This window comes from Heterodontus francisci, chromosome 1, assembly GCF_036365525.1.
Source record: "Heterodontus francisci isolate sHetFra1 chromosome 1, sHetFra1.hap1, whole genome shotgun sequence".
Lineage (NCBI taxonomy): Eukaryota > Metazoa > Chordata > Chondrichthyes > Heterodontiformes > Heterodontidae > Heterodontus > Heterodontus francisci.
Window position 1 is genome coordinate 125,495,036 of NC_090371.1, and position 249,804 is coordinate 125,744,839.

General features: G+C 44.8%; 1 protein-coding gene across 1 annotated transcript; it reads right to left on the reverse strand.

Moving 5' to 3' along the window:
* Positions 1-73,543: 73,543 nt before the first annotated feature.
* On the reverse strand, positions 73,544-242,247 carry spata18 (spermatogenesis associated 18). The gene is made up of 13 exons (XM_068035463.1): positions 242,038-242,247; positions 199,544-199,649; positions 190,618-190,733; positions 178,728-178,846; positions 159,278-159,373; positions 155,079-155,213; positions 144,114-144,324; positions 121,943-122,101; positions 107,408-107,583; positions 100,391-100,514; positions 97,503-97,577; positions 90,826-90,874; positions 73,544-77,471 (listed from the first exon to the last, which is right to left on the reverse strand). The coding sequence occupies exons 1-13, from the start codon at positions 242,122-242,124 to the stop codon at positions 77,464-77,466; spliced, it is 1,461 nt and encodes a 486-aa protein (XP_067891564.1). The 5' UTR covers positions 242,125-242,247; the 3' UTR covers positions 73,544-77,463.
* Positions 242,248-249,804: the final 7,557 nt, after the last annotated feature.

Genomic DNA, 249,804 nt, shown 5'->3' on the forward strand with positions numbered 1-249,804 from the left:
CACAGAAGACACAAAAAAATCCCAAGAATAGTTAAAATTCAAGGGGCAAAAGGGAGGAAGGAACTTGAAACAATCACTTTCACTAGAGAAAAAGTACTAGAAAAACTAATGGGCCAAAAGGCTGACAAGTCCCTTGGACCTGATGGCCTGCATCCGAGGGTCTTAAAGGAAGTGACTACAGAGGTAGTGGATGCATTGGTTGTAATCTTCCAAAATTCCCTAGATTGTGGAAAGATCCCAGCGAATTGGAAAACCGCAAATGTAACACCGCTATTCAAGAAAGGAAGGAGGCAGAAAGCAGGAAGCCAGTTAGCCTAACATCTGTTGTTGGGAAAATGCTAAAATCCATTATTAAAGAGGTAGTAGAAGGACATATAGAAAATCACAATACAATCAGGCAGAGTCAACATGGTTTTGTGAAAGGGAAGTCGTGTTTGACAAATTTATTAGAGTTCTTTGAGGATGTAACAAGCAGAATGAGAACCAATAGATGTAGTGTATTTGGATTTCCAAAAGACATTCAATAAAGTATCACATAAAAGGTTACTACACAAGATAAGAGCTCATGGTGTTTGGTGTGATATATCAGCATGGATAGAGGATTGGCTAACTAACAGGAAACAGAAAGTCAGGATAAATGGGTCATTTTGAGGATGGCAAACTGTAACTAGTGGAGTGCCACAGGGATAGTGCTGGGGCCTCAACTATTTATGATCTATATTAGTGACTTGGATGAAGGGACTGACTGCATCACAGACAAGTTTGCTGACGATATGAAGATAGATAGGAAAGCAAGTTGTAAGGAGGATATAAGGAGTCTGCAAAGGGATATAAGTAGGTTAAGTGAGTAGGCATAAATTTGGCAGGTAGGGTATAATGTGGGAAAATATGAGATTGTCCACTTTGGCAGGAAGAATAGAAAAGCAGAATATTATTTACATGAAGAGAGTTTGCAGAATGCTGCATACAGAGGGACCTGGTTATCCTTGTACATGAATGATAAAAAGCTAGCATGCAGGTACAGCAAGTAATTAGGAAAGCAAATGGAATGTTGGCCTTTATTGCAAGGGGGACTGAGTATAAAAGTCGGGAAGTCTTGCTACAACTGTACAGGGCATTGGTGAGACTGCACCTAGAGTACAGCGTACAGTTTTGGTAACCTTATTTCAGGAGGGTGTCATGCACAGTGGAAGTGCAATGATACAAACTCTGAACTACCTCTGAAGAGTTATGAAAAACTTACTTTGTCTTTTAAAAACTGAACCTTTATTTTAAAAAGTAACAATGGTCCAAAATGGCCACTGAAGAAAAAGAAATTGGTCTTTTGTGTAATCAAACTGTCAGGCAAAGACAAAGGACAAATCCTCAAAGCTAAGAGGTGTCAGTTTTACCCCATCTTAAAAACATTACAGAATTGAATGTCTTCTTCTGAAACAAAGAAGGTGTGAAGTAGCCACAGCCTGGGCCATTGTGCAATCACCATGGGGAAGAAATGAGAATGTCTCCTAGCAGGAGTGAGAGGTGACACTGCTTTACCTTAAAAAAATGACAGCCAGAGAGAGAGAGAGAGAGAGAGAAGCAACATTCTAACAGCTTGTCTTCCAGCCAATCCAGAAGGCACGTGCCCTGCTGCAGAATCCTATATCTACATTATATAACAGTGAGAACTAGACCCGTCTTCAAATTAACCTTCACTCAAGAGAGAAAGCTACAATCATCTCAGGCCTGCACCCATCGAGAACTTGATTTCCAAGAGAATTCAACAGGTTTATTGTAACATTTCCCCCCCCCCGCCCCCCCCCCCACTCCACCCCATTAAAGTCATTTTATTTATCCCCTTCTCTATCTGTCCCGTGTGTGTGTGTGTGTGTGTGTGTGTGTGTGCACAAGCAAATGAGTGAGTGAATGCAGTTGCAACAATTTCGGGGTAAGGCATATTGATCAACAAACAACTGATTTTCTGTTTTTTAAAAGCTACAAGAAAACCTATTGCTGTCTATTTATTTGAAAAATAAAATGCCAAGGGGCTAAACCCAAACAAAAATACATTTGCTGCAGTCAGTGGGGAGTTGAACAGTGGGAACCATCCACATCGCCCCAAGAGGCCGTAACAGGGACATTCTTGCATTGGAAGCAGTTCAGAGAATGTTCACTAGGCAGATTCCCAGGATGAGGGGTTTGTCTTATGAGGAAAGGTTGAGCAGGTTAGGTTTATACTCACTGGAGTTTAGAAGAACAAGAGGTGATCTTATTGAAATGTAGGGGCTTGACAGGGTTGATGCTCAGAGGATGTTTCCACTCGTGGGGGAATCTAGAACTAGGGGGCACAGTTTCAAAATAAAGGGTCTCCCTTTTAAGACAGAGATGAGGAGGAATTTCTTCTTTCAGAGGGTCGTTAGTGTATGGAACTCACTTCCCCAGTGAGCAGTGGAGTTAAGTCATTGAATATATTCAAAACTGAACTAAACAGATGTTTGATTGACAAGGGCATCAAGGGTTATGGGTGGCAGACAGGAAAGTAAAGTTAAGGTCACAATCAGATCAACCATGATCTTATTAAATGACAGAGCAGGCTCGAGGGGCCGAATAGCCTACTCCTGTCCCTATTTCTTATGTTCTTATGCAACAAACACCAGAGCTTCCAATAAGTGGTTGAAAGCAATTTAATAACGCCAGTTGGTAGTCACCACCTTCCAAAGCCATGGCCTCTACCACCTAGAAGGACAAGGGCAGCAGATGCATGGGAACACCACAACCTACAAGTTCCTCTCTAAGTCGTTCCTTCACTGTCACTGGGTCAAAATCCTGGAACTCCCTTCCTAACAGCACTATTGGTGTATCTTTACCACATGGACTGCAGTAGTTCAAGATGGAAGCTCACCACCACCTTCTAAAGGGCAATTAGGGATGGGTAATAAATGCTAGCCTAGCCAGCGATGCCCACATCTTTTTATTTATTTATTGATACAGCACTGAAACAGGCCCTTCGGCCCACTGAGTCTCTGCCAACCAACAAGCACCCATTTATACTAACCCTGCAGTAATCCCATAATCCCTACCACCTACCTACACTCAGGACAATTTACTATTTACCTATCAACCTGCAAGTCTTTGGCTGTGGGAGGAAACCGGAGCACCCGGCGAAAACCCATGCAGTCACAGGGAAAACTTGCAAACCCCGCACAGGCAGTACCCAGAATCAAACCCAGGTCCCTGGAGCTATGAGGCTGCGCCACTGTGCCACCCATGAGCAAATAAAAAAATATTTATTAAATCTCTAGGGGGGTTAAATTTGATAAATTCACTAGCCCGCAAAACAGGCACAGGGACTGACTTGTGTGATTAGCCCCCATCCCCCATCCGATGCAAGCAAAGAGCCAACTTGGAGCCTGTGCATTTCAATGATTTCATCTTTCAGCTAGCGCTTACCGCACTGTTGATTGGCTAAACACATCAGCAGGGGGTCAACATCATGAGTGGCTGGCACCACTAAATGCTAGACTGCACCTCTTAAAGGGGTATTGCTGGAACAGGTGCTGGCAGTCATGCAGGAATGAATCAGGCCTGGGAAACTTTGAAGTATAGCAGAATGTAGCAGGCTCCAAAGTTCTTGGACAGTGCACTGGAGAACTTGGCGGAGGAGGTGGAAAGGAGAAGAGATATCCAGTATCTGCAGGGGACCATGCTCAGAAGACAGTGGAAGCAGATAGCCATGGAGGTCCAAGGCAGGAATCAAGCCCCAGACACCTGGATGCTGTACCGCGAGAAGTTCATTGACCTCATAGGAGTGGTCAAGGTCAGTGAATGTATCTTCAAATGCATATAAGACTCATACCTCCCATTCATATGCTTCACCCACCCTCATAGATGGAACACTGTTGCACGTCTCGCACCCCCATCTCACAGTTGGCACACACTGCCAGCTATTCAACACCCAAACAGATTACACCATACTCAGTGACACACATTTGCTCGCTGTTGCAAGACAAGGTGGTGCACAACCGGAGGCAGCTGGAGCTAACTGGAGATGGGGAAGCAGGAGGACGGACATGTCTGAAAGCCCCCCAACTCCCATGGAGGAGATGTTTCTGGACATTAGTGAGATGGCTATGATTGAGGCTGCAGCTAGTAGCAGGGTTTAAAATATTCTCATACCTAACTCTCCTTCTCAAATCCCACCTCCCTGTCATCCCACAATCTCTTCTGATTTACGAGCTGCAGATGGTGGAAGCATGCATCTCTTACTTTCCCAACTCCCCCCCCCCCCCACCCACCCATCCACTCCCCACACCATGACTCTACCCTTGTGCCTTCTCCTTTCAGATAAGCAAGCACTGCAACCTGGCCAGACAGTGAAGAAACAGCAAGAAGACAGTGATGATGAAGATGCACCATCGCTCAATTTCACACTCACAGTCACCAGCTCAGATACTGTCTGCAAATTTCAATACAGCCCAAAAACAGGCACAGGGATCACCACGTGCGATTAATCCACTCCTGGTGCTTCCAATCCAGTCAGCAGACTTTGTGCTGCCTGCTTATTTACATGATTGCAGCATGCAGCCAGTGCTAAGCCCACTGTTGAGTGGCTGCATGCCTGAACAGGGCCGCAAAATTGTGAGAGGCTAGCAAGAGTTAAGCTAGCCGGCACTACTTCAAGCTAGCCTTTACCTCTTAAAGGGGAGGTGAATTTTGACAGTGATAGAGTAGGCGTTGGCGATCATTCTAGAATGGAGTTTGACCTGGAAAAGACACAAAAATGGCACAATTTGGCAGAGAGTGGACTCGAAGGTTCTCTGATGCTGCACTGGAGGCCTTGGTGCAGGAGTTGGACAGGACGGGAGAGGTCCTCTTTCCAAAGGGAGCCAGGAGACACTTCAGAGAGACATTGCAAAAGCGATGGGAGCAGATAGCCATCACGATCAATGCCTGCAATCTAGCTCCGAGGACCTGGATGCAGAACCATAAGAAATTCAATGACCTTCACACAAATAGTCAAGGTCAGAGAATGCATCTTCAAGTGCCATATCCTACCAACAGCACCAGCAGCCTTACACACTGCTCAATACACCACAGCACCATCACTCACCTACCAACCATCTCTATCAATCACGACTCATATCTAACTTTCACCCTCACACACTTAGCACTACTGCAAGCCTTCCAACTACATCTCACAGCATGAACACACTGTCAGCTATTCAACCATGACAGGCATGTCACCCAAACGCATTGTACTGCACTCACTTGCACACTTCCCTATCTCTTGCAGAGCAATGTGGCACACAGCCATGGGAAGTAGGAGCTAACTGGCGGGGGACAGGCACAGCTGTATGTCCTCACATGGATGGGGGGCTCAGTGCTTCCATCATTGGAATGGTCCTGACTGAGGCTGTGGTTGTCAGTGGGGTTGAAAGGATCAATGATGATGATATGTTCCTAACTAATCATCCTTCCCACATCCCACTTTCCCCTCAATGCACAATCTCTTCTGATTTACAATCTGCAGATGAAGTTAGCATGTAGCTGTCACTGCAACCCTTCCCTTGTGCCTTTTTCCTTTCAGATACCCAGGAACTGTCACCTGGCCATGCAGTGGTGCAGGAGCAAGATGTGGAAGAAGAAGAGACTGATTTTGACAAAACACCCTCACTCTTAACTCATAGCCACTGGCTCAGATACTGACACTATGTGTACTTTAGAGGCAGGATTTGCACGTGGAGTCGGTGGCGAGACAATGGAGTTTGGAGTGGGGAACAAAGACAATGGCTTTGGTCTTCCCAATGTTTAGTTGGAGGAAATTTATGCTCATCCAGTACTATGTGGGATAAGCAGTCTGATAACAAAAACAAAAAATGCTGGAAAGACTCAACTGGTCAGACCTGCTATTTCCAGCATTTTCTGTTTTTGTTTCAGAATTCCAGCATCCACAGTACTACGCCTTTGTGTTGAAGCCGTCTGATAATTTAGCAGCAGTAGAGAAGTCGAGAGAGCTGGTGGTGAGATAGAGATGGGTGTCATTAGCATAGATGTGAAAACTAATGCTGTGCTTTCGGATGATGTCGCTGAGGGACAGCATGGAGATGAGAAATAGGAGCCAACCAAGGATAGATCCTTGGAGCACCAGAGGTAACGGTGTGAGAATGGGAAAAATGTCATTGCAAGGGATTCTCTGGCTACAATTAGATAGGTAAGAATGGAACCAGTCAAATGCTGTCCCACCCAGCTGGACGATAGTGGAGTGGCGTTGGAGGAGGATGGCGTGGTCAACTCTGAACTCTGTCAAAGGTTGCAGACAGGTCGAGGGGAGGATGAGGAGGATTAGTTGACCTTTCTATGCAATATTGCATGATTCTATTTATAAATTTGGGTTGGATTGTTTATTTTGTCTTGACATTAGTCTACACCTCTGGATTACTTGTCTAGTAATACTACCAATACATACAATGCTACCAAACCCCATGGGGTTGCAGTTACTGGTATAACACTCAAATAAGTTCTTAAAGGACAGCCCGATCAGAAAGGGGCTGTTTAGGCTTCCTCCACCATGCCTCTCTCTCCTCTTACTCCTCCTCCACTTCCTCATGCTCCTTCTCCTCCTTCTCCTTCTCTTATTCCTTTGCTGCTTTCCATATGGGTTGCACCTTCATGTTAGCAAGCTTGTGCAGCATGCAGCAGACCACCATGACTCTTGAAACCCTCTCTGCTGTGTACTGCAGGGCTCCTTCAGAGTGAACCAGGCAGCAGCGGAAGCATTATTTCAGCATGCCAATAGTCTGCTCTTCCACATTTTGTGTGGCAGCATGCCTTTCATTGTTTGCATGATGTATAAGTGTACAGGGGTTGTACACTGGAGTCATCAGCCATGCCGTCAAAAGATTGCTCCTGTTGCCCTGTATCCACCCTTTGGCTTACTGTGGTGGCTTAAATGCTGCAGAAAGAAGGCATCATGCATACCAGGATACCAGGCATTTTTCAGCATAATTCATTGCAATATTGCCACACACCAGCTGGGCATTGAGGGAACGGAGTCTCTTTCTGTTCTGGTATAGGGTAGAGTTGGCACGCAGTGCCCACAAAGCACTTTATGTGCAGTCAAAGGCACCCTGCAGCATGGGAAAGCCTGTAATCCCTAACAAAGCCATTAGCTCACTTCACCTGCTTCTCTCTGGCAAGACAGAATGAAATCTAGTTAGCTCTCATTGAGTAGAGAGCCTCAGAGACCTGCCTTACACAACAGTCGACAGCCTGGAAGGAAGCAGGCGCAGAAAAATTTATTGCCAGTGTCACCTTCACAGCCACTGGCAATGCCAGCCCTGCCCTGCTCTGAGGTGCATTTATAGTACAGCAGGTGGCAGATTTCAGTGAGAACATCCTTACTGAAACACAGACGTCTCATACACTGTTCCTCACTGAGGGTCAGGAAGGAGAAAAATGTACCCTGATCACCCAGGGTGGATATGACCTCCTGCTGCAAGCCCTGCTTCCCCTCTTCCTCTCTCTTCCAGCTGCTTGTTTGGCTCTGTGTGGCTTCTGTTCATTCTCCCAGTCATGCTGTCTTCCAAGGGGAATGCCTACTAGTGCACCCAATTCTGGGAGCAACTGGTTTGTGCAGAAGCCTTGAAGTCAGTGAAAAGTCATTCAGCAACTACCACACCACTCCCTGTACAGCTTGTACTTGAAACAATAGAAAGTACCTGACACTTGTAGAATCATAGAATCAGAAGAAATTAAGTAGCTGCTAACCTGTAAGTGGTTGATAATCCCTTTAAATAGCACTGTGGTGGGGTTCTTTTCTGCTGCTGAAAATGTGTTCACTGTGTGAAATTAAGAGAGGGCATTAGCTGGAGCATTAAGCTCCACAAGTTTCAAATTAACACCCTCACCAATATGGCATCTGGTGCGAATTGCCCACATGTGCACACATGCCAGAGACGCCATTCTGAAGCTCGAAGTGCACTTGTAGCAACGAAAAAATAGACACAAATGATCCCAATTTCTCGTCCTAAGTCTTTCTACACTCGGCTGGGAATTTGATGAGACCATTAGCTTTTTCAGCACTTTAGACCTAAAAAAGTTAATAAACGAAATTGCTTTCAAGAATCACATTTCTTAAGTAAGGAAGAGACATTTCACTGCAATTAATCAGAGTATTTTCTTTTGCATTAACTTGTGAATTGCAAACCATGTCATATTCTGCAGTCGTGCTGTTTTCCAAGATAATGAGTTTGACTTTTAACAATGAAAAAAGAAAAGACTTCTTCTGTTGCTTGCCAGAGATCCATGTGTTTCCCAGATGCTATACAATCTGCGTGTATAAATACATGAATCAGGAAATGGGAGGATGGGGTGGGGAAGGTTTAGCCATTTCAGGAGGGGTGAAGGGAACTAAAAGTTTCAGTGAATGAAAGCACACAAACAGAAATGGCACTTTATATGGATGAAGGGGAAATAAACAGCATTTTAATAAATAACACTCACTTCCAATGGACTGCAGCTTTGTACAAAATTGCTATGAAATTGGAGATAATAATCTAATATAAAAAGGGCACTTTGAAACATGGACCTTCCTCTCTACCAGGTCTCCTTCCTAGTTAATCGATAGGTTGTGTGCAACACGATTGCATAAATATAGCTCAGTATAAATCAATGATTCTTCCTATCTAATCCCGACATTAGTAACCACATTTTACTCACAGTATGACTCACTGGGGAATCTTCAACTTCCACTCACAACAGCCATGAGTTCAACCGATCAGCCATGTTGCCCACCTGCAGACAGTGTCAGGAGGAACAAACCATTTTCAGGACCAAGGCTTATTTAAATATAGGTGATGAACTGTCGGCTCAAAACAGGCTCGGTGGGTGAGTAGGGTGGATGAGATGGCATGATCTAAGAAGGGGGCAAGCAGGAACCAACTTCAGGCTGCAGTATTTTTGTGCTGTGCACCAAGGCTCTTATCCGTGTCAAGATAAATTTAGACTCCACACAATTAATGGGTGCTGATGTGATGGAGCAATTTCCTCTGTCTCCTTCCTGGTTCCAGCATGCTTGTTTGCTAGCATAGGTTATGGAGCCAATGACTGTGACCATAGGAGCAAGGTAAAAGTTAGAGCCATACTGTCTATATAAGACTGGCACAACAAGTTTGAAGGGCTAATAAGAACAAAATAGAAAATAGATGAAAATATGACTTTTTTTGGTCAATGTGATAAAATATCAAAAATTGAAATTACCAAAAATAAATGTAAAGCTAGGTTAGACCCCACATCGTTGCAGGTTATTGTGGTTACTTTTGGATGGACCAATAAAAAGAATAACAATTGACAGAATTTTCCCAGCTCTGGGGTGGTAAGAATGAAGGTGGGATTGCGGGGGGCTGGGGGAAGAGTGGGGGCAAGAAAAATAGCAGGGAGCCGCACAGGAACGGTCCCCAACCAATTCCCGCTGCTGGGAAGATTTCCCTGGGGCAGGCAGGAATACGGTTCAGCTGCTCACTGCAAAGCAGCGGGCAGCCACCCTGCATATTTTAAGGCCCAACTGGGGCCATTTAGAGCACCCACTGGCATTTGTCTGGCAGGAGAGTGACCCGCTGACCCGTGCAGAGCCCGTCAGCTTAATCCCTCAAAGAGGGGTCCGCAGCAACAATGGCTGCACTCATGGCCTGAACACTGCCGCTGCAGGGGTTTCCCCTCCAATTGGGGGGGGGGGCTGCCAGCTTGGCCCCTCTACAAAATGTAATCATTTTCACCCCACTGAGGGTGCCTCCATTCTGCGGCATCCTCAGGTTCTCCTACCTGCCTCAGCAGTGCCACCTCTCTCGGCGAGGCTGTTGAGGCTCAAAAGCTGCCAGGCCTCTGATTGGACCGGCTGCATTGAGACCCTACTCACCATCCTTAATAGGACAGTGAGCTCAGAGGCAGCTAATTGGGACACCACTGGGAATACTATTCACCCGGTCTGGCTCCCGGCAAGTGCAGGCTCAGGGCCCTCATTTGGTCCCGACGTTGAGATCCCAAAGCATGCGGGAAATTCCTGCCCAATGAGACTAGACCAGTGTTTACATATGTTAATTTGTTGAATGTTTTTTGTTAAAGGTGAGATTATACAATGCTGGACGACGAAGCAGCTCTTCCCTCAGTGTCATAGTTTCAAAAACAAATACCTGGAGGCTTGTTATGTTACAAATGAAGAGTTTCCCCTATAATGCCCAGAATGCCCAGTGGCTGACTTTAGTCTCAAACCTCCTGCGTTCCCACCGAAAAAGGAGCTGACGAAAATTGCAAAAGAAAACTTTCTGTCAACTCCATGCCATCATTGAGTCCGGTGCAATTTTGGAGAGGGCTTTGAAATAGATGACTACAACAGCTAAAAGGAGAAGATAGAAAAAGATTCTTCCCAGTTATAAATTTCTGGTTCTGAAAGTTATAAATCTTACAATCCAATTAGGTGTTACACCTGCCTGCCAAGACCGCTGGGAAATGGTCTTCATCATGCATTGTCCATCCCTTCTTTCTGTTAATATTTATAATTGAATGCTGCTGAACGAAGATACAATTGAAAAGACACAGGTTTAATTATTAACTTTTAAAATCTTATGCCACTGGATTGCTTTCCTTAGATCAGAGAAGCTTAAAGGAATATTTAATAGTCATTACAATTGTGAAGAGTTTGAATAGAGTAAATAAGGAGAAACTGTTTCCAGTAGAAGAGGATTGGTAAACAGAGGACACAAATTTAAGGTAATCAGTAAAATAACCAGAGATAAGATGAGATGAGGATGGCACAGTGGCGCAGTGGTTAGCACTGCAGCCTCACAGCTCCAGGGACCTGAGTTCAGTTCTGGGTACTGCCTGTGTGGAGTTTGCAAGTTCTCCCTATGACTGTGTGGGTTTTTGCCGGGTGCTCCGGTTTCCTCCCACAGCCAAAGACTTGCAGGTGATAGGTAAATTGGCTGTTGTAAATTGCCCCTAGTGTAGAAAGGTGGTTGGGAATATGGGATTACTGTAGGGTTAGTATAAATGGGTGGTTGTTGGTTGGCACAGACTTGGTGGGCCGAAGGGCCTGTTTCAGTGCTGTATCTCTAAATAAATAAACATTTTATACACAGCAAGTTATTATGCTCAGGAAAGCACTCCCTGAAAAGGTGGTGGAAGCAGATTCAATAGGAATTTTCAAAAGGGAAGTGGATAAATACTTGAAGGGGAAAAATTGCAGGTCTTTGGGGAAAGAGCTAGAGAGTGGGACTAATTGGATAACTTGTTCAAAATGTTGACCCAGAATGGCCTCCTTCTGTGTTGTACATTTCTATGATTCTATGGTGTAACTCTGTCACTGGCTTTAACTGGGATTATAATCATGGCATGTCAAAATGCATTTTTTGTATCTTATTTTGACAAACCTCCATAGCTCTAATTCTCAGACTGAAGACTTTCATCTGGAATGTGTACACAGTTGCCTTCTGGGTAAAAATAGGATCATGGGAAATATGTGGGTTTTTTTGCATTGCGTTTGTATATATTTAGCAGAGGATCCTGTGCAAAGCCTCCTAAATCACAAAGACATTCACAGGAAGTATAGTATAGTTCAAAGTCAAATACAACGAAAAAATCCTTAGGGCAAACAAGCTCAGTGGATATTTTCTCCACCAAATGTCTGTTATAGTGATTTCTTGTCCTGGGTCACTTAGGCCATGCTAATGGTCAGCCTGGAACTATGGTCTGCTCACAGAAAGGTTACACAATAAAGAAGCATTTGATGTATAAATTCATCAGATTGCATTGCCAGGCACATATTGCCAAGTAATTATAAACAAATTGCTTGACTTCCTTATGGATTAAAAGGACCAAACTTTAATGATTAAAAATGTTTTAAATAAATCCTAAAAGAATAAATGGGTGTCCATATTTGGAATGATCAGCCTCAAAGACAATGCTAATTATTAAGGGCTTGGTAGTGAGGTTGCTGCTGGATTTCTACCTGGTTGCGCCAGTTCTGGTCACCACACTATAGGAAGGATGGGAGGGTCTTGAGAGGGTGCAGAGGAGATTTACCAGAAAGGTTCCAGGGATGAGGGATATTAGCTATAAGGTTAGGTTGGAGAAGCTGGGGTTGTTCTCCATGGAGCAAAGGAGATTGAGGGGAGATTTGATAGAGGTGTACAAGATTATGACAGGTTTAGATAAGGTAGACAAAGAAAAGTTGTTCCCATTAGCTGATGGTACAAGGACTAGGGGACACAGATTAAAGTTTTGGGCAAGAGATGTAGGGGGATGTGCGGAAGAACTTTTTTACGCAGCAAGTGGTAATAACCTGGAACTCGCTGCCTACAAGTGTAGTTGAAGAAGAGACGATGAATGATTTCAAAAGGAAATTGGATGGGTATGTGAGGGAAATAAACTTGCAGGGCTACAGGGGTAGCGTGGGGAAATGGGACTGACTGAATTCCTCTACAGAGAGCAGGCATGGTCTCGATGGGCCGAATGACCTCCTTCTGTTCCGTAATGACTCTCTGATTCTATGATTTTTATGTGGCTGTTCCAGCTGTCACAGGTGTAATATGTTACGACCAGGTGAGAAAAGGGTTCCCTCTCAGCCATCACCTGGTCTTACCGTAACAGGGTTTAATTTTTAAAATACCCTATTTTTAGCTCCACCTTGGTGAATCCTTGTTCACTAACTTCCAATTATAAGGCAAAGAAACTAGAACAAACAGGTTTTCTTAGGTTTAAAGAAGAAAGGTCAAACTTTATTAAACTTAAACTCTAATTCGGTTAACGCCTACGGATACACGACGCACCCACGTTAGCATGCATATGCGATACACACATGCAGGTAGAGACAGAACAGAGCAGAAGAAATAAAGTGGAAAAGTTTGAGGCAATCTCTGAAGATGGTTTTTGTTAAGGATCTTTGAGCTCACTGTAGAGTCCTTGATTGTAAGTAGATCTTGCTTTTCGTTGGGGCCCAGTATTCTTCTTAAACCTTGTTCACTGTAGGAGACTTTTCTCTCTTGGGGTTCATGTGTCTTCAGTGGATTTGGAGTTCCATGAGAAAGAGATGGGAGCTGACAGGAGAGGCTGTGGTGAGCAGCCAGGAGAGGTCTTTTCAGTCCAGGAACAAACAGACACTTTCAGTTCAAACTGTTTGTACAATGCAGAAAAACCAGGTTGCCAAGCAGGCTAGTCACGTGACCAGCTGGTCTGACCTCATCTGTTTTTGGATTCTCTGGTCTTAACCAACCCTGGAATGCCTCTTCTTACACACAATACCTGGTGCTCAAAGTTCATTGTGGGTTAAATTGGATAAGGGAAGTAACCTCTCTTGTCCCTATTGGTATGCAAATGTCCTCCATCCAAGTCTTCAGCCCTTGTAACAGGCCTTCTCTTCTTCCCAGCAACAATTTGAAATTTAATGTCCATATGTCAAAATTAATATGCCTCATCTTGGCAGGTGGGGGCCCAGCATGACAAATAATTTCCCCTTGGTCTTACCACATATCATTCTGAGATCCCTGAAGAAACAGAATTATTAACATGCGCCTCAATTTTTCAATCTGTAGCTGTTAGCTGGTGCTCTTCTTTCAAAAAGAGAAGATTACGGGTGACCTGATAGAGGTCTTCAAGGTTATGAAAGGGTTTGATAGAGTAAACATGGAGAACGGATGCAAAATTCAGCTCTGTAACACCGCTGGAGCCAGTGTTACAGAAACTGGAGCAACTGAAAGTGGAGGATGCACTGTTTCTGGCTGTGCCTTATGTGTACCGGAAGTGTACAGAGAGGGAAGATTATGACATCAAACACCCTTAAAGGTTGATTTGACACATGTTCTGCCAAGTTGGATTCTGTAGGTCCAGTTAATGTCCCCTCCTAATCATTCACAGCAGAACCTGCGTTCAACTGCACAAAGGACCACACCCCCACTGCCAACTGACTAGTGTTATTTAAAGAGCTAAACATCCTGCCACCCCCACTGACTAGTGTTAGTTAAAGTGCCATCCATCCCCACTGACTGGTGTTAATTAAAGGGATAGCCATTCAACTTGCTTTGACTTACTTTTGCTCTTGCAAATTTTGTTTCAAGTACTGTGGTGTGTTCTTGGAGGAGATTTGGAGACTTGTTGGGCTTTGAAGGAATTGTTGCTGCATCTTGACAGGGAGTACGATTCGCAACTCCTCAGACACTGAAGCAGTCTGTGCCCAGATGCAGCAAGACCTGGACAACATCCAGGCTTGGGCTGTTAAGTGGCAAGTAACATTCACACCACAAAAGTGCCAGGGAATGATCATTTCTAACAAAAATCTAACCATCTCCCCTTGACATTCAATGGCATTACCATCGCTGAACCCCCCACTATCAACATCCTGGGGATCACCATTGACCAGAAACTGAACTGGACCAGCCACACAAATACTGTGGCTACAAGAGCAGGTCAGAAGCTGGGAACTCGGCAATGACTAACTCAGCTCCTGACTCCCCAAAGCCTGTCCACCATCTACTAGGTACAAGTCAGGAGTGTGATAGAATATTCTCCACTTGCCTGGATGGGTGCAGCACCAACAACACTCAAGCAGCTCGACATCTTCCAGGACAAAGCAGCCCACTTGATTGGCCCTCCATCCACCACCTTCAACATTCACTCCCTTCACCACAAACACACAGTGGCAGCAGTGTGTGCCATCTACAAGATGCACTGCAGAAATGCACTAAGGCTCCTTCAACAGCACCTTCCAAACCCTTGACCTCTACCACCTAGAAGGGCAAGGGCAGCAGATGCATGGGAACACCACCACCTGCAAGTTCCCCTCGAAGTCACACACCATCCTGACTTGGAACTATATCACTGTTCCTTCACTGTCGCTGGGTCCAGATCCTGGAAGTCCCTCCCTAACAGCACTGTGGGTGTACCTACACCCCATGGACTGCAGCGGTTCAAGAAAGTATCTCACCACCACCTTCTCAAGGGCAATTAGGGATGGGAAATAAATGCTGGCCTAGCCAGTGATGCCCACATCCCATGAAAGAATTTTAAAAAGTCAAAGGAGTTTTCTGTCCCGTCACCGTTGCCCTCAACATCTACCCAAGTTAACCATTCCAGGTGGGAGCGAATGACACAACTGACATTTCCCAGTTCACCATCAGTTGCTGTATCAGGGAGGTGATGAAGACTCTGTGCATCAGTAGAGGGGATTTTGTTGTCTTCTCTCTTACCAGAGAGAAGCAGGAACAGCGGGCAATTACTTGGCCCTGGTTTCGGGATTCCCAATGGTGCACATCAACTGCATGCACATGGCTCTGTGAGTCTCACATGTACACAGGGAAAGGTACAGGAACTGCAAAGGCCCCACTCCATTAATGTGCAGTTGGTGTGCGACCATGCACAGAACATCTTGTGAGTAAATACCTGCTATCCCCAGTAGCAGCCATGATGCCTTCATCCTGAGGCAGGCAGCTGTTCCTGTCATCTTTGGGCCACCATGATGAACAAGAGGCTGGCTGCTTACTGACAAGGGATGCCTGCTGTATACGTGGCTCATGACTCCCCTCTGTCACCTGACCATGCCAGGACTGCATGCCTAAAACGAGAGCCATGCAGCCACAAGGAACATCATGGAGCAAAAAACTATAGACGTCCTGAAGCAACAGTTCTGCTCAGGAGGAGCCCTCCAGTACTCAGCAGAGTGGGTGTCCAAGTTCATGATGGTCTACTGCGTCATCCACAACCTCGCTATCGTGAGGGTGCAGCCCTTGCCACCAGGTATTAGGAGGTCAGTTCAGAAGGGAGAGGAGGAGGAGGCAGGGAGGAAACCTCCTAGACTGCTTCGCTCCGGATGGGCTATCCATGAGCTTCTGCTTCTCCTAAGACCTCATTCCCTCACCACCATGGCTCCACAAATCCCCACTTTTCAATCATTCACAGTGTCCTCTTGATGAAAATCCTGAGATAAAAGCTTTCCATAATAACTTTATCTCGCAACATATCCAATAATACAAACTAAACTGAATTGAACACCCTTGTGCATTCCCTTAGTGCCTGTCTTTCAGGTGCCTTTGCCTGTTCTAGTGTTCCTACACAGTGCCCAGTGGCTGCAGCATGGCTGGTGGAAGATTGCTGACTTTCACTGGGGGAGACTGCAGATGTCCTTGAAGGATGCCCTCAATCATCTCTGGGCCTAGAAGGGCCAGCTTTGGACTGTACCACCTCGGCATGGGCAGCTGCAGTTATGATGAACATGTATAAAACACTGGTTCAGCCTCAACTGGAGTATTCTGTCCAATTCTGGGCACCACACTTTATGAAGGATGTGAAGGCATTCGGGAGAGTGCAGAAAAGATTCACAAGAATGATTTCAGGGATGAGGAACTTCAGTTACATAGATAGATTGGAGAAGTTGAGTCGGTTCTCCTTGGAGAAGATTAAGAGGAGATTTGATAGAGGTGTTCAAAATCATGAGACGTCTGGACAGAGTAGAAAGAGAGAAACTGTTTCCATTGGTGGTAAGGTCGAGAACCAGAGGGCACCGATTTAAGGTGATTGGCAAAAGAAGAAATGGTGACGTAAGGAAAAACTTTTTTACATAGTGAGGGTTAGGTTCTGGAATGCACTAGCTGAGAGTGTGGTGGAGGCAGATTCAACCGAGGCATTCAAAAAAATTAGATAATTATCTGAAGAGAAAAAATTCGCAAGGCTACAGGAAAAAGACAGGAGAGTGGGACTAGGTGAGTTGCTTTTGCAGAGAGCTGTCACAGACACAACAAGGTGAATGGCCTCCTTCTGTGCTGTAACCATTCTATGATTCTATGACTGAGAAACAACAGCCAGGGCACTGGCAGCATGGCAATGGTGGGAGCATGAATGCTGTCATCCTGAGAGAGGACAGCAGTTCCAAGCTGCACAAAGCCACTGCCACTTCCCCAGGGCAGAGCCTCAGCAATCCTAATAATCTGCTGGAGGACAGATTGCTGGACTGCTGTGAGACCCTGATGTCAGCAGTCTGAGCCTGCATGGCAGCAAGACCTCAGTCTGAGTTTCCACTGCAGCACTGAGATGTTGGGTGGCTTCCATCTGTGCTGCAATGAAAGCTGAGCTATCGGCAAGCAGACACTACATCATGGCTGGGTCCACAGTGGTCTCATGGAGTTGGCTACCACTTCCACACTGGAAAGGGTGCGCTCCAAACTCTATGAGAAGCTCTCTGCTACACTAGAGCCGGATTCCTCCATGCTCCTTGACAGTGACAGGAGGCTGTCTGGCAGGCCTGCCAATACACCAAGCATCTCAATGTGCATGACTTTCAGCATTCTCCTGTAGGCTGCCCCATCAAAGTCCTCATCTGAGTCCCCTGTAGCAGAGCTAGTCTGCCACCTCACCTTCTGAACTGTCGTTTCCCCCTCATCTGGCTGCAGCCCACTCATGTCCAGTGACTCACCACATGTAGATCCTGACTCTACACTGCTAACGTTTGCACATTACCACTATCTGAGCTGGTGGCTCAGATTGTCAGATCAGGTGACGGTGCTTCTTCATTAGAGGTCAGGCGCAACTCTCACCCTTCCTCATGACCATGCTAGCCAGGCGGCAGTTCTTTGGTTTATAAAAGCATAAATGCAAATGGGGAGGTTTTGGGTGAGAGAAGGGGATCAGGTGGAATGCAAGAAGTCCATGGTCACACCATCTGCAGCTTGCACTTCAAGCCAGGTAAAAGGATGAGGGTGAGGTGGGATTTGAGTGGGTGCATAAGTCAGGAACATACTGTTATCCTTAATGTTCTCAGGGACATTATATTCAACAGCCTCAGTCACAGTGGCTCCATAATGCAGAGCACCCTTTCCTTCAGAGGGTTCAGATGATGCAGACTTGCCTATCCTCGCCTGGTTCTGTTCTGCTTCCTACGGTTATGGGCCACCTTGTCCTGCAAGAGAGAGGAAAGAATGTCAGTGATTGTGTTGCGATGTGTTTGGGTGATGTGCCTGCCACAGCTGAATAGTATGTGGAAGCAGTGAGAGGTGGGTATGAGACTGGCAGCATTGAAAAGTGTATGAGGGTGAGGTGGAGCATCTGAATGCTAGGCATGAGTCCATGGAAATTGCTGATGGGTGATTGATGAGGTGTGGTGCATTGATCAACATGAGATGTTGGTGGTGCGGTAGGTAGATTTTCACTGACCTTGAACACCCCTGTGAGGACATTGAACTTCTTCCAAAACTGCAGCCAAGTTCTCAGAGCCAAACTCCAGGAATCGACCTCCTGAGCCACTTGCTCCTATTCCCTTCTCAGAGCCTTAAGGGTGTTCTGTCCCCCTGTGGAAACATCGCTTCTCTGCTCTTTTCCATCTCCCATATTAATGCCTCCAGCACTGCATTGGAAAACCTGGGAGCCCTCTCTCTTGCATGCTGCTCCATTTCTCCATTTCCTGTGCTTCTTCTTATAGCCAAGTGTTCCACAGACCCTCAGCTGCAGCTTCTGTATAATGAGTGTAGCTCCCCTTTAAGTGGTGCAGGCTGCCTTTAAGAGGTGCAAGCTAGCTGAAACACATGCTAGCCAAGCATTCTACCGAGTCCCTGTTGAGCACTCAGTCAGCCAGCTGTGCATTCGGTGTTGGGTTGCACACTGAAACCATTGAAATGAGGAGGCTTCACAAAGTTTGCATGATGTCTGCCTGAATGGATCAGGCACAGGGAAATCACGAATCATGACAATAAAACAGGAGCAATCAACTTTCCCCTGTATTACGTTTCCACTTGTGGACGAGATCAGAACCAAGGGCCATAAATATAAGATAGTCACAAATCAATCCAGCAGGGAATTGTGGAGAAAGGTCTTTATCCAGGGAGTCCTCGGGTGAAGGTGCTAAATTGGGGGAAGGCTAATTATAACAATATTAAGCAGGAACTGAAGAATTTAGATTGGGGGCGGCTGTCTGAGGGTAAATCAACATCTGACATGTGGGAGTCTTTCAAATGTCAGTTGATTAGAATCCAGGACCAGCATGTTCCTGTGAGGAAGAAGGATAAGTTTGGCAAGTTTTGGAAACCTTGGATAACGCGGGATATTGTGAGCCTAGTCAAAAAGAAAAAGGAAGCATTCGTAAGGGCTGGAAGGCTAGGAACAGACGAATCCCTTGAGGAATATAAAGACAGTAGAAAGGAACTTAAGCAAGGAGTCAGGAGGGCTAAAAGGGGTCATGAAAAGTCATTGGCAAACAGGATTAAGGATAATCCCAAGGCTTTTTATACATATATAAAGAGCAAGAGGGTAACTAGGGAAAGGGTTGGCCCGCTCAAGGACAGAGAAGGGAATCTATGTGTGCAGCCAGAGGAAATGGGCGAGGTACTAAATGAGTACTTTGCATCAGTATTCACCAAAGAGAAGGACTTGGTGGACGATGAGCCTAGGGAAGGGAGTGTAGATGGTCTCAGTCATCTCATTATCAAAAAGGAGGAGGTGTTGGGTGTCTTGCAAAGCATTAGGGAGATAAGTCCCCAGGGCCTAATGGGATCTACCCCAGAATACTGAGGGAGGCAAGGGAAGAAATTGCTGGGGCCTTGACAGAAATCTTTGTATCCTCACTGGCTACAGGTGAGGTCCCAGAGGACTGGAGAATAGCCAATGCTGTTCCTTTGTTTAAGAAGGGTAGCAAGGATAATCCAGGAAATTATAGGCCGGTGAGCCTTACGTCAGTGGTAGGGAAATTATTAGAGAGGATTCTTCGGGACAGGATTTACTCCCATTTGGAAACAAATGAACTTATTAGCGAGAGGCAGCATGGTTTTGTGAAGGGGAGGTCGTGTCTCACTAATTTGATTGAGTTTTTTGAGGAAGTGACAAAGATGATTGATGAAGGAAGGACAGTAGATGTTATCTATATGGACTTCAGTAAAGCCTTTGACAAGGTCCCTCATGGCAGACTGGTACAAAAGGTGAAGTCACATGGGATCAGAGGTGAGCTGGCAAGATGGATACAGAACTGGCTCAGTCATAGAAGACAGAGGGTAGCAGTGGAAGGGTGCTTTTCTGAATGGAGGGATGTGACTAGTGGTGTTCCGCAGGGATCAGTGCTGGGACCTTTGCTCTTTGTAGTATATATAAACGATTTTGAGGAAAATGTAGCTGGTCTGATTAGTAAGTTTGTGGACGACACAAAGGTTGTTGGTGTTGCGGATAGTGATGAGGATTGTCAGAGGATACAGCAGGATATAGATTGGTTGGAGACTTGGGCGGAGAAATGGCAGATGGAGTTTAATCCGGACAAATGTGAGGTAATGCATTTTGGAAGATCTAATGCAGGTGGGAAGTAGACAGTAAATGGCAGAACCCTTAGAAGTATTGACAGGCAGAGAGATCTGGGCATACAGGTCCACAGGTCACTGAAAGTGGCAACGCAGGTGAATAAGGTAGTCAAGAAGGCATACGGCATGCTTGCCTTCATCGGTCGGGGCATAGAGTATAAAAATTGGCAAGTCATGCTGCAGCTGTACAGAACTTTAGTTAGGCCACACTTAGAATATTGCGTGCAATTCTGGTCACCACACTACCAGAAGGATGTGGAGGCTTTGGAGAGGGTACAGAAGAGGTTTACCAGGATGTTGCCTGGTCTGGAGGGCATTAGCTATGAGGAGAGGTTGGATAAACTTGGATTGTTTTCACTGGAACAACAGAGGTGGAGGGGTGACATGATAGTGGTTGACAAAGTTATAAGCGGCATGGACAGAGTGGATAGTCAGATGCTTTTTCCCAGGGTGGAAGAGTCAGTTACTAGGGGACATAGGTTTAAGGTGAGAGGGGCAAAGTTTAGAGGGGATGTGCGAGGCAAGTTCTTTACACAGAGGGTGGTGAGTGCCTGGAACTTGCTGCCGGGGGAGATGGTGGAAGCAGGTACGATAATGACGTTTCAGAGGCATCTTGACAAATACATGAATAGGATGGGAATAGAGGGAGACAGTCCCCTTAAGTGCAGAAGGTTTTAGTTTAGGCAGGCATCAAGATCAGCGCAGGCTTGAGGGCCGAATGGCCTGTTCCTGTGCTGTACTGTTCTTTGTTCTTTGAGTGGTGAGAATGTGGAACTCGCCAGCACAGGGAATGGATGAGGCAAATAGCATAGATGCAGTCAAGGGGAAGCTAGATCAGCACATGAGGGAGAAAGGAACACAAGATATGTTAATGAGGTTAGATGAAGAGGACTGGAAGGAGTCTCATGTGGAGCATAAACACTGGTATGGACCTGTTGGGCCAAATAGCTTGTTTCTGTGCTACAAATACTTTGTAATACTTTGTTACCAAGACACAAGTAGTTTTCTTAACTCACCAGTTATGAGTCTTATATCCTGTCCACAAGACAAGAACATTAAAGTTCCATTTGCAAGAATGCATGACAGTGCAGTATAAACAGATCTGAATTATATTGTCTGAACTCACACCTACAGGGTCTGACTCCTGTGTGTATGAATTATGAGACCTGTATGATAAATGGCCTTTTTCTGACCCTTAAATTGTCAAGTTCGTTTGAAGACAAGTAAGTAAAGGATAAGCTTTTGGAGCCTAATAGTTTACAATACAGCATCCCAGTGGTCAATTTTAGATGTGCTTCTTGTGTGCTCATTTCAGTTTGGAATAAGGCCAGTCAGGTAACTGAATATCTGTACTACAATTGCAATAACATAACATCAGGAAACCATTTGTGGAATTCAAATTAATTCTTCATTTGATTTTCATGCTTGTCTTCTAAAGAAACCTTACTGTTATTACTGGACCTATATCAGCCCCTGTTTACTGGCCATGCCTCTGTTAGTTTCAGTTGGACCACAGAGTCAATGGGAAAGTGGAGCCAGAATTTTAGGCTCGGTCCTGCATTTGCCGTTGTGATGCATCTACTAAGCTGGGAAGGTGAGTGGCTAAAGGTTTGCAGAATGATGAGGCCAATTATTTGGCTCATGAAACCTAAATTTATAAACTTAGATTGGACACTGAGAGTCACAGTACAAACAAAGTATTAGTTAGTCTCTAAGCTAGGATCCACTAAGCTCTACCCTCAGGATCCCATATTATTGACATTTTAAACTCACTGCTACAAAAATTTCCCAATTGGGAGATGTAACCACAAAAATTTAAATTACAGAACAGATGTGAGAAAACATATTGTAACAGATTGGGCAAACCTTAATGAAAAAGCTAAATATGGTTTACTCTTTGTTCAAATTCCAATTTTGCAATAGCAACCCTGGGTTCACCATCAATGAATCACCCTTTTAATCAATGGAATATCTTCATGAAATAGCTCAAGACGGCTGCATTGTATTGTAAAGGCTGAAGCAAGAATCAAGGCCACAGTGCAGTCCGGAAAATCAGAGTGATTTTATTAACTGTAACCTGCAGAAGCCTGCAAATGTTGCAAATCTCAAATAAAAACAGAAAATGTGGGAAATGCACAACCAGCTGCTTTTTACGGCAGAGAAAGGAGCCATGTGGTCTTTAGATTTGATTCACCATCCCTGTGCTGGCTTTCTTCTCGAGCAATTCAAAACTAATTTCACAAAGGACCATCAGCACATGAAAAGAGAAAAAAGTTACTGTTTCATGTGGATTGTGTGGAGTAAAATTTCATCTTCATCATCTGGGCAATAGTCTGGTGGAACTGTTCACACGACTGATTTTCATTCCATTGGGTGTGTTCTATAACAGGCAGGTGATCTGCTCCGCCAGATTACCAGCCAGGCGGTGAAGATGGAAATTTACCCCTGCAGAGTCATTTTACCCTTAAGGCATCCCAGAATCTCTGCCTTTGCAGTCAATATAACCCCTCACACAGTTCAATTACACTGGGGCAGAGGTACGGCAGGAAACCCCTGCACCCCCCTCCACCAGGACAGAAAACCCCTGCCCCCCTCTCCACTAGGACAGAAAACCCCTGCCCCCCTCTCCACTAGGACAGAAAACCCCTGCCCCCCTCCACTAGGACAGAAAATACAACATCGGCCTAAGTGTTGTGCTAGTTTTTATGGAGAGACTAACAGTGTTCCTTCTTATGCTTGCAGGAGAAATGGGCACACAACAATAAAGAAAGGGCCAAGACTGGTGGAGGCCTCCCAGACTTTTGTACTCTGACCCCTGCAACTGGCTGGCTGAGCAATCGTTGATGGAGAGACAGGAGTATGGGAGAGTGGGAGACAAGAGAGTGGGTGATTGAGTGCAGGGGCACAAAGGTGCATCTGGATGACCAAACAGGCATCACACTTATGTGGCCACAACTCAACATTTGGAGCATGATTGAGATGAGGAGATGTGAAGCCCCTAAACCCTAAATATTTGTGTTCTTTCATGCAGCTCTCAGTAATCCCGAAGGACACACAGCTACAGAGAGCGGGGACCATCCAAACACCTCTGAGGAGGAGGGTACACTGTCACATCATTCCCCCACACCCTCCACCAGCGCAGATACTCTCACCTCGGTGGGTATGCACTCACAATTAGATTCAGCGGGCTGGATTTGTCATCCTGTCACGGGTCCTGGCAGTGGCCCTGGAAACAGGTGTCGTCTTACATGTGACATTTTCCGACCACGATCACATAGCGGTCGGCCACTTAACATATTGGAGGCACAGGGCCGGTCCTATGGCAGGTCGGGGGCGGGTTCCAAGATGCTGATGGCGGTGTAAGATGACTGCAACACAGTCTGGTGCTGGTGCCATTTATAAAGCACTGCCAGCCCTGCTTATACTGCTGCCAATCAGTGAAGCTGGAGTGCTGCTGTTGTGTTTATATTCTGGACCCCCCTGTACCACCATTGCCGTTGTTGCTGTTGCTGGAACTCCTTGCACCCCTGCACCACTGTTGCTGACAGGATGGAGCATGAGCAAATTGGGACTGTGCCGAGGGAAGACAACGGGTGGCCCCACAGTTTAGTGATGCCTCCCTGGAGATTCTGCTCCAGGCTGCAAGGGAAAGGCGTGAGGTTCTCTTCCCCAGGGATGGCAAGACGAGGTCCTCCCTCCTGACCAAGCAAACCTGGACAGAGATCACAGAGGAGGTCAGCAGCCATGGGGTCACCCAACTTAACTGGATCCAGTGTCGCAAGAGGGTCAATGACTTCCTTTGCTCCACCAAGGTGAGTCCTCCATACCTATCTCCGTTTTGGGGCTTGCATGGGCCTATGCCGGAGGAAGTGTGACATGGGGAGGAAAGCACCATGAAGACGGTCGCAAGGGGTGGGGGAGGGGGATGAGGCACCATTACATCCTGGCAGATGTATGGCTGCATCTCAGCGACAGGCTGCCTTCTTTTAGAGATTACGTCCCCTGAGAGCGGAGTGGGGAGGAGCCATCAGGAGACAAGGGGCTGCCAGTAGCAGAACTGTTCTGTTACTCTTCCTGCGAAGTCCAACTGTGTCCCTTTTCCCACTTGCAGGAGAAACAGGCCCATAACACCAGGGAGACTTTGAGGACTGGCGCTGGGATCCCTGATGTGCGTGCTCTGATGCTGGCAGAGGAGGAGGCTCTGGAGCTGGTGGGGGCCTAGGGCAGCCAAGCAATTGCAGATGGTGAGACTGGAATGTCTGCACAAGAGAGTGAGGAGACATTGGGCTGAATTTTACAGATCCCTGGCATCGGAGTTCGTGGCGGAGGGGGTGGGCCAGAAAATGCCTCCCGGAGAGGGCCGCCACGCACCCCGACGCCGGGAGGGCCCGGCCCGATATTGTATTGCTGGTGGTGGCGAAGCCTTGTGGTGGCCCCCCCACCCCCCGCCACTCGCCGATGGGACCCCCATTTACATATGCAAATAAATTAAAATTAATGCATTAAATATACTTACGTTTCCGCCTTCTGTCCCGGTACGATCTTCCTGCTGCTGGCCAGCATTCCCGCGCCTTTGGATCCCCATCCGGAGAAACAAGGTGGAACATTAGTGGGGAGGGGGGAGGAGGTAAGTTTCTTAGTGCGGGGGGGGGAGGTGGGAAATGGGTCAAAGTCATATTGTTGGTGTAACGGATGGTGGGAAGGGTTTTAGGTTAAAGTTTATGCACTTTGTGGGGGGGACGGTCAGGTGGACAAGGTAAGTGTTTTGGAGCAGAGAGAGTAAGTAATTAATTTTATGATTATTGCCGGGGGGGGGGGGGGGGGTGGGAGAGGGGCAAAATTAATGTATTTAATTTTTTTTATTAACTGATCCTTAAAATCTTTAAACCTCATAGGAGGGCTCAAAGGCCTTTAAAAATGGTGTCAGCACCTGCGCACAGGCAGCTGGCACCATTGCCAGGGATGGACAGCCTGCCCCCTCCATGTGATCGGGGGAGTGGCCCATCCCAGCTATGTAAATGAACCGCCGCACTGAGGATCATGGCAGCTTCGCAACCTGCGGCCCGTGCAGGCGGGCTGCCATTGTTTTCGCTGAATGTAAAATTCAGCCCATTGTGTTCATGTATCCTGCACCACACTTCTGGAGAGCCACATCATGAAATCTGAACAACCGAGCCCACAAATGGTTGTTTTCTCTCATGCAGGTCGTCGTACGTCAGAAGCAAGCTGCTGGGACAGGGGGTCTGCCGTCGACCTGTGAGGAAAAAGAGGAGCAGTCAGAGGGTGTACCGACACATCATTCCCCGACACTTTCCACCAGCACAGATAATTTCAAGTCGGTGAGTATATGCTCGGGCTTAGATTCAGGGTCACAACCTGGTAAGAGCACCACATACACACACCCAAGCAGCTGGCTGAGGCTGAGACAGCTGAGACCTCTGATAGTTGGAGGACTGTGGGTAGCCAGATCATTGCTGAGCCCCAGGCTGATGACAAGCCTCTGGTGTCTGCAGCACAGAACATGCTGGAGTCAAAGAGAGAGGCAAGAAAACATCTGGCAGAGATGCAAGATACAATGCATGGCCTTGAGCAGACGATGGAGGAGTCTATCCATGCCATGAGTGCTGCCATGACTCAGGCATGTGAGCACATGGCTTCCTCCATGAAGCGGTTGGTGACCCTCATGGAGAACCAGATCCCACAGATGCCCACAGAACTGCCCACCATCACCTTGGCCATGAGCTCAACGCAGCAATGGCGAGGTGAGAGAGGGATGAGGCGCCTGGAGTCTTCTCCAGGTCCTCGTGCTTCTCTGGTCAGCAGGGAGGTTCAAGTGAGCCTTGAAAGGGAGAAGGAAAGGCTGACCTCCACAGCTGGGGTCTTCTCGTAGGGCACTCTGAGTATGGACAGTGGCTCCTCAGCCCCTCCTCATTGACCCCAGCTACAGTAGGCACAATGACAGAGGAATCTCTTGCATCTGTGCAGGAACCCCACAGCCAGTCAGGGCTTTCCAGGCATCCAGCAAAGTCATCCCAGGCCAAGGCCCAGCTCGTTCAGCAGCCTGCCTCCACCTCAGCTGCCAGCGCAAGGGTCACACTGCATAGGAGCACATGAGAACATAAGAAGAAGATCACCTGAATGTACTTGGAGCTTCACAGGTGTATTAATTGTGGCCTTTGTATTGTTTTCTGCAATTGGTGTCATAAATAGAGTTCACATTCCTTATTGTAAATGGCTCATTCTTTCATGCTTGGATTGTGAGATGCAACCTCCACCCTTTGTCCCTCAATGGGCTGCCAGTGTAAACACAGGCCGCGTTTGGTAAGTGTTTCAGATGGGTTCGAGGGCATGGTGAACTTGGGTGCTATGCACTGGAGTGCAATAGGAAGGCAGTGACAGGCAGAATACAGTGAGGTGAGTCTTTATTGAGTTCCCTGTGAGAGGCCATCATGGTGGCAGGAACCGGGTATGTACAAGCTTGTCTCGTGCTTCCCCTGCGCTTCACTCAATGTGCCTGGCCTCCAGTGCAACAGGTTCAAGATCAAGTGCTGCTTGCTCATTAACCTCCTCCACGTCCTCCTTGTCGGTTGAGGACTGGCGATCAATCATGCCCTTTTCATGCAAAGCCTCCCCGTCTGCAGTGCTAGATTGTGCAGAGCACAGCAGACCACCACAATACACGAGACCCTCGCTGGGGCATACTGCAGGGCTCCACCAGATTGATCCAAGTACCAGAATCGCATCTTCAGCAGCCCAATAGCCTGCTCGATGTTCGCTTGGGTGGACAGGTGTTGTATCTCTCCTCTGCCGCAGTATGAGGGTTCCTCACAGGCATCAGTAGCCATTTCTTCAATGGGCAGCCTTTGTCCCTGAGAATCCATCCTTGAAGTCGAGCAAGGGGCCTGAAAAGCTGTGGAACCTGGGACTGTCGGACTATGTAGGCATCGTGGCTGCTTCCCGGGCAGCGGGCACACATCTGCAGGAAATGCTTTCGGTGGTTGCAGGCCAGTTAAACGTTGATAGAATGAAAGCCCTTCCTGGTGATGAAGGTGGTTGGCTGGTCCATAGGAACTTTGATGGAACTCAATTACACCGTGCACCTGGAGGAAGCCAACAATGACCCCAAATCTGATGGCCCTCTTGGCCTGTCTGTCAGGGTCAGTCCAATAGTCGCCGGCCTTCTTGAACAAGGCATTGCTCACCTCCTTGATGCAATTGTAGGCTGCTCCCTGGGAGACCCCACAAATTCTCCCAGTGGATCCCTGGAAAGAGCCAGACGTGGAGAAATTGAGTGCCACAGTGATCTTCAGGGTCACGGACATTGGGTGTCCACCAAAGCTCATGGGTCACTGCTCGTTCTGCAGCATGGCCCACAAGTTGATGACAGCCTCCCTGGAGGGCTGCAGTCTTCGCTGACACTGCCACTCGGATATTTGCAGGTAGCTGAGTTGAGTCAGTAAAATCTCTGTCGTGGGTATGCCCTTCTTGGCATGGCTAGTTGCTGCTGCTCTCCTCTTGGAGCTGCATAGCCAGGCCCAGCGACATCCTGGCCCTCCCTCCCTCTGAGCCAGTGCAGTGCAGCATGGGGGTACACAAAGTCGGGGAGTATGAGACCCATGCCATCTGATCAGTACCCCTCCAGACTGCTGTCCTTACAGAGACAAACTTGCCTTGGCACCTTCCCACTGCTATTCGTCTCAGAATATGCACTAATGCCCCTCATTGCCCACCCTTGCAGAGAGCCCAGCATCCAACACTGTACCCACCTGACCCTTGCATCCTAAATTAAGCCCACCTGTGCAGAGAACCCAGCACTGCAGGCTGACAATTGCCTCTGCTCCCCCCCCCACCCCCCCCACTTCCTTTATATACTGATCCCCATGGCTGTCTTCCCTCAGCTTCTGTGAGGTCTCGCCTCGGTGCCACCACCGGCTGGGGCTCAGAAGGCACATGAGCCTCGTGTACCTTTGACTAAATTTAAAACCTCCCATAAAATCGTGATCACTTCAATGCAAATATATTATAACTAGCTGTTCAGTAATTCAACTAGTTGTTGCGTGCATGGATATCTTCATCAAAAGTGACATCCCTCGAGAGCACACTACCAAGATATGAGACTTTTTCTACAGCCTTGAGACTGGTGCCATTAACGGTTATGTCTGGTACTTCATTGTGTAAGATTATTAAACATTTAGCCCTGCTAAAAAGCCTTTTTGTAGTATAGTAGAAACATATAATAGATGCAAGGTAGAGGGATTGTGGGATTGTGTCAAGCTGTAACAAGCTCACTCCAGCTGAAGCTAAAGATCCTTGAAAACTGTCAGAGACGGTCTGTGTACTGTCCAGCAGGAATTCAGAGGCCTCTCTCAAGTAAATAGGAGAGCACAGGATGTAGGAACCTTGAGATATGGAGTAAATAAGACAGTGGTGAGTACGAAGGGCATTATGTAATTATATAAGATTGGTAGCAGGCACATGGACAATTACCAAGAAAGGCATGCAAAGGGCATGATAGCCACGGGGATGAACATGATTGGGGACAGGGAGGAGTTCATTGGATAAGAGCCAGGATAAAAGAGACCCTCCCAGTTAGGTCTGTGTAGCAGAGAGAACCAGAAACAAGAAAACAAAGAGAAAAGACGAGAAGTTTGAAGTCCAAAAGCTGGAAGAGAAGATGTGCGCTCCCCACCCAGGTCTAATAAAGGAAGAATATAGGCCACGTTAGATTGTAAATTGCTGCCCAAGTTTATTGCCATCATTTGCATGAAACTTAATAAACTTCTTCTGGCTTTGTCTCAATAAGTAGCTTCATAACTGAAATGTTGTCACGTCCAATTCCGTTATGAGTAAGGGGTTAAATCCTCCCAGATTGACACCTGACTACAATAGCATGTGCCTGGTGCTGGCTGAAACATAACCTCGGTCTTGGAGACACTGCTTTGGCAGCACTCGAGAGTTTGTTTGCCATAGTCTGGATGTCTTTCTTGTTGTGGGCAGCTAGGGCACAGTCATCTGCTCTCTGATTACTGCCTCTGTGACTTTGGTGGAGGCAGGCAGTCTGGAGAGATTGAAGAGCTTCCCTGAATGAAACCTAATGTTGATGCCTTCAGGCATTTCTCTGGTGGCTTCCTTAAGCATTGCAGCAAAGAAGAGATTGAAGAGTTGGGGAGCCACAACACATCCTTGCTTTACATCGTTGGTTACCACAAAGGCATTGGACATCTCTCCACAGGCACAAACATGTCCAACCATGCCATCATGCAGTAGGTGCAGGATTTTGACAAACTTGTTTAGACATCCTAGCTTGGAGAGCAAATGCCATAGATCAGGGCGACTCACACTAACAAAAGCTTTAGTTAGGTCTATGAACAGCATATATAGATCCTGATGTCGATCTCTGCACTTTTCTTGTAGTTGTCTTGCTATATATCGGCTGTCCCATGGTTAGCCCAAAAACTACACTGTGATTCCAAGAGGACATCATCTACGAGACTGTCTAGTGCATAGTTTAATAGAACCCCTTGTGAGGATCTTGCCTGTGATTGAGAGAAGACTTATTCCACATAATTGCCACATAATTTTTTGGATTCTTTCCACTTCCAGATGCTGACTATGTTGGCATCATTGAGATCCTGTGGAATTTTTTCCTGATTGCAGATACTCTTGAAGAAGCCGTTGTTGTTGATCTTTATGTCGTCATTGTCGACAGGAATAGTGCCGGAAGACTGGAGGATAGCAAATGTTGTCCCCTTGTTCAAGAAGGGGAGTAGAGACAGCCCTGGTAATTATAGACCTGTGAGCCTTACTTCGGTTGTGGGTAAAATGTTGGAAAAGGTTATAAGAGATAGGATTTATAATCATCTTGAAAAGAATAAGTTCATTTGCGATAGTCAGCACGGTTTTGTGACCGGTAGGTCGTGCCTCACAAACCTTATTGAGTTTTTTGAGAAGGTGACCAAACAGGTGGATGAGGGTAAAGCCATGGATGTGGTGTATATGGATTTCAGTAAGGCGTTTGATAAGGTTCCCCACGGTAGGCTATTGCAGAAAATACGGAAGTATGGGGTTGAAGGTGATTTAGAGCTTTGGATCAGAAATTGGCTAGCTGAAAGAAGACAGAGGGTGGTGGTTGATGGCAAATGTTCATCCTGGAGTTTAGTTACTAGTGGTGTACCGCAAGGTTCTGTTTTGGGGCCACTGCTGTTTGTCATTTTTATAAATGACCTGGATGAGGGTGTAGAAGGGTGGGTTAGTAAATTTGCGGATGACACGAAGGTCGGTGGAGTTGTGGATAGTGTCGAAGGGCGTTGTAGGGTACAGAGGGACATAGATAGGCTGCAGAGCTGGGCTGAGAGATGGCAAATGGAGTTTAATGCGGAGAAGTGTGAGGTGATTCACTTTGGAAGGAGTAACAGCAATGCAGAGTACTGGGCTAATGGGAAGATTCTTGGTAGTGTAGATGAGCAGAGAGATCTTGGTGTCCAGGTACATAAATCCCTGAAAGTTGCTACCCAGGTTAATAGGGCTGTTAAGAAGGCATATGGTGTGTTAGCTTTTATTAGTAGGGGGATCGAGTTTCGGAGCCACGAGGTCATGATGCAGCTGTACAAAACTCTGGTGAGGCCGCACCTTGAGTATTGCGTGCAGTTCTGGTCACCACATTATAGGAAGGATGTGGAAGCTTTGGAAAGGGTGCAGAGGAGATTTACTAGGATGTTGCCTGGTATGGAGGGAAGGTCTTACGAGGAAAGGCTGAGGGACTTGGGGTTGTTTTCGTTAGAGAGAAGGAGGAGGAGAGGTGACTTAATAGAGACATACAAGATAATCAGAGGGTTAGATAGGGTGGATAGTGAGAGTCTTTTTCCTCGGATGATGATGGCAAACACGAGGGGACATAGCTTTAAGTTGAGGGGTGAAAGATATAGGACAGATGTCAGAGGTAGTTTATTTACACAGAGAGTAGTAGGGGCGTGGAACGCCCTGCCTGCAACAGTAGTAGACTCGCCAACTTTAAGGGCATTTAAGTGGTCATTGGATAGACATATGGATGAAAATGGAATAGTGTAGGTCAGATGGTCGGCGCAACATCGAGGGCCGAAGGGCCTGTACTGCGCTGTAATGTTCTAATTCTAAAAAAAAAAGCTATAAGTTTGTAAACTGGCTCTGTATTATTACACTTCCAAATCTCTCCTGGAATGCTGTCTGGGCCAGGGGCTTTGCTTTGTTTGATTGATTTGTTTGCCTTTATCACCTTCTCAGTGGAAGGAGGACAAGACAGGCTTTCTTTCTCCAGCAACTGCTCAATTTGTTGCAGAGTTTGTGGTGGGTGGGCCATATATAGTCTTCAGCACATTGTAAAAACACAGATCATGCCTTTCGGCTACAGGTTGCAGCTCATCAGCTTTTGCATTCCACGAGTCATTCTGCATTCTCTTAAAGCACACCGGAGATTGTGTTTAACATTTTTATAGGCTTGATGCTTGGTTGTTGACTATAGAGCTGCTAGAAGACTTCCCAGTGCGAGCTGTTTCTGTCTCTTTCTCCTGTCTCTGAGTCAGAAAGTCATGGGTTCATGTCCCACTCCTGACACTTGAGCACAAAATCTAGGCTGAAATTCCGGTGCAATACTGAGGGAGTGCTGCATTGTTGGAGATGCACTAGTAGACAACAATTTATAACTAGACCATCATCCGGTGTCTTGTGTATGTAAACTCCTAAATATGGAACTGATACTGTGCCAGTTTCCTGTGAAAGATTCTATATGACTCAGGAAGAGTAGTCAGCTTAGGGGACTTCCACCCTGCCACTAACCTCTATCAACCCACATTAATGCTTCTCTTTGAGCATGAAGTATCAGTGCCCAACTCTGCACTTCCTCTTCAACATCACTGTGACCTTCACTTATTGTGCATCTGTGACATTGGTGCAAAATTCAAATCAGAGTGGTGAAAATTGGTACTCAGCAGACTGCTGTTGTTTAGTATTGCAATTATATTAAGAAACCTAATAATTTGGTTACTCTATTGTTAAGTGCGCTATCATGTACAGTCAATGTGTGTGAACACATTAATGAACTAAACTGTCAAAAACAACAACTTGCAATAATAAAGCAGTTTAATGTATTAAAATGGCCGAAGGCCCTTTACATGAGCATTGTTAAACAATTTTGACACCAAACCACATAAGGAAATATTAAAATAAGAGCAAAATATTGCGGTTGCTGGAACTCTGAAATGACAACAGAAAGTGCTGGAAATACTTAGCAGCTCTGGCAGCATCTGTATAGAGAGAAACAAAGTTAACGTTTCAGGTCTGTGACCTTTCATCAGAACTGGAAAAAGTTTGAAATTCTGAACCAAGGATTCCCCCCCATTGTGGTTGACAGGGCCCTCAACCATGTCCACCCATTTCCTGCACTTCTGCCCTCACCCCTTCCTCTCCCTCCCAGAACTGTGACAGGCTTCCCCTTGTCCTCACTTTCCACCCCACCACCTCCACATCCAAAGGTTCATCGTCTGCTATTTCCCCCACCTCCAACGTGATGCCACCACCAAATACATCTTCCCCTCCCCTCCCCCGTCAGCATTTTGAAGGGACCATTCTCTCCGTGACACCCTGGTCCACTCCTCCATCACCTTCAACACCTCGTCCCCTTCCCAAGGCACCTTCCCATGCAATGGCAGGCAGTGTAATACCTGCCCTTTTACCTCCTATCTCCTCACTATTCAAGGCCCAAAACACTCCTTCCAGATGAAGCAGTGATTTACTTGTACTTCTTTCAATTTAGTGAAATGTATTCGTTGTTCACAATGTGGTCTCCTCTACACTGGGGAGACCAAACACAGATTGGGTGACCACCTTGCGGAACATCTCCGCTCGCTCCGCAAGCATGATCCCGTGCTTCTGGTTGCTTGCCATTTTAATTCACCACCTTGTTCTTGTGCCCACATTTCTGTCTTTGGCCAGCTGCAGCGTTCCAGTGAAGCTCAACACAAGCTCGAGGAACAGCACCTCATCTTCCGATTAGGCACTTTACAGCCTTCTGGTCTCAACATTTAGATCAACAATTTCAGACCATGAACCCAATTATTTATTTATTTACTTATTAATTTTATTTTATATATTTTCATTTTTTTAGTTTAACCATGTGCTAGTCTTAAATTTGTTTTTCATATTCTAGCTTTTCTACAGAGCTGTTCATTATTCTGCCATTAGCACTCTCTCTGGACTTATGTTTTGTCTTTTATTACAACTATTTAGCACTCCATTTGCATTCTGTTCCATGACATCTGTCATTTAATCTCTCCTGCCCTCTATCCTATCACCTTCCCTTTTGTTCTTCTTTCACCCTCCCCACTCTCACTTGCTCAAAGCCTATTACATTTCTAACTTTTCCCAGTTCCGATGAATGGTCACAGACCTGAAATGCTAACTCTGTTTCTCTCTAAACAGAAGCTGTCAGACCTGCTGAGTACTTCTGGCACTTACTGTTGTCATTTAAGGAAATATTAGTTCAGATGGCCAAAAGCTTGGTCAAAGGAGTATGTTTTAAGAAGTGTCATGATGAAAAGAGAGGTAGAGAGGCGGAGAGGTTTAGGGATGGAATTCCAGAGCACAGGGCCTAGGCAGCTGAAGGTACAGCTGCCAATGGTGGAACAATTAAAATCAGGAACTGCAAGTGGCCAGAATGGAAGAAGAAAACATAAAATATATGATTAAGGTGGAACTGCTGCAGTCCCAGCACTTTCCTGTCTTTCCCTCCAGAATAACTCAACTATTTTTTTGCTCAAATAGAGTGCACTGGGGAGAAACTGGACCTCGTTACATCCCTTTTCCATGTGAAAAATGGGTCAAAAGCAAATAGAATCACAGAATTGTTACAGCATAGAAGGAGGCCATTCAGCCCATCGTGTCTGCACCAGCTCTCCGAATGAACAATTCATCTAATGCCATTTCCCCGCCTTCTCCCCCGTAACCCTGCACATTCTTCCTTTTCAGACAACTGTTTAATTCCCTTTTCAATGCCTCAATTGAACCTGTATCCACCATACTCTCAGGCAGCGCATTCCAGATCCTAACCGCTTGCTGCATGAAAACGTTTTTCCTCATGTTGCTTTTGCCAATCGCTTTAAGTCCATGCCCTCTCGTTCTTGATCCTTTATGAGTGGGAACTGTTTTTCTCTATCTGCTCTGTCCAGGCCACTCATGATTTTGAATACCTCTATCAAGTTTCCTCTCAGCCTTCTCTTCTCCAAGGAAAACAGTCCCAATTTCTCCAATTTATCTTCATAACTGAAGATTCTCATCCCTGGAACCATTCTCATGAATTTTTTCTGTACTCGCTCCAATGCTTTCACCTTTTTCCTAAAGTGTGGCACCCAGAACTGGATGCAATACTCCAAATGAGGTTGAAACAAGTTCAACATAACCTCCTTGCTCTTGTACTCTATGCCTCTATTAATAAAGCCCACAGCACTGTATGCTTTATTAACCACTCTTTCAACCTGTCCTGCCTCCTTCAATGACTTATGCACATATACCCCCAGGTCCCTCTGCTCCTGCACCCCCTTTAGAATTGTACCCTTTATTCTATATGGTCTTTCCATGTTCTTCCTACCAAAATTAATCACTTCACATTTCTCCACATTGAATTTCATCTGCCACTCGACCACCCATTCCACCAACTTGTCTATGTCCTTTTGAAGTTCTACACTATCCTCCTCACAGTTCACAATTGTTCCAAGTTTTGTATTATCCGCAAATTTTGAATTTGTTCCCTGTCCACCAAGATCTAGGTCATTAATATATATCAGGAAGAGCAGGGGTTCTAACACCGACCCCTGGGGAACTCCACTATAAACCTTCCTCCAGCCCGAAGAACATCCATTAACCACTACTCTCTGTTTCCTGTCACTCAGCCAATTTCGTATCCATGCTGCTACTGTCCCTTTTATCCCATGAGCTATAACTTTGCTCACATGTCTGTTGTGCGATATTGTATCATATGCCTTCTGGAAATCCATGTACACCACATCAACAGCATTGCCCTCATCAACCCTCTCTGTTACCTTTTCCATGCTAGCTTTCCTTGATTAACCTGTATTTGTCAATGTGACTATTAATTTTGTCCTGAGCTATTGTTTCTAGAAGTTTCCCCACCACCGAAGTTAAACTGACTGGCCTGTGGTTGCTAGGCTTATCTTTATATCCTTTTTCGAACATGGATGTAACATTTGCAATTCTCCAGTCCTCTGGCACCACCTCTGAATCTAAGGAAGGCTGGAAAACTATGGCCAGTGCCTCCGCAATTTCCACTCTCACTTCCCTCAGTATCTTGGATGCATCTCATCCAGCCTTGGTGCTCTATCAACTTTAAGTATAGACAGCCTATTTAATACTTCCTCCTTATCAATTTAAATCCTTCTAGTGTATTATTTACCTTCTCTTTCCCAGTGCCATATTCTGCATCTCCAAGGACACGTCCAAGGCCCATAAAAGTGTTTAGGGCAGCTACTTACAACAAGCATTAGGCCCCTTGCCTATACTACTGGGGAGCCTAATAACTGTTTTAGGGCTCCTCAGGAAAATGGAGCTGCCCTGAGCACTGGGCCTGCTTTGCTGTAGTTTATCTGGCTTGCATGGGCAGATTTGAAAGGGAGTGGGACAGGAACAGAGGAAAGGAATTAGCATAGGGACCAGGAAGGGAAGTTTGATGGCCATCAGTTTCATGAGAATAGAATCAAGAGAGCAGAAAGATATAAGATGAGCTCAGAAAGGGCATGAGGGAACATAGGAGAGGGGGTAGAGAAAGAAGTGTGTTCAGCGCTAGGATGGGGGGAGTTTGGCTTGACTGGAACTGTATCCCTTCAATTGCCTTTGTGTTCCTTTTGCTCAATTCTGTTTCTTCCCTTCAAGCAGACACGGATAAATCCCCTGGTTGATTCACTTCAGCAGACAGTATAGCATGCGGTACAGTACTGGAAAATTGATGTGCTAGAAAACAAGAACACTGCCTTAAGGAGATTTTTTGTAATGTCTCTTTCAATGTTAGTCTCTTATTGCACTGCTTTGTGCATTATAACTAGTACTTGCTTATTCAGTTTTACTTGCAATTGAAGGGGACTTATTTCACCAGCCTTTCTAGCCTACAGCTATGAATGGAAGGAGTCTCCCTCACTGAGCAAGATTTTTAAACTCACTCTTGATTTATCCAATTTACATCTAGCACAGTTCCTGTTGCAGTACAAAGACTGCCATAGTACTGCAGTTACTTTTTAGCAATAATCTAAAGCCAAAACGATAACATTTTATGTAAGTAAACAAAATTGAACAGGAAACTAAGTCTGAAACATGAAGCAGGCAGTTTGTGAAAATCACTTCACGAGTTCTCAGTGCTAATTAGTGCCAATTATAAGAGCAGTTTTGTGCAGCTGTGGACTCATGCCTGCAGGGATTGTGGTTGAGGATGGCCAAATTCATTTCACTCAGGACCCTTAACAGCCATTTGAGAGAGAAATAGAAAGTTGTTCATCCCATTCATTTGGGCCTGATTCAAACTCAGGTCCCTGAGGTGAAAACAGATTTTTTTTATTTTCCCCCTCTGATATTATCTGTCAACTCCTCCCCCAAATTATCCTCCCACATGTTTCTGTCATGAAGAAAGGATGAAACAGGACACAGGCATGGCAATGAATGTTATCACTGAATAGGAAATGCAATGTGTAGTGGGAAAAGGCAATCTTTCCTCTTTCCAGCTAATAATCCTATTAAACAGATCACACTACCACAAGGCTAAAAGTTCAACATTCAGTTTTGAAAGGATAAACACTAGGGTATGATTTTTGGAAAGTTGATCTGAAAATCCAATTGCATTGGTCATCCTGTCACCCTGTAGGCATCAAGAGTGCATCATTGTTCTATAGCATTGGGAAAAATAGGCACATACTCACCTCAATATCACCTGTGATTGGATCTAACCCATCACTCATAGAGGGTGAGAATAGGGAATTAATAATGGGGAACAAGGAAATGGCAGAGGCTTTGAACAAGTATTTTGTATCTGTCTTCACAGTAGAAGACACTAAAAGCATCCCAAGAATAGTAGAAAATCAGGAGGCAAAAGGGAGGGAGGAACTTAAAACAATCACTACCACTAGAGAAAAAGTAATGGGAATATTAATGAGACTAAAGGCTGACAAGTCCCCTGGCCCTGATGGCCTGCATCCCCCGAGGGTCTTAAAGGAAGTGACTGCAGAGATAGTGGAAGCATTGGTTGTACACTTCCAAAAATCCCTAGATTCTGGAAGTCCCAGCAGATTGGAAAACCACAAATGTAACACCTCTGTTCAAGAAAGGAGGGAGACAGAAAGCAGGAAACTATAGGCCAGTTAAGCTAACATCTGTTGTTGGAAACATGCTAGAATCCATGATTAAAGAGGTAGTAGCAGGACATCTAGAAAATCACAATCCAATCAGACAGAGTCAGCATGGATTTGTGAAAGGGAAATGGTATTTGACAAACTTGTTAGGAAGATATAACAAGCAGTGTGGATAATGGGGAACCAGTAGATGCAGTGTATTTGGATTTCCAAAAGGGATTCAATAAGTTGCACATAAAGGTTACTACACAAGATAAGAGCTCATAGTGTTGGGATTAATATATAAACATGGATAGTGGACTGGCTAACTAAAAGGAAACAGAGAGTCGGGATAAATGGGTCATTTTCAGGTTGGCAAACTATAACTAGTGAAGTGCCACAGGGAAAGTGCTGGGGCATCAATTATTTACGATCTATATTAATGACCTGGAAGAAGCGACTGACTGTACTGTAGCCAAATTTGCTGACAATACAAAGATATGTAGGAAAGCAAATTGTGAGGAGGATACAAAGAGTCTGCAAAGGGATATAGATAGGTTAAGTGAGTGGGCAAAAATTTGGCAGATGGAGTATAATGTGGGAAAATGTGAAGTTGTCCACTTTGGCAGGAAGAATAGAAAAGCAGAATATTATTGACTTGGAGAAAGACTGCAGAATGCTGCAGTACAAAGGGATCTGGGTGTCCTTGTACATGAATCACAAAAAGTTAGCATGCAGTTACAGCAAGCAATTAGGAAGGCAAATGGAATGCCATCCTTTATTAATAGGGAGTTGGAGTATAAAAGTGGGGAAATCTTGCTACAACTGTACAGGACAATGGTGAGACCATACCTAGAGTTTACAGTTTTGGTCATCTTATATAAGGAGGGAAGCAGTTCAGAGAAGATTCACTGGGCTGATTCCTGGGATGAAGGGGTTGTCTTAGGAGGAAAGGTTGAGCAGGTTGGGCCTATACTCACTGGAGTTTCAAAGAATGAGAGGAGATCTTATTGAAACTTATAAGATTCTGAGAGGCTTGACAGAGTAGATGCTGAGAGGATGTTTCCCTTTTTGGGCAATTTAAAACTATGAGGCACAGTTACAAATTAAGGGGTTTCCCAGTTAAGACAGAGATGAGGAATTTCTTCTCTCAGATGGTTGTTAGTGTTTGGAATTCTCTTCCCCAGCGAGCAGTGGAGACTGAGTCATTGAATATATTCAAGGCTGTGTTAGACGGATTTTTGATTGACAAGGGAGTCGAGGGTTGTGGGGCGCAGGCGGGAGAGTGGAGTTAAGATCATAATCAGATCAGCCATGATCTTATTGAATAGTGGATCAGGCTCGAGGGGATAAACGGCCTACTCCTGCTTCTATTTCTTTATGTTCTTATGTTCACCCAAAGCAATCCGCCTGCCAACAATGCCACAGTCAGTAAATACATACTTCAAATCCTGTCCAGAAATTTATCAAATATTTCTTCCCTCAAACCACTATGTAATAAAAAAGCATCCAAACTGCTTACAGAAAACTGAGTTCCAGACAGAACCTGTACATTACCCATTCTGAGTGGCATACTTCCAACAAATGTTTTTCCACGTATTTGTTGGATGGGGATGCTATTTGCCAAAATTTTAACTATTTGAACTAGCAGTGACCATTGTAGGGCCAGACTCATTCTCCAGTGGGTGAGCCAAGCAGGCCCAGGCACGAGTCTGTAAGAACTGAAAGGCCCAGTAAATTATCCATGGTCTCTTGTGCTGCTGCTCTAAATTTTTGAATGCAGGAGCAAGACTACCCCAATGAAATTACCTGTGCACACCTAGACCACCCCAAGAAAGATAAAAATAGGTCAAACTCAGTATGGGAAGACAAGCTAACAGCAAACCCCTCAAAGCTCCACAAAGGGCAATGCCCCAAGGCCATTCTCTGTGTCAGAAGAGCATTTGATATCCATCTGACCCCGTCAAAGACAAGAAATCAAAACCAAGTTATCTTGATCCCCAAACCATTGTGCTTAGTGTATACATAACCATCCCAACAACACCGAAGTGTCAATGTAGTCTGCTGTGAGTACCATGTACCATACTGTATTGTGACCCCAAAATACACAGAAATGTTTTGCAGAACTAATGTAATATTTTTTTACAAATTTAAAACCTCTAAAAATTGGCGATGCTTTGGCTTCAGCCTTAGATGGCAGCCACTTCAGAGGGTGAGTTATGCGTGATATAGGAGATGGTAGACCACACCCTGAGAATATTTCCATCTCTGCAAAGATGCAACGCTATTTCGATTCAGGGGATAACCTTCCTCACAATACCGCAATTGGGCAAAATGTAGGTGATAAGGAATTAATCCAATATTTGACTCACTTTAAGTTTTGAATTCAGCTCCTCTCTCACTTCTTACATCAAGTGCTCAAATTGTAGTTTTAATAATTTGTAAAAGAGATGAAATGACTTCCATATGGTACAACAACCATGAGTGTTCCATCGCGCACAGAGTGGGGGGACATCAGCTGAGCAACAGCTGCATTTTTGTTGTGATGTCACATCCCTAAAGCATATGTTTCCAATGATTGAACAATCTCTTTTCTAAAGATGTTTTTGTATAGAGCCTGTTTCTTATACAAGTCTTTGGAAGTTGGTTCACATGTTTATCACAGATAAACTTCCGTTGTAGTTTCCATGACAGTCATGACAGGATTCACTTGGCAGCTCCAACACATCCTGAATGAATGCAGCTGAATGCTTTTGGCACAAAATAAATGGAAAAAAATAAATTAATCATTGGTCTGTGTTCTGTTTTATCACCCATTTGGCAATGCATTTGAGCTATTGCACAAGGTTCTTAAAGGCCACTGGGCAAAAAAGACTCATTTCATTCTCCAACTGGCCAACACTAATTACAAACTTCCCTTTATTAATGTCACAGTAAAGTACTAAGTAGACTAAACTTCATACAAACAGAAATAGGAACACATGGTCAACTGTGTACAAGATATTGAAGTGATGCAGTAACCTAGGTTTTCCAATTGGGAGTCAGTCTGACCGGAAGTGGGGTGGTATAAGAATTGCATCCACTGACTGTTCAGCCCATGTGTATTTGGCTATACTTGAATAATGTGGACAAGCTCCAGGTATGAGAAACACTTGTGATTGGGAACTCACCCTTTGGCGGGTTGGAAATTGTCTGCTGCTGTTGCAGGATTTAAAGATTTACAACGGTTTGAAGTGGTAGGTATTGTAACTTATCAAATTCGAAACATAATAAGCTTCGAAGAAAAAAAAGTCATGGGTTCTAAAATCCTCAGGCTCACTGCCAAGAAGATGGTGCAAGTCGGAGCAATGGAGGCCCAGCGAGGACAAAAATTGGGGTAGGACTTGGAAATGCCAGGCCTGCAGCCCGGAAGTCTTGTGCTTGTCAATTTGTGCAGGGGCCTGGGCTGAGCAGAATTCCTGTTTGCCCAAATGTGGCCCATAATTTTACAGAAGACGTGGCCAAGGAGAGGGCTTTCCCATGTCAAAAATTTCCTTGGCTCTCACCTCCCTTCTGGCCACCGATCAAGCTGCTGGGAAAAACACAACATGCAGAAGATCTCAAGGTGGGGAGTGGAGTCCACAAGCATCCGTGCCTGGAAGACCATGGAAATGCTGCATACAATTTCTAAGTTTAGCCCTCTTATGTAGAGCGCCAATCAAACGGGTAGCTAAACTTTGGGAGTGGAAAAACCAACAGCACCCCCCCAAGTGACCATCTGGCACTGCATATCCCCCCCACTCCTATTCTAGCAGGTTCCCAAAGTGCACCCATTTTGGCCCAGGCACTCGCTGACAATATTCTAATCGGCTGACCCTATAGCTTAACAGTAGATTTTTTCATAGGGTCATCAGGATCTGTTTCACCGCATCTATTCCAGCAGAATGGAGCTCAGGCTAATTTCTCAAAGGATTGTAGGAAGAAAGATAGATAGCGAATCGGCAGTCCATGTTACATCTCTCTCGATTTCTATTTCCATTGACTTCAGATGGTCTAACAGAAGAAACAAAAAGGCCCAGAAAAAAATTACCTAAAAAGACTTACCTGTCAAATTCAATTGTCCAAGAATTGTGACTGAGCCCTGGGTGGAACTGGAGGCGAATCACCCAAAGGGGTAACTGGAGAAAGGAGTGGAACCTGATGCCGCTGGGACCCTGGCGTATTAGAGCAGCTGAGCAATTTTCCAGTGGGCAGGATGGGAGTGCAAATCTTCTGCATGCACCTAATTTCAGGGGTTGTGTCTGCTGGTGGTCCTGGGAATTCCATCAAACATTCCTTGGCAGGCTTCTGCAGAATTTTCACCTGAGAACTGGCGTAAGTCCTGCCGTGGCCCCAGGGAAACACCTAGAGCTCTTCCAAAGGTGATTCATCTTTGGTGGGATGGGGGGAAGAATGATTGTGTGAACTTTAGCAGACTAACACTGCCTTAGAAGCAATCCAACAGTTTTTTTGCCTCTTTACCTTCAGGTTATCAGGCTCCAGGGCCTCCAACCAACCATCCAGTTTTCCAGGCCACTGTCGGGGAGGGATGGGGTGGTGGTGGTGGCGCCAGGAAAAGTATCTACAAATACAGTCGAACGATCCTAAAGTACAGTTAAGGATAACTCGACAGATGCTCAACAGGACTATTCACTATGAGCACTAAATCATCATCAAATCAGTTTCAAAAATCCCACAAATCATTCTCAAATGTCGCACATGGTACACATGTCTGCAGCTACTTTCAGTAACTGATCTTGCGCCAAGGAATACCAGCTTTGTATTTTGATTTGCGGTTCGAAAATATTGTAAATAGAACAAAAAGCATGAAACAGGATAATCTGGTGTCGAGGTTAATGCTGCTGCAGATTTCCAATTGTTTGTCATTGCCCTTTTTTTTATTCATTCCTGGGATGTGGGCCTCGCTGGCTAGATCAGTATTTACTGCTCATCCCTAGTTGCCCTCGAGAAGGTGGTGGTGAGCCGCAGTCCAAAGGTGGTAATGTTTAGCTGTTTTTATTTTTCCTTAAACCATTGGAATGTCGGCTTTACCGTGAAGCTTCTAAAGTGGAGAAGAGGCTTATCTCAGTTTTTACTGTGGCAGTGTGAATAATTACTGGCCCTGCCTTTGGCACTCTGAGCTCTACCTAAACCTTCGCTGATGGTTAGGTGGAGGTGCTGCAATGTTAGGAAGACATGAAAAGAGCGGTCCTCCCCAATGAACAGCAATTGGTATATCTGACATTTGTGGCACGATACCTGCAGGACCTAAGAAGAAGATAGAGCACCTTAAAGAAACTGTCAGCAGGCTAGCTTTTACCAGGTCATCTGACAAAATAGTTCACCTGGGGTAACTTTCCTGCTTTGGGCTCCAGAGCGAGGTGGGCACATTCATTAATTTGTGGAACAGAAATAACAATTTGTGAATTCCTTGAAGGAAGCTGCCAAGCAATTAAGGCTATAGAGGGAATAAGGAATCAAAGACCTCCCCCAGCCTCAGGGAGAAACAACTGAAGAGCTAGCCTGGTGCCATTTCTCACTCATTCCCACACAGCCATACTCACAACCACACAAACTTCACACAAAGTGGCCGTCAAATTAGACAACAGTGGCTTACTGGTGCAAACTCTGCAGGCAAATCGCCAGTGAAGTTGAAGTATATTTTGGTCATTGCCAATCAGATAGATCCTGAGATTGAGGGGTAGATCTGGTGGGAAGGGGAATGGTTAAGAAGGGGGGGGGGGGGTTGATCAGGAAGGAGGAGGTGTTTGAGAAACAGAGGACAATTGAGAAGGAGATGATTGAGAATGAGGGGAATGATCAGGATGGGGAAGGGTGTTTGAGAAGATGGGGGGCATGATCAAGAAGGAGGGAGATGATTGGGAGGGGGAGGCTATCTCAAGGTGGTCAAGTGGGGGCTGGCAAGGATCTTCAGGACTGTTAAGGGTGGCAGGTGTATTCCATGGGCTTTTTTTAGCTCCTGGATTTTTCTGATGAATATTCCTCCTAGAAGCCTAGATTTTGCGATCAAGGCTGCCTGTTGGACTAATGTAAATAAAGCAACTAAGATCAGAAAATAGGCTGGAATTCCATTCCATTGGAATTTCACTTAGTTTAGTACTCACCCTATTTCCTGGCTCTTATGTTGCATTTGGGACAAGCAGTGGATTAGGTGAAAGAAAGGCACATAAAGCCACCCAGGGAAAGCACACTGTTAAGAAAGAGTAGGTTCTCTTCTGTTCACTTTGGACTTGTACTAAAATAGAATGTGCTTTGTCATGAATATTCATTGGAAGTTACAATCATGCAGGAAAGGGGATGCTAATTTGCTGACGACTTATTCACTCCACTCATAAAGGGGCAAAGGTTGTTAGTAGTGGATTGAAGGAATGAACCTTTATTGGAAAGTGTGAGAGTAGAAAGTAAGGTGGGGGTGTCAAAAGCAGAGATGACCCTGTTACACAGAAGGGAAGGCATGAGTGATGAGATGTGTTCTGATGACCCTTGTAACAATGTCTAAGTCCAATCCTTCTTGAATGGTGATCTTGTGAAGGACACATTAAGCTATAACTATTTGTGAAGCATATTGTAGAGCTCTTCCTGAACCGACCAGGCTGTGAAAACATGCCTTTCAGATCCCAATAGTCCTCTCAAAGATGCTTCTTGAAGAAGTATGTGGCCTCTTGTAGACCTCTGCTCCTGTTTTCTTTTATTCGTTCCTGGGATGTGGGCGTCGATGACTAGACCAGCATTTATTGCCCATTCCTAATTGCCCTTGAGAAAGTGGTGGTGAGCTGCCTTCTTGAACCGCTGCAGTCCATGTGGGGTAGGTATACCCACAGTGCTGTTAGGAAGGGAGTTCCAGGAATTTGATCCGGCGACAGTGAAGGAACGGCGATATAGTTCCAAGTCAGGATGGTGTGTGTCTTGGAGGGGAACTTGCAGGTGATGATGTTCCCATGCATCTGATGCTCTTATCCTTCTAGGTGGTAGAGGTTGTGGGTTTGGAAGGTGCTGTTGAAGGAGCCTTGGTGCATTGCTGCAGTGCATCTTGTAGATGGTACACACTGCTGCCACTGTGCGTTGGTGGTGAAGAGAGGGAATGTTGAAGGTGGTGGATGGGGTGCCAATCAAGTGGGCTGCTTTGTCCTAGATGGTGTCGAGCTTCTTGAGTGTTGTTGGAGCTGCACCCATCCAGGCAAGTGGAGAGCATTCCATCACATTCCTGACTTGTGCCTTGTAGATGGTGGACCGGCATTGGGGAGTCAGGAGGTGACTTACTCGCTGCAGAATTCCCAGCCTCTGACCTGCTCTTGTAGCCACAGTATTTATGTGGCTGGTCCAGTTCAGTTTCTGGTCAATGGGGACCCCCACGATGTTGATAATGGGGGATTTAGTGATGGTAATGCCATTGAACATCAAGGGGAGATGGATAGATGCTCTCTTGTTTGAGATGGTCATTGTCTGGCACTTGTGTTGTGCAAATGTTACTTGCCACTTATCAGCCCGAGCCTGGATGTTGTTTAAGTCTTGTTGCATCTGGACTCAGGCTGTTTCAGTATCTGAGGAGTCATGAATGGTGCTGAACATTGTACAATCATCAGCGAACATCCCCACTTCTGACCTTATGATTGAAGGAAGGTCATTGATGAAGCAGCTGAAGATGGTTGGGCCTAGGACACTACTCTGAGGAACTCCTGCAGTGCTGTCATGGGACTGAGATTATTGACCTCCAATAACCACAACCATCTTCCTTTGTGCTAGGTATGATTCTGACCAGCGGAGAGTTTTCCCTCTGATTCCCATGACTCTAGTTTTTCTAGGGCTCTTTGATGCCATACGCAGTCAAATGCTGCCTTGATGTCAAGGGCAGTCACTCTCACCTCACCTCTGGAGTTCAGCTCTTTTGTCCATGTTTGGACCAAGGCTATAATGAGGTCAGGACCTGAGTGGCCCTGGCGGAACCCAAACTGAGGTTAAACGAGTAGGTTATTGCTAAGCAAGTGCCACTTGATAGCATTGTCGATGACCCTTTCCATCACTTTGCTGATGGTCGAGAGTAGACTGATAGAGCGGTAATTGACCGGATTGAATTTGTCCTGCTTCTTATGGACAGGATGTACTTGGGCAATTTTACACATTGCCGGGTAGATGCCAGTGTTGTAGCTGTACTGGAACAGCTTGGCTAGGGGTGTGGCTAGTTCTGAAGCACAGGTCTTCAGTACTATTGCCGGAATAATGTCAGGGCCCATAGCTTTTGCAGTATCCAGTGCTTTCAGTCGTTTCTTGATATCACATGGAATGAATCGGCTTGGCTGAAGACTGGCATCGGTGATGCTGGGGCTGCAGGAGGAGGCCGAGATGGATCATCCAATCAGCACTTCTGGCTGCAGATGGATGCAAATGCTTCAGCCTTGTCTTTTGCTCTGGCCACTTTTATTGGGGCCATTATCCATTGTCACCCAGAAACCATTGGTTGATATGATTTTCTTCTCAGAAGAGGGCTCTCCTCCTCTCATACTCCTCCTCTTCCATCATAGTAGCAGACAAGGGGTAGGCTATATGTGCTCTTGAGAAGCCCTGTTGTGTGTAACTCTGTAAATAACTATAAAAATGTTTAATGATTGGCTCCAGTTCTATCCTTCAACAACTGGCTTTCTGCAGTAAAACGTTATGTGCCACTAATGTGTTGAAAATGACAGGGAAATTCACCCCCATGATTGGTTTTCCACTTTTTCTATAACAATTGTTCGTAAAAAGAAAGCTGGTTAAATTAATAATAATATTGGTTCCTTCATTTTGACCTTAGGTTGGGAAGCAGAGGTTATGGAGGAGGGCTGTAGCATTCATGTGATGAAGGAGCTGTCCTTGTTTGGACCCTGTAATCTGATCACTGGCTTTGTCCAGCTTTCCACTGTATCTTTAATTGGGAAGCTGTTACTGCCTGCTGGAGAGAGTTAGGCACTAGTGAATTCAATAGGAGACTGGAAGAGCTATCACAGAGACTTTGTAAGAGATAGAGCACAGATTAGAATGCCTGTGGCTGCTGGCTACACAGGATAGTAGGATGTGCTGGAATGGCCCGGCAAGTGAGCATGGAAGGATTGGAAGATGGGTTAGGATGAATGGACTGAGTAACTGCACTGAACAAGGAGCACAGGTTGGGATGACTGAGTGAGTGAATACAGCAGGCAAGATGGCGAGTGACAATAGTTGGGGGAAGAACAGCAAAGGTCAAATTGACCTCTAAAGAAAAAACATGGTGTATAAAATGTGCCCAATTTTTTTATTTCCTTTGACCTTGACTTTCTTAGAAATGTTTTACTCATTGCTACAATAACTACAATAATTGAGATGAAGCAGTGCAGTGAGATTATGGACAAGAGACTTGGCTGCACATGGGACAGACCGTTGCGGAGGATGTGTGGCGATAAAGGAATCAATGATAAGATAATAAATTTGAGGGGTCTGGATAGTAAAATGACTGACCTTTATATATGCAAAATTATAGCTTTTTAAATGCACTCTTTTGAAAATGGAAGAGGTTATATTCCATTTAATTTCTATGGTCATCATTTCTGTAATAATTTATTAAATTCATACAGCAGATAGAAGAATTATGAGTAGATGAAAACTGCATGTTATTACTGTTTAATGTCTTTGATCTTCCCAGCAACAATTTGGATGGAAAACAATGAGCTGCCTAAAGACAGATTGTAACTGAGGGTTATTGTGGGTTTTATTACAAAGTTCCTTTTAGATCTAATCATACTCTTATTCAGTTTTTTGTATCATTTATTCCTGCTTTCAGCTTTTCGGCACCTTGTAAGATATATTTTCATATTTTTTCTCTTTACGCCCTCAAGTCTTGCAATATTCCACAAAAAGAGGTGAACAGGTAATCCAATTTCCCATCCAGTTCTCTTTTATACCAGATGATAAATTAGTGTGAAAGTCATGCTAGTGTGTTCAGCATATCTATGTAGTATTTGTAGCAACAATTTTCCTGGGTCTAAACCAAATCAGACCACCATAGGTTAATCCTCTCTCTGATCCCAAATTTTTAATGGATTTCAATCTGAAATAGTGTCTAATATTTCTCTGGGGGCTTTCCTGATCCTTTACTGACATATGTATATATGTGATTTAATTAGGGAATGAATTATAATTTAAACGCTTAACATGCACTTATTTCTGCAGTAAAACAGAAAGAATTAATCGACAGTCTGAATAAACATGTTTGTTCTCATTGTTCGTCAAGGATTATTTATTTAGAAGATTTGTATTAAGATTGCAGTTGGTGGATGTGGGGGACTATGGCATTTGAAGGACACACTAGCCTAGAAATTCGATGATGCTGTATCCAAAATTGTGGCTGGTGTACACACATGCATTCTGAGCCAGAAGAGCGCCTCCTGCCATATTAGTATAAGTCCCATGCCAAAATCAGGGGTTAGGTACTTTGCATATGCAAATAAGAGGCCAAGCATCTACTTGATGCCTCTTTTCCCAAATTGGTTTGCTCTGAACAGTTGATACTGGGTTGGTTCCCTCTCCCAGTCACCATCCTCTGGCAAGTCCTACCTGCGTTGACAACAATGGCCCAAACTTCAAACTATCTTCACTGGCGAGTTTCCTAGGGATTACCAGCTGGTGTCCGTCAGATGTAAATGAGGCCCACGGCCCACCAGCTGGTGAGCCTTAGGCTGACCTTTCTAGCACAGGGATTGATGTCTTGGCAATGTACAATGCTAATGCTGATGAACGACTAGAAACTGGAGGCTTTTCTGCAGCTTTCAGAAAATCACAGGATCATGACAGATGAAGAAGGCCATTTGGCCTCTCTTAATTTATCCAACCAGAGAGATTCTAATTGTCTCTTAAATAATTTCAGGGTTTTTGCCTCCACTACTCTATCAAGACTTTTACTCCACATGTTGATCACTCTTTGTTTCTTTTTCATTCATTCGCGGGATGTGGACATCATTGGCTCAGCCAGCATTTATTGCCCATCCCTAATTGCCCTTGAGATGGTGGTAGTGAGCTGCCTTCTTGAACCGCTGCAGTCCATGTGGGGGGTAGGGAGACCCACAGTGCTGTTAGGAAGGGAGTTCCAGGATTTTGACCCGTCGACTGTGAAGGAATGACTATATAGTTCCAAGTCAGGATGGTGTGTGGCTTGGAGGGGAACTTGCAGGTGGTGGTGTTCCCATGCATTTCCTGCCCTTGTCTTTCTAGGTGGTAGAGGTCACAGGTTTGGAAGGTGCTGTCGAAGTGTGAGTTGGTGCAGTGCATCTTGTAGATGGTACACACTGCTGCCACTGTGCGTCAGTGGTGGAGGGAGTGAATGTTGAAGGTTGTGGTTGGGGTGCCAATCAAGTGGGCTGCTTTGTCCTGGATTATGTTGAGCTTCTTGAGTATTGTTGGAGCCGCACCCATCCAGGCAAGTAGAGAGTATACCATCACACTCTTGACTTGTGCTTTGTAGATGGCAAACAGGCATTAAGGAGACAGGAGGTGAGTTACTCGCTGCAGAATTCCCAGCCTCTGACCTGCTCTTGTAGCATTTATGTGGCTGGTCCAGTTTAGTTTCTGGTCAATGCTAACCCCCAGGATGTTGATAGTGGGGGATTGATTGATGGTAATTCCATTGAATATCAAGGGAAGATGGTCAGATTCTGTCTTGTTTGAGATGGTCATTGCCTGGCACGAATGTTACTTGCCACTTATTAACCCAAGCCTGGATGTTGTCCAGGTCTTTCTGCATCTGGACATGAGCTGCTTCAGTATCTGAAGAGGCACAAATGATGCTGAACATTGTGCAATCATCAGCGAACATCCCCACTTCTAACCTTATGAAAGAGGGAAGGTCATTGATAAAGCAGCTGAAGATGGTTGGGCCTAGGACACTACCCTGAGGAACTCCTTCATCAATGTCCTGGGACTGAGATGAATGGCCTCCAACAACCGCAACCATCTTCCTTTGTGCTCAGTACGACTCCAACCAGCGGAGAGTTTCCCCCCTGATTCCCATTGACTTCAGTTTTGCTGGGGCTCCTTGATGCCATACTTGGTCAAATGCTACCTTGATGTCAAGGGCAGTCAAATCTCACCTCACCTCTTGAGTTCAGCTCTTTTGTTCATGTTTGGACGAAGGCTGTAATAAAGTCAGGAGCTGTAGAAGAATTTCCTGATATCAGCCCAAAAATGGCCTTTTACTGCCTTGAACATTTGAAGGTGTCTCAATGTATGGGTACAACATTTTGGATTATTTTGTTTTGCTAAACCCCAATTTCAAACTCTCAAATACATATGGCATTTGCAAATTGGTTTGCAAATCTTTGAAACAATCCAGGACCATTATTGGATAGAATTTCGCTTTTAATGTGCACAGTTATGAATATGAAGCATAATTCATCTTTTTTATATTAATAGGTTTGCAGTGTGCCGTTATTTCCCAGTTGCAAAACATAGTGTTTAAGGATTTAGCTCTGTATATTTACTCTGTAGTTTAAAAATTGTTTATAATTTGAAACAATATAGCATTCTAATAGAGGGGAGAACATGGCAGAAAGGAAGGCAATCAGCAATTGGACTCATTAACCCCATTTGAAGTATTCTACACTTTTTATCTTCCTTTGCCGATTAAGTACACAACAATCTCACGTCATTAGAAAGCAGCTTTCCAATTTGTAGAATAAGTTTCTTTGACAAAAATACAGATGTGGTAAAAAAAACTTTATAATTTTTCTTTCTTTCCTTTCTGCAATTTAAGATGGCAATGTATTACTTTTTGTGGTTGGAAAATATAATTATAATCAAAACTTTTTTTTTGTAAATGCATTCTGTATCAACTCTCTGTTGCAAAGAATGTTTTAACTACTTTTTTTGCACATGCAGGAATGATTAACTCTGAGATGTGACTGGTCATGTTACTGTTTTGGAAATTCAGTAAAGATTATAGTGGCTGAAGATGGTTGGGGGATGTGTATGATGTGGGCAGGGGGGTGGTGGTGGGGGTGGGGGGATGCAGTGGTCGGTGGGGGGGGGGAGTTGGGGAGTAGGGAATGAAATATGAATCAGTTGTGAATCAACACTGCCATCTTGTGGCAATGATGCTGCAATACAAAATTATACTCAAAATGATATTTATAAGCATAGAAGTTGATATTAGCATACAAACTTTTAATCTGTATAATATTCCTTAGTTTACCTTAAGTGCTAACACATTTGTTTTAAACATGTCGGATATTTGTATGATAATATTGCAAAATGTCATTTTGAATCTACATTTGGATAGCAGCATACAGTGCAATCCTGAAAGACACTATACCAGAGATAATAGCAGTGCAATTAATTCATCAAGGGTGTCATCACATCACCAACTGCATCTTCTGCACACCTCCCTCCCCCCACACCTCCCTCTCAGTGATATGCCTATGATAGGAAACTTGATGTGCAGAAATTACAGCGATAAACTGGCAACCCACACTGTGCCACCTAGAATTAAGAAGCATTTCTTAATTTTAAATCATTTCTGCATAAACTAAAACATACCTAATTTTGAGTATTGCTGAAAACAGAGACATTGGTCAAAGCTTTTCGTCTTGCGCTCATCAGGATAATTCGCAAGAATACCAATGTTAGGGAAGCAACAAATTTATACCATATGAGAGTGCTGATTGGTTGGCAAGTGGACTCTGATTCATAGAGGGGTTGCCATGGAGAATGCACCAGTTTATGGTGACTGACAATTAACTGCCAAGCTTTGTTTGAAATTTAAACCAGGCAGCTTGACTCTGATTGATCAAGGCATTGCCCTGAGGAATAAAGCAGCGAATGGTTGTCACTTATTTTGTTTAGCTGAAACAGGCACAATGTGTGTACATGTTCTTTCTGTCTGCAAAGAACAGGCCCCTGTGTATTAATATATGTAGCTTCCATTACACGCAAATACACCACACTGTGAGCCCAATTGACAATCTTAAATTGGTTGTCAGCGTAACTCTTAGCACACTGAGGATTATTTAGCAAATTTTGACCAATCATGGAATCACATCTAGTGGTGGATACTGTGTTTTGAGTTAGGAATGGCAGGCAGAGTTTTGGTTGAGCTTAAGCTTATAGAGGGTGGATTATGGGAGGAAAGCCAGGAGAACAGTGGAATAGCCAGGTCTGGAGATAGCAAAGGCATGGTTTAGAGTTTGAGCATCAGTTGGGTTGAGGCAGCGTTGGATAATGTTATATAAAAGCAAAATACTGCAGATGCTGGAAATCTGAAATAAAAATAAAAAGTGCTGGAAAATACCCAGCAGGTCTGGCAGCATCTGTGGCGAGAGATGCAAAGTTATCGTTTCAGGACAGTGACCTTTCATCAGAACTGGCAAAGGTTAGAAATGTAATAGGTTTTAAGCAAATAAAGTGGGGGTGGGGCAAAAGAGAACAAAAGGGAAGATGTTGATAGGACATAGGGTCACAGAGAATAACTGACAAGGAGGTCATGGGCAAAGGCAAAAACAAAGAGTGTGTTAATAATGTGGTGAAAGACAAAGCGTTAATGACAGAATAATGAAAGCCCTAGTCAAAAGCACAAACATGAAAAAAGTGGGCAGGCACATGGTAAAAAAAAATGAATGATGAAACAAATTTAAATAAAATGAAATAAAAATGAAAAATAAAAAGTAAAACTAAAAATAAAAAGGCATCTGCTGACAATTCAACCACTAGGTGGCGCTGTACTAGCACTTGCACAAATGCAGCCTCTTCCACTGAAACGTCACTGTCTGTGTCGTTCAGGCAACTGCCAGGATTAAAGATGGTGCTGCTCAATTTATCACAGAAAAAGAACTTCAACCCAAAAATCCCCTCAAAAGTTGGCATCGCCGCCTCCATCCCACCCCCAACAGTCCCCCTTTCCCTCCTGCGCAGACCTAGTCATCTTAATTCACCTAAAGTGAATTACTTTAGCAGCAGTGACTGTTGTTTCATAAGCACATATGGCAGCACATAATGGACATGTTTTGGTTGATACTCGGAGAACATTGCGCTATGTAAAGTCTCATCAGAAGGACAGCACCTCTGACAGTGCTGCACATCCTCCGTAATTCTGTGAAGTTTCGGTGCCATCCTGCTCTCCGGCTGCTCACTCCCTGCTTCCCCCCGTCCCATCCCGCTGTCCAGCTGCTCACTGCCCACTTCCTCACTGCCAACTTCCCCCCCCTCCCCACCCCCATCCCACACCCCTTCCCTCCTCTCGGCCACTCGCTGTCATGTTTGATCGTTCTCCGCCGCGCCACCCAAAGACGCAAGGCGGGTCGCGAGGGGTGACAGGGCGACGTAGGTGGGAATTGATGTGGCCCACGACCTAGAGCTAGCGTCTGGAGGGATGGGGGGAGGAAGCAGGGAACAAGCGGCCGGACAGCGGGGTGGCAGCGGGTGGGGGAAGCGAGAAGTGGGGAGCGGGCGGCCGAGAGTGAGTGGCTGAGGGTCGAAAGTGTTTTCCTGTGCTTGCATCAGTTAGTCCTGGCACGACATAGGCTGCGCATGCGCAGCATTTCACTGAGCGCAGGAGACAGTTTGCGCTTGTACGCAGCTTGGAGCGCTCTGATGACGTGAACGGGCTGCTGCGTTGTCAGGAGTCACTTTGAAATAAAAAAGGTGGGGGGGGTCAGTCATGCTCTGAAATTATTGAACTCAATGTTCAGTCCGGTAGGCTGTAATGTGCCTAATTGGTAAATGAGGTGCTGTTCCTCGAGCTTGCGTTGATGTTCACTGGAACACTGCAGCAATCCCAATCTGAGTTTGGTCTCCCCAATGTAGTGGAGACCACATTGTGAGCAGCAAATACAGCATACTAGATTGAAAGAAGTGCAAGTAAATCGCTGCTTCACCTGAAAGGAGTGTTTGGGGCCTTGGATAGTGAGGGGAGAGGAGGTAAAAGTGCAAGTAATGTTACTTAGCTGGATAATGTTACTTAGCTGGAAGTAGATTGTCTTTGTGATGGAGAGGATATGGCGTCAGAATCGAACACCAAGATTGCAAACAGTCTAGTTCAGCCTGAGACAGTGGCTAGGGAAGGGAATCAAAGGGGGGATACTCAATGGAAAGACACTGAAGGGTATGGATGAGCAGACATAAATAGGGGCATAGAGTTAAAATGTAAAGAACTTATGATAATTTTGTACACTGCAAGACACCATTATAGAAAACACAAAGGGACATAAATTCAGCAAAGCCTGCCCATTCGACAAATGTTAAGACGTGCGAAGCAATGACAAATTTAGCTGATTGTCAGCTGACACCTGATTTATGTGTGCCTTTGATCCGCTGCTAAATTCTTCAGAGTTTGGTTGGGTTCATGGACAAGGGAGGGCAAAGATTTTAGTGAAACCCTTTCAACCACAGCAACTTCTTCTAAAGTTGTACCTTCATTCAGAATGAAAAAACTACATTTTTTCATTATTATAATTAAAGACTACGATAATGACTGGGATTATATTTGTACTGCAAAATATTTCTGTTTCACAATTCATAATATGGAATCCAAACTGGTGGGTTTTTTTCCTGGGTTATTCTAACCACTGAAGTTTCACAATGGCATGCTCATTAGTTTTGCCAGTCTGTATCCTGCTCTCAGTCACCATAGTAACACATACAAAATGGCCATTATGTATCTGAGTTGCAGCACAGCAATTACATGGCACATCTCATGCAGAAGTCTTCCAGTTTTTTCCCTCTGCATTTCAATGTTACATCAGGCCTCTGCCCATCTGATGGAATCAAACTGAAACCATTTTCATAGTCTGACCTCATTTCAATATGCACAGCGATCTGTCAGTGCTCAACAAGAACTGACAGGCAACTTGCTGATAGCGGTAGAGGGTGAGAGATCCAGTGGTTCCTCTGCAGAGCAAAGTCTGAGTAACTCATTAAAGCTGGATACATCAGTGGGCAAGAAGGTTTGTGCTCCTCCTGGCCCCAAAAATCATGTAAAAAGCGGTTTATCGATTTTCCTTTTGGAATGGCCTGCAGTAAAGTCAGGCTCGGGTCTGCAAATGAAACCTGACCCGAGCCCGACAGAACCACATCCGACCCGAGCCCGACCCGGCCCGAGTCCTTACATTTTTTCCCATGCCCGACCCGACCCGACCCGACCATCAGTTAACCTAGCTTCCGTTTTTCGCTTTGTTGCTTATCTGCACAAGCTTAAAAAACTGTAACTAAACAACCTTTCAAGTCCAAAAAGTACATTAACATTGGAGCCACGTACCGGAGATGGTGATAGGGTATGTCCGACCCGACCCAAGCCCGAATGCCGGACCCGGAAGAGCGACCTGACCCGACCCGAACCCGACACATGTCCGGGTCCTGTTGGGTTCGGGTTGGGTAGCCATGCATTGCCTGCAGCAGTTCCTTGAGCTCAATGTGAAGGAAAATTGGCCAAGGAGTGTAACAAGTAGCCAATCCATTACTGCCAGCTCAGAGAAGCTGAAAGTTACCCCCCACATCTGCAACAATACAGCAATCCCTTAATACTCCAATGAAGTGTCAGGCCAGATTATGGAATATAAATTGTGCAAGGGTTCTCCTAATCTCCTATCCTAAATTCAACAGCAGATCAGCATCGCTCCTTTACAATTAACAGGCCTATGTGTTCAAGGCCTGAAATGGAACTATAAGCCATGACCTCCTGAATCTAAAGCAAAAGTGCAACCACTGATCCAAACTTAATTGCTGCTGTCACAGAAGATATATAAGACTGTATTTTTCTGCCTTCCTGGAATTGATCTGTATTTATTTACTCCTAATTGCACTCATATATTACTCATGTATTATTTAACACATTTTATTTCTCTAATGCATAGTTCTTCTAAATATATGGCTCATTTGCCTAGGCCAATATTTATTCCTCAACCAATATCACTAAAACAGATTATCTGGTCATTATCATATTACTGTTTGTGGGAGCTTGCTCTGCACCAATTGGCTGCCACATTTCCTACATTACAACATGACTACTTCAAAAATAATTCAATGGCTGTAAAGCAGTTGGGATATCCTGATATCATGAAAGGTGTATACAAATACTGTTTTGTTTTTACTCCATCAGAAATGAAAAAAAGAACTGATTCCCCCCTCCCCTGATACTCACTGTCTAGACTCAGAAGCAGCTTTTAAACTGGTTACCAACATGTTTCAAAGAAAAATAAATCATCACCTAAACGAGGTTTATTTAACTCCCTCGCCACAAGTTCAGTTTATTCTCCAGCAACCCACAGAGTCTGATCATTCGAGTGGAACACAGGAATGTTCAGAAGTGGAGAAAGTCACTCCAACCATTAAGGCTGAACAATTTGTATTTTCATGGATTCTATTCGACTTACTCAAATTCCTCAGGGAGGCAACCAATCAAAGGCAACCTTCATGAAAACCAAACACTGTCAAACTTTCCCCTCAGAGGTAATCAAGCAAAACTCCAGAACTTCAAAAATACAGCAGTAATTTCATGAAAATGCACACCTGGCACAGAGCCTCGCCTTAATGGAAGGACAATCACGATGAGCAGACACCGTTTACCAGACATGCACCTTGAGGATGAGGTTCTGCTCCAAAAAGAATGCCTTATCCTCAGCATTTATCCTGGTACTCCGTAGTGCCAACTTGAACCAGATTTACTCACCACTTTTTTTTAAAGGAGTTAATTAGCACAGCACATTTGCCAGCTGATAGTCTATTCCCCATATCTAATGAGCCAGAGAAAGATTAAAATCCTTTTCCTCTCCAGTGTTCTTGGAAGCTTAGTATTTGTTCCTCAAATCATCTTATTTGGAGACCACAATGTTAAATAATGCTGTGGAGAGAGAAACAGAGTTAACATTTCACCAGAACTGGAAAAAGTTGGAAATGTAAAAGCCTTTAAGCAAGTACAGAGGTAAGGAAAGGTGTTGGGGTGGGGGGGTGGGGGGTGAACAAAAGGAAGATCTGTAATAGGGAGAGGGCAGGAGAGATTAAATGACAAAATGGATGCTGGTCCAAGGCAAAAGGGGATGATAATGGGATGAGTAAAGAAACAAAAGATGGGTCTAGAGGAGGTGTAAATGGAAATAACAGAATCAACACCAACAACTACTGCCTGAAAAAATGGGAGCAATGGTTCTGATCCTGAAATTGTTGAACACTGTGTTGAGTCTGGAAGCCTGTAAAGTGTGTAATCGTAAGATGAGGTGTTGTTCTTTGAGCTTCCTTGAGCTTCATTAGAACAGTATAAGTCACAATGGGATTTGAGCAGACAATTAAAATGACAGCCAACCAGAAGCTCAGGATCACGATTTCGGACTGAACGGTGGTGTTCCGCAAAGTGATCATCTATTCTGTGTTTAGTCTCCCCAATGTAGAGGAGAGTACATCGTGAGCAGTGAACACAGTATATTAAATTGACAGAAGTACAGGTAAATCCTACCTATCTCTAACAACCTTTGAGAAGGTGGTGGTGAGCTACCATATTGAACCGCTGCAGTCCATGTGCTGTAGGTACTGTTAGGGAGGGAGTTCCAGGATCTTCATCCAGTGACAGTGAAGGAGCAGTGATACAGACCCATGTCAGGATGTTGTGCGACTTGGAGGGGAACTTGCAGGTGTTGGTGTTCCCATGCGTCTACTGCCTTTGTTCTTCTAGGTGGTAAAGACTGAGGGTTTGGAAGATGCTATCAAAGGAGCCTTGACAAGTTGCTGCAAAGCACCTTGTATATGGTACTCACCGCTGCCACTGTGCACTAGTGGTGGAGGGAGTGAATGTTTAAGGTGGTGGATAGAGTGCCAATCAAGTAGGCTGCTTTGTCCTGGATGTTGTTGAACCTCCTGAGTGTTGTTGGAGCCGCACTCACCCAGGCAAGTGGAGAGTGTTCTGACTTGTGCCTTGTAGATGGTGAACAGGCTTTGTAGAAGCAGGAGGTGAGTTACTCACCGCAGAATTCCCAGCCTCTGACCTGCTCTTGTAGCCACAGTATTTATATGGCTGGTCCAATTAAATTTTTGGCCAATGATAACCCCCAGAATATTGGTAGTAGGGGATTCAGTCAATGCCATTGACTGTCAAAGGGAGATGGTTAGATTCTCTCTTGTTTGAGATGGTCATTGCCTGGCACTTGTGTGGCACAACTATTACTTGCCACTTATCAGCTCAGGTTTAAATGTTCTGCTGCATGCAGGCACGGACTGCTTCATTATCTGAAGAGTCGCAAATGGTATTGAACACTGCGCAATCATCAGCAAACATCCCCACTTCTGACATTGTGTTGGAAGGAAGATCATTGATAAAGCAGCTAAAGATGATTGGGCCTGGAACACTACCCTGAGGAACTTCTGCAGTGATGTCCTGTGGCTGAGATGATTAGCCACCAAGAACTGCAACCATCTTCCCTCTGATCTCCTCTCAGCCTTCTCTGTTCCAAAGAGAACATCCGCAGCCTATCCAATCTTTCCTCATATCTGCATTTTTCCAGTCCTGGCAACATCCTCGTAAATCTCGAGTGCAATTACATCCTTTCTGTAATGATGTGACCAGAACTGCACACAGTACTCAAGTTGTGGCCTAACCAATGAGTTCTACAGTTCCAGCATAACCTTCCCGCTCTTATATTCTATACCTCGGCTAATAAAGGAAGGGAATCCATATGCCTTCTTAACCACCTTATCGACCTGTCCTGCTAACTTCAGGGATCTGTGGACATTCACTCCAAAGTCCTTCACTTCCTCTACACCTCTCAGTATTTTCCCATTTATCGTGAATTCCTTTGCCTTGTTTGACCTCCCCAAATACATCACCTCATATTTCTCCAGGTTGAATTCCATTTGCCACTTTTCTGCCCATCTGACCAGACGATCAATATCTTCCTGCAGCCTACAGCTATCCTCCTCACTATCTACTACATGGCCAATCTTTGTGTCATCTGCAAACCTCTTGATCATGCCCCCTACATTTACGTCCAAATCGTTACTATATACCACAAAAAGGAGGGGAGCCAGTACTGACCCCTGCGGAATGCAACTGGAAACAGCCCTCCATTCGCTAAAACACCTATTAACAATTACCCTTTGTTTCCTGCCACTTAGCCAATTTTGTATCCACCTTGCTGCATTTCCCTGGATCCATGGGATTTAATTTTTTTAACCAGTCTGCCATTTGAGACCGTGTCAAAAGCCTTGCTAAAATCCATGTAGACCACATTAACTGCACTACCCTTACTATCTTCCTTGTTACTTCTTCAGAAAATTTGATCAAGTTGGTCAAACAAGATCTTTCCTTAACAAATCCATGCTGACTATCCTTGATTAACCTGTGCTTTTCTAAGTGACAGTTTATCCTATCTCTCAGAATAGATTCCAATAATTTGCCCACACCTGAGGTTAGACTGACTGGCCTGTAATTATTCGATCTATCCTTCGCTTCCTTTTTAAACAGAGGTACAAGGTTCGTAGTTCTCCAATCCTCCAGCACCACAACTGCATCCAGTGCGGACTGGAAAATGATGGTCAGACCTTCTGCTATTTCCTCTCTTATTTCTTTTAACAGCCTGGGGTACATTTCATCTGGCCCTGGTAATTTATCAACTTTCAAGGATGCTAATCCCATTAATATTTTCTCTCTCCCTAGGGTTATCACATCCAATACTTCATACTCCTCCACCTCAACTACAATATCTGCATCGTCCCCCTCTCTTGTGAAGACAGACGTAAAGTATTCATTAAGAACCATACCAACATCCTCCGCCTCTACACATAGGTTACCTTTTTGGTCTTTTAGTTGCCATGCTCTCTCCTTCCTTATCCTCTTACATCTTTGGGTTCACCTTGATTTTGCTTGCCAATATTCTTTCATGCCCTCTCATTGCTTTCCTAATTTCCTTTTTGATTTCACCCCTCCACTGTCTATACTCCTCTTGGCTTTCTGTAGTATTGAGTTCTCGGTGTCAGACATAAGCTTTTCTTTTCTGCCTTATCTTACCCTGTAGGCCCCTTGACATCAATGGGGCTCTAGATTTGGCCGTCTCATCCTTTTTCTTTGTGGAAACATGTTTACTCTGAACCCCTTGAATCTCCCCTTTGAATGCCTCCCACTGTTCAGACACTGATTTACTTTCAAGTAGCTGTTTCCAGTCCACTTTCGCTAAATCACTCCTCAGTTTAGTAAAATTGGCCTTGCCCCAATTGAGAACTCTAACTCCTGTTCTATCTCTGTCCTTTTCCATAATTATGTTAAAACTGACTGAATTATGATCACTACCACCAAAATGCTCTCCCACTGCCACTCCTTCCACCTCCCCATCTTCATTTCCTAAAACTAAATCTAAAACTACACCCTCTCTTGTTGGACTTGCTACATACTGGGCAAAACAGTTCTCCTGAATGCACCTTAAGAATTCTGCTCCCTCAATTCCTTTCACACTAAAACTATCCCAGTTAATATTGGGGTAGTTAAAATCCCCTACTATTACTGCCTTATTGTTCTTGCACTTCTCAGAGATTTGCCTGCATATCTGCTCTTCTATCTCCCTCTGACTGTTTTGGGGTCTATATTACACTCCCAGAAGTGTGATTGTCCCGTTTTTGTTCCTTATCTCAATCCATTTGGCCTCATTTGATGAACCTTCGAACATATCAACCCTCCTCACAGCTGTAATAGTTTCCGTGACCAAAATTGCCACTCTCCCTCCTTTCTTATCCCCCTCCTTTCTTATCCCTCTCCCTATTGCGTCTCAAAACCCTGTAACCAGGAACATTGAGCTGCCATTCCTGTCCCTCCTTAAGCCATGTTTCTGTAATAGCTATGATACCTATATATTCTCTGTATTAAATTCCATCTGCCACTTGTCTGCCCATTCTGCTAGCTTATCTATGTCCTGTTGACTTCAATTTTGCTAGGGCTCTTGATGCCACATTCAGTCAAATACTGCCTTGCTGTCAAGGGCAGTCACTCTCACCTCACCTCTGGAATTCAGCACCTTTGTCCAGGTTTGAAGGCAAGGTTGTAATAAGGTCTGGAGCCAAGTGATCTTGGCTGGACCCAAACTGAGCATTGGTGAGCAGGTTATTGCTGAGTAAATGCCATTTGATAGCACTGTCAACAATACCTTCCATATCTTTGCTGATGATCGAGAGTAGACTGATGGGGCGGTAATTGGCCAGGTTGGATTTATTCTGCTTTTTGTGGACAGGACATACTGGGAAATTTTCTGCATTGCTGGGTAGATGCCAGTGTTGTAACTGTACTGGAACAGTTTTGCTAGAGACATAGCTAGTTCTGGAGCACAAGTCTTCAGCACTACAGCTGGTTGTTCTCAGTGCCCATAGCCTTTGCTGTATCCAGTGCACTCAGTCATTTCTTGCTATCACATGGAATGAATTAAATTGGTTGAAGACTGACACCTATGAAGCTGGGGATCTCAGAAGGAGGTTAAGATGGATCATCCACTCGGCACTTCTGGCTGTAGATGGTTACAAACATTTCAGCCTTGTCTTTTGCACTGATTTACTGGGCTCCTCCATCCTTGAGGATGGGGATATTCATGGAGCCTCCTTCTCCTGTCAGTTGATTAATTGTCCACCACCATTCCTGACTGGATGTGGCAGAACTGCAGAGTTTAGATCTGATCCATTGATACTGGGATGGCTTAGCTCTGTCTATTGCATGCTGCTTCCACTGTTTAGCATGCTTGTAGTCCTATTGTAACCTCACCAGGTTGGCACCTCATTTTTAGGTATGCTGCTCCTGGCATGCTCTCCTGCACTCCTCATGGAACCAGGGTTGGTCCCTTGGCTTGATGGTAATGGTAGAGTGTGTGATATGCCTGGCCATGAGGTTATAGATTGAGGTGGAAAACAATTCTGTTGCTCTTGATGGCCCACACCGTCTCATAGATGCCCAGTTTTGAGCTGCTTGATCTGATCTGAACCTATCCCATTTAGCACGGTGGTAGTACCATACAACATGATGGAGGGTGTCCTCAGTGTGAAGATGGGACATCATCTCGACAAGACTATGTGGTGGTCACTCCTACCAATACTGTCATGGCAGATGCACCTGGTAGATTGGTGAGTGTGAGGTCAAATAGGGTTTTGCCTCTTGTTGGTTCTCTCACCACCTGCTGCAAGCCCAGTCTGGCAGATTTGTTTTTCAGGGCTCGGCCAGCTTGGTCAGTATTGGTGCTACCGAGCCACTCTTGGTGATGGATATTGAAATCCCACACCCAGAGTACATTCTATGCCCTAGCTACCCTCAGTGCTTCTTTCAAGTAGTGTTTATAATCGAGGAGTACTCATTCATCAGCTGAGGGAGGCCAGTAGGTGGTAATCAACAGGAGGTTTCTTTGCCCATGTTTGACCTGATGCCATGAGACTTGACATGGTCTGCAGTCAATGCTGAGGACTTCCAGGTCGACGTTCTCCCAACTGCACATCACTGAATCGCAGAATTGTTACAGCACAGAAGGAGGCCATTCGAGCCATTGTGTCTGCACCGGCTCTCTGAATGAGCAATTCACCTTGTGCCATTCCCCCCACTTTCTCCCCCTAACCCTGCACATTCTTCCTTTTCAGATAACTGTCTAATTCCCTTTTGAATGCCTCGATCGAACCTGCCTGTACCACACTTTCAGGCAGCACATTCCAGACCTTAACCACTTGCCGCGTGAAAAAGTCTTTTCTCATGTCGCTTTTGCTTCTTTTGCCAATTACTGGCCCTCTTGTTCTCGATCCTTTCACAAGTGGAAACAGTTTCTCCCCATATATAATAAAAGCAAAATACAGCGGATGCTGGAAATCTGAAATAAAAACAGAAAGTGCTGAAAATACTCAGCAGGTCTGGTAGCATCTGCAGAGAGAGAAACAGTTAATGTTTCAGGTCACTGATCTTTCATCAGAACTGGCAAAAGTTAGAAATGTAATAGGCTTTCGAACAAGTGAAAGGTGGGAGGGGGGGGAAGAAGAACAAAAGGAAAGGTCTGTGATAGGGCAGAGGACAGCAGAGATTAAATGACAAAGGTATCACAGAGCAAAAGGCAAAGAAAGTGCTAATAGTTGCAGTAAAAGACAAAGTATGAGTCCAGAGAGAGTGTTAATGGCAGAATACTGAACAGCTCTATCCGAAAGCACAAAAATGAAAAAGGTTAAGACAGGCACATGGTTTAAAAAAAACTTTAAAAAATTAAATTATAAAAAAGGAGTCATGCTCTGAAATTGTTGAACTCAATGTTGAGTCCAAAAGGCTGTAGAGTGCCTAATTGGAAGATGAGATGCTGTTCCTCGAGCTTGCGTTGATGTTCACAGGAACACTGCAGCAATCCCAGGACAGAAATGTGGGTGGGAGAGCAGGGTGGTGAATTAAAATGGCCAGCAATCGGAAGCTCAGAGTCATGCCTGTGGACTGAGTGGAGGTGTTCCGCAAAGTGATCACCCAATCTACGTTTGGACTCCCCAGGTTAGAGACAATCACATTGTGAGCAGCGAATACAGTATACTAAATTGAAGGAAGTACAAGTAAATTGCTGCTTCACCTGGAAGGAGTGTTTGGGGCCTTGGATGGTGAGTAGATAGGAGTTAAAAGGGCAGGTACTGCACCTCCTGCGATCGCATGGGAAGATGCCATGGGAAGGGAACATGGTGTCGGGGGTGATGGAGGAGTGGACCAGGCTGTTCCGGAGTGAACGATCCCTTCAGAATTCTGACAGGGGAGGGTAAAGGAAGATGGATTTGGTGGTGGCATCACGCTGGAGGTGGCGGAAATGGCAGAGGATGATTCTTTGGATGTGGAGGCTGGTGGGGTGGAAAATGAGGACAAGGGGAACCCTGTCACAGTTCTGGGAGGGGGGGAAGGGGTGAGGGCATAAGTGCAAGAAATGGGTCAGACATAGTCGAGGGCTCTGTCAACCACAGTGTGGGGGAATCCTCAGTTGAGGAAAAAGGAAGACATATCAGAAGCACTGTTGTGTAAGGTTGCATTATCAGAGCAGATGCGTCAGAGACGGAGAAACTAGAAGAATGGAATGGAGTCCTTACAGGAAGTGGGGTGTGAAGAAGTGTAGTCACGTTAGCTGTGGGAGTCAGGGGGCTGATAATGAATATTAGTAGACAGCCTATCCCCAGAGATGGAGACAGAGAAGTTGGGAAAGGGAAGGGAAGTGTCGGAGATGGACCATGTGAAGGTGACAGAAGGATGGAAATTGGAAGCAAAGTTGATAAAGTTTTCCAGTTCGGGGAGAGAGCAGGAAGCGGCATCGATACAGTCATCAATGTACCAGAAAAAGAGTTGGGGGAGGAAGCCTGAGTCAGACTCGAATAAGGAATGCTCGACATTCCCTACTAAAAGACAAGCATAGCTAGCACCCATGAAGGTACCCATACCTTTGATTTGAAGGAAGTGAGTGGAGTTGAAGGAGAAGTTGTTCAATGTACGAACAAGTTCAGCCAGGCAGAGGAGGTTGGTGGTGGATGGGGACTGGTTGGGCCTCTGTTCAAGGAAGAAGCAGAGAGCCCTCAGACCATCCTGGTGGGGGATGGAGGTGTAGAGAGATTGGATGTCGATAGTGCAGTGGAGGCAGTTAGGGCCAGGAAACAGGAAATTGTCGAAAAGACATAGGGCATCAAAAGATTCACGGATGTAGATAGGGAGTTTCCTTATCTATACTGTGCAGACCCCTCACGATTTTGAAAATCTCTATCAAATCACCTCTCAGCCTTCTCTTCTCCAAGGAAAACAGTGCCAACATCTCCAATCTATCTTCATAACTGAAGATCCTCATCCTTGGAACCATTCTCATGAATCTTTTCTGCACTCTCTCCAAAGCTTTCACATCTTTCCTAAAGCGCGGTTCCCACAACAGGATGCAATACTCCAGCTGAGGCCAAACTAGTATCTTATACAAGCTCAACATAACCTCCTTGCTCTTGTACTCTATGTCCCTATTAATAAAGCCTAGGATACTGTATGCTTTATTAACTGCTTTCTCAACCTGTCCCGCCACCTTCAATAACTTATGCACACCCAGGTCCCTCTGCTCCTGCACCCCCTTCAGAGTTGTACCCTTTATTTTATATTGTCTCTCCATGTTCTTCCGACCAAAATGAATCACTTCACATTTCTCTGCATTGAACTTCATCTGCCACCTGTCCACCCATTCCACCAACTTGTCTATGTCCTTTTGAAGTTCTACACTATCCTCCTCACAGTTCACAATTGTCCCAAATTTCGGATCATCCGCAAGTTTTGAAATTGTGCTCAGTACACCAAGGACTAGGTCATTAATATATATCAGGAACAGCAGGGGTCCCAACACTGACCATTGGAGAACTCCACTACAAACCTTCCTCCAGTCCGAAAAACATCCATTAACCATGACTCTCTGATTCCTGCCACTCAGCCAATTTCATATCCATGTTGCTACTGTCCCTCTTATTCCATGAGCTATAACTTTGCTCACAAGTCTGTTGTGTGGTACTGTATCAAATGCCTTCTGGAAGTTCATGTACACCACATCAACAGCATTGCCTTCATCAACCCTCTCTGTTACCCATTCAAAAAACTCCAGCAAGTTAGTTAAACACGATTTTCACTTAACAAATCCATGCTGGCTTTCCTTAATTAAGCCGCATTGTCCATGTGCCTATTAATTTTGTCCCAAATTATTGTTTCTAGAAGTTTCCCCACCACTAAAGTTAAACTGTCTGGCCTGTAGTCGCTGGGCTTATCTTAACATCCTTTTTTGAACAAGGATGTAACATTTGCAATTCTCCAGTCCTCTGGCACAACCTCTGAGTCTAAGGAAGACTGGAAAATTATGCCCAGTACTTTCACAAATTCCACTCTCACTTCTCTCAGTATCCTTGGATGCATCTCATCTGGTCTTGATGTTTTATCAACTTTAATGAGAGACCGCCTATCTAATACCTCCTCCTTATCAATTTTAAATCCTTATAGTGCATTAATTACCTCCTCTTTCACTGTAACCTGGGTTGCATCTTCTTCCTTGGTAAAGACAGGTACAAAGTACTCATTTAACACCTCCCTCTGCCTCCATGTATAAATCCCCTTTTTGGTCCCTAATCAGCCCTACTCATCCTTTTACCACTTTTTACGATTTATATGCCTATAGAAGACTTTGGGATTCCTTTTTATGTTCTCTGCCAATCTCTTTTCATAGTCCCTTTTTGTTTATCTTCATTGTGCCAGCACCTCTGGTGGGTCTGTCCTGCCGCTGAGACAGGACATACCCAGGGAAGGTGATGGAGGTGTCTGGGACATTGGCTGTAAGGTACGATTCTGTGAGTATGGCTATGTCAGGCTGTTGCTTGACTAGTCTGTTGGACAGCTGTCCCAATTTTGGCACAAGTCCTCAGAGGTTAGTGAGGAGGACTTTGCAGTGTTGACAGGGCAAGGTGTGCCTTTGTTGTATCCGATGCCTAGGTCCATGCCAGGTGATCTGCTCTATTTTAGTCTTATTTGACTTTCTGAGTGACTTTCTAGACCATTTCAGAGGGCAGTTAAGAGCAACACCTTTTATTTGGAGGAAGTGAGTGGAATCAAAGGCGAAGTTGTTCAATGTAAGAACAAGTTCAGCCAGCTGGAGGAGGGTGGTGATGAATGGGGATGTTTGGGCCTCCATTCAAGTAAGATGCGGAGAGCTCTCAGACCGTCCTGGTGGGGGATGGAGGTGTAGAGGGATTGGGTGATTGGCTGTCCCTGGTGAATAGGAGACAGTGAGGGCCGGAAAACTGGAAACTGTTGAAGTGGCAGAGAACATCAGAAGAGTCATGGATGTAGGTGGAGAGAGAACTGACAATGGGAGAAAAAAATAGAATTGAGATTGGAAGAAATCAGTTCAGTGGGACAGGAACAGGCTGAAACGATAGGTCTACCAGGCAGTCCTGTTTGTAGATCTTGGGAAGAAGGTATGAGGTAGACGAACTATTAGGGTGGAGGCCATGGAGGGAAGATCTCCCTCCAAAGGAGATGAGATCAGTGACAGTCTTGGAACCAATGGCTTGATGTTCCATCGTGAGTTCACGGTGTGGGGGATGTAGGAGGCGTTCAGCCTCCAGCGTGATGCCACTACCAGTCGCATCTTCCCCTCCCTTCCCCTGTCAGCATTCCGAAGGGATCGTTCCCTCCGTGACACCCTGGTCCACTCCTCCATTACCCCCACCACCTCGTCCCCGTCCCAGGGCACCTTCCCTTGCAATCGCAGGAGGTGTAATACCTGCCCATTTACCTCCTCTCTCCTCACTATCCCAGGCCCCAAACACTCCTTTCAGGTGAAGCAGCGATTTACTTGTACTTCTTTCAATGTAGTATACTGTATCCGCTGCTCACAGTGTGGTCTCCTCTACATTGGGGAGACCAAGCGCAGACTGGGTGACCGCTTTGCGGAACATCTCCGCTCAGTCCGCAAGCAGTACCCTGAGCTTCCGGTTGCTTGCCATTTCAACACTTCCCCCTGCTCTCATGCTCACATCTCTGTCCTGGGATTGCTGCAGTGTTCCAGTGAACATCAACGCAAGCTCGAGGAACAGCATCTCATCTACCGATTAGGCACACTACAGCCTGCCGGACTGAACATTGAGTTCAATAATTTCAGAGCATGACAGCCCCCCACTTTACTTTCATTTTTAGTCATTTTTAGTTATTTTTTCTTCCTTTTTTTTTTGCATTCCTTTTTACATTTTTTACAATCTTTTTTTGCATTTATTTAATTTCATCTTAGTTTGTTCAGTTTGCTTACCCACTGTTTTTTTCAGGTTGTTTTTCTTCAGATTTGCACTTGCTGATGTTCTATATTCAGTATATTCACACCTAATCTGTACTAATGCTTTGTCTTTCAAAACACCATTAACATATTGTTTGCCTTTGCTCTGTGACCTTTTGGTCAGCTATGTGGCCTGGTCCAATCTGCACCTTCTCCTTTGTTATCTCTTGCCCAACCCCCACCTCACTTGTTTATAATCTGTGACTTTTCTAATATTTGTCAGTTCCGAAGAAGGGTCACTGACCCAAAACGTTAACTCTGCTTCTCTTTCCACAGATGCTGCCAGACCTGCTGAGTGAATCCAGCATTTCTTGTTTTTGTTTCAGCCTCTGTTAGGTAGACATTGGTTCACCAACAACAGTGTCACCCTTGTCAACTGGTTTGATGACAGGTTAAGTTTGGACCTGAGAGAACGGAGTGCTGCAAGTTCAGAGGAGACAGTTTAGAATGAGTCAGGGGAACAGAGAAATTGAGGCAGCCGATGTCACACCTGCAGCTCTCAACAAAAAGATCTGGATAGGGTGAGGCCAGAGGGAGGGGTCCAGGTGAAGGGAGAATACTGAGCATAGGTGAAAGGGTCTGCTGAGCCAGGGGAGGAGTCCTGGTCAAAGAAATAGGTGCGTAGGCAAAGGCAATGGAAGAAGTGGTCAGCATCAAAGGGGATAGTGAAAACAGCAAGGGATGAGATTGGAGGAAGGGGATGGGATCAGAGGCACGTGATTGGGTGTCCACTTTGTGGAACACCTGCATTCAGTCCACAAGCGTGATCCTAACCTTCCAGTCAGCTGTCATTTTAACTCTCCACCCAACTCCCACACTGACCTCTCTGTTCTCCACCTGTTACACTGCTCCAATGGAGGCTCGATGAATGAAGAATCATCTTTTGATCAGGCACTTTACAGCCTTCCGGACTCTACTTTGAGTTCAACAATTTCAGATCATAAACACAGCACCCATTTTGTTTTTGACAGCAGCTATCCCCATCTAAGTATGCTCTAGACCCATCTTTTGTTTCTTTATTTGTCCCATTAATATCTTCTTTTGCCTTGCACAATCATCCCTTTTGTCATTTAAGATTTAAGAAACAAAATGCTGCAACATGCTGGAAATCTGAAACACAAAGATTTTTTAAGATTTGATAGGAGTGTTCAAAATCACGAGGGGTCTGGGCAGAGTAGATAGGGAGAAACGGTTCCCATTGGTGGAAGGATGGAGAACAAGAGGCCACCAATTTAAGGTGGGTGGCAAAAGCACCAACAGCGACTTTTTAACGCAGCGAGTGATATGGATCTGGAATGCATTGCCCGTGAGTGTGGTGGAGGCAGATTCAATTGTGGCTTTCAAAAGGGAATTGGATAAGCACCTGAAGAGATAAAAAAATTGCAGGACTGCAGGGAAAGGGTGGAAGAATGGGATTAGTTTGTAGAGGGCTGAATGGCCTCCTTCTGCACTGTAACCATTCTATGACTCTATGAATCTCTCCTGCCTTCCACACTATCACCTTCTCTTGTGTTCTTTCTCCACTACCACCTTTCCCTACCTCAAATTTGTAACTTTTTCCTCACTAACATTTTCCTGCTCTGGTGAAAGGTCTTCAACTTGAAACATTGGGCTGAATTTTCCCAGCCCAGTGGCGGCAGGCGGACTTGGAGATGGGGGGGCCAGGGTTACGGGGAACCTTTCCCAGGGCAAGGTGCCTGTTCCACGGAGGTGGGCAGCCAATTTGCATTGTTAAGTCCCCAATTAGAGGCGATTTTGCAGCCTCTCCGTCATTTTGTCAGTGGTGCAGCGGCCCCCCACTACATGTGGAGGCCTCCAGCCCAGTGTAGGTGGTCTCCCTGTGGCAGGGTGAGACCAATCCATCAGAGGGGTTTCCCCTCCACAGCGATTCACCTACCGGTCCATATCTCAGCTATTAAATTATTGATATGCAGGCCAGCGGGGGCACCTCCATATTCTGTGTTGCATGTGAATTGTGTGTGTGCACGTTTACATTATAGCCTGTACTATGGCCCAAATGGAAACCCCTACTGTCTGGTCAGCCAACCCCGAAGTGTTTGAAAAATTAGAACCCACATCCTCCTGTGTAAATGCAGACACTAGAAGCACTCCACCAGAGTTGCTAACAGCATTTACAGAAACCTGCAGGGACAAAGGAAGACCTCAAGAGGGCAGAGAAACCATGAGGGTGATGCCTCACCTAGTTGAAGTGCTGCAGGGGAGTACAGTAGAATCTGGACAAATACCTGCAAGCAGGAATGTCCCAGAGGACAAAGGGAAGATTAGTAAAGAACCCGCCCCCACAGTCAGGAGAAAAGGGAAGCAACCATACCCTAAAGTGAAAAGCAGTTGCATGACTCATCAGAGCACTGAAAGAGAGATCAGAGTGGATTCACCCTCTGCCGACTCCCATGATCAGAACTCCAAACCAGGGCTAATTTAATCTAACCCTCCCCCTGCAGACCTCAACAGGAGGAAAGGCGCCCTAGACAGTCATGGAAATGTGAAAACAGCAAACATCCCCAAAAATCACATTTATTGGGATTCCCATTCCCAATCTATTGCAGGCTGATAGTGAAGAAACTTCAAACCCCATTGGGCAACACATAACTGTCTCAGACCCACCAAGGGAAAAGGGGACAGTTTAAAGCAGCATGGCTGCAAAGGAAAGACAGACTGTAACAATTTTAAGATTTCTGAATGAATGAGAATGAATGAATGAGAGAAATGCATGTGTGTTTTCCTGTACTTTCTCTTCTTTCTATTTTATAATGAAATGCTCCCCCTAATGTCGCATTTCATTCAGCCAGATGTGGAGGTGTGACGGAAACCACATCTGCCAAAATGAAACATATTAATTTTGTCACATGAAACATTATTTTTAAACTGTTACTGGTCATTGAACATAACTTGTTTTAAAAAGACCACAGAACAGTGGCTGAAAACATGGCTGCACATTTGCATTCAAAAGACACTGGCATGCAGAGACAATGGAAGTACTCCCAGATTCAATTAGTCAGATGGGTTTTGTCAATAGTGATGAACAAGAGTTATTGAATGTGCAAGAGCCAGCAGTCCACCCCAGCTCCCCCACCCCCACCCCCACCCCCCACTCTGTGTGTCTGGTAAGCTTGGAGGAATCCACAAACCTTGCAGGTGCGGCTGTTCCAAACAAGGAGCTAGTCACATGACTAACCTACTGGCCAACCTGGGGATTTTTAAATTGTGCCCGACACGGAAAGGAAGAGACTGCAATCGACCTTCAAGAAGGAAGGCCTCCCTCTCTCACGCACACACACAGAGTTCCAGGGAACCACAGAAATAACTTAAGCCTCAAGACAGAAGACCAGCGAAACAAATTTAAAAGTGTGCACTGGGCCCCAACGAGAACTGCAAGGCTTAACTTCAATCAAAGACTTTACATTCAACTCAAAACCAGTAACTGAACTCCATCTATTACTTCAAACCTTTATCCTTTAATTCTTTCTCTTCCTCTGTCTCTATTTGCATGTTTATTGCTTATGCATGCTAGTGTGGTCATGTCATGTAATTTTAGTCGTTTTAACTGGAGTTAGAGTTTTAAGATTAATAAACTTACACCTTTCTTGTTTAAATCTGAGAAAACCTGGCTGGTTGATTTCTTTGCAATTACAATTAGAGAGCGGTGAGCTCACTGAGGGGAAGCTAAAAACACTGTTTTTAAAAGTTAAACCCTGTTATGGCCAAACCAGGAAAAGGCTGAGAGGGGAGCCCCAGACCCCTTTCTCACCTGGTTGTAACATTCTGCTGTTTCTAACAGCTAGCTGAGAGAATAGAGCTTATTCACTATGTTAAGATGAAGAACTGAAGGATATTTTACCCTTACATCATAAAATGTTTCACCTAAATCAGAAACTATCTACAATGAGAGAAAAAGAGATACCATTGCATATGTATGAATGCTGTATTCATTGAGACTGAAGGGATGAGGCTCAGTGTGTATATTTATTATGTATATTTTAAGCCACTGGCATCTAGTAAGAACAACATGTATCGTACACATCCTTGGTATGTTCCTGACTTCCTTTTTAGAATAAGCTGAGATGACCATATCATTAATTTTCAGTCATTATGAATATATACATGAAACTTTGCAACATATACAGATGTTTGAATGAACTGCAATCTTTTCCACGCTGATAGTGACCCAAGTCTATCTGTACCTCTCTTCCCGCACTTTGTGATGTTAGATGTCTGATAATCGTCCTTTGTCCCTGCCAATAAAAACAGGAAACAGAAAAGACTAGCGAATTTGTTTCGACTGGTACTTGCTGCTTTTTAAGTATGATTCTTAGCCAATGCTGCATCTGATCCATTGTGCGATAAGCAGATTTAACACAAACAGAATTCTCTTTGCATCTTGTTAATTGCATGTTCTGAATTTTGCATTCAAGTGGTAATTCCCCTTTTTAAATAAAATAGGTGAAATATGGTTAGTAACTTAATGGATTCTCCAGAACCTGAAACTATCATCATTGCTGGTTATGAACAATTTCAATGGGCTAATTTTCAAAACTAATGTTTGATTTTCTGCCTATAAATTTCTTGTTGGAGATGTGCAAATTGCACTCACTAATGGCTTGGCTTTCCAACAGATGCCACATCTGTGCTGGTTTTTGGGTGAGCAGTGGGTGGAATATCCAGGTCCCATTGCTTCCATCAAAATAAAACACAAAGACAGGTTCCTTAAGATACAGGCACGTATAGCAAATTGAGTGTAGCTTTAACATGTTCCAAGTAACTTCCTTTCTCCAAAATCTACAATAAAGCAACAGGGCAATGAAAACATTTCTAAGAAACAGCAACAGACAAAATCTGATAGAAGAGTAACCCCTTACCAGCAAAGATGAACAACGTAGAAGTTGAATTAGATGAGTTTTCAGGCTCCAATTGATAGTGGTGAGCGATTCCTGCGCCCAAAGATGGAGGCCTGAGAATCACTAGAAATAAATCCTCAGGCCTTAACTAAATTGCAGCAAGCTGCCGGTGCCCATTGTGCCTCGACAGACAGCTTGCCAAATCAGAAGCAAATCTCAGCGACCTTCAGATACATGCAGGGGAGGACAGTGGAGAGAGGAAGAGAAAAGGACAGTGGAGGGAGGGGGTTGGGACAGTGGAGGGAGGTGTGGAAGACAGTGGGGGAGGGGGAAAAGACAGTGGAGTTTGGGGACACTCCTGCTCGTCCTCACTCCGCATGAAATTTAAAGGCAGAGGTAGATAGATTCTTGTTAAGCAAGGGAATCAAAGGTTATCGGGGGTAGATGGGAGTGTGGAATTCAAGATACAAACAGATCAGCCATGATCTTATTGAATGGCGGAGCAGGCTCGAGGGGCTGAATGGTCTACTTCTGCTCCTAATTCATATGTTTGTTAAGAAAAATAGAAACTTACCTTTTTGGTGGCAGTCACTTGCTAGAGTGCATCCATGCTTGGTAAACCTGAGTGGAGCAAGCCCAATGTCAGCTGCACTCAGGTCGGCCCAATTTACCTGAGGGGTCTGAAAACAGACTGACATTTATTGGATGCTTTAGGCAGCCGCCCGGGCTGTTTGAAAAATGGCTCTACTTAATTTCAGGTCGGACCTTTTTCGAGTGTCTTTGGGACACAATATGGTTCCCCTTTTACATCTGTAAAACAGTTACAAGGTCCAATTTCCACCCCCCACATAAGCAGGCAGCCTCCTATACAGCATTCATTTTATATGGGTGATGAGTATCTATAAGCTTTGTTGAGGCACATTGTAGGGAATAACCCTCATTAAGATACTTTTCATGCGTAGTGCATCATGAGTGCACAGCCTCTGTGCACCGCAGTTGTCTCTAAGATGTGTATTATTGTGCACTAGGCATGGGGAAGTTGAGCAGGCCTCAGATTCAGCACCTCCGCAATTACAGTGGTAACCACTTAAATCCAAAACCCTCATTATTTCCAAGTACCATATGAAGATTTACAGTTGGAGGAATTTATTTATATTCTTCCAAACACATTACATGACTTAATACACAATATTCAACTGAAGTATAACTTTACTTCATAGGTCACAATACATACAATTCCAATAAAACCAAAACATATGATCATATTGATTCATTATAAAAAGATATTTGATACATGAAATTTTCTAAAACATAAAATATTTAGGAAAAAAAGCACACACCGTGAAAAACAGTTTAGCATCATTTTCAAGCATTAGCCAACAGCACGATGCTATAAAGTAGACATTTATCTTGTACTTTTAAATACAAGACAAGGTTCTTGAATGGTAATATTAATGCCATATGATTAAAATCTGGTTCTGCATCTGATTAAGCACCCTGCTAGGTATAAAATCTGTAAGGGAACTTGTTACCTGGATCACTGTGACTAATATCTGCAGAATAATTTTGGGGATTCAAGTGCCAATAAGGCACTCAAGGTTAATAAAATAAGCTCCTTCCCTTCCTCAGGGAGATAAAGAGCAATGTTTCCCTTTGAAAACAGCAAGCAGAAATGAAAATTAAGAACATATCCATTGTTCATTTTATAGTCATTGCTGCTAATCTGCAACTTCTGGGGTGGGGGGGGGGGTACAATGTATCTAAGCCAGGGATTATCTGTGAAAACTAGCAGAATGTCCTCCAGGCCTGTGTGTACCTTCTCACAACCAATCCATGGGGCCACACAATTACTACCAACTGTTGGGACATTGCTGTTCTTTCAAAGTCTTTGGCTGCTGGATGTCAAAGGGGTGACGGTCAGAGAATAAACAAGTGCAGGATGTATGTTTACCAGGAGGTATTCTTTCCTCAGCTGTGTAGTTGTGTTGGGATTAACAGCCAAACTGCAATACATGTTATTCCCTATGAAATGTTAAATTTTAGTTTTCATAATGCCTTTTTTCCTTTCAAATGTTTTGGTAAACCATGTGCTCATCAAGTTGAAGGAGATTAGTGTAGGGAAATGAAACACTTTCTCATTTCAGGCACTCAGTGTCAGCACTAAACACAGTTCAAGGTATAAGCATACCCAGCTGCAGAGTAAAGTTCTTTCTATTCTACGTCAGCAATGTGCCTCAGCTCTAACCTTAGCAGAGCACCCCTGCTGCAACAGTGATATTGTCTCTATTTTCTTCATCAGTTTTCCTGTAGCTTTTCTGTCTGAAGTTGCCAATTAGGTGACATGGGTCGACTCCCAAAGTAACTGTCAAAGTGTCCAAACTCATTTGATGAGGGACCATATAGCCAACAGACACTGGAGATTGTTGTCCTATCTGCTGGAGCTGTATTTGAACCCAGATTCCATAGGTGAAAGGGCACTGCATCAACCAATTCCACTCTACATTAATGCTTTAAATTACATATGCTAAAAAATAAAGGAGTGAATAATTAAAGAAAAACAGCGGCTGTGCTTCCTACTTTTGACTACATTGATCAATCACCAGCTTATAGTAGGAATTCTGTTTGGCTATTGTTAGACTACTTTGATTGCCTACAATCACGACAGAAAGTGCTTGTGTGCAGGATAAAAGTTATAAAACTTTAAAAATGTGGATATACCAACGCCACACATGTGCATACATACACACACACTTGTATCATATGTTTATCACAGCTTGAGGGTCAAAGAATTGTAGGCAACTCTGTATTTTTAATCCCTGGCTGTTATCTCAATACTGCTTAATTGACGTACCACAACATTAACATCATTGCATAAGTCTTTGTGGTAAAGACAGTCACTAAAGTTATACAATACTAGACTAACACCTATTTAACAGACCAATAGAAATCAGGGGAAAATGGGAATAGCTGGTAAATAAAGAATGGCAACTCTATTTTGAAATGGGATTATGACATTAAAATAGATTTCTGAAATAAGTGGAAAATAGCAGAATAATAAGAAGCTTAAAGTAAAATGAAGGAACATGAAGTAGAGAAATGCAAGATGGGTGTTATATAGAAATTATTAGAAAATAATTAATGTTTTACTGGTGTTCTAGCCATAGTCCGAGAGAGAGAGAGAGAGAAATAATGTATAGCTTAAGGGGCACCACTCCTCAAGCATGGGAGGCAGGAACCACCACAGCCAGTATAGGGTTGGTATCTTTCTGCATCACGCGCTAGCTGTCTAGCCAACTGAGCTAACCAACCCCCAGTATTTTTACCTGTAGATTAGGTCTAACTGTGCTTTTCATTCCATTCAATTGGCCAAAGTTAATAACAGAACCATCTAGTAAACTCTACTGAATTATAATCCTGCCACCATGACCAAATATCTAGGTAATTTAGCTGTGTAAAACATTTTCCTATTGCAACAGGACATAACAGGGAATGCTATTCATCCTAGCACAAAAGGAAAGTGTTCCTACTTCCCCTTTTTGATTCTATTGGGTTAGTTGTGTTAGTTAATGCTTTTCTAATTGCAGGTTTACATATAAGATAGCTGTATTATGAAAAAAAACAAACAGCATTTGCTCTCATTTAAGAGCAATTATACAACCAAAATCAGCAAAAACTTTGATTTACAACATTTCAGATTACAGTCAAACATGAAACGATTTTACCTGTGCGTAACATTCAGCACCATATTTGGACATCGATGGCCCTGGTTTCAGTAGTACAAAAGCCAGCTTAATATTGTCAGAAATACTCAGCAGGTCAAGAAGCATCTGTGGAGAGAGGAAGGTCAGCTAATGCTTCAGGTCAATGACCTTTCATTAGGGTCATCAAACTGAAATATCAACGGTACCTTCCTCTCTACACAGATGGTGTCTGACCTGCTAAGTATTTCCAGTATTTTCTGTTTTTATTTCCGATTTCCAGCATCTGCAGTATTTCACTTTCAGTTTAATGTTGCGCTCAATTTACAGCGTTTTAAGACTGGAAAAAAATAAAGACCTCAGGACTTTGAAAGAAGATTTTTCTAGAATTAGAGGGGAGAGGGGCTTGTTTATGTTTTATCCTTTCACCTAAATTTCTTCTATGCCTATTGGTGTATTTTGTGATCACAGCAACCACAAAATCAGGAATGCATTGCCTGATTTGCTCACACTTTGCACTGAATCACAGCACAGAAGTAGGCCATTTGGCCCATTCTGTCTGTGCCAGCTCTTTAAAAAAGCTGTTCAATTTCTAACCACATCCCTGCTTTTTCCGCTTTACCCTGCAAATTAGTTCTCTTCAAATATGCGACCAATTACCTTTTGAAAGTTCCTAAAGAATCTGATTCCACCACCCTTTCAGGTGTGTGTTCCAGATCTTAACAATCTTGTGTGTGAAAAATATTCTCATTTCCTCTCTGGCTCTTTTGCCAATTATTTTAAGTCTATGACCTCTGTATTGACCCATTTACAAGAGGAACCAGTTTCTCTCTATTTGCTCCATTATAATTTTGAATACATCTATTAGTCTCCCCTTAATCATCTATGCTCAAAGGAGAACAATCCAAGCATCTCCAATCTCTCCAGATAACTGAAGTCCCTCATCCCTGGTATTATCCTGATAAACCTCCTCTGCACCCTCTCCAAGGCCTCGACATCTTTCCTAAAGTGTGGTGCCCAGAATTGTACACAATACCCCAACTGAGGACTAACCAGAGATTTGTAAAGGTTCGGCATAACTCCCTTGTTTCTGAATTCAATGCCCCTACTTGCAAAACCAAATGTCCAATACATTTTCTTAACTGCCTTATCAATTTGCCCTCTCATCTTCAAGGATTTGTGAACATGCACCCATAGGTCTTGTCAAATAAATATGGCCCATAAGATAAGGCTTAAGATGATACTGTACAAGCGATGTATTTAATAACTCATAACAATTAAGCAACACACCCAAAAAACAAACAGAAGAGGATTGTATTCATTTCTCAGTAGATGAGACCATGCACATTATTCACATTAATTTGGTTCTGTCGATTAAACTGTTCCTGGTATCAGTTGGCATGCTTTCATAAATCCATCAACCTGTTTATCTTTGAACTTTGATTCCTTCAGTGTCCTGGTGAAGCAGAAAAAACAATGAAGTGTTAATTTATCTAGGTTAGGCTCTCTGGTTTGCAAGTAAATCTTACAGGTTACTTAAGTGGGTCAGTTTAGCTGCCATAAACCTTTTGTAAATTAAAGTTAAACCAGCTGCTGAAAAAAAAAGAGAATTACATAGTACTGGCTGGAACTCATTACAGCATTACAGTTTTTAATTTGAATCAGGCGCAAATTGAATAACAATGTATTGTAATAATCATTGCAAATTTTTGTGGCCATTAAAGTGTACTTTCAAAAACATTCTGAACAGAAATTGTTTTATTATATATGTAACACCTAGCTTTATTCATCTTAAAATTCATAAAACCCTGCTGTAGAATTTTAAAAGAACAAGAAAATGCTCAGTGTAAACCATCTGCCAGAGATGTGGTTAAAGCTGGAGTGCTCTTTTCACATGCAGTTACAATGTATAGGTTGGAATTAAGTAAGAAGCTATTGTGATACATAGACGTTGATTTCAGGACTATGTGGTTTACTTGCTGGTATAATACACCTTCACCCCTCAGTTCCTCTGAATCATAGGCCCTGATATTTGCAGCGAGGTGGAGAGAGTGCTGGGAGGTACAAATAACGGAAGAACCCGGAAAGGCTGGGGCCACGAAGGCCCTGAACTTGACAGCAGGACATCACTAATGTTTTATATTTTGTTTCCCGTCCAATAGCTGGCCAAATTGCAGCCTGACCAGTGGATGGGAGGGAGGGAATCCCAGCAACACAAGGTCGCAGCCGGGGGCTCTTGGAGACAATCACTGGCAATCGGGGAAGGGGGTGAATAAAGATCAGCCATCAAAAGAGATCGGGGCTGGAGAGAGAGAGAGAGAGAGGCCATCGTGGAACTGGCCTACAAGCAGTGCTGAGAAAGTCACTTACCTTCTTGAGCTGACAGTTGCAGCCTCCCTTTCACTGCCTAAGTTCCTGACTCCTGGGAAACCAGTGCAGCAGCAGTGAATTGAAATTGTGCAGCCTTACACAATGGAGTAAGCTTATCCCGGTATACCTGGATTAGAGCAGAAGGCAACCCTGCCAGCATGCAACCTTTGGAAGTCCTTCCTTGCAACATATAAAGCTGTGTTACCCTTAAATGAGGTATAATTATTTTTCTTCTGTTACGTTGCTTTTGACGCATTTCTTTGGTCTTTTTCAGTTTTCCCCATTACAAGTCACGAGTGTCCTTTGCAGGTACAATGGGCATTTCTTTGAAATTAATTTTGCCCTTTGGGAGCTGGAGGACAAAGAAGGTTTGCGGAGGTTTCATCAGGGATTTCTGCCGGTACCTGAGGTGGGCAGCTCAGCCCAGTATTACCAGATAGGGTGGTCCACAGTTTGCACCTTCTCGGGCATGTAACAGGAGAGGGATGTATATGGAGAGGGATGATGCAGTATTGTTGTTAAAGAGGAGGAGTGTGAAATATTAGATATGATTAGGATAATGACAGAGGAAGTACTAGAGGGTCTGACATCCTTGAAACTGGATAAATCACTAGGGTCGAATGGATTGTATCCCAGGCTGTTAAAGACAGCCAGGGAGGAAATAGCAGATGCTCTGAGGATCATTTTCAAATTCTCACTAGATACAGGTGAGGTACCAGAGGATTGACGGTCTGTGAACGTTGTACCATTGTTTAAAAAAGGTGCGAGGGATAGGCTGGTCAGTCTGACCTCGGTGGTGGGTAAATTGTTAGAATCAATTCTGAGAGATAGGATAAACTGCCACTTCGAAGGGCACAGACTAATCAGGGATAGTCAGCATGGATGTGTTAAAGGAAGGTCATGTCTTATGAACTTAATTGAATTTTTTGAGGAGTAACAAGCAGGATTAATGAGGGTAGAGGATGTTGTCAGCATGGATTTTAGTAAGGCATTTGACAAGGTCCCACATGGCAGACTGGTCAGAAAAGTAAAAGTCCATAGGATACAGGGGAAAGTGGCAAGCTGGATCCAAAATTGGCTCAGTGACAGGAAACAAAGGGTGATGGTCGACGGATGTTTTTGCGAATGGAAGGCGGTTTCCAGTGGCGTTCCACAGGGCTCAGTGTTGGGTCCCTTGCTGTTTGTGGTATATATTAATGATTTGGACTTAAATGTGGGAGGCATGATTGGAAAATTTGCAGATGACACAAAAATTGGCCGTGTAGTTGATACTGAAGAGGATAGCTGTAGACTCCAAAAAGATATCAATGGTTTGGTTGAGAGGGCAGAAAAGTGGCAAATGGAATTCAATCTGGAGAAGTGTGAGGTAATGCATTTGGGGAGGAAAAACAAAGCAAGGGAATACACAATAAACGGGAGGATATTGAGAGGGGTAGAAGAAGAAGTGAGAAACCTTGGAGTGCATGTCCACAGGTCCCTGTAGGTGGCAGGACTGGTAGGTAGAGTGGTGAAGAAGGCATATGGAATGCTTTCCTTTATTGACAGAAGTATAGAATACAAAAGTAGGGATGTAATGCTGGAACTGTATAAAAGGCTGGTTAGGCCACAGCTGGAGTATTGTGTACAGTTCTGGTCACTACATTACAGGAAGGACATAATTGCTCTGGAGAGAGTACAGAGGAGATTTACAAGAATGTTGCCAGGGCTTGAAAATTGCAGCTACGAGGAAAGATTGGATCGGCTAGGGTTGTTTACCTTAGAGCAGAGGAGGTTGAGGAGTGACTTGAGGTGTACAAAATTAGGAGGGGCTTAGACAGAATAGACAGGAAGGACCTGTTTCCCCTAGTGGAGAGGTCAGTTACCAGGGCGCACAGATTTAAGGTGATTGGTAGAAGGATTAGAGGGGACATGAGAAAAAACTTTTTCACCCAGAGGGTGGTAGGTGTCTGGAATCCGCTGCCTGGATCAGTGGTGGAGGCAAAAACCCTCAACTCATTTACAAGATACCTGGACCTGCACCTGAAGTACTGTAACTTGCAAGACTACAGACCAGGTGCTGGAAGGTAGGATTAGAATGGGCAGCTGTTTTCTTTCAGTCGGTGCAGACATAACAGGCTGAATGGCCTCTTTCTGTGCCATAACTTTTCTATGGTTCTAACAGGCGAATTGACAAGCAAGGCACACTCCAGGTATCGTCTCACTGTCGGAGCACAGAAGTCACCTCAAGAGGTTGAAAGCTGAGGAAGTGGCCATGGACCATTGGTGATCATTTCCAACTCCACAGACTACAACTCTGAAGGCAATGGGGACAGAATGGAGCAGAACATGAATCGTTGCTTCCATACTGTAGCGACTGCCGTACCTCAGAGCTTTCAGCATCCAACAGCTGCATTAGACCGTACATCCTACTGATCAGTAGGGCCAAAGATTACATGGTCCAGTGATATGTTGACAACTGGAGTCCACTAGCTTGATACTGCTGTCGCTGAGGCCTCTGGTCTTCCCCGTCAGATCACCATGCCAGTGGAACAAGGGAGGTGAGACCAGACTGACCAGGAACAAGCTCCAGAGATAATGCCAGCAGGGTTTCTCCATGAGACAGGGGCATTCTCAGTTCCATGAACCTTTTATTGAGAATGAGAAGACAACCACCTCTTGCAATTCAGGCCCTAAGGTGGCACAAGAAGAGAAAAGGTTAAAATTATTGCTATCACAGAGACATTTTTGAGGGAAGGGCAGGACTGGCAGCTCAATATTCCAGGGTATAGAATCTTCAGGCGTGACAGGGGAGGGGGTAAAAGAGGAGGTGGCATTGCACTGGTGAGTCAATTACTGTAGTAAGGAGGGATGATATCTTAAAAGGTTCCTCAAATGGGTAGAACTTAAAAACAAAAAGGGGGCAATCACTTGGCTGGGAGTGTACAACAAGCCTCCAAACAGTCAGGGAGAGATAGAGGAGCAGACATGTAGGCAAATCTCAGAGGTGTAAAAATAATAGGGCAATAATAGTAGGGGATTTCAACTTCCCCAATATCAACTGGGATAGTCTTAGTGCAAAAGGCTTAAAGGGGAAGGAATTCTTAAAATGCATACAGGAGAGCTTTTTGAGCCAGTATGTAGAAAGACCTACAAGAGAAGGGGCAGTACTGGACCTAATCCTAGGGAATGAAGCCGGACAAGTGGTAGCAGTGTCAGTGGGGGAGCATTTCGGGGATAGTGACCATAACTCTAAGATTTAAAGTAGTTACGGAAAAGGACAAAGATGGACCGGAAATAAAGGTAATGAATTAGGGGAAGGTCTATTTCAATATGATAAAACAGGATCTGGCCAAAGTGGACTGGGAGCAGCTACTTGTAGGAAAACCTACATCAGACCAGTCGGAGTCATTCAAAAAGGAAACAATGAGAGTTCAGAGCCAACATGTATCCGTTAAGGTGATGGGTAGGACCAACAAGTCCAGGGAACCCTGGCTGTTAAGGGATATAGAGAACTGGATAAGGAAAAAAAAGGAGGCTTATGGCAGATTCAGAGCGCTGAAAACAGTGGAGGCACTAGAGGTGTATAGAAAGTGCAGGGGGGGGGGTACTTAAAAAAGTAATTAGGAGAGCGAAGAGGAGGCATGAAAAAACACTGGCGGGCAAGATAAAAGGAAAATCCTAAAGCATTTTATAAGTATATTAAGGGCAAGAGGATAACCATGGAAAAAAGTAGGGCCTATTAGGGACCAACGTGGCAATCTGTGTGTGGAGCCAGAGGACATAGGTGAGGTTTTAAATGATTACTTTTCATCAGTGTTCACTATGGAGAAGGACGATGAAGGTGTAGAGATCAGGGATGGGGATTGTGATATACTTGAACATATGAGCATTGAAAGGGAGGAAGTATTAGCTGTTTTAGTGGGCTTAAAAGTAGATAAATCCCCAGGCCCAGATGAGATGCATCCCAGGCTGTTATGTGAGGCAAGGGAGGAGATAGCAGGGGCTCTGACACAAATTTTCAAATCCTCTCTGGCACAGGAGAGATGCCAGAGGACTGGAGGACAGTGAATGTGGTACCATTATTCAAGAAGGGTAGCAGGGATAAACCAGGTAATTACAGGCTGGTGAGTCTAACATCAGTGATTGGGAAATTATTCTGAGGGACAGGATTGATCACCACTTGGAAAGGCAGGGATTAATCAGGAATAGTCAGCATGGCTTTGTCAGGGTGAGATCATGTCTAACTAACTCGATTGAATTTTTTGAGGGGGTGACTAGGTGTGTAGATGAGGGAAAGCAGTTGATGTAGTCTACATGGACTTCAGTAAGGCTTTTGATAAGGTCCCACATGGGATATTGGTTAAGAAGGTAAGAGCCCATGGGATCCAGGGCAATTTGGCAAATTGGATCCAAAACTGGCTTAGTGGCAGGAGGCAGAGGGTGATGGTTGAGGGTTGTTTTTGCGATTGGAAGCCTATGACCAGTGGCGTACCGCAGGGATCGGTGCTGGGACCCTTGCTGTTTGTAGTGTACATTAATAATTTAGACGTGAATATAGGAGGTATGATCAGTAAGTTTGCAGATGACACGAAAATTGGTGGTGTCGTAAATAGTGAGGAGGAAAGCCTTAGATTACAGGACGATATAGATGGGCTGGTAAGATGGGTGGAGCAGTGTGAGGTGATGCATTTTAGGAGGACTAACAAGGCAAGGGAATATACAATGGATGGTAGGACCCTAGGAAGTACAGAGGATCAGAGGGACCTTGGTGTCATTTTCATACCCAGCAATTTAAAGAAATCAGGATTCAGTAAGGCTTTTGATAAGGTCCCGCATGGGAGATTGGTTAAGAAGGTAAGAGCCCATGGGATCCAGGACAATTTGGCAAATTGGATCCAAAATTGGCTTAGTGGCAGGAGGCAGAGGGTGATGGTCGAAGGTTGTTTTTGTGATTGGAAACCTGTGACCAGTGGTGTACCGCAGGGATCGGTGCTGGGACCCTTGCTGTTTGTAGTGTACGTTAATAATTTAGACGTGAATATAGGAGGTATGATCAGTAAGTTTGCAGATGACACCAAGATTGGTGGTGTCGTAAATAGTGAGGAGGAAAGCCTTAGATTACAGGACGATACAGATGGGCTGGTAAGATGGGCAGAGCAGTGGCAAATTAAATTTAATCCTGAGAAGTGTGAGGTGATGCATTTTGGGAGGACTAACAAGGCAAGGGAATACACAAAGGATGGTAGGACCTTAGGAAGTACAGAGGGTCAGAGGGACCTTGGTGTACTTGTCCATAGATCACTGAAGGCAGCAACACAGGTAAATAAGGTGGTTAGGAAGGCATATGGGATACTTGCCTTTATTAGCCGAGGCATAGAATACAAGTGCAGGGAGGTTATGATGGAGCTGTATAAAATGCTAGTTAGACCACAGCTGGAATACTGTGTACAGTTCTGGGCACCACACTATAGGAAGGATATGATTGCACTGGAGAGGGTGCAGAGGAGATTCACCAGGATGTTGCCTGGGCTGGAGCATTTCAGCTATGAAGAGAGACTGGATAGGCTAGGGTTGTTTTCCTTAGAGCAGAGAAGGCTGAGGGGGGACCTGATTGAGGTATATAACATTATGAGGGCCATTGATAGGTTAGGTAGGAAGAAACCTTTTCCCCTTAGTGGAGGGGTCAATAACCAGGGGGAATAGATTTAAGGTAAGGGGCAGGACGTTTAGAGGGAATTTGAGGAATTTTTTTTTCACCCAGTGGGTGGTTGGAATCTGGAACACACTGCCTGAAGAGGTGGTAGAGGCAGGAACACTCACAACATTTAAGCAGTATTTAGATGAGCACTTGAAACGCCATAGCATACAAGGCTATGGGCCAAGTGCTGGAAAATGGGATTAGAATAGTTAGGTGCTTGATGGCCGGCACAGACACGGTGGGCCAAAGGGCCTGTTTCTGTGCTGTATAATTCTGACTATGACACTAAAAAGGCACATGTAGGTACTGAGGGGTAGTTATGATGTTAAGAAAAAAAGAGTAGACTGATTCTGTGCACTTTGGAACTCATTGCAATAAGCTAGAATGTGTAACTGATAAAAGTTAGAATTATAGGAAAAGGGCACCTGGGATGCTAAGATCTTGAACAGAATTTCCAAAGAGCTGCAGAGGTGGGAATGGAGGCAGATGGGCCTGTAATTTCCCACAGGCAGCTAGTGTGCCATTCTCTCACCACAGCCCCACCTCCAGATCATTTTTGTTCTGGGAACATTGAGGGCGGGGCGAGGGGGGTGGTCGCGTGATGCCCGCAAGAGGTCAGCTGTCCATTAGGGCAATTAAAAGGGCCTATTAAGGCCACTTAACAGAAGCCAAATGGAATTTTCCAGTCAGCAAGCAGGCCTCCCATGAAGACGGAAACATGGCCGGGGATGGTGGCAGACTGGGGTGGGGTGGTGGTTGCACAGTGCTCCATCCAGCTAGAGAACCCAAACCCCTGCCACACCGCTCCCCCCCACACCACGCTGCACCTACCATAGGCATCGGGCCACAGCAACAGCCACTGGCAACGGCCTGGCAGCTGGGCCTTTTTAATGTTCAAAACTTTTAAAATCTCTTCAGAGAGTGCCTCCATCTTGAGGCACCCTGTCTCTCTCCTACCCACATCAGCAGCGCCCACTTCTGACAATGGGACTGCCAATCCTTCAGTGCTGGATTTTTTTTTGAAGGGCCTCCTATTGGCCTTCCAGCCTCAGGAGTCCACCTTAATTGGACAACAAGCCCGCACTCTCGCCACTAATTAGCTAGCTCGTCAAAAATCACATCAGACATCAGGCACAGGGTCGGGACCCAGAAAGTCACCCGATGTCGGGGTCCTGACCCCAGAAAATATCAGCCCCTTCACTCAGGTGGCGATGTTTGGCATGGTCATGTAGGAGCAAAGAGGGCTGTCTAGGATTGGTAGACGTTTGAGGGAATGTTCCTATATTTGAAAGTGGGGGAAGAAGGAGTTAAAGCTGTGACTGAAAAACATGGAAGAGAAGACTTCAGTGTTAACATGTGCTGCCATGCTGCTTGCAGTAAATTCTGCCTGAATCATCTTTGCTCTATCCTGTGCTCCTCCTCCTTCTCGAGAATGGCATGCAAGAGTATTCCCATTGGGAATCTCATCGCTCCACCTGTGCATGGGTAGAGGGTGGTGGAGGTGTGGTCTGAAAGTCTGCTGATGGTCTAACCCCATAAGAAGCAAGTCCAGGTGTCTGGAGGCAAAACAAATGCTTTAAAAAGCATTTCAAAGCAGCGGAAATATCTATTCAAAATCCTGCCTCTCTTCTGTGGCAGAAACCCCTCACTTCCACCTCTATCAGGTGATCCTGGCAGCTGCTTCACCTCATAAATCCCAGAATACATAAGCAGTGCAAACCCAGGAAACTCTCAGTGACTATTCCACTGGCTCTCATTCTAACATGCAATCATGTTTTTGTTAGGTGAGAGTATTAGGGGATATGACCGTTTCAAATGCTTCGGTCTCCCGTCCCACTGTGTGGGGCTCATGTCTGCTCACACAATGTCTTAAAGCTGCAACATCTTAAAACAAAATCCTGTCCGGAATTACATTTAGAGTAAAAAAAAACATGGAAAGTGCTGAACAATAAAGGAAAAATTAACAGTTATTTTGCTTTCACTGAGCTGTCAAACAGCACTTTTCACCAGCTGCATCCTCCTTTCAAAAAACATTTTACAAAGAATCATTAGCCCAAAATTCCAACACCTGAGAGGGCAAGACAATGACATATGTCAGGTGAAGGGGGGGGCAGGTGCAGAATTTGGTATGGGACCCAGTGTCACCAGGGCTCCAGCATTTCTCTTCTGTAAATAAACAAAGATCAGAAAGAGGGAGTAGGCATTTCTTGAATCCACCTCTTCCTTTCTGATATCACTGAAAGAGACAGGACTGATGGAATAACATTCCCTGAAAGAAATCCTGCTCGGCACACGTTTCTTGTGGTCAGTTGAAAATACACCTGCTCACACTTATGAGACTAATACATTATTGAAGTCCCAGTGCTGGTTTCCTGACAATAAATCAACTGCAGCATGGGCGAAATGGCGGCATTTTCCTTTTAAAAAATCTACTCTATGACCAGAACACACCTCCCCCGGCTCCAAAATTCCTGCTCTCCCACAGGAGAGGAAGCAGCATAAGTGGCGTGGATGTCCATTCCCTTTATGATAATGACTCCATCCCTGGGATTTGGGACAAAATCAAGGCTGGGCCAGGATGGCAGCCAGAAATCCCACAATTCTGGCAGTGGTGCGGTGCTTGATGAATGTTGGCACCATTATCATCATCCTTTTTCTCTCTTTTTAACCCAAATGCCTTACAAATGCACTGCCAATATTAGTGTAGAATTTCATTGTAGGGGTGGGGGGATTGGGTGCAAGGGGATGATTTCCAGTCAGGTGCTCCCAAGACGGAACAGCATTGGCAGAAAGCACTGGACACAAAATGATAAGCACACATTCAATTCACATTGATATAAAATCCCCAATTTCTTGGCTAACGCTCCCTGCAAGCACCTCTGACACAAATACGAAATTGCTTTGTTTGCTGTTTCAATGGGTGTTAAATCTGTTGAATATACGTGCTCATTTGCTGAAAATATGCAATTTCAAGGCCAAACTATCTAGTTCAAAAAGGCTTGCATCTTGCACACGCAGATGAACCCAAAAGGATATAAGGACATCTGCTGCAGCTTGATTAGCTGCTTTATAATGAGTTATGAAACACAGATAATAAACAGCCCCCTCAAAAAAAATCAATTCACAAAATAGGAACCAATCTCAATCCTCAAAAAACAAATGTGAGAAAACCTTTGAAAGTTATAACAAGTTTTCATTTTGTTCACATAATTCTCCAGCTCCTCCATCACCACCACCACTCCACCCCATTTTAGGGACTCTGGTCAAGGAGACATTGATTCCTCAACCTCCCGGTCATATTTCCTCAGGGGGCCATGATTTGTGCTCCTTGATATTATACCAGCCTTGAGCATTTGCTCCCTTCCCTAAACACAGATTGGTGCAGTGACTGCACACCAGCTAAACAAGTGGCTGAACAGCTGGTGTAGAAGGGAGGGTTTCAGATATCTGGACCATTGGGATCTCTTCAGGGACAGATGGGACCTGTATAAGAGGGACGGGTTGCATCTAAACTGGAGGGGCACAAATATCCTGGCTGCGAGGTTTGCTAGCGTCACTCGGGAGAGTTTAAACTAGTGTGGCAGGGGGGAGGGAACCAGAGCAGTAGGACAGCAAATGAAATAAATTAGGGGGAACTAGTAAATAAGGCCAGTAAGACTACGAGGAAGAACAGGCAGGGAGATGTTGCAGAGCACAGCGGGACTGGTGGTCTGAAGTGCATTTGTTTCAATGCGAGAAGTATAACAGGTAAGGCAGATGAACTTACAGCTTGGATTAGTACTTGGAACGATGATGTTGTTGCTATTACAGAGACTTGGATAAGGGAAGGACAGGATTGGCAGCTAAATGTTCCAGGATTTAGAAGCTTCAGGCGGGATAGAGGAGGATGTAAAAGGGGTGGGGGAGTTGCATTACTTGTTAAGGAGAATATCACAGCTGTACTGCGGGAGGACACCTCGGAGGGGTCATGCAGCGAGGCAATATGGGTGGAGCTCAGGAATGGGAAGGGTGCAGTCACGATGTTGGGGGTTTTCTACAGGCCTCCCAACAGCCAGCGGGAGGTAGAGCAGCAGATATGAAGACAGATTTTGAAAAAATGTAAAGGTAACAGGGTTGTAGTGGTGGGTGATTTTAACTTCACCTATATTGACTGGGACTCACTTAGTGCTAGGGGCTTAGATGGGGCAGAATTTGTAAGGAGCATCCAGGAGGGCTTCTTGAAACAATATGTAGATAGTCCAACTAGGGATGGGGCCATACTGGACCTGGTATTGGGGAATGAGCCCGGCCAGGTGGTCGAAGTTTCAGTAGGGGAGCATTTCGGGAACAGTGACCATAATTCCATAGGTTTTAAGGTACTTGTGGATAAGGATAAGAGTAGTACTCGGGTGAAGGTGCTAAATTGGGGGAAGGCTAATTATAACAATATTAGGCAGGAACTGAAGAATTTAGATTGGGGGCGGCTGTTTGAGGGTAAATCAACATCTGACATGTGGAAGTCTTTCAAATGTCAATTGATTAGAATCCAGGACCAGCATGTTCCTGTGAGGAAGAAGGATAAGTTTGGCAAGTTTCGGGAACCTTGGATAACGCGGGATATTGTGAGCCTAGTCAAAAAGAAAAAGGAAGCATTCGTAAGGGCTGGAAGGCTAGGAACAGACGAATCCCTTGAGGAATATAAAGACAGTAGAAAGGAACTTAACCAAGGAGTTAGGAATGCTAAAAGGGGTCATGAAAAGTCATTGGCAAACAGGATTAAGGATAATCCCAAGGCTTTTTATACATATATAGAGAGCAAGAGGGTAACTAGGGAAAGGGTTGGCCCGCTCAAGGACAGAGAAGGGAATCTATGTGTGGAGCCAGAGGAAATGGGCAAGGTACTAAATGAGTACTTTGCATCAGTATTCACCAAAGAGAAGGACTTGGTGGATGATGAGCCTAGGGAAGGGAGTGTAGATAGTCTCCGTCATCTCATTATCAAAAAGGAGGAGGTGTTGGGTGTCTTGCAAAGCATTAAGGTAGATAAGTCCCCAGGGCCTGATGGGATCTACCCCAGAATACTGAGGGAGGCAAGGGAAGAAATTGCTGGGGCCTTGACAGAAATCTTTGCATCCTCATTGGCTACTGGGGAGGTCCCAGAGGACTGGAGAATAGCCAATGTTGTTCCTTTGTTTAAGAAGGGTAGCAAGGATAATCCAGGAAATTATAGGCCAGTGAGCCTTACGTCAGTGGTAGGGAAATTATTAGAGAGGATTCTTTGGGACAGGATTTACTCCCATTTGGAAACAAACAAATTTATTAGCGAGAGGCAGCATGGTTTTGTGAAGGGGAAGTCATGTCTCACTAATTTGATTGAGTTTTTTGAGGAAGTGACAAAGATGATTGATGAAGGAAGGGCAGTAGATGTTATCTATATGGACTTCAGTAAAGCCTTTGACAAGGTCCCTCATAGCAGACTGGTACAAAAGGTGAAGTCACATGGGATCAGAGGTGAGCTGGCAAGATGGATACAGAACTGGCTCAGTCATAGAAGACAGAGGGTAGCAGTGGAAGGGTGCTTTTCTGAATGGAGGGATGTGACTAGTGGTGTTCCGCAGGGATCAGTGCTGGGACCTTTGCTGTTTGTAGTATATATAAATGATTTGGAGGAAAATGTAGCTGGTTTGATAAGTAAGTTTGCGGACGACACAAAGGTCGGTGGAGTTGCGGATAGTGTTGATGATTGTCAAAGGATACAGCAGGATATAGATCGGTTGGAGACTTGGGCGGAGAAATGGCAGATGGAGTTTAATCTGGACAAATGTGAGGTAATGCATTTTGGAAGGTCTAATGCAGGCGGGAAGTATACAGTCAATGGCAGAACTCTTAGGAATATTGACAGGCAGATAGATCTGGGCGTACAGGTCCACAGGTCACTGAAAGTGGCAACGCAGGTGGATAAGGTAGTCAAGAAGGCATACGGCATGCTTGCCTTCGTCGGTTGGGGCATAGAGTATAAAAATTGGCAAGTCATGCTGCAGCTGTACAGAACTTTAGTTCGGCCATACTTAGAATATTGCGTGCAATTCTGGTCACCACACTACCAGAAGGACGTGGAAACTTTGGAGAGGGTATAGAAGAGGTTTCCCGGGATGTTGCCTGGTCTGGAGGGCATTAGGTATGAGGAGAGGTTGGATAAACTTGGATTGTTTTCACTAGAACGACGGAGGTGGAGAGGCGACATGATAGAGGTTTACAAAGTTATGAGCGGCATGGACAGAGTGGATAGTCAGAAGCTTTTTCCCAGGGTGGAAGAGTCAGTTACTAGGGCACATAGGTTTAAGGTGATAGGGGCAAAGTTTAGAGGGGATGTGCGAGGCAAGATCTTTACACAGAGGGTGGTGAGTGCCTGGAACTTGCTGCCGGGGGAGGTGGTGGAAGCAGGTACCATAGAGACATTTAAGAGGCATCTTGACAAATACATGAATAGGATGGGAATAGAGGGATACGGTCCCCGGAAGTGCAGAAAGTTTTAGTTTAGGCAGGCATCAAGATCGACGCAGGCTTGGAGGGCCGAATGGCCTGTTCCTGTGCTGTACTGTTCTTTGTTCTTTGTTCTTGCTTAGCACCTGCATTGAAGTGGTACGCCAAGGAATTTTATGCAAAAACATTAACTAGCCTTCTGGCAGAAGAAGTTAATCTGCTTTGATGGTTGCATCATATAGTCAAGAATCAACCTCTAAACTATTCCATATTGTTGCATTAAAAATGTTTTCACACTTACTTGGACTAATGCTTCGTCTGATGGGGGAAGGACTACGGCTTCGGGAAGACTGTAAAACACACGAGATAAAACGTCAGTTCTCAATGTTGCAGCTGCAAAACAACTGTGCACAGTTACTGCACGAAACAAGAAATCGTTAAAGAAAACACAAGGAGCACAGTCATGAACGGTCACAAATGTCAAACCCACATAAAACAGCTCAAAACTGAACCAAATGTGGGTGGTCAACTTATTACAGTACTTGGCAACACTCGATGGAGCTGCCTCGCAGATGTTAGGTGGATACCTGTCTCAAGCTGACCCAATATCAATTAATCCTATTATTTACGTTTGGCATTATGGATGGGGCGGATTGCTGAAACAGGTCTCCATATTTTGTGTAAAAACAAAAAGTGCTGGAAATACTCAGCAGGTCTGGCAGCATCTGTGGAGAGAGAAGGAGTGTTAATGTTTCAGGTCAGTGACCTTTCATCGCAACTGGCAAAGCAAATAAAGCGGGGGTGGGAGAAAGAGAACGAAAGGATAGGTGTTGATAGGACAGAGGGCCGGAGAGATTAACTGACAATGAGGTCATGAGGCAAAGGAAAAGAGTGTGCTAATGGTGTTGTGAAAGACAAAGCATTAGTGCAGAGAGGGTATTAAATGGCAGAATAACGAACAGCCCTAGACAAAGGCACAAACATGAAACAAAAAGTGGGCAGGCACATGGTTTAAAAAAAAACTCAAATAAAATGAAAATAAAAAAGTAAAAAAGCAGCCAGTCATGCTCTGAAATTATTGAACTCAATGTTCCGACCGATAGGCTGTAGCATGCCTAATCGGTAAATGATGTGCTGTTCTTCGAGCTTGTGTTGATGTTCACTGGAACACTGCAACAAGCCCAGAACAGAGAGGCAAGCAGCATGAGAGCAGTGGGCGGGGGGCGGGGCTGGGGTGGGTGTTGAAATGGCAAGCGACAGGAAGCTCGGGGTCATGTTTTCAGACTGAGTGGAGGTGTTCCGCAAAGCAGTCACCCAATCTGTGTTTGGTCTCCCCAGTGTAAAGGAGAATGCATTGTGAGCAGTGCATACAGTATACTGAATTGAAAGCAGTACAAGTAAATCACTGCTTCACCTGAAAGGAATGTTTGGGGCCTTGGATAGTGAGGAGAGAGGAGGTAAAAGGGCAGGTATTACACCTCCTGCGATTGCAGGGGAAGGTGCCATGGGAAGGGGACGAGTTGTCGGGGGTAAAGGAGGAGTGGACCAGGGTGTCGTGGAGGGAATGATCCCTTCGGAATGCTGACAGGGGAGGGGAAGATACATTTGGTGGTTTTATCACGCTGGCGGTGGCGGAAATGGCGGAGGATGATACTCTGGATGTGGAGGTTGGTGTGGTGGAAAGTGAGGACAAGGGGAACCCTGTCGCATTTCTGGGAGGGAAGGGAAGGGGTGAGCTCAGAAGTGCAGGAAATGGGCTGGACACAGTTGAGGGTCCTGTCAACCTCAGTTGAGGAAAAAGAAAGACATACCAGAAGCGCTGTTGTGGAAGGTTGCATCATAAAAGCAGATGCGTCGGAGACGGAGAAACTGGGAGAATGGAATAGAGTCCTTACAGAAGGCAGGGTGTGAAGAAGTGGAGTCGAGGTAGCTGTGGGAGTCGGTGGGCTTATAATGAATATTCGTAGACAGCCTATCCCCAGAGATGGAGACAGAGAAGTTGAGGAAGGAAAGGGAAGTGTCGGAGATGGACCATGTAAGGGTGAGAGAACGGTGGAAATTGGAAGCAAAATTGATAACGTTTTCCAGTTCGGGGCGGGAGCAGGAAACGGCACCGATACAGTCATCAATGTACCGGAGAAACAGTTGGGGGTGGGGGCCTGAGTAGGACTGGAACAAGGAATGTTCGACATATCCCACAAAAAGAAAGGCATAACTAGGACCCATGTGGGTACCCATAGCAACACCTTTTACTTGAAGGAAGTGAGTGGAGTTGAAGGAGAAGTTGTTCAGTGTGAGAACGTTCAGCCAGGCAGAGGAGGGTGGTGGTGGATGGGGACTGGTTGGGCCTCTGTACAAGGAAGAAGCAGAGAGCCCTCAAACTGTCCTGATGGGGATGAAGGTGTAGAGAGATCGGACATCCATAGTGAAGAAGCGGCGGTTAGGGCCAGGAAACTGGAAATTGTCTAAATGACGTAGGGTGGCAGAAGAGTCACGGATGTAGGTGGGAAGAGACTGGACCAGGGAAGAAAAGATAGAGTCAAGATAGGAAGAAATAAGTTCAGTGGGGCAGGAGCAGGCTGAAACGATGGGTCTGCCGGGACAGTCCCGTTTGTGGATTTGAGGAAGAAGGTAGAAGCGGGCTGTCTGGAGTTGCGGGACTGTGAGGTTGGAAGCTGTAGAAGGAAGATCTCCAGAGGAGATGAGGTCAGTGACAGTCCTGTGGACAGCAACTTGATGTTCGATGGTAGGGTCATGGTCCAGGGGGAGGTAGAAAGAAGTGTCTGAGAGTTGGTGCTGAGCCTCTGCAAGGTAGAGGTCGGTATGCCAGACAACAACAGCAACATCCTTGTCAGTAAGTTTGATCACAATGTCAGGGAGTGCATGAAGTTCAGAGGGAGACAGGTTAGAGTGAGTGAGGGGAGCAGAGAAATTGAGACCGCCAATGTCTCACCGACAGTTCTCAATGAAAAGATCAGGAGTGGGTAAGAGGCCAGAGGGAAGGGCCCCGGTGGAGGGAGAATGCTGAAGGTGGGTGAATGGGTCTGCTGGTCAGGGGGAGGACTCCTGGTCAAAGAAGTGAGCACGGTGGTGAAGCGACAGAAGGAGAGCTCAACGTCATGCCGAACACGAAATTCATTGAGTTGGGGCCTGAGGGGATACAACCGAGTTCTTTGCTGAATACAGATAGTTCAGCGTCAGAGAGGGGAAGGTCAGAGGGTATAGTGAGTACACAGCAAAGGGTCAGATCAGAAGGGGTGAGGTCAGAGGGAAATGAAGGGGAAGAAAGATCTGGCTGGGCATTAGTCCCCATCAGTTGCTGGAGCTTGCGTTCCTTAGCACCTGAAAGGAAGTAATAAAGTTTTTTGTTAATGCGTCGGATAAGATGAATGTTTTGAATTCACCCAGGATTACAGGTATCGCCAAGAAATACAAAGTTCCTCAGACTGCTGTTATCGCCACATCCTGAGATCCACACTCAGTGTCATGCACCGCCACATGTTCACACTGGACTCTCTCTCCAGAAGCACCGTCTCACCTTATCTCAAAGCTGTTCTACTCTACAGTTTCATTTCATCCTTCATCTTATCTGCTGCCTCCTGTAAGGACTCCATTCCATTCTCCCAGTTTCTCCGTCTCTGATGGATTTGCTCTGATGCAACCTTCCACAACAATTTTTCTGATATGTCTTCCTTTTTCCTCAACCAAGGATTCCCCCCCCCCCTCCACATTGTGGTTGACAGGGCTCTCAATCGTGCCCGGTCCATTTCCCGCACTTCTGCCCTCACCCCTCCCCCTTGCTCCCAGAACTGCGACAGGGTTCCCCTTAACCTCACTTCCACCCCACCAGCCCCTAAATCCAAAGGATCATCCTCCGCCACTTCCACCAACTCCAGCGTGATGCCACCACCAAACACATCTTCCTGTCAATTCCCTGTCAGCATTTCGAAGGGATCATTCCCTCCACGACACCCTGGTCCACTCCTCCATTACCCCAACACCTCGTCCCCTTCCCAGGTGTAATACCTGCCCTTTTACATCCTCTCTCCTCACTACCCAAGGCCCCAAACACTCCTTTCAGGAAAAGCAGCAATTTACTCATACTTCTTTCAATGTAGTATACTGTATGCACTGCTCACAATGTGGTCTCTACTTTGGGGAGACCAAACGCAGATTGGGTGACCGCTTTGTGGAACACCTCCGCTCAGTCCGAAAGCATGACCCCGAGCTTCCTGTCGCTTGTTATTTCAACACGCCCCCCTTCTCTCATACCCACATCTCTGTCCTGGGTTGCTGCAGTGTTCCAATGAACATCAACGCAAGCTCGAGGAACAGCATCTCATTTACCGATTAGGCACGCTATAGCCTACCACACTGACCATGGAGTTCAATAATTTCAGAGCATGACTGGCCCCTTTTTATTTTTATTTGTTATTTTCATTTTATCTGAGTTTGTTTCATCATTCATTTTTTTATCATGTGCCTGCCCACTTTTTTTTCATGTTTGTGCCTTTGTCTAGGGCTGTTCATTATTCTGTCATTTAACACTCTCTCTGCACTAATGCTTTGTCTTTCACAACATCATGAGCACACTCTTTGCTTTTCCCTTTGCCCCATGACCTCCTTGTCAGTTAATCCTGCTGTCCTATCAACACAAAGAACAAAGAACAAAGAAAATTACAACACAGGAACAGGCCCTTCGGCCCTCCAAGCCTGCGCCGATCCAGATCCTCTATCTAAACATGTCGCCTATTTTCTAAGGGTCTGTCCTTTTTGTTCTCTTCTCCCCCCACCCCCGCTTTATTTGCTTAAAACCTAATACATTTCTCATGAAAGGTCACAGACCTGAAGCATTAACTCTGCTTCTCTCTCCACAGAGGCTGTCTGACCTGCTGAGTATTTCCAGCAGTTTTTGTTTTTATTTCAGATTTCCAGCATCTGCAGTATTTTGCTTCCATATTTGGTGTAATGTTGAAAAGCTGCATTACAGATGACAATTCCCAGCAGAATAACACTGCTTTCAGTGTTCTCTGCAATTGTTTGCCTGAAATGGTTAACTGAAGGATCATATCAGCAATACCAATTAAAGCCAGATAAGCTGTTGAATTGACACGGTACTGGTTATCTGTTATTAATGCTTATCCCCTGTCGATATTCTACGTTTAAGATGGAGTGCTCTGTCACTTCAGAAACAATGGTTCTGATTTTGCAAGGCTCTGCTGGGGAAACAGAGCCAGCAAATGCAGGTCACGAAATTAGACACATGACATTTTGCAGCGAACAAGAATACCAGCGTTTTAGAAGCTCTGCTGGTGGCCAGCACAAGCATCAGTAAGGTTCCCTTAATCATTTTAAAGATCAAAATGAGATCACCCCTCAACTTTCTAAACTCAAGGGAACATAAATCAAATTTATGCAATTTGTCCTCATAATTTAATACTTTAAACTCTTGTATAATTCTGGTGAATCTACACTACACCCCTCCAAAGGCAATGTATCCTCATCATTTTTTGCAGAAAAACTTTCACATATGTGGTCACTCAATGTAATACTGGGCAGCCCATAGGTAACAACAACAACAAAGAACAGTACAGCACAGGAACAGGCTATTCGGCCCTCCAAGCCTGCGCCGATCTTGATGCCTGCCTAATGTATGAGATTGCTCAATCATAATGATAGTGAAACATTAATTTCATTTCATAAGTTTTTATCTAATACATTTTTTTTTAAACTGTGCAGTAGAAGCTGTAACTTATCAACAGAACATTAATATATACTGCAATTCTAGTTCTATTGGTACTTTTGACTCAAAGTAGTATATTTATTGCACACTAAAAGAAAATAATGCTTTCTAATTCTGGATTTTTATATTGCAATAATTTAAAAAGCAAATACAATAGTGATGTGGCACTCCAGCACATTGTGCCAAAAACACAAGTCTAGGACATGCTGATAATGACCCTCTGCATGGTTCGTACCTAATCTCAGCTGTGCTGGCAGGGGAAGTACAGAGCAGAGATTAGGTATTTGCATACTGGGAAGGAGCATGAAAATCAATAGAAGATTCACCCCGGCAGCTCCGAACTACTTCAAAGAACTTTACAAAAGAACCGCTTTAAAAAGGGAGGACTGAGAGCAGGTTATGTGACAGCCAATTCAACTGGAGAATAAAGGAGGCACAAAAAGATAATTTTCATCTCAATTATTTAAATTGAAAACAGTTAATTGACTAACAGCACGGTGGGTGTATCTACACTACATAGACTGCAGTGATTCAAGAAGGCAGCTCAGTGCCACCTTCTCAAGGGCAATTAGGATGGGCAATAAATGCTGTCCTAGCCAGTGACGTTCTCATCCCATGAATGAATAAAAACAAATTTGCATTTGTTGCCACAAATTGCAGCATACTGAACAGGGTGAAGGGCTTCAGAGAGGGCGTACTGAACAAAGAAATATCACATGCAGTTAATCCTCCTGTTTCACTGGATTTGTTTACTTATTCTTGCATAGCACATGCAATGGGAGCAGAGTGCTCTGATCGGCCTGATTATGTCACCATGTTATCTGTGCATATTTCCTGCATGCAGCATAATTTACAGTCCCTAAAGCAATGGTCCAAACTATCTTTCCCTCCCAGTGAAAACCAAGATAAAATTAAAGCACATACAAATCTATATTAACTAAATCTATAATAAAAACAAGAAATGCTGGAACCACTCAGCAGGTCTGGCAGCATCTGTGGAAAGAGAAGCAGAGTTAACATTTCGGGTTCCGAAATGTTAACTCTGCTTCTCTTTCCACAGATGCTGCCAGACCTGCTGAGTGTTTCCAGCATTTCTTGTTTTTATTTCAGATTTCCAGCATCCGCAGTATTTTGCTTTTATTAACTAAATCTATAATGCTTTAGTTAAAGGCTGTTAGTCTACTATCACTTTGTATTGTCAAAGTCACTGCAACAGTCATTTTAAAATAACCTACCAGGGTACGGGTTGGACTGGTGGAACAGGAACGGATGGGACTAGAACTTCTGCTTCGGCTTTTTCTTGGTGACCACTGAACCAATAAAAATGCAAAGGTTACCAATAGAAAGGGAGACCTTTACCATAACAGTTTATCATACATTTGGAATAATTCTATCATTCTTCAGTAATTGAGTACAATTCAGTAAAAACTCCCCCCCAAAAAAATTAGTTAAATGGGGTGGGGGTGGAGGGATGGTGCGGGGTTCCTCCTGATCAGGCACTCTGTGCCAAACAGAGAGACCCCCACCCCCCCCAGCGGCAACGGCTGTCTCTGCTAGAAAACCAACACCCTCACAATCAACCCCCTCCCCCTCCCCGGGGCCTGACTGATTGGCCCCAGCAAGCCCCGACCACTTACCTTCTTCCCCCACCTCCATCACTGGCTGGGTCTGGGGCCTTCTGCTCTCCCAGCTCCTGATGGTGCTCCTGGAACAGGAGTGCTGCTGGTCCTCTGGATTGGTCGGCAACTCTTGGAGGCAGGAGATTCCTGCCTTCGAGGGTGGAAGCCACAACCTCAGGCAATTAATTGCCTGAGCCAAGAAAAATAGCATTGTCGCCTTCAGGGCTGGCAGAGGTGGGCTCGCCCCCTACATTCCAGCTGGTGGGCGTGGCCACCACCCCCTCAATAAATCCCAGCTACTATCTATCAACTATGACAACAGAAAAATAGGGAGTAAGTGAGGAGAAGATAACAGTACACGTGGCCTATATATCATATGGGTCCATATGTGATCTGAACTATGCCAATTTGAGGACATTGGCTGGGATTTTATCCTGGCGATGGAGGTGTCGGCATACGGAAAGAGCGACGCCAAGAACCCCACATCTCCTCTTCTGTGGGTGGTCCACTGAACCTAGTGCCAATTGGGCACTTCAGCTAATAGCGACAGACCTTCCACGGGATCAAGGACCCCAACGACAGGAGTCCTTCCCTCTGAGAGCTGCCGACCAGAGGTCGGCACCACTTCAACTGAGCAGCATCACCACGAAGGAGATAGCTGCTGCTGGTGGAGCACCTGCCCGAGGCCCAGGAGTGGCACTGGACTCAGGCCACAGGTAGGTCAGTGCGGGAGGGGTCTCTCAGTGTGGGGGTCATAGGGGAGGGGGGGTCAGTAGCAAGGGCAGGAGTGTGGCTCTCAGTGGACACTCCCCCCTTCCCAATGCCAGATCACTTGCTTGGGCACTAAGTGCCTTTTAATGAGGGCCACCCAACGTCCCCCCACCATGGAGCCAGGAAGAAGCCCGAATGGTTTTTCATGCTGTGTTTCCCGTGCAGCAACAGGGCTGCTCGCTGCACAGCTAATTGCGGCAGCGGTGGGATGAGGCCCTTAATGGGTGATTAATTGCCCAGTTAAGGGGCTCAATTAGCAGTGGGGCAGGAAGGCCATTCACAGGCCTTCCCATCCCAGGCTTAATTTTGGCTGAGGTGGGAAGGTGGGAAGGTGGCAGGGATCCCCCCCCCCGCCACCGCCCCCGCCACCATCCCACCTGATTATATGCCCATCCCGCCTCCAAACCCATCGTGTGGGAGAGCCTAAAATTCCCCCCATTGAGTAGTTAACCCAGTCACCAATTCAAGTGATTTCAGTCTCAGATTTTTTTTTAAAATTTAGCCCATTCTACTGAAAGTTTTAAGTAAAAGATAAGTCGTCACTTTATAGTCAGATTAGCTTGTTACAACAATGTGCATTTATATAGGCCAGAATTTTATGTTGGGCCAGAGGGCCCGCTCACTGGCAGAAAAAGTCTGGGGGCGAGCCATGCCATGATTTTATGTGGCTCAGGCCTTAATTGGCCTCGGGCGGGATTTCTGCCCCTCCGAGGCAGGAGGTCCCGCTTCCAAGAGCTGCCATGCAATCAGCAAGCCGGCAGCTCTTCAGTCCCAGCAGTGCCACTGGCAGCGATGAACACTGCTGGGACTGCACCCAGCCAGGACCAGCAACATGGACGAGGCCCTGGAACGCAAGTAAGTCTGTTAGGCCTCACTGGGGACAATCTGCTGGGCCCGGCGAGACAAGGGGGGGTGTGGCTCGAGACCGGGGGGGTGAGTGGGGGGCGGGGGGGTGGAGAGGTGCTCCAATGGAGACGGCTTGTGCCGTAGGGGGGGACCCTCTGTTGGGCACAGGGTGCCCAATTAGGAGGGCCACCCCACAGCCTGCAATGAGGCTGCCAGGTTTTACTGGGCAGCCTTCTGAGCTCCTGAACCGCCTGCCCGTCACTGGTAATATACCAGCAGTGGCAGGAGGAAGCCCTTAAGTGGCAATTAATTGGCCTGGGGTGGGTGGGCCGTCTGTCATCTCCGCCGCCGCTTGCAAAATTGTAGCGGGGTGGGAAGGTGACAGGAACGGCACACCTCACTCAATTTTACATCCGTCCCCACCTCCAGCCCGCTCCCGCGAGGAGTATGAAGCTCTGTATCTTTACCGTAGTAAAATATCGCAATGCACTTCACAGGAGTGATTATCAAACAAAATTTGACACTGAACCACAAGGAGATATTCGGGCAAGTGACCAGAAGCTTGGTCAAAGTTGTAGGTTTCAAGAAGCGTTCTAAAGGAAGAAAGAGAGGTAGCAAAGCTGAGAGGTTTTGGGATGAAGTCCAGAGATTCGGGCCTCGGCAGCTGAAGACTCGGCCACAATGGTGGAGCAATTAAAATTGGGGATGTCAAAGGGGCCAGAATCAGATGAGTGCAGAGATCTTGGAGTGTTGTTGGGCTGGAGGATATTACAGAGATAGGCAGGAGTAAGGCTATGGAGGGATTTGAAAACAAGGATGAGAATTACAGCCCACAATTGCTGTTCTTCTCTAACCATCTATATTTAGCTATAGGTTATTCAACTCACCAGAGCACCTCTTTTTGTGAATGCTTCTCCCTTAGCAATGACAATGTCATTTTCCATCAGGGCAGGCCAGATGTGATAAACCACCAGAGGAGCGGTGAAATCAGAGTCATAGCTGCGGCGATACCTGGAGGGATGGAAAAACTGTTGATGCCCTTTAGAATTCTACATCCTGGGAAGAAGTTTTCAGAATTGCAAAAAACTGCAGTCTTACAATAGATCTGCATAATGAGCACTTATAAGGAAACCACATTCTTCTGTAAATACTTTCATTCTTTCTCTTGTCACTCCAAGTGCCTTATGTTAAATGTTTTAATGTCGTTTGGGTGTCAATCTTGATTCAGTGGGAGCACTATCACCCGAGAAAGGCAGTTGTGCATTTAAGCAAGCCCCACTCCAGAGGCTGGAGAACATCATCTACGCTGGCGTTCCAATGAAATACTGAGCGAGTGCTGCACTGTTGGTAGGGCTATTTTCAAATGAGATGTTAAACTACCCTAGCACGATTTGAAGAAAGGAGGGCAGTTACCCCCAAACCCGGTGTCCTGGCCAACATTCACCCCGCAACCATCACTAAAACAGATCATCTGTTTGCAGGACATTGCTGTGTGCAAATTGGGTGTCATATTTCCCTACATTACAACAGTGACTACAGTTCAAAAGTACTTAATTGGTCATGGATGACCGGAGGTCACAAAAGAGGCAATTCTTTCTTTTTACTTCTTCGCTGCTTGGGATTGTAACAGCACTTTTAAGAAATGAAAAATGAACTTTTTCCCTGTCCAGTTTCCTATAATTGTTTTTGAGAAAAGGCCATGAGAGCAGACCAGTTTCATTTTTAGACACAGGCTTTTTTAAGCTGATAGTCTTGCCAACAATATTGTTTTGCACTGTGTCCTATTCTTCTTTGAACAAGTTTCATTTCAATTCCTGACATGTTTTACAATTTGTATCTGATTTTTCCATCACACAAGTACATAAAAGTGGTCATTTACCAACTGTACCTTGCAAAAAACAAAAATGCCAGGACAGCAGAAAGGTACCCATCAAATCCCATATTTTTCTGAGCAAATAAAAATGGACTAATTTAAAATAAAGGTGCTAATTACTTTGTTAAAATAGTGGACAAAGGTTGTAATTCAAAGTTTTGGTACGCTTATTAACAAACAGAAACTTTTATGCGAAAAAGAAAATTACAAATCCTGGGAATCTGAATTGAAACCAAAAAAATGACAGAAATGCATAGCATGTTAATTAACATCTGAAAGAGGAAGGGAAAGATTTTGTATAGGGCCTGAAACTTTAACCATCCTTTATTTTTCAGACGTTGATCAATCTACTATGTATTTCCAATACTTTGTTTTGAGTTTTGATTTTGAAGTTGTCCTTGAAGAGGCAGAGCAGGAACAAGGTGATACTGAATTTTGTCTTGAGCATTTTATTGTGCTGTTGGTTCAATTCAGCTTTGGAATGATGCTCATTAATCAAAAGACTAAGCCAGGAGATTCCTCAGAGCTTTTCCTGCTTCACCAGTGTTACTTTGCTGCAAGAGCAGCAGAAATCCCTTTTCCGTGTATAAAGTAAATGGAGTTCAGGAGATCAGCCATAATCTATTTGAATAATGGAAAAGGTTCAAGTAGCTAAATGGCCTACCCTGTACCTCTGCCTATGGCATAAAGGGAACTGGTGTCGAATTACAGAGTAATAGAACCGTAGATAAATTACGGTACAGAAGGAGGCCATTCAGCCCGTCGTGTCCGTGCAGGCCGAAACAAAAACCAGCTGCCCAATCTAATCCCACCTTCCAGCGCCTGGTCCATAGTCTTGCCGGTTACAGCACTTCAGGTGCATATCCAGGTACCTTTTAAAAGAATTGAGGGTTTCTGCCTCCACCACCATTCCGAGCAGTGAATTCCAGACACCGACCACACTCTGGGTGAAAAGGTTTTTCCTCATGTCCCCTCTAATCCTTCTACGAATCACCTTAAATCTGTGCCCCCTGGTAATCGACCTCTCCGCTAGGAGAAACAGGTCCTTCCTGTCTTCTCTTTGTAGGCCCCTCATAATTTTGTACAGCTCAATTAAGTCACCCCTCAGCCTCCTCTGTTCGAAAGAAAACAACCCTAGCCTATCCAATCTTTCCCCATAGCTGCAACTTTCGAGCCCTGGCAACATATCCTCTGTACTCTCTCCAGAGCAATTACGTCCTTTCTGTAATGTAGTGACCAGAACTGTACGCAATAATCCAACTGTGGCCTAACCAGCGTTTTATACAATTCCAGCATTACATCCCCGTTTTTGTATTCTATACGTCGGCCAATAAAGGAAAGTATTCCATATGTCATCTTCCCCACTCTATCTACCTGTCCTGCCACCTTCTGGGACCTGTGGACATGCACTCCAAGGTCTCACACTTCTTCTACCCCTCTCAATATCCTCTCATTTATTGTGTATTCCCTCACTTTGATTGGCCTCCCCAAATGCATTACCTCACACTTCTCCAGATTGAATTCCATTTGCCACTTTTCTGCCCACTCAACCAAACCATTGATATCTTTCTGGAATCTACGGCTATCCTCTTCACTATCAACTACACGGCCAATTTTTATGTCATCAGCAAATTTCCCAATCCTGCCTCCCACATTTAAGTCCAAATCATTGATATATACCACAAACAGCAAGGGACCCAACACTGAGCCCTGTGGAATGCCACTGGAAACCGTTTTCCATTCACAAACACATCCATTGACCCTTTGTTTCCTGTCACTGAGCCAATTCTGGATCCAACCTGCCACATTCCCATGTATCCCATGGGCTTTCATTTTACTGAACAGTCTGCCATGTGGAACCTTGTCAAATGCCTTACTAAAATCCATGTAGACCACATCCACTGCACTACCCTCATCATTCCTTCTTGTTATTTCCTCAAAAAACTCAATTAAGTTATTAAGACTTGACCTTCCCTTAACAAATCCATGCTGACTATCCCTGATTAATCCATGCCTTTCTAAGTGGCAGTTTATCTTGTCCCTCAGAATAGATTCTAACAATGTACCCACCACTGAGGTCAGACTGACCGGTCTATAATTATTTGGCCTATCCCTCGCACTCTTTTTAAACAATGGTACAATGTTCACAGACCTCCAATTGTCTGGTACCTCTCCTGTATCTAGTGCGGATTTTAAAATGATCCTCAGCACATCCGTTATTTCCTTCCTGGCTTCCTTCAGCGACCTGGGATGCAATCCATCTGGCCCTGGCGATTTATCCACTTTCAAGGATGTCAGACCCTCTGGTACTTCCTCTCTCATTATACTTATCATATTTAATATTTCACCTCTTTGGCCGGAATTTTACGCCACCCCAACGAGCCGGATGGTGGCGGTGGGGTGGTGACATAATATGGAGCGGGGAGGCTTCGGGAGGCTTTGCCGACCCACTCCCTCCTCCGCCCCCCCTTTACATAGGATGGTGGGGGGGTTGCGAAAAGCAGCCCGCCCACCCCAGGCCAATCAAGGCCCTTAAGTGGCCACTTAAGGACCTTCGTCCGCCTCCACGCGGATTTTATGCGTGGCAAGTGGAGCTGGGAAAAGCCACCTGTAAAAACCAGGCGGCTGCAATTGTCCCGGGGCGGGGAGCCTGCTTATCGGGCACCTGTCTTCCTGGCTCCATGTCATCGGCAGGGCTGCAGTCCCAGCAATGGCCACCACTCCCGATGGCACTCCTGGGACTAAGAGCTGCCAGCCCACTGATTGGCCGGCAGCTCAATGAGGTGGGACTTCCTCCCTCAAGCGGGTGGAATTCCCACCTCTGAACAATTAAAGCCTGGGGACCCGTAAAATGCAGTTCGGCTCCCCAGGCGAGGTGGAAGCGGGTTCACCACAGACATTTCAGTCAGTGGCTGGCTCTCATCCACCCAACGTGAAATTCCGGCCTTTAACTACAATGTCTACATCAACCCTCTCCTTTGTGAAGACAGAGACAAAAAACTCATTAAGAACCCTGCCCACATCTCTGCATCCACGCATAAGTTCCCTTGTACATTTCTGATAGGCCCTATGCTTTCCTGAGTTATCCTCATGCTCTTAATGTACTGATAAAACATCTTGATTTTACCTGCCAATAATTTTTCATGTCCTCTCTTTGCTTTTCTAATTTCTTTCTTTACTTCACCCCTGCACTTTCTATACTCCTCTAGGCTTTCTAAAGTATTAAGATTTTTGTGATCGTCATAAGCTTTCTTTTTCTGCTTTAACTTACCCTGTAAGCTTCTAGATAACCAGGGGGCTCTAGGTTTGGCAGTACCATCCTTTATCTTTGTGGGGACATGCCTGCGCTGTGCCTGTAGAATCTCGCTTTTGAATACCTCCCACTGGTTTGCCACTGATTTTCCTTCATGTAGCTGTATCCAGTCCACTTACGCCAGGTCACCTGTCAGTTTCTTAAAATTTGCCTTCCCCCAATTTGGAACTTTTACTCCTGTTTTATTTTTGTCCTTTTCCATGATTATGCTAAAACTTACTGTATTATGGTCACTATCTCCAAAATGGTCACCCACTGCTACTTTATCCACTTGCCCAGCTTCATTACAGAAGAATGAATCTAGAATTGCGCCCCCTCTCATTGGGCTTGTTACGTGCTGGCTAAAAAAGTTCTCTTGAACGTAGTTCAAGAATTTTGTCCCCTCTGTGCCCTTCACACTGTATCCCAGTTGATATTGGGGTAGATGAAATCCCCAACTATTATTGGCCTATAGTTTTTGCACTCAGAAATTTGCCTACATATTTGTTCTTCTACCTCCCTCTCACTATTTGGGGGTCTATAGTACAGTCCTAGTAGTGTGGCTGCCCCTTTTTTATTTCTGAGCTCCACCCATATGGCTTCATTTGATGATTCATTTTGCATATCATCCCTCCTCACAGCTGTTCTTGATTCCTTAACTAATAATGCAACACCCCTCCCTGTATCACACCTAAAAACTCTATATCCAGGGATGCTGAGTAACCATTCTTGCCCCTCCTTAAGCCATGTTTCCGTTATAGCAACGATATCATGTTGCCATGTGTCTAATTGTGCCTTCAGCTCATCGGCTTTATTTACTATACTCCTTGCATTTAAATAAATACCCTTTAACACTGACAAATTCCTGTGCTTCACACTTTTTAACCTTTGCTTCTTCTGTCTTTCAGAATCACTCGATAATTTTCTGCCTCCTGCTCCCTGCCCTGAAATTGTCCTATCTAAGACTGTGCTCAGGTTCCCATCCCCCAAGTAATGTTACACAAATAGCTGTTTAGCCTGGTATGCAATTAAACATACTTTGAAAAACTTGAGGATTTATATCACCACATACGAAAAACTCACTTGGTGCGGCAGTGTAGTGGTATTGTCACTGGACCCATAATCGAGAGGCCTGGATCTAAAATTGAGTAGCCTCATGAGCTGAGCAGCTTACTCCTGTTCCTATGCTCTGGAGCTGGATCCGTGGGAATACCTGCTCAGGGCACTGCGATGTCAATTCTCTACAAGGTGAATCTTGTTGTAGTTAGCGTACAACAGAAGGCCTTCAGGTCAGCAGTTCGCCAAACTCCTTATATGAATTATAACCTGTAAAGTTATAGCCATCAGGAAAGACTGAACAAGCTGGGCTCTTTTCCCCAGGAAAGCGAAGGCTGAGGGGTGACCTGATAAAACGTTGTGGAGAGACTGGGCATAAGGATAAGGCAGTCACTAATAAATCCAATAGGGAATTCAGGAGAAATACAGGACATGTAATTCAATGAATACAATGACAGTAAACTCGCATTTATATAGTGCGTTTAACATAGTGCATTGTCCCAAGAGGATTTGCATTTATTATCTTTGTAATCTACTGTGATTTGTGATGCTAAAATATTGTAAAAAGATGGGAAGGATGATTTAAATTTGAGACAGCAATCAAAATGCAAAACAGTTACGCAACATTGAAAAAAGTGATTATCCAAGTGACACTCCACAGGTCTACAGTAACTCGGAAGCACAATAGCAGCAGGGAAGAAAAAGGGAGTTCTATTCCAATAAAGTTTACTTCTCAACTTGTAACATGGACCATTTAATTAACAATGTATGATGGTTTAGGCTATTAACAGTAGTTTTTAGAATTGCTTCTTTCCAATATCACTTCTCTCCAATATCATTGCAAAGTTATTTTCCCCTTTTTAAAAAATAAGGGCCTAGAAACAGTTGATGAAAATATCAGTGAATAAATACTTAGATGTTAATATGACACACCTTTTCTGCCATTTTTGGAAGGGTGTTAGCACAATTGAAATAAATGGGTTAACACTTATTACAGCAGACAGAAGAATGCCATACAAATCTGTAGAGTTTCTGTCTGCTGTCATCTCTGATAGAGATTTCTAGGTTAAATAGTCAATTAGGATACAAAACAATACTGAGTAACTATGGCTAAGATACCACTGATTTAAGTGTGATTCCCAGGCAATCATTATTTTGATGGATCTTCCACAAAACAAAGTTTTAAGGTAGATTGTTGCCTTTAGCAGTTACTGGAATAAATTCCAACTGCATTAACACACTAAGTACGAGTCATGTAATGCATACTGTGAAAATGTCTAAGTGTCTCAAAACCATCTAGTTGCTTATTTGTGATGCTATTGTGATTAAAATTATACTAATCCCTCCAGGCTCGTTCCCTCCCCAAAATGGGGACAATCCCCCTGCAATAAGGGCATCATTCATGGATTTCCCATAAATGTAACATCTCTGGTGTAATATGCTAGGTTTTCTTAAAGGACTTGCATTTATATAGTACCTTACACAACCTCAGGATGTCTTAACCTGTTTTACAGTCAATGAAGTAGTTTTGCAGTGTAGTGGCTGCTGCGATGCAGGGAAACGCAGCAGTCAATTTGCCCAATGGTGGGTTGCTTAACATGTGTTTTCTCCATATGTGTAGGAGGTAATTTTCCCACCACAAGCACTATGGTTTTGTTCATTGTGATAAAACAGAGGACGCACTTTTTCTCACTAAAGAGTTCACCATCTGTTGTGAAGGCAACGTCAAGTGAGGGCTCCAGTGTCTGCATGGCAAAGGCTACACGACACACGTCACGGATAAAACCGCTGATCAATATGAAGTCGACCTCAGGCGGAAAGGAAATCTTTGGATTGACACTCATGCTGCGGATCACATCCTGTTAAAACACAAGAAGATTTTTCTTTTAAATGGGCTATCCCACAGTTAAATATGTCTCATCCACTATAAATGTCCCACAAGAATACTGGGGAATGGAAATGTGACTTTTAGCTCTAACATCACAACACCATCATCTGACTTTAGGACTGTTACAGCCAGTGGCTGATCTGCAATTTTAGAAGAATTCACAAAAACAAGTTAGAGATTCACAGCATACTTTTGGGAGGGGTGTATTAGTGGCCATTCTCCAAGTGTTGAAGAGTTAAATGGAAAAATATATGGTAAAACTTGGTAGATGTTCTAATATTTTCATTTTATTCAGTGTTTTAAAATCTTTACAATTTATGACAGTAGTCCACTAGCGTGTTTAGTCCTGTTTGAGATTAATGTGAAACATAAAAGATACCTCAGTAAAATACATATAGTGTGGCGATATTACATTGTTACATTATACATTAAACTCAATGACCTCGACATCAAACCCCCCACGACAGGCAGGAGGGGGACAGTGGGGGCTTAATTAAGGGGAGCGTGCCTTTATTACAGTGGTGGATGTCAGGGTGGCCAAGTATCCCATCATGGACAGGTTGGACATCATTAACATATTTAATTTGGGTTCCCACCATGCAATTAGGAGCCCAGTTTAAAATTTACTGCTGCTGCAGGGATTTCCCAGGGGTTGGGAGACCCCGCAGTGAAAAGGTTGCGGGAGCTGCCATTTTCATGTTAAATGACTTTTGCAGCACTGCTTGTGGGTCAGGAGTTGCAGGAATGCTCCCAAGGCCCCTCAACGAAGCCTTCAGGCCCCTAATTGCAGGCTCTCCTCCTCTCACCTCACAATTATGGGCACTCTTCATCTGTTTTCAGCCTCCCCCTTACCTTCCTAGTAAATATCGGGACAAATATCCCCCAAAAATCCAGCAAGGGGCAGGCTTCAATGTAAAAGCCAAGGTATATTCTCTGGAAACCTCCATCGATGCCCTCTGCAGACTTTCCAATGTCAGGGGAAGGTTCCCTAATTTGCCTGTCAATGGCAGGCACTAATGTCTTTAAGAGGCATTTAAAAGGCACCTGCCATAGCCGCCACAGAAAACATGCCAGAAAGTCACTGAGGTAACCAGGTCAGGGACACAGTGGGGGGCTGTTAGGGCCCCTCTCTCAAAAGAAATTTTTCAAGTCTCCTCTGTTTTACATTTCCTGCCTAGACCTCTAGTTGGGCTTCACGTCTGTACCTGTCAGTCCCAATGCCAGATCTATCGTGCCTCCACCAACCATACACTAAGTTACACTGAGGCAGACCGGTCATAAGGATTCTTGAGCTCTGGCCCTAGCCCTCTTATAAACGAGAGTCCAGTTTGAGACAAGTTACACACCCACCATCCTGGATAAGGTCAGGAACCAGCATTCCCAGATATCTGCCCAGATTCTGGCTCTTAGGGTGTACTCCTGCTGAATTTATGGTGGGGAAAGAACCCTAGATTTTCAGGAACCATTAGAATATGTCAAGAGAGGTGACATACTGCGAAGTCATGTCAGAGTGACAGGACTTTACTAACAAATTGTTTTTTTCTGTACATGCTTTGCTGTACTTCCCAAAAAAAAATTATAAAAGGGTTAGGTTTTAAAAGCAGAGCAGGTTCAAGAGGTTAAATGGTTTCTTTTATTCCTATGTAAAATTCAATACAATTATTCTGGGTTTATTATCTGCATGCCTTCACTGTTTCTCTCTCAAAGGAGAAATGGAGACCATACTAAATTAAGCTAAACGGAGACAGCAAACACCATAAGAAATAATTAAATGCTTGTGTGAAGGGAAGATGAACTATTGAAAGTGTGTATTCTTCAGTGCCCAGTAGTCATGTAGGATTTCCATGAACCACAGACACCATGAATTGATATCTCTTATTATGGGTTAAGTTTTAATACTTATGTTCTTATAAGAAATAAGAGCTGGAGTAGGCCATTTGACTCTTCGAGCCTGCTCCGCCATGCAACAAGATCATGGATGATCTTCTACCTCAACTCCACCTTCCCGCACTTACCCCATATCCCTTAATTCCCTTAGTACCCAAAAATCTATCGACCTCTGTCTTGAACACACCCAACGACTGAGCATCCACAGCTCTCTGGGGCAGAGAATTCCAAAGATGCACAACTCTGAATGAAGAAATTTCTCCTCAACTCAGCTCTAAAATGGTCAACCCCTTATTCTGAGGCAGTGACCTCGTGTTCTAGATTTCCTGGTCAGGGGAAACATTTTATCAGCATCTACCCTGTCAAGCCCCTTAAGAATTTTATATGTTTCAATTAGATCACCTCTTATTCCTCTAAACTCCAGGGAATATAAACCTAGTCTACTCAATCTCCTCATCCCAGGAACCAGTCCAGTGAATCTTCATTGCACTCCCTCTAGGAGAAGTATGTTCTTCCTTAGGTAAGGAGACTAAAACTGCAAACAAATGCCCTGTATAATTGTGGTAAGATTTCTTCACTCTTGTACTCCAATTGCTTTGTGGAAAAAGTTAACATATCATTTGCCTTGGTTATTGCTTGCTGTACTTCCACATTAACTTTCTGTGATTCATGTAAAATAAACCATAGCCCAGGTCCCTCTAAATGCAAGCAGTTCCCAGTCTCTCAACATTCAAAAAATATTCTGAATTTTTTAATTTTTCCCACCAAAGTGGATAACTTTACACTTCACCACATAATATTCCATCTGCCATGTTCTTGCTACTCACCCAACCTGTCTTATATCCTTTTGAAGTCTCTTTGCGTCCTCCTCACCACCTACTTTCCCACCTAACTTTGTATCATTAGCAAACTTGGATATGTTACACTCAGTCCCTTCATCTAAGCCATTAATATAGATTGTAAATAGCTGAGGATCAAGTACTCTACCCTGCTAGTTACAGCCTGCCAACCTGAAAATGTCCCATTTTTCCTGTCTGTTTTCTGTCCATTAACCAATCCTCAATCCATGCTGACATATTAATCCCACAAGTCCTAATTTCGATGTAATAACGCCTTATCAAATGCTTTTTGAAAATCCAAATATACTGGGAAACAAGAACTGGGTCTGGTTTTGGGTCAGAAACCCGACTCCTATCAGAAACTGATTCAGATTGCAATTATCAAGTGGGGAAGCCTTAACTGGTATAGAAACAAGTTTCCTGTCCACTTTAGAGGCAGTGGGATTGAAAATGGCAGCGGGTCAGATCAAGTGTGTGACTCATGTAGACTTCCACAGCCATCACTGAGGCTGCTGGTTGTTCTGAGGGAGAGATCTGCCTTCCACAGCACCAGAGGGAAAGGAGATGTCATGGGGAGCTGGAGGCCTGGCACTCGGGGCAGGGCAGACCCTTGCTTATCGATGTCCACTGGATCTGATGCTGGGGTCCTTGAGGGAGGTCCCCTTCCTGGAGGGTGGCAGTAGGAGGCCACCTCATGGTGCAGCAGGGACACCTCTCTGTTCAGTGTTATCCTCTTCCGCCCCCTCTTCCTCCTCCTCTCTTGCCTCCTGCTCCTCCCCTAATGAGCTGTCTCCTTCCAGGGCCTCACTACCCTCAAGGTCCACACCTCTCTGGAGGGCCATGCTATGGAGAGCACAACAGACCACCACACTGACCAAGACCCTTGCAGGAAGGATTGGAGGGAACCACCCAACTGGTCCAAGCACCGGAATCGCATCTTCAGGAACCCGATAGCCTGCTCAATGACTGGCCTGCTGAGCAGGTGATATTGGTTCTTTTGCCTCTATGCCTCTGTCTGGGGCTCCCATAGAAGGGTGAGTAGCTATCTCGTCAAGGGATTTCCCTTGTCCCCTTGGAACCAGCCATGCACTTTGGGAGATGGAGCGAAGTACTGAGGCAGCTTGGACTGGCAGAGTATGAAGGAGTCATGGCAGCCACCAGTAAAGCAAACGCACAGATAGAGGAAGCTCTATGAAAGATCACTGACCTGAAATGTTAACTCAGCTTCTCTCTCCACAGATGCTGCCAGACCTGCTGAGTATTTCCAGCACTTTCGATTTTTATTTCAGATTTCCAGCATCCACAGTATTTTGCTTTTATAATAGAGGAAGCTCTTGTTGCGGTCACAAACCAGTTGGAGTTTGAGGGCGTGGAAGCCCTTTCTGTTGATGGATCTCACTGGCTGGTTGCTGGGTGCCTTGATGGGCACAATCGATGATGCCTTACCCCTGGAGGAATCCAGCGATGGAGGCTGACCCAATGCCCTCTCTGCCAGCACAGGACCATCTATGTCAAAGTGAGTGTAGTCCCCTGCCCTCCTGAAAATGGCATCCATGACATGCCAAATGGCCTGCTAACTGTGGGATGCCACAGAGGTCCACAGCTGATCCCTGGAATGACCCGGTTCCCTAGAAATTCACGGTGATGGAGGCCATGGCGGCTGCAGGTAGAGGGCTGCCATGGAGGTCGTGAGGCCTCAGGTCATTGTGGATCAGAGCACACAGGACCGAGACCATCTGCCTGGATAGGCACAGGCTCCTACGGCACTGGTGCTCTCTCATTTGCAGGTAGCTGACTCTTGGGCGGTACACCTGATGTTTGGATAGCGCCTTCTTTCCCATGCAGCTCCCGCTGTGCTCCTCTGGCCTCCTCCTGTCCAGGAGGTTGTATCTGCCGCAGCTCATCCCGGCTGCTCTGTCCAATGTCAGAATAGCTTGTTCCCATCCAAACTCCCTCAGCTGGGGTTTGTATGTTCATCAAGCCTTCCCCTGCCAACCCCAGGTGCCCCTGTGATGCCAGCAGCCTCACATCCCTCTCTAGTTTCCTGACACTTACCACTGAGAAAAGCAAGTCTTACAGCTACAACAGTGACCACTTTTGAAGCAGCTTTGCTTTATTTTGTCCCTCTGCATTCTTTTAGTCAGGCCTTACCATAGCCCTCATGGCCCTCCACACTGTTTACGTCTTCACAACCCTGTTGTATTCCCCATATGGCATGTTTCCTGTTCTCAGTCATTAAAAATTGTGCACGACAACTGACAAGCCTGTTAATGGGCTCTTTAATGAGCTTAATAGGCACTTAATTGGATGCATGTGCCCAACTCAATCCCACTTTTCCAGCTTCCCTTTAAAAACTGCATCGCATTCCGGAGAAAGCAAGACCCAGTGCTGATCTCCGAGAACACGATACTGAAATCGCGTTCGCAGCCGTTCCCACCCCAAGCTGCCTTTGAAAAATCAGGCCCAGGGTATTTGTTTAATGTCTCTGCAATTTCCTTATTCCCCATTATAATTTCACCTGTCCCTGCCTCTAATAGGCCCATGTTTACTTTCACTTATCTCTTCCTATTTACATACCTATAGAAACTTTATCAAATCTGTTTTTGTCTCTTACTAAGCTACTCTCATATTCTCTTTTCTCTTTCCTCATCAATTTCTTGGCCCTCCTTTGCTAAATTCCAAAATCCTCCAAAAAATCAGGCTTACTACTCTTTATGGCAATGTTATAAACCTCATCTTTTGCTCTAATCCTATCTTTAACTTCTCTTGTTAGCCACAGTTGGATCTCCTTTTCTGTAGGGTTTTTGTGCCTTTAAAGAAATGTATATTTGTTGCAAATTACGTATTAATTCTTTAAATGGTAGCCACTGTTTGTCTACCATATCTTTTAATATAGTTTCCCAATCTATCTTAGCCAATTCACTCCCCTCCTCCCACCTCTGCCACATACCTACATAGTTTGTTTTGTTTTGTATAAGGCTCTAGTTACAGGCTTAACTGTATCATTTTCAAACTCAGTATGACATTCTATCATATTATGGTCACTTTTTTCCTACAAGGTTATTAATTAACCCTTTCTCGTTGCACATTACTAGATCCAAAATAGCCTGTTCCCTAGTTGGTTCCTTGGCACATTGATTTAGAAAACTATCTTGTATGCATTCTATGAACTCATCCTCCAAACTATTGTAACGAACAGGTGATAAGGAGTATGGGTGGTTCCCTTGTTCACCTCCCAGCTGATCGCAATTGTGTTTTGTTTAAAATGATGAGTTAGCCCGAGTGTTTTGAGGGTCAAATAAACAGACAAATGATAGTTAACATACGAGAAAACCTATTTTTTATTTTTACATGATTCCCCAAATGGTTGCAACCTCTTCCATGCACACATTCACTCATCCATGCAGACACAAGAATAGATAGAGAGAAAAGTTAGTGGTTTAAAGTGAAATAGGTGTTCATGGTTTACGGTGAACCGTTGAATTTTCTCAGGAGGACAATCTCTTTTAAAAGGTGCAGGCTTGGCTGTTTGTAGTCTTGAACTTGTTGAGGTGGTCTAGATTTTCTGGCGGTTAAGATTTCAGACTGGAGGTGGTGGTCAAGTTGAAATGTAGAATTATCAGCAGGGTTTCTTCTTCTTGCCTGGCCAGATTCTTCCACAGCCCCTGGCTGGACTGCTTTCTGTGATGTTGTTGTAATCTCCCTCTCTCTCCAGAGGGCTACCTTTTCGGGTCAAAATCCATTATATTAGCATTTCGGAAATAAAAACTAGCATTTCTGTTAGTTGACACATGACCTTCTCCTCTGGTGTGACCACACAATGGACCAGGGTGTGGAATCCAAGGTTATCTATTGATGTCTGGATGGGTACCATTTTGTTATGATGTGGCTACTTCACACCTTCTTTGTCTCAGAAGAACTCATTCAATTCAAGAATGTCTCATGACGGTTTCAGGATCGGTGTATCTAATACCTCTTCGTCTGGAATGAACCCTTTTGTCCTTTTGAGACAATGAGGCAGTCTTTTTGAATACACAGGCTAGGTCATCTTTGCTGCACATTGTTCACTCTTTTTTTTAAAAAAAGGAAAAGTCAATTTCAAGGAGTCCACATTGAATAAAGTTTTCATCTTAAAAGTTAAGAGTATGATATGTCTTTACTGGGCATGACACTATTAACTATAAATTTGTTTTTCCCAGTCTATATGAAGATTAAAGTCCATGATTACTGTATTAAACCTATTACACGCTCTAATTTCCTGATTTATACTATGCCCAACACTACAACTATTGTTGAGGCCAATAAACAACTCCTACCAATGTTTTCTGCCTCTTGCTATTTCTTAGCTCGAGCCAAATTGATTCTACTTCTATATTTGCTGTGCTAAGATCCTTTCACTCTACTGTCTTTATCCCATCCTTTATTGTCAGGGCTACCCCTCCTTCTGCTCATCTCTTCTCAAAGTTAAGTATCCTGGAATATTTAGTTCCTAACCTTGGTCATTTTGCAGCCAAATCTCTGTAATGGCTATTAGATCAAACGTATTAATTTCTATCTATGCTAGTAATTCATCTAATTTGATGTGAATGCTTCATGCATTCCAATATAGTGCCTTTGGCTTTGACTTTTTTCCAACTTTCCCTGATGTCACCGCAGCCATTAATGCCCTATTACCTTTGTTACACTCACGGTCCCTTCCTGACCCACTCTGCTTATTTTTAACCAAAACGCTGCTCTGCTCTACAGCCTTGGCATTTCCTTGCTGCTTTTGAATTTACCCTTTCCTGAATCATTACACACCCCACAGCCCTTTTAATAGTTTAAAGCCCTGTTATTCTGTAAACTGTAAATTTGGCAGCAGTTCAGAAACATCCAGTAACTAGTCCAGGAGTTGGACTGCTGATCAAATTTCTAGAGTGGTATGGGGTGGGGGTGTGGGGAGTGGTCAGAGCCTCTGTACACCCAAACATGACCATTAATGCAAGAAGCAGCATGGCTTGGGAAGGGGACTTTCTCATTGCCAGGCCTTTATTGAGACCATATATGGAACTCACTACCTGAAAGGGCGGTACAGGCAGAAACCCTCTTCACATTTAAAAAGCACTTGGAGATGTACTTGAAATGCTGTAACCTACAGGGCTATAGACCAAGAGCTGGAAGGTGGGATTAGACTGGATAGCTTTTTTTTGGACAGCAGGGACTTGATGGACCAAATGGCCTCCTTCTGTGCCATAAATCTTTCTATGTTTCTATGAAGTGAGATTTGGCTTGTTTCGTCAACAGGGGTAGAAGCGGAGCCCATTTCGGGGTCCAGGCCAGGACCGAGTCCAAGAAATCCAAAGAGAAGACCTTTTTTCCCCCCAATGTGGCCACATTATGCTGTTTCTGAGGTGCATGAGGTGAACTTGTAACTCACACCCCCTCACCTGCTCCCCGCCCCCAACAAATGAGTATCCTCCAGCCAGACTTTTCAGCCTTCCCTATATGGTAGGTACAATAGTTGTAGCTCTCATGGAGTAGGTGCCCATTAGCAGCAGTCTATGATGTCAACGGAAAAGAAAATTGAGGATGGTGTAAAACTGGCTGTCAATGCGCTGTCATCCATTTTGCAATACCGCTCAAGATGAATTTCACCCCAAACCTGTTTATTTATAAAGGAACTCAAACCTGTAGCTGCATTAAAACAAGAATTTCCTTGTTAAGAGGAATCACCACAAAAGAGGGAGAGGTAAGATGTCAGTCCAAATTAAAATCAGAAACAAAAATTATGCAGACAAGTTCATCATAAATAAACAAACAAAAAGGCATAAATGTTTTTCTATTCTCCTTTTCTGCTGTATAGATCAACCTGTAAACAAAAATTCTGCTTCAAGACATTAATTGAAATACATATATGCTAAATACTGTCCCTTTAAACAAATCAGGACAGTATTTGGCTTTGGTTAATATTTCCCATTTGAAAGTTCTTTATTTGAAAAAAAAATCTGCATCATCACTAATGTATATGGATGATAATCTAAAAAGGGCTGAGGGTCTATTAATTGTGTTGTTGGTATTCAGTGCATTGTAATAATTACAGAAATGGGATTGGGTATTCAAGGATATCACTGTACAGAGGCGGTGGCCTAGTGGTTGGGGGAGGCAGTAGCGTAGTGTCAGGTGGAGGGCAGTGCCATAGTGGCAATGACACTGGACTAGTAATTCAGAGGCCTTGGCTCTGGGGACATGGGCTTGAATCCCACCACGGCAGATGGTGAAATTTGAATTCAATTAATAAATCTGGAATTAAAAATCTGGTCTAATGGTGACCATGAAACCATTGTCGCTTGTTGTAAAAACGCATCTGGTTCACTAATGTCCTTTAGGGAAGGAAATCTGCTGTCCTTACCTGGTCTGGCCTACATGTGACTCCAGACCCACAGCAATGTGGTTGACTCATAAAAAATGCCCTAGCAAGCCACTCAGTTGTAACAAACCACTACAAAGTCTGAGAAAAGGAATGAAACTGGACAGACCACCTGGCATCGACCTAGGCACCGGAAATGACAACGGCAAACCCAGCCCTGTTGACCCTGCAAAGTCCTCCTTACCAATATCTGGGGGCTTGTGCCAAAATTGGGAGAGCTGTCCCAAGCAACAGCCTGATATAGTCATACTCATGGAATCATACCTGACAATGTCACAGCCACCACAATCACCATCCCTGGGTATGTCCCACCAGCAGAACAGACCCACCAAAGGTGGCAGCACAGTGGTATATAGTTGGGAGGGAGTTGACCTGGGAGTCCTTAACATTGACTCCAGACCCCTTGACATCTCATGGCATCAGGTCAAACATGGGCAAGGAAACCTCCTGCTGATTACCACCTACCACTCCCCCTCAGCTGATGAATCAGTGCTCCTCCATGTTAAACACTGTTACGAGTACTTCGATTTTTTTGTTAAGAAGATTCCACAGATGCTGGAACTTTGTGTTTTTTAAAAAAGAAGTCATTAGAAGGTCTTCTAGACTTGGTTTGAAAACAAACAATTACTGGAAGAATAAAGCAATACTAAAAACTAGCCCTTGTTGGAAGGCACCTGTCTTCGGATAATTACCCGGCAGGGGTTTTTTGACTAGGGAAAAGATGTTTACAAAGAAGTGACAGGTCAAGATTTATAAGGATCAGGAGGCTTGACTCTTGTGACATTGTTTCTGGTTTCACTTTGGACAGTGCGTTGGGGTGTGGACAGTGTTAAAAAGGCATGTTTGCTCCCTTACCAAGGGAGCAAACCCCAATTCAGCTTGTTCAATCTCTTTTAAAAAGCCTGCCAACTTTTCCATCTCTTTAAAAAGCAAATGTAAGAAACTGCCTGAAACCCATGTTGCTGCATTTTTCCTGGAAAGCCTGCCCAAGCGTCGCCAGACAAGAACTGTTCTAGGAAGATCCCTGTGATAGCCGTCTACGCGTATTTGGGATGCCAAATCAAAACAAAGGGCATCTGACATCTTTCCATATCTTCTCTTTTTTTTTCTTCAAGAATTAGTAAGTATAGGCCAACATATTCTTTTTGTCTGTTTTTTTTTAATACAGCTCTAAAGAGTAAATCTCTGTTTTTCGGTTAACCTGAGTGTGTGTGTCTGCGTGTACGCGGGTGAGGGGCTAACGTAAAAAGGGAACTTTTATGTTTCAATCTGTGTGTTAATGCTTTCATTGTTACTGGTTTAAGACTTGTTTTATAATAAACTGATAATTTTGTTGTTTATTAAAGAAACCTAGTTTCTGTATTTTATTTTGGGATAAAAATATGATTGACTGTATCGGTAACCAGGAAAAAAATTAAATACAAAGTTGTGACCTGTGGAGAAGTGGAACTAGAAAAACAGTGCACTCCTCCTGCCTCAGTCGTAACACCACCAATTGGAAGAAGCACAGAGGGTATCAAGGGCACAGAATGTACTCTGGGTGGGAGACTTCAATGCTCATCACCAAGAGTGGCTCGGTATCACCACTACTGACCAAGCTCGCCGAGTCCTAAAGGACATAGCTGCTAGACTGGGTCTGCAGTAGGTTGTGAGGGAGCCAACAGGAGGAAGAAACCTACTCGTCCTCACTAATCTACCTGTCGCAGATGCATCTGTCCACGACACAGTAGTGGTAGGAGTGACCACCGCACAGTTCTTGAGGATACCCACCATCATGTTGTGTGGCACTACCACTGTCCAAATGGGATAGATTTCAGACAGATCTAGTAACTCAAAACTGGGCATCCATGAGGAGGGCCATCAGCAGCAGCAGAATTGTATTCAACCACAATCTGTAACCTCATGGACTGGCAGATCCGCCCGCCACTCTACCTTCATGATCAAGCCAGGGAACCAACCCTGGTTCAATGAAGAGTGCAGGAGAGCATGCCAGGAGCAGCACCAGGCATATCTAAAAATGAGGTGGCAACCTGGTGAAGCTCCAACACAGGACTACTTGCATGCCAAACAGCAGACGCAGCATGAAATAGACAGAGAGAATTGGTCTCACAACCAATGGATCAGATCCAAGCTCTGCAGTCCTACCATATCCAGTTGTGAATGGTGGTGGACAATTAAACAACTGACAGGAGGAGGTGGCTCCACAAATAGCCCCATCCTCAACAATGGAGGAGCCCAGCACATCAGTGCAAAAGACAAGGCTGAAACATTTGCATCCATCTTCAGCCAGAAGTGCCAAGTGAATGATCCATCTCGGCCTCCTCCTGAGGTCCCCACCATCACAGATGCCAGTCCTCAGCCAATTCGATTCATTCCACATGCTATCAAGAAGCAGCCGAAGACACTGGATACTGCAAAGGCTATGAGCCCTGACAACATTCTGGCAATAGTACTGAAGAACTGTGCTCCAGAACTAGCCACACCCCCAGCCAAGCCAGTATAGCTGCAACAATGGCATCTACCCGGCAATGTGGGAAATTACCCAGTTATGTCCAGCGCACAAAAAGCAGGACAAATCCAACCCGACCAATTACCACCCTATTAGTCTATCAAGCAGCACTTGCTCAGCAATAACCTGCTCACTGATGCTTAGTTTGGGTTCCGCCAGGGCCACTCAACTCCTGACCTCATTACAGCCTTGGTCCAAACATGGGCAGAAGAGCTGAACTCCAGAGATGAGGTGAGAGTGACTGCCATTGACATCAAGATAGCACTTGAATGAGTATGGCATCAAGGAGCCCAAGCAAAACTGGACTCAATGGGAATCAGGCGGGAAACTTTCCACTGGTTGGAGTCATACCTAGCACAAAGAAAGATGGTGTGGTTGTTGGAGGATAATCATCTCAGTCCCAGGACATCACTGCAGGAGTTCCTCAGGGTAGTGTCCTAGGCCCAACCATCTTCAGCTGCTTCATCAACGGCTTTCCCTCCATCAAAAGGTCAGAAGTGGGGATGTTCGCTGATGATTGCACAATGCTCAGCACCATTCGTAACTCCTCAAAAAATGAAGCAGTCCGTGTAGAAATGCAGCAAGACCTGGACAATATCCAGGCTTGGGCTGATAAGTGGCAAGTAACATTTGTGCCACACAAGTGCCGGGCAATGACCATCTCCAACAAGAAAATCTAACCATCTCCCCTCGACATTCAATGGCATTACCATCGCTGAATCCCCCACTATCAACCTCCTGGGGGTTACCATTGACCAGAAACTGAACTGGACCAGCCACATAAATACTGTGTCTTTAAGAGGAGGTCAGAGGCTGGGAATTCTGCCGTGAGTAACTCACCTCCTGTCTCCCAATGCCTGTCCACCATCTACAAGGCACAAGTCAGGAACGTGATGGAATACTCTCCACTTGCCTGAGTGCAGCTCCAACACGCATAAAGCTCAACACCATCCAGGACAAAGCAGCCCGCTTGATTGGCACCCCATCTACCACCTTCAACATTTACTCCCTCCACCACCGACACACAGTGGCAACAGTGTGTACCGTATACAAGATGGACTGCAGCAACTCACCAAGGCTCCTTTGACAGCACCTTCCAAACCCATGACCTCTACCATCTAGAAGGACAAGGGCAGCAGATGCATGGGAACACCATCACCTGTAAGTTCCCCTCCAAGTCACACACCATCCTGACTTGGAACTATATCGCCATTCCTTCACTGTTGCTGGGTGAAAATCCTGGAACTCCCTTCCTAACAGCACCGTGGGTGTACCTACACCCCAAGGATTGCAGTGGTTCAAGAAAGCAGCTCACCACCACCTTCTCAAGGGCAATTAGGGATGGGCAATAAATGCTGGCCGAGCCAGTGATACCCACATCCCACGAACGAATTCTTAAAAGATATTTCCAGCTCATGCAAATATCCTAAAAAGTTACCAACTCTGATCTTGCTATATGAATGCTTGAATCAACCTATTTCAAATTACTCTACTTTTTTAAACTGGAAACTTAAAATTAACACCTCTCTTTAAAAAATAACTGGAGGAAAGCATTGGGTGATGACAATCTGTTTACTGAAGTGTTCTGTTTCTGACAGTGTGCTCCAGTTTATTTCAAAAGAACACATTTCTTCAAGAGCAAACAGTCTCTATTTTATCAGAATTGATATACGAAGAGACTCGGGGAGGGAAAAGAATTGACAATTCTCTGCGTATTGGCTTCTGCACACTTACTCCTGCCTTGCTTATGCTCTGTTGCCTGCCATTTCTGAACACAGAGTCTGGACATTTAATTGACCTTTGGCTGATGGCCAACCTCCTGTAATCTCTCCTTTTACCTCAATGGCACACTATTCTTTTCAAATGCTCCTTACAATAGATCTATTAAGATGAAAACTGAACACATTTGGATGCTGCTGCACCACTCCAGCTTGTCAAAACTGCACATTTCAACCCTCATTGAAGCCACGCAGCGCTGTCCATTGCTCATGTACCTCAACTATTTAGCAAAAAGCGCCAACTACCAGCTAAGCAAAACCAAGTTCTTCAGTTAGCATCCCCAGTGTCACTAGAATCCCGAAGAAAATTTCAAGAGCAATTGGGCCGCTGTCCTTCCAAAGGTCAGCCCTGTTTTCACAGCACTTCAGAGCGGTCCTGCAGATATAAATGTATTGGCATTTAGAGGCACCTAGAGAGAACAGGAACAGAGAAGGTATCAAATGGCAGATTACTTTTCTTGTTTTATTGAGCGAGTGGCCCTTCAGCTTCCAGGTCACTAGAAACCTGACAACTGATCTATGTTCTGATAAACATAGTCTCCATCTGACCAATATGTGACTCCTGTCCAACAGCAATGTGGTTGATTCTTCCTTGCTAAAGTAGGGGACAGACAACAAACAGCAGTCTAGAAAGTGACACCCACATTCATACCCACCGCAGCAAACTTTAACTCATCTCAGTATTGTGTGGCTCCAAAATGAACAGCATCAATACGCCATATGTCTGTGGCCAATTTGCCACATGGCAAGTGGTGAGCATATTGGACAACCCTGGTATAGATTATTCAATTTAACTGGATTATTTTAAACAATAGTGAAAAAGTGCACATACAGTAAATGGAATCAATCATACGACTAAGAGCCGACAGCACATTTGACACATCTTTCAATGTACTTTCATTCATACATACATTGATGCTGGACTGGACATCATAGAGATCCTGGTTGCGAATGATATAATCCATCACAGATTTATCCAGTGACTCTGGCCCAAGGTGAGAAGGAGAAAGCGTTTTCCGTACTCGCAGTTTGAATTGTCGGAAAGCCATCTTGGCTGCTTGGAATGCCTCCTATGTTCAATGGGAACAGAAATACACAGATTAGAAACAAGAATTACTCTGTATCTTTTTGTAAATTGTTCTATTACTGGGATATTTGCCTTAATGGATTTTCATTGCACATGACTAATTTAAGCTCACAGTTCATTGTTGTGTACTATCATCCTCAGAAGAAATAAATGAAACACAAGTTATTTCTCTTGTAAGGAGTAATAACAATCTTAATTACACAGCCCAGAATAACATAATTTTTATGGAATTTTTTTCTGCTTATTCCTTCTATGCTCAGTAGGAAAGTGTTTCACTGTGTACATGGTGTCATACTGAATAATAGAGACCAAGAAAGTCAAGGGTTTAATTCTCTGTTTGTGCTGAGTTAGCTAATTCTGGTTTGGCAGCAGGGGCATGATAATTAGTCTCACAATCCCTGGACCAGGATTCCAGCTCCTCACTGTTAACCAATGTTGGAAATGTGTATGTTGGTACAGGCAGAGAAGAGTATTGAGCTTGGCTGTGATGGCTTACACAGTGTGCACTCCATGGACATTCACTGCCTAGACCTACACAGGAAGAAGGGTTACCAGCGTGAAGCACTGGAAGGCTATCACCACCCACAAAGCCATTAATTGAGAGACACCACTACCAGTTGGGGAAAATGCTTCTGTTCATTATATAGGTATCATATTAATCACTTAACTCATATCCCAATAGCTGTTTTCCATTTTATTGAAAGGCTGTGGAACAATCCTGTGTTAAAAAAGCATTCCCCTAGCAAGCATCGTGCCTATACAAGCAGGCGACCTAAATTAATTAATTCCAGTGATGCTTGGGCTTGATGATACAACAACTATATAAACGGTGATTCTTTCCTCTCCCTCCCACAACTCCCATTGTTTTGAGATAATATCCTGGAACTAATGGTCGGTGCACACCAGTTCCGAAAACATTGGGAAGGGAAAGCCAGTAATTCTGATTTTTTGCCCAGTTTGTGCATTTCCTGGGACATACACAGCATGGAAACTCTGCCTGAAATGGGAAGAAATGTTTGTACAGCATGGAAATGGTGCAGGAAGGATGTAATTATCCCTACCATTAGGGATCCTTCCAGATATGTACCAGTTTGGAGTGGCAGGTTCAGAGCTGCCTCTTCAGATAACAAGATCTGTAAAAGGACAGCCAGTAACCTCCAGCAACTTCCACTTGCCTCAGGCAAGCATGTTGCCCCCATTCTTCAATGCAGCAAGGCTGCACATGCAGTGGTGATTTGGCTTGGCTGCAGCAGACAGCAGGTCAAAACAGCTGCCTGCAGACCAGTAGCAGTGCACAAGACCTTTCTCACAATTTAGAGCAAGCACCAATTCCCAGGCAGTTGTCCAACCCAGAATCCGCCCAACATATTAACCTGGAAATATGGCCTGGGTCATCAAAGGTCAAATCAGAAATCTGCAAACAGTGCACCGCCCCCTTTATGGTGGAGCAAGAAAAATTGAAGTTCACATCTCACTGCCTCCCCCCTCCATTCCTGTTTCATGACCCTTCTAAGGAATTAAAATTCTCTCTATTTCTGTTTATATAGTTAGATTGTAATGCATCTTCTGTCTTATCCCAGTTAACATGTGCTTTACATATAATCAGCTTTCACGTTTACAAAGCTTCAAACACTGGCTTAGGTTCTGCTCTAGTGAAAAACTGTACATTTGGCACAGATCACAATGCAAAACAGACATCCTTCCTATACTGCTGTCAGGTTAGGATAGAATCTTTTCTTGAGGAAAAATAACTTGCCTGTCTGTTGCACGGTTGTGACTACCGATCTCATCTTTTGTTCCTTCACTGACACTGGATAAAAATCCTGGAACACCCTCCCTAACAGCACTGTGGGGGTACCTGCCCCACATGGACTGCAGTGGTTCAAGAAGGCAGCTCACCACCACCTTCTCAAAGGCAATTAAGGATGGGCAACCAATGATGACCTTGCCTGTGACACCCACATCCCAAGAATGAATAAAAAAACTAGCCCTTTCCTTTTTGCACTATCCCCTGATTTTTACTTTAAGCATTGGACAATGAGCTACTCCTGCCAAGTAGCCTCTCACTAATATACTAGCGCTATTCCTCGTCTTCAGCTTTAAATACCATATGCTAATGGTGTAGAGGTGAAAATATAAACATTGTTCACACTGCAAAAACCAGTACCTGATGCAGAAATACTACTATCTGCACTGCCACCCAGTGCTAGTATGTGCCACTGCACCAAATAATCATAAAACCTTAAAGAGGATGCGTCACCCTACACAGTTTTAGAAAAGATTTAATAAACAATTATGCAGCTATTTGCAACACAAAACCATCATTATGTGATGTATAGTGTCATGCACATCAAGGTGACACTGGCCCTTTCCCATCCAGATTACCTGCAAATAAAAATAAGTACATAGAAATTACGACACAGAAACATTCCAAGTAGCTGTTGCTGATTTTTATCCTCCACACAAGTAGTAGTCCTAATCCATTTGCCCAAATCCCTTTATTCCCCTTTCCTTCAACCATCTATTTAACCTATTCTTAAATGTTGTCATGATCTCTGCTTCAATCACTAATTCCAGTAGTGCATTCTATAGTCTAACAACCTTCTGTGTAAAATTGTCTCCTGCCTTCTGCCTTAATATCTCTCTTTTAATCTTATATTTTATTTTCGGAACATGGCCAATGAAATTTAATGTTGAGAAGTGTGAAGTGATACACTTTGGTAGGAAGAATGAAGAAAAGCATTATAAAATAAAGGAAGCAATTCTAAAGAGGTTCAGGAGCAGAGGGGTATATGTGCACAAATCATTGAAGGTGGTAAGACAGCTTGAGAAAGTGGTTAAAAAAGCATACAGGATCCTGGGCTTGATAAATAGAGGCACAGAGTACAAAAGCTAGAAAGTTATGATGAACCTTTATTAAGCATTGACTCAGCCTCAACTGGAGTATTGTGTCTAATTCTGGGCTCACAGTTTGGGAAGAATGTAAAGGCTTTGGAGAGAGTTCTGAAAAGATTTACGAGAATAGTTCCGGGATGAAAGATTTCAGTTATGTAGATAGATTAGAAAAACTGGAGCTGTTCTTGTTAGAGAACAGAAAGTTGAGAAGAGATTTGATAGAGATGTTCAAAATCATGAGGAGTCCGGACAGAGTAGATCCAGAGTAGACAGTAGTAGATCCATTGGTGGATGGATAGAGAACCAGTGGACACAAATTTAAGGGATTGGCAAAAGAACCAGAGGCAACATGAGGAAAAAATCTTTTACACAGTGAGTGGTTAGGATATGGAATGCACTTCCTGAGTGTGGTGAAGGCAGATTCAATCATGGCTTTCAAAATGGAATTGGATAATTATCTGAAGAGAAAAAATTTGAAGGGCTACAGGGAAAAGGCAGGGAAGTGGGATTAGCTGAGTAGCTTAGAGAGCTGGCATGGAAACAGCAGGCTGTAATTATGACAATCCCAACAATCACACTGCAATCAAGTTGAATGTATTAATATACAGTGAAACATTTTGGGGGGGTTTAGTTATGAAGATAGGTTGCATATACTTGGCTAGAATTTCCTTACATATAAAAGATTGGGGACTGATCTTATCGAGGTGTTTAAAATGTTAAAAGGATTTAATAGTGTAGATACAGGAAACTATTACCCCTGATGGGGAATCAAGAACAAGGGTAAATAATCTTAAAGTTAGAGATAGGTTATTCAAGAGAAAAATCAAGAATCACTTTCTAACACAAAGGGTAGTAGAAATCAGGAATTCCTGCCTTCTAAAGCCTGTGGATGCCAGGACAATTGGAGTTTTCATGACTGCAATTGGCAAATTTTTAAGTAAGGGTATCAAAGGTTATGGCGTTAAGGCGAGTAAATGGAGTTGAGGTACAGATCAGCCATGATATAATGGAATGGTGGAGCAGGGTCAAAGTTCTGAATGGCCTACTCCTATGTCTCTATGTCCTTATTCATAGAAAATTTAGAATCATAGAACGTTTAAGGCACAAAAAGAGGCCACTTGGCCCATCGTATCTGTGCCGGCCGAAAAATGATCCACCTATTCTAAACCCACCTTCTGGCATTTGGTCCGCAGCCCTGCAGATTATGGCACCTAATGTGCATATCCAGATTCCTTAAGAATGATTTGAGGGTCTCTGCTTCAACTACCTTTTCAGGCAGTGAGTTCCAGACCATCACCACCCTTTAGATGAAAATGTTTTTCCTCATTTCCCCTCTAATTTTTCTACCAATCATTTTAAATCTATGCCCCCACATCGCTGATCTCTCTGCTAAGGTAAATAGACTCCACTCTATCCAGGCCCCTCAAAATTTTGAACATTTCAATCAGATCTCCCTTCAGCCTTCTCTGTTCCAAGGAGAACAACCCCAGCCTATCCAATCTTTCCTCATAGCTGCATTTTTCCAGTCCTGGCAACATCCTCGTAAATCTCCACAGTACTCTCTCTAGTGCAATTACATCCTTTCTGTAATGATGTGACCAGAACTGCACACAGTACTCAAGTTGCGGCCTAACCAATAAGTTATACAGTTTCAGCATAATCTCCCTTCTCTTGTATTCTATACCTCGGCTAATAAAGGAAAGGATTCCATATGCCTTCGTAACCACCTTATCAACCTGTCCTGCTACCTTCAGGGATCTGTGGACATTCACTCCAAGGTCCTTTACTTCCTCTACACTTCTCAGTATTTTGCCATTAATCGTGTATTCCTTTGCCTTGTTTGACCTCCCCAAATGCATCACCTCATACTTCTCCAGGTTGAATTCTATTTGACACTTTTCTGCCCTAGATGACTAGACGATCAATATCTTCCTGCAGCCTACAGCTATCCTCCTCACTATCTACCACATGGCCAATCTTTGTGTCATCCACAAACTTCCTGGCCATGCCCCCTACATTTACGTCCAAATCGTTAATTTACAGCACAAAAAGCAGGGGACCTAGTACTGAGCCCTGCTTAACGCCACTGGAAACAACCCTCCAGTCGCAAATACACCCGTCAACAATTACCCTTTGTTTCCTGCCACTGAACCAATTTTGTATCCACCTTGCTGCATTTCCCCGGAACCCATGGGATTTTATTTTTTTAACCAGTCTGCCATGTGGGACCTTGTCAAAAGCCTTACTAAAATCTATGTAGACCATATCAACTGCAGTACCCTCATCTATCTTCCTTGTTACTTTTTCAAAAAATTCAATCAAGTTGGTCAAACAAGATCTTCCCTTAACAAATCCATGCTGACTATCCTTGATTAACTTGTGCCTTTCTAAGTGAAAGTTTATCCGGTCTCTCAGAATAGATTCCAATAATTTGCCCACTACTGAGGTTAAACTGACTAGTCTGTAATTATTCGGTCTATCCTTCGCTCCCTTTTTAAACAGAGGTACAACGTTAGCAATTCTCCAATCCTCTGGCACCACACCTGTGAGGATTGGAAAATGATGGTTAGACTCTCCGCAATTTCCTCTCTTGCTTCTTTTATCTGCCATGATACATTTCATCTAGCCCTGGTGATTTATCAACTTTCAAGGATGCTAATCCCATTAATACTTCCTCTCTCCCAATGTTTATCACATCCAATACTTCACACTCTTCCTCCTTAACTGCAATATCTGCATTGTCCCCCTCTTTTGTGAAGACAGATACAAATTATTCATTAAGAACCATACCAACATCTTCAACTCCTACACATAGGTTACCTTTTTAGTCTTTTATGGGCCCTACTCTCTCCTTCGTTATCCTCTTAGTGTATTGATAAAACATCTTTGGGTTCACCATAATTTTGCTTGCCAATACTCTTTCATGCCCTCTTTTTGCTTTCCTAATTTCCTTTTTGATTTCACCCCTCCACTTTATATACTCCTCTCGGCTTTCTGAAGTATTGTGTTCTTGGTGTCGGATATAAGCTTTTCTTTTCTGCCTTATCTTACCCTGTAGGCTCCTTGACATCCATGGGGCTCTAGATTTGGCTGCCTCACCCTTTTTCTTTGTGGGAACATGTTTATTCTGAACGCCTTGAATCTCCCTTTTGAATGCCTCCCATTGTTCTGACACTGATTTACCTTCAAGTAACTGTTTCCATTCCGCATTTGCTAAATCACTCCTCACTTTAGTAAAATTGGCCTTGCCCCAATTGAGAACTCTAATTCCTGTTCTATCTCTGTCCTTTTCCATAATTATGTGAAAACTGACTGAATTATGATCACTACCATCAAAATGCTCTCCCACTGCCACTCCTTCCACCTTCCCATCTTGATTTCCTAAAACTAAGTCTAAAACTGCGCCCTCTCTTGTTGGACTTGCTACATACTGTGCAAAAAGGTTCTGAATGCACCCCAAGAAATCTGCTCCCTCAATTCCTTTCACACTAAAATTACCCCAGTTAATATTGGGGTAACTAAAATCCCCTATTACTGCCCTATTGTTCTTGCACCTCAAAGATTTGCCGACATATCTGCTCTTCTATCTTCCTCTGACTGTTTGGGGGTCTATAGTGCACTCCCCAGCAGTGTGATTGCCCCTTTTTTGTTCCTTATCTCAATCCATATGGCCTCATTTGAGGAACCTTCCAATATATAAGAAAGGGGTGATCACTTTGATGGGATTATACTACTGGCCCCCCAATAGTCAGAGGGAAGTGGAAGAGCATATATGTAGGGAAATCACAGATAGGTGTAGGAATTATAGGGCTGTAATAGTAGATGATTTTAACTTCCCTAATATTGACTGGAACTGCCTTAGTGCTAAGGGATCAGATGGGGAAGAATTTGTTAAGTGTATCCAGGATACTTCTCTGAAGCAGTATGTGGATGGTCCTACTAGAGAAGGGGCTATACTCGACCTCCTCTTGGGAAATGAGGCTGGGCAGGTGGTTGATGTGTCAATGGGGGAGCACTTTGGGACTAGTGACCATAACGCTATTAGCATCAAGATAGTTATGGAAAAGGATAGGACTGGTCCTCAGGTTGAAGTCCTAAATTGGGGGAAGGCTAATTTTGATGGTATCAGACAGGAGCTCTCAAAAGTTGAATGGGAGAGGCTGTTTACAGGTAAAGGGACATCTGGCAAGTGGGAGGCTTTTAAAAGTGAGATAGGAAGAGTTCAGGGTCGGCATGTTCCTGTTAGATGGAAGGGCAAGGCTGGCAAGTTTAGAGAACCTTGGTTGACAAAGGATATTGAGGGTCTGGTCAGGACAAAGAAGGAGACATATGTCAGGAATAGGCAGCTGGGATCAAGCGAGTCCCTCGAAGAGTACAGGGGATGTAGGACTACACTTAAGAAGGAAATTAGGAGGGCGAAAAGGGGCCATGAGATTTCCCTGGCAGATAAGATAAAGGAGAATCCTAAAAGATTCTATAAGTATATTAAGAGTAAAAGGGAAGCTAGGGAGAGAGGATTGACGAGGGCAGGGCGATGGACGTTGTCTACATGGACTTTAGCAAGGCCTTTGACAAGGTCCCGCATGGTAGACTGGTGCAGAAGGTTCGAACACATGGGATCCAGGGTGGGCTAGCAAATTGGATACAAAATTGGCTTGGTGATAGGAGGTAGAGGGTGGTAGTGGAGGGTTGTTTTTCAGATTGGAGGCCGGTGACCAGTGGTGTGCCGCAGGGATCGGTGCTGGGCCCCCTGTTTGTCACATATATTAATGACTTGGATGTGAATGTAAGGGGCATGATTAGTAAGTTTGCAGATGACACCAAAATTGGTGGTATAGTGGACAGTGAAGAAGGTTGTCTAAGGTTACAACAGGATATAGATCAACTGGGAAAGTGGGCAAGGGATTGGCAAATGGAATTTAACGCAGACAAGTGCAAAGTGATGCTTTTTGGGAAGTTAAACCAGGGTAGGACATATACAGTAAATGGCAGGGCCCTGGGGAGTGTTGTTGAGCAGAGAGACCTTGGGGTGCAAGTACATAGTTCCCTGAAAGTGGCAACACAGGTAGACAGGGTGGTGAAGAAGGCGTATGGCATGCTTGCCTTCATCGGCCGAGGCATTGAGTACAAGATTTGGGACGTCATGTTACAGTTGTACATAACATTGGTTAGGCCGCACTTGGAGTACTGTGTGCAGTCCTGGTCGCCACACTACAGGAAAGATGTGATTAAGCTAGAGAGGGTGCAGAAAAGATTCACAAGGATGTTGCCTGGTTTGGAGGGCTTGAGTTATAAAGAGAGATTGGATAGGCTGGGTCTGTTTTCCCCGGAGCGAAGGAGGCTGAGAGGGGACATGATAGAGCTATATAAAATTATGAGAGGCATAGATAGGGTAGATAGCCAGAGTCTGTTTCCCATGGTAGGGGTGACTAAAACTAGAGGGCATAGATTTACGGTGAGAGGGAGGAGGTTTAAAGGGGATCAAAGGGATAAATTTTTCACACAAAGAATAGTGGGTATCTGGAATGAGCTGCCCGAGGAGGTGGTGGAGGCAGGAACAGTAGCAACATTTAAGAGGCATCTGGACAGGTACTTGAATGAGCAAGGCATAGAGGGATATGGAATTAATGCAGGCAGGTGGGATTAGTATAAACAGGGATTATGGTCCGCATGGACGCGGTGGGCCGAAGAGCCTGTTTCTATGCTCTACGACTCTATGATTCTATATTATCCCTTCTCACAGCTGTAATAGTTTCCTTGACCAAAATTGCCACTCCCCCTCCTTTCTTACCCCCTCCCTATCGCGTCTGAAAACCCTGTAACCAGGAATGTTGAGCTACCATTCCTGTCTTTCCTTAAGCCATGTTTCTGTAATAGCTATGATATCATACTGCCACGTGTCTATCTGTGCCCTCAGCTCATCTGCTTTATTTGCTATACTCCATGCATTGAAATAGATACCCTTGAGCACTGCCAACCTCTTTTTAAAAAAATTTCTAACCCTCGTTTCCTATGTCTTCCAGACTCATCCATTAATTTTCTGTCTTCCATTTTAATTTCTGATTTTGTCCAAGCTGAGTCTCTCCCCTCAGGTCCCCATCCCCCTGCCAAACTAGCTTAAACCCTCTCCAACAGCACTCGCAAAACGTCCTGCAAGAAACTCAGTTCCGGCTCTGTTCAGGTGCAACCCGTCCGGCGTGTACAGGTCCCATCTCCCCCAGAGCCAGTCCCAATGTCCCAGGAATCTGAAGCCCTCCCTCCTGCACTATCTTTCAAGCCACGCATTCATCTGTCTTATCCTTTCTATACTCACTTGTGCGTGACACTGGGAGTAATCCAGAGATTACTACTTTTGAGGTCCTTCTTGCTAATTTCTTACCTAGCTCCTTAAATTCTGACTGCGAGACCACACCCCTCTATCCACCTATGTCGTTGGTTCCAATGTGGACCATGACTGCTGGCTGTTCGCCCTCCCAATTCAGGTTGCTCTGCAGCCGCTCAGTGATATCCTTGACCCTGGCACCAGGGAGGCAACACACCATCCTGGATTCATGTCTGCGACCACAGAAACGCCCGTCTGTTCTCCTGACATTTGAGTCACCTATCACTATGGCTCTTCCGGTCTTCCCTGTAACCCACTGTGCAGCTGAGCCACCCATGGTGCCATGGACTAGGTTCTGGCTGCACTCCCCAGATGAAGCATCACTTTCCTCAGTATTCAGAATTGAATACCTGTTGGAGTGTGAGATGCACTCAGAGGTCTCCTGCACTATCTGCCTGATTCTTTTTGACTGTCCGGTGGTCACCTATTCCCTCTCTCCCTGCATACTCTTAAGATGTGGGGTGACCACATCTATAAAACTGCTATCCACATAGCTCTCATCCTCATGAATGCACCGCAGTGTTGCCAGCTGCCGCTCAAATTCCAAAAGCCGGAGCTCAAGCTGCTTCAATTGATGACACTTCCTGCACAAATGGTTCTCCAGGATATGGGAAGCATCCTGAATCTCCCACATAGCACAGTAGGTGCGTTCGAGGTTGAAACAACCCTGCCATTCTTTTATTTAGTGGCTGACCCTTTGCTACTGCTAAAAAAAACATACCAATACAACAGCTTAGAATTATTAATAAAACCTTACTAGTACTGATAAATCCTACTAAAAATCAATACAATTCACTAGTTAAAATAAGCCTTACTCAAAAAAAAAACAGCTACTCACTTGTTCCTTATTATTAAGCTATTTACACACACACCCCAATAGTGGTATACTAACCTAGCTGTTTAGAGTTATTCCCTAACAGCAGTTACTCACCAACCAATCATCTTGCAGCTTTCCTGTGACATCACTGCTCACTTTGTTTTCAAACTCAGGTGTGCCTGGACTCCTCTCTGTTGCTGTCCTGGAAGGCAAGTGCTCTAGGCCGCGATCCTCTTTTTATCCGCTCCTCGCTCCGTGTTCTTCCCGCAGGTCCTCTCCTTTCCCGGAAGGTAAGTGCTCTAGGCTGCGATCCTCGGGCTCTATTTATCAGCTCCCTGCTCAGTGTTCTTCCCAGAGGTCCAGTCCTTTCTGCTGCTCTCCCGAAAGGTAAGTCTATTAGTTAATTAATGTTGAAAGGACAGTAATGAAATAGGTCAAGTTGATGAATTAAATGTGTGTGAGCACCTTGGGAGTTACCTACGTTTAATTCATCTACTTGACCCATTTCATTACTTCCTTTCCTCTCCAAAGCTCTTGAATGTGTTGTCATATCCAAACCTGTGTCCATCTTTCCAGCAATTCCATAAATGAATCTCTCCAATCAGGTTTCTATCCCTGCCAGAGGATTGCAAAGTGGCAAATGTGTCACTCTTATTCAAGAAAGGATGTAAAGGATATTCCTAGTAACTATAGGCCAGTCAGCTTAACATCAGTGATGGGTAAGATTTAAGAAAAAATAACCAGGGGAAAAAAATTCAAACAGGCATTTTCAGAAGTTTGAGTTAATTAAGGAGAGCCAGCGTGGATTTGTAAAGACAGATTGTGTTTGACTAATATTAATTGAATTTTTTGATGAAGGGAAATCAATGGATGTTGTCTATATGGATTTTAGGAAAGCGTTTGACATAGTACCACATAAAAGGACGGTTAACAAAATAGTGGCTCATGGAATAGGAGGGTCAGTGTCAGCTTGGTTAAAAGATTGGCTTAAGGACAGAAAAGAGCAAGTCCTGGTATATGGTTGTTTTTCAGACTGGAGGATGGTAGACAGTGGTGTTCCCCAAGATTCAGTGCTAAGACCACTGCTTTATATATAATATATAAATGACTGAGATATTGGAATAGAGTAAAATTTCAAAATTTGCCAAGAATACCAAACTTGGAAGTGTGGCAGTGAGGATGATACCAACTGACTGCAACATGATATAGGCTAGCAGAAAGGGCAGGCGAGTGGCAGATGGAATTTAATACAGAAAAGTGTGAGGGGTGCATTTTGGCAAAATGGACAGGGAGAGGCAATATAGTCTTAATGGCACAGTTCAAAAGAGTGTGCAGGAAGAGAGAGACCTGGGGGTTCATGTGCACAGATTCTTGAAGGTGCAGGAAATATTGAGAGAGTAGTCAGAAAAGAACAAAGAACAGTACAGCACAGGAACAGGCCATTCGGCCCTCCAAGCCTGCGGTGATCTTGATGCCTGCCTAAACTAAAACCTTCTGCACTTCCGGGGACCGTATCCCTCTATTCCCATCCTATTCATGTATTTGTCAAGATGCCTCTTAAACGTCTCTATGGTACCTGCTTCCACCACATCCCCCGGCAGCAAGTTCCAGGCACTCACCACCCTCTGTGTAAAGAACTTGCCTCGCACATCCCCTCTAAACTTTGCCCCTCTCACCTTAAACCTATGTCCCCTAGTAACTGACTCTTCCACCCTGGGAAAAAGCTTCTGACTATCCACTCTGTCCATGCCGCTCATAACTTTGTAAACCTCTATCATGTCGCACCTCCACCTCCGCCGTTTCAGTGAAAACAATCCGAGTTTATCCAACCTCTCCTCATAGCTAATGCCCTCCAGACCAGGCAACATCCCGGGAAACCTCTTCTTTACCCTCTCCAAAGCCTCCACGTCCTTCTGGTAGTGTGGCGACTAGAATTGCACGCAATATTCTAAGTATGGCCGAACTAAAGTTCTGTACAGCTGCAGCATGACTTGCCAATTTTTGTACTCTATGCCCCGACCGATGAAGGCAAGCATGCTGTATACCTTCTTGACTACCTTATCCACCTGCGTTGCCACTTTCAGTGACCTGTGGACCTGTACGCCCAGATCTCTCTGCCTGTCAATATTCCTAAGGATTCTGCCATTTACTGTATACTTCCCACCTGCATTAGACCTTCCAAAATGCATTACCTCACATTTGTCTGGATTAAACTCCATCTGCCATTTCTCCGCCCAAGTCTCCAACCAATCTATATCCTGCTGTATCCTCTGACAATCCTCATCACTATCCGCAACTCCACCAACCTTTGTGTCGTCCGCAAACTTACTAATCAGACCAGCTACATTTTCCTCCAAATCATTTATATGTACTACAAACAGCAAAGGTCCCAGCACTGATCCCTGCAGAACACCACTAGTCACATCCCTCCATTCAGAAAAGCACCCTTCCACTGCTACCCTCTGTCTTCTATGACAGAGCCAGTTCTGTATCCAGCTTGCCAGCTCACCTCTGATCCCGTGTGACTTCACCTTTTGTACCAGTCTGCCATGAGGGACCTTGTCAAAGGCTTTACTGAAGTCCATATAGATAACATCTACTGCCCTTCCTTCATCAATCATCTTTGTCACTTCCTCAAAAAACTCAATCAAATTAGTGAGACATGACTTCCCCTTCACAAAACCATGCTGCCTCTCGCTAATAAGTTTGTTTGTTTCCAAATGGGAGTAAATCCTGTCCCGAATAATTCTCTCTAATAATTTCCCTACCACTGATGTAAGGCTCACCGGCCTATAATTTCCTGGATTATCCTTGCTACCCTTTTTAAACAAAGGAACAACATTGGCTATTCTCCAGTCCTCTGGGACCTCACCTGCAGCCAATGAGGATGCAAAGATTTCTGTCAAGGCCCCAGCAATTTCTTCCTTTGCCTCCCTCAGGATTCTGGGGTAGATCCCATCAGGCCCTGGGGACTTATCTACCTTAATGCTTTGCAAGACACCCAACACCTCCTCCTTTTTGATAATGAGATGACTGAGACTATCTACACTCCCTTCCCGAGGTTCATCATCCACCAAGTCCTTCTCTTTGGTAAATACTGATGCAAAGTACTCATTTAGTACCTCGCCCATTTCCTCTGGCTCCACACGTAGATTCCCTTTTCTGTCCTTGAGTGGACCAACCCTTTCCCTAGTTACCCTCTTGCTCTGTATATATGTATAAAAAGCCTTGAGATTTTCCTTAATCCTGTTTGCCAATGACTTTTCATGACCCCTTTTAGCCCTCCTGACTCATTGCTTAAGTTCCTTTCTACTGTCTTTATATTCATCAAGGGCTTTGTCTGTTCCTAGCCTTCCAGCCCTTACGAATGCTTCCTTTTTCTTTTTGACTAGGCTCACAATATCCCGCGTTATCCAAGGTTCCCGAAACTTGCCAAACTTATCCTTCTTCCTCACAGGAACAAGCTGGTCCTGGATTCTAATCAACTGACGTTTGAAAGATTCCCACATGTCAGATGTTGATTTACCCTCAAATAGCCACCCCCAATCTAAATTCTTCAGTTCCTGCCTAATATTGTTATAATTTGCCTTCCCCCAATTTAGCACCTTCACCCGCGGACTACTCTTATCCTTATCCACAAGTACCTTAAAATTTACGGAATTATGGTCACTGTTCCCGAAATGCTCCCCTACTGAAACTTCGACCACATGGCCGGGCTCATTCCCCAATACCAGGTCCAGTATGGCCCCATCCCTAGTTGGACTATCTACATATTGTTTCAAGAAGCCCTCCTGGATGCTCCTTACAAATTCTGCCCCATCCAAGCCCCTAGCACGAAGTGAGTCCCAGTCAATATAGGGGAAGTTAAAATCACCCACCACTACAACCCTGTTACCTTTACATCTTTCCAAAATCTGTCTACATATCTGCTCCTCTACCTCCCGCTGGCTGTTGGGAGACCTGTAGTAAACCCCTAACATCGTGACTGCACCCTTCCTATTCCTGAGCTCCACCCATATTGCCTCGCTGCACGACCCCTCCGAGGTGTCCTCCCACAGTACAGCTGTGATATTCTCCTTAACAAGTAATGCAACTCCCCCACCCCTTTTACAACGCCTCTATCCCACCTGAAGCTTCTAAATCCTGGAACATTTAGCTGCCAATCCTGTCCTTCCCTCAACCAAGTCTCTGTAACAGCAACAACATTTTAGTTCCAAGTACTAATCCAAGCTCTAAGTTCATCTACCTTACCGGTTATACTTCTCGCATTGAAACAAATGCACTTCAGACCACCAGTCCCGCTGTGCTCCGCAACATCTCCCTGCCTGCCCTTCCTCTCTGTCTTACTGGCCTTATTTACTAGTTCCCCCTCATTTATTTCACTTGATGTCCTACTGCTCTGGTTCCCACCCCCCCCGCCACACTAGTTTAAACCCTCCCGAGTGATGCTCGCAAACCTCGCAGCCAGGATATTTGTGCCCCTCCAGTTTAGATGCAACCCGTCCTTCTTGTACAGGTCCCATCTATCCCTGAAGAGATCCCAATGGTCCAGATATCTGAAACCCTCCCTTCTACACCAGCTGTTCAGCCACGTGTTAAGCTGCACTATCCTCCTGTTTCTTGCCTCACTGACACGTGGCACAGGGAGTAATCCCGAGATTACAACCGTCGAGGTCCTGTCTTTTAACTTTCTACCTAACTCCCTAAACTCCCCCTGCAGGACCTCGTCACTCTTCCTGCCTATGTCGTTGATACCGATGTGTACCACAACCTCTGGCTGTTCACCCTCCCCCTTCAGAATGCCCCTGTCCGTTCAGAGACATCCTTGACCCTGGCACCAGGGAGGCAACATACCATCCTGGAGTCTCTTTCACGTCCACAGAAGCGCCTATCTGTGCCCCTGACTATAGAGTCCCCTATAACTATTGCTCTTCTGCGCTTTGTCCCTCCCTGCTGAATAACAGTGCCAGCCGTGGTGCCACTGCTCTGGCTGCTGTTGTTTTCCCCTGATAGGCCATCCCCCCCCAACAGTATCCAAAACGGTATACTTGTTAGAGAGGGGGATAGCCACAGGGATTCCTGCACTGACTGCCTGCCCCTTCTAGCGGTCACCCATCTATCTGCCTGCACCTTGGGTGTAACCACTTCTCTAAACCTCCTGTCTATGACACTTTCTGCCACCTGCATGCTCCTAAGTGCATCCAGTTGCCGCTCCAACCGATCCATGCGGTCTGTGAGGCGCTGCAACTGGATACACTTCCTGCAGGTGTAGTCGTCCGGAACGCTGGAAGCGTCACGGATTTCCCACATCTCACAGGTGAAGCACTTCACCCCTCTAACTGTCATTTCTAGCACTAATTAATAAATTAATTTAAAATAAATAAATACTTATTAAATCCTTACTAAATTGTTATAATTAACTATATGGTCCCTAGTGCTAGATTCCTGCTATAAATATTAAATGCTAAGTAAATACAGTAATCTCCTCCCTCTGGTTTAGTTACTCTACTTATTAGTTAGTTAATTAGGGTTTTAATCAATTTTTATCTATGTTTTATTTACAAATTCAGTAAAAGAAATTCCCTACCAGCCAATCAGGTCACAGCTTTCCTGTGATGTCACTTTCAGATTTTTTACCAGAGGTAAGTTTTTTTATACTTACCGGTCCGGAACTCCGCCCTCCAAGTCTTCTCCCAGTCAGCTGTGCTCTGTAGAAGCTCTCGGCTCCCCTCGCTCTGAGGACAGGTAGGAAATAAAGGAGCTCCTCACTCCCTCCTTACCGAACTTCCTCAGTTACCAAACTTCCACTATAGCACTCTAATGCAACCCAAGTCAGCACTCCAGTGCAAGCATATAAGATCTTGGGTTTCATAAGAGGTATTGAGTACAAAAGCAGGGCAGTCATGCTGAGTCATTATAAAGCTCTGATTAGGCCACAATTAGAGTACTGTGCCCAGTTCTGGTCACCACACTTGAGGAAGGATGTGAGGGTCCTTGAGGGTGCAGAGGAGATTTAGCAGAATGGTTCCAGGGATGAGGGAATTTTAGCTACAAGATTAGGTTGGAAAATCTGAGCATGTTTTCCTTGAAGCAAAGGAAATTTAGGGGAGATTTGATAGAGGTGTACATGTTTATTACAGGCTTAGATAAGGTAGACAAATAAAAGCTGTTCCCATTAGTTGATGGTACAAGGACTAGGGGACACAGATTTAAGGTTTTGGGCACAAGATGCGGGGGATGTGAAGAAGAACTTTTTTTTTATAAACGCAGCGAGTGGTAATGATCAGGAGCTCACTGCCTATGAGGTTCTAAGAAGGGTCTCTGACCTGACACGTTAACTCTGCTTCTCTCTCCACAGATACTGCCAGACCTGCTGAGTATTTCCAGCATTTCTTGTTTTTATTTCAGATTTCCAGCATCTGCAGTATTTTTCTTTTATTTACTTGAGGGAAGTAAACGTGCAGGGCTACAGAGATAGAGTGGGGGAGTGGAACTGATTAGATTGCTCTCCAGAGAGCCAGCATGGACTCGATGGGCTGAATGGCTTCCTCCTGTGCCGGTCTGACTCTCTGATCACCCCTCAATCTTCTATAGGTAAGGGAATGCTAGCTAAGCATATGCAACCTGTCTTCATAATTTAATCCCCAAATATGTTTCACAGTGTATCGATATATTCTACTTCACTGCAGTGTTATCGTTGGGATTGTATTGTAACTGGTTTGAACTGAGCTGGAAAAATGTTTTAGAAATATAGTTACTGAGCAAACAACGCCCATAATACAGAATTTCATTGCAGCAGCTTTTTCGGGAGCAGAGAGTGTGAGCGAGTGAGCAGCTGGGAAGGTCAGTTTAAAGTAAACTTAATTTCTTTTTTTTTTCGGCGGAGACCAGGGGGCTGCTGGGTAAGTAAAACCCTATATATTTGGGCCGTTTCTGAACCCGAGACACTACACCTGTAGTGTCTCCCACCTGCCCTCCTCCTCTAACCAAAAAAAAAGGACTCGGTGGTGTGGAGATAAGGTAAGGCTTTTTCTATTTCTCTTTTTTTTTAACGTGTGATTGGTTAAAAACTTTTCGTTCCTTTTTCATTTAACTAAGTTTAAGCTTAAGATTAAAAATGGCAGGAGATCTCAGACCCGTGACATGCTCCTCTTGCTCAATGTGGGAGCTCAGGGACACGGCTGATGTCCCTGACTCCTTCACGTGCAGGAAGTGTGTCCAGCTGCAGCTCTTGTTAGACTGCATGACGGCTCTGGAGCTGCGGATGGACTCCCTTTGGAGCATCCGCGATGCTGAGGCGGTAGTGGATAGCACGTTTAGCGAATTGGTCACACCGCAGATTAGGATTGCTGAGGGAGAAAGGGAATGGGTGACCAAAAGGCAGAGAAAGAGCAGGAAGGCAGCGCAGGTGTCCCCTGCGGTCATCTCCCTCCACAACAGGTATACCGTTTTGGATACTGTTGAGGGAGATGGCTCACCAGGGGAAGGCAGCAGTAGCCAGGTTCATGGCACCGTGGCTGGCTCTGCTGTTCAGAAGGGCGGGAAAAAGAGTGGAAGGGCTATAGTCACAGGGGATTCGATTGTAAGGGGAGTAGATAGGCGGTTCTGTGGTCGAAAGCGAGACTCTCGAATGGTATGTTGCCTCCCAGGTGCACGGGTCAGGGATGTTTCAGATCGGCTGCAGAACATTCTGAAGGGGGAGGGTGAACAGCCAGTTGTTGTGCACATAGGCACCAATGATATAGGTAAAAAATGGGATAAGGTCCTACAAGCAGAATTTAGGGAGTTAGGAGCCAAGTTAAAAAGTAGGACCTCAGAGGTAGTAATCTCAGGATTGCTACCAGTGCCACGTGATAGTCAGAGTAGAAATGAAAGAATAGTCAGGATGAATGCGTGGCTTGAGAGATGGTGCAGGAGGGAGGAGTTCAGATTTTTGGGACATTGGGACCGGTTCTGGGGGAGGTGGGACTATTACAAATTGGACGGTCTACACCTGGGCCGGACTGGAACCAATGTCCTTGGGGGCGCTTTTGCTAACGCTGTTGGGGAGGGTTTAAACTAATTGGCAGGGGGATGGGAACCAAATGAGGTCAGTGGAGAGTAAGGAGGTAGTAACTAAAGCCTGTAAGGAACTAGATAATGAAGTCAGCATGACTAAGGGAAAGAGTAGACAGGGAGCAGATGATGAAAGCAAAGGGACTGGTGGTCTGAGGTGTATTTGTTTTAATGCAAGAAGTGTAGTAGGTAAGGCAGATGAACTTAGGGCTTGGATTAGTACCTGGGAGTATCATGTTATTGCTATTACTGAGACTTGCTTAAGGGAAGGGCATGATTGGCAACTAAATATCCCAGGATACCGATGCTTCAGGCGGGATAGAGAGGGAGGTAAAAGGGGTGGAGGAGTTGCATTACTGGTCAAAGAGGATATCACAGCTGTGCTGAAGGAAGGCACTATGGAGGATTCGAGCTGTGAGGCAATATGGGCAGAACTCAGAAATAGGAAGGGTGCGGTAACAATGTTGGGGCTGTACTACAGGCCTCCCAACAGCGAGCGTGAGATAGAGGTACAAATATGTAAACAGATTATGGAAAGGTAGGAGCAACAGGGTGGTGGTGATAGGAGATTTTAATTTTCCCAACATTGACTGGGATTCACTTAGTGTTAGAGGTCCAGATGGAGCAGAATTTGTAAGGAGCATCCAGGAGGGTTTTCGCGAACAGTATGTAAATAGCTCTACTCGGGAAGGGGCCATACTGGACCTGGTGTTGGGGAATGAGCCGGGCCAGGTGGTTGACGTTTCAGTAGGGGACTACTTTGGGAATAGTGATCACAATTCCGTAAGTTTTGGAATACTCATGAACAAAGACGAGAGTGGTCCTAAAGGAAGAGTGCTAAATTGGGGGAAGGCCAACTATACCAAAATTCGGCAGGAGCTGGGGAATGTAGATTGGGAGCAGCTGTTTGAAGGTAAATCCACATTTGATATGTGGGAGGCTTTTAAAGAGAGGTTGATTAGCATGCAGGAGAGACATGTTCCTGTGAAAATGAGGGATAGAAATGGCAAGATTAGGGAACCATGGATGACAGGTGAAATTGTGAGACTAGCTAAGAGGAAAAAGGAAGCATACATAAGGTCTAGGCGGCTGAAGAAAGACGAAGCTTTGAAAGAATATCGGGATTGTAGGCGCAATCTGAAACGAGGAATTAAGAGGGCTAAAAGGGGTCATGAAATATCTTTAGCAAACAGGGTTAAGGAAAATCCCAAAGCCTTTTATTCATATATAAGGAGCAAGAGGGTAACTAGAGAAAGGATTGGCCCACTCAAGGACAAAGGAGGAAAGTTATGCGTGGAGTCAGAGAAAATGGGTGAGATTCTAAACGAGTACTTTGCATCGGTATTCACTGACGAGAGGGACATGACGGATGTTGAGGTTAGGGACAGATGTTTGATTACTCTAGGTCAAGTCGGCATAAGGAGGGAGGAAGTGTTGGGTATTCTAAAAGGCATTAAGGTGGACAAGACCCCAGGTCCGGATGGGATCTATCCCAGGTTACTGTGGGAAGCGAGAGAGGAAATAGATGGGGCCTTAACAGATATCTTTGCAACATCCTTAAACACCGGTGAGGTCCCGGAGGACTGGAGAATTGCTAATGTTGTCCCCTTGTTTAAGAAGGGTAGCAGGGATAATCCAGGTAATTATAGACCGGTGAGCCTGACGTCAGTGGTAGGGAAGCTGCTGGAGAAGATACTGAGGGATAGGATCTATTCCCATCTGGAAGAAAATGGGCTTATCAGTGATAGGCAACATGGTTTTGTGCAGGGAAGGTCATGTCTTACCAACTTAATAGAATTCTTTGAGGAAGTGACAAAGTTGATTGATGAGGGAAGGGCTGTAGATGTCGTATACATGGACTTCTGTAAGGCGTTTGATAAGGTTCCCCATGGTAGGCTGGTGGAGAAAGTGAAGGCGCATGGGGTCCAAGGTGTACTAGCTTGATGGATAAAGAACTGGCTGGGCAACAGGAGACAGAGAGTAGCAGTGGAAGGGAGTTTCTCAAAATGGAGATGTGTGACCAGTGGTGTTCCACAGGGATCCGTGCTGGGACCACTGTTGTTTGTGACATACATAAATGATTTGGAGGAAAGTATAGGTGGTCTGATTAGCAAGATTGCAGACGACACTAAGATTGGTGGAGTAGCAGATAGTGAAGGGGACTGTCAGAGAATACAGCAGAATATAGATAGACTGGAGAGTTGGGCAGAGAAATGGCAGATGGAGTTCAATCAGGGCAAATGCGAGGTGATGCATTTTGGAAGATCCAATTCAAGAGTGAACTATACAGTAAATGGAAAGGTCCTGGGGAAAATTGATGTACAGAGAGATTTGGGTGTTCAGGTCCATTGTTCCCTGAAGGTGGCAACGCAGGTCAATAGAGTGGTCAAGAAGGCATACGGCATGCTTTCCTTCATCGGACGGGGTATTGAGTACAAGAGTTGGCAGGTCATGTTACAGTTGTATAGGACTTTGGTTCGGCCACATTTGGAATACTGCGTGCAGTTCTGGTCGCCACATTACCAAAAGGATGTGGATGCTTTGGATAGGGTGCAGAGGAGGTTCACCAGGATGTTGCCTGGTATGGAGGGCGCTAGCTATGAAGAGAGGTTGAGTAGATTAGGATTATTTTCATTAGAAAGACGGAGGTTGAGGGGGGACCTGATTGAGGTGTACAAAATCATGAGAGGTATAGACAGGGTGGATAGCAAGAAGCTTTTTCCCAGAGTGGGGGATTCAATTACAAGGGGACACGAGTTCAAAGTGAAAGGGGAAAAGTTTAGGGGGGATATGCGTGGAAAGTTCTTTACGCAGAGGGTGGTGGGTGCCTGGAACGCGTTGCCAGTGGAGGTTGTAGACGCGGGCATGATAGCGTCTTTTAAGATGTATCTAGACAGATACATGAATGGGCAGGAAGCAAAGAGATACAGACCCTTAGAAAATAGGCGACAGGTTTAGATAGAGGATTTGGATCGGCGTAGGCTTGGAGGGCCAAAGGGCCTGTTCCTGTGCTGTAATTTTCTTTGTTCTTTGTTCTTTTAGAACACTACCAAGGTTAAGAAAGAGAAGAAAGAATAAAGGTGAATTTAGGAAATAATGATTTGTTTATTCCCTGCTTGGGATTTTACATGCCTGAATGTGACCCCCAATGGTTCTTGGATAATAGCTGTTTGTATAAAATCTGAAGTATTACCAGCCTTTAGTATACAGTTTGTATTGGTGAGATTCCAGAGAAATAGTGAAGATATAAAAAAAACAGAATAAATCTTGAGGCTCCATCCACAGCACAGAGTTTCACTCAAGACAAATTAAACAAAATAACATCGAATTTTATAGCACAGAAACAGGCCATTCAGCCCAAAAGGTCTCTGCCAGTCTTTCTGTTCAACATGAGCTTCCCCACCACCACCCTATCAGCATATCTTTCTATTCCTTTCTCCCTCACGTACTTTTCTAGCTTCCCCTTAAAGGCATTATGCAATTCACCTCAACTGCGGTTGCATGTTCCACATTCTCACTACTCTGAGTAAAGAAGTTTCTTCTGAATTTCCTATTGGATTTATTCATGACTCTCTTGTATTTATGACCTCTAGCCTCCACAAGTGGAAACTACTTCTGTGTCTACCCTATCAAACCCCTTCATAACTTTAAAGACCTCGATCAGGTCACCTCTCAGTCTGCTCTTTTCCAGTGAACACAGCCCCAGCCTGTTCAGTCATCCCTGGTGGTTACAACCTCTCAGTTCTTGTATCATCCTTGTAAATCTTTTAAGTACGTTTTCCAGTGCTTCTATATCGTTATTGTAATATGGAAGTCAGAACTATGTACAACACTCTCTCTACTTACTGTTGTGGCAATGAATATTATTTTCTGCACCATCTCTAGATCATCAACATAACGTCGGAGAAGATTTTGTGCATTCAGACGTTCATTGGCATACAGATCGTTGAAGCAGGAAACCAATCGAGCGTGGCGAGAGGCGCTAGTCAGTTTACTATTTATTGGTGAATAACTGGTCACAGAAGAAAAAGAGATAGGAGAACGGCGTCCTGAGATTCTGAAGGAAAAATAAATCACTGGCATTACTACATACCACAATAATAAAACATGGTACAGTACTTCAGAATTACAAATATAGCTGGTACATTATAACATCTGTACTACTTATTTTCTGGGCAGCTGCTAACTCTTCGGGTGGGAGGCAGGGAGGTGCAGGAGAAGAAACAAACCTTAGACAATTTACAGTGTTCCTCTGCATCTTTTCCCCAGGGCTGATTTTTCAACATATATACCAATGCAATTCAAAATGCCTTTTATGAATGGGCCCTTGCTGTTCCACTTTCTCTGCTCTGATCAACTCTTCTTCCTCTTGGGAGGAATATTTCCTCTGTGTGCTATGTGTAATCAAATTAAAAACTGTTTATAAAGAACAGATTTATACTTCCATTACACAAAGGGCAGAAAGCAAACCTTTCCCCTTGTCTTTTATTTGACTCAGAGGGCCAAGATTTCCTCTCTTCAGTATCTGTAACAAAACATAAAGACATTCATCATGCTTAGGAACATAGGAGCAGGAGTAGGTCATTCAGCCCATCGAGCCTGCTCCACCTTTCAACTAGATCGTGGCTGATCATCTACCTCAACGCCACTTTCCCGCATTATCCCCATATTCCTTGATGTCATTAGTATCCAGATATCCACCGATTTCTGTCTTGAACATGCTCAATGATGGAGCTTCCACAGCCCTCCGCGGTAGAGAATACCAAAGGGTCACCACCTTCTGAGTGGTGGTCACTCAGGTGGTCACCACCTCCTCATCTCAGGTTTAAATGGCCTACCACTTATTCTGAGACTATGGCGGAATTTTACATTGGGCAGGAGGCCCCACCCACCGGCCAGAAAGACAGTGACGAGCCCACCTCCGCCGGGCCTAGGGAGCCATGCAAGAATTTCTCACTCCCCAGGCCCTTAATTGGTCTTGGCGGGACTTCCACCTCCTTCAGGCAGAAAGTCCCGCCTAATGGAGCTGCTGGCCAATCAGCGGGCCGTCAACTCTTAGTCCCAGTAGCGCCACCAGGAGCAGTAGCCACTGTTGGGACTGCACCCAGTTTCAGCAGGGAGAGGAAGGATGGCTCCTGAAAGATGGTAAATTTTGGGATCCCGGCGAGGCCAGGGGGTTCAGTTTAGGGGGCGGGGTAAGTGTTGTGCATTGTTGGGGCTTCGGGGCACAGGGTGCCCGATCAGGAGGGCACCCCCCCAGCCCACAAGAAGGCCACCAGATTACACCAGGCGGGGTTCTTGGGGCCTTTGCTGTCCAGCCACCGCAGGTAAAATACCAGTGGCGGCGGGAGGAGGCCCTTGAGTGGCAGTTATTTAGTCTGGGGCGCCACTGCCCCTCGTAAAATTGCAGCGGAGGCGGGAACAGCCTCCCCCCACCGCCTCCCACTCAATTTTTCAGCCCCCTCCCACCCCACCACCAGCCCGCTTGTTGAGGGACCAAAACATTCAGGCCTACGTCACCTGGTTCTAGACTCACCGGCCAGGGCAAACATCCTATCTACATCCGCCCCGTCACGCCCTGTAAGAATTTTGTAAGTTTCAATGAGATCACCTCTCATTCTTCAAAACTCTAGAGAATACAGGCCCAGATTCCTCAATCTCTCCTTGTAAGACAATCCCACCATTAGTCTGATGAACTTCCATTGTGCTCCCTCCATGGCGAGTATATCCCTCCTTAGATAAGGAAACCAAAACTGTACATAATACCCCAGGTGTGATCTCACCAAGGCTCTATACAATTGCACCAATTCTTACGTTTACAATTTGGCTATGAATAGTTAGTGGTGAAAATTAACCTTCAATGAGTAGGCTTTTAGTCCCTTTGACTTTTGGTAGCTATTGGCTGCAATAAAACTGTTAATGCTACTTTGATATATACCACAGTCTGTTAGATCCCATCTAGTTAAACACCATAAAATTTATCTGATGCTCATGATGACAGCCCTACAACCAGCATAGGGAGAGGATTGGCCAGGGTTCTTGTTTCTGATTGTTATCCATCCTTGCCACAAGTGTACATGTGGCTATCAGGTGAGTACAAGACCAGGCTTGGCTATGATGCCCATGTCAAATAACCTGCGTGAGCTCATTGTCTGAGCTCACATATGATTAATAGGCACTTAATAACCCAAACTGCTGGAGAGCGTACTGTGCCCTTGAAATAGAACGGAGGAGGGGAGGTGATACTGGTGATAAATAAAAAAGGATTCACTGGGAAAACAGGCAGCTTGTTTAACTATTGGAGTACAATATTATTTTTGATAGTTTTTACTAGACCTGGCATTGAAATGTTAGCCTTGGCCCCTATTTATATGTCTCAGAGTGTCCCAACATTCACCTTCAATATCACAACTGAACCGACTGAGGATAAAACAGCTCAGATTTCAGGTCAACAACTGATTGAATGAGCTGAGATTTGCTTCTAAGTCACAGAAATAGTAACCAGAGGACATAATTCTAAAATAATTGTCAAAAAGGCCAGGGGAGACATTAGGAGAACTTTTTTTATTCAAGTTATAATGACCTGGAATGCAATGCCTCAAAGAGTGACAGAAGCAGATTCAACAGTAGGAATAATTAGAACATAGGAACAGGCCCAGTGAGAAAAATATGTTATAGTGGGCACAGCAGAGTGTCCTACTTATAGAATTAGGTATTTTTAGATTTTAAACATTTACCTGAACAAAAAAATTGGAAGATACACCTTATGTTGCTGCACAACACAGCCAGGTAATATGACAGTTGTGCCCAGTACAGCAGCAGTTGGTCCTCTGTGAACTTCACTGTTCAAGAACATTTTCTCAGGCAAAAAGTCTTTAAAACAGACAAAACCATTCCAAAATTAAATGAGGGAACCATGGGGGCAATTTTTACGTGTACTTGCTGATAGGAGGAACCACCAATGTATATTGTAAAATCACAGGGACAGTGCGAGTGTCTCCAATTTTCTGATATAATCCGGCGGTGGGAAAAGTTGCCCATCAGCACATACCTGAGAAAATATCTACCCCCACTCTCCTCCCTTCCCCATGCTTACTTTGCTAAGGATTAGATTTCATTAGAAAAAATGGAAGCCGATAATTATTTATCCAGCCATCCAGAGGACTCAGAGGTTAATTTCCCCTTCTCTAAGACACGCAGAGCAAGAAGGTCCCAGGTTTAATCCTGATCTAAGCAGCGATAGTTGTTTTCATCTAAGGCACTGGCCATGGCCTCTGAGGTAGAGACAGGAAAAACTAGCTAGATTCCTGCTCCTGTCTGCTCTACAGCAACCTTATTAGAAGCGTGTGCTTGCAGCTGTAATGAAAATTGGAAAGAAGAAAATAATTATTTGAGCATTTTTTTGATTTGAAATATTTCTGTCAGAAACTTTAAGGAGAGTGTTACAATAAGACCAGGTGAAGACATTAAAAGACCCCTAGACACCTGTCTAGGGTTCGCTTTACTATCTTCACCTGGTCTTACTGTAACAGGGTTTAATTTTTAAACACACTGTTTTGAGCTCCCCCTTGGTGAATCCTTGTTCGCCACTTTCCAATTAGAAGGCAAAGAAATGAGCATAAACAGGCTTTCTTAGATTTAAAGAAGAAAAGTCAAATTTATTAAACCTTAAATTTAAACTCTAATTTGGTTAATGCCTACGAATACACGTCGCGCCCCATGCTAGCATGCATATGCAATACCCACATGCAAATAGAGACAGAAAAGAGAAGAAAAATAAAATGGAAAGGTCTGAGGCAATCTCTGAAGAGGGGTTTTTACTGTGCTTCAAATTTGCTGTAGTCCTTCATTGTAGGTCATCTTGCTTTTTGTTTTGGGCCCAGTATTCTTCTTAAACCTTGTTCACTATAGGAGATTTTTCTCTCTTGGGGTTCATATGTTTTCAATGGTTTCCGAAGCTGGTGAGAGCGGGATGAGAGCAGACAGGAGAGAGGTCTTTTCAGTCCAGGAGCAAACAGATTTGAGTTTTTTTTCTCTCAGCAAGTTCAAATTCAAAAACTCCAACAGTCAGTTAGCTATGTGACTAAACTGGTCTGACCACTTCTTCTGTGTATTGGAGAAGCAAAGACTGGGTCCCTTGTTCCAACACTACCTGCTAGCATGCAAATGTCTTTCCAGTCAGGGGCTTGGCAGTTCCTTGTGATAGGCCCTCTTTTCTACTCAGCCACCATTTTAAGTTTTAATGTTCATGTGGCGAAATAATGTGTCCCTCAGTCTTGGCAGGTGGAGGACTGCATTGCACCACCACACCCAGGGAAATGAAATGCGATTTGAAAAAAACGGTGCATTTCATTACATGGTTTGAGAGAAATGTAAGATACAGAAAGAAAAACCATGTATTTCTCTCATTCATTTCCATTCATTCATCAATCTTAAAGCCTATTAAAATTGTCCTTTCTGAGTGCCAGTGCTGCTTTGATTTCCCCTTTTTTTCTCAGGAGAGTTAGTAGTGGGCGGGTCTATCCTGAACTCTCTGAGTCATGCAAGGAATTTTGACCTCAGGGGATGGGTGGTTCACTTTTCCTCTGTGGGGGAGGATTCTTTGTTAATCACCCCTTTGTTCTCTGGGACACTCCTGCCTGTAGGTATTTGTGCAGACTTGGCGGCACTCTCCTGTGGCACTTCGACTAGGTGGGGCATCACCCTCAGTTGCTCTGCCCCCTAGAGGTCTTTCTTTGCTTCTGCAGGTTCCTGTAAATGCTGTTAGCAACACTGGTGGGCTGCTTCTAGAGTCTGCATTTACGTAGGAGGATGTGGAGGTTAGCTTTTCACATTTTTCGGGCTTGACTGAGCGGACAGTAGGGGTTTTCATCTGGGGTTCCTTGAACCTGCCCTCTTGGTCACTTTTTTCCCTTCTCTTTCTAAACTTTTGCCTGCCATGTGCCTGCCTGTCACCTTTCGTTCTTGGTGGGGGTCCCTTACAGTTCACCAGCCCTCTGCTGCAGTGTCCTCCAAACAGCAGTACAGGACTTAGGGGTGCAGGCTTCACTGCAGTTTGGGGTTTCCCCTCAACCTGGCACATGTGGCAACTCCTGCAGTACTACACCACATTTTTGTGGAGTTTTGGCCAGTCAAACTGCTGTCTTTTGCAGGCTTTGGTCTTTTGTATACCATCACGTACAGCCACTGTAGTCTCTTGGGCCCTTCTTAATATTTCTCCTTGGTACCTCTGTGGCACCACTAACTGGTGAACTACCATCCACTCCTTGCCCTCAGGTCTGTGAGGAGAACTCCATTTCCTCATCAGCGCCTCATTCTTTAAATAGTAACAGTCAGAGTCTCCCTCTGCTTCACTTTCAGACTGGGAAACCTGTGCTAACTCTCGCAATACTGAGCCTCACCTAGGGAAAATCCATTTAATTTATTCCCTGGGTCTCCTAACTTTCCAAAGAAAGTCTCGGACAGGTAGACCTCATGGTCATCTGCCTGCAGTGCCAATGCAGTCTCCTCTGGGAGAGCTGGTTTTATTCATGGCCTGACCCACAATACATTTAGGGACTCTGCAGGGGACCATCTCCTGCCACTGCCCTGTCTCTCTGACCTCCTACAGTCTTTCTTTCACTACTGGGGGGGTGCTACCACATTCACTCCTGCCAGATCATTACCTGGGAGCACGTCAACCCCATCCACAGATAAACTAGGGACAATCCCTATGGTCACCGGTCCCAAAACTAGGTCACACTCCAGGTACAGGCATACACTGCCCTCCAATAATATTCACCACCATTTTGGTGTTCACTGCACTCTCTGGGGGAAAGGTCAGGCCTTTACCCAGTAAAAGGGATCTAGTCGCCCCTGTGTCCCTGAGAATTACTATGGGCCTGCTTGCCCCACTCGAGGGGTATGGGGTTACTTTCCCTTCAGACACAAAACCCTAATAATCTTCAGGATTCCTATTAACTTTTCCTGCACTAGTCATAGTAAGCTTCCTGGTTTGCACTCTTACTGCAGTTAAAGCCACAACTTGCTCTGCGTTTTCCATCGGGGTCCCATCTTCACTGAGCGGGTGTGCCCTGATAACCCTACCAGTTTTCCCTTTAGTTTCCAGCAGTCAGCTTTTCAAATGCCCTGCCTTATTACAATGGAAGCACGCAGGTCTCCGGGTCTCACTCTTGCACACAGCACCTTCCTTTTTGGCTAGAGAAGGGCCCCCTGTGTCTCTAGCTTTCCTTTCTCACAGGACTGCCCGGGCTCCTATCACCTTCCCACCCTTTGTCCTTTTCGGATTTGTGGGGGTGATCAGGAAAGGTTCTCCCCTGGGAAACTGACTTATAAATTAAAGCAAACTCATCGGTCAGAATGGTCACTTGCCGGTCTCCCTGAACTCACTGCTCCTCTACATGGGTCTTTATTGAGACTGGGAGAGAGTTTTTAAATTCCTCTAACAGAATTACTTCTGAGTTAGAGGAAAAACTGAGCTGTATTTTAAGAGCCCTCAGCCACTGGTCAAAAGCCAGCTGCTTACTTCTTTCAAACTCCAGATAAGTTTGATTAGCTTGCTTTTTGAGGGTTCTAAATTTTTGGCGATAGGCTTCGGGTACTAATTCATATGCCCCGAGGTTAGCATTTTTGGTCAGTTCATAATTTGATGTACTGTCATATGGCAACAAGGAATAAACCTCATGGGCTTTTCCGGTTAGTTTGCTTTGCAATGAGAAAGACCAGGTCTCAGCTGGCCATTTTAGCTGCCTTGCCAGTTTTTCAGAAAACACAAAAAACACTTCCACATCTTCCTCATTGAATTTTGGAATAAATTGAGTGAGTTTTAACAATTTTGTACCCAGCCCTGAATTCTGCTCCTCCATATTGGCCATGCTTTTCTCTGTCGCCCACTAGCTAACTCAAGCTACTTCAGCTCTCGCTCTTCGGATTCTTTCCAGAATAGTCTTTCTCTCTCTCCTGCCTTTCATTCGCTTAACATTCCTTTTGGAAGGCTCTCTCTTTCTCCCTCTTCTGCCTCTCTCTCCCTTTTTCCTGTCTCTCTCTTTCTTTTTCCTCTAATTCAAGTTTCCTTTGTTCCAATTGTAACTCTGCTGGCAGTATCCTCTCTGGGTCTGTTTCTAATGTTGCATCTGCTTCTTCAGAATCAGGGGAAAAATGGCTGGCCACTAGCCTTAGGAGTTCAGACTTCCTAGCCTTGCCACGAACAGTGATCCCACACTGCTCAGCCATTTTTCTCAACTCCTCCATAGACAGTGCTTTTAACTTATCCCAAGTTACTTCACCCTGGCTTGGAGCATTACTCGCTTCAGTTGCAGACATGGTAGTATTCAATCTCACACACAACCACAAGAAAACCTGTATTAATCATGCTCTTTTTTAATAGGGAACAATTTGGCTTCCCACTTCCAATTTCTCTTGTTTGTCTGTGGGTGTAATTCCAGATGCTAGCACCCAAATTTCTGTTACGATCAGGTGAGAAAGGGGTCTTCTACTGTCTTCACCTGGTCTTATTGTAACAGTGTTTAATTTTTAAACACACTGGGCTGTATTTTACGAGTGCGCACTCTAAAAGCGTCACGCATCCCGTGCGGATGCGCCATCCCTGAGCCCCCGCAATATTACACACAGGGGCTCATTTAAATAGAGGGGGCAGAATGGCTGCCCCAATGATGTAAGGGGCCGGCCGCCGCATCCCCAGCAACGGCTTCCAGCGCCACCGCGCAGGCGCTGGTGCCATTTTTAGAGTCATAGAGTGATACAGCACTGAAACAGGCCCTTCGGCCCACCGAGTCTGTGCCGACCATCAACCACCCATTTATACTACATTAATCCCATATTCCTACCACATCCCCACCTTCCCTCAATTCTCCTACCACCTACCTACACTAGGGGCAATTTATAATGGCCAATTTACCGATCAACCTGCAAGTCTTTGGCTGTGGGAGGAAACCGGAGCACCCAGCAGAAACCCACACAGTCACAGGGACAACTTGCAAACTCCACACACGCAGTACCCAGAACCGAACCCTGATCGCTAGAACTGTGAGGCTGCGGTGCTCACCACTGCACCACTTAAAGGGCTTTAAGCCCTTCAGTAACATTTTAAAATTTAAAGGTTCCGATCTCCAGGATGTAACAATAAAATGGAATTTCAAACATAAATCACTTCTCCCTCACCACCACCACCACCCCCCCCCACCCCCCCATGGGTAGATTATACATTAATTGCACTCTTCCCCCATAATAAACCTTTAATAATATTCTGAACATTCCTGCCCATAATTTGTTCCCTTTGACCCTCAACCCCTTCCCACCATCCCATTAGCCAGCAAAGATTGTTTACCCTGCTTCTCCACCCTCCCACTCGGAAAATTCTATTCTTTCCCCCTTCCCACCAGGTTCTCGCCTCAGAACTCCGTATGGAGTTCCAAAGGTGCACAGAGTACAAACGACAGCCATAAAATTGGCGTGGGACAGCCGCCGCCTGTAGGTAGGTTCATTTACATCTCTTTATTGTCAATTTGAATATTAAGATAAAGGGCCCACTGCCAGGTGGCAGGGGGCCACACCGAGGGCTCGCGACATCCAGGGGCTGGTAAAATTCAGCCCACTGTGTTTGCGCTCCCCCTTGGTGAATCCTTGTTCACCACTTTTCAATTATAAGGCAAATAAATTATCAAAAACAGGCTTTCTTAGATTTAAAGAAGAAAAGTGAAATTTATTAAACCTTAAAATTTAAACTCTAATTTGGTTAATGCCTATGGATACACGCCGCGCCCCACTCTAGCGTGCATATGCGATACCCACATGCAAACAGGGACAGAAAAGAGAGGAAAAATAAAATGATTAGTTTGAGGCAATCTCTAAAGAGGGGTTTTTAACTGTGCTTCGAACTCGCTGTAGTCCTTGATTGTAGGTAGTCTTGATTTTCATTGGGGCCCAGTATTCTTCTTAAACCTTGTTCACTATAGGAGATTTTTCTCTCTTGGGGTTCATATGTCTTCAATGGTTTCCGAAGCTGGTGAGAGCGAGATGAGAGCAGACAGGAGAGAGGTCTTTTCAGTCCAGGAGCAAACAGCTTTGAGTTTTTTTTCTCTCAGCAAATTCAAATTCAAAAAACTCCAACAGTCAGTTAGTTATGTGACTAAACTGGTCTGACCACTTCTTCTGTGTATTGGGGAAGCAAGGACTGGGTCCCTTGTTCCAACATTGTCTGCGGGCATGCAAATATCTTTCCAGTCAGGGGCTTGGCAATTCCTTTTGATAGGCCCTCTTTTCTTCCCAGCCACAATTTTAAGTGTTAATGTTCATGTGGCAAAATAATGTGTGCCTCAGTCTTGGCAGGTGGAGGCCTGCATGACAAGTCATAGAGTTGTACAGCACAGAAATAGGCTCTTTGGCCCATCATGTCTGTGCCGGCCATTAAGCACCTATCTATTCTAATACCATTTTCCAGCACTTGGCCCGTAGCCTTGTATGCTATGGCGTTTCAAGTGCTCATCTAAATACTTCTTAATAGACAAGAGTGACAACAACTCTCTGAAACATGTTGTGGAGCTTACAGTGGTTGAAAGTAGTCTTGTAATAAAAAGTAACAACATACTGGAATTATTACATTTCTCTGGATACCACAACCATTATATAAAATCCACATCAGTCATCTTACAGCTCAATGGTATTTCATCGGGAGACATTGAAAATAAAGAAATGTCTGATCATTTAAAACTGGAACTGTCAGGGCACTGCTGGGAATAAGACCGCTTAGATGTTGGGTTTTAACTGTGGGCTAGTTTTGGTGTCGGCTCAAATTTCTTTCACTGCGGCAAACAAAAGAAGAGGTCCGGGGTTATTTTAGCTCCTGGACCTTATTTATAGCTGCTGGCCAACTTCCCATCTGTTCCGGGTGGGAAAGCAGTAGGACTTCACACGGCTCAAAAGCTGTCCACTGATACCAGTTAAGTGCGGGGATTGGCTGTGGGACCATCCCCCAGAGGGCGAGATCACAGCAGAGGAGGCCCAAGATTTTCTGGGAGACACAAGAGGACCACTCCTGCTACTCCTGGACTCAAGGAAAGTAAAGGAAAATCTTTTAACAATCCACTCACCCAATTTCTATCTAAAATCACGCCCTTTAATTTTATTTATTTTTTAAATTTTATTTATAGATACAGCACTGAAACAGGCCCTTTGGCCCACCGAGTCTGTGCCGACCATCAACCACCCATTTATACGAATCCTACATTAATCCCATATTCCTACCACATCCCCACCTGTCCTTAAGTTCCCCTACCTATACTAGGGACAATTTATAATGGCCAATTTACCTATCAACCTGCAAGTCTTTGGTGGTGGGAGGAAACCGGAGCACCCGGCGAAAACCCACGCAGACACAGGGAGAACTTGCAAACTCCACACAGGCAGTACCCAGAATTGAACCCGAGTCGCTGGAGCTGTGAGGCTGCGGTGCTAACCACTGCGCCACTGTGCTGCCCACAAATTTTAACTTCACTGTCAACTGGCAATTTAAAAAATTCAAACTCATGGAAGAATTGAACCCTCAGCTCATACAATCTCGGAAGAAGTAAGACATTTATAGCATTTACTCTTAAGTGGAGCTCCTCCAAATTACCCGTTATTTGGATGATAAAAAGAAGTTCAATTGCCCAAGAGAAAATTAATGGTATAGTAGATATTGCAGCAAGAACCCTTTTGTTTTGTGGAATCCAAAGCAGCATGGTTGGCAATAAGGAAGAACTTTTAAAGACAGGTGGGATTGGGGGTTTGTAGGGAGGGGTGAAGGGGCTATACCTTTCCTGAAGCAAACATTTCTCCGCAGATAGGAAGGAGACTTCATCCTTTAATTGTCTGATCTGCCGCTCATAGTCATCCAGTACATCCACCTTTTGTTTATAAAATCTCACTTGCTCTCGAAGTGCTCTCAGCCTGGGGAATACAGGGCACAGCTTATTCCAAAATACCAAAGAAAAAAATCATCTGATTTCTTGGGTTATCCATGGCTACATTTAAATACAATAGGGCCAATTTTACGCTGCCTAATGATCATGTGCACTCATTTCTGGGTGGGGGGTGGTTAGAGAATGGCAAAAGGGGTAAAGATCTGCAATAAAAGCAAAATACTGCAGATGATGGAATCTGAAAGAATATATATTAAACAGATTTTATTTGGAGATCTGTAATCCCAGGTCTCCAACTCACTTTCCGAGACATGCACTTCCGAGTACAGGAAGCTATTACATTGAACACAAATAAGCACAGGAGTCATATATCATGATGCCTTCCCTGAAATTCTGCTGAATAGGCTCTTATCGAGAAGACCACCAAAGCAAATTGACCATTAGAGGCTACAGAACTATCCCATCAGATCGCAGGATCTGTAATGGACAGCCAGAAATTGCCTTCCAAGACAGGCAAGGTTTTTCTTTTAAGGAATACTTTTGAATCCAGCAAGTCTGCACTGCACAGGTAGAGGCCATTTGGCTGCCATTTCTAACAACGGTAACACCAACACCACTGTTTCATAAATCATGAGGAAAAGCTCTTAAAAATCAAGAGGTTTGGTATAAAAATTATGAGTTTCTATATTTTCAAACATAAACCAATATAGATTGACAGTTGGTTTATGAACCTCATGAGTGGTTTATTTAAACGCTAACAGGTCAGAGCTCTTCATACTGCATCTGAAAATGCTTTATTAAAAAAAACCTTTAAGTCTACCCAGTATTTTTTACACATGTTAAAGGAGGATCCGCCCTCTCATCTCTCCCACTCTGCCCTCTGTCCTTGGCCTCCTACCCTGTTCTGATGAAGTTCAATGTAAGCTCGAGGAACAGCACCCCATTTACTGATTAGGCACTTTACAGGGTTCCGGATTCAACATTGAGTTTAACAATTCCAAATCATTACCACTGCTCCCATTTTTTGGCAGACAGCAATGGTAATTATACTGCTATTTCCATTTATACTTTCTTTAGACCCATCATTTGTTTCTTTACTTGTCCGAATACTATCCCCGTTTGCCTTGCACCATCATCCCTTTTATCATTTAATCTCTTGTCATGCTCATGGAGGGAACAGCGATAAAATGAACTGGAGGAACTATGAAATTAAAGTCAACCGTTGACCTGAACTACAAAAAAAAGGACACATTTAAGTCACAGACAAGATTGAGTAGAGGTCAGGTGACCCCCCCCCCCCCCCCTCCTGTACTGTCAATAAACATGCTTGCCTGTTGAGGACGAAACTCATTATCCACGTCCGAATTAGTTTGGGGGAAAACACACAGAAATGGAAAACATCCCATTCCATACTAAAGGCCTGCTCAGGTCTGCAAATGAAATCCGACCCGAGCCCAACAGAACCACATCTGACCCGAGCCCAACCCGGCCTGAGTCCTTTCATTTTTTCCCATGCCCGACCACCGGAATATAATCAACTTTATTGAAGAGGTTGTGCTCTACCTTGGAGGGAATTGCTCACTGCAGACTAGTGCGGAGTGTTTCCCGCCTTGAAGTCCTGGCTGTCACTGTGTCCGACCCGGCCCGACCCAACCCAAGCCCGAATGCCGGACCTGGAAGAGCGAGCTGACCCCAACACATGTCGTCAGGTACCATCGGGTTTGGGTGTGGTAGCCATACTCTATTCCATACTAACAACTCCTATCTGCAGGAACGGAGCTAACAAAGTCTTTTACAGACAGACTGGCTCTGCAGACAAGACTAAGATAATAGGAGTGGAATAACACCACTTTGGCAAAATAGACCACATTCAGACGCCATCATGTAACAATGGTTCCCATATCCTGGGGAAGACAGCCCATAGTCACCTGACTGAAACCCCAACCTGACAAGTTTCTACCTTAAAAGTTATCTCTTTGGAGAGAGAGAGAGAGAGCAGAACAGCCAGGGAAAGCCATTTCCAGCCAGAACAGCTGTGAGACCATTCCAGCAAAGCAGCTGCCTGCTGACAACATCTTTTAAATACTGTAGCAGAGAAATTGCAAGGTGACTTTGGAATTCCCCATCTGCAAACGTGAACCAGGATTTCCACCAGTGACTTCAGATTGAGGTTTAATGACAAGGAGCCTACAACACCTCATCCTTTTCAAGACATAGAACATTCAAGGCCTGCACTGCTGCAAGATTTCCCCCTGATGAAAAACCTCTAACAATTGGACTCCAATTGCATGCTACCATCTACTCTATCTTTTCTTGTGTGTATGCGTGTGAATATGTGAATGGGTGAAGTCGTGAACATTTTTCAGTTGTTGTGTGAAAACTAAATATTTATCTTTCTTTTTTAACCTACAAGAAAGCCTGTCATATGTCTATTTATTTGACCCTTAAAACACTCAGGGACTAAAACACTATTATTAAAACTGTGTCTGTGGTCAGTTAAGAAGTGAAAAGTGGAAGTCACCCACACCACTTCCCATCTAACCGTAACATTATCCTGGCTTCCACTCTGTCACAGACCTTCCCTTTTGTTCTTTCCTCCCCTCCCACTACCTCTGCACTTGTGTAAAGCCTGTTAGATTTCTATCTTTTTCCAGTTTTGACGAAATTGTCATTGACCTGAAATGTTAACTTTGTTTCTCTCTCCACAGATGCCACCTGACCCTTTTTCCAGCACTTTGTTTTTATTTCAGATTTCCAGCATCCTCAGTATTTTGCTTTTGTATTTTCTACCTGTTAAAGCATTGTCTTGCTTAAGTTTCTGAAGCAGAGTGGGAAGAATTGTAGCCCCAGTGACATGTCACTTTCATAGGTCCCATTAATAAGCCAGGTTGGCTAATCAATTACCTGCCATGGAGGGTCAATTCCAATCTTCCATCATCAGGTGTGTCATCCTGAAGTGAACTCAAATTCATAGAGAACCTGCTTAGTTCGGCCCCCAAGGAAAATACTCTGGGAGTTGGGTAACTGACAACAAGTATGGCTTTGAGCCCTCGTTAGTTGGACAGCGAGTATCAAAAGCTCCTCATGAGTGACACCGTGAGCAGCACAATTCACAATGTGAGAGTGTGCTGTCAACCATCTTCCTGATTCACTTAAGAGTGCTTCCACCAGTTGGAGATGTGAAAATTTAGCAGCAGCTGCTTTCCTCTCTGCAACCCAATCATGGTAAGCACCAGCCGCTGGATATAGCGGCACATTTTTAACAATGTCTAGATAATGCTTTTCAGTAACCGTCATCCAAAATCTCAAGGTTTGGTCATCTGCGTGGGTTTCCTCCGGGTGCTCCGGTTTCCTCCCACATGCCAAAGACTTGCAGGTTGATAGGTAAATTGGCCATTATAAATTGTCACTAGTATAGGTAGGTGGTAGGGAAATATAGGGACAGGTGGGGATGTGGTAGGAATATGGAATTAGTGTAGGATTCGTATAAATGGGTGGTTGATGGTCGGCACAGACTCAGTGGTCCGAAGGGCCTGTTTCAGTGCTGTATCGCTAAACTAAACTAAACTAAGCTAGAGTACAGACATCTACTTCCACTTTGATGAAAGGCGCTTGCCACTTTGACGTACAAAATGTCGACTCTAGCACCAGGCAGGAAACCTACTGACCACCACAGCTTAATCCAGGTCTCCTCAGGTACTTTTGCCTGCTCAGGATAGACCAGAGCCCTGCCTCCCTGCAAGAGTTTCCCCAATTGCCATAAATTAACCTTTGCACATGAGCTGAAGGAAATCTTTCTGTTCCATGTTAAGAGTTCTGAACCATTAAAGAAAAAGAACTGTTAGTACATGTCTTACATGCCACAAGTTTAATCTGCACTGGGGCTTTGCTATGATTGAAGAAAGGTGAAATAAACAAACAAACATTCCTTCTCAGCTTACTTCCCAAAGGACTGTGCCAAGCTATGGCATCCATCAGGATCTCATGTACTAATATGAATCAACAGTTGGACAGACACCCCTCTATCTTTCAATGTAACATATACTTGCATGAAAGAAATTGACCAAAATTATTTAAAGACTTGAAGCTTACTCAGCTCTCAGTTGAATGATTTCATCCTCTGTTGCTAGGAATGTTGCAGCTGATTTGTTCTGGGTATCATCCAGCTCCATATGAGCTTCTGCTAACCTACAGTAGAGAGAAACCAACAATGACCCAGTGTAACAACCTAAAGGATCAAAATGTCAATAGTGCTGGCTAGCAAGTTCTGAACAGACCTCCAAATGGCCAATTGTTAAACACAAATTCATGTGTCTTCTGTAACTAGATTTTTAAAAAATCTTATTGAGGGAAAAGATTCCTAGTTTGAATTCTACCCACAGCACAAGAAATACAATACGTGGAAGAGCCAGTTATAACATTTATTTATATCTTTAAATCTCAAACAAAAACAAAATAAAAGGAAAAACAAGAAATCGTCCCTTCTCCAAGCAAGCAAAATAATCCTTGCGCCCCTCAGATTTACATTTAAATATATAATACTGTACAAGAAATAATTTTACCAATTCTTTATATAGAGTATAGTGATAAGTTACATCTGGCCCAGAAATTGAGAAAATACTGTGTTGTTTCACTCTTTGTTGCTGAGAAACTTTGCTGAAAGAACACGGTCCGAAAGCAGAATGTCACCAAATTTAAAAAGATAAGTAGGAGAAAAATCATGCACCAGATTTTGCTGTCAAAATAACAATGAGACTACCAGCGGTGGGAGCCCCAAGGGACAGAGAGAGGGAACACCTGCTCTCAGAGAAGACTGGTACAGCGAAAGGCTGCAAACACTTTTTTTTTATTCATTCATGGGATGTAGGCGTCACTGACTAGGCCAGCATTTATTGCCCATCCCTAATTGCCCTTGAGAAGGTGGTGGTGAGCTGCCTTCTTGAACCGCTGCAGTCCATTTGGGGTAGGTATACCCACAGTGCTGTTAGGAAGGGAGTTCCAGGATTTTGACCCAGCGACAGTGAAGGATGTCTGGCTGAAGATTGTTGCAAATACTTCAGCCTTATCTTTCGCACTGATGTGCCTGGCTTCCCCATCATTGAGGATGGGGATATTGGTGGAGCCACCTCCTCCAGTTAGTTATTTAATTGTCCACCACCATTCACGGCTGGATGTGGCAGGACTGCAGAGCTTAGATCTGATCCGTTGGTTATGGGATCGCTTAGCTCTGTCGATCGCATGCTGCTTATGCAGTTTGGCATGCAAGTAGTCCTGGGTTGTCGCTTCACCAGGTTGACACCTCATTTTGAGTTATGCCTGGTGCTGCTCCTGGCATGCCCTCCTGCACTCTTCATTGAACCAGGGTTGGTCTCCTGGCTTGATGGTAATGGTAGAGTGGGGGATATGCCAGGCCATGAGGTTACAGATTGTGGTTGAGTACAATTCTGCTGCTGCTGATGGCCCACAGCGCCTCATGGATGCCCAGTTTTGCATTGCTAGATCTGTTCGAAATCTATCCCAGTTAGCAAGGTGATAGTGCCACACAACACGATGGACGGTATCCTCAATGTGAAGGCGGGAGTTCGTCTCCACAAGGACTGTGTGGTGGTCGCTCCTACCAATACTGTCATGGACAGAAGCATCAGCAGCAGGCAGATTGGTGAGGACGAGTCAAGTATGTTTTTCCCTCGTGTTGGTTCCCCCACCACCTGCCGCATACCCAGTCTAGCAGATATGTCCTTTAGGACTCGGCCTGCTCGCTCAGTAGTGGTGCTACCAAGCCACTCTTGGTGATGGACATTGAAGTCCCCCACCCAAAGTACATTTTGTGCCCTTCCCACCCTCAGTGCTTCCTCCAAGTGGTGTTCAACATGGAGGAGTACTGAGACATCAGCTGAGGGAGGGCAGTAGGTGGTAATCAGTAGGAGGTTACCTTGCCCATGTTTGACCTGATGCCATGAGACTTCATGGGGTCCGGAGTCAATGTTGAGGACTCCCAGGGCAACTCCCTCCCTATTGTATACCACTGTGCCACCAGCTCTGGTGGGTCTGACCTGCCGGTGGGACAGGACATACCCGGGGATGGTGATGGCAGTGTCTGGGACATTGTCTGTAAGGTATGATTCTGTGAGTATTACTATGTCAGGCTGTTGCTTGACTAGTCTGTGGGACAGCTCTCCTAACTTTGGCACAAGCCCCCAGATGTTAGTAAGGAGGACTTTGCAGGGTCGACAGGGCTGGGTTTGCCGTTATCGTTTCCGGTGCCTAGGTCAATGCCGGGTGGTCCGTCCGGTTTCATTCCTTTTTATTGACTTCATAGCGGTTAGGTATAATTGAGTGGCTTGCTAGGCCATGTCAGAGGGCATGTAAGAGTTAACCACATTGCTGTGGGTCTGGAGTCACATGTAGGCCAGACCAGGTAAGGACAGCAGATTTCCTTCCCTAAAGGACATTAGTGAACCAGATGGGTTTTTACAACAATCGACAATGGTTTCATGGCCATCATTAGACTAGCTTTTAATTCCAGATTTATTAATTAAATTCAAATTCCACCTTCTGCTGTGGTGGGATTCGAACCCATGTCCCCAGAGCAATACCCTGGGTCTCTGGGTTACTAGTCCAGTGATAATACCACTACGCCACCGCCTACCCATGAACCTGTTTTGAAAGTTAAGGTTTGCAGAGAAGTCAGGATCACCAGGAATCACCTTATTCATGATATCCAGGTCAAATGCGCTCAAAGTGAGCGAAGAGGACATTAACTTTGAGAGGAGATCCAACCCATTGCAATTGAGAGGAGCTTGGGATTTTTAACCACAAGATTTCACCATCAAGGAAGTCTGTGTAACGTATAAGTGTGATGTGAGGTTTTCCAGTGTTTTAATAAATAAAATACCTTTCTTTGTAATTTGGGGTATCAGCTACTGACAAAGTACTATTTAGTTAATGGGGATTTCTTTTAGTTTCGTTGTTATAAAAGAAGTCTTAAAACGTGAAATCTTGTCGTGTAATTCTTTAAATTGGTCTGGGGTGGGGTTCATATCGTGTATTTTAACATTAACAGTCTCACTGAGGTCGCAACAGTTTAAATCTAACATTTTTTTCTAATTTTTCATTTTTGTCTCTTAATCCAATTTTCCTTTCCCTCTCTTTCTGTGCCCGATTTGACATTGAATTAATGGGGTAAATTCGCTCTCCTCAGTCCTTCCTGTGTTAATTCCCCAATCCTTAAATCTGATTGGTTTAGGAGATACTCCATTGGTTGCCCTGTTCACTCAGGTCCTAGAAGCCTGGTTTCCTTCCCTGCGCCATCAGCAGTGAACACTACCAGCAACTTTGTGGGCAAAAATGTTTTGAGCTGAAGGGTGCACAGCAACTCTAATGGCAGATGCATTTGCTGCCCTGTTACAGTAAACTCTGGCCTATTATAAATCAAGTAGTAATTATTATATGACATCAAGCTTGGTGTTTGAAATATGTAGATCATAGCTGGAAGAGAAAACTGAGTGCCATCATTTTGAGGTCATAAAAAGAATTAGAGTAGGAGAATGTGTAATGAATCTTGATTTGACCAAGGAGTAGATGCAGAGAACAGCAAATACACATAGCACAATGCTTATGGAGCTCATTTAACTATAATGAAAACTGCATATAATCGCTTGAAGTATACAAGTTATTGCTACATCAAGCAGTAATAGATTACAATACCGCATCATCTATTAATAGGTTTTGCCAAAGGTTCCATGAACATTTCTTGGCAAAGTTGGTATTCAAAGTTAAAAATACAGCGACATCCTTTCGCAGATATCCCAGGTAATAGGACATTGTCTGCAAATTGAGGCACTTTTCCAAACAGGATCAGATCCTGCAACAGTTGCTTCAAAAACTCTGTTCAAACACAAGGATCTTCAGCAGATACTACACCAGATTTTGTATATAATTGTTAGTACAAAAAAGGGTAAAAGCCACAAATGGTCACCCAGGAAAGGAACACTATAGTCAGATTTTGGAAAGGGAAATGTCGGTAATAAGCACCCACATCATTTGGCTTGTAGCTTGACGTACTCCTTGACGTGAGCACAGAATCAAAACCAACACTTCCATACAGCACTGAGGGAATGCTGCATTGAAGCAAGTCTTTTTTTTTTAATTCTCAGAGGTGCCACCATTTGGTGAGACATCAAACTAATGTTCCTTTTTACTATAGGTTGGCAGATTTTAAACCTGTGTTCTCAGTACCTTGCTCTACGGCAGCAAGGCCTGGACAACGCATGTCAGCTAAGAGCGACATCTCAACTCATTCCACCTTCGCTGCCTCCGGAGAATCCTTGGCATCAGGTGGCAGGACCATATCTCCAACGCAGAAGTCCTCGAGGTGGCCAACATCCCCAGCATATACACCCTACTGAGCCAGCGGTGCTTGAGACGGCTTGGCCATGTGAGTCGCATGGAAGATGGCAGGATCCCCAAGGACACATTGTACAGCGAGCTTGTCACTGGTATCAGACCCAATGGCCGTCCATGTCTCTGCTTTAAAGGCATCTGCAAACGTGACATGAAGTCCTGTGACATTGACCACAAGTCATGGGAGTCAGTTGCCAGTGATCGCCAGAGCTGGCAGACAGCCATAAAGGCGGGGTTAAAGTGTGGCGAGTCGAAGAGACTTAGCAGTTGGCAGGAAAAAAAGACAGAAGTGCAAGGAGAGAGCCAACTGTGTAACAGCCCTGACAATCAATTTTACCTGCAGCGCCTGTGGAAGAGTCTGTCACTCTAGAATTGGCATTTATAGCCACTCCAGGCGCTGTTCCACAAACCACTGACCACCTCTAGGCGCGTATCCATTGTCTCTCGAGATAAGGAGGCCAAAGAAGAAGGTGGATTTTAAAGATTCCAGAGCAGGGAGTTCATCTCATTTCCTGGCCAACATTCCTTGCTCAACCAACTCCAAAAACAGATGAACTAATCATTTATTTCATTGTGGTTTGCACAAATTTGCTGTGTAAAAAAAAAATGGTACATTTGGCTACATAACACTGACTGCACTTCAAGTAATTCATTTTATGTGAAAAGCTTTGGGATAGTTCTTGAATATGTTAAGGGGCCGTATCAATGCATGTTCTTTGCTTTTTAATTATATGCACTCGAAGGGGGGAAAGTGATGGTGATTTGGGGCAATGTAGCTTATAGCCTTGTCTACAGAATTGGTGATGATTTTGATTTAGCCAGCACTTAATAAATTAGGAGACTTAACAGTCCATCTCAGTCAGTAGTGTTTCAAGCCACACCAAAATATATTTTGCTTTCAATTATAACAGACATAACCTACTATAATTTTTGATATCTATGCTCTGTATTAACAAAAATAGTTTATAATATCTGAATATCAGCCTATTTAATCATGTGATCTGTAATCCAATCTAAATGAAGAGGCTTTATGTTGATTACAGAAGGGTTGCATCTGCAGCAGAATTATAGAAAACCTTTTTGTATTTGGTCAAATTTTAAAATCATTGCAGTACTCCCCCTTCCATTTTCAATAATAGATAAAACAAGAGATGTTTGGATGCACTAAGTTTTCATTCACTTTGATAATAATGTTTGTTATATACTCATTGGGGTAGATTTTGGCAAGGTGCAATAGGGTAAAATGGTTAACAGCCAATCAGTAGTTCCTGTTACATCTCTCCTGATCTTTATTTTGCCGTTTGGCTAAGATCAAGTGTAGTATCTGTTCTTATCAGTACTTACTTGGCGGAGATGAGACCATGATCATTGCCTTTTGATCCTGGGTAGGCTTTGAGTAAAATGGCTATAACCAATCTTCGAGCTTCAGGCCTGGGAGTGCGCAACACCGTTCGGGTGGTCATGAAGGACAAGGAAGGAGATGCACCAGTCGATCGCACCTTCTTCATCAAGAAAATCCTCTTTGATTGCTGTGGATTTCAAGCTACGGATGTCTTCTGCCTGCAGGATTTCCACAGCAGTGGATACTTCGACGTGACGTTCCGGAACGTGGCGGGATGCATCAAGTTCCTGAAGGCGTTCAAGGAGAAAGGGGACCGGGCGCCACTGTCGATCCTCACAGCGGAGCCGCTCTTCACGCTTCCGTCACAACGGGACCGGGTGGTGACGATTCACCTCTACAACCCCCATGTTCCGGTGGTGGATGTACTCACCTTTCTCGCCAGGTACGTCGAGGTGGCCGGCAGCAGCACTGATGTCAAGGACCCCTTTGGGATTTGGACCAGTAAGCGACAGGTCAAGGTGACCTTGAAGGTCGATCCCAGTGGAGCCATCATCCACCCTCCCTCCAGCTTCGCTATCGCGGGAAGTCGAGGGTTCTTGGTCTACGCTGGGCAGCCCAGAGTTTGCCACACCTGTGGCAAATCTGGTCATGTGGCAGCCAACTGAAGCACGGTTGTTTGCAAGAACTGCAAGGAGGAAGGCCATCAGACCAAGGACTGTAAGCAGACTAAGTGTTGCAACTTGTGCGGTGCGGCAGGCCACCTCTACAAAACCTGCCCCAAAGGCTGCCTCAGTTATGCTCAGGTGGCAAGGTCCAAGGAAAGGCCGGGAGAAGGTTCGACGAAGGCGTCTGGTGTTCGAAAGGAGACCAGCAACCTTCTCTGCAGTGAGGAACTTCAACCTGAGAAGGAGAAGGAAGGGGAGGCAGCTGAAACCAGCGACCCAGCACCTACCCTGCACCCGGAAGCCCCTCCTCCACAGACAGAATCAATGGAGCAGGAGGCAGCAGATGGACAAACAGGTCAGTGGCAAGTGGTACAAATGAAAACCTCAAAGAAAAAACCTCCAAAAGCAGAACAGGCCACCACCCAAACCAGTGGCAAGAAGAGGCTACCTTCTGAGACAGACTACAACAGCTCCTCTTCACTGGACGGGAAATGCTGGAATGACAGCCCCTTCAAAAGAGGCGGCAGAACTCCAAGGAGATGGAAGATAAAGCCCCCCAGCCCCCGGGCATGGGAAGCTGTGATGGGCCCGGCGTGCCCCAACCCCAAAGCGCCACACGTAACGACGTGGCCAACGCATCCCAGCTCTGGGACACCGAGAGCAAAGACACGTCTGGCGCACCTCAGCTCCGGGAAGCCAGAAGCAGTGATGTTTTCGAGGAGGAACAGAGGGGAACAGCAGAGGAAAACCCAATCCTTGTTGCCTACAAGACCCCCCGATGTCACCCGAGCGGAACAACCCCTGCATGAAAAACCAGGAGGGGTTTCTGAGCCCAACCAACGTGAAACAGCTTGCGCACACTATGGGTATGCAGGAACATCCCGAAGGACTGGGACTAGCAAGGACAAATGGTATGGGAAGCAACGACTAACTTTTAAAAAAATGGGTGTAAGAATTGCTTCCATTAATGTGCGTAGCATTAAATCCACTACGCGATGTGTTTCAACCTTGGATTACCTCGCCAAGGTCAAAGCCGACCTACTGTTTCTGCAGGAGTGTGGAATACCACACCTCAGCACCTACAGGCAGTGGTCACGATGGTGGTCCCACGGGCCATCAATCTGGTCGGGGGGTAATGATTGCCGTTCCTCCGGCCTGGGTATTCTGCTGCGGGGAGGTAACTTCACCATCTCCGAAATTAAGGAGGTGGTGGGTGGTCGCCTCCTCGTCACAGACGTAATGTACAACAACGCTCCGCTCCGGTTGATCAACGTGTATGCCCCGGTACAACGCAGCGAGCGGCTGACCGTCTTCCAGCAGCTCCAACTGCTGCTGGCGACGTCCAGGCCGATCATCCTAGGCGGTGACTTCAACTACATCATCGATGCGGCTGGGCGATCCGGCAGAGACGACAGCAGACTGGACGCTCCGTCCAGATTCCTAATAGAAACAGTTAAAGATGCCAAACTGCACGACGTCTTCAGCAAACCTGCAGACGGAGCGCAGCGCAGATACACATGGTCAAGATCGGACGGGTCTGCCCGTTCCAGGATTGACTTCCTGTTTGTGTCCCGTGCTGTCACGGTCGGATCCACCGACGTCAAGCCGGTGTTCTTCTCCGACCACTGCCTCTTACTGGCCGACTGTCACTTACAGGACGACCAGCGGGTTGGCAGAGGGACGTGGAAGCTCAATGCTACACTGCTGACCCCAGAGAACGTTGAGGAACTCAAAAGGGATTACAAAGGTTGGAGGACCATGAAACCCCTCTTTGAGTCTCCAGTTCACTGGTGGGAAGCAATAAAGGAGAACATCAAAAGGTTCTTTATCCTGAAAGATGTTCAGAAGGCGAGAGAGAGACAGAGGGAAATGTCCCGACTCCAGAAAAGTATGCAAAATCTGCTCCGGCTGCAGTCAATGGGGGTCGAGGTCAAGGAGGACCTCCAAGAGGTGAAGAGCCAGCAGGCCTCGCTCTTTGCCAAGGAGGCCTCCAAGATCATCTTCCGGTCCAGAGTCCGCTCCATCGAGCAGGATGAGACGAGCTCGCGTTACTTCTTCCAAAAGGTACACAGAGAGAGCTCTGTTATCAGCAGCCTGAAGGAAGAGGATGGCTCGGTACTATCTTCGCAGTCCGACATACTAAGGATCAGCAAATCCTTTTATGCTGGGCTGTATGACGCGAAGCCCACAGACAGCAGAGCCTCCCAGTCCTTCCTGCCATCTATCACAGAGGTCTTAGATGACAGCACGAGAGAGAGACTGGACAAGCCGCTAACTCTGGACGAGCTGACAAAGGCCGTCGAGTCCTTCGAGACGAGTAAAACTCCCGGAAGCGATGGCTTACCGGTTGAGTTTTATTCGGCCCTGTGGGACTGGGTCGGCCCAGACCTGCTGGAAGTATACGAGAGTATGCTCCTGGCCAGCAGCATGTCAGAATCCATGAGGAAAGGCATCATCACCCTCATCTACAAGCGGAAGGGGGAGTGGGCAGAAATCAGAAATTGGCAGCCCATCTCACTGCTTAATGTAGACTGCAAGATTCTGTCCAAAGTCATCGCCAGTCGAGTCAAGTCTGCTCTGGAGTTGGTGATTCACCCTGATCAGGCCTGTACTGTACCCAGCAGGAAGATCTCTGATAGTCTCGCGCTACTCAGGGATACGATCGCCTATGTGCGGGACAGGAGGGTGGACACCTGCCTCATCAGCCTGGACCAGGAGAAAGCTTTTGACAGGATATCGCACACCTACATGATGGACGTGCTTTCCAAAATGGGGTTTGGGGAGGGAATCTGCAATTGGATCCAACTGCTCTACTCAAACATCAGTAGCGCAGTCTCAATCAACGGGTGGGAATCGGAAAGTTTCCCGATCCAATCTGGAGTCAGACAGGGCTGTCCTCTCTCCCCGGTCTTGTTTGTTTGCTGTATTGAACCCTTTGCTGAGTCTATTAGGAAGGATGAGAGCATAAGAGGGGTGACAATCCCAGGCAGCGGAGGCACTCAGGTTAAAACCTCCCTGTACATGGATGACGTCGTCGTCTTCTGCTCGGATCCGCTGTCCGTGCGCAGACTGATGAGCATCTGCGACCAGTTCGAACTGGCCTCGGGAGCCAAAGTTAACCACGGCAAGAGCGAGGCCATGTTCTTTGGGAACTGGGCTGACCGATCCTTTGTCCCCTTCACCGTCAGGTCTGACTACCTGAAGGTGCTGGGGATATGGTTCGGAAGGGCCGGGGCGTGCACCAAAACCTGGAGGGAGCGAGTAGCCAGGGTACAACATAAGCTGAGCATGTGGGAGCAGCGATCTCTCTCCATTATGGGTAAGAACCTGGTCATCAGGTGCGAGGCGTTCATGTTGTTGCTGTACGTGGCGCAGGTCTGGCCCATACCCCACTCCTGCGCTGTGGCGGTCACCCGAGCCATTTTCCGCTTCATCTGGGGATCTAAAATGGACCGGGTCCGGAGGGACACGATGTTCAAACCTCTGGATAAAGGTGGGAAAAATGTACCCAACGTGGCCCTAATCCTGATGACCACCTTCGTGTGCGGCTGCATCAAGCTGTGTGTAGACCTCCAGTACGCAAACTCCAAGTGTCACTACGTGCTGAGGTTCTATCTGTCCCCAGTGTTGTGAAGGATGGGCCTGGTCACATTGCCGCGGAACGCTCCATGCAGTTGGACTGTGCCGTACCACCTATCCTTTGTGGAGCAGTTTCTGCGGGAAAACATCTTTGACCACCGATCCATCAGGCAGTGGTCTGCACGGAATGTCCTCAAGGTCCTACGGGAAAAGGAGACGATGGATCCTGTTGGATGGTTCCCCGAGCAGACCGCCAAAATCATTTGGCGGAATGCCTCATCACCAGAACTTTCAAATAAGCACCAAGATGTAGCTTGGCTGGTGGTGAGAAGAGCCCTCCCCGTCAGATCCTTCCTGCCTGGCCGAAGTCTCGCCCCCTCCGCGCAATGCCCCCACGGTGACTGTGGTGGGGAAGAGACAGTTGCCCACCTCCTCCTGGAATGTTTCTTTGCAAAGCAGGTGTGGAAAGAGATGCAGTGGTTTTTGTCGAGGTTCATCCCAAGCAGCTCTGTAACACAGGAGTCTGTGCTCTACGGGCTGTTCCCAGGGACACACACCGAGACAAACATCAACTGCTGCTGGAGGACTATCAATTCGGTGAAAGACGCCCTTTGGTCTGCCTGAAACTTGCTGGTCTTCCAGCGCAAAGAGTTGTCCACGATCGAATGTGCAGACTGGCACATTCCAAGGTCCAGGACTACGTGCTGAGGGACGCACTAAAGCTTGGGGCAGCTGCAGCAAAGGTTCAATGGGGAAAGACCACAGTTTAAGGTCCCCCCACCAAGCTGAACTGAGGGACTGGATCTATGGGAAACCCCTCGAACTGTATCGGGAAAATTTTAATTTGCTGTAAAATGTAAAAATGTAATTGGCATGACAAATGTGAAATGGAAGGGTTGTGAGGCAACTCATGATTGTAATGAAGCAAACGGACCTCCTTTGCACTGCTTGTATTTTTTGACTTGGTGCTGTTTGAAACTGGTAATGTAATTTTTACAGATTTTTATGAATAAAGTATATTTTGGAAAAAAAAAATCTCTCCTGATCTTTATTTTGGAGAAATCAGGCTGCCGATTGGCTGTCACTCATTTTAGACAAAGACACAAAGTCAAAAATCTATCCCACTGGTTTTTCTTAAATAAAAATTACATTTCAGCAAGTTTTTTTTTAACCCTTCTCACCAAGTTTCACCATTCTCGTAGGCAATCACTTCTGGTTAGGGTGCAGTTCCACAGCCCTCTGGTATTTCATCTGAATTATCCTTATTCATATGTACATCATAGCAGGTAGACAGTGGAGGGGAGGGAGGGGCATCACAGCCAAGCCGAATCCTGTATTTATCAGGTATTTTCAGCAGGGGTGATCGTGATAAAGAGCTGAAATCTTAAACAGTTTTTCGCTCTGTTATTAAAGCACTAAAGACCAATTATGGCACCCGTATTGCTTCATAACAGAGATCAACTAACTCTGCACTGACTCAGAATCAAACAATCCTGGTGTAAATGGTTCAGTTGTTCATCAGATAAACTCACTGAGTGAGTTATAAACACAATTTGTTCATAACATCTTAAACTTGCAATTAATCTTCAATCTCTCTTTTTTCCAACTGAGAATCAACAATTTGTCACCCATCAGGACAGTCATGTAATTTAATTAGCCACTTTTTTCTAAATAAAGCTACAAATTTTATAAAAGCAAAATACTGCGGATGCTGGAAATCTGAAATAAAAACAGAAAATGCTGGAAATACTCAGCAGGTCAGGCAGCCTCTGTAATGAGAGAAGCAGAGTTAACATTTCAGGTCTGTGACCTTTCACCAGAAGTTCTGAAACGTTAACTCTACTTCTCTCTCCACAGATGCTGACTGACCTGCTGAGTATTTCCAGCATTTTCTCTTTTTACTACAAATTTTATCTTGCTTCAAAATAAATCAATGCTCGAGAGCTGTGAGATAAGGTCATTGGGCCAAGGAGTAAAGTTTATCTTAATGAAAAATAGTGTGTTTCTAGCCTACAAATTCTAAATACATAATTTGTTTTTGCCCCTTCCCAAATAAGCTTCCTGTTAGCATATTCTTTCTTCACATTGATTTTACTGCACACAAATCTGATCTTTTCATAGCGGGACTCAATTTACAGGCATTTTTTCCAAAAAAAAAACTTTAAAACTGTGGGAACAGTGCATGGGAGAGCTCAAGATTAGCCGAATCACTTTACAGGCCGAGTCTGCCCAAGCCACCTGCCAGCATCTCATCTTTGCTAACTTTGAATTTGGCCGAGGATCTGACTGCAAGCAAACAGGGGCTTAATTTATATCGAAAAGTCATCATCACGCAATGCAATTTTAACAAAGGCTCAGGGAATGGCCTGTGCAGTGTCAAAGCTGCCAGAATAACCTAGCAGGATGCAGGAGGGTGGCCAGAAAAGAGCAAGGTAAATAAGAATTTTTTTTATTTTTTTTTGGGAGGACGCCGAGGGTTGGGGTGGGGTAGGAGTGTTCCTCCAGGACCTGGAAGAAATCCTGCCCCAACCAGCATCTATTTAGAACTCTCCACCCCAAACACATGTTGAGGTCCGATTCCTTGGGCGGGATTTTTATTTGATTGAGAGGGTGGGATGGGGTGGGATTGGCGGTTACTTAAATCTGCCCCTTGAGTCGGTGTGCCAGTTTCCCAACACAAAACTGGCTGCTCCAAGTTTAAAAGGTTCTGCCAAGAACCAAAAAGGGAGCCAACCCACCAGACATCGCTAAATGGCCAGTTAAGCAACTTAACAAGCTTGTCAGCTCATTAAGGGTAAGTTTTCAACTTTCGTTCCGAGACAAAGGATCCGTGCAGTGTCCAAACCACAACAGGGAGGAGGAGGCAAAACAAAGAGAGAGTCCACTCAGAAAAGGCCCTCAATCACAGGCAACCAGTCCCACAGAATCAGGAGAATTATCGGTCATATTTCCTTACTCTTGACAAGGCCATTTTGAGGTGTGGGGGGTGGGGGCTTTGGAAGGGGGCTGTTTGTATGGGTCCCTCTGATTATGGACTTCATGGGTTCAGGAAAGGGGTCTCAGGAAGACTACACATTCCAACTGAAAAGGGCAGAAGGACAGAACAGGAAATGGAATTAAACTACTCAGATAGGGTCGACCGGATCTACGAGGAGCAGCATCCTGGGCATCAGGGGTGCAGGGGAGAGGAACATGGGGCAGGAAGACAACAAAGGCAAGATCCTGAGCAGAGGGTCTACCACCAAAAGGAGAAGCTACCTGGACTTGTCAGAGGGTCAGTGCAGCAGAAGCCTGTGCCTGTCCAGGCAGATGCTTGCTGACTTGTGTGCCTTCATGGAGGGTCATCCAAGGGTTCGCGGCTGCCATTGCCATGTTGAAATGAAGACGCATAAATCTGCCTTAGTGCAACAACATGGCTAGTGCTTTATTGAAAGACAGTGTGATATTATTTACAATGGACACACCTAGGTGACCCACAAATGACATTACCGATGGAGTAGCCTGCCCTCAGCCACTCTACAAGGTGCTCCCCCTGTGGCTGAGGATGAGGTGAAGGCAGAATGCTCACTCATACCTGTCTGGGCTCAGTCTCATTGTGTAAGTGCTGGGTTGTAGGGGGGGGGGGGGGGGGGTGGGCGTTGCATCTGTAAAGGCTGCTGCACTGGCATCACTGCAGGGGCAACCTCTGTCACAGGGCGTGACTCTATAGATGCCTCATCCATCAGTGCAGTGGAGGGGGGGTGGATGATGATGTCAGAGCCCCATGAGAGGTGGCCCCCTCATCGCCATCTGTCGCCACCTCAGCCCTTTCATGGCACCCTTGATCCCGAGACGGAACCACCAACTGGGGCACAGCTGGCATCCACTCCATGCTTCGTTGTGCTATTTGAACTACTGATTGGTCAATACTACAGGCTGTGCATGCATTCCATACATGTCAGTGTGCTATTCCTGCATCCAGTGATGCCACATATGGCTCTCCATGAGGTTGGCCACTCTCTCAAACCAAGGAGCTCATGCGCTTAAAACACAGACATTGTGGAGCACATGAAGTGAATGGACTCCTCCATTCTCATCCCATGACTCTGCAGCGCTTCAGGAAACTCCGATATGTGGGCACACATCTCATGCTGGTTCTCCAGGTAGAGCCACATTGGTGCCTGTTTCGTGACTCCCAAGGCTCTGGATCTCCGCCCTGCTAAGCCGGGCTGTGCCTGTCCCCCATCTTCTGGGGGGGGGGGGGAACTGGCCACAGTCAACTCTGCCTCCCCCCTAAATCCTTCAGCTCTGATGGCATGTGTGCTTCACCCTGTGCCACCCTCTCCAATAACATGTGCGGACCCATTGAGGTGAGTATCTGCACTGGTGGAGGGTACACAAGAAAGATGTGACACTGCAGGCTCCGAGGTGTCTTCCTCCTCTGACTCCTTGGGATCTTGTTGGCACTGTGTTGGACATGAGAAAATGGTGATGAGAGATGAGGACAGTCAACAGATGCTCCTACTGCTTAAAATAATGAGATGACAGCTCATGCTTTGACAGCTCGTTGCATGGGGAGCATTGCCATGCATCCCCTGAATACGGAGATGTTTTCACCCTGTCTACGACAGATTCTCAATTCTCCATCCCCAGCATCCCTGTGGTTTGATACTTTGGCCACACCTAGGGCCAGCTCATCAAAGTGCATCAGTGACGCGAGCTGTGACACCCTACCATCAAGGTGGGCCCTCTTGTTCTCCCTGGCATTCAACATCCTGCAAGGTGAAGAAAGATGCAGTTAAGGACAATGCACTCACAGCTTTTCATTTACATAGCCTGCTGCAGTCTGCATTCCAGCCTCCTGTCTGACAGCATTAGGGTTGAGCTATGCTTATGGGTCATCAAAGCTGCTGAGCACACATTTCACCCATGGTCAGGAGAACTCTATGCACCCTCAGGATGCCCCTCTCTTTTGCACTTTGGTGACCGGTAACCAGGAGGCATGCCATCTGGGTCTAACTATAAACTCACCTTTCCAGACCAGAGAAGATCATTGAAACATTTCCTGCACTGCACCCAGTTCCTCCTCACCACTCTTCTGCTGCTGACCTCGTGAGCCACCTCCAGCTATGCCCTCTTGGTGAGCTTTGCAGGCTATTACCACTGGCAGGGAACAGGATGTTTCTGCGCTCAGTCACCACCTCCAGTGAGGAGTCAGAAAACAGGGGGCGGGGGGTGGAAGTGGCGCGGGGGCCACCCTTCTCACTTCACTCTGCCTCCTTCACAGAATCATAGAAAGTTTACAGCACAGAAAGAGGCCACTTGGCCTATCGTGTCTGCATCAACCAAAAAACAAGCCACCCAGCCTAACCCCACTTTCCAGCATTTGGTCCGTAGCCCTGCAGGTTGAGGCACCTTTTCAATGAGATAAGGTTTTCTGCCTCTACCACCCTTTCAAGCAGTTGGTTCCAGACCCTCATCACTCTCTGGCTGAAAAATCTTTTCCTCATGTTCCCACTAATCCTTCTACCAATCACTTTAAATCTATGCCCCCAATCATTGACCTCTCTAAGGTAAATAGGCCCTTCCCATCCACTCTATCCAGTCCCTTCAATTTTGCACATCTCAAATCAAATATCTCCTCAGCCTCCTCTGTTCCAAGGAGAATAACTCTATCCGATCCAATCTTTCCTCGCAGCTACATTTTTCCAGTGCTGGCAACATCCTCCTAAATCTACCCTGTACCGTCTCTCGTGCAATTACATCCTTTCTGTTACAAGGTGACCAGAACTGCACACAGTACTCAAGTTATGGCCTGACTAATGTTTTGTATAGTTCCAGCATAACCTCCCTACTCTTATATTCTATGCCTTGGCTAATAAAGGAAAAGGATTCCGTATGCCACCTTATCAACCTGTCCTCCTACCTTCAGGGATCTGTGGACATTTACTCCAAGGTCCCTCACTTCCTCTACACCTCTCAGTATCCTCCCATTTATTGTGTATTCCTTTGCATTGTTTGACCTCCCCAACTGCACCACCTCACACTTCTCAGAGTTGAATTCCATTTGCCACTTTTCTGCCCACCTGACCAGTCCATTGCTATCTTCCTGCAGTCTACAGCTATTGTCCTGGTTATCACCCAGGCAGCCAATTTTTGTGTCGTCTGCAAACTTCTTGATCATTCCCCCTTCGTTTATGGCCAAATCGATTATACCACACAAAGCAGGCGACCTAGTACTGAGCTCTGCGGAACCTCAAAATGGAAAAAGCCTTCAGTCGCAAAAACACCCATCAACAATTACCCTTTGTTTCCTGCCACTGAACCAATTTTGTATCCAGTGTTCTACATTTCCTTGGATCCTATGGGATTTTATTTTTTAACCAGTCTGCCATGTGGGACCTTGTCAAAAGCCTTGCTAAAATCCATGTAGACCACATCACCTGCACTACCCTCATCAATCCTCCTTTCACTTCCTCAAAAAATTTAATCAAGTTGGTCAGACAGGATCTTCCCTTAACAAAATCAATCCTGACTATCCTTGATTAAACTGTGCCTTTCTAAGTGACAGCTTATGCTGTCTCTCAGAATTGATTCCAATAATTTGCCCACTACCAACTGACTGGCCTGCAATTATTTGGTCTATCCCTCGCTCCCTTTTTAAACAAAGGTACAACCTTAGCAGAACTCCAATCCTCTGACACCACACCTATATCCAGTGAGGAATGAAAAATGATGGCCAGACCTTCCGCTATTTCCTCCCTGGCTTCTTTTAACAGCCTGGGGTACTTTTCATCCGGCCCTGGTGATTTATCCACTTTCAAAAGGATGCTAATCCCCTTAATATTTCCTTTCTCCCTATGTTTATTGCATCCAATAATTCATACTCCTCCTCCTTAACTACAATGTCTGTATCATCCCCCTCTTTTGTGAAGACAGACACAAAGTATTCATTAAGAACCATACCCACATCTTCTGCCTCCACACATAGAACCAGATGACCTGCACCCTAGGGTTCTAAAAGAGATAGCTGCAGAGATAGTGGATGTGCTGGCTATGATTTTCCAGAATTCCTTAGATTCAGGAACGGTCCTGTCAGATTGGAAGTTGGCAAATGTTACACTGCTTTTCAAAAAAGGAGGCAGAGTGAAAACAGGGAAATACAGGCCAGTGAGCCTAACAGTCATTGGGAAGATGCTGGAAACTATTATTAAAGAAGTCTAAACAATGCACTTGGAAAAGCATAGTATGATTAGAACAAGTCAGCATGGTTTTACTAAAGGGAAATCCTGTTTGACACATTTATTAGAATGTTTTGAGGATGTAACTAGTAGGGTAGATAAAGAGGAACCAGTAAATTTAGTTTATCTGGATTGCCAAAAGGCATTCGATAAGGTGCCACACAAAAGATGAATAGGCAAGATAAGGGCTCACGGTGTTGGGGGTAATAGAATAGCATGGATAGAGGATTGGTTAACAGACAGGAAGCAGAGCATGGGCATAAATGGGACATTTTCAAGTTGGCAGGCAATGAATAGTGGGGTGCCACAAGGATCAGTGCTGGGGCCTCAGCTATTTACACTCCATATTAATGACTTGGATGAAGAGACAGAGAGTAATGTATCTAAGTTTGCGGATGATACAAAGCTTGGTGGAAAGGCAAGCTGCGGGGAAGACAGAGAGGCTGCAAAGAGATATAGACAGCTTAGATGAGTGGGCAACAAGATGGCAAATGGAGTATAATGTAGGGAAGTGTGAAGTTGTTCACTTTGGTCGTAAAATGGAAAAGCAGAATATTTTTTGAAAGGTGTGAAACTGGTAGGTGTTGATGTTCAGAGAGACTTGGTACTCGTACAAGGAACGTACAAAGTTAACACACAGGTGCAGCAGGCTATTAGGAAGGCAAATGGCATATGGGCCTTTATTGCAAGGGGATTGGAGTACAGAAACAAAGAAATCTTACTAAAATTGTACAGGGTTTTGGTGAGACTGCACCTGGAATACTGTGTGCAGTTTTGGTCTCCGCATTTAAGAAAGGATAAAAGCAAAATACTGCTGATGCTGGAAATCTGAAATAAACATAGAAAGTGCTGGAAATACTCTGATGAAAGGTCACTGACCTGAATTGTTAAGTCTGTTTCTCTCTCCACAGATGCCGCCAGACCTGCTGAGTATTTCCAGCACTCTTTATTTAAGAACGAAGATACTTGCACTGGAGGAATTTACCAAATTGGTCCCTGGGATGAGGGGGTTGTCCAAGATGAGAGAATGAGTAAATTGGGCCTATACTCTCTGGAGTTTAGAAGAATGAGAAGCGATCAATTGAGACATACAAGATTCTGAAAGGGCTTGATAGGGTAGAAGTTGAGAGATTGTTTCCACTGGTCGAGGAATCTAGAATGCGGGGCCACAGTCTCAGGAGAAGGAGCCAATCATTCAGGATTGAGATGAGGAGAAATTACTTCACTCAAAGAGTTGAGGATCTTTGGAATTCTCTCCCCCAGAGAGTTATGGATGCTCCATCATTGAATACATTTAAGGCTGGGATAGATAGATTTTTGGTCTCACAGGGAATCAAGGTATATGGGGAGCGGGCAGGAAATGGAATTGAAGCCCAAGATCAACCATGATCATATTGAATGGCGGAGCAGGCTTAATGGGCCACATGGTCGACTTCTGCTCCTATTTCTGGTGTTCTTGTTACCTTTTAGATCTTTTATTAGCCCTATTCTTTCCTTAGTTATCCTCTTACTCTTAATGTATTGATAAAACATCTTTGGGTTCTCCTCGATTCTTTCATGTCCCCTTTTTGTTTTCCTAATTTCCTTTGATTTCATCCCTCCACTTTCTATACTCCTCTCAGCTTTCTGTAGTATTCTTCTATCCTTTGGACAAACAGCAAACTCAGCAATACCCGCCTTTTAAATCATCCTGCTGCTGTTTATGTCCCACCTCCTCCCTGCATCCACCGCATCTAATTGGGCAGTGAACGCAACTCTAGGCCAATTACCTACTTTCCATATTGAAATTGCAACACGTTCATATTGCTGATGTGGTGTCAGTACCTGGAAGTGACTGCACTGTTGGGGTTCCCACCCTGGAATGGAAATCTCGCCCCTTGAATCCCCAGTGGCCAGTACCTCCTATGCCAATTCCTGCTCCTGTCTGCCAAGTTCAATGTCATTCCTACTGATTTCTGGCAAGAGACTAATTTCAGATATTAAAATGAGGCCCAGCTATCACGAGCTTTCAGGACTTCCAGGTGTGGAGCCCGTTTGGGCCCTTCATGCATTGATCCCATCCAGGGTTAATATCAATCATACTAGTTTTTTAAAGGGATAGGGCACATATTTGTGTTTCATCTTCTACAAGAAACTGTTGTTGAGAGATACGGATGACTGAAAAGTGTTGGACTTCTAAAATGTTCAATCTACTGACTGTTGTGTCATTGCCTTCTGAAGCTCAAGAAGTCTTCTTATAAAAAAAGAATCATCTTGATGCTCTCAATAAAAAAAATATTTAATCAGCAGCTCTATATCAGATAGATTCATAACTCTCTGCTTAGATTTCTTACTCCTGTTTGATCGTCCCCAGTTGGCGACGTGTTGTACTTAATTCAGTCTCCAGTTCTATCATTTCCTTTTCATGGACTGTTGCCAGCTCCCTCAGTTTCTGATCCTTTTCAGCAGATTCCTAGATGACAACATACCACAGTGAACAATGTAAATACTAGCTTGTGCATATGTACTTATGCAGGCAAAGTTTGTGATTTATGAGCAATCTAAAAGAATTGTGAAATAAGGTAAGAAAATGAAGTATTAAAGGTAGGTAGGGCAAATATCCATCCTAATGGATAGTTAAAACTTTTAAATTTTACATTACTGTTAAAATCTATTTGTTTCCACTAACCTTACATTGGTTGCAATAGTAAAAATATCATAACATAGTAGGCTGGTTCAAATTTGGATTATGCTCGCTGACCTACGTTGGTTCCTAATTGTGCAATGTCTATTTAAAAATTCTCATTCTTGTTTTCAAATCCTTCCATTGCCTCATCCCTCTCTATCTCTAATCTCTTCCAGCCCCTACAACCCTCCGATATATCGGTAATCCTCCAATTCTGGCCTCTTGAACATCCCTGAATTTAATTGTTCCACCATTGGTGGCCATGTCTTCAGCTGCCAAGGTCCTAAGCTCTAGAATTCCCTCCCTAAACCTCTCCACTTTTCTTTCCCTCCTTTAAGATGCTCCTTAAAACCCAGGTCTTTACACAAGTTTTTGGTCATCTGGCCCAATATCTCCTTGTGTCTCTCAGTGTCAAATTTTGCTTTGTAATGCTCCTGTGAAGCTCCTTGGGATGCTTTATTACATTGAAGGTGCTATATAAATAAAAGCTGTTGTTGTTGGAAAGTCTCATTCACAAAGTCACCAGTAATACAAGAGCACTGTTCAGCATGTGCCTCACACCTCATTTCAATTTGCATAAATACATAGATGGCATAACTGCTCCAAGTTATACTTCACAGTGCTGTTGTGTTAGATGATGTGGAAACACAAGATATAGAAAGATTGTGAATGCCTTGATCACAGTTAAGGTTGAAAGAGGAGCTTAGAGTCATAGAGTTATACAGCACAGAAACAAGTCCTTTGGCCCATCGTGTCCGTGCCAGCTATCAAGCACCTATCTATTCAAATTCCATTTGCCAGCACTTGGCCTGTAGTCTTGTATGCTATGGCGTTTCAAGTGCTCATCTAAATACTTCTTACATGTTGAGGGTTCCTGCTTCAGGCAGAGCGTTCCAGATTCCAACCACCCTCTGGGTGAAAATTTCTTTTCCTCAAATCCCCTCTAAACCTCCTGCCCCTTACCTTAAATCTATGCCCTCTGGTTATTGACACCTCCGCTAAAGGAAAAAGTTTCTTCCTATCTACTCTATCTACGCCCCTCATAATTTTGCATACCTCAAGCTAATAATTTTAGAAGGTGAACAGTGTAGGTTTGACAATTGTTTCTTTGTCCTGCTACCATTTCAGTCAACCAGGCTACCTGCATCCTGCGGTGCTGCTATTGATCCATTAAGCAGCAAAGAGGTTTCTATCTAAATCATCACACAGGAATATCATAAGAGCAAAACTGATGGCACTAACTCAACACCATAGTGACGGTAGAAAAGATAGACAAGAGCCCCAGGATTGGAGCCGAAAGCCAGGTACAAGCTGCAAAGAAAAGCGGAGACCTACGGAGGTGAAAGTTGCCGAATCAATGGATGAAATAATGGTTATCCGTATTGGTAACTTCTGATTTGTTTTACAGATCTACTGAATTTTATTCATGTTTAGGATGATAAATATTGTGGTCAAAAATCCACAGCAGGGAACATCTTAGCGTAAGTACTGGAATATGCTTATCCAGAACCTCTGTCACTGACCCTGCTTAAAGTTAGCAGGGCTAAGGGTAGGTTCCTTTATTTGAATAGCATCTCGGACATCCACATGCCTAATAGGTCACATGCTGTGATAAAAAAAAAAGTGTGACTGGATGGGTGCATGGTGGGGAGGCCTCCAGCAGTTCCCTTTTTAGGGGAAAAATTTATCACTTTTAAAAACATTGCCCCACAGTCACTAGTTTGGTGCTGCTGTCAATTATACAATGGGTCTCTTGGGAGAACGAGGGACACAGGAGCTCACAGTATTGAGTCCCCATCCCTTAGCCCCACCCTCTCCTATACCACTTGCCTTGTAAGGGGCAACAGAAGTTCTTCCTCTTACAAGGCCTGTTGACTCCCCAATAAAAGGCCGGAATGCAACGTATGGAGATCTCAACATAATTCCTGGCCTTTTCAGTGCATTCCCACTGGAGTTACATTGGGAGGGTTGCAGCTATATGGAGGGCTCAGTGAGGAAGCAAACTGTTCCACAGGCAAGTTTTTTCCACCTTTCTACATTTGAGAAAATAAACCAAATTGTTGTTTGAGCCAATCAGAAAAACAACTTCTTTTGTGCTTGGGACAGACTTAAAGCGTGACACAAACTATAAATAAACTCGTAATTATACAAATAGACACTGCTAGAGTAATTTTTGACTTTGTGTTCCAGCTGGGGAGACTTAGAATTATTAGCCTCCTTCAATGCTCTTTCGGCCCATCATGCCTGTACTAGTTATCTAATTAGAGCCACTCCCCTGCAGTTTCCACATAGCCCTGCAATTTTTCCCAGTCAAGTATTTATCCAAACTCAGCTAACAGTTATTAATAAATCTGCTTCCTCTCATCTCTGGTTCTATTGCCAATTACCTTAAATCTGTGTTCACTGGTTACTAAATCTCCTACCATTGGAAACAGTTTCTCCTTATTTACTCCATCAAACCCTTCATGATCTTGAAAACCTACACACAAGCATACAAATTAGGAGCAGGAGTAGGCCATTTGGCCCCTCAAGCCTGCTCCACCATTTAATAAGATTATGGTTGATCTGATTGTGGCCTCAACTCTACTTTCCTGTCGACCCCCTATACCCTTTGACTCCCTTGTCAATCAGGAATCTATCTAACACAGCCTTAAAAATATTCAATGAGCCTGCCTCCACTGCTCTCTGGGGAAGAGAATATCACAGCCTAATGACCCTCAAAAATATTTCTCCTCACCTCCATCTTTAATGGGAGACTCTTTATTCTGAAAATGTCCCCCCCCCCCAAAAAAAAATCTCATTTCTCTCGTAAGGGGAAACATCCTCTCAGCAGCCATCTGTCAAATCCCCTCAAGGTCTTTTATCTTTCAATAAGATCACCTCTCATTCTCCTAAACAGGCCCCTTCATCCCAGGAAATCAGTTGAGTGAACCTTCTCTGAACTGCTTCTAGTGCAATTATATGCATTAAGTAAGCAGACCAAAACTGTATGCAGTATTCCAGATGTGGTCTCACCAATGCCCTGTACAACTGTCGCAAAACTTCCCTACTTTTATATTCCATTCCCCTTGCAATAAACAACATTTGCTTTATTTGCATAACCTTGTCCTATCAACATCTTCTTTTTGGTTATTTCTTGCCCCACCCCCGCTTTATTTGCTTAAAACCTATTACATTTCTAGCCTCTGCCAGTTCTGAAGGGTCACTGACCTGAAACGTTGACTCTGCTTCTCTCTCCACAGATGCTGCCTGACCTGCTGAGTATTTCCAGCATTTCTTGCTCTTATGCCAACATTCCATTTGCTTTTCTAATCACTTGATGTACCTGCATACCAAGTTTTTGTGATTCATGTACAGGACCCCTCTGTTAAATCTTCAAATAGCCTTCTCTGCACAAAGGAGAACAATCACAGCTTCTCCAGCATCTCCATGTAACTGCCTGGTACCATTCTAGTAAATCTCCATCCTCTCAAAAGCCTTGACATCCTTCCTAAAGTGTGGTGCCCAGAATTGAGGATTACTAATGAGTGGTCATTAGTTCCCTGTAGCATTCAAACCCTCATATATCCTTTGCAGAAGAAGTACTGATGTGGCTGTCATCAGCATAGATTTGAAATTTGGATACATCTTCCGACAATCAAATAGCTGAGAAATCATGCACGGCATAGATCAGAATTTCCCAGAGGCACTGCCAGAGGGCAAGGCTTGCCAGAGAACACAAAGTCAAAAAGTTTATTTTTTTTTTAAGAATAAATTTAACTGTTACTCTTTCAAGATTTACATGTTTGGTTGAAAGTTCAGATTGATGTACCAGTTTAAAAGTTGTGATTGTTTATTGTGCAAAGTGTTACTGCTATCAAAATAATGGCGAGGCTAATGGTGCTCACCATTACTGATGCGTAAATGGTACAGCAACTTTAGGCAAGGAGCAAACATGTGGTTAAACGTGAATGTTTCAAGTGGTGGATGGGAGTGTCAATCAAGCGGGCTGCTTTGTCCTGGATGGTGTAGAGCTTCTTGAGGGTTATTGGAGCTGCACCCGTCCAGGCAAGTGGAGAGTATTCCATCACACTCCTGACTTATGCCTTGTGGACAGGCATTAGGGAGAGAGGAAGTGAGTTACTCGCCACAGAATTCCCAGCCACTGACCTGCTCTTGTAGTCACGGTATTTATATGGCTGGTCGAGTTCAGTTTCTGGTCAATGGTGACCCCCAGGATGTTGACAGTGGGTGAATTCAGCGATGGTAATGCCATTGAACATCAAGGGAAGATGGTTAGAGTCTCTCTTGTTTGAGATGGTCATTGCCTGGCACTTGTGTGGTGTGAATGTTACTTGCTACTTATCAGCCCAAGCCTGGATCTTGTCCAAGTGTTGCTGCATCTGGACATGGGCAGCTTCAGTATCTGAGGAATCACGAATGGTGCTGAACATTTGCAATTGTCAGTGAACATCCCCACTTCTGACCTTATGATGGAGGGAAGGTCATTGATGAAGCAGCTAAAGATGGTTGGGCCTAGGACACTACCCTGAGGAACTACTGCAGTGATGTCCTGGGACTGAGATGATTGACCTCCAAAAACCACAACCATTGCTGAAAATGGAGACATGTTGTCGAAGCTTTTCGTCTTGCACGCATCAGGACAATCACAAGAATAACCAATATAAGGGAAAACAACAACTTATACTGCATGAGAAGAGACCTTGCGAGGCCTTAAGACCAATCCGGACATACACATCAGTAAACCTGACAAAGGGACGGGAATAGTCATCCTTAACGAGCGTGACTATATCAACAAAATGCACGCCATTCTTAATGATGAATCCGAATTCGTATCCATTGGACCTGCCGCTCAACATGACCGGACAGCCTTGCTCGAAAGCAAGTTAAAAGAACGTTTGCTGGACTTATGTAAGAGCAATGAGCTGCCAGGTGATATATATGACAGAGTTTATCCTCAAGGCTCACTGCGTCCGCGTATGTATGGGCTGCCCAAGACACACAAAAGTGATGTCTCTGTATGCCCTATCTTATCTATGACCAGTTCTTCAACAACATGAATTGGCCAAATGGTTTTGCAAATTGTTACAACCAGTTTTGAGCAAGTTCTCCACACACACGGTGAAGGATTCCCTCACATTTGCGAAGACCATATAGGACTTGCATATCTATAGCAATGCCGTGTCCATGTGCTCATTTGACATTGCTAGCCTATTCACCAATGTACCACTTAAGGAAGCCATAGATATTTGTGCTGCAGCACTATATCATGGCTATCTAGACCCACCACCATTGCGTGAATCAGTATTCATTGAACTTATGAACTCGGCAACTCGCACAGTTGAGTTCAGTTTTAACGACATGCCCAAATAGATGGTGTTGCCATGAGATCCCCTCTAGGCCCAGCTCTCGCAAACATCTTTGTTGGGTTCCATGAGAGACATGTCTTTGAGGGAATATGAACATACGAATTATGAGCAGGAGTAAGCCACTCGACCCCTCGAGCTTGCTCCACCATTCAATAAGTTCATGGCTGAACTGATTGCTCCACATTTCCACCTACCCCCTTGCTTATCAAGAATCTATCTACCTCTGCCTTAAAAATATTCAAAGACTCTGCTTCCACCGCCTTTTGAGGAAGAGAATTCCAAAGACTCACGACCCTCAGAGAAAAATATTTCTCCTCATCTCTGCCTTAAATGAGTGACCCCTTATTTTTAAACAGTTTATATTTTTAAATAGTTTCAGATTCTACCACAAGGGGAAACATCCTTTCCACATCCACCCTGTCAAGACCCCTCAGAATCTTATATGTTTCAATCAAGTCACCTCTTACTTTTCTAAATTCCAGCAGATACAAGCTTAGCCTGTCCAATCTTTCCTCGTAAGATAGCCCACCCATTCCAGGTATTAGTCTAGTAAACTTTCTCTGTACTGCTTCCAACACATTTATATCCTTCCTTAAATAAGGAAATCAGTACTGTACACAGTACTCCAGATGTAGTCTCACCAATGCCCAGTATAGCTGAAGCATAACCTCCCTACTTTTGTATTCAATTCCCCTCACAATAAGCGATAACATTCTATTAGCTTTCCTAATTACATGCTGTACCTGCATACTAACCTTTTGCGATTCATGCACTAGGACACCCATATGCCTCTGCATCTCAGAGTTCTGCAATCTCTCACCATTTAGATAATATGCTTCTTTTTTATTCTTCCTGCCAAAGTGGATAATTTCACACTTTCCCACATTATACTCCATTTGCCAGGTTTTTGCCCACTCACTTGACCTATCTATATCCCTTTGTAGCCTCCTTATGTCCTCTTCACAACTTACTTTCCGATCTATCTTGTGTGATCAGCAAATTTAGCAACCATACCTTCGATCCCTTCATTTATATAAATGGTAAAAAGTTGAGGCCCCAGCACAGATCCCTGTGGCACACCACTCGTTACATCTTGCCAACCAGAAAATGACCCATATATGCCTACTCTCTGTTTCCTGTTAGCTAACCAATCTTCTGTCCATGCCACTATGTTATCCCCTGCACCATGAGCTTTTATTTTCTACAATAATCTTTGATGTGGCACCTTATCAAATGCCTTCTGGAAATCCAAGTACAATACATCCACTGGTTCCCCTTCATCCACAGCACATGTAACTCCCTCAAAGAACTCTAATAAATTGGTTAAACATGATTTCCCTTTCACAAAACCATGATGACTCTGCCCGATTACCTTGAATTTTTCTAAATGCTCTGCTAGAACGTCTTCATCATAACATCTGTCTTAGGGAAAATGTTAGAAGCTAAGCTGAATGGCCTGTAGTTTCCTACTTTCTGTCTCCCTCCCTTTTTGAATAAAGGAGTTACATTCGCTACTTTCCAATCTAAAGGAACCTTCCCGAACCTAGGGAATTTTGGAAAATTAAAACTAACGCATCAACTATCTCACTAGCCACTTCTTTTAACATCCTAGGATAAAGCCCATCAGGACCCGGAGACTTGTCAGCCCACAGCTCCAACAATTTATTCAGTACCACTTCCCTGGTGATTGTAATTTTCCTGAGTTCCTCCCTCCCTTCCATTTCCTGACTTACAGCTAATACTGGGATGTTACTTGTATCCTCAATAGTGAAGATCAATGCAAAATATCTGTTCAATTCATCTGCCATCTCCTTATTATCCATTATTAATTCCCCAGACTCACTTTTTTATAGGACCAACACTCACTTTGCTAACTTATCTTTAAATATTTATAGAAACTCAATATCAGTCTTTATATTTCGAGCTGGCTTTCTCTCATACTCTAATTTTACCTTCATTATCACTCTTTTAGTCCTTCTTTGCTGTTTTTTATATTCTGTCCAATTTTCTGATCTGCCTCCCACCTTTGCGCAATGACACCTAATCTAATACCTAATATATTTCCGATAAGTAGATGATACATTTGCTATATTTGAATCTGCAGCTTTTTGCAATAATTTCCTTACACGTCTTAATGAACTCCATCCTGCACTCAAATTCACCTTTGAAATACAGCAGTCAAACGAGCTCCCTTTCCTTGACGTACTAGTTGAGAAATCTGTTAAGTGGTTCTCTACCACAGTCTACCGCAAATCTACCTTCACTGGTCAATACATGCGTTGGGATTCTTACAGTTCCACATGCTATAAGATTGGTCTTATCGGCAACCTCATATATAGGGCGCGAGTCATTTGCTCACCATGCAAGCTTGATGCTGAAATAGGGCGAATCAAAGACATCCTGCGTGACAATGGCTACCCTGATCAGATCATTTCTCACTGTATATCACGCACACTTATGAATGGGCCTCAGACCATCATTTTCGGCCCTGAAAAGTGCCCAGTCTACCTCAAATTATCCTGGAAGGGTAATGTATCGCAAAAATTTGAGCAAGAGATAAAGCTAGCTGTTTCATGCTGCTACTATGCAGTAGCAACACATGTGGTGTCCACCACCAAAAGAATGCTACCATCAAGCCAAAAAGACATCCTGCCTATCACACAAATGAGTGATGTGATATATGAATTTCAATGCCAGTGTGATGCTAGGTATATAGGTCGTATGTCCCAAAGACTGGCGGATCCTATCAAACAACATGTCCCTTCTGCTGTTCGCAACTGGCAAGGTACAGGCCGTACCCAACCAGCCCGTGCTTGCAAAACTCAAAACAGTGTCCAACATTAGATGTGATTCCACGATTGGACAACATTTGCTAAATAATCCACAGTGTGCTAAGAATTACACTGACAACAAATTTAAGATCGTCAGTTGCGCTCGCAGTGTGGCACATTTGTGCATACTGGAGGCTACATATATAAATACAAAAGGCCCTGTTCTTTGCAGACAAAGAATATGTACAAACATTGCGCCTGTTTCAGCTGAACAAAGTAAGTGACAGCTATTCGCTGTTCATTTCTCAGGGCAATGCCTTGATCAGAGTCAAGCTGCCTGGTTTAAATTTTAAACAAAGTTTGGCAGTTAACTGTCAGTCACCATAAACTGGTGCATTCGCCATGGCAATGCCTCTACCAATCAGTACTCTCTTCTCATGCAGTATAATTTGTTGTTTTGCCTTACATTGCTTATTCTTGCGATTTTCTGATGAGTGCAAGATGAAAAGCTTCGACAACACGTCTCTATTTTCAGCAATACTCAAGTTCTGTTCTATTAAATGACTATTTGTAACCACAGCCATCTTCCTTTGTGCTAGGTATGACTCCAACCAGCAAAGAGTTTTCCCCGATTCCCAATGACCTCAGTTTTTGCTAGGGCTCCTTGATGCCATACTCAGTCAAATGCCGCCTTGATGTCAAGGGCAGTCACTCTCACCTCACTTCTACTGTTTAGCTCTTTTGTCCATGTTTGGACCCAGGCTATAATGAGGTCAGGAGCGGAGTGGCCCTGGCGGAACCCAAACTGAGCATCTGTGAGCAGGTTATTGCTGAGCAAGTGCCGCTTGATAGCTCTGTTGACGACACCTTCCATCACTTTGCTGACGATCAGCAGTAGACTGATAGGATGGTAATTGTCCTGCTTTTTGTGCACAGGCCACACCTGGGTAATTTTCCACATTGCCAAGTAGATGCCAGGGTTGCAGCTGTACTGGAACAGCTTGGCTAGGGACACAGCTAGTTCTGGAGCACAAGTCTTAAGTACTATTGCCCGATTGTTGTCAGGGCCCATAGCCCTTGCAGTATCCAGTGCCTTCAACCGTTTCTTGATATCACGTTGAGTAAATCGGATTGGCTGAAGACTGGCATCTGTGATGCTGGAGGCTTCAGGAGGAGGCTGCAATGGATCATCCACACGGCACTTCTGGCTGAAGAGGGATGAAAATGCTTCAACCTTGTTTTTTGTACTGATGTGCCGAACTCTCCCATCATTGAGGATGGGGATATGTGTGGAGCCTCCTCCTCCTGTTAGTTGTTTAATTGTCCACCTACATTCACAACTGGATGTGGCAGGACTGCAGATCTTAGATCTGATCCATTGGTTGTGAGATCGCTTAGCCCTGTCTATTACATGCTGCTTCTACTGTTTGGCATGAAAGTAGTCCTGTGTTGTAGCTTCACCAAGTTGACACCTCCTTGTTAGGTATGTCTGATGCTGCTCCTGGCATGCCCTCTTAGTCTTCTTTGAACCAGGGTTGGTCCCCTGATTAGATGGTAATGGTAGAGGGGGAGATATGCTGCACCATGAAGTTACAGATAGTGGTTGAATACAATTCTGCTGCTGCAGATGGCCTACAGCGCCTCAGGGATGCCCAGTTTTGAGTTGCTAGATCGGTTTGAAATATATTCCATTTAGCTCGGTGGTAATGCTACATAACACAATGGTGGGTACCCTCAATGTGAGGACGGGACTGCGTCTCCACAAGGACTGTGTGGTGGTGACTCCTACCATTACTGTCATGGACAGATACATCCGTGACAGGCAGATTGGTGAGGACAAGGCCAAGTAGGTTTTTCCCTCTTGTTGGTTCCCTCACCACCTGACAAAAACCCAAACTAACAGCTATGTCCTTTCGGACTCGGCCAGCTCAGTCAGTAGTGGTGCTACTGAGCCACTCTTGGTGATGGACATTGAAGTCCCCCACCCAGAGTACATTCTGTGCCCTTGCCACCCTCAGTGCTTCTTCCAATTGGTGTTTAACATGGAGAAGCACTGATTCATTAGCTGAAGGGGGCAGCAGGTGGTAATCAGCAGGAGGTTTCTTTGCCCTGATGCTATGAGACTTCATGAGGTCCAGAGAAAATGTTGAGGACTACCTCCTGACTGTTTCCCACTGTGCCATCACCTCTGCTGGGCCTGTCCTGCTGGTGGAACAGGACATACCCAGGGATGTTGATGGTGGTATCTGGGACATTGTAAAGTATGATTCTGTGATTATGACTATGTCAGGCTGTTGCTTGACTAGCTTGTAGGACAACTCTCCCAATTGTGGCACAAACCTCCAGATGTTAGGAAGGAGGAATTTGCAGGGTTGACAGGGCTGGATTTGCTGTTGTCGTTTCCGGTGCCTAGGTCGATGCAGGGGTGCTCCGTCTGGTTTCATTCCATTTCTTAGACTTTGTAGCAGTTTGATATAACTGAGTGGCTTGTTAAGCCACAGAGGGTAGTTAAGAGTCAATCACATTGCTGTGGGTCTGGTGTCAGATGTAGGCCAGACCAGATAAGGACAGCAGATTTCCTTCCCTGAAAAAGGACATTAGTGAACCAGATGGGTGTTTACAAAAAATCGACAATGGTTTCATGTCACCACTAGATTGCTTTTTAATTCTAGATTTATTAATTGAATTCAAATTCCACCCTCTGCCGTGGTGGGATTTGAACCCATTAGGCTCTGGGTTACTAGTCTAGTGATATTACCACTTCTCCGTCGCCTCCCCATGAATATCATGAAGTTGCTGCATTTGTGCAGTAGATACAAACTAAACCACCATAGGTTATTGGGGCTACTAATTAGTAGTGCAAGCACCCTTTTAAAATGTGATAACTGTTAATTACTGCCAATCACCATCTCTGTCACTGAAATGAACAAGTATTCCTTCAGGTTTTGAATTTTTCATGGAGTTTTTAAAAAAAATAACACATTTTAATTTTTTTTTCTTACTTTGCCTTTTTACCTTTTTCTCTCAATCCAATCTTTCTTTCCCTCTCCTTATTTCTCTTTCTGGACCTGATTTAATATTGAATTGACCCATTCTAATTCACCCTCCTTCTCAGTCCTTCCACTGTTTATCTCTCAATTCTTAAATCTGATTGGTTAAGGAAATATCCTGTTGGTTGCTCTCACTTGGGTCCCAGATGCAGTTTCCCTCACTGTGCTATTATCAGATCGCACTTTCAGCAACTTTGTGGGTGAAATGTTTTAAGCTGAAGGGTGCAGAGATCAAGTCTAATTAGCAACAGGCACCTTGAGATGCCCTGCTAAAGCAAAACCTCTTTTTGCTGACTAGTGGAAGTTAAGTTCTGGGCTCATTTTTAAATGCAATTAACAGGAGTCACTCAGGTTATATATTCACATACCTGTATGAGTGTAAGGCTGGTGTCAGATGTCACCCCTGAGGTAATGACAGTAAAGCTAGACCCAAGCCACGGCAGGAAGCGGGATTTGATAGTATCAACACCAGAATAAACACCACCTTTTAACAAAAAAAAGTAAAAATAAGGTAAAGGCAATTGTTTAAGTACTTATTCAATGCTAGCCTTTGATGTGTTTGATGGAATTGCAATGTGTGCTGACTGATTTGGAACATATTCCTTTGTCAGTTTTATTAACAAAAAAGAAAGAAGAATATTGTGTTTCTTTATTCTCAGACAAGAACTCCCACTCTGGAGCAGCCCCATTTACATCAAAGGTGGATGGACATGGACATGGACATGTTCTTCCTGTCTGACATCACTGGGACAAGCTTCCTTCACTTCCTCATGAATGAGCATTAACATACAAAAAGGGAGAAAAGCCTGTGAAACCGATCAAGACTCAGCTTGATCATTGGAAAGCACAACCTTGTGCACACTCTAAGGCAATAAAATAAAGCAAGTTTCAGGACACAACGATTATCAATGAAACATTACTACACATACTCACCAATCGCTCCCAAGTCTCCAAGAACACCAGAAAAGCCATTTCCACCCACAAGGTCAGTCTCAAAAGGTTACACTTGTCATTGAGAACATCCTCCATTTGCATAGCCTCCCTGGGAAGGCTGTACCACATCGTCAACCCCTGTGCAAGAAGATCTTGGAGCTGAAATTCCACAGGGCTGAAAACCACCATTTCAGCCATTTCCCTGTGAATTTGGCAAGCAACTGGTAGAACTACTATTATGTCTTCTGGTTATTTTCTGCTTCCCAAATGTTAGAAATAATCACACTTTAGCCTGGGAAAGGCTAGAGTCTTTCTTTATTCCATTCAGCTTCCATGCCCCATGGTATCGGACTGCCCCGGGCTGGTGTCCTGTTATACATCACATGACTCTCCAGTGCAGCCATGAATGTACACTTCCCCACCGCCCCCCCACCCAGAACACATACACATAACAGTTAGTTCCTACCTTCCAGGAGAGGAGCAGGCCTGCGGGAAGAACACTGAGCAGGGAGCCGATAAATAGAGCCCAAGGATTGCACTTACCTTCCGGGAGAGCAGCAAAGAGGAGTCCAGGCACAGAGTTTGAAAGCAAAGCGAACAGTGACATCACAGGAAAGCTGCAAGGTGATTGGCTGGTGAGTAACTGCTGTTAGGGAGTGAGTATCAGTAAATAGCTGGGTTAGTAAATGAAGTAAAGAGGAAGGTAAGGGCTACGGTTTTTTTTAATATAGTAAGTAATGTTTTTTTTTTAAGAGAATCAAGGTCCCTAGTGTAAATAATCTCTAATTTGTGAGTAAATTAAGGGTATGTCATGGCAGGGCAGCGTGGAGTGCTCCTCCTGTGCAATGTGGGAAATCAGGGGTTCTCCCAGTGTCCGGGGCGAACACATGTGCAGGAAATGTCTCCAGCTGCAGCTACTCGAAATCCCTGTTTCGGATCTGGAGCAGCAGCAGCTGAGGACACTGTATCCGCGAGACTGAGATCATCACGGATAACACGTACAGGGAGGTGGTCACACCGCAGGTAAAGACTGCTCAGGCAGAAAGGGAATGGGTGACCACCAGGCAGAGTAGAAGAACTAGGCAGGTAATGCAGGAGTCCCCGGGTCCATCTCTCTCTCTAACAGATTTTCCGCTTTGGATACTGTTGGGGGAGATAGCTTCTCAGGGGAATGCAGCAAGAGCCAAGTCCTTAGCACTACGGGTGGCTCAGCTGCACAGGAGGGGGGGAAAAAAGTGGGAGAGCTAGTGATGGGGGATTCTATCGTAAGGGGTACAGATAGGCGTTTCTGTGGCCGTAAACGTGACTCCAGAATGGTATGTTGCCTCCCTGGATCTAGGGTCAAGGATGTCACGGAATGGCTGCAGCACATTCTAAAGGGGGAGGGTGAACAGTCAGAGGTCCTGGTTCACATTGGTACCAATGACATAGGTAGAAAGAGGGATGAGGTCCTGCAACAAGGATTTAGGGAGCTAGGTAGCAGATTAAAAAGCAGGACCTCAAAGATTGTAATCTCTGGATTACTCCCGGTGCCACGTGCTAGTGAGTATAGGAAAAGGAGGATAGAGCAGATGAATGCGTGGCTGAAGAGATGGTGCAGGAGGGAGGGCTTTAGTTTCCTGGATCTGTTTCTGGCAAAGGTGGGACCTGTACAAGTCAGACGGGTTGCAACTGAACCAGAATGGGACAAACATCCTTGCAGGGAGGTTTGCGAGTGCTGTTGGGGCGGGGGGTTTAAACTAATTTGGCAGGGGGATGGGATACAGAGTGGAGGTACAGTAGGGGGTGATGCACAGCCAAATATAGAAGAGAAACCAAGTCAGTCTGGAGGGCAGAGCAAATATAGACCTGTTAAGGCACAAGCGAATAATGCAAGGCTGGATTGCATCTATTTTAATGCAAGGAGCCTTACACGAAAGGCAGATGAATTGAGAGTGTTGATGAACACATGGGAATATGATATTATTGCTATCATAGAGACATGGTTGAGGGAAGGGCAGGACTGGCAGCTCAATATTGCAGGATATAGAATCTTCAGGCATGACGGCAGCAGGGGAGTGGAGGGAGGGTGGTGGAGGGAATGTAAAAGAGGAGGTGACATTGCACTATTGATCAAGGAGTCAATTACTGCAGTTAAGGAGGGATGATATCTTAGAAAGTTCCTCAAATGAGGCCATATGGGTAGAATTTAAAAACAAAAAGGGGGCAATCACTTGGCTGGGAGGGTACTTCGCCGCCCCCCCCACCAAACAATCAGAGAGAGATAGAGGAGCAGACATGTAGGCAAATCTCAGAAAGGTGTAAAAATAATAGGGTAATAACAGTAGGGGATTTCAACTTCCCCAATATCAACCGGGGTAGTCTTAGTGCAAAAGGCTTAAAGGGGGCAGAATTCTTAAAATGCATACAGGAGAGCTTTTCGAGCCAGCATGTAGAAAGTCCTACAAGAGAAGGGGTGGTACTGGACCTAAGCTTAGGGAATGAAACCGGACAAGTGGTGGAAGCATCAGTGGGGGAGCATTTCAGGGATAGTAACCATAATTTTAAGATTTAAGATAGTTATGGGAAAGGACAAAGATGGACCGGAAATAAAGGTACTGAATTGGGGGAAGGCCGATTTCAATATGATAAAACAGGATCTGGCCAAAGTGGACTGGGAGCAGCTACTTGTAGGAAAGTCTCCATCAGACCAGTGGGAGTCATTCAAAAAGGAAATAGAGAGAGAGTGCAGGGCCAACATGTTCCCAATAAAAGGTGAAGGGTAGGACTAACACATCCAGGGAAACCTGGATGTCAAGGGATATAGAGGATTGGATAAGGAAAAAAAAAAAGGAGGCTTACGGCCGATTCAGAGGGCTGAAAACAGTGGAGGCCCTAGAGGAGTATAGAAAGTGTAGGGGGGGGGGGGGTGGGTACTTAAAAAATCATTAGGAGAGCGAAGAAGGGGCATGAAAAAACACTGGCGGGCAAGATAAAGGAAAATCCCAAGGCGTTTTAGATTAAGGGCAAGAGGGGATAACCAGTGAAAGAGTAGGGCCCATTAGAGACCAAAGTGGCAATCTGTGTGGAGCCAGAGGACATAGGTGAGTTTTTAAAATGATTTCTTTTCATCCGTGTTCACGATAAAGAAAGACAATGTAGGTGTAGAGATCAAGGAGGGAGATTGTGATATACTTGAACAAATTAGCATTGAAAGGGAGGAGGTATTAGTGGTTTTAGTGGGCTTAAAAGTGGATAAATCCCCAGGCCCAGATGAGATGTATCCCAGGCTGCTATGTGAGGCAAGGGACGAGATTGCAGGGGCTCGGACACAAATTTTCAAATCCTCTCTGGTCACAGGAGAGGTACCAGAGGATTGGAGGACAGTGAATGTGGTACCATTATTCAAGAAGGGTAGTAGGGATAAACCAGGTAATTACAGGCCTGTAAGTCTAACATCAGTGGTAGGGAAACTATTGGAAAAAATTCTGAGGGACTGGATTAATCCCCACTTGGAGGGGCAGGGATTAATCAAGGATAGTCAGCACGGCTTTGTCGGGGGAGATCATGTCCAACAAATTTGATTGAATTTTGAGGGGGTGACTAGGTGTGTAGATGAGGGAAAGCAGTTGATGTAGTCTACATGGACTTCAGTAAGGCTTTTGATAAGGTCTGTCATGGGAGATTGGTTAAGAAGGTAAGAGCCCATGGGATCCAGGGTAATTTGGCAAATTGGATCCAAAATTGGCTTAGTGGCAGGAGGCAGAGGGTGATGGTCGAGGGTTGTTTTTGCGAGTGGAAGCCAGAGACCAGTGGTGTACCACAGGGATCGGTGCTGGATCCCTGTTTGTAGTGTACATTAATGATTTAGACGTGAATATAGGGGTTATGATCAGTAAGTTTGCAGATGACACGAAAATTGGTGGTGTCGTAAATAGTAAGGAGGAAAGCCTTAGATTACAGGACGATACAAATGGGCTAGTAAGATGGGCGGAGCAGTGGCAAATGGAATTTAATCCTGAGAAGTGTGAGGCTTTGCATCTAGGGAGGACAAACAAGGCACAGTAATATACAATGGATGGTAGGACCCTAGGAAGTACAGAGGGACCTTGGTGTACTTGTCCATAGATCACTGAAGACAGCAGCACAGGTAGATAAGGTGGTTAGGAAGGCATATGGGATATTTGCCTTTATTAGTCGAGGCATAGAATATAAGAGCAGGGAGGTTATGATGGAGCTGTATAAAATGCTAGTTAGGCCACAGCTGGAATAGGGTGTACAGTTCTGGTCGCCACACTACAGGAAGGATGTGATTGCACTGGAGAGGGTACAGAGGAGATTCATCAGGATGTTACCTGGGCTGGAGCATTTCAGCTATGAAGAGAGACTGGATAGGGTATGGTTGTTTTCCTTGGAGCAGAGAAGGCTGAGGGTGGACTTGATTGAGGTCTACAAAATTATGCAGGGCATAGATAGGAAGAAACTTTTTCCCTTAGCGAAGTGTCAATAACCAGGGGGCATAGATTTAAGGTAAGGGGCAGGAGGTTTAGAGGGGATTTGAGGAAAAAAATTTTCACCCAGAGGGTGGTTGGAATCTGGAACACACTGCCTGAAGGGGTGGCAGAGGCAGGAACCCTCACAACATTTAAGAAGTATTTAGATGAGCACTTGAAACGCTGTAGCATACAAGGCTACGGGCCAAGTGTTGGAAAATGGGATTAGAATAGATTAGTGCTTGATGGCCGGCACGGACACGATGGGACGAAGGGCTTGTTTCTGTGCTCTATGACTCTATAATTAGTTCCCAGCACTTTATGGATGATATAACAACTGCTATAAAATTTTAGGTTTCTTGGCCTAAACATTCACTGGCACTGTGGCGATTTTGAGCACTAAACAAACAAACAATCGTCTAAGCCTCCAATAAGGCGAGCTGGAAGCACAGGTTCATTACGATGTAGAAGCGTGCCAGCCACTTATACTGATATATTGGCAATAGACGTTCAGGGCTGCACATCGAACAGGAGTTAGTACTTTTGCATATGCAAATATGGGGCATGACACCTGTTAGTGAGGCTGCTTCTGTAATATTGGTTGCCCTGAGGCAGCCAGCTGCATTCAGGAAAACCATGTCTACATGTTGTAGAACAAGCGGCGCTCAACTAGAAACCTGTTTGTCGCCACCATGGAATCACAGAATGGTTACAGCACAGAAGGAGGCCATACCAGCTCTCTGCAAGAGAAATTCAGCTAGTCCCACTCCCCTGCCCTTTCGATGTAACCCGACAATTTCTTTTTATTTTTAGGTGCTTATTCAATGCCCTTTTGAAAGCCATAATTTAATCTGCCTCCGCCACCCTCTCAGGTCATGCATTCCATATCCTAACCACTTGCTGTTATGCTTAGGGTAGATAAGACACCTGGTCCAGATGGTTTGCATCCCAGTTTGCTAAAGGAAGTGGGGATGGAGATAGCAGAAGGACTTGCCATAATCTTCCAGTCTTCCCTGGATATGGGGGAGGTGCCAGAAGATTGGAGAGTGGCAAATGTGACACCCTTATTCAAGAAAGGTTGCAAGAACAGTCCTAGCAACTACAGGCCAGTTAGTTTAACATCAATGGTGGGCAAGGTTTTAGAAACAATTATCAGGGGGGGAAAAAAAAAAAATCAGACAGTTGGTGTGGTTTGAGTTAATTAAGGAGAGCCAGCACGGATTTGTGAAAGGCAGATCATGCTTGACTAATCTAATTAAAGTTCTGATGAAGTAACAGAGAAGGTTGATGTGGAGAATGCAGTGGATGTTGTCCACACGGATTTTAAGAAAGCCTTTGACAAAGTGCCACATAAAAGGTTGGTTAACAAAATTGAGGCTCATGGAATAGGAGGGTCAGAGTCCAATTGGGTAAAAAAATTGGCTTAAGGAGAGAAACGGCAAGTTGTGGTAAATTTTTTTTTTTTCAGACTGGAGGATGGTAAACAGTGGTGTTCCCCAAGGGTCAGTGCTAGGACCACTACTTTGTTTGCTATATATAAATGACTTGGATCATGGAAATACAGAGTAAAATTTCAAAATTTACCGATGATACCAAACTTGGAGGAATAGCAAACAGTGAGGATAATACAAACTGCCTGCAACAGGATGTAGATTTAATTGGGAAATTGGTTGGGCACTTGAAGGAAATAAACTTGCAGGGTTAGGAGGATTGAGTGGGGGAGTGGGACTGGCTGGACTGCTCCACGGAGAGCTGGCATGGACTCGATGGACCAAATGGCCTCCTTCTGTGCCATAAGTGACTGACAAAAGAAGCAACAGCAACATGAGTCAATCATTTTAAATCAGTGTCCTCTGGTTCTCTGCCCAATGAACAATTCCTCTCAACCTTCTCTTCTTTAAAGAAGAATAATCCCAACTTCTCCAATCTATCCGCATAACTGAACTCCCTCATTCCTGGAAACATTCCTGTGAATCTTTTCTGTACCTTCTCCAAAGTCTTCACATCCTTCTTAAAGTATGGTGCCTAGAATTGTACACAATACTCCAGTTGAGGCCGAACCAGAGTTTTCCAAAAAGGTTCATTGTAACTTCTTTGCTTTTATACTCCATGCCTCTATTTACAAAGCCCAGGATCCCGTATGCCTTTCTCAACCTGCCCTGTCACCTTCAAATGATTTGTGCACAGATACCCCCAGTCTCTCTGTTTCTGCACCCCCTTTAGAACTGAATCCTTTAGTTTATATTCCCACTCCTTGTTCTTCCTACAAAAATGTATCACTTCACATTTCTATGCATTAAGTTTCATCTGCCATGTGTCCAGCCTGTGTCCACCCATTCCACCAGCCTGTTTATGTCCTCTTGAAGTCTTTCACTATCCTCCTCATAATTCATAATACTTCCAAGTTTTGTCATCTGCAAACTTAAGTGTGTAGATGACACAATTTCAAAGTCCTTAATTTTAGAATAAAAATGCAGATACCATCTTGTACAGATTGTAGTGTAGATTATCCTGGTCTTGAGCCCAAGTGCAGTAAATATAGTAAAATCAGGCAGGGAGGATTGCAGTCTTCTATCCAGTTAAATGAATGCTGAAATATCTACCCCTGTGGCTCACTGTTCCTCTACCTGCTATCACCTACCTACAATCATTCATAATGAAGTAATACTGCAGCAAATGCAGAGTTGCACTCCAGCGAGCCAAAAACCAATCAGGGCCAAATTTTTGAACGGCTGCAGCACCGGAAGTGGGCAGGCCGGAATTTCCCACCACCAGCCAGCCTGCCAACTTGCTGGCATGGACTCACCTTGGGCCATTTTTGAAGAGCCTGATTGTGTTGGTGAGGTTGCGGGGGGGCGGGGAATGGCTACACACCCGCAAGTGTGTAACGAACTAAACCCCTGAATGGGCCTATTAAGGGCAGCGTACAGATGCCGTTTGGAATGGAGGTGGCCTCCCGGCGTCCGATGGTTGTGGGGGTGGGCTAGTGCTTTATTTATCATTTTTAAACCCTCCCAACTGTGGCAATGAGTGCAAGATGGCCACAGCAGCGACCACAAGTCTCCCTGTGGAAGGGGTTGCCCCTCCACGATGATGGCCTGGCAGCTGCGGTCTCTTTTTATTTTTAAAGTTTTTGAAAAGTCCTCAGAGGGCACCTCCATTTCGAGGCACCTTCCCTTTCACCCATCTACAAATTGGCAACTCCCACCTCTGACAGTGGGGCTGACAATGTCTCGTGCTGGATGGCCTCCTATTGGCCCTCCAGCCTCAGAAGCCTGCCCTCTGTCCTTAATTGGACAAGGCTCCTGGAGGCGGTCACTTAATTGGCTGCCTCCTCAAAAATCACCCTCTTGCTCCCAACTCCGGCACATGCGAGCTCCTGACCCACATTTTCTCCCAACGGTAGGATCAGGAGTCGCAAACGAAAATTCAGCTCTCAACTTTACAAACGTATTGGCCATTACCCCGAAAGTTTAGGCAGAAAAACAAATGGTAGGACTAGTCCTTTCCCAAATTCTATAACATAGCCTTCTTCACCTGCCTGCCTGACACTGGTCAAAAGTGGAGAAAAATACAAACATTAAAAAAAACTAAATAATAAAAATCCAAACCACTCCTTTTCACAATGCTAAAGAACAAAGGCCTGTCAGAGTAAAAAAAACCTAGAACCTGCTGTGGATAATTTTCCATCAGCTAGTTTCTCTCTATTGAAAAGAACTCCCCCGCCCCCACCCCAAAACTATAAATTCTTCTACTGATGGCCAAAAAAAGGGAACTCGGTGCCTGCAGTCCCAGTAAATAAAGTGAATGTGAAGGGGACTTAATTTTTAAAGGCATAAATGGTGAAAGAGAGATGTAGAAATAAGTTTTGAAATTTTAAATATGATACCTTCACTTGCTGCAAGACTGAGGATGGTGAATAATTCTCCTTGGACTTTTGAGGTCAGTTCAATAAGTTCACAGCATCGATTCAAGTTCTGATCACACGAATTGACCTGTGAAATCAGGCAAAAGGAAAAAATGAAGTACCCTTCACGTTATCCAATCGAATAAAACAAAAAGTTAGATATAACCTCTGAACTTTTCAGATTTACTAACATTGAAGTTCTTCCAACTAAAAATCCCCATGTTTTCCGGAAGCAATCTCTCAACACTTTCCCATAAATGTTAATTCTCGAAATCTGACTAATCCGAATTTATTTTTCACTCTCAGACAGGAAATGGCTGAACATTCATATAGCACTTTTAAATGTAGAAAGCATCACAAGCCACTTCACAGAAGCATAAATAGATACAAAAAAAAAATCACAGAAGCCAAAGAAGGAGACATTTGTACAGTCACCAAATGTGGCTGAAGAAGTGGTAAGGAGGGTCTTAAAATGGACGAAGGAGATGGAGAGGTTAAGGGAGCAAATTCTAGAGCTTGCGATCTAAATAGCTGAAGACACAGCATCCAAAAGGTGGGGTGAAGGGAGTGGGCAATGTCCAAGAAGTCAAAATTAGAGGAACATAGGGTTTGAGGAGGATACAGAGACAGTGAGTGGCATGACCATGAAGAGATCCGAACACAAGGATAAGAATTTTATATCTGAGGCTTTGGGGACCAGGAGCTAATATAGGTCAAAAGCACAGGGATGATGGGTGAGAAGCACTATGAAGGATGGATACAGGCGGCAGAGCTTTGTCTCTGAAAGATATGGAGGGCTGAGTATGGGATAATGGGCAGGAGAGCATTGGAATAGTCGAGTCTGGGAGTAACAAGGGCATGGATGAGGGTTTGGGCAGCAGATGGGCTGATGAGCAGATGCAAGGGGGAATTTTATGCTCTCTGCGGTTTCGAGAGAACACAAAATCAGTGGGATGGTGGCAGCGGGAGTCACACGGCCACCTTCCCGCCTCCACCCACATTAAGCCTGCCCCGCCATTCAATAAGATCATGGCTGATCTGTCCTAGGCCTCAACTCCTCTTTCGGGCCTGCTCTGCCTAACCCTCGACTCAGAGATTTCAAAAATCCTCCTCCTTAAATACAATTTAGTGACCTAGCCTCCACAACTCTGAGGTAGAGAATTCCAGAGATTCACCACCCTCAGAGAAGAAATTCCTTTGCATCTCAGTTTTAAATGTGTGCCCCCTTATTCTGTAACTATGTCCCCTAGTTCGAGATTCCCCCACTAGTGGAAACATCTTCTCAACATCTATCCTGTCAAGCCCCCTTAAAATCTGTTATGTTTCAATAAGATCACCTCTCATTCTTCTGAACTCCAATGAATAAAGGCCTAACCTGTTTAGCCGTTCTTGATAAGACAACCCCTTCATCCCAGGAATCAGCCTAGTGAACCTTTTCTGAACTGCCTCCAATGCTAGTATATCCTTCCTTAAATACGGGGATCAAAACTGTACACAGTACTCCAGGTGTGGCCTCACCAACACACTGTACAGTTGTAACAGAACTTCCCTATTTCTAAACTCTAACCCCATAGCAATAAAGGCCAAAATTCCGTTTGCCTTCCTAATTACTTGCTGCACCTGGTTGCTAACCTTTTGTGTTTCATGCACAAGAACACCCAGATCCCTCTGTACTGCAGTATTTTGTAGTCTTTCTCCATCTAAATAATCTACCTTTTTATTCTTCCTACCAAAGTTGATTACCTCACATTGAACACCATCTGTCAAGTTTTTGCCCACTCACTTAACCTATCTATATCCCTTTGCAGATTCTTTGTATCCTCATCACAACATGCCTTCCCACCTACTTTTACATCTGTCCCTTCCTCGAAGTCATTAATATAGATAGTAAATAGTTGAGGCCCTAGGACCGATCCTTGTGGTACCCCACTAGTTACGGCTTTCCAACCTAAAAAAGACCCATTGATCCTGACTGTCTGCCTTCTGTGTGTTAGCCAATCCTCAATCCATGCCAACACATTACCCCCAATCCCCTGAGCTCTTATTTTGTGCAATAACTTTGTGTGGCACCTTATCAAATGCCTTCTGAAAATCCAAATACACTACATCTACCAGTTCCCCTTTATCCACACTGCTCTTATACCCTCAAAGAACTCTAACAAATTTGTCAAACGTGATTTCCCTTTCATAAAACCATGTTGACTCTGTTTGATTGCATTATGTTTTTCTAAATGTCCTGCTATTTCTTCCTTACTAATAATAATGGACTCTAGCATTTTCCAAATGACTGATGTTAAACTAACTGGTCTATAATTTCCTGCTTTCTGTCTCCCTCCTTTCTTGAATAGGGGTGTCACATTAGCGGTTTTCCAATCTGCTGGTACCCTACTGGAATCTAGTGAGTTTTGGTATATTATGACCAATGCCTTCACTATCTCTGCAGCCACTTCTTTTAAAACCCTTGGATGTAGGCCATCAGGTCCTGGCAACTTGTCTGCCTTTAGTCCCATCAGTTTGTCCAGCACATTTTCCCTTGTGATAGAGGTTGTTAGAAGTTCCTCCCTCCCATTTACACCTTGCTTATCTATTATTGTTGGGATGTTTATAGTGTCCTCCACCGTGAAGACCGATGCTAAATACGGGTTTAAATTATCTGCCATTTCCCTGTTCCCTGTTATTAATTCCCCAGTCTCATCCTCTAAGGGTCCCACACTTACTTTAGCTACTCTCTTCCTTTTAATATACCTGTAGAAGCTCTTCCTGTTTGTTTTTATATTTCTTGCCAATTTACTCTCAATCAATTTATTCCCTCTTTATTAGCTTTTTTAGTCATCCGCTGCTGGTTTCTAAAAAGTTCCCAATCCTCTGGCCTACCACTCGTTTTCACTGCATTGTACGCCTTTGTTTTTGATTTGATACTCTCCTTAACTTCCTTTGTTATCCATGGTTGATTCATCTTTCTCTTCAAGTCTTTCCTTCTGACTGGAATAAATGTTTGCTGAGGTGTTATGAAATATCTGCTTAAAAGTCTGCCACTGCTCATCTACTGACTTCCCCTGTAGTCTGTATCTTCCCAGCTCACATTAGAAAACTCTTTCTTCATACCTCTGTAATTGCCCTTGTTTATGTTGAAGACACTGGTTTGAGACTTGAGTTGCTCACCCTCAAACTGAATTTGAAATTCTATCATATTATGATCGCTTCCCCCTAGAGGATCCTTAACTACGAGATCTCTTATTAATCCTACCTCATTACACATTACCAAATCTAAAATAGCCTGTTCCCTGGTAGGTTCTGCAACATATTGCTCTGAGTAACAATCCCTGATGCACTCTACAAATTTGTCTTCCATGTTACCCTTGCCAATTTGATTTGTCCAGTCTATATGCAGATTAAAATCACCCATGATAATTGCAGTGCCCTTCTTACACACCATTATTTCCTGATTAATATCTTGTCCTACAGAGAGGCTACTCTCCGGGGGCCTATAGACTACTCCCACCCGTGCTTTCTTTCACTTGCTATTCCTTATTTCCACCCAAACCGATTCTACATCACTATCTATTACACCTATATCATTACTCACAACTGCACTGATCCCTTCCTTTAATAACAAAGCTACCCCACCTCCTTTTCCTTTCTGCTTATTCTTCCGGAATGCCGAATATCCTTGAACATTAAGATTCCAGTCCTGGTTATCCTGCAACCACGTCTCAGTGACAGAAATAAATGAATAAGATTTGATAGCAATCTGTGCCGTCAGCTCCTCTATCTTGTTACAAATTCTACGTGCATTCAGATAAAGAGCCTTAAACTTTGACTTTTTAACCATTTTTACCAACTCTGGTTCGAATTTCTGCTGTACTCTTGTGCTTGTATTCTCTGTCCCTTCCAGTCGCTCTCTGATTAATCTATGCCCCTTCACTACCCTGCACCTCCGCTCTCTCGTTACTTTTAGACTTTTTAAACTTACTTTCAATTGAACCCTCCCCCCCAACTATTTAGTTTAAAGCCTTATCTACAACCCTAGTTATACGATTCGCCAGGACACTGGTCCCAGCATGGTTCAAGTGAAGCCCATCCCAACGGAACAGCTCTCTTTCCCCAGTATTGGTGCCAGTGTCCCATGAATCAGAACCCAGAATTTGAGCCACACATTTACCTCTCTAATCTTATTTACCCAATGCCAATTTGCACGTGGTTTAGGTAGTAATCCGGAGATTCTGCTTTTTAATTTGGTCCCGAGCAGCTCATAATCCCTCAACAGAATCTCTTTCCTAGTCCTACCTATGTCATTGGTACCTACGTGGACCACAACAACTGGATCCTTTCCCTCCCACTCCAAGTTCCTCTCCAGCCCAGAAGAGATGTCCTTAACCTTGGCACTAGGTAGGCAACACAGCCTTCGGGACTCTCTATCTTTGCTGCAGAGAACAGTATCTACTCCCCTAACTATGCTATCCCCTACTCACAACCACATTTCTCTTTTCTCCCCCCACTTGAATGGCACTCTGAACCACCGTGCTGTGGTTAGTTTGCTCATCCTCCCTACAGCCTGTGCCCTCGTCCACACCGGGAGCAAGAGCCTCGTACCTATTGGATAAGGGCACAGGCTGAGGTTCCTCCAAAGCTAAATTCTGGATCCCCATACCTGCCTCACTCGCAGTCACACCCTCCTGTCCCTGACCACTGGCCGAATTCAAGGTAGTTAATCTGAGGGGTGTGATTGTCTCCTGAAACGCAGTGTCCAGGTAACTCTCCCCCTCCCTGATGTGTCGCAGTGTCCGCAGCTCAGACTCCAGCTCAGAGTTGATGAACTGAAGTTCCTCGAGCAGTCAACACTTGCTGCAGATTGGTCACCGTGGATCACATCGGCGTCCACCAGATCCCACATACGACAGCTGCAACACATCGCCTGCCCAGCCATCTCCATTCTATTTAATTAATTTGGATCTCAATATTTCAAAAAAGAACTAAATTTAAGTGTACTCTTAACCTGTAATGACGTCGCCTGATTTAAATCACTTGGCCAAAACTACAAAAAAAACACGAGACACGGAAAAAATACCCACCAATCACTTACCAGCTCTCCTGTGACGTCACACTTCGATTTTTGCTGGTCAAGCAGGTCCGCAGAACAGAACGTCTCTCACTGCCGCCGCTCTCACTGCTGCTTCTGGTCTCGGGCCTCAGCTCCTTTTATCTCCCGGCTCCGCTCACCTGTTCCCGCTCTCACCACCGCTGCTCTCACCCAATTAAGGGCCTCATCCCGCCACTGCTGGAATTAGCCCAGTGGCAGGCAGGCCTGTTGTCGCACAGGGAGCACACCAAGCAAAACTGTGTGGGTCTCTTGCCGGCTGTGCGGCTGGGGGAGGGGGGCACAGTGGTTAGCACCGCAGCCTCACAGCTCCAGCGATCCGGGTTCAATTCTGGGAACTGCCTGTGTGCAGTTTGCAAGTTCTCCCTGTGTCTGCGTGGGTTTTCTCCGGGTGCTCCGGTTTCCTCCCACAAGCCAAAAGACTTGCAGGTTGATAGGTAAATTGGCCATTATAAATTGCCCATAGTAGAGGTAGGTGTTAGGGAAATATAGGGACAGGTGGGGATGTGGTAGGAATATGGGATTAGTGTAGGATTAGTATAAATGGGTGGTTGATGGTCGGCACAGTCTCAGTGGGCCGAAGGGCCTGTTTCAGTGCTGTATCTCTAAACTAAACTAAACTAAAAGGCACTTAGTGCCTGAACAAGGGATCCAGCCTCAGAAAGGGGGGGAGGCCCCCACTGAGAGCCACCCACCTGCCCTTGTTGACGAACCCACTCCATACCCCCATCGACCCCCATCCCACAAAACCCCTCTCGCCCTGACTTACCTGTGGCCTGGTTCTAGGGTCTTAGTTGAGTCCAGTACTGGCGTGGCCACGTCTGTGGTAGCACTGCTCAGTTAAAGAGTTACCTGCTCGATTGGCTGGCAGCTCTCAACAGTTGGGACTTCCATCTCCAGGGTCCTTGATCCTGGGGAAGGCCCACCGCTGTCCTAATTAGCACAACTCAGTGGGCCTTCCCCAGAGATGATGACGCAGGGCTGTTGCCGGCAGTCGAGACCCCGGTTGCCCAGATAAAATCCCGGCCATAGACAGTCGATGTTAGAGGCGGATATAGGAGATCTAAGTGATGGAGAGAATACAGGACCAGAAACTCAGCATGGATGAACAGTCAGGTTCAATTTGATGCAGTGGCCAGGGAAGGACTGGGGAGTTATTAGAAGGGAGCACAGAAATGGTGGAGGCACTAAATCAGTATTTTGCCTCAGTGTTCATGGTGGAGGACACTAGTACCATCCCAATAGTAACAGGTAATGCAGAGGTTTCACATTGAGGATACCGTCCATTGTGTTGTGTGACACTACCACTGTGCTAAATGGGATAGATTTCGAACAGATCTAGCAATGCAAAACTGGGCATCCATGAGGCGCTATGGACCATCATCGACAGCAGAACTGTCCTCAACCACAATCTGTAACCTCATGGCCCGGCATCCCCACTCTACCATTGCCATCAAGCCAGGAGACCAACCCTGATTCAATGAAGAATGCAAGAAGGCATGCCAGGAGCAGCACCAGGCATAACTCAAAATGAGGTGTCAACCTGGTGAAGCTACAACCCAGGACTACTTGCGTGTCAAACTGCGTAAACAGCATGCAATAGACAGAGCTAAGCGATCCCATAACCAATGGACCAGATCGAGGCTCTTCAGTCCTGCCACATCCAGTTGTGAATGATGGTGGGCAAACAAACTGGAGGAGGTGGTTCCACAAATATCCCCATCCTCAATGATGAGGAAGCCCATCAGTGCGAAAGATAAGACTGAAGCATTTACAACAATCTTCAGCCAGAAGTGATGATCCATCTCAGCCTCCTCCTGAAGTCCCCAGCATCACAGATGCCAGACTTCAGCCAATTCGATTCACTCCGTGTGATATCAAGAAACGACTGAAGGCACTGGATACTGCAAAGGCTATGGGTCCTGTCAATATTCCGGCAATAGTACGCCAGAACTTGTGGTGCCTCTAGCCAAGCTGTTCCAGTATAGCTACAACACTGGCATCTACCCTGCAATGTGGAAAATTGCCCAGGTATGTCCTGTTCACAAAAAGCAATTACCACCCCAGCAGTCTACTCTCAATCAACAGCAAAGTGATGGAAGGTGTCATCAACAGTGCCATCAAGCAGCACTCGCTTTGCAATAACCTGCTCAGTGATGCTCAGTTTGGGTTCCGCAAGGGCCACTCAGCTCCTGACCTCATCACAGCCTTGGTTCAAACATGGACAAAAGAGCTGAACTCAAGAGGTGAGGTGAGAGTGACTGCCCTTGACATCAAGGTAGCATTTGACAAAGTGTGGCATCAAGGAGCAAAACTGGAGTCAATGGGAATCCGGGGGAAAACTCTCCGCTGGTTGAGCCATACCTAACACAAAGGAAGATGGTTGTGGTTGTTGGAGGTCAATCATCTGAGTTCCAGGACATCATGGTAGGAGTTCCTCAGGGTAGTGTCCTAGGCCCAACCATCTTCAGCTGCTTCATCAATGACCTTCCTTCAATCATAAGGTCAGAAATGGGGATGTTCGCTGATAATTGCACAATGTTCAGCACCATTCGTGACTCCACAGATACTGAAGCAGTCAGTGTAGAAATGCAGCAATACCTGGACAATATCCAAGCTTGGACTGATAAGTGGCAAGTAACATTCGCACCACACAAGTGCCAGGCTCCAACAAGAGAGAATCTAACCATCTCCCCTTGACATTCAATGGCATTACCATCACTGAATCCCCCTCCATCAACATCCTAGCTGCTACCATTGACCAGAAACTGAACTGGAGTAGCCATATAAATACCGTGGCTACAAGAGCAGGTCAGAGGCTAGGAATCCTGCCACGAGTAACTCATCTCCTGACTCCCCAAAGCCTGTCCACCATCAAGTCAGGAGTGTGATGGAATACTCGCCACTTGCCTGGAAGGTGCAGCTCCAACAACACTCAAGAAGCTCCACACCATCCAGGACAAAGCAGCCCGCTTGATTAGCACCCCAACCTCAAACATTCATTCCCTCCACCACCGACATAGTGGCAGCAGTGTGTACCATCTACAAGACGCACTGCAGCAATGCACCACGGCTCCTTAGACAGCACCTTCCGAACTGTGACCTCTATGAACTAGAAAGACAGGGACAGCAAATGCATGGGATCACCACCACCTGCAAGTTCCCCTCCAAGTCACACACCATCCTGACTTGGAACTATATTGCCGTTCCTTCACTGTCACTGGGTCAAAATCCTGGAACTCCCTTCCCAACAGCACTGTGGGTGTATCTATCCCACATGGACTGCAGCGGTTCAAGAAGGCAGCTCACCACCACCTTCTCAAGGGCAATTAGGGATGGGCAATATATGCTGGCCTAGCCATCGATGCCCACATCCATGACTGAATAAAAAAAATGGTTATAGAAAGGGAGGAACTTAGAACAATCACCACCACTAGGGAAAAAGTACTGAGCAAACTATTGGGATTGAAGGCAGACAAGTCCCCAGTGCCTGGTGGCCTACATCCTAGGGACTTAAAGGAAGTGGCAGAGATAGTGGATCCATTGGTTATAATATTCCAAAATTGCCTGGATGCGGGAAAGGTTCCAGTGGATTGGAAAAATGCTAATATACCGCCCTTATTCAAAAAGGAAGGGAGGCAGAAACTAGGAAACTGTAGACTAGTTGGTTTAACATCTGTCGTTGGGCAATTGTTAGAATCCATTACTAAGGAAGTAATAACAGGACATTTAGAAAGTCAAAACGCAATCCATCAGAGTAAGCATGGTTTTATGAAGGGTAAATCGTGTTTGACTAATTTGCTAGAGTTCTTCGAAGATGTGACAAGCAAAATGGATAATGGGGATCCTGTAGATGTAGTAAATCTGGACTTCCAGAAGGCATTTGGTAAGGTGCCTCACAAAAGGTTAATACACAAGGTAAGATCACATGGGGTTAGGGGCAATTTATTGGCTTGGATAGAGGATTGGCTAACCAACAGAAAGCAGAGAGTCGGGATAAATGGGTCTTTTTTTGATTGGCAAAATGTGGGGTGCCACAGGGTTCGGTCCTCGGGCCCCAACTATTAACAATCTATATTAATGACTTGGATGCAGAGATAGAAGGTACTATAGCCAAGTTTGCAGATGACACTAAAATAGATGGGGTAGTAAATTGCAATAAAGAAATAAGAAATTTACAAATGGATATGGATAAGTTAGGTGAATGGGCCAAAATTTGGCAGATGGAGTTTAACGTGGATAAGTGTGAGGTTATCCATTTTGGTCGGAAGAATAGAAAGGCAAATTATTATCTAAATGGAGAGAAACTTCAGAGTGCTTCGGTGCAGAGGGAGCTGGGTGTCCTCGTGCATGAATCGCAGAAAACTAGTATGCAGGTACAGCAGGTAATAAGGAAGGCACATGGAATTTTGTCATTTATTGCTAAAGGATTAGAGTATAAAAGTAGGGAAGTGTTGCTGCAATGGCACAAGGCATTAGTGAGACTGCACCTGGAGTATTGTGTACAGTTTTGGTTCCCTTACTTGAGGAGGGATGTTGTTGCATTGGAGGCAGTTCAGAGGAGGTTCACTAGATTGATTCCAGAGATGAGGGGTTTGTCTTATGAAGAGTGATTGAGCAGTTTAAGCCTTTACTTTCTAGAGATTAGAAGAATGAGAGGAGATCTAAATGGAGGTATACAAGATAATTAAGAGGATTGACAAAGTAGACAGAGAGGATGTTTCCTCTGGTGGGGCAATCTAGAATGAGAGGTCATAGTTTTAGGATAAGGGGTAGCAGATTTAAAACAGAGATGAGGAGAAATTACTTCTCTCAAAGGGTCGTGTGTCTGTGGAATTCACTACCCCAGAGTGCGGTGGATGTCGGAACATTGAGTAAATTTGAGGAGATAGACAGATTTTTAATTAGTAATGGGTTGAAGGGTTACGGAGATCGGGCAGGAAAGTGGAGTTGAGGCCGAGATGAGATCAGCCATGATCGTATTGAATGGCGGGGCAGGCTCGAGGGGCTGAAATGCCTACTCCTGCTCCTAGTTCTTATGTTCTAAGGGCATGGACGCAGTGGCTAGAGTATGGAGTTTGTGGGAGGGATTGAAAATTATGGGCTTGGCCTTCCCAACATTTAACTGAAGAAAACTGCAGCTCATCCAAGACTGGACGTCGGACAAGCAGTCTGACAGCAGAGGAGCACTCGAAGGAAGTGGTAGAGACTTAGATCTGGGTGTTGTCATCAGCGTACATGTGGAACTTGACTCCAAGGGCTGAATTTTAGTTCCAGGGTCCCAATCGAGATGACAGGCTGACTTCCAGGTCGGGGATCCGGAAGTGACCATGGCGGGACCCCGAAGAGATTTGAGAGGAAGCAGCCAATTAAGAGGCTGCCTGCAGGAGCCCTATCCAATTAAGGACAGCAGGTGGGCTTCACAACCAGGAGGGCCAATGGAAGCACCCAAGGCTCTGGGCAGCCTGGAGCCCCACTGAGAGAGGTGGGGAGCCATGCGAGCGCCTCCATCTTGAGGCGCCCTCTAAAGATTTGTACATGGAAGAAGATATACCATGGCCACAGCTGCCAGGGCATCCTGGCAGAGGGGGAACTTGCAATTGTAGCCCTCACAGCCCAGCAGATCCATACTGGGCTGCTTTGCAGGATGTACCTCTGGCCCCCTGGCCTGCCATAAAAGGAGGCCATCACCATTCCATCTAAGGGCTCCGGCCACATCGGAGGGCCTGCCCATCATCTGAAAAACCAAGGCAGCGTGTGAAGAGTGCCCTCATTTGGCACTTTGATTGGCCTAATTGAGTACCCGCTGCTGGTGGGCTGGTGGGCAGGTAGCAGTCACCCCCCACCCACCCACCCACCACCGGCCAGAAGTCGCCTCCCTGGAAATAGACTGGAGGCTGGAATATGCCGGCATACCAGCATGTCGACCGATAGTGAGAAATTGCTCGCAAGCCTGCCTCTGAATAAAAATTCAGTCCCATGTCTTTGGATGATGCTGCCAAGGGGCAGCATGTAGATGAGGAAGAGGAGGGGGCCCAAGGAAAAGAGCGGGTGTGACAGAGGGAGCTGAATGGATGGTCTTAATCTTGGTGTTAAAGAAGTCCATGAGCTCCATGCATGTCTGTTGGAAGTGGGTATAGGGGTAGTGGAGTGGTTTAAAGGAGATGGTTGGTAGTGGAGAAAAGTGCGGTTTTATCTTTGCTTTCCAGGACAGTCCTGGAGTAGGAAGAGGTCCTGGCAGCTAGAAGTAAGGCAAAGCCAGATCTGGCAATGAATGGCTAAACCAGTAGTGCACCAGATCATACTCAGGCATGTGCCTCTTGCGCTTGACGGAGTAAAGATAGGGGCCATGGGGATGTGGGGGGGGGGGGGGGGGGGAAATAGTTAAGTGAGGACGGTGAAATCAGAGGAGACACAGCATGGTAAATTGAGATGGAATTACTGAGAATGAGGAGTTACTCAGTGCAGAGGCTCAAGGATGAAAAGGAGGGAGGATCTCAGTGAAAAATTTGGGGTAGGGCTTGGGGGTTGGAAAGCAAGTATGAGGGTGGAACAAGATGAAGTGCTCAAAAGGAAATTTTTTTTAAAAAAGTGTCAGAGGAGTTGGGGTGAAGGAGAATAAGGGGTTAACTCCTTGTTTGCGATTCTGCTGAAGTTACAATTATTCAGTGGAATCAGACAGTCACATAGCCCGGTCAAAAATCAAGGACGCAGTAAGCACATATATGTCTTGCAACCACAATAGAAGGGATTGGTGCCTGATGTAAATTTACTGTGTAAAATCTAAGGATTGAAGAGGTGTGAAAGACTGGCCTTCCTGAAATCGATCAGCAGGAAATAGGCGATTGCGTCTTTTCTAAAAAAAAAAGGTCTCTTGTGAAAAAGGATCATCAAAAATGAGGACATAAGTTACCAATCAGAACTAAAGGTTTGGAGCATTGCCAAATTTGGAGAAGAGATGGTCAAGCCAGCAAGAAATGTATAAATGTACACAGAGATCGGGGTATGTTACTGTTCCTGCAAGCAGTCAAGGAAGACGGTAGAGCTTGGTCAATTCCACCAAGGGACCTACCAACACCATCGGCAGACCAACCGAGGGGTGATTATAAGAATGGAGTGAGGAATAGGGTGTTTAGCGTCAGGCAGGCCAGGATCCTGGGTAACATAATTGGTTGGTCTGCCGATGGTATTCATAGGTCCCTGCTGATGGGTAGAAGCACAGAAAGCTTTTGAGGAAACTACAAAAAAAAACAAGGCTCCAGGTAGCACTTCTGCTGGTGTCAGTGGATCCCTTGCTATGTTTCAGCTTGAGGTAGCCGCCTTAAATGCGAGCCTCAGTGCAGTTCTCTTGCAGGAGCATGATGGGAAGCAGAGACTGGTGGGATATGCCTCTAGGGTGCTTACTGATGTGGAAAATACCTACTCCATTGGAGAGAGGCGCCTGCTGGCCACTTACTGGGCCACTAAGGTGTTCACCGGAGGGCAACCGATTACACTGCTCACAAGCCATACCCCAACAAGGTGGTTATTGGAAGGAAGAATACAGGATGGTACTGTCAGTAGTGCCAGGATGACTAGGTAAACATTACTTAGTCAGAACTGGATCACCACAGACTGATTGTCGGAACCCAAATTGGCAACGAATTTACTGTACCCTGGAAAACAACACACGTGTACTGTAGACGGAGTTTGGGACTCCAAGGGAGGTTTCTGGGTGGGGGATATACCCCAATGGCAGGGACATTTATAAATCGACGGATCTAGTTATGTGAAAAATTGAGAGAGGAAGTAAGGTTGTGGGATACATGATCCCGAGAAGCAGTTGGAGGTAAAATTGAAGCTACCTGTGGGTATGAGTGCTCAACAAGCAGAATTAGCAGCTGTAGCATATGTGGTAACATATCTTACCGAATTCCCAAACCCCTACAGTCTCTGTTCAGACTCCATGTTTACATGCCACTTCTCCACTGAGTAGTTGGCAATATGGGCCAGGCGGGGCTTGACCTCAGCAGAGGGGAAGCCATTGACTTCACACTCTTACTGAGAGCCATATTAGAGGTTACCAATGGCACTGACCAAGACTATTACATCTACAAGGTCAAGCCACACTTGAAGACAGAACCCCAGTGGGAAGGGAAAAGGGCAGACGAGCTGGCCAAAAGAGGGGCAAGAAAAGTGTGAAAGAATGAGTTTGACTATGTTAGGATCAGATAAAATTCCACCCACCATGTCTGCCTTGCCATTGTTAACCCAACTTGCTGGAGATAGGTAGCCATCAACACAGAATGGGCCATTTACTTTTTAATGCCTTCTCCAAGGCTGGTCCGGACAGAATGATTGACTCAGGATTCTTGTAGATTCCTTGTGTACTGGCAGTACAGGATAATGTCACCTGACCTCTACTCCTTGTTTTTGGAGGAAAAGTGCCCATTTTGGGTTTGTTTTATAAGTTTATTATATAGTTTATAATTTCTCCATGCATGAGCCTGACAAAACACAGAGGGCAGCTGTAGTCTTATTGAACATAGATTCGAGCCTGGGACAGTGGCATGGTGGCGGGGCGGGGGGGCGGGGGTAGTGGTGGCAAAGTACTAGAGAGGGGAGAAATCAAAAGGGAACATAACTGGGTCACAGGAAGGGAGGAGACAGGAGAGAAGGAACCAATAGGAGATCAAGAGAAGAAAAAAATATATAGAAGTAATATGCTGGAGTCGAGAGTCAGTCAAAATAGACAGAGGGAACTTAGGTTACATAGTCATGGCAAAGATGAGGGGAAACATGTCCTGACTATAAACAGAGGATTGGGAAATGATATGACAGAGTCCAAAATTAGAGTGGTGTCAGCTTCAGACAATCATGTAGTGTGAGGAAGTCTAGGGGGTTGTTTGAGGGGAAGAGCATCATTGGGGTCATGGCTGGTGGTTATCCAGTAGAAGATTGAGAGCCAAGTAGGAGTACAAAGTTGATCATGAGCCAGCAGAAGTTGATTCAGGGGTCCAGCAGAGGTGAGTAGTAGTAGTGATCTGCCAAAGGGCAGGTTCTCTGCTCATTTCTCCATGCTTCACAGCCCTGCATTTTCCTGTTCAGTATTTTTTTGAACTTTCATGAGAAATTTGCAAAATGGCTAGGGAAATATACAAGGTGGTTTCCCGTTGCCTTCCTCATCTTTGCTTTAAGGAAACACAAGTCCTCTTCCCAAAGGGCTCTCCACTTGTATGCAGCCAATGTCTCAAAGTTCCAGCTCTTTCGCCAACAAAAATTCATTGGTTCCACTGTTGGCCATGGCTCATAACCCTGAGCATGGGACATCTTGCAAAAGGGCAGGGATGACCACCCCCGAGGTCTCAAATTACTCTGCTATCCTCCTAAGAGGTGACTAACAGCCTATGAATTAGAAATGCACACTAGGCTCCAGATCTCATCAAATTCACTAATGAAAGAGCTGAATATAGCTGCCCTCGACATCAAGGCAACATTCAACCTAGTATGGTAGCAAGGAGCCCTAATAAAACTGTGGTCAATGGGAACCAAAGGGAAATATCCTCCAGTGGCTGGCACAAAAGGAAGTTGGTTGTAGTTGTCAGAGACCAGTCATCACAGTGCCAGGACATCACTGCAGGTTTTCTCAGAAATGTCTGAGTGGCACAGTGGTTAGCACTGCAGCCTCACAGCTCCAGGGACCCGGCTTCGATTCCGGGTACTGTCTGTGTGGAGTTTGCAAGTTCTCCCTGTGTCTGTGTGGGTTTTCTCCGGGTGCTCCGGTTTCCTCCCACAAGCCAAAAGACTTGCAGGTTGATAGGTAAATTGGCCATTATAAATTGTCACTAGTATAGGTAGGTGGTAGGGAAATATAGGGACAGGTGGGGATGTTTGGTAGGAATATGGGATTAGTGTAGGATTAGTATAAATGGGTGGTTGATGTTCGGCACAGACTCGGTGGGCCGAAGGGCCTGTTTCAGTGCTGTATCTCTAATCTAATCTAGAAGTGTCCTCATCCTAACTGTCTTCTGGTACTTCCTTACATCCTAAGATTGGGCTGTTTGCTTCATAATTGAAGGAATTCTGAATGAGTTGAACATCATGAAATCATCAGCAGTCTATACAAACCTACAAGAAGATCTGGATAACAAGTGAAAGCCCAGTAACCTCCCCATGACCTTCAATGGCATCACTATCGTCGACTCCCCCACTAACATCTTGGGGGACACCATTGACTAGAAGCTTAACTGGAACAGCCATATCATCACTGTGGCTACAAGGGCCAAAGCTAGGCATTCTCCAAATAGTGGCTTATTTTCTGACCCCTCAAAGCCTATCCACCATCTATTAGGATTGCCACGGAATACTGAACACTCACCTGGATTGATGGAGCCACAACATTTAAGAAGCTGACACAGTCCAGGCCAGAGCAGTTGTTTGGCCCTGCCACTAGACTCAATATCCAACCTTTCCACCAACAGCAAACTGTCGGAATTCCTAAAGGACCCAACAGAATTTTAGGTGAGAAACACCAAGCTCTGCACAAATGTCAATGGAACAAACTTCCAACCCCTTGGATGCAGAAACTATCATCTCAAGAAGGACTCGAGGAAGAGGCATCACAACTAGAGATAGACGGCCTTCTCCTTGCTCAACAGTGGATAGGGGCATTTCACAGCCACTAGTCCCAATGCACCTCTCAATACAGAGGTCATTTCAAATAGGGATGTCGAACATGCGGCCTGTGGAACAGTTTCATCTGGCCCATAATATTCCTTTATTTTTTTAAGTCATTCTTTGAAATGTTGGTTTTGCTTGCAAGGCCAACATTTATAACCCACCCAAAGATTGTATTAGGCCTTCTTCTTGAACAGCTGCAGTTCATTTGGTGAAGGTATTCATACAATACTGTTAGGCAGCAAGTTCCAACACTTTGACCCAGCAACACTGAATGTTGAGAGTTAGGAAAGCTCAAGGAAAATTTCCTGGAAAGACAAAGCCAATGTTTGAACTGATGCTGAATTGGAGGAAAGAATTAGAGAGACATTCGCAGTCATAGAATCTGGCAGATGCAAAATTCAGAAAGAGCATTTGGAGTTGATCAGCAGTTGCCAGACAGAAGCCAGCTGTCATGCTAGGCCCCCCACCTGCATGAATGAGGCATATTGATTTTGTCATGAGTATTGATTTTAAATTGTTACTGGAGTGAAGAAAGGATTTGTTAAACAGAGTGAAGGTAGGTTTGCGGTAGACCATGGTAGAGAACCCCTTAACAGATTTTGTGAATCAGTATTCATTGAACTTATGAACTTGGCAACTCACGATTTGAGATCAATTTTAACACCATGTATGCCCAAATAGATGGTGTTGCCATGGGATCCCCTCTAGGCCCAGCTCTCACAAACATCTTTGTTGGGTTCCATGAGAAACGTGTCTTTGAGGGAATGACATCTAACCTCCCACCTCTTGTATATGGCCCATACGTAGATGATACGTTTGCTATATTTGAAACCGCAGCTGCATGCAATAATTTTCTTACATGTCTTAATGGGCTCCATCCTGCGCTCAAATTCACCTTTGAAATGGAGCAGTCAAATGAGCTCCCTTTCCTTGACGTACTAGTTGAAAAATCTGTTAAGGGGTTCTCTACCACAGTCTACCACAAACCTGCTTTCATTGGTCAATACACACGATGGGATTCTTACAGTTCCACACGCTATGCCTTATCAGCAACCTCATAAATAGGGCCTGAGCCATTTGTTCACCATGCATGCTTGATGCTGAAATAGGGCGAATCAAAGGCATGCTGCATGACAATGGCTACCCTGATCAGATCATTTTCGCTGTATATCGCGCAAACTTATGAATGGGCCTAAGGCCGTTATTTTCAGCCCTGAAAAGTGCCCAGTCTACCTCAAATTACCGTGGAAGGGTATGTATCTTAAAAATTTGAGCAACAGGTAAAGCTAGCTGTTTCTCACGTGGTGATTGCCACTAACAGGATGCTGCCGTCACAACAAAAAGATGTCCTATCACACAAATGAGTAATGTGATACAAGAATTTTAATGCCAGTGTGATGCTGGGTATATAGGCCGTACATCCCAAAGACTGGTGGATTGTAACAAAATGTCCCTTCTGCTGTTCACAACAGGCAAGGTACAGGCCGCACCCAACCAGCTCGTGCTTGCAAAACTCAAAACAGTGTCTAATATGAGAAGTGATTACAAGATTGGACAACATTTGCTAAATAATCCGCAGTGTGCTAAGAATTAAGCTGACAATGAATTTAAGATAGTCAGTAGGGCTCACAGTGTGGCACATTTGCGCTTACTAGAAGCTACATACATAAATACACATGTTCTTTCTGTCTACAAAGAACATGTACAAACATTGTGCCTGTTTCAGCTGAACAGCCATTCGCTGGTTCATTCCTCAGGGTAATGCCTTGAACAGAGTCAAGCTGCCTGGTTTAAATTTCAAACTAAGCTTGGCAATTAACCGTCCACCACTGTAAAATGGTGTATTCTCCATGGCAACACCTCTACCAATCTATCAGAGTCCACTTGCCAACCAATCAGCACTCTCTTCTCAGGCAGTATAAGCTGTTGTTTTCCCTTACTTGGATTATTCTTATGTATTGTCCTGATGAGTGCAAGAAGAAAAGCTTCAACATGTCTATTTTCAGCAATTCTCAAATTCTGTACTTTTACTACTTTCCATAGTTATTTCAATTTACCACAGTCTACAGGGAGAGGTGTGGCAGGTGCCGAAGGCCATTTTCCTGACTTCATGGCTTCTGCGCAAACCAGTTGCTCCCAGACCTGGGTGCGTTAGTAAGCATTTCCCCTTGGAATACAGCATGATTTGGAGGATGAACAAAGTCCATGCAGAACCAGACAAGCTGGGGAAAGGAAGTGGGGGGTGGGGGGAGAAAGAATAAGGGAAAGAAATGAGGGGGGGGGGTGATGGAGAAGGGAAAGAAAGGAACCAGTGTGCCACCTCAACCTCTGGCATGTTGGCATCAGCACAATCCTTGGCTCCTGCTCTGACTGTAGCCCACTTATGCCCAGTATTTCACCATGTGCAAATTCTGCCTCTATGCTATTCTGAGATATGCGCCACGTCAGTATCTGAGCTGGTGGTGGTGGTGAAGCTGCATCTTAATCATAATTCTGTTCGGTGTTCCTGCACTGACTGGCTAGGTTGCACCTCCTGGGCATCTGTAAAGAGAAAGGCACAAGGGCAAGATTACAGTGAGGGGAGACGATGGAGGATTAGCAATGCTGAAGGTTTCAGACATATTGTTGGCCATGGACTCATCAATGGCTGTTCCAATAATGGTTTCCATGGGAATTAGGTAACACAGGCACACCTGCTCCCCTCCAGTTAACTCCTGCTACTTTCAGTTGTGAGTCACCTGCAGGTTATAGGGAAGTGTGTCAGTGAGTGTTTTGCAATCTGTTTTTTTGGGTGATTTGGCTGTCATGACTGAATAGTTGGCAGTGTGTGCAAGCTGTGCGAAAGTGTGAGGCTTGCAGCAGTGCCAAATGTGTGAAGGTGAGGTTAAGCATATGAATATCAGGTGGGAGTCCTGATTGATAGAGATTGTTGGTAGGTGCGCAATGGCGTGTGGTGTATTGAGCAGTGTGTGAGGCTAGTGGTGCAGTTGGTAGGATATGGCATTTGTAGATGCATTCACTGACCTTGGCCACTCATGTGAAATTACTGAACTTCTTGTGGCACTGCATCCAGGTCCTCAGAGCTTGTCTCCTGGTACTGACCTCCACAATTACCTGCTCCCACAACCTTTTGACTATGCGTCTGGAGAGCCTCCTGTCCCCCTGCAGGCAGAGGACATGTCTCTTTCTCTCCATCTCCTCCACCAAGGCCTCCAGTGCCACATCCTCAAGATGCTGAAGTAGGCCTTGTCGTGTCTAAATGCAGCAAGACCTGCAAAACATCCAGGCTTGGACTGATAAGTGGCAAGTAACATTTGCGCCACATAAGTGGTGGGCAATGACCATCTCAAACAAGAGAGAATCGAACCATCTCCCCTTGACATTCAAATGGCATTACCATTGTTGAACCCCCACTATCAACATCCTGGGGGGTTACTGTTGTATATTGTTGGTTGCCTTTAAGATGCTAAGGTGAGCTTTGTATACAGAACTCGGAGTCTGTGCAGGTCTAATAACTAGTTTATTTTATTTGCACTCTCCTTAAGCTTGTCTTGCTAGCACCTCTCATGTGTCTCAGCAGTTCAGGAAGGTGACTCAGCATCACCTTCTCAAGGACAATTAGGGACAGGCAACAAATGCTGGCCTAGCCAGCGAAACTTACATCCCATGAAAGAATTTTTTTTAAAAACTTGAGCCCACTCACTCTCATATCATGCCATTCTTAACATTTTGCCCAGGTCACATTCACTTCCTGCTCAATTCCCATCACCTTCTCCAACCATAATACACCATCCTTTTAAGAGGTGCAGGCTAGCTTTAAGTGTTGCTAGCAAGTTACAAATTTTGTCTCCCTTCTGATTCATGCAGCGAATGAATGGTACAGCTAGTGCTGGCTGCATGCAGAAATCGTTCTAATGAGCAGCTTGGAGTTGGCACGATACCCGCATTTCAATCAACAAGTATGGCTTAATTGTGCATCACAATCCCCGCGCCCGTATTCAGGAGCAATCCAATTTAACCCCCACAGAATACACAGCACAGAACAGGCCATTCAGCCCAACTAGCTGTGCTAATATTTATACTCTATAAGTCCCCCATTCCATCTACCTCAACTCAGCCTATTTTTCAATTCACTTTATTCGAGTATTTATCCAGATTGCTTTTGAAAGCATCTAAACTATTTGCCTCAACCACTTCCTGTGATGTTGAGTTCTGCATTCTAACCTCTCTGAGGAAAGAAATTTCTCCTTATTTTCCTAATGTATTTATTGCTAACTATCTATTTATTGCCCGCATGGCTGCATGCAGAAATTGTTCTAATGAAGTGGAGGCATTCTCTGCACATTTACCCTGTCCATCACATTCATAATTTTAAAAGACCTCTATCAGGTTTCCTCTACATCTCTTTTCTAAAAAAAGGCCCCAACCAGAGTAATTTTTCCTAACTGTAATCTCTCATTTCTGGTACTTTTCTTGTAAATCTTTTTTGCACTTTCTGCATCTATGTCCTTTTTATAACATGGAGATCAGAGCTGTGTATGTTATTGTAAGTATGCTTGATCAGGGATACACACAAGTGAGCGAAACCAGCAAAAGACAAATGTATCAGTGCTCCAGAAGGCATCAACCAACTGCTGTCATTATTCATCTGCTACCAGCAGTCCTTCTCCTTCTGGGAGCGGATACTGGCGTCTGCTGATCAGTGAACTGTACACTGATGCCTTTAGTAATGAAAATGTTGTGCAGCGATATGTCGCTAATTTGGTAACCCCTGGCATAGACACGAATCAAGCTCAAGGGTAATCCAGCCTTCTGAGCATACCCTAGTCCAAGCATGAATCTCACTGTACCACAGATCTGCCCTGGTACAATGGTATGTATTGAGTCATTGAGCCGCAAAGCAAAGCCCCAATCTGCCATCAAACTCTCTCCCCTAGGAAGAGTAAGTAACTTTGGATTAGTATACCATGTGCAAATCATGACTGCTGCCAGGGAAAAGAGTATGAAATGTTCATAACCCTAAATTGATGTTGATACCATCTATACATCAAGGAAGTAAAAGCCTTCCAGTTGACATACACCACGGCCCAGATTTTCCAAGCACTTTGGGGGCAAACACAGGTGCAGGCGCGGAATGAAGATCATGGCTGGGACTTTATGTGGCCCTGAGGAGGCGGGGGTGGCGGGTTTTGGAGTACCGCAATGGGTGGTAGGGGACCCATCGCCTCCCCGTCGCCAAGCAATCTTTGCAGGGGTGGGATAGGCCAACAGCTTTCCTGACCAGAGATCAATTGGAGGCCCTTAAGTTCCCTATTAATGACCAATTAAGGGTTGCTTCCAGCCACCGTCGGAATCTAACCAGTGGTGGGGGTGGGTGGGGGCCTCCACCATACATGGATGATGTTTTCTAACATGCGGTGCCCTCCCTGTGGGCTTGGGTGGGGGAGGTGGGGAAACCAGTTAACTCCACTCCCCTCCCCCTCTTGGAGGCAGGATCTTAGTCTTTAAAAGGGACGGGGATCCCAGCTCCTGAAAACTTAAGATTTAAAAAGATTGCTCCGGGATGGGGGTGGCTGCACGAAAAGGCAGAGGTGGGCTTTCCCCTGCCTTTTCGGCCTGGCACTGGAAGCCCCACATCCAACACAAAATCCAGCCCCATGTTCCCAGTGGACGTCTCTGCATCCCACTGCCACCAGTGCACGCCCCAGTTTTCAAAGTGAGGGCTGGGAGGGAGTCGGGAACCTACTCGCCCCCAATTAATGGCCTATTAAGCTCCTGGAGGAGCTTGTTAACAGGCCGGGGAAAGCAAAACTGCAATTTTCAACAGGGAAAAACCGGCGAACACAAAACAGTCTGGTGCATGCTATTGCACAGCTGTCGGGTTCAATGCGGGGAGAAGTTAAAGTTTCTTTTAATAAAGTTAAAAATCTCTGGATCTGGGGGAATCTTGCAAGTACCTCTCATTTGGCCATATGGCCACTTTCCTGCATGGTTAGGCTGCAAGACAGTGGCAAGCCCCATCATGGCTACTGTCAGTCTTTGCCGTACAGGCTCTGTAGATAGCTCTTGCCTTCTGGTTACATTTGGCACCTATAAATCGGCACCCCCCAATTAGGGCATTTACATTTGATGGTCAATCTTGGCCTCCTCCTGAGGTCCTCTGCATCACAGATGCCAGTCTTCAGCCAATTTGATTCACGCCGTGTGATATCAAGAAACGACTGAAGGCACTGGATACTGCAAAGGCTATGGGCCCTGACAACATTCCAGCAATAGTACTGAAGACCTGTGCCCCTAGCCAAGCTGTTCCAGTACAGCTACAACAGTGGCATCTACCCGGCAATGTGGAAAATTGCCACATAGTCCTGTACACAAAAAACAGGACAAGTCCAACCCGGCCAATTACTGTCCCATCAGTCTACTCTAAATCAGTAAAGTGATGGAAGGTGTCATCAACAGTGCTATCAAGCGGCACTTGCTTAGCAATAACCTGCTCACTGATGCTCAGTTTGGGTTCCGCCAGGGCCACTCAGCTCCTGACCTCATTACAGCCTTGGTTCGAACATGGACAAAAGCTGAACTCCAGAGGGGAGGTGAGAGTGACTGCCCTTAACATCAAGGCAGCATTTGACAAAATATGGCATCAAGGAGCCTTGGCAAAACTGGAGTCAAGGCGAATCGGGGGAAAATGTGTCTGCTGTTTGGAGTCATACCTAGAGCAAAGGAAGATGTTTGTGGTTGTTGGAGGTCATCTCAGCTCCGGTACATCACTGCAGGTGTTCCTCAGAGTAGTGTCCTAGGCCCAACCGTCTTCAGCTGCTTCATCAATGACCTTCCTTCAATTACAAGGTCAGAAGTGGGGATGTTCGCTGATGATTGCACAATATTCAGCACCATTCGTGACTCCTCAGATACTGAAGCAGTCCGTGTAGAAATGCAGCAAGACCTGGACAATATCCAGGCTTGGGCTGGTAAGTGGCAAGTAACATTCATGCCATACAGGTGCCAGGCAATGACCATCTCCAACAAGAGAGAATCTAAACATCTCCCCTTGACATTCGATGGCATTACGATCGCTGAATCCCCCATTATCATCAACATCCTGGAGGTGACCATTGACCAGAAACTGAATTGGAGTAGCCATATAAATACCAAAGCTACAAGAGCAGGTCAGAGGCTAGGAATTCTGCAGTGAATAACTCACCTTCTCCCCAAAGCCTGTCCACCATCTACAAGACACAAGTCAGGAGTGTGATGGAATACTCTCCACTTGCCTGGAAGGTGCAGCTCCAACAACACTCAAGAAGCTCGACACCATCCAGGACAAAGCAGCCCGCTTGTTTGGCACCCCATCTACAAATATTCATTCCCTCCACCACCGACACACAGTGTCAGCTGTGTGTACCATCCTACAAGATGCACTGCAGCAACGCACCAAGGCTCCTTAGACAGCCCCTTCCAAACCCGCAACTTCTACCACCTAGAAGGACAAGGGCAGCAGATGCATGGGAACACCATCACCTGCAAGTATCCGTCCAAGCCACACATCATCCTAACTTGGAACTATTCCTTCACTATCATGCGTCAAAATCCTGGAACTCCCTTCCCAACAGCATTGTGGGTGTACCTACCCCACATGGACTGAAGCAGTCCAAGAAAGCAGCTCACCACCACCTTCTCAAGGACCATTAGGAACAGGCAATAAACGCTGGCCTAGCCAGTGATGCCCACATCCCACGAATGAATAAAAAAAAAAAGACAGTGTTGCGTGAGTGACATTAGGGTTGGGACCCAAAAATTATCCGGGTGTCAGGTTCCCATACCCGAATTGAAAATCCAGCCTCAACACCGCAAGACTGTGCTGAAGTAGTGATAATAATACAATTAATTATTCAGTCAATGAACCAAAGGGAACTACATGAACTGGTAGAAGAACCGTTGGCATTACAGGTTTTGTTTCATGCCAATAATTTGCTGGTTGTTATATTTAATTGCATGGAGTACAGAGTGACCAGGGAACAGAGTGTTTTAACGGAGTGCTAAAGTCAGGAATTTGGTGCTTTTTATTCTTTCTAGCTAGTGAGGGTTCTTCTTTTTTCTCCAAGCTGTTATTTTACTATATTAGTAACTAGTTAAAGTTGGACAGACATGGCAGGGCAGGTGGTGTGCTGTAACTGCAATATTGGGAATGCAATGCTTTCCACAAACTCCCATGACAACCATATCTGTGGTAAATGTCTGCAGTTTCAGCATCTTCCGGTCAGGAGTTGCCGAGCTAGAGCCAGAGCTGCAGACATCCTGGGGCATCAGGGAGGGGAATAGAGTTACTTGGACATTTTGTTCCAGGAGGCAGTCAGACCCCTTAGGTTAAATAAATAAAATAAGTTGGTCAGTGGTCAGGGACAGGAGGGCATGACTGAGAGCCAGGTAGATATGAGGATCCAACATGCAGTGATGGAAGAACCCCGGCCCTTGACTTTAACCAACAGATGAGGTGCTTTCTACCTGTATGGATAAGAACAAGGACTGCAGGGTGGAGGGCAAACTAACCATAGCATCATGGTGCAGAAAGCCATTCAAGTGGGGGGGGGGGAGGGGGTGTAGGAGTGATAAGGAATGTGGTAGTAATAGGGGACAGGATAGTCAGGGGGTTAGATAGATACTGTTCTTTGCAGCCGCAATCAGGAGATCTGAAGGTTGTGTTGCCTGCCTGGTGCCAGGGTTACAGATATCTCCTCGCAGCTGGGAACAAACTTGGATTGGGGAGAGAGAGGATCCGGTTGTTGTGGTCCATGTAGGAACCAATGACATAGATAGAACTAGTAATGATGCTCTGCTAACAGAGTTTGAGGAGTTAGAGTCCAAATTAAAACACAGAACTTAAAAGGTCATAATCACTGGATTGTTACCTGAGCCACATGCCAATTGGCAGTAGAATAAACAGATTCGAGAATTAAACGCATGGCTCAAAGAGTGGTGCGTGAAGGAGGAGCTTTGATTCATGGGGCACTGGCACCAGTACTGGGGAAAGAGGGAGCTGTTCCATTGGGATGGGCTCCGCTTAAACCAGGCTGGGATCAGTGTCTTGGCGAATCATAACTAGGGCTGTGGATAAGGCTTTAAAATAAGGGCAGAGGTGGGTAAAGGGAAATTTAGAAATCTAAAGGCAAAAGTTGAGACAATAAAACAGTATAGTGATATGGGTCAAGATAAGCAGAGTGGGACAGGAAGGGACAGAGAGTTTAATGGTAATAGTGCTTTAACGAATAAGGTCCATGCAAATAATAGTAGGGAAAAAAATTAAAGGCTCTTTATCCGAATGTGCAAAACATTTGCAATAAGAATGAGTGGTACAAATAGAAATAAATGGTTTAGATCTGATTGTCACTACAGAGACTTGGATACGAGGTTAGGAAATAAATAAAAGCAAAATACTGCAGATGCTGGAAATCTGAAACAAAAACAAGAAATGCTGGAAATACTCAGCAGGTCTGGAAGCATCTGTGGAGAGAGAAACACAGTTAACGTTTCAGGTCATTGACCCTTCATCAGAACTGACAAATATTAGAAACGTGAAAGGTTTTAAGCAAGTAAAGTGGGGGTGGGGCAAGGTATAACAGAAGAGGTGTTAATAGGACAAGGTCACAGAGAATAACTGACAAGGTGGTCATGGAGCAAAGGCAAACGGTATGTTAATGGTGTGGTGAAAGACAAAGCATTAGTACAGAGAGGGTGTGAACTGACTAAAATGAACAGCCCTGGCTCCAAGCACAAACATTAAAAAAAGCGGGTAGGCACAGTAGAAACAAACTAAACAAACTAAAATAAAACAAAAAAGAAAAGAAAAAATATCTAAAAATAAAAAAGGGGGGCCCGTCATGCTCTGAATTTATTGAACTCAAAGTTTAGTCCGGCGGGCTGTAGTGTGCCTAATCGGTAAATGAGATGCTATTCATCGAGCTTGCATTGATGTTCACTGGAACACTGCAGCAATCCCAGGACAGAGATATGAGCGGGGGTGGGGGGGTGGTGGGTGGCGCAGTGTTTGCTTTGGTCTCCCCAATGTAGAGGAGACCACATTGTGAGCAGCGAATACAGTATAATAAATTGAAAGAAGTACAAATAAATCGCTGCTTCACCTGAACAGAGTGTTTGGGGCCTTGGATAATGAGGGGAGAGGAGGTAAATGGGCAGGTATTACACCTGTGATTGCAGGGAAGGTGCCGTGGGAAGGGGACGGGGTGGTGGGGGTAATGGAGGAGTGGACCAGGGTGTCGTGGAGGAAACGATCCCTTCGGAATGCTGACAGGGGAAGGGGAAGGGGAAGATGCGTTTGGTAGTGGCATCACGCTTGATGTGGTGGAAGTGGCGGAGGATGATCCTTTGGACCTTCTCAGAACCGCGACAGGGTTCCCCTTGTCCTCACTTTCCATCGAACCAGACTCCACATCCAAAGTTTTAGAACCCAGCAAAAAGGTGACCAAAAAAAAATTGATAAAGGGGAAAAAGATAGGAGAATAAACTAGCCAGGAATATAAAAAGCAGATGATTGAGCGAGCTGTTACAAGTAAGCCAATCTTCAGCCAATTCAATTCACTCCACATGATAATCAAGAAATGACTGAAGGCACTGGATACTGCAAAGGCTATGGGTCCCGACAACATCCTGGCTGTAGTACTGAAGACTTATGCTGCAAAACTAGCTGTGCCCTAGCCAAGCTGTTCCAGTAGAGATACAACACTAGCATCTACCCAGCAATGTGGAAAATTGCCCAGGTATGTCCTGTCCACAAGAAGTAGGACAAATCCAATGCGGCCAATTATCGCCCAGTCTATTCTTGATCACGAGCAAAGTGATGGAAGGTGTCAAAGTGCAATCAAGCACCACCTAAGCAGCAACAACCTTCATTTCAGTATCTGTGGCGCAGTGGTTAGCACCGCAGCCTCACAGCTCCAGCGACCCGGGTTCAATTCTGGATACTACCTGTGCGGAGTTTGCAAGTTCTCCCTGTGACCGCGTGGGTTTCCGCCGGGTGCTCCAGTTTCCTCCCACAGCCAAAGACTTGCAGGTTGATAGGTAAATTGGCCATTATAAATTGCCCCTAGTATAGGTAGGTGGTAGGGGAATTGAGGGAAGGTGGGGATATGGTAGGAATATGGGATTAATGTAGGATTAGTATAAATGGGTGGTTGATGGTTGGCACAGACTCGGTGGGCCAAAGGGCCGGTTTCAGTGCTGTATCTCTAAATAAAAATAAATAAAATTTCACAGCAGGTTATGAGTAAACATAATGAATCCAATCAGCAGAATTTGCCTTTGTTTAATAATACAAAATAATTAATACATTTATGCTTCCCTACAGTCTTACCAAGCTTAACCAAAATCCCTTCCAACTACTGTATTGTGTTCTAACCTTGTTGCGACCTTTTCTGGACAGGACATGTGCTTCAGTCTCTTTTTTTAAAAAAAGACAATGAATCTCCCTCTGATCACAGGTAGAAGAGAAGTACTATAGGAAACCCTGCCAAGCGCTCACAATCAGATTTATCAACACAATGGGTGCGAGGTGTTTATTGATTAAGGAGCCCTAGTATGGCATCAAGGAGCCTTAGCAAATCTGAAGTCAATGGGAATCAGGGGGAAAACTCTCCGCTTGTTGGAATCATACCCAGCACAAAAGGAAGATGGTTGTGGTTGTTGGAGGTCAATCATCTCAGTGCCAGGACATCACAGCAGGAGTTCCTCAAAGTAGTGCCCTAGGCACCAACCATCTTCAGCTGCTTCAATGACCTTCCCTCCATAAGCTCAGAAGTGGGAATGTTTGCTGATAACACAATGTTCAGCACCATTTGCAACTCCTCAGATACTGAAGCAGCCCATGTCAATGACCTGGACCTAGACAACTTCCAAGCTTGGACTGATTAGTAGAAACTAACATTCGTGCCACACGTACCAGGTACTAACCATCTTCAACGAGAGAGAGGGAGAGCGAGAGGAGAAAAAAGCCATTTCCCCTTGACGTTCAATGGCATTACCATCGCTGAATCTCCCACCAACATCCTGGGGGTTACCATTGACCAGAAACTGAAATGGATCAGCCACATAAATGCTGTGGCTACAAAAGCAGGTCAGAGGCTGGGAATTCTGTGGCGTGTAACTCACCTCCTGACTCCCCAATGACTATCCACCATCTACAAGGCACAAGTCAGGTGTGTCATGGCATACTCTCCACTTGCCTGGATGGATGCAGTTCCAACAACACTCAAGAAGCTCGACACCATCCAGGACAAAGCAGCCCACTTGATTGACACCCCATCCACCACCTTCAACATTCACTCCCTTCACTACTGATGCACAGTGGCAGCAGTGTGTACTATCTACAAGATGCATTGCAGCAACTCAAAGCTCCTTTGACAGCACCTTCCAAACTCGCAACCTCTACCACTTAGGACAGCAAGCGCATGGGAACACCACCACCTGCAAGTTCCCCTCCAAGCCACACGCCATCCTGACTTATAACAATGTCATCGTTCCTTCACTGGTCGATGGGTCAAAATCCTGTAACTCCCTTCCTAATAGCACTGTGGGTGTACCTACACCCAGGAGGATTGCAGCGGTTCAAGAAGGCAGCTCACCACCTTCTCAAAGGATAGGCAATAAATGCTGGCTAAGCCAGCAACGCCCACATCCTACGAATGAATTTTTTTTAAAATGCTTATTGTTTATAATCTTTGTGGAAAACAACTTCCATTAGCATGTTAATCATCTTTTGTCCAGGTGACATTTTTCCCTACATTTGTGTGTATATATATTTTGCTTTAAAGCCTCCAAATTGGAGTAATTCTTTTTGCAATTTATTGCTCTAGAACAAATGGTCAAAAAATCCTAAAACATGGTAGTCTTACATATGATGGATAGCCTGGCTACATCTTTGATATGGACGGTGAAATTTCACATTCAGGCCATGCTAGCACAGAGCAAACAATTCACATCTACTGCAAAAGCAAAACTCTGCAGATACTGCGAATCTCAAATGAAAACAGAAAATGCTGTGAATATTCAACAAGTCAGGCAGCATCTGTGGTGAGAGAATAACTGGATTAATCTTTCAGGTTGGTGACCTTCCATTAGAAACCTGGACTATTAATTCTTGATGTTTGAGACTCACCTTTTGGACATAGTGTGGCCCAAAGTCATTGGGAGCAGAATTGCTCTGATGGAAGTTCTTTGCCCTGATATGTTAACTCTGTTTCTCTCCACAGATGCTGCCTGACTTGCTGAGTATTTCCAGCATTGTCGGTTTTTATTTCCAGCATCTGCAGTATTTTGCTTTTGTGTTTGAGCGAATAATTAATAGTCTCCTAATGGGAATACCTGGTACACTATTTTGTTTAAATGAAATGTACATATATTGGACCTATGCTGAAATAAAGAATATTTTTCACACGAGCAACAGTCATGGATCCATATTAGAGTAATGGCATGCAGGAGAGCATGAAGCACTGTCGTGAAAATGAGCTTTCTCATAAAAAGCTGAAGACATATCAGCTACCATACCTCGACCATAAAACGAACAATGATAGTAAAGAAAAATTAGCGGTAGAAAACTATGAGCGCATAAGAAACAGGAGCAGGAGTAGGCTATTCAGCCCCTCTGGTCTGCCCCGCCATTCAATAAGATCATGGCTGATCTGTCCCACGCCTCAACTCCTATTTCGGGCCCGCTCCGCAGAACCCTTGACTCTCAGATTTCAAAACTACCTCCTCCTTAAATACATTTAGTGACCTAGACTCCACAACTCTCTGAGGTAGAGAATTGCAGAGATTCACCACCCTCTGAAAAAATTCCTTCGCATCTCAGTTTTAAGTGTGCAACCCCTTATTCTGTAACTATGTCCCCTAGTTTGAGATTCCCCCACCAGTGGAAACATATTCACAACATCTACCCTGTCAAGCCCCCTTAGAATCTTATATGTTTCTATAAGATCATCTCTCATTCTTCTAAACTCCAATGAATAAAGGTCTAACCTGTTTAACCGTTCTTGATAAGACAACCCCTTCAGCCCAGGAATCAGCCTAGTGAACCTTTTCTGAACTGCCTCCAGTGCTAGTATATCCTTCCTTAAATACGGGGACCAAAATTGTACACAATCCTCCAGGTATGGCCTCACCCTGTACAGTTGTAAAAAGACTTCCCTATTTTTAAACTCTAACCCCCTAGCAATAAAGGCCAAAATTCCATTTGCTGTGTGTGTCAAAAGAACAAGTGAATGATAATACAGTTTGGAATGAATGGATTTAATTGCTGTTTCATAGCTTACAGTACATTAAGGTATTCAGTTTTGTTGAATGAAAAAGTGCCAGTGTATATGACATTTTCCTGTAACTGACTACAAATTACTTTGATGGACCTATAGCAATAGTGTGAGAAAAGGAGCCTACCAGCTGAATTTTCTGCTGCCCCAGGTCAGATGGTAGCGTGAGGGCGGCATAAAATTGAGCCCCGCTCCTGCCTCCGGCCAACTTTACGACAGTCGGGCTGGGGGGGGGGGGTGTGGAGGAGAAACGGTCCGCCCGCCCGAGCCCAATCAAGGCCCTTAAGTGGCCACCTAAGGGCCCTTGTCCACCTCCACAGGTATTTTACCTGTGGCGGGCGGGCGTGTTGGGGATGTCAAAGGCTGCCCAGCAATCGCTGCCGACCTTTCCGCATGCCGGGAGGGTGCCATGGCAGTTGGGCACAGGGTGCCCAATTGAGGGCCACCCCCACCTCCCAACCCACCCCTGGGATCCAAGACACCACCCCCCCCCCCCCCCCACAAACGATTACCCTTGCCTCGCCGCCATGACCAATCACACCACCCCCCCCACCTCTGGGCAAGGCAAGCCCAACTTACCTGAAGTCCTGGCTCCATGGTGTCGGCTGGGCTACAGTCTCAGCAGTGGCCACCACTCCCGGTGGCGCTGCTGGGACTAATAGCTGTGGGCCCACTGACTGGCCGGCAGCTCACCAAGACGGGACCTTCTTCCTCAAGCGGGTGGAAGTCCTGCCTTGGGACAATTAAAGCCCCAGGACCCATAAAATGCGGGTCGATCTCCGGGCTAGGTGGACACGGGTTCGCTGCCGTTTAAGTCGGTGGCTAAGTCGCGTCCGCCAACGGTAAAATCCATCCCCATGATTCCTTCCTCAAAACAGGCACTTCTCAATTTCTTGTTTAATAACTCAATAGATTCAGCATTTGCCATCCCTGAAGAAAGTGTACTTCCAATAAAACTTAACTAAAGGTTTCTTGTGAAAGTTGCTTATTCACAAAGACGGTGATAGTTCTGGGGCATTAATCATTGGGCAGGATTTTGCATTTTGGGTCAGGACCCTGACGTCAGGGTTAAATGGGGGTCCCAAACCTGCACTGCCGGAAGCAGTCACCAGACATCAATTTTGCCTGCATTGGCCAATCTGCGGCCAGAAGGTGTGCTCACTGTCTAATTAAGGAAGGTAGGTGGGCTCTCAAAGCTGGAGGGCCAATCAGAGGCCCTCCAGCATGGAAGGAGCTGTAGCCTGCTGTTACAGGTAAGGGAGAGAGAGGGTGCTTCAACTTGAGGCGCCCTCTCAGCACTTTTAAAACTTTTGAATTTAAAATAAAAATCACCACAGCTGGACCACCATTGTGGAGGAAGAAAGGAAGAGTCCCCACACAGCTGCTGCTATGGCCAGGTAGGTGAGGCGGCGGTGGGGTGGCCTCAAGCAATCTTGGAGCACTGGCCCCCGGTGTGCCACCAAAAGGCAATCTGCAGGTAGGTTCCATGCTGCCGAAACAGGGGGCCTCGCAGGCAGATTGAAAAATTCCAGCCAGAGCGGCAGCGGGGATAAAAGAGCAGTGGCAGAGAGCGAGAGCACAGCAAGACCATGTGAGAACTTCAGGACCCTTTACTCATCTTGAGGACCACGTGTGTAGGAAGTGTCTCCAGCTGCTTGAGCTCGAGCTCAGGATTTCTGAGCTTGAAGGGCAGCTGCAGTCACTGTGGCACATGAGAATTTCCTGGATCCTATGTTCCGGTAAGTAAGAGTTCAGGATAGTAGATGTGTGACCAACTGGAAGACTAGGAAGAGGCAAGTACAGGAGTCTTCGGGGTGTGTGCTACTCTCAAACCGATACTCAACATCGGAGACTGCTGGGAATGACAACACCTTGAAGGAGTGCAGTCCAGACCATGGCACCTATGGGCAAGGGATTGCACATCAGGGAACAGCAAAGAGTAGAAATGCAATCATTATAGGAGATTCCATAGGCAGGGGGACTGATGGGCATTTCTGCAACCATCATTGTGAGTCTCGCATGGTGTGTTGCCTCCCTGGTGCCACGATAAAGGACATCACTGAGAGGGTGCAGAACATTCTGCAGGGGGAAAGGGAGTGATCCAGAAGTTGTGGTGCACGTCAGTACCAATAACAGAGAGGGCAGGTATCGAGGTCCTACCACCAGGAGCTAGGGAGGAAATTAAAAAGTAGGACCTCAAAAAGGTAACAATCTCTGGATTACTACCAGTGCCATGCACCAGCAAGTGTGGAAATAGGAAGATAGGGAGGATCAATGCATGGTGCAGGAGAGAGGGCTTCAGATTCTTGAGGCATTTGGACCAGTTCTGGGGCAGAAGGCACCTATTCAAAAAGGGACAGGTTGCACCTCAACAGGACTGACACTAATATCCTCATGGGGCAATTCACTAGTGTGGTTGGGGAGGGTTTAAACTAAGTTGGAAGGAGGATGGGGACCAGCCTAAGAAGTAGAAAAAATAGGAATAAGATGCATAAAGTGAGAGCATTGGATAGTACTAGAGAAGGAAGTAGTACCATATTAGATAAGAGCAGACTAAGGAGGACTACAAGGAATACAAAGACAGGTTTACAATGCATGCATGCAAATGCACAAAGTGTGATGAATAAGGTTGGTGATTAAGAGCACAAATAGCAGTATGGGAATACGATGTAGTGGCAATAACAGAAACATGGCTTGAAAATGGTGAGGACTGGGTACCTAATATTGAAGAATATAAAAAGAGTTCAGAAAAGATAGGGAAGGAAAAAAGGGAGGTGGGATCGCAGTATTGATTAGGGAAGACATTATAGTGTTGGAAAGAGAGGATGTCTTTGTGGGGGCAAAGAGAGAATCCATTTGGCTAGAGTTGAGAAGCAAAAAGGGAAGGATCACATTACTAGGGATATTCTATAGGCTTCAGGTGAGAGGCTGAGCTCTCCAGAACTAGCTGCACCCCTAGCTAAGCTGTTCCAGTACAGCTTCAACTTTGGCATCTACCCTGCAGTGTGGAAAATTGCCCAAGTATGTTTCTATCCACACAAAAAAAGGACAAATCCAATCCGGCTAATTACCACCCCATTAGTCTACTCACAATCATCAGCAAAGTAATAGTGCTATCAAGCAGCACTTACTCAGCAATAACCTGCTCACTGATGCTCAGTTTGGGTTCCGCCAGGGCCACTCAGCTTCTGACCTCATTGTAGCCTTGGTCCAAACAAAGGACAAAAAGGAGCTGAACTCTAGAGGTGAGGAGAGAGAGTGACTGCCCTCAACATCAAGGCAGCATTTGACCGACTATTGAATCCAGGAGCCCTATGTTACAGTCAAGTGAGGAGGGGTCGAAGGGCTTCCCTCTTTTCCGTGTCCTGGTTTGACCACAACAGGTTTAATTCCTTCTTAATGTGTATGTACTGGCCAATTCAGCAGGTGTTTGATTACTTGCTACCGTCATAAGAAAACCTGTCCGATTGGTGGTTGTTGAGTTTAAACAAAGAAAGATGTTAACTTTATTGTACTTAAGCTGAAGTAATAAAAATAAACTATGCGCCAACTTTCATTCACACCAGAGGTTTGCGCACACACAAATAGGTTAGAGTGGGGAAAGGTGGATTGGTGGAGTTAGAGTCCATAGAAAAAAAAAGGTATACCATCTGTGGAGTTTGATGATTCAGTTGGCGTCTAGTTGAATTCGATGGTCCCAAGGCTTTCTCTTTGAAGACGTAGATGACTGGTTCGGTAGGTTTCTTGCAGACAGCAATGCGGATGATTTCCTCCAATAGGGTTTCTGATTGTAGCCGGAGTATGCAAAGGTGGGTCAGTCAAAAAGCAGGATTTGAAGCTTTCAAGCAGGGTGGGAGTGGAAAAGAGAATAAAAAACAAAAAAGGAGAAAAAAAAAAAGAGCGAGGGAGATAGAGACCTGTCACATGACAGTCAGTGATTTAAACATAGCAGTGTTTCTCTTCTTGCTAAAAAGAACAGGCAGCTCCCTTAAATTTCCTGGCTTTTGGTTCTTGCTGGGAAATGAGCAGACATTTCATCTCCCTCCTCAAGTCTTGTAATGTAGGATACAGTGTTGCAAATTAGATGGCCATCTTAAGCTGCCAGCAAAGTCATCTTTTCTTTTCAACGGTTCTGTTTTCAATTTCATCAAAAAAAAATTCAGATCTCTAGTCAGTGGATTAAAGAAAATTATCATTCAAAGCAAGTTGGCATGACACTTCGTAAAACTGGAGTCAATGGGAATGGGGGAGAAACCTCTCTGCTAGTTAGACTCATACCTAGCACAAAAGGAAGATAGTTGTTAGTTGTTGGAGGGCAATCATTTCAGTCCCAGGACATCACTGCAGGAGTTCCTCAGGGTCCTGCCCTAGGCCCCTCCATCTTCAGCTGCTGAAATGATCTTCCCTCCACCATAAGGTCAGAAGTGGGGATGTTCGCGGATGATTGCACAATGTTCAGAACCATTCACGAATCCTCAGATACTGAAGCAGCCCATGTCCAGATGCATCAAGACCTTGCCTTGGCTGATAAGTGGCAAGTAACATTCGTGCCACACTTGTTTGAGATGGTCATTGCGTAGCACAAGAGAGAATCCAAGCATCTCCCCTTGATGTTCAATGGCATTACTATCGCTGAATTCCCCACGATCAACATCCTGGGCATTACCATTGACAAGGAACTGAACTGGAGTAGCCATATAAACACTGTGGCTACAAAAACAGGTCAGAGGCTAGGAATTCTGCAGCGAGTAACTCATCTCCTGTCTCCTAATGCCTATCCACCATCTGCAAGGCACAAGTCAGGAGTGTGACGGAATATTCTCCACTTGCCTAAACGGGTGCAGCTCCAACAACACTCAAGAAGCTCGACACCATCCAGGACAAAGCAGCCTGCTTGATTGGCACTCCCATCCACCACTTTCTACATTCACTCCCTTCACCAACGTACAGTGACAGCAGTGTGTACCAACTACAATATGCACTGCAGCAACTCACCAAGGCTCCTTCAACAGCACCTTCCAAATCTACCACCTAGAAGGACAAGGGCAGCAGATGCATGGGAACATCATCTGCAAGTTCCCCTCCAAACCACAAGCCATCCTGACGTGGAACTATATCGCCGTTCCTTCACTGTCTCTGGGTCAAAATCCTGGAACTCCCTTCCTAACAGCACTGTGGATGTACTTACCCCACATGGAATGCAGCGGTTCAAGAAAGCAGCTCACCACCACCTTCTCAAGGGCAATTAAGAATGGGCAATAAATGCTGGCCTAGCCAGCGTGCCCACATTCCATGAATGAATAGAAAAATGGTGAGAGGCAGGGAACTCAGAGTTATGCAAGAACCAGAGTGGTGACATTGAGGGAATTTAATTATCCAAATATCGATTGGGATAGTGTTGGAGTAAAGGGTAAGGAGGGGGAGATATTTATGAAATGTGTTCAGGAGAACTTCCTGACTAGTATGTTCTCAATCCAGCTAGGAAGGAGGCATTGCTGGATCTGATGCTGGGAAATGAGGTGGACCAAATGTCTATGGGGGAAAACACAGGTAAGAGTGATCATTGTAGCATAAGGTTTAGACTGACAATGGAGAACAGCAAGGAACAATCTAAAGTAGAAGGTCTGAATTGGAAGTGTGCTAATTTCAATGGAATGAGAGGAGATCTAGCTAGGATAAAAAATGGAGCTAAAGACTGACACGAAAAACTGTAACAGAACAATGGGTGATCTTTAAAAAGGAGGAGATGCTTCAGGTGCAGGCTAGTGTTAGGAGAGTAACTTTTTTTGTAAAATATGTTTTAAGGACTTATAGTTGAATTATGGGCATTGATTCAACTGGAATCGTGAAGAGATGCTGAACTTTGTGTTTTTTTATTTTAAAAAGAAGTCACCAGAAGGTTCCTGGATTTGGCCTGTAAACAAGTCTTACTGGAAGGCACCTGTCTGGATAATCACCCAGCAGGGGTTGTTTTTGACTTGGGGAGATGTTTATGAAGAAGTGACAGATCAAGATTTATAGAAGGCAGGAGGCTTAACTTATGGACTGTTTTTAGTTTCAATTTGAACTGTTACAAAATACAGTTTTTGCCTGCCAAAAAAAAACCATCTCTCTGAAAGAAATCCTGCATACAGTATGTCAGTTTCCGATTTCCAACTGTATTAGAAGAAACCCTGCATATTGAATGTGTGGGAACTGACACTTTGTTGCCATACTTCTGCTGTAAGATCTATCTTAAGCCTCTGTAGCTGCATTTCTTGGAAAGCCTACCCAAACTGATCTTCAACATCGCCTCAAAGAACTGTTCCAGGAAGATCTCAGTGACAGCCTTCTATACACATTTGGGACACCAAACCAAAACCAAAGGGTTTTTTTTGTTTTCTTTGTAACAGTACTATAAACAAAAATCCCTTGTTAACGTGTCTGTGCGTATATATATATATATATATATATATATATATATATATATATATATATATATATATATATTAGTTAAGACTTGTTTTATAATAAACAAGCAAAATTTAATTTATTAAAGAAACCTGGTTGGTGTGTTTTATTCTGGGAAAATTGGATGTATGGTTGACTGTATCGGTAAGTGGGAAAATTTAAAATATGTTGTGACCTGTGAAAAAGTGGGACTAGAATAAACAGTGCACTCCTCCCACCTTGGTCGTGACACTAGGTACATTCCAACACCAAAAAAGATAGGGGAACCAAAGCCAGGGCTCCTTGGATGATGAGGGAGATAAAGAATATGATGAAACAAAAAAAAGAGGGTGTATGATTCATGTCAGGTGAATGCTTCAAGCAAGTGAAGAGAAAAATAAGACTGGCAAACAAAGAATATGATAATAGAATGGCAGCCAACATAAAAGGGATCCCAAAAATCTTCTATTGGCATGTAAATAGTAAGCAGGCAAGAGACAGAGTGGGTCCTATTAAAGGATAAAGAGGCTGATATATGCTTCGAGGCATGAGGCAAGGCTAGAACACTGTGCTGAATTTTACAGCCCCTCAACGTCGCCGGGGGACCCAGAAAATGGCTCCGGGAGAGGCCCGCCATGGGCCTCAACGCTAGGAAGGCCCGGCGCCATATTGCAGGCAGAGGCGAGGCCTCATGGCGGACCCTCACCCTTCCCCCGCCACGACACTCAGCAACATTTACATAATCAAAAAAATGCAAATTAATGAATTAAATACTTACCCGCTCCCGTCATCCATTCCGCTGCCATATTGGTGGCGGCGGCTGGCACTCCTGCACCTTCGGAGCTCCATTCAGAGATCCAATGTGGGACACTGGTAGGGAGGGGGGAGCAGGTAAGTATTTCAGTGAGGGAGCAGGAGAGCAGGCTCAAACTAATATGATTGGTGTAGGGGATGGTGGGAAGGATAAAAGATAAAAGGTTGTGAACTTTGCGGGGTGGGGGGGTGGGGAAAGGTAAGGTACACAAGGTAAGTATTTTGAGGGGTGGGGGAAAAAAAAGGGCAAGGAATGTGGTTATTGAGGGGGTGGGAGAGGGGCTAGAAACATTTTTTAAATTAACTGTGAAATGCCTATATCTTTAAATATTTGAACAAAATTGAAGGGCTGGAAGCCCTTTAAAAATGGCGTCGGCGCCTGCTCCAGCCATTTAAATAAGCCACCACACTGAATATAGCGGCGGCTCTGCGCTGGGCAGTCCGCATGGGCGGACCGCCATTTTTGAAGCTCACCGCCGTGATCAGCAGCGAGCATTTAAAATCCAGCCCTCTTTGTATCGGTGTTTACCGAGGAAGAGGGTGCTGACAAAATATCAGTTGAAGCAGAGATGGTAAAGGTAATGAATGAGGTGAAAATTGAGAGACAGGACGTACTGGAAAGGCTGGCTATCTTTAGAGAGGATAAATTACCTGGTCTGGGTGGCTTGCATTCCAGGTTGTTAAAGGAAGCGGGAGTGGACATAGCAGAAGGGCTTGCCATAATCTTCCAATATCCCTAGATACTGGGGTGGTGCCAGAGGATTGAATAGTGGCAAATGTGACACCCTTATTCAAGAAAGGGTGCAAGAACAGTTCTAGTCAGTTTAACGTCAGTGGTGGGCAAGGTTTTATAAACAATTATCAGGAAAAAAAAACAACAAGCACTTGGAGAGGTTTGAGTTAATTAAGGAGAGCCAGATGGATTTGTAAAAGGCAGATTTTGCCCGACTAATCTAATTGAATTTTTTGATGAAGTAACAGAGAAGGTTGATGAAGGGAATGCAATGGATGTTGTCTATATAGATTTTAAGAAAGCATATGATCACAAAGTACCACATAAAAGGCTGGTCAACAAAATTGAGGCTCATGGAATAGAAGGGTCGGTGCCAGCTTGGATTTAAAAAAATGGCACAGCAGTGAGTTGCGGTAAATGGTTATTTTTCCAGAATGGAGGATGGTAGACACTGGTGTTCCAAGGGTCAAAGCTAGGACTACTGTTTTTATATAAATGTCTTGGATATTGGAATACAGAGTAAAATTTGCCAATGATACCAAACTTGGCAAAGTGGCAAACAGTGAGGATGATGCAAATCACCTGCAACAGAACATAAATAGGCTGGCAGAATGGGCAGACAAGTGGCAGATGGAATTTAATACTAACAAGACTGAGGTGATGCATTTTGGGAGAAGGGCTAGGGAGAGGCAATAAAAACTAAGTGATACAGTTCTAAAAAGTGTGCAGGGACAGAGAGACCTGGGGGTGCATGTACATAGGTTTTTGAAGCTGGTAGGTCACGTTGAGAGTGGATAGCAAAGCATACATGACCTTGGGCTTCATTAACAGAGGTACTGAGAGTACAAAAGCAGGGAAGTTATGCTGAACCTTTATAAATCTCAGGTTAGGCCACAACTAGAATATTGTGTCCAGTTCTCATTACCACACTGTAGGAAGAGTGTGAGAGTCCAGAGGAGATTTACTAGAATGGTTCCAGGAATGGAGGATTTTAGCTACAAGGTTAGGCTGAAAAAGCTGGGGTTGTTCTCCTTGTAGCAAGGGAGTTTTCTGGGAGATTTGATAGAGGTGTACAAGATTATGACAGGTTTAGATAAGGTAGACAAGGAAGAACAGGTCCCAATAGCTGAGGTAGAAGGACCAGGGGATACAGATTTAAGGTTTTGGGCAAGAGATGCAGGGAAGATGGAGGATGTGAGGATGATTTTTTTTTTTTTAAATAAACCCAGCAAGTGGTAATGACCTGGAACTTGCTGCCCACAGTGGGGAGGAAGCAAGGATAATGATTTCAAAAGGAAATTGGATGGGTATTTCAGCAAAATAAACATGCAGGGCTAAAGGGGAAAATTGAGCAGGGGGAGTGGGACTGATTGGTGGATTGCTCTGGGAAGAGCTGGCCTAGGCTCAATAGGCCAAATAGCCTCCTTCTGTGCCATAAATGACTATGGCTTTAATTGGTAGCCATTGCTTGCAGACAGGTAGCCGTACCCCCAATCCGGCCTTCCCCAAAATGGCTGGGGCAGAATGGTGCCAGTAAACCAGCACACCAGCCAGGCAGTGTGAAATTATGTGCCCACCTTCCTCTGTTCCCACCCCCATATTGGGGCAAAAAAAAAAACCCTGCCCATTTCAATTTTACCAACTAGTGTCAATATTTAGCACTTGCACATCAGGTACAGCAGTCAGATGCAGAGTAAAATTCCCTCAACTATACCCAGACAATTTGGCTTCACGCTAACTTCAGAAAAAGCACCTTCTCCATCATACGGAGCAATTTTTACTTGTGGCAATGGTGTAAAAAAACAGATATTGGATCTGCACCATTTCCCCCCCCCCCATTTTTATACACCTTTCCCGATTTTTGTTCCCAGTGATGTCAAGGCTGTGTTTTCTTTGAAGGGGATGAGGTGTCTTAATGTGGAGAAGCCCTCTCTGGTCCCTGGCATCATGCACGAATTTGTCCTGCAAAGAGAAAATTCTGGCAGTGGCAAGTAGCATGGGAAAGAAGGAGGAGACAGAGTTGTGAACATGTTAAATCAGAGGAAGGAATTTGGAAGGGTTGTGCGAGGCAGTTGTGTGTTTGGGGAGTTATGCAACCATAATGCAGGACAGGAGTTGGAGGCACCCTTAACCAGAGAACATGGCAAAAGTTTAATTGAGGAAATGCTGCTTTAAGATAGAGTGCTCAGGTGCCCAGGGTGGCAACAGAAGAAAAGGTAGGGGTGTACAGTGTATTGTTACTTTTCCTGCTATTCTGAGGATATGGAACTTGATGCAACTGTTCTACAGTGCTCAGGGTGAGGGAATTGGCAGTCAGCACTAGTGTCAACACCTTCCAGATGGTGTGAGTGATAATTCTGGGTGACTTGGTGGCACCCATTTGGCATTCTTCACTCCTGGCTTGGTGCCTGCTACCCTCTAGGCATTGGTAGTACTTGGACAGAATTATGAATATTCAAGTAAAATAAACTAGTCATTTGTTTTCAGCAATACAAGTTCTGTACTACCAGAGACATCTTGTCGAAGCTTTTTGTTTTGCACTCATCAGGACAATTCACAAGAATACCAATATAAGGGAAAGCAACCAATGTATATCTAGAAGGGAGAGTGCTGACTGGTTGGCAAGTGGACTCTGGTAGAGTCGTTGCCATGGAGAATGCACCAGTCTCCATGGCAATGCCTCTACCAGAGTCCACCTGCCAACCAATCAGCACTCTCTTTTCTCATACAATACAAATTGGTTGCTTTCCCTTACATTGGTATTCTTGTGAATTATCCTGATGGGTGCAAGACAAAAAGCTTTGACAAAATGTCTGTTTTCAGCAATACAATAAAACTTTTGGTAAAAACATGCAGTGAAGTAATCAGAGAGAGAAATTAAGGAGTCAGGCAGCACTCCTTAGCCTTACCATCTTGTCCTCCACTGTTAATAGCACATTTAAATAGGTTGCAATAGTTTAATGCTGGTTCAGCTACTTGCATGTTTTTGCACTAAGATATGCAAATGAGAATACCCAGGAAATGTTCATGCATCGCCCTCTACAGACCATTGGCAGATGCAACTCGCTCCCTTCTGCCAAAACATCCAACAGTAGTGTAAATCAAACTAAAAAAAAAAATCTGGGTCTTAATTGTTTGTACTCCCTAAAAATAAGCCCAGAGCACCACAAAACAACTTAAAGCTACTGATATAATCAGGGTACAAACTAAAGACTACAAGTGTAACGACTATATTAATATCCCTCTTCTTTTGTGATGTAAACAGATTTCTACTTATTAAATTAAATGATCTTTCATTGTAGAAAGAAGAACATGCTGGTCACATTATTATGGATTGTGTTTAGCCAGCCTGGAAATAAAGTAAGTGGATATTTGTTTAATAAATGGATGCAGTTGTATGTGAAAGTCAAGATTGCTGAAGTTAATTAAAGTAACTGCAATTGTATCAACGAAAGACCTCTCCAGTTATTATTCTAACTGTTTCAAAATTAAATGAATATTTAAGATGAAATCACAAATCCCCGATTGAAATAAAACGCTAGACAATTAGTCAATTTTATTGCCCATGCAAATATTTACCGTTTAGATAATCCTCTTAAACAGACATACATTGACTGCCGCCGATTTATGCAGATACTATATTTTCCTGAAGCTCGATCCCATGTATAAATGAAAGGTAACAAAACGAAACTAACTCAACAAATTGTGCTGTGGTTTTACCCAACACGCTGCCTGAAAATATGACAAAATGTCATGAACTATTTATCAATATCTGTGGACCAATATTAACTTCACTTCTGTTTATGACACGCCAGTGATACGTGTACTTAAGTGATTTTGATTGAAGGAGTAAAAATGCATTGCACAGTGTCGCTGCAGAAAATGTGCTGCACCATTTTACTGGAGCTGGTTTCCACATTGTCATAGTAACGAGCGTCCTTAGTTACCAAACTCCCGGGAAATTTCCTTAGTTACCAAACTCCCGGGAAATTTCCTTAGTTACCAAACTCCCGGGAAATTTCCACGCTAACCTTCAAAATTTCAAAGAAGAACCTTACCAGGACACATTGCACATTGAAATGTCTAAAAAGCTGTCGTTATATTTGCAGTTGCAATCTACTACATTAAATAGCAAAAAGAACAATTACTTGCAGCTAATCAAAACCAAGATTGATCACCTATTAAAATATCACGTGAGACTAAATCACATGTGTTCGCGCCATTCACAATGCAAATTCGAGCATACATGAGTGTTTTCAAATATTTGTGCAAACGTAATTATTTTGTAACTGATATGATTCTATTTTGGTTAGCAAAAAAATGGTTTCGCAAGATCCAGCGATGAAATTCTTACATGCTCCCGTAAACTCTCCGGTAAAGTCGCCAGGATCTCCCAAATGAAAAAGAACGAAAGTAAAATAAAACTCACGTAATATTGTTTGTACCAGCTTTCAAGTTTATTCTGCAGTAGTTTGTATGTCGTCGTATTGACCAACCTTCGTAAGGTGTCAGCCATAGCTGAGGTACAGCCACTTGTGATTCCTGAGAATGGTCCCCCCACACACACAGCTCGAACCCACCTGAGATACAGGGATCTCTGCAGTATTTATACAGAGACTGCGAGGATTACTATGTGCTTTTGGTGTTAGGGACGCTACGCCTGCGCTGTGCTGCCGCCGCTGTTTTTCAGTTGTAGCAACGCTATTTCTTGGCTGCTGCCAATCTTGTCACGACCTGTCCAGTTCTTATTGTACTATTGACCCTGTTTAGCAAAATATTGCACGACTTTCCAACAAGGTGAATCCTTATTAAAAATTTCTATGATGATTGTAATTTCCATTTGTGCCTAATTTATTATTTTTAAAACTCACTCTAATAATTGCATATGTACTGTCACCACCTAGGCCCCCACCTGCCAAAAATGAGGCACATTAATTTTGTCATGAACATTGATTTTAAACTGTTGCTGGAACGTGGAAATGACTTGTTAAACAGATCAGCCTTGGCTGGAAAATACATTTGCATATTAACAGACAGTGATTGGAAGGACAAAGGACCATTCCCTGACACATTCAACCCACAATGGACCTTGATCACCAGGTAGTGTGTGTAAGAGGAGCATTCCAGAGACTGTTAAGGAGATACAATCCAGGACTGGTTAGACCAGCCTATCACATGACTAACTGGTTGTTCCAGGGTCTTTTGAACTAGCCACAGGGAGTTTGAGGAGAAAGACTGTTTGCTCCTTGACTCAGAAGATCCCTCCTGTCTGCTCCCATCTCTTTCTCACAAGCCTCTGAATCCACTGAAGACACATGAACCTCAAGATAGAAAAGTCTCCTACAGCTAACAAGGTTTAAGAAAAATACTGGGTTCCAATGAAAAGTAAGATCTACCTACAATCAAGGATTCGACAGTGAGCTCAAAGAACCGTAACAAAATCTCTTCAGATATTTCCTCAAACTTTTTCATTTTATTTTTCTTCTGCTCTTTTCTGTCTCTATTTGCATGTGTGCATCGTGTATGCATGCTAGCGTGGACGCATCGTGTATCCGGAGGCGTCAACTGAATTAGAGTTTATCTTCAAATTTAATAAATTTCTACTTTTCTTCTTTAAACCTAAGAAAACCTGTTTGTGCTGGTTTCTTTGCCTTATACTTGAAACGCGGTGAACAAGGATTCATCAAGGTGGAGCTAAAAACACAGTGTGTTTAAAAATAAAACCATGTTACGGTAAGACCAGGTGAAGGCTGAAAGGGGCCCCTAGACACAGTGGTGCAGTGGTTAGCACTGCAGCCTCACAACTCCAGCGACCCAGGTTCGATTCTGGGTACTGCCTGTGTGGAGTTTGCAAGTTCTCCCTGTGACTGCATGGGTTTCTGCCGGGTGCTCCGGTTTCCTCCCACAGCCAAAGACTTGCAGGTTGACAGGTAAATTGGCCACTGTAAATTGCCCCTAGTGGAGGTAGGTGGTAGGAGAATTTGGGGAAGGTGGGGATGTGGTAGGGAATATGGGATTAATGTAGGATTAGTATAAATGGGTGGTTGTTGGTTGGCACAGACTCGGTGGGCTGAAGGGCCTGTTTCAGTGCTGTATCTCTAAATAAATAAAAAATAAATAGACACCTGTCTCATTTGGTTCTGTACTACCAAACGACTATATATGTATTATATGCTCAATATTATGATGACATTCCTCTAAGCTGAACAGGCATGCTTTGTTTTTCAAATTACTTGCACTGTACAGCAAGCCTTCAAATAATCTAGCCTCATCAGAGGATTTCCTGCAGATTCCTTTTTAAAAATGGGGTTGAAGTCAGTTCTGATCATCTTTAGGAAAGTTGTGAGGGTCTTTGAGAGGGTGCAGAGGAGATTTACCAGAATGGTTCCAAGGGTGAGGGATTTTAGCTACAAGATTATGTTGGAGAAGCTGGGGTTGTTTTCCTTGGAGTGAAGGAGATTGAGGGGTGATTTGACAGAGGTGTACAAGATTATGACAGGTTTAGAGAAGGTAGATAAAGAAAAGCTGTTCCCACTAGCTGATGGTACAAGGACTAGGGGACACACATTTAACGTTTTGGGCAAGAGATGCAGTGAGCATGTGAGGAAGAACTTTTTCTGCATGGTAGTGACATGGAACTCATTGCCTACAAGGGCACTGGAAGTGGAGACAATCAATGATTTCAAAAGGAAATAGGATGGGCACTAGAGGGAAATAAACCTACAGGGCGATGGGGATAAAGCAGGGGAAGGGGACTGACTGGATTGCTCCACAGAGAGCTGCCATGGACTCAATGGGCTGAATGGCCTCCTTCTGTGCCAGTATAATTTTATGACTCTAAAAGTCAAGATGTGCGATATTATTCATGACTGGATTAATACCTTTATTAAAACAGCAAAGAATTGCATAGAAAATCATTAACAATATCACACTGCATTAATTCAATCCAAATAGTTTTGTGGCCAGTAAATAAATATCTTCAAATTTTCTTTAAGAAATTCTTTTTATCTGTTCTTTTATGCATGAAAGGCCTGTTTCTTTGCTGTAAATACTATGCGGTCTGTGTGGGACCTGGATTGAAATGCACGATTATTTATTTTACATTCATTCACAGAATGGACATGTCACTGGCCAGGTCAGCATTTATTACTCATCCCTAAGAGCCCTTGATAAGGTGGTGGTGAGCCCCCTCTCTGAACCGCTGCAGTCCTTGTGGTGAAGATACCCTCAAAGTGCTGTTAAGTAGAGAGTTTTAGAATTTTTACACAGCAATGGTGAAGGAACAATGATACATTTCCAAGTCAGGATGGTGTGTGACATGGAGGGGACCTTGCAGGTGGTGGCGTTCCCATGCGTTGGCCGCCCTTATTCTTTAGGGTGGTAGAGGTCACAGCTCTGGGAGGTGCCTTCGAAGGAGCCTTGGTGAGTTGCTGCCATGCATCTTGCAGATAGTACACATTGCTGTCACTGTGCACCAGTGGTGGAGGGAGTGAATGTTTAAGGTGGTGGATAGGGCGATAATCAAATAGGCTGCTTTGTCCTGGATGGTGTTGAGCTTCTTGAGTGTTGTTGGAGCTGCACTCATCCAGGCAAGTGGAGAGTAATCCATCACACTCCTGACTACTTTGTAGATGGTGATCAGGCTATGGGGAGTCAGGAGGTGAGACACAAGCCACAGAATATCCTACCTCTGACCTGCTCTTGTAGTCACAGTACTTATGTGGCTGGTCCAGTTAGGTTTCTGGTTAATGGTGACCCTCAGGATGTTGATGGTGTGGGTTTTAATAATGATAATGCCGTTGAATCTCAAGGGGAGGTGTTTAGACTCACTCTTGTTGGAGCTGTTCAGTGCCTGGCACTTATGTGGCGCAAATGCTACTTGCCATTTATCAGCCCAAGCCTGAATGTAGTCCAGGTCTTGCTGCATGTGGGCATGGACTGCTTCAGTAGCTGAGGAGTTGTGAATAGAACTGAACCCTGATTATTTTCTTCTCACCCTTATAGTTTGTAAATGGCACCAATGTAGGAGCGGTTGATATAGTGGAAGATGATAAGGGCAAGCTACGGGACTTAGAGACAGCTCAAAGAGATAAGCCAACAACAACAACTTGTATTTATATAGCACCTTTAATATAATAAAACATCAGAAGGTAGTTCGCATCAGCATTATAAACAAAACAACACTGAGCTACATAAGGAGATATTAGGGCAGATGGCCAAAAACTTGGTCAAAGAGGTAGGTTTTAGGGAGAGTCTTAAAGGAGGAAAGTGAGGTGGAGAAGCTGGAATTGCAGAGCTTAGGGTCTTGGCAGCTAAAGACATGGCTACCAATGGTGGAGCAATTAAAATTGGGGATGCTCAAGTGGCCAGAAGTAGAAGAGTGCAGATACCTCAGAGGGTTGTAGAGTTGGAGGAGATTACAGAGATAGGGAGAGGTGAGGCCATGAAGAGATTTGAAAACAAAATGACATTTTTAAATCAAGGCAATACATAACCAGAAGCCAACGTAGATCAGTGAGCACAGGGGTGATGGGTGATTGAGACTTGGTGAGAATTAGGGCACGGGCAGCAAAGTTTTGGACGACCTCAAGTTTACAGACGGAGGATAGAACATGGGGGAGCAGCCATGGGTGCATTAGAATAGTCAAGTCTGGAAGGAACAAAGGCATAGATAAGGACTTCAGCAACAGATGAGCTGAGAAAGGGGCAGAGTCAAGCAATGTTACAGAGATGGAAATAGGTGACCTTAGTGATGGAACGGATATGATATAGGAAGCCCATCTCGGGGTCAAGTGTGACACCAAAGTTGCAAACAATCTGGTTCATCCTCAGACAGTTGCCAGGGAGAGGATGGAGTTGGTGGCTAGGGAATGGAGTTTATTGGGGAACCAAAGGAAATGGCTTCAGTCTTCCCAATATTTAATGACAGGAAATTTCTGCTCATCCAGTACTGGATGTCGGACAAAAAGTCTGATAATTTAGAGCAGTGTTTCTCAAACGTTTTTTGGTTGAAGGACGCCAAATGGATTTGTAATCATGGACCCCCTATCTAAATTATAATACTCATAATATGAAAGTGGAGTGTGTAAAGAGTGTTTTAATAATGCTAAGAAAAGAGGCAATTACTTAGAGTAGTAATTTGAGAATATTACTGATGTAGACTGATGAGACAGACCAGACAAACCAGAGATAAAGGGGTAATTGTGAGTCCACTAACGTTCTGGTGCACGCCAACCGCTCTGCTATTAATGTGGTTAAAGATTGCCTGTTAATGATAGGACAAGGTCACAGAGAATAACTGACCAGAAGGTCATGGAGCAAAGGCAAACGGTATGTTAATGGTGTGGTGAAAGACAAAGTGTTAGTACAGAGAGGGTGTGAATAGACTGTAAAGCACAAAGCACTCCAAGCACATCATTTAAAAAAAAAATTTTTTTTAAAAGGAACAGTGGAAACAAACTAAATACACTAAAAAACCTGAAATAACCAAATAAAAACGACCTAAAATAAAATAACCAAATAAAAAAGAAAAAAATAACTGAACATAAAAAGGGGGGGGGCCCGTCATGCTCTGAAATGATTGAATTCAATGTTCAGTCCGGCAGGCTGTAGCGTGCCTATTTGGTAAATGAGATGCTATTTCTCGAGCTTGCGTTGATGTTCGCTGGAACACTGCAGCAATCCCAGGACAGAGTTGTGAGCATGAGAGCGGGGGTGGGGGGAGGGGTTGTTGAAATGGCCAGCAGCCGGAAGCTCGGGGTTATGCTTACGGACTAAGCAGAGGTGTTTTGCATAGCGGTCACCCAATCTGCGTTTGGTCTCCCCGATGTAGGGGAGACCACATTGTGAGCAGTGAATACAGTATACTAAATTGAAAGAAGTACAAGTAAATCACTGCTTCACCTGAATGTTTGGGGCCTTGGATAGTGAGGAGGAGGTAAATGGGCAGGTGTTACACCTCCTGCGATTGCAGGGGAAGGTGCCGTGGGAAGGGGAGGAGGTGGTGGGGGTAATGGAGGAATGAACGAGGGTGTTGCGGAGGTAACAATCCCTTCGGAATGCTGACAGGGGAAGGGAGGGGAAGATGCGTTTGGTAGTGGCATCATGCTGAATGTGGCGGAAATGGCGGAGGATGATCCTTTGGATGTGGAAGCTGGTGGAGTGGAAAGTGAGGACAAGGGGAACCCTGTCATAGTTCTGGGAGGCAGGGAGAGGGGTGAAGGTAGAGATGTGGGAAATGGGCCGGACACGGTTGAGGGCCCTGTCAACCACAGTGGAGGGGAATCCTCGGTTAAGGAAAAAGGAAGAATATCAGAAGCACTGTTGTGGAAGGTTGCATCTTCAGAGCAGATGCGTCGGAGACAGAGAAACAGGGAGAATGGAATGGAGTCCTTACAGGAGGCAGGGTGTGAAGAAGTGTAGTCGAGGCAGCTGTGGGAGTCGGTGGGCTTATAATGAATATTCGTGGACAGCCTATCCCCAGAGATGGAGACAGAGAAGTTGAGGAAGGGAAGTGTCGGAGATGGACCATGTGAAGGTGAGAGAAGGGTGGAAATTAGAAACAACGTTGATAAAGTTTTCTAGTTCCGGGCGGGAGCAGGAAACGGCACCGATACAGTCATCAATGTACCGGAAAAAGAGTTGGGGGAGGGGACCTGAGTAGGACTGGAACAAGGAATGTTCGACATATCTCACAAAAGGACAGGCATAACTAGGACCCATGCGGGTACCCATGGCAACACCTTTTACTTGAAGGAAGTGAGTGGAGTTGAAGGAGAAGTTGTTCAATGTGAGAGCTTTACCGCCCCACCCCCGCGCTTTTCTTGCTTAAAATCTTTTACATTTCTAATATTTGTCAGCTCTGAAGAAGGGTCACTGACCTGAAACACCAACTCTGCTTCTCTCTCCACAGGTGCTGCCAGACCTGCTGAGTATTTCCAGCATTTGTTTTTATTTAAGATACTCAAAGCAGGTTACTATTTTATTTTTTAAAAACTTCCTATAAACATAGGAGTTTCTTGCTTCCAGTTCTATTGCAGAATACTCACTTGAATGTGACACGTTTGGGAATATTTTACAGACCTGTGCAAACCCAGTCCAATTTCTCAGTTCCGAAGAAGGGTCACTGACCAGAAACATTAACTCTGCTTCTCTTTCCACAGATGCTGCCAGACTTGCTGAGTGGTTCCAGCTTTTCTTGTTTTTATTCCAATTTCTCAGTGTCATTTAATCATTCAAAAAATTACGTTATTGCAATGTGATGGAAGATTTAAGTAAGTCCAACTTACAGCTTTTCCACAATCACAAGAATCAGACCAACAAGAGATTAATGGAAGCAGAAAATGTTGGAAATACTCAGCATGAGTCCAAACTGAATGCACCTGCATATCACAGCAGTAGCTGGTCTCCCACCTCCCTCCTGCCAAAAGTAAATGAGACTTCAACACTAACCACTGTTAATTTCGTTTTCCAAAAATATATTTTATTTGAAATTTGTAAAAGTACATTACATAACAGTATTTGACAATACATGACAATACAAAGCAGTTTCTTTCAATACAGTATGAGGTGCCTCCCTACAGGTCATACTTACAGATTACATTTACATTTCATGTCAAACATTCCTCTAGTGTATATCCAGCCCCAGGGTGTTTGACTCAGTTTTCAGCCTCTAGGGCAGGAGGGCCTTTTTTTTTTTAATGTGGCTAGGTAGTCACAGAACAGCACTGAAACAGGCCCTTCAGCCCACCAAGTCTGTACTGATGTGTACTGGCCATCAACCACCCATTTATACTAATCCTACATTAATTAATCCCACATTCCCACCTTCCCTCAATTCTCCTACCACCTACTTATACTAGGGGCAATTTACAGTGGCCAATTTACCTATCAACCTGCAAGTCTTTGGCTGTAGGAGGAAACTGGAGCAGCTGGTGGAAACTCACACAGTCATAGGGAGAACTTGCAAACTCCACACAGGGAGTACCCAGAACCGAACCTGGGTCGTTGGAGCTGTGAGGCTGCGGTGCCACCCTTGCACTGTGCCCTTTCGTCATTGAACCTTTGCAGCGGCTGCCCCATAAAATGCAAGCGCCTTGTCTTTTCCCTCTTCATCCCTTCCTGGAGAGATTATTTCTGGTAAGGCTGAACTGAACCCCAGAGGTCGGTGAAGCAGATTGAGAGGGCGGTGGTGCTG

What these genes read in the sequence shown, in the direction of transcription:
- spata18 (XM_068035463.1), bottom strand. Translation starts at nt 242,124, where the DNA reads ATGGCTGACACCTTACGAAGGTTGGTCAATACGACGACATACAAACTA. An exon ending in CCAGCCTTACACTCATACAG is followed by an intron (nt 178,847 to 190,617) that starts GTATGTGAATAT and finishes GTTGTCATCTAG; the next exon opens with GAATCTGCTGAAAAGGATCA. An exon ending in CTGGGGACGATCAAACAGGA is followed by an intron (nt 159,374 to 178,727) that starts GTAAGAAATCTA and finishes TCTCTACTGTAG; the next exon opens with GTTAGCAGAAGCTCATATGG.